The sequence below is a fragment of the Poecilia mexicana genome, unplaced genomic scaffold (genome assembly GCF_051168715.1).
Source record: "Poecilia mexicana isolate PSO_F unplaced genomic scaffold, ASM5116871v1 scaffold_14, whole genome shotgun sequence".
NCBI lineage: Eukaryota > Metazoa > Chordata > Actinopteri > Cyprinodontiformes > Poeciliidae > Poecilia > Poecilia mexicana.
The window spans coordinates 9,260,787-9,541,518 of record NW_028263383.1 but is presented as its reverse complement, the minus strand read 5'-3'; the positions used below and the strand labels follow the sequence as shown (position 1 = coordinate 9,541,518).

General features: G+C 38.4%; 15 protein-coding genes, 2 non-coding genes and 1 pseudogene across 25 annotated transcripts; 8 read left to right on the top strand and 10 right to left on the bottom strand.

The window, feature by feature from the left end:
* Positions 1 to 49,781: 49,781 nt before the first annotated feature.
* On the top strand, positions 49,782 to 58,888 carry adad2 (adenosine deaminase domain containing 2). Its single transcript, XM_015009251.2, has 11 exons — positions 49,782 to 50,040; positions 51,276 to 51,444; positions 51,950 to 52,091; positions 52,991 to 53,126; positions 53,471 to 53,599; positions 53,673 to 53,823; positions 54,215 to 54,385; positions 54,544 to 54,758; positions 55,113 to 55,347; positions 57,647 to 57,779; positions 58,587 to 58,888. Exons 2-11 carry the CDS (start codon positions 51,290 to 51,292, stop codon positions 58,695 to 58,697), a joined length of 1,578 nt encoding a protein of 525 aa, XP_014864737.2. The 5' UTR covers positions 49,782 to 50,040; positions 51,276 to 51,289; the 3' UTR covers positions 58,698 to 58,888.
* Positions 58,889 to 60,236: 1,348 nt separating this feature from the next.
* On the bottom strand, positions 60,237 to 76,720 carry adgrg4b (adhesion G protein-coupled receptor G4b). The gene is made up of 31 exons (XM_015009255.2): positions 76,161 to 76,720; positions 74,109 to 74,236; positions 73,793 to 74,024; positions 73,423 to 73,698; positions 71,644 to 71,741; positions 71,304 to 71,365; positions 71,119 to 71,164; positions 70,901 to 70,929; positions 70,420 to 70,574; positions 70,143 to 70,343; positions 69,986 to 70,059; positions 69,841 to 69,908; positions 69,717 to 69,750; positions 68,510 to 68,532; positions 68,128 to 68,270; positions 67,916 to 68,045; positions 67,086 to 67,186; positions 66,612 to 66,816; positions 66,358 to 66,523; positions 65,558 to 65,704; positions 65,332 to 65,463; positions 65,199 to 65,244; positions 65,019 to 65,122; positions 64,081 to 64,202; positions 63,642 to 63,910; positions 63,427 to 63,538; positions 63,136 to 63,214; positions 62,707 to 62,908; positions 61,882 to 61,983; positions 61,016 to 61,180; positions 60,237 to 60,645 (listed from the first exon to the last, which is right to left on the bottom strand). Exons 1-31 carry the CDS (start codon positions 76,339 to 76,341, stop codon positions 60,563 to 60,565), a joined length of 3,915 nt encoding a protein of 1,304 aa, XP_014864741.2. The 5' UTR covers positions 76,342 to 76,720; the 3' UTR covers positions 60,237 to 60,562.
* Positions 76,721 to 76,990: 270 nt separating this feature from the next.
* Positions 76,991 to 90,770, bottom strand: LOC106931254 (four and a half LIM domains protein 1-like). Its single transcript, XM_015009261.2, has 6 exons — positions 90,625 to 90,770; positions 80,222 to 80,401; positions 79,962 to 80,136; positions 79,023 to 79,192; positions 78,734 to 78,920; positions 76,991 to 77,692 (listed from the first exon to the last, which is right to left on the bottom strand). The coding sequence occupies exons 2-6, from the start codon at positions 80,375 to 80,377 to the stop codon at positions 77,538 to 77,540; spliced, it is 843 nt and encodes a 280-aa protein (XP_014864747.2). The 5' UTR covers positions 80,378 to 80,401; positions 90,625 to 90,770; the 3' UTR covers positions 76,991 to 77,537.
* Positions 90,771 to 90,903: 133 nt separating this feature from the next.
* On the bottom strand, positions 90,904 to 102,768 carry LOC106931253 (sodium/hydrogen exchanger 6-like). 2 transcript variants are annotated; one of them, XM_088012757.1, is made up of 17 exons: positions 102,368 to 102,768; positions 101,264 to 101,463; positions 100,857 to 100,934; positions 100,402 to 100,478; positions 100,158 to 100,270; positions 99,844 to 99,949; positions 99,499 to 99,621; positions 98,828 to 98,969; positions 98,074 to 98,179; positions 97,325 to 97,413; positions 96,362 to 96,475; positions 95,921 to 96,032; positions 95,462 to 95,615; positions 95,344 to 95,374; positions 94,675 to 94,763; positions 94,117 to 94,222; positions 90,904 to 93,758 (listed from the first exon to the last, which is right to left on the bottom strand). In XM_088012757.1, exons 1-17 carry the CDS (start codon positions 102,645 to 102,647, stop codon positions 93,450 to 93,452), a joined length of 2,229 nt encoding a protein of 742 aa, XP_087868883.1. In that variant the 5' UTR covers positions 102,648 to 102,768; the 3' UTR covers positions 90,904 to 93,449. The 2 variants fall into 2 exon arrangements, with proteins under 2 accessions (XP_087868883.1, XP_014864745.2); XM_015009259.2 differs by lacking the exon at positions 99,499 to 99,621.
* A 4,319-nt stretch (positions 102,769 to 107,087) lies between these two features.
* Positions 107,088 to 116,626, top strand: LOC106931257 (cytokine receptor common subunit gamma-like). The gene is made up of 8 exons (XM_015009264.2): positions 107,088 to 107,371; positions 110,760 to 110,850; positions 111,477 to 111,643; positions 111,750 to 111,886; positions 111,970 to 112,135; positions 112,222 to 112,327; positions 113,236 to 113,296; positions 114,915 to 116,626. The coding sequence occupies exons 1-8, from the start codon at positions 107,308 to 107,310 to the stop codon at positions 115,167 to 115,169; spliced, it is 1,047 nt and encodes a 348-aa protein (XP_014864750.2). The 5' UTR covers positions 107,088 to 107,307; the 3' UTR covers positions 115,170 to 116,626.
* A 2,811-nt stretch (positions 116,627 to 119,437) lies between these two features.
* Positions 119,438 to 126,167, top strand: snx12 (sorting nexin 12). The gene is made up of 4 exons (XM_014985890.2): positions 119,438 to 119,782; positions 121,348 to 121,443; positions 122,308 to 122,432; positions 122,782 to 126,167. The coding sequence occupies exons 1-4, from the start codon at positions 119,618 to 119,620 to the stop codon at positions 122,882 to 122,884; spliced, it is 489 nt and encodes a 162-aa protein (XP_014841376.1). The 5' UTR covers positions 119,438 to 119,617; the 3' UTR covers positions 122,885 to 126,167.
* A 3,217-nt stretch (positions 126,168 to 129,384) lies between these two features.
* slc7a3a (solute carrier family 7 member 3a) lies at positions 129,385 to 145,546 on the top strand. The gene is made up of 12 exons (XM_014985885.2): positions 129,385 to 129,471; positions 137,005 to 137,656; positions 138,606 to 138,767; positions 139,055 to 139,235; positions 139,315 to 139,430; positions 139,658 to 139,880; positions 139,957 to 140,096; positions 140,336 to 140,438; positions 141,255 to 141,484; positions 141,562 to 141,728; positions 141,812 to 141,920; positions 142,009 to 145,546. The coding sequence occupies exons 2-12, from the start codon at positions 137,290 to 137,292 to the stop codon at positions 142,161 to 142,163; spliced, it is 1,953 nt and encodes a 650-aa protein (XP_014841371.1). The 5' UTR covers positions 129,385 to 129,471; positions 137,005 to 137,289; the 3' UTR covers positions 142,164 to 145,546.
* A 2,920-nt stretch (positions 145,547 to 148,466) lies between these two features.
* LOC106917142 (ras-related protein Rab-39B-like) lies at positions 148,467 to 150,952 on the bottom strand. Its single transcript, XM_014985887.2, has 3 exons — positions 150,536 to 150,952; positions 149,615 to 149,885; positions 148,467 to 149,367 (listed from the first exon to the last, which is right to left on the bottom strand). The coding sequence occupies exons 1-3, from the start codon at positions 150,748 to 150,750 to the stop codon at positions 149,212 to 149,214; spliced, it is 642 nt and encodes a 213-aa protein (XP_014841373.1). The 5' UTR covers positions 150,751 to 150,952; the 3' UTR covers positions 148,467 to 149,211.
* Positions 150,953 to 153,843: 2,891 nt separating this feature from the next.
* LOC106917143 (ras-related protein Rab-38-like) lies at positions 153,844 to 156,766 on the top strand. Its single transcript, XM_088012756.1, has 4 exons — positions 153,844 to 154,348; positions 154,710 to 154,849; positions 155,687 to 155,824; positions 156,608 to 156,766. Exons 1-4 carry the CDS (start codon positions 154,147 to 154,149, stop codon positions 156,764 to 156,766), a joined length of 639 nt encoding a protein of 212 aa, XP_087868882.1. The 5' UTR covers positions 153,844 to 154,146.
* A 4,231-nt stretch (positions 156,767 to 160,997) lies between these two features.
* LOC106917145 (phosphatidylinositol-binding clathrin assembly protein-like) lies at positions 160,998 to 189,118 on the top strand. Its single transcript, XM_014985895.2, has 18 exons — positions 160,998 to 161,127; positions 172,216 to 172,358; positions 175,226 to 175,301; positions 175,676 to 175,778; positions 175,889 to 175,982; positions 176,134 to 176,245; positions 177,044 to 177,150; positions 178,511 to 178,552; positions 181,184 to 181,269; positions 183,575 to 183,665; positions 184,119 to 184,252; positions 184,362 to 184,456; positions 185,304 to 185,417; positions 185,499 to 185,529; positions 186,168 to 186,309; positions 188,359 to 188,382; positions 188,660 to 188,716; positions 188,819 to 189,118. The coding sequence occupies exons 1-18, from the start codon at positions 160,998 to 161,000 to the stop codon at positions 188,984 to 188,986; spliced, it is 1,749 nt and encodes a 582-aa protein (XP_014841381.2). The 3' UTR covers positions 188,987 to 189,118.
* A 5,735-nt stretch (positions 189,119 to 194,853) lies between these two features.
* rbm14a (RNA binding motif protein 14a) lies at positions 194,854 to 203,466 on the bottom strand. Of its 3 annotated transcripts, XM_014985901.2 has the most exons (9): positions 203,402 to 203,466; positions 202,613 to 202,792; positions 201,190 to 201,380; positions 200,909 to 201,091; positions 200,700 to 200,809; positions 200,280 to 200,549; positions 199,937 to 200,172; positions 198,703 to 199,119; positions 194,854 to 195,691 (listed from the first exon to the last, which is right to left on the bottom strand). In XM_014985901.2, exons 2-9 carry the CDS (start codon positions 202,771 to 202,773, stop codon positions 195,688 to 195,690), a joined length of 1,572 nt encoding a protein of 523 aa, XP_014841387.1. In that variant the 5' UTR covers positions 202,774 to 202,792; positions 203,402 to 203,466; the 3' UTR covers positions 194,854 to 195,687. The 3 variants fall into 3 exon arrangements, with proteins under 3 accessions (XP_014841387.1, XP_014841384.1, XP_014841386.1); XM_014985898.2 differs by having other exon boundaries at positions 194,854 to 199,119; XM_014985900.2 differs by having other exon boundaries at positions 194,854 to 199,119; positions 201,196 to 201,380.
* Positions 203,467 to 203,678: 212 nt separating this feature from the next.
* On the top strand, positions 203,679 to 207,973 carry LOC106917148 (uncharacterized). Its single transcript, XM_014985903.2, has 7 exons — positions 203,679 to 204,017; positions 204,355 to 204,413; positions 204,537 to 204,740; positions 205,389 to 205,503; positions 205,647 to 205,719; positions 205,846 to 205,937; positions 206,262 to 207,973. Exons 3-7 carry the CDS (start codon positions 204,537 to 204,539, stop codon positions 207,473 to 207,475), a joined length of 1,698 nt encoding a protein of 565 aa, XP_014841389.2. The 5' UTR covers positions 203,679 to 204,017; positions 204,355 to 204,413; the 3' UTR covers positions 207,476 to 207,973.
* Positions 207,974 to 208,465: 492 nt separating this feature from the next.
* On the bottom strand, positions 208,466 to 221,821 carry dpp3 (dipeptidyl-peptidase 3). The gene is made up of 19 exons (XM_014985905.2): positions 221,737 to 221,821; positions 219,917 to 220,077; positions 219,610 to 219,754; positions 219,429 to 219,518; positions 219,167 to 219,304; positions 218,738 to 218,812; positions 218,105 to 218,195; positions 217,810 to 217,940; positions 217,340 to 217,470; positions 216,985 to 217,043; positions 212,235 to 212,429; positions 212,031 to 212,143; positions 211,849 to 211,941; positions 211,682 to 211,744; positions 211,473 to 211,597; positions 210,955 to 211,075; positions 210,558 to 210,737; positions 209,163 to 209,370; positions 208,466 to 208,998 (listed from the first exon to the last, which is right to left on the bottom strand). Exons 2-19 carry the CDS (start codon positions 220,039 to 220,041, stop codon positions 208,856 to 208,858), a joined length of 2,226 nt encoding a protein of 741 aa, XP_014841391.1. The 5' UTR covers positions 220,042 to 220,077; positions 221,737 to 221,821; the 3' UTR covers positions 208,466 to 208,855.
* Positions 221,822 to 222,051: 230 nt separating this feature from the next.
* On the top strand, positions 222,052 to 222,133 carry trnas-gcu (transfer RNA serine (anticodon GCU)). Its single transcript has one exon. It is a non-coding gene; the product is annotated as a tRNA-Ser (tRNA).
* A 6,419-nt stretch (positions 222,134 to 228,552) lies between these two features.
* On the bottom strand, positions 228,553 to 232,716 carry cd248b (CD248 molecule, endosialin b). The gene is made up of 2 exons (XM_014985909.2): positions 231,866 to 232,716; positions 228,553 to 230,468 (listed from the first exon to the last, which is right to left on the bottom strand). Exons 1-2 carry the CDS (start codon positions 232,284 to 232,286, stop codon positions 228,754 to 228,756), a joined length of 2,136 nt encoding a protein of 711 aa, XP_014841395.2. The 5' UTR covers positions 232,287 to 232,716; the 3' UTR covers positions 228,553 to 228,753.
* An 8,262-nt stretch (positions 232,717 to 240,978) lies between these two features.
* LOC148155469 (CAAX prenyl protease 2-like) lies at positions 240,979 to 246,532 on the bottom strand (annotated as a pseudogene). Its single transcript, XR_015765312.1, has 8 exons — positions 246,528 to 246,532; positions 246,197 to 246,299; positions 245,929 to 246,008; positions 245,366 to 245,448; positions 245,106 to 245,260; positions 244,896 to 244,967; positions 243,736 to 243,856; positions 240,979 to 243,704 (listed from the first exon to the last, which is right to left on the bottom strand). The product of XR_015765312.1 is annotated as a CAAX prenyl protease 2-like (transcript).
* A 48-nt stretch (positions 246,533 to 246,580) lies between these two features.
* On the bottom strand, positions 246,581 to 246,652 carry trnae-cuc (transfer RNA glutamic acid (anticodon CUC)). The gene has a single exon. It is a non-coding gene; the product is annotated as a tRNA-Glu (tRNA).
* A 1,518-nt stretch (positions 246,653 to 248,170) lies between these two features.
* ehbp1l1b (EH domain binding protein 1-like 1b) lies at positions 248,171 to 278,630 on the bottom strand. Of its 5 annotated transcripts, XM_088012752.1 has the most exons (30): positions 278,159 to 278,624; positions 274,575 to 274,632; positions 273,385 to 273,480; positions 272,820 to 272,873; positions 271,842 to 272,020; positions 270,775 to 270,893; positions 270,564 to 270,653; positions 268,442 to 269,107; positions 265,820 to 265,885; positions 265,585 to 265,725; positions 265,230 to 265,445; positions 264,954 to 265,110; positions 261,373 to 261,687; positions 259,250 to 260,665; positions 258,169 to 258,435; positions 257,551 to 258,015; positions 254,967 to 256,469; positions 253,395 to 254,048; positions 252,553 to 252,772; positions 252,316 to 252,464; positions 252,146 to 252,194; positions 251,522 to 251,846; positions 251,119 to 251,183; positions 250,997 to 251,039; positions 250,826 to 250,875; positions 250,412 to 250,532; positions 250,181 to 250,280; positions 250,029 to 250,102; positions 249,464 to 249,578; positions 248,171 to 249,124 (listed from the first exon to the last, which is right to left on the bottom strand). In XM_088012752.1, exons 1-30 carry the CDS (start codon positions 278,260 to 278,262, stop codon positions 249,037 to 249,039), a joined length of 7,965 nt encoding a protein of 2,654 aa, XP_087868878.1. In that variant the 5' UTR covers positions 278,263 to 278,624; the 3' UTR covers positions 248,171 to 249,036. The 5 variants fall into 5 exon arrangements, with proteins under 5 accessions (XP_087868878.1, XP_087868879.1, XP_087868875.1 ...); XM_088012753.1 differs by lacking the exons at positions 254,967 to 256,469; positions 258,169 to 258,435; positions 259,250 to 260,665; positions 261,373 to 261,687 and adding an exon at positions 257,264 to 257,362 and having other exon boundaries at positions 268,442 to 269,164; positions 278,159 to 278,630; XM_088012749.1 differs by lacking the exons at positions 254,967 to 256,469; positions 258,169 to 258,435; positions 265,230 to 265,445; ... (1 more) ...; positions 265,820 to 265,885; positions 268,442 to 269,107 and having other exon boundaries at positions 278,159 to 278,620.
* Between the last annotated feature and the right edge of the window lie 2,102 nt (positions 278,631 to 280,732).

Below are 280,732 nucleotides of genomic sequence, written 5' to 3'. Positions count from 1 at the left end.
AAGAGAAAGGAAAATGATACATAATTTTTAATGTATTGCCAAACAAATTCAGCCACCTTTCCTCTAACACCTCTGGATTAAGGTGTATTGTTTTGTTTCCTGGTTTTCTAACAGCTTCCATTCGAAAGTAGTTTGTAGAATAGAATACGCATTAGCATCTTTGTTTTTGCACCACTTTAGATGAGGGGCAGTAATTGTGGTGGGTTCATTAGAGGTAAAAAGTCACATGACTCCACAGCTACTTAGATAATGCATAAGTTGATCTGCGTAAGTTCACAGAAATAATAAATATTACAAATTTTTTGCATAGAGCACGGAACTGCAACACATTAGAACCGATCATGAGATATGCAACAGAAAGCATGCTAGCAATTGGTGTGATCAAGCAGATCAGCAAAGACATGTGATAATGTGTTAGTTTCGGAGTTATCTGTGCAAAGTTTAACATAAAATCAACACCATCACTAATGAACCCAATGCAGCTAAACACAATGTTATATTTTCACACGGGAACTTTGCTCCACTAGAATTACATTTTGTATTGTAACCTTGCAGGTCTTGTTTCAGTTATTGTTGGATTACTAAACACAACCAAATAGAAACAGTGCTATGAAAACACAATTATCCCCATTAACAATTTCCTCTTTTGGTTTTTGCATTTTTTCACACTTAATATTTAAAATTATTACATTTATCCTAATGTCAGGCAAAAAATAATATAATTCAATACAACTGTTCTTCTGATCACAATTGGTGAAGAAAAATAGTTATCTAAACCAACCTATTTGAACATATGATTGCTCCAAAAAAGTTTAATTTTATCAACCACTTCCAGCCGTGATTACTGTCAGACCTGTAGAATTATGAAATCTCTCAAGTGGAGCCTGTCTAACAACAGAAAGTAGCCTTAAAGCAACACACCATGGCTAATCAAAAACACATTTAAAACAGATGACATGACATAAATCAGTCTGGCTAAGGGTTAAACACATTTCAAAGGTTCTGACACTTAGGGAGTGGTCCTGTTCTGCTACTTAATGCAGTTTAACTCAGTTCTGTTCAGCTCTACCGAGCTAGTGGAGGGTTAGCTGGAGCTCCAAGGAGGAGCTTTCTAGAAAAAGGCGGTGCTTCGTGAGGGCATTCAGGGAATGCTGTCAGGGGACGTTCAAGGATTTCTCAAACATGTATGTATAAAAGCAAAATTTCATGTTTCATATTGATAAGAGAATAATATTTTAACATGATATAAAATTCAAAAAGTCAATCTTACGTAATATCTCCCCTTTAAAGAGCAGACATGAGAGTATCATCAATCTTCTGATTTTCTAAGACGTTAAAGAATGGCCTCATTATGTATGTAAAAGAACGCTACAATCTGCAACATGTGCAGTATTCTGTTATTTCTATTGTTTTACAGTGTGACATAAATGATCAACAAACACAACTTATCTTGCAACAGAAATTTCCACAATTCTCTTACTCCACTCTCCTCATGTTGGACAATCCTGACCACATTTCTTCATCCACCCACACTACTCCCCACGTATCTTTATCAGCTTCCCTGTCCTCTTTCCTCAATGTCCTTCCCTCCTGTTTGGTCATTATCATAGAGGTCATCAAGCTGCTTTGACTCTGTCAGTCTGACCGACTCTCAAATGGCAGTATTACATGCAGTTGAAATGGCTATCTAATAAATCTGTCACTTCAAGTCCAGCTGGGAGGGAGTGATAAATTAGAAAAAGCTGCAGTGTCCTGCATTATTAAGCACACACAGGAAGGATGAGCAGGCGAGGGGAGATGATTAAAACAATCCGATTAAAAAAATAGATTACATGTCTGATGATAACAGTTCTCAGCTTCCAAAAATTATTCAGGCTCGTGCATTCCTGTACATTCAAAGACACAAAAAGCCGAATATTCTGAAATCACAACAGTAGCTCCTTTAGAAATAAAGTTTCCCTAATGATTTCTCTGGACCATTTAGCTTTAAGTGTTGTATGATTGAACAAACAACTTGGGAATTTTGAAAAGCAGCAACTGAGGGAGGAAGTTTCAATCTATTAGACAATTTTGAATTCATACTACTGAATGAGCCACAGGTGGTTTTCTTTTGGTTTTGAATGACTTTGATTCCTTCAAACATTATTTTTGCCATTGTGCCCAACAACTTAATCTTTGTCTCACCTGATCATAAAGCTCAATTAGTCAAGCTGTAAATATTAGTCAAGCATAAAGATTGTGCTTTTGGAGCAGAAACACATCAAAGCTGTGTTTGGAGCTAATAAAGCAGGCTAACATTAAGAGTCTAGAATGGCCATAACCTCAGTCCAATTTGAAATTTATGGACTATGCTTAAAAGCAGTGTTGGTGGCAGAAAATCAACCAGCTGAGACATTTTCTCCCACTTGTGCCAAGCAGAGGGGGCAAATGTCCAGCCAGAATTATTTTTCGGTTTTCTTGATGACTACAAAAAGCAAGTGATCAAGATGCAGCTTGCTAATGAACATTTATCTATTTATTAAGGGGTGCAGTGTGGGTCAAACATCTTTGCTTTCATTGAAGTTGTACATGTCACGGCCATTGTTTTAAAATAGCAGTCCAAGAGCAAGACTGAAAGTCCGACAAATAATATGACATCCATGCTAATGATAAATAAAAGCCCATTTTAAACACAAATCTGTCAAGTATGACAAAAATCCACAAATATGCATGTTTTCTGAGAATAATTTGGAGTCACATTCTACAAAACAATTCCTAAATCCTGAACCCACAATCTTCATGCATAGTTGTGCAAATATATAATATAAAATACTTTTGATTGGCTAAAGAATGTTACAGTGACATTTGACTTCATTTGTTTCTGTTTGGTTCTATTTTTTTATACGGAACAAAGTCACTTTATAACCTTCATTTCCTTCCCCTCATCTGGTAATCTTCTCTCTGCTCCACAAACAGACTTGCTCAAGCGAGATCTTATTCATACACTGGAGGATGAGAATCAGCGGGAGGAAGGAGTAATGTTTGAAAGTCCTAAATGTGCTCCAGCTTTGCAGCACTGTTTGCACAGGTTAATGTACTCCTCTCACAGCCGGGTGGATGATTAGGCATAGTGCTAGGCTCTGCAAATGGGACAGAATAACCGGTCCTACTGGCCTCACCTAGAGGACAACACCCTATTCTTGCCACGGACACTTTCTTGATGTTTCACTGTTTGTCACAAACTTATTTTAAATCAAATTCTCTGAAGCCAGAACATAGAAAAGTCCCAAAAAGCAGAGATAAATTACATATCTAAATGCATACATACAAATGTATAAGGATGTTTATCTTGATGTCGACAGCTTTGCCCCAAAATTCTACTTTGTTCAAAGCCTCTGAGATATGGGATTGGTTGACTGTGTGAAATTGCTAACAGCCAGTTCTGCCATGTGTTCACAATGTGGTTGTTTTGTGTTTTTTTTAGGCACATTGCGTTAGCCAATAGTGGAACAGTAGTATGAATAAAACATTAGATCTATTAAAATATTAATCTCCCGTACCTTAGGCATAATTATGGTGCAATTCCTCCCAGTGTGCACAAGTGTGTTTATCACTGCAAGTGTGCACATGGATTGCTCAAACTGATTTCTAGGTAAAAATGTAATTGTTTGACTGCAACAGATCAGGTTCACAGGGTGAGCAGAAGTAGAAGTGCACTGTGATCACAGGGGTCAGCAGTCCTGTTTAACATGGATATGTGTCCCTTCTATGTCCCAATAAAATTCACAATCATGATTCAACCAATCTTTGTAACTGAAATTGTGCTTAATAAAAATATTAAGCAAAGATTGAAGAATTGCACAGAGAAAACTATTTTATCTTGCTAATTAGATTGCATTAAACCATATTTTGTTTTGGAACGGACTACAAAAGCCCAGTGCATTTAAGAATTGATGCTTGTGACTTTAAATGGGAATATTCGTTAGCTTTCGGTGTATCCCATGCTGTATTGAAACTAAATTTTTGAGGTACATACAGTGTATAAAGCCTCTTTTCTCACTGTCTGACATCAAACCAGAATAAACATTTCCAGGTTTTGGTCATTTAGAATAAACAAAATTCTAAATGACCAAATGACCAAAATCTGGAAAATCCTTATTATTTAAAATAAGGATTTCTTATGCCACATAAATCCTTAGCATTTGTTAGAATTGCAGTTTAAACTGTATAACTTGGTTCACATATTTTGGACATTATTCCAGACGTTTCCCACAATTTTGGCCCATTTCTGTTAACAAAACAGTTAGAACTGACAGGTTTGTAGATTTTCAGGTTTTAGCTGTGTGTTTTGGTCCATTGTCCACCTGAAAGACCCATTTGTCCTGACTGACTGTTGTTTTGAGATGCTGCTTCAGTTTTTCAGCATCTGTTTTTTTCTCTTGATGCCATCTACTTTTTGAGGTGTACCAGTCCATCTTGCACCAAAACATGTCCTGACATTCCCCAGGCTTCACGAGGAAGATTATCTCAGGCCTTTAAGCTTCTTCAAACTTCTTTTAAATGCAACAATATCCATTATGTCCAAATACTTATCAAATGTCAGTTTCATAACATACCACACATATCCCCAAAAATAGGGGTCCTTGTACCTGAGTAGATTAGCAATTTGTCATTACTTCTGTTTCAAAGTAATGACTTCTTCCTCACTGATGAGGATCCTCTGAGTATCTTCAGCCAGGATCTTCACAAAGTGGGTTGTTTGGTAGTTGATATGCTCATTTTGCACAATTAGATTCTCAGTTCTCTCCCTGACATTGTCTCTGATTTCTTTTGCATTCACACAAGGAAACAAGTTCAGGATATCCTAATAAATCCATGGGTGTGTTTCAATTTAACACAAATGTTGCTAATTAACCTACTGGAGGCTTATAAAGTTGTAATATCAACAGTGTTATTTTCTACGCAGTGTATAAAATAATCCTGTTCCCTGGTGTGGCTTTATGTTTTACACCACAAATGATATAAAAACATATAAAGATTTAAGGCATAGTTTCAACTGTGTACCATTCTGCGTTTTGAAGAACTGCTGAAGAACTGCTGAAGACTGCGTTTGTGTTCCATAAAATATTCAGAGATATTAAATGTAGCTAACAACACAATATGGACACACTCTCAGGGTGTTTCTCTGGGATGCAAATGACCTCTGGCAATGAGGATGAAAGATGGGGGAGGGATCATATTGATCTGCCGTAAAGTGACAGTCATAAATCAGCATTTCAATTATTTCAAATTGAAAGGAAAAACCTGCAACTTCACCCCTTGTCTATACAACAGAACATAGTGTCTCGTCAATGTTTTGTTCGGCTCTTTCCAGCAGCTCAACCATCTCACATCCTTCATCCGTCTAGTGTATTTTGCACTGCTGTGCTCTCCCTGGGGACCCTGTACTAATTAAGCCTAAGAGGTCTTTCTGGGTTGTAGGCCGGGATGACTGTTTGAAAAAAGCACATGGATGCATGTGTGCAACCATCCATATGTGTGCGTGTGTGTGCGTGTGTGTGTGTGTGCTGCAACGGCCAGGCTGATTTCATGACTCCACTGGGTACCGAAGGGATAATAAATTACAAGAGAGCAGCAGCTGGGGGTCTATGATGTGTGTGTGTGTGTGTGTGCGTGTGCGTGTGCGTGTGTGTGTGTGTGTGTGTGTGTGTGTGTGTGTGTGTGTGTGTGTGTGTGTGTGTGTGTGTGTGGTTAGGTTGTGGGGACATAAACCTGTTTACACAGTCTAATTAAGAGGACTCATCCTCCTTTTTGGGGTGAACAGCAAGTCATCGTGATATAAATCCTTAAATCATTTAAGGAAGAGACAAGTCTTAAGGCTATGGAGGATTAAAGTGAGGGTTATGGGCAAATAGTTTTTATAGTTAATGTCAGAGAAAACCCCCAGGAAATCACTGCAAGTTAGTGTAATGTCAGCTCAAATCAGGGAAAATTGCTTGTGTGTGAGACTGCATTCATTTTGTCGTTTTACCAGTAAAAGTTGTGCTGGGTTGATGCATATTGTGCAGTGCAAAGAACTAAACAATTTCCCTCCATTTAGAAAGTCATTTGTTGGTTACAAAATTTAGTTAGTATGCTAAGACATCAACAAATGTATACCTAAATGTCTGTATTAAGGAGTCTATACCTGCTGGAATCTAACCCATCACGCATAGACCCCTTCCACATCATTGTGCAACCACCAACGCCTTATCACAGATCACTTGGTCCTTTCACATCATTGGTGCTTGGATGTGGAACAACAGGGGGGTGGCTTACAACATACAGCATTTACCTGCATTAAATCTGCAGGGAATTTCCAAAGGGGGATTCCAAAAAGGCTAGCAATCCTCATACAGGCTTTTTAATCCATTTAATACTTTAAATTACAAGCAAGGTGTAGTGTACCATCCTCAACAAGAACCATCTGCATCATGATCTGCTGAGCAGCACATTTCTCAGATCAGAAGAGATTCCTTTTGTCCCATACCGAATAACAGGAGGTATATTTTTGCATACACAGTTATGAACTATAATCGTAAATCCTTGTAATTTATGAATGACTAAAAAAGCTTAGAAGCAGCCCTTCTTTGCAGGTTTATGTAAACAATGTTTTATGAAAAAGGTGGAGTCAGTGCTGCAATCTATTTGCTGTAAGTGACTGGACTTCCTATGACAGAAAACCTTTAGAGGATGTGACAGAATTGAATAGAATTTGACTGTAATTTAATCTAAGTCTGACTCAGTTGTTGGATTGCACTTAAATAAACTGGATTGACTTTCTTTAAACGTAGGAGTGTCATTTATCTAACTGGCTGTGAATTTGACCTCTTTGTATTGCAAAAATGCATTGAGGATAGATTTGTTTGGAAATGACACAAATTAAATGAACAAAATTAATGTATTTGTCCAGGTGAAGTGCAAAAGGAAGCTGCATTTACTGAAAAAAATGCATAGTTTTCTAATTGGAGTTATAAATCTTTACCAAGTCCTATTGAAAAAAAAAATCTTTATTTTATAATCTCATGCAGGTTTTTGCCTCTAAAAAAACTGAAAATACTGAAATAATTTAAATAAACCAGGACAACTTATTAAATATTCAGTTATTTCAAAATAAATTGTGATATTGCAAAGCATAATCTTTTTTTAATTACTGTTTATTTCTGAAAAAGAAAATGATCTCATTACAGGTACATCAAAACATAACTCATGTTTATTTATTGAACATGATGGGAAACTATATCTCCTAATGGCTGATCTTACTCCATTTGGTTGGAATAAAATGCTTTTTGTAGCCATCAGCACAACTCATTAAGGTTTCCTCACTCTTCACTTTCAACTGAAAGATATTTGAGGAGTTTCTTGCATGTACATCCTGTCACTCCAAAAGATCTCAGTGAGAACAAGAACTGAGCTTTGACTCGGTCCAGAACTCTACTTCTTAATTCATTCACCAACCATTCCTTCATGGATTTACTTCTTTGCATCAGGATGCAGAATCCTGCTCTGCTCCGGTGTAAATTTTTTGTCCAGATGGTCTCATTTTTTTCTGAAATGTTTAAATCCTGCTGAAGCAAAACGTTATCTTTTCTCTACAGAATTTAGTTAATTAATCCTGTCATGACCAATCCAATTTTATTAATCTGATTTCATGAATCTGGTTTAAGAATGTGCACAAGATAAATATAACTCTCTTTAAACTAATTCTCGTATGTTTAATGATTCTCAAATTTTACTGTATGTGGCAGTCAGTGGTGTGGGAATTTGCAGTTGCCATGGTGATGTCAAATTCTGAGTACTTGTACACTCATTCACTGTACTCGTGACATATAAAAAGGCTTGTTTGCATCGTTTATTTCATCCACATTTTTCAAGCATAGTATGAGAAGAATTATTGATGTTTTGTGAAACCTTGTGCTTATTATGGATAAACATAATAATAAATGATACACACATGTGTGTCTGTGTGAAATCAATTGGGTGGCGGTATCTCAAAAGGCAGAATGGTTTTATTCACCTTCTGGGCACTTCTCCAAGCTCGTCTAATGAGCCTGGCTGGATGTCACTTTGAAAGGAACCAAAATTTATCTTTGTACTGGATGGTGTTCAAGTCAAAAGCCCTGAAGAGATTACAATACGGGTATTTTAAATGTTTTCAATGGCACAAAAAAAGTATAAATGGAAACATATTCCTCAGTTTTTGTCTTATAAACCTCTTCTACTGGAGCTGTTTGCAGGTTAACCGATGTCTTGGCTTCATACAGTTGATCCACAAATTAAGATTTCGTAAACTAGTCTGGTTGTTTCTCTCCTGATTAAAACTGTAAGCTGCCCTGCATCCCACAGGGTTCTCCTCATCCTTTTGTGCTTGTCTGTAAAATTTCACATTCACTTACTTTCAGCCTGCTGACCGAAGCTAAAAGAAAAACCATAGAAAAGACAACTGCTGAGTCAAGTAGAACTTGCTCTTCCCCCACCCCAATAAAGGTAAACAGCATATGGCCTCATCAATTATTGACTGTCCTTCTTAAGCTCTGAAAGTTCTTGATGTGTGTGTAAGTTTAGGTGATTTGTTTATCAAGGCATTGACCAAGTCTTCACGCTTCTCTGTGTGTTAGAATTGTGTATGTTAAAGGTTAAAGTCCTTTTTTACAGAAATCATTACTATTTAGAACAATTACTTTTGCTTATATTACACTACCACACTGCCAAGTCAAAGTAGTGTAAGGAAGTGTTTGTGTGTGTGTGCGCGTCTATGTTTGTGTGCTTTTGGCTCATCCAGATCTCTTTAACTTGGAAGTATTGCTCCAAAGTGTCTTATCGGTGGACACAGCTGTACCTCCAAGGACACTGTGATGATGTGTGTCAGCTGGCAGATGAAGCAGACACTGTCTGAATAGGATGCACACTTTGACTACCAGCTTGAAGTCAAAGTGTGCTCCCTCCAGCAAGTTGAAATACAACCCGACTGCCAAATCTGATGAGTCCTTCCCATCGGCTGAATCTTAAGAGTTGAGCAATTTTTGGCAGAATCCACATGTGAAGAACCAGTCATTCATTCTGCCTTAGTCTCATATGGCAAAGTCATGATTTGCCAAGTGTTAGTAAAAATACAAAATCTTACCAAGTATTTTTTTTGTCTAGTTTCTAGTGCATATATCTTACTGAACTTGAATTAAGACCAAACTAACTTAAAAAGAGCTTATCAGTAAGTAATAGGAGCTTGTTTTAAGTAAATAATTCCTTGGTATTGATGAAAAAGTACTATTTCCATTGGCAGATTATTTCACTAAAAACATCTGTTTTTAGTGAACCCAATATTTATTGTTATAAATAACAATTTATAAATTTACTTGATAAGTAAATTTATCTGCCAGTGGAACTAGGAAGAGTGAGGACTGAGAGTTTCCACAAGGATGGTGGTAAAGTTGCTCTACATGATGAAGGTGGCTATAAAGTACTTCTATAGCTCAGAACTGATAATTTTCCCTAAACCTGTGCAAAACTGGTAGAAACATACCCTCTGCATGTAAATGCATGCCATTTTTTATTTGTAAAAAATGTAAATAAAGCTATGTATCGTTTTTGTTAGTCACCACATAAAATTCTTGTATAATATACAGTTTTTTTATGCATTTGGTATGTCCAAATATGAAATGTGTTTTAAATTGGAGTTTCAAAGCCAATTTAAAACAAAGCACATATAGTACCTTGTTTTCAGATAGCAGAGTTCCTAAATGTGTTCACAAAAGTTACAGAACATGATTCACTGCTTTGCTTCCTATTCTGATAAACTCAGGCAAAATCTCAGGAATTTATCTTTTCCCAGTTGGTTCAATAGAAGGTTCCATATGAAGGTCCTGTGTGTCACCAGAGTTAACAAGATTTCACTAATCCTGTTTGATGTGGGGGGTGATTGCTGGATGAGCTGCGTTTAACATCACTATCAAGTAGAAAGACCATGTGACCTTTCCCGTGAAGTGATAGTATACAAAGCGTAGGCCTCCAGGAGAATTACCCATCACCACCCCCTCATGAACACACCCACCAAACCCTCTCGGCAACCCTCAGGATCTGTTTCATTTATTGACCTCAGTTTCTAGAATTCACAATCTGCCCCACTGGTAGTTAGAGCCATTGATTGGAGTATAACACATTCAAGATCAATGTGCTATAATCACACTCACTGGGAGCTCAACCAGTCACCAGCCACTGCGGTCATGTGAGGTTCACAGTAATCTGACAGTTGGGGTAGGGTGTGACAGGCTGTCCCTACATGCATCCATGCAAAAGAAAATTTTATGTGCATTCTTGCATAGCTATGTAGTAAAAATCATTAAAAATGCCCATTAGCATGCTGCATGTGCTCTTTGTAAACATGCATTAATCATACTATGGTTTCCACATTAACATCACTGAACCCAGAAGTCAATACTACATGAGATCCATAGTACATCAGCATATTCTTTCATCATGTGTGATTCTTCCCTCTGAAGATGCAAATTAAGCTACTAAATGAAGAGGAAAAAGTACACTTCATTTCTTTACACATTGAAAAACAGTGCACAATTCTTTAGATATGCTAAACATCACCAAAGATAAACACGTTTTGAGTTTAGAAATATTTCACAGTTGAAAGTTAAAGATAAACTTAACAAACTCTTTAACTTCTATAAATGTGTATGTTGCACATCACTGTGATGTTTTTGACATTTGACTTTACAATGTTTCCCCTCTTTAAAATAAATACATTTAGTTCATGATCTATATTACATAAAGAAAAAACTTCACAGGAAAACTTAATTTTTTTCATTATTACAAGAACAACTATATTTTGCCCTCTAAGTGACCTGATTTATAAAAATAAATCACCTGACATTACAATTAAACATGCACCACCAGCAGTTTGCTGATGATTATCTAGGCAAACTTGATACCTGTTGGGAGCAAGCCTTGTGTGGACTGATGGAGCTGACACAGAAACGCTGTGTTTGGAGGATATAATGGTGCAGAGTTTCATGAAAACAGCATCTGGTTGGTGTTTGATGCAGTCTCTTAAGGATGAATTGTGCATGTAGATTTTGGTGTATAGGTTTGAATTCAGGTAATTTCATCGTTCTTATTGCTACTTCTCACATCTGAACTCTATCAGAGGAGCCAACCCTGATCCTCCCTAAATTAAGCATAAAAAAAAACAAGAACAGTCAGAAAAGGTCAATGCAGAAAGCACCGACCCATCCAGGTTAATGAAATCACTCCTAGGTAGCCCTAAACACAATGCTGTGAGCATGCTCAGAATGCACTATGGACCACATCAGTCAAAACGTCTTTCATGTTTATTTGAACACAGTCTTTCCTGAGACACACAAAAGGACCAATTTCTGACCCGATCTTACTTCTATTTGTTAATGTTAATGAAATTAATAAGAACAACAGTGTTAAGACTTTTGATATGGATGGAGAAGGGTCTTGAGATAATTTCTAGGAAAAAAAATCTCTATATATTTAAAATCTCAGTCTAAACATAGTAATCAGTATGCTCAGTCAGTAGGGGGTTTGGTATTTGCCCCAAGTGGGGTAGTTCAAGTATCTTGTCTTGTCAAGAGAACTGTTCCACACAGTTCGTGGTGAAGACAGAGTTGAGCCAAACCTCTAAGAAATGGTGATGAGATATGAATCATGAAGTGGAAGTCAATAAACTAATGACAAGACAAAGAGAACATTTGGTGTCCTAGCATTTGGCCAATAATAGGTTTGTTGGCAGAAATGTTGGTTAATACTGACTAAAAGCCAATCAGGGTGCTGAGGAGAGAGACCAGCAAAAGGAACTTCTTCCATCAGAAGGCCATTGCCCTCCACCGCAGGAGGAAAATACCACCAGGAGTTGGAAAAAGTGCATTAACATCCATTTTTCAGATGCCAAAATTGTAGAGGTTATCCATTCATTGAGTATGGATCCACACATGTCACTGGAAATGAAGCACTGCAGCCTGAATGTGCTGCGTTCACCAGGGGGATGCCTGAAGCCTGTAAAAGTGCTAAAACACTTGGAAACCAAAGTTGGTTAGAAGGCCAAATGACAGTCCTGACTAAAACAAACAACATTTAAGGTTTTCTGCACAATAAATAAAGCCACAAACACCAGAGGAACCGTGTTACAAATTAGCAGCTATAACAATGTGTTAGGCTAATGATGGTGGTGCCAGCTGGAGGCAAATTCAATTTGCCTACAGCAAATTGAATTTGCTGGAGATTTTTATCAATATCCATGTTAAAAGCTCTCTGAAAGACTTTAGTAACTATTTCCAGACTGAATGACTGTATACCTTCACCTTCAATGCAACCAGAGAAATTCATCCTATGGTTGACTTATGCATTTCACTGTCAAGTAAAGAAGCCTTACGTTTGATTCCATGGTGCTGCCTAAGTTCTGGATTTTAGTTGTGGAGTTCCTGCGTTCCTCCAATACTGCAGACATTTGCAGCTTTAAGAACCAGTCCAAATCACGACTCAACGTTGAGGATGATCTCTTAGTAACCATCTGCTAAAGTAAACCCAGAATAGATCTGCTCTGCGCTGACCATTATGTCAACTTGTAAGTTTGCTGCCTGTACATACAGTATATTTACTTACTACAGTCTGTGCTTCAGTTGACAGCCCATTGTGCAGCTACACGTTCATTGCTATGAAACTCATGATGCATTTGATCGTTTAGGACAGATTTTGATGCTAGGTGTGAACAGTCATGCTTAAAGCTGTTCCTTTGTCACTGAATCATACAAGATTTATGTTAATGCCACATTTTAACAGGGCCCAAGAAACTCATATAGCTGGGAAGGTTAAATGACGTGTGAGCAAAAATCCCCAAAGCCAGAAGCATGGATTTACTGCAGTGATGTGAGCAAAGATATTTTAATTTGATTGTTATTTTAAAACCTAAAAAACCCAGATTTTCTGAATTTGTTAGTTGCTCATATTTAATAGAAATGTTTGACCAGGGATGCAGAAAGCTTTGCATGAGACTGTGGATGTATTTTGTGAATATATTCTACATAGCCTTATGAATATATTTACTCTTGAAGCCTTTTTACTTTGCGCACAAAAATCCCTCCAGGTCTTCTACCAAACATCATGGATGATAAAGCTTTTGGGAGCAAAGTCAAAGAAAGAGCACCTACTTTTCCTGTATTATCATATTCTAAATATGTAAGGTATAATTAGAATATTTCATAATATTGCAGTCCAAGTTGAATTTATACTGTGTCATTCTTTGTATTAACCCAGTCTACCAGAGGGTCTTTCCTTCCTGAGCAAGTGCTTGTGGACAGATGGTAAAATCAAACCCCATCAAAGATTTACGACCCCACTGACACAGCCTCCTCACTCAGAGTGCACCAGCGTTGTAAAGGTTCACCCATTCTACCTCATGTATACCTACACACTGTGAAATACACTCTTTATGTTTATTTCTCTCTGTATATGAGAATTTTCTAGTGTCTTCCTCAGACCTAAACATCTAAAGTCCATAAGAACTTGAGGTATCGACCCGTTTCCTGGTTTATGGTGAGTAATGCTGGTCTAGGCTGTTTATCAGGACACAAAATCCATCAGTCCCCGTTTTGCTGCAGTCTTGAGTGCCCAGGGTCCTGCTTCTCCTCCAAACGGAGAAGGACAAGGATGATGTGATGAGTCAAGGTGCATGGAGATAGAGAGTGTGAGGCGGAGGAGGATGACAGTGTTGAGGAGGATGGGAAGAGAGAGAAAAAAGCAGATGATTAGCAGGCAAAGGAGAAGAGGAGGAAGAGACGGAGGAGGCAGAGGAGGAGGCACAGAAACCAGCATGGACAGATGGACGGCTTTCAGTGTACAATGTCCCTCAGATTTTTTAGTAAAACTACTCGTTTTGCATCTACTAAATAAAAAACTCACAAATCTGAAAGATTGATTGAATTATATTTAAATGTGTAGTTTTTCGTTTTTAAGTTTGACAAGAAATTGTACTTCCTGGTATGTATTTACAGACATTTCTGAGACTACAGTCTCTGCAGCAAACATGGAAATGGGAACATTTTGAACATTTATGCAAACATATAGTTGGAAGAGTTAAATATCTCAATAATCATCAGTTTGTTTCTATCCCAACGGCACCACATAGATTTGGTTGCCAAGTCAACCACAGCCACCTCAAAGACAACATAGTCAGCTTTTTTTCATGTCTATGTTTTATTTAACTGAATCATGCTGGTCTCATCAGGATGTTTTATTCTTACTTTGTGGCATATGCGTAACTATTTCATGATTAAGTTTTGCCTTACAGTGTCTTGGAAAAGTATTCACAGCACTTAACCCTTTGAAGACGAGGTCTATAAATGGCCATCCCGGCGTGGAGTCTCTCTTCTCTGTGCGTCAGCGCTCGGTATGAAGCCATGTAGCGATAGCTAGCAAAACTACTACTAACCCTGCACACACCACGAACTCTAACTAACACACTTATAGTCTAAAAAACCCATCGAAACACTCTTAGTAAAATCCACAGCATCACTGTGCCCTAGTCTCTTGCCGTAGCCAAATCCCCCCCACCTCCCCACCCTCGTCTCTTTCCGCGTGTCTCCATTCTACCTAGCAACAGACCGTCAACAAATTTTTATTGGTTGTTTCGAAATGTGGTACATTTAGACCCCACAAAATAAGGCGGAAATGATCGATCTTATTTCTGGCTTTATTTTGAAGTAAATAACCACAAAACCAATATAAAAACACCACTTTTATAAAGTTTGAAGTCCGTGCTGTCCAACGGAGTCGAAATGAAAACTCGGTATGCGTCCATGTTATTACGAAGCCTTATTAATGCGTCACATGCTTGTACGCCGCACGGCGGGCAGCGACTCCATAGTGTATTGAAATAATTTCCAGAAATGAGGTGCACTTGTATTGAAACCATGTTTTGCAGCAGTTACAGCTGCAAGTCGTTTACTGTATGACCTTTGTTGGCCTGGCTGGAAGTTAAGGGTCATTGTCCTGCTGGAAAGTGAACCTCCATCTAATCTTGTTTAACTTCCAATACATTTTCTTCCATAATTGACCAGTATTTATCTCCATCCTTCTTCACAACAACTTTGACCGACTTCCCTGTCATTACTTAACAAAAATATTCTCATAGCATGATGCTGCCACAATCCTGCTTTACCATGAGGATGCCGGGTGATCAGCAGGGTAAGTTTTCCCTTAGACATAAGGTTAAAACGTTTATTAGGCCACTTCCTTTGAAGGGAATATTGCATATTTTGGTTAATCTGGAAAAGATATTCAAATCTTCACTCTTCCAAGAGTAACTGATTCTATCTAATGTCTCATTGCAGCCAGTGGAACCGCTATGTTGTGATTCAGTCATCAGGACAGATCTTTGGTTTTCAGTTAAAGATGCTTTTCCTAAAGCAGAGGTCGAGAGTTCAGGACTGCTAGGGTTGAGGTTTTGGATGTGTGCCTGTTCTAACAGCTGATTCAAATTATTGAGTTAACTTCTTAACATGTTACCAAGTTATGTAAGAGTTGTGTAATGACCCAGTCATTAAAGATGTTTTCAAGGAGGAAATCATTAGTCCTGTACAAGACACCGACTTATGTGCTGACCTAAAGAAGGCTTTACTTACTTCATGTAAATGCCTGTAAGGGTTAAGTTCAGCATGTTATTTCTTGCTTAAATTGATGTTATTGTTTTGTTATCTTTGTATTATGTTGTTGTACTTTTTGTCCAACACAAATTTCTCCCACGGGAGGCAAATAAAGAAACATTAAACCTTCAACATTTTTGAAAAGACCAGCTAAATGCTTTTAAAATTCCATAAGAGAGGTCGGAAACAAATACTGAATATTCATCTAAATACCAGTATTTCTGTATTTCTGAAATTGTAACTATTTTAGATTATTTTATCATCATATAACTACATTCAGAAGTCTTAAATATTATGTTTACTGCAAAACATTGCCTTTTTTAACTGAAAGATTAGATTTACCAAAATGATGGCACTGAAACCATCAAAGGTTCCCCATTAAACCTATGAAGGATTTTACAGGTGGAGTGATGAATCTGAAGCACACAGCTCACAATGTCCAACGAGGCCATGGAGTTGGAGCAAAGCAGTGAGTTATGACTGCAACATCCCCAAGTGATGCATTAAAACAGCACAGGAAGCTGCCTGCTCGCCACTGACTCACTCACCACCCATAGACAATCTGCTGCTCATGCTGCTTATTATCACACCTTGGCCTTTAATAAGCCGTCTGAGTCATTGTACCATTAATTTATTTATTTTTTGTTAGGACAGGTAATTTACTCATAATGTCATTATGCATGCAAGGCACCACAACAAAGCCAGCATAGGGGTCACAGTGAGAAGACATCTTAGCCTGCAGGTCAGCCAGTGCATATGTTGTTTTTACAACACAGCACATTTGTACGTCCTCTAACCTGAGAAAACATACTGCAGGAAGTTCATCTGATTAGCGAACAGATGCTAAGTGACATTTCTCTCCATCACTCTCTCTCTGCTGCACTCACTAATCCACAAACACTTTAGCCTTTAGAAACGTAAACCTGGTGCCAGTGATCACTCTGAATGCCCTCACAGTGTCGGCTGTTCTTGACTCATTCTGCAGTGTGCCTGCAGTAATTGAGATGCATAGCGAGGTCTAAGCTGAGCTCTGCCAAGTTGTGAGCAAGCGACTTGATTCTCACAACACGCACACATGAGTGAGATATAGATGCACTGCGACTTATGGCACACAGACGGGGGGGTAGTTTAAAAACCAATGTTGGACCTGTGAACTCTAAAAATATCATTATTATTAACTAATTTAAATTAGAAATTGATATCAATTACAAAAACTCAGTTCTCTATAATACTCAGGGCTTAAAATGTAATCCTAAGAATGGCTGTCTTTAGTTTCTTATCACTTGATTGCAGTTACTCTTGTAAAATTATCAGGGGTTGGCAGTAGCTTGCAGTGTTCACTGTTCGTTTTCTTAATTAATACAGTAAAAATTGACATTTCAACACTGAAATGTTGACACATTGATGTTTGATCTCTTCTTTTTCCTTTTTATCTCTGAGAAAGAAAATGATTCAATTGTCCCCAAATCAACAAAAAATATATACAACCTGACTTCACTCATTAAACAGAAGATGTCAACAGAAATGTGTTTCCAGGAGCTACTCATGGAGTTCTTCTTATCTAATTATTATCAGAAATATAAATAATCCTCCTTACGCCTTCACAGCAGATGCAGTCCACACACTGCACACATCCTTTGGAGAATAAGTGACTGCAAACCAGCATATAATTGAATGGAAAACCATCAAGATGTATTTAGATTTTTTTCCCCCCAGACTGCTGAAATGATGTGCAGACCACCACTGATGAGGAAAATGTGTCCTTTTTCTTCCAAAGAGCAAACAACTGTTTGTTCTCTTTTGTTCTTTGTCCTACTTCCAGACACAATTTCTTCAGAAGCATAATCTGCTTTTTGAAAAAGAAATAGGTCACAAGCAAACATTTCTGTTTGGCCTGTACTTCTTCTTCTGCCACCTCGCTGCCGCAGGACAGATATAAAAGCTTCCACAATAATCGTCAGCAATTATTTTCTCACCATTTTTTTTAAAAATGGGAGGCATTTTTTCTTTTTTTTAAAGATGTAACTAAAATCTGTGATTGTGGTGGTTGAACTGTTTTTAAAGGTGTAAAACTGAATATATGCACAAATAGATTGTGTTTGCATGCCGGCCCATTGTGTAAAGGGATAATTTGTGTTTTATGTTCTGGGGATATGAGTAGTAGTTGTTAGCAGTTAGTGTCACATCTCTAATGAATAGCAGTCAGATTTGACCATCAAATATTACACAATTTTGCAAAGTCACAATTTAACTAATCCGGAATACAAAGACAGTGAAGGTTTGACATCAGTCAATGCTAATAAATTCAAGGTAAACTTTTTGGCTTGTTGTTGAGTGACATTTGTTGCTCATTTTCAGCTGCTGCCCTGTAATCGCTGCAAAATTTAACTTCATTTTAGTTCTGGTGTTCATTTGCCAGATTGTCGCTCAGTGAGTTGATTAACCACCTGCTCCAAAGCTCTGTGTCATAAAATTCACTGTGTAAGAACTCCCTATCATAAAATTTGATGACATTCTTGGTCCATGGAGGATTCATTTCAACGATTTCTGGTATTTCAGACTTTTTTAAGCAGTGTGATAAGAATCATACCTTCCCCCTGAGCAACACATGGGTGATGCATGAGGCACCTAAATATGACAGGCCAGAATTCAATTAAATGCACAGCAGATTATCCATGATCACAATGGTAAAGCTGCTTTGAAGCCAGCGACCCTGATGGCCTTCTCTCTGTTGCAACTGTCAGAGAATTACTGCCTCTCATATTAGACAGATTTCAGAATATAATGTGCAGGTTTCCATGGTCCCAATAAAAAACCCTTTTTGTAAATCCACAGACTTTCCTCTGTCATCAACCCTGAGGGAAATCAGCTTTTATGCTTCAATCTGATCCTTTCTGTTTAAAAAAAAGGGGCCTCTATATATATTTTTAAAAACAGGATCTCTGCATCTTTATTAATTATAAAAGAAGACATAAAAAAATAATTTTGATTACTGGGCTATTTTTCTGACTGATACAGATAATTTTCCTATAATTTTTATATTATTTTTACCCTTAATAATCAATGTAAAGTTGTTTGTTGACATTACAGCAATCAAACCCCTTATATAAATGCTGACCAGCTTTTTTCATGCCACTTTTTGAGTATTTGAGGTTGGAAGACCTCCCTGTTATCTCCCTAATCTTTATTTCCATCCACAGATTCTCTGTCAGATTCAAATCAGTATTCTGACTTCAAAATGTTAATATTACTTCATTCAGAAGAAGCATATTGATAAAATTAAAAGAGTACATCCTAAATATAAGCGTAACTTTCTATATATATATATATATATATATATATATATATATATATATATATATATATATATATATATATATATATATATATATATCCAGGTTGGGGCAAGTTACAACAGTGCAATTGAGCTATGCAGTGTGGGTCCCTAGGCAAGACCCTTGGAGCTATATAGCCTACCTCATACAATGAGAGACACTGATAAGCATGACATGCCGGCTCAGACGTCGCCCGGCCAAACAAGGTCTGCGTCAGGTGCTGGGGAACCAGAGCACCTTGATGAAAAATGGGCTACTGGAACAAGACGGAAATGGGCGAGAGACGAAAACATGGATCTGTTGGAATGCTACTACTCAAGTAACCCTAGTCAGAGGGGTTACATGCAAAGACTGAGGGTGGAATGGTTACTTCGACACCCACAGTCTACAATGACTGCCAAACAACTAGTAGCTCAGTGCTCCAACATCCGCAAACGGCAACTGCTATCACAACTTGAGATTGACGAGGTACAACACAAATGCTACGGCATAAGGGAGGAGCCCAAAGGTAAGGTCAGGGGGGAGTTAACTACTCCCCACCCCGAGACTGGGTATGCAGCCCCAGTAATGAACGAACTATCAAAGCTGAACGAGACAGCAACTGACCTGAGAGAGAGAATCGTGGCCCGAATGAACACCAGGCAACCCCGACGCCAATTACAACGGCTGAGTGAAGTACCATCAGAAAGTCTCATTGAAGATGTGAATGCAGCATTGAGAACAATCCCTACCAACACCATAACAGAAACCAATGAGCTGATATACAACTCAGCATCAGTGATCCTTGAAATGCTCGGCTATAAGAGCAACCATGAGACCCAATATCCATCATGGAAAAGACGGTTAGAGGCTAAGATCAAGATAACAAGGAGGGAAGTGAGCCAGCTGTCAGAGCTCCTAAGGGGTGCAATGAAAAGATCAGTACCCAAGAAGAACAGCCAGATGCCCATACCTGAAGCACTCGAAACTGCCAAACAAAGGCTCCAAGCCTTGGCCAGCCGCCTAAAGAGATACACAAGAGAGAATGAAGCCAGGAGGATCAACCGGCTCTTCTCCACCCAACCAGCTAAAGTGTACTCTCAATGGCAGGGTACTAACAACAGAGCAGACCCACCAAGGCTGGAGACTGAACAATACTGGAAAGGCATATGGGAAAGGGAGGCGTCCCACAACAGCAAGGCACAGTGGCTAACCTCTCTACGAGAGGACCACAGCAACCTCCCTGAACAAGCCCCGGTAACCATCACTGTGGCAGATGTCCAAGAAAGAGTCTCGGGTATGAAAAACTGGACAGCACCAGGGCCTGACATGATCCATGCCTACTGGCTAAAGAAACTCACTGCCCTCCATGAGCGACTGGCAGCTCAACTGAACCAGCTGCTACAGAATGGGACTCACCCTGAATGGTTAACTGAAGGGCGCACAATCCTGATCCAGAAGGATCCAGAAGGTTCAGTCCCATCCAACTATCGGCCAATAACCTGTCTCTCTACAACATGGAAGCTCATGTCAGGCATCATAGCGGCTAAGATAAGCGGACACATGGATAAATACATGAGCACGGCACAGAAGGGCATCGGCATAAATAGTAGAGGAGCCAAACACCAACTCCTTGTAGACCACACAGTCGCCCGAGACTGCAAAACCCGACACACCAACCTGTGCACCGCTTGGATTGATTACAAGAAAGCCTATGACTCAATGCCACACACCTGGATCATTGAATGCTTAGAGATGTACAACATCAATAGGACTCTAAGAGCCTTCATTGCAAACTCGATGGGGCTGTGGAAAACCACCCTTGAAGCCAACTGCAAACCACTTGCACAAGTGTCCATCAAATGTGGCATATACCAAGGAGATGCTCTGTCCCCACTGCTGTTCTGCATAGGCCTGAACCCCCTCAGCCAAATCATCAACAAGACTGGCTACGGATACCGACTTAAGAATGGGGCCACAATCAGTCACCTCCTCTACATGGATGACATCAAGCTGTACGCCAAGAGCGAGCGAGACATCGACTCACTGATCCACACCACCAGGATCTACAGCACTGACATTGGGATGTCATTCGGACTAGAGAAGTGTGGCCGGATGGTTACAAAGAGAGGGAAGGTCGTCCGCACAGAAGGGGTCTCACTCCCAGAGGGAACGATAGCAGACATAGAGCACAGCTACAAGTACCTGGGAATACCACAAGCAAATGGCAACCTCGATGAGGTCACAAGGAAAGGAGCCACAGCCAAATACCTCCAACGAATAAGGCAAGTCCTGAGAAGCCAGCTCAATGGCAAGAACAAGATCCGTGCAATAAACAGCTATGCCTTACCAGTAATCAGATACCCTGCCGGAATAATTAGCTGGCCAATGGAAGAGATGAAGGCCACGGATGTTAAGACTCGGAAGCTACTAACCATGCATGGAGGGTTCCACCCCAAATCCAGCACCCTGAGACTGTACACGAGCCGTAAGGAAGGAGGCAGAGGACTAGTGAGTGTGAGAGCCACTGTCCAGGATGAAACATCTAAGATCCATAAATACATCAAGGACAAAGCCTCAACGGACGATGTGCTCAGCGAATGTCTCAGGCAATGGGGAACAGAGGACGAGGTGCTGGAGGAACCATCATGGGAAGACAAGCCCCTACATGGGATGTACCACCGACAAATAACTGAAGTGGCTGATATCAGGAAATCCTACCAATGGCTGGAGAAAGCTGGACTCAAGGACAGCACGGAGGCCCTCATCCTGGCCGCCCAGGAACAGGCCCTAAACACCAGAGCAATAGAAGCTCAGATCTACCACACCAGACAAGACCCAAGGTGTAGGTTGTGCAAGGAGGCCTCTGAGACAGTCCAGCACATAACAGCAGGGTGCAAGATGCTGGCAGGGAAAGCGTACATGGAACGACATAACCAAGTGGCGGGCATAGTGTACAGGAACATCTGTGCAGAATATGGACTGGAAGCCCCGAGGTCAAAATGGGGGACACCCCCAAAGGTGGTGGAGAATGACCGAGCTAAGATCCTGTGGGACTTCCAGATCCAGACAGACAAGATGGTAATGTCGAACCAACCGGACATTGTGGTGGTGGATAAAGAACAGAGGAAAGCCGTTGTGGTGGATGTAGCAATACCAAGTGACCACAACATCAGGAAAAAGGAGCATGAGAAACTGGAGAAATACCAGGGCCTCAGAGAGGAACTGGAGAAGGCCTGGAAGGTGAAGACCACAGTGGTGCCTGTGGTCATCGGGGCCCTCGGGGCAGTCACCCCCAAACTGGAGCAGTGGCTCAAACAGATCCCAGGAACAACATCAGACATCTCAGTCCAGAAATGTGCAGTTCTAGGCACAGCCAAGATACTGCGCAGAACCCTCAAGCTCCCAGGCCTCTGGTAGAGGACCCGAGCTCAGAGGATGAAAGAGACCACCCACGGAGGGTGAGAGGGGAATTTTTTTTTTATATATATATATATATATATATATATATATATATATATATATATATATATATATATATATATATATATATATATATATATATATATATATAATTTTTTTTTTCTCTAGCATGCTTCAGTATCAACACCATCTACCAGGTTCTTGCTTTTTTACATTTGAATATTCAAATGAGCTTGGATAATATAAACTGTCAGTGAGGAGCAGCAGCGAGCACCAAAAACAAATATCTATCTTATGTATTAGTTACATCCTGAACATGTTTTCTATTGCTTTCATGTATGCATTAAGTGGGAAGTTTGCTCCCCATGGATGCTACTGAAAATAAGGAGGCTAGGTCATGTGTTTTTGTGTGGGACTGCCCTAGAATCTCATATAACTTTCAGCATTTTTATTAATCGAGTGGAGGCAGAAGGAGTGGCAAGCTTAGAGAACAACTTATGCAAGAACCACCGCTGTGGATGCATTCATAAGATATCTGTACATAGTGATTACCAGAGGCTCAGGAAGAGCATTAACAGTTAAGCTTCAAGGCGCAACCTGGAATCCGTGACACATTATACTTCCTTATCATTCACTTTGCAATATTACATTTTATGCATGCGCTTCTCAAGAAGCCATGACTACTTTAGTTACTGTATCCCAATTTAAACTTTGCATTTACAAATCCCATTGTGCATTCACTTGAGAGGAGCTGCCATTTATATGCACATGCGTCATCCACAAGGACACAAAGACACTGTTCTGGCCCCCTGTGGAAAAATGTGCAATCATTACAATTCATTCTGCTAATTGTCCTCTCCTCTGCTGGAATAGATGTCTAAATCCATTTTTTTCTTCCTGAGAAAGAAAAACTTATCACCTGATAACTGTTATAATTGGGGTCAAGAAGAACTCATCATTTATTGAAATAGATCCTTCCATTTTCCATTTTGTCATCTTCTGCAGCGGGTGTCGTGGCACCCCGAAGGGAAAATAGAAACCGACCTTGCTCTTCCACTCCAGTTCCGATCCATTTGGGTGTTATGCTGTGTGCACACATGAATGTGACTGTGAGAATTGAGGATGGAGGGTTTTTGTCTCTCCAAGGCCCCCTGTCAGATTTTTTTGACCCAGTCTGCAGGTTTGGATACATAAAGACATAAAAAATAAAGGCAAAGTGGAGCATATAGACAAAGATTGGTCCACGTACAAGAAAAACTGCACAGTCATTCTTAACATCACAACTGGACATCAACCGTCTTTTGTCTTGCGACCAGAATAGTGTTTTTCTTTCTTGCTGCTCTGCCACGATTTAGTGACCAAAAATCCACGCCATCTCTTTGACAGTAACATCATTTGTCACGATCGCTCCTATTTTCTCCTAAATCCTCTTCCATGTGCGTGAGCCTGCGTGTCTTGGTGCTGCCAAAATTTCCTTGTGTGGTAAAAATAGGGTGATGACATTACCATGACAACATGAGGAAGTGATGCAGCGTTATTCTTGAAATGAACCCTAATGACATGGATGAATCACTTAAAAGAAACAAATGTGCCTGTCGCTTCAGTATCACTTCTTTAAGATAATCATTTTGTTCTCACATGTTTATTATCCAATTTTAATCTTTTCTCCTGCAACATTTGCTTCTCTTCCACCTTTCTTCTTCTTTCCCAACTCGTGCTCTCTGAGGTCCACCCTTCTCCTCAGTTTCCCCTTCATGCTCTTCTCCATTTTCATTTGTGTATCAAGTTTGGTGTTGCTGCGAACAACGACCCGTCACGGCAGCAAAAGTGCAAATGGCTGCTTATCGAGAAGAGGAGACGGAAATAAAGGAAAGAAAAAGCCAGAGGGACGGAGGAAAGAATCGCGATGGGAGATAGTAAAGGGAAACTCAGAGCCTGGGTGGGGAAATAGATAAGTAGGTCAGTCCTAATCTGGGGTTGAGTTTAGTGTGTAAATAAATAATCAAGTCTGCTTCACTGTCAAAATCACATAGAAGAATAAAGTCTTGTATACATGCACCACACTCTGCAATGACCTCTGTTGCTGTTTTTAAAAGGGCTCACCGTCACTATAATGCAATGATTATGATTAGCTTGTGTTTGTGTTATAATAGATGTTATTATACACAGCTTAGAAAAGCTGACAGATGAAAAGAGCTCAGATCTAAAAGACAATAAGTGGGCGATAACAGCATCGAACGTTGATACTGTATGTAGTTGGTGAAGACGTGGGAGAAAAAGCTATTTCTTTAAGACTGTAGAAGTGTTGGACACATGGCATCCATTAGTCAGATGGAGCATGTGTTAGGTCATATTGCAGTGCTCATAGGTTTACATAACCTGAAAGAATTTCAGATCTTTTTCAGGGAATACAAAGATGATACAAAAACTTTTATTTAACTCTTGTTTTGTAGTTGGGTTGAAGACATTTCTTATCAAACAGTTGCTGCTTTTAACTGTAATGATAACTGAAATCAATCCAAACGTCCTGTTCAAAAGATTTTACAACACAGTCCTTGGTATAATGTATGGTCAACCTGAGCATCTTTGATATCATGAAGTATTTCATGTTATTTATGAACAGGACGTTTTTGTTTCTGTTGCAAAAAGAGATTGTGCACTTTTATCACAGAGTTTATTTTCTACTTTATAAATGCAGTATAAATGCTGAGTAAAGTAAAATTTCTGTCTCATCCCTCCAATTGACTTTTGTTCCTGGTTGTCTTTTCTTGTAAGATGAAAACATAAAAATGTTATCTGAAGATGCAAAATAAGGAATGCACGCTGAAACGCAGTGATATCCGTTTAAATACCAGTTTTCATTTAAATTATTATTATTATTATTTCTAAACTGTGAGTCCCACAGGCTTTATAAAAAAAAAGTACTGTGATTTGAAGTGGCTATATTTCTCAGCCATCAAGACAAAATTATGGAATTTAAATACATTGAAATATTTTAGCAGTTGATTACTTGACATATCAGTTCTTCTTGTGCTTAGTTTCTTTTTCAGTACAAGCTTGTTTTACAATAGTGTGAGATTCTTGTCAGCACAATACTTTATTCACACAATGCATATATCTGACTCGTACAGGGACTGTACTGCTGCAAAAAGCTCCACTGGGAAGTAAAATACAAGCTCAGTTCTGCAACACTTATTAATCTACTCAGGTAGAATAGAGCAAACTCATAGCTCTGCTCTTTACTTATTTTCAGCGGTTGCATCTTGCAGACGTGTGACACACTTTGTTTGGTGCTCCATTTATAGGCCCTAACAACAATGTTTGATGAGGATCATAATCATAAGAATTTCTGGGGCATATCTGGGAAGCAGAGCGGGATGAATTACCATCTCATTTGTAAATCCTTGCTTGGATGAACAAAAAGTACATCCCAAGTATTATCTTTATGTACTTAAACAGATCTAAATGTAAGTCTAGTGTCACACCTCCTTCATGAACTGTCATGGTAATATTTTTCCAGTTGTCTTGTTTTAACTCTGTGTTGGATACACAGGCTTCTAACCTGCTTTTGTAACTCACATGTTGCTTTGAGGAGCAGCACCTGTGGTTAACCTGCTCTGATATCTGGGGCACCGCTGTGCAGCATGGCACGCTTCTTTGTCACCATTAGCCGCCAGCGATTGGATCCATTTCCTGTTGACCCAATAGGATATTGTAACAGCAACTTTCCTTTTCTCTGTGAGGTGAAACTACACATTTTTCAGTCATGTTTGGCTTCCCTTATTAAGCTCCAGGAGCTGTTATATCCTCCAAGAGATCCCATTTCCATGTTCCATCATGTTATACACACTAACTTCAGGGTACTTTCAGTGTATTTAAAAAAAATCCCAACAATAAATGTATGTTTCTGACTGTAATGTGGTAAAATGTGAAAATGTTCAAAGCAGATTAATGTTTTTACGGCACCATTTGTCTCTATTTAACTGATCCAATATAAATCCCCATTTTTGTTTAATTGCTGTGATTTTAATATTTACGCAAAATAAATTCTCAGTTGAACATTTAAATTATCTCAGAGTCATAACTTCTACCTGGTAGAACCTCTTTTTAATAAATCTGAGTGGAGATTTAGAGATAACTTTATCCCCCAACATCAGTGTTTGATCTCATACATGGAATTCTAGACGAATAGTCAGCCAACGCATGGCCCAATCCAATGATGAGGAAAGAGAAATCAGTCAAGCTTATGTTTTTCCTTGCACTTCTGCATCATAAGAGAACTAAGAAACAGTGAAGTGGTTTTGAATTCACAGCTTGACAGAAAAAACGTGCCACTGTGGGATGGATGTAATAAGTGATCTGACTCCCGAGAGCATAGAGTGACCTCACTGTGTGACTGAAACACCAGCTCGCTACCTCTGGTTACATAGCAACCATCGCACATGCTGCAGGTCTGAATCTACATTGGCGTTGGTCAAGTGCTTTACACTGTTTTCCATCCTGTTATTAAAATTAGTTTTGTGCACATCTGTTATGTTGCTTGTGCTTTCATCTTTTACTGTCAAGCTTCTCTAAATATTACCTAACACTAAAAATATATTGACTCTCCTGCATAACAATAGAAACAAAGAGTTTAACAAGTAAAATTAATTGTTATTTAAGAAAAAATATTGAAAACAAACATTATAATCAGATGTTGTTGGTGGTGAATACAATTGAAAGAATAAGAAAAAAAGTAACTTCATTGCTAGTTTCTTCTGTTATCTTAAACATTTTCCTGAATGCATTAATGTTGAGATTATTTCCTTAGTCTTTATTCCACTCTGTTACAACCAGCTTTAAGTTTTATTTAATTAATATTTCCCAGCTTTTTTTTTTTAAGTATTCCTGATTCTATTTAAATTCAAAATGCTCTGAAAGATTTCTTGATTCTTTGGGTCTGACAGCAATGTTCCAAACAAACATTTCTCTTCATAAATTAAGTCATTATGTAAAAACTGCCTTATGTATTTCCATTATTTTAATTTAAAATAAAATGTTTACTGACACTTTCATTCAATGCATTTGATCACTTTCTGTCTCTATGTTCTCCGCTCCAATCAGTCACTTTGGATCAGGTTTCATAAAACTGAGGAGCTGATGAATAGTGTGGTGAGTCCTCAGTCTGGGATTAAGAGGAAATTCAACAAAAGCCAACACAACACATGCAGGTACAGTTGAAACTAATGAAAATTCTCAGTTGAATCGTGCCGCAGTTTGGTACAACATTTAAATCACTGAAAATATGAAGGTTTTGGTGTTAAAAACAACCTTCAAATGTACAAATATTCTTCTTTTCCATGAAAGTTTTTCCTAGATGCGCTACATAATAACAGCTTACAACACTCTTTCACAAGTAGGAGTCACCGTGTTCTTTTATTGACTGACCTCTTTCTGTCTCTCTCAGCTCTGCTCTTGGTCGTATACTCTGACTCAGATGTGCTGTGCACTGAATCCTTTTTGCAGCATGTGACCTTCCCTTCTGTCCTTTCATTTGCCTCCTCTTTTCCCTTTGTCTCTTGGCCTCTAACTCCTCTCCTCACTCATCTCGATGCACTGAAATTTCCTGCCTCTGTCATCTGTGAACATTGGACATAGAGTCTGAAAAGAGCAAAGAGAGTCAGAGGCAACAGAAACAGGTGAACAGCAGCGAAGTCCTGCAGACAAGAGACAAAGCAGGCGATTTTAATCAATGAGAAGCTGAAAATAAAAACTAGTTTGACTGATTTTTAAATAATTTTTTTATTGGTATATTTTTTTGTCTTTGCAGTGTTCAGAAAATAAATCATTAAAGTCAAACTGTTGCCAGACTTGATAACTAATTTATTAGCTTACACATTTTGAGAAGTTACAACCGCAAACTTTATTAATAATAAATATTCAGGAAGTGGAAGGAAAACAATTTCTATTAAATTCCAGCATTCAGAAAGGAAAAGCAAAAAAGAGAAAAAGAAAATAACTACAATATTAATTGAATAAAACAATACATCAGTATTTTCTCCCTTTCAGCAGGTCTGTTCCCTCCTGAATTGTGATTACTGAAACATCTGTTCTTCAGAATCTGATAATTACTCCATTGTCACCCGACAGTTGAGAATATTTTTTTAATCTCTTTCTTGTGCATCAGTCTTGAGATTTTCAGACTTCCTTACTCCTTTAAGGGTTTTATCAAACTTCAAAATCGTTTTTGATGTTAACAGCCATTAACACAAACTGCAGATACCATAAACAATCCTTTAATATTTTTTTAATATAATATATTATGTATTTACACCAGGAGTGCCAACAATTGATGTTTCATTTTTTCTGTAATTTGTCTTGGTGCGATATTATAAAATATTCTAAACATTATCCAGATTTATTTAGTTGCATTATTTTTAATTACATTTGTATTTCCTTTATTGAAATCAACCTTATTAGAATATGTGAGCCTTTAAAAAAACATGCAACTTTTATATCTTTGGAATGAAGTGGACTTTTTTCTTTGCAATAAGCCTGGCCATCCAAACAAGACGTACACAGGCTTCACGCGGTGCTGTTTGCATGAACACAGAGTGAGAGGACTGCTGCTTGAAGCCAGTTCATGGGGCCTCCAGCAGCAGCACATGCTGAGCCCATGTGACCTCTTCCATGTGAGCCTCTGTGTCTGTTTTTGTCTCTTGGGCACATCTGCACTACTACAAGGAGGAGGATGCAGCAAATCTGACATACACATACACACATACAGAATATCACAAAATCCTTAAGACCCAACACATAAGCTAACAGTTAAAGCACAAACCCCCAAAGGAGCCGCCCAGATTAAACTTTGACTTGCAGTGTAAACACAAAAGCACTTTTTGTTGGGCGGAAATCTCGAGACACAAATCACATGATTATCTTGTTCTTCACAGCGTAGCTTTACCTCTTTTTTAGTCACAATAAAACGCACCCTGTGATCTCCCGCGGCGCTAAAAATGCAACACTGAGCGTGTTAGCTCAGCACTGACAGCTGATAATAAGCTTGGCGTCGTATCGGAAACTAGCCAGATGGTCACCTGCAAACACTATGTGACAAGCCAATTATTATCCACCTGAACAAGCCTAATGCTGTTATGCTTTAGCTACACTCCACCTGCCAGGTGTGATTAGAAACTTCACAGCTGTGTGTGTGGGCATCCCGACAGAAACATTTGGACATTGTGCTAGCATGAATAAAAACTGTGTAACAAAGGAAACAAATCAGCAATTTGTAAAAGAAACCATCACCAGGTTAAGTGGATCTTTAACCGATTCCCATTTTTATTGCCTAAAATCTAATAGCACATCCAAAATTAAACCTGTCTCTAGTTCATTTAGGGATAAAGACACACTTTGTTTAAATATGTCAGAAAAATGTGTGTGAGTTTCTAATCAGAGCTGCTGTTATGTGTTATGCTCTTATGTTTGCAATTAATTTTTTCCAATAAGAAGAGGAATCCTGGCTCAGTGTTTTTTGTCTGTTTTCTTCATGGAGGATTGATATGCCTATAGCCGCTCTTATGTTTTACACTCTTTGCTTCTTCTTCCCATAGAAAATGTTTCGTACTCTCTCCTTGTGCTTAGCATCGTCTCTTTCCTGAGAAAAGTGTTTGTGGCAATAAACTATGTGCTTGTTCTATGTTTTTAGTTTCTATAGAAAGCAAACCTGTCCATGCTTCAATTTTTAACTGTGGCTCTTTTCTGAATTAAAGAGTGAGACAGTGACAGAGTTTTAGGATTTTATCTCAATTCCTCCCCTGACACCACTTGCTTGCTTAGGAGGAAGAATTGCAGCAAGGTAAATCAGTTAGTGTAACCAGATGTGCTTCCTTTTTCCAGAACGTTTTACCAACTGAGAGATAACAAAACAAACACTGATTGTATGGAAAGATCATTTGGATTGAACTGAGGTGGTTGTAAATAAATATGAATTTGCTCTGTGATTGTGTTGCACTGGAATGAATCAGATTCATTTAAACTGACTTTCAAAAAAACTTTGAAACGAAAATGTATGTTTGTCTTATAAAGTGATTTCGAATCACATTTGTTGTGAAATGGCTCTATATATTTAACTAAAATGATCTGAACTAATGCTAAATGAGTTTCTAAAATGCTCTCTGTATCAAGAGAAATTGTTCTGAGCCTTTTTTGTTAAAATAAAAAATGTTTTTAATCGGTCAGCTGCCAGCTGATTTCCTTGTCAGCTGAAAGAAATGTGGAGGATAAGGGAAGATAAGATAATGGTTTCAATGCTCAAACTACTGCAAAATTCCACAATACTTATCTGCTTTATTACCCAGATGTTATAATCTAAAAAGTAAATTTAAAAAAAAAATGTATTTTTTTTCCTCCCTGGGAGGACATTGTTCTTCATGAACTCAGTTCTAAAGAGAAACGTCCAAATCGGGGGGTGTTACTTCCTCCGTTATTTATTTGTTTTCGTTGATGTTGTAGTTATTAAAGCCACATGTAAGTAGAATAGGGGACAGAAAGAGGGAGAGAAGGAAAGAGGGAGACATCTGAGGACCAAATCAGAAGCCCAAGTTGTGGTGATTGTTTTTTATCTTTTCTTTTTCTTTTCTTGGCCATGTGCTTCGTGTCTATAGGGTAACTTTCTTTGAATATTGTTTTGCACTCGATTCTAAACCCAAAGTGTTGAACCACTAACACATCCAAAGAACTGGGCCGGAACTGCACCAGCTTGTAGTCCCTGCTCTCCTAAGGTCGAGGTTTATTTATTTTTTAAACCTTGTAAATTTGACGTTCATTATTTTTCTCAACTTGTAAAATGACAAATATTGCTGCAAACAAAGTTATGGCTGTGCTGGCTGGAAGAGTATCCTTGCATCCTGACAGCCTTTGGGGTGATATATGTAACCTTTGTCATTGTGTCAGTCTAAATGATGCCGTTTTAAGCCATATTTAAGAAGTGAAGAGCAGCAGTTAATGGGGAAACCTGCAGCGGTGATTGTGTGCATGTGTGAGATAGCATGGATGACACTGGGCTTGTGAAGATGCTCCAAGCATTTCTACAGTGGAAGGAAAAGTGAAAAGCGGCTGCATCTTATCTCTGGACCTCAGGATCTTCCTCCCTCTTCTCGGCCTTTTCTGTCACGAGCTGCAGCTCACTGAGACGAGCAAAAGCAAATTTTACCTGGAGCTTGTCTTTGTGGATGGCCGTCTCGCCCGACGTGCACGCAGCATGGGGAAAGCTGTTTGCTGCATATGTATGTGGATTAGCAGCGCGACAGAAGGGACGCGCTGTAGGACAAGCTAAGTAAACGAAGAGAGGAGACTAAATGAAGAACGACATGATGGCAGGACAGAAGAGGACATGAAAGGCGACTGCAGCTCTGGCTCTATGTGTGTGTGTGTGTGTGTGTGTGTGTGTGTGTGTGTGTGTGTGTGTGTGTGCGTGTGTGTGTGTGTGTGTGTGTGTTTATGTCCCAGCCAGCAAGATCTAATTGACTGAGACAGCTAACTTCCAGTAATTCAGCTGATGAAGCTTTTCCCTCTCAGCCCTGCTGGCTGGACACAAACAAACTCACTCACTCACGGGGCAGCAGAGGAGCAGAGACAAAGACAGAGGAGCACAGAGAGGGGGAAGCACGCTGTTTTGTTAACATGCCGACCCACAATCGCTGACTTCCCTCACACAGACACACACACTACAGCGGAGTGGAAAGGCAAAGTGCTGATAGGGCTGTTCCCATTCCAGCTCTGGTGAAGGCACATGCATGGCTGGTTGGAGCTGTGAAGATAATGTGGTGTGCGAGGCAGGAGACAGTCCAACTGGTGGTGCAGAGGAATGTTGTCTGACACTATTTAGCTTCCAAAACTGGCCTCATCCTGATCAAATCAGATCCATCAAAACACACCTGACCATTGGCTCTTATCAATTCACTCCGAGCAGTTCAAGCATCAATGGCTTCGTGCAACCAGATCATTTACTGGAGCCATTTCAGTAGGGAAATCATATCTCACCCTTCTTGTTTTCTGTATGCATATATGAGCCATAAGCAGCAGTATCCGCAGCAGATGAGAGAAGCTGCAAAGAGGCCGCAGAGGGACATATGCAAATGCATGACCCAAAGATTGCACCTGCTACTGCTGACTCCAGCACCGCCTCAGTCTTTGGGTGGCTATGAATCATGTAGGCGACATAGAAGAGAAAAGAAGGAATGAGATAGGATTATTAATACTCCATCATACGCAACTCTGATTTTTTTTAAAATCGAGGTTTCCCCAGTTTCACGTCAGATGTTACACAGAGATTTCATCATTTTGCATGACTGTAGATTAGACCTCTGTCCTAAAATCCCCCCTCATCCGTGGGCATGAAATGTCTCTGGTATTTATTGCGAAAGCAGTGATCTGTCTGTGTGTGAAAGCTGCATGAGATAAAGTCATGAAACAAAGTGAGGGGGAGAGAGAAAGGAAGAAGAGAGTGTGATTCAGGGTGAACGAGCGAAACATATGTGTGCGTGCGTGTGCGTGTGTGTGTGTGTGTGTGTGTGTGTGTGTGTGTGTGTGTGCTTTGCCCTCTTTGCTGTAGGTGGCCCTAGGGTAAATGAGGCAGAGAACATTAATCATTAAAGCAAGTCATTTTGATTCAAAAATATTAAAGGTAGTATTTTTAAGATATTTTTCAAGTTACATTCACAAGTTACATTTTTTAGTTTTATTTGAAATCAAACAACATACTTGTGAAGCTGAAAGAGAAGGACTAACAATTTCTGATTCTTTTACAAATAACACTCTGAAAAGTGTGATGTTTATTAGTCCTTACTGGAAATAAGAAATCCATTGGTAGTAAAAAGAAAAAGCCACAGACCATGAAGGGAACACAGTGAACTTGTGGAAGAAGGTGTTGTAAGCACGTCAGACTGAAACTATTAAATACAAAACACAATGTGCAGCAGAAAGCTAACTCTGCACATGACCTTGAAGACACAACACAGAAAGCTGGTCAGAGTTGATTGAAAGATGGATGCAGCAAACTAGACGGGGGATACTGGGAGTTTGTGCGGTGGTTCTCAGTCCCGGTCCTGTAATGCATGTTTTAGGTGTTTCCCTGCCACCACACACCTGACTTAAAGGACTGAGTGATTAATAGGCTTCTGCAGCACTTAAAGACATGCTGAGGAGGTAATGCTAGCATTTGACATAGGTGTGCCATAGCAAATACACATTTAAAATATGACATTACAGACCCTTAAGACACACACAATGGAAGGGCTTATATTAGAGATATCAAACTTTTCCTCCTCTAGCAGATCTGGATTAAATGAATGATTCATGCGCAGGCTACTGCAGAGCCTGATGACATGCTGCGGAGGTAACCTTGCTATTTAAATTATCTTTGTTGGAGCAGGAACACATTTAAAACATTCAGGACACGCACTCTTGAGGACTGAAGGTGGCCACCCATTTACTTCAAAGCATATCCATGTCAGAGTAGCCAGATAGCCACCTGTAGCCAACCGGAAGATCTTCACAATATACAATTATAGATATAAATTTAATAAAACTTAATACTGCAAAAAAAAAAAAAAACTAAATTTATCAAGCATTTTTTTTGTCTAGTTTCTACTGCAAACATCTTGGTGCACTTGAATAAGGACATTACTAACCTACAAGTAACTATTCAGTGAAATATAGGAGCTTGTTTTCAGTTAATAACTCTTTAACACAGATTAAAAATAGTAGTTTTAGAGGAAGATGTTTTCACTTATAAAATTGGGAAAAACATCTTGCTACAGGTGCAGAAATGTACCAATGGAACGAGTATTTTTTAATCTATATTCAAGAATTACTGACTTGAAACAAGCTGCTGTATCTGGCTAAAAAGTTACTTGTAACTTCATTTGGTCTTATTTCAAGTCTGCCAAGATTATGACACTAGAAACTAAACAAAAATACTTGGTGAGATTTTGTGATTTTGCTAAATTGTTCCATCAATTACTGATTAAATACAGACCACACAACTGTGTTTAGTTACTCTTTCCATCCACATAGTTATGCTCTGTGTTGCTTTACTGAGGTTTATAGTCGTAGCATGAAAAACTTTAGAAATGTTTTCTTTTCGAGGCACAGAATAATTGCTATTTTTGACCTGTACTCCATAGTAACCTCAGTGGCTCATTGTATAATGAGATTAAATGTGGTTAAACTGTGTCATGGTGTAACACTGAAAATAATCTATATAATAAGCCAAAAGCAATGCTATCCTTTAAGGTATTGAAACAGGCTGTTTCAATACCTCAGACATCGTCTATATTAAATTGTTCTGTAATGTAATGTAATATTATAAATAAAAATGACAACAAAGTCCTGAGGGCAAAATCTGTCACTCAGGCCTCATTGATCTCAAGTAATGAAATACAGGAAGAGGTCACCACAAGGCCACCGTGAGTGTAATTAGAATGAGAAATGGCTCAATTAAACAGGAGGTGGGAAAGAAGAAAGGAAGATCTATTTTCACCTACATAACATGAGAAAAATGTACGGAAACAAGAGAAAATAATATTTCTCTATGTCCATGTTTCAGGTTGCAGAGGTTACAGCTCCAGGAGGAACCTAAAACATGTAAAGGATCTGTTTATTTACTGTAAATAATCCGATTTAAGGACATTGGCTTCATCTTTGAGAACATTACATAACATAATGTTCATATTTCCAATTCTAAGTTAATTTCTTGCTGAATAGTTGCAAAGTGGGAGGTAAAATCTTAAAGGTGTGGTGGGCATTTGTATTCAGCCCCCCAATACTCCAAAACCCCTCTGAAACCCATAAATAAAATCTAATATAATCAATTGCCTTTAGAAGTCATTATATTACATACAGTCTCCATCTGTATGTAATATAATGTCATTATAAACAGAGATGATCTGTTCAGTTTTCAGAAGTTTGCTGGAGAACATTAATTGAACCTTTTAGTTTACAAGCAAAACACAGCACTTCACCCTGAAAGGACACTTCTCCCAGTGACGCATGGTGATGGTAGCATCATGCTATGGGGGTCTCTCTTTCTTTCAGTCAGTGTTGATAGGAAGATGTAGGGAGTTAAATATGGGTGAATCCTCTAAAGGTTGCAAAAGTTTTGAGACTGTTTTGAGAGTTTCACCCTCCAGTATAAAGCCAGATCTATGACTTAAATCAAAGCATATTTATGTGTTAGGAAACACTAAATGCAGTTCCTAATATGTGGTACCAATTGAAAATTATTGACAGACAGTTGGACTGAATTCCAGCTGTTTTGCAAAGAAGAACGGAAAAAAAAAATCCCAGTCTCCAGATGTGCCAAGTTATAGAGACACACCCAAAGAGTGATGTGAAAGGTGGTCCTACAAATAATTCAAATTGGGGCTAAATGAGGTTTACTTCTACCTCACAGTTAAGTGCTTTACTCTGAAGTTTCGCTTTACTCTGAAGTTTTGTTTTGGCTAAACCCAAGTTAAATTTGGGTTTAGCCAGATTTGTGAAAAGTCCTAAATGAAAACCCTACAGAAAAAGATGTATACTGTCTACAGTATACATGGCGAGGATACGCCTGTCAAACTATATGTTTACAGTAACAAGATGGTGGCTTGACATCAGAGTGGCAGCCATCTCCAGAGAGTCATTAGCTCCAGAGATTACTTTGCACAACATTAGGAAGAACATGGAATCTTGTTACAGCAGCAACAAATGGCATTACCACTCTGACACGGCTCTTGATTTTTGCATTTCATATCTGCACTGTGATTATTGTCAACATATTTACATTTTACATTCATAATACAAACATGTTACCGTATGTTGATAGCTTTGTTAAATGGGTAATTAATGCATTCTTAGCAACATTCCTCTTAGTTATGGCCAATAATCATATATTCTGTCAACTTAATTAGCGTTGAAGCAAAGATTTCCACATATCTCATATTCAGATTGAGACTTTTGACTCTGCGGTGGATTTTGTTTTTTTCCCCCTTTCTCTTCCCACAGTTTTGTGACACGTCAGATAAACAGTATGTGACAGAGGAGGGAGGCTTGTAAGTGGGCGCAGTGGGAGGTGGTCAGGCTCTCCAAGGCTTGGAACTGAAGAGAAGGAAAAAAAGGATCCCAACTCTCAAGGAGGCAGAAAAAACAGGGAGGCAAGAAGGCAGGAAACATATTGGTCTGCTCTCATTACCCTGTCACCAGGAGGACCCAATCTGGGACTAGTTGGCATGAAGAATCTGGTTCAACCCGAATGTGTTGTATGCATGTGTATGTGTGTTGTAGTTGATTTTGTCATAGTAAAGCAAGCTAATGTCGCTCTGGGGCAAATATTAAACCAAGGATTACACCAGAACATCGCTGCAGGATGGAGTCATGTGACCATTTCAGTGTCCAATTCTTCTGTCGCTCTGCGTGTGGCCATGAATCTGCCACATGCATGCACTGTGACTGCTCAAGGGACCTTTTGTTCATGCTGTTGCATAGCAAGCGTGTTTCATCTTTGGTTCTGTGTGTGCATCCCATTGCTCACCCGTGGGTGCTTGATGAAACCATGTCCAGCCGTGTTTGTGCATGTGTGTGGAGCATCAAGCTCTTGCAGATGGAGGCAGCCATTTGTTTTCGTTTGGCCCGGAGAGGAGTGGGCAATGCCAGATACTGGCTCAAGCAGGAAAAGGGTGTGGGTGATGTGAGGAATGAAGTCAAAACAATGAAAGATGAAAACATTTTTATTTTGCCTCATTTTGGTCAGAGTAACCGGCTGAATTTATTATTTATTATTGAGATTACAAAACCTATTGTGCTTGTGCAACCATTTGTTCCTGCTGCTTTGTTACATCAGAGCAAACGATGCATCTTTTAGCTTTAAAAAATGCACAGATTAATTGAGAAAGCAATGATGTACAAACTTCACTCAAAAGTTAAATTAAATTCACTTGAATACTGCCATGAGAAAGTATTGTCATCCTCAGCTTAACAATAAAGTACTGTGTGAAATGCCTTCATTCCATTTTACACCAATCAGATGTTTTTGTCCCACACTTTTCTACCAAAAGTGCTAACCAGGCGAAGCATGAACTCCACTAGATCCCCAAAGTTATGCTTTTTACATATATATATATATATATATATATATATATATATATATATATATATATATATATATATATTTAGAGATGTGCCGATCAGGTTTTTTCCTCCCAATGCCGATCACCCATGAGGGCCGATCACCGATACCGATACCGATACCGATCACATAATTATTATTTTTTTTTTTTTATCATAAACACTACCGGTTACATTATGTGGAAAAAGGAACCATGAATTCACCTTAGTTTAGACAAAAACTTGTTTTTAATAACTTTTTTCAAGAAGAAAACTAAACAAAACAGGCATTGTGCAAATTGTACTGCTATTGATAATACTATCTTTAACAGACTGATAAAATATGAAGGCTCTGAAGAGGCTAAATAATGCAAAGAGCCAAAATAAAACCTCTCAACATTGCCAAAAAAATTCAAGTATAAAACTTAACATTCAAAGGCAAAAACAGGTTCCATTACAATAAACAATCCAGAGTTACTGAATGAAAACTTCCTGTTAGCATGGCGGCTAGCTGATTACTGCTAGCTCTGATTGGCTGTTTCTGACTGGGAGTAATTATGCAGAACAGGGAGGAGATCGATTTTTTTTTTTAGAGATCATCTGTCTCATGTTAGGACAGCGAAAGTTTTAATACCTATGTAAAATTAATTTTTTTAGGTTAGATGCTGCAGCTTTAAGCAGAGGTTCGGTGTGAGAGTCACTACCAGGTGGAGCAGAAGCGGCGCTCCGTCTGTGAAATATTACTACCTGTAGAGTAGCAGCGGTTCAATAGCGAGAGCAGAACCAGTGTCTTACATCGCAGCTCGAAGATTTAAATAATTTTGCGGGTTATTTGTTTAGCTTTCTGACCGTCATGCTAATCCGGGTGAGTGTTTGTAGCTGTGCGCTGCTTTACCTGCTATCTGATCCTCCGTATGTCTTTTTTACTGCAGTGAGCCTCGATGTAGCCAAACTCCGTCAAGTATGGCATTGTTTTTATGTCGTATTAGCTTCGTTGTGTTGATGCATTTTGACATGCTTCAATTTTCCGCCGCAACACGCAAACTTCCCCATTCACTCAGTGCGTTATAGTTCCACATCGCTTAGGATTTGTTGCTGCGCGTTTGTGCAGTGAAGGAAAGAGGAGACCAGCTGCACAGGCAGGTTGGAAATGAGAAGATCGGTATCGGCAACAAGAGCCAATGATCGCCGATCACCGATCATGCACTTTTTCACGAAAATCGGCCGGATTATGATCGGTGACCAATCGATCGGCACACCTCTTATATATATATATATATATATATATATATATATATATATATATATATATATATATATATATATATATATATATATATATATATATATATATATTAGAAGTATATATATATATATATATATATGTATTTATAACCTTGATTTGATTAGTCATACAGATGAACAGAATGGAAGACAGTTGGCCAACAGTGAGAATGAAAACAGTTTGAACCATGAAGAGGAAAGGAAAGGGAATAACCAAGACCAGGAAGAAAGCAAACACACAAGCACGCACACACCCACACAGGATGATGCAGACCTTGATCACTTATTCATTCAAACCTGAGAAGAGAGGCAGTAGGATCAGGTTGCCTAATGACTGAAAGACACACACACACAACCACAGGCAGCGAGTCCCACAGGCCAGGCCTCCCTTGCGCAATTGAATTACTGTTATCATACACCAAGGACTGAGGCTGGGACCCTGTCTGCCCACCAGCCACACCCTCTCTGTTTCCACTGAAGGACACACACCCACTCACACACACATAGTGGATCAAATACCAGAGCTACACACAGTCACACAGATCCCATCCATGTCAGTATTCTGCTGCAGGCATCCTGCAAACGCATTAACAGTTTTTGAGCTTTACAGCTTGTTATAAGATTTTGCTAAACTTTGAATTATGTTTTCTAATCTATATAATCTTCATCTGCTCTGCAGCCATACCAGTTGTACTGTCTGCTATTGGGTTCTGCAACAACATTAACTAACATGGCACCAATATATGCTTTCAGGTTTATCCTGTACATAACATTCCAAGTTACCTTCTACTCTGACCAGCTTTTCTAACCCTGATAATGAAAAATATACCCACAAATATCAACAAAATACATGGAAGTTTATGAAAGTAAAGTAATAATTCTGAAAAAGTCCAAGGGACATTTCTAAGGCACTCTGCATCTGATCATTTGACAATCTTTTTGCTACAGCTGCACTCAAATGTGGCATAAATAACAATATACATAAATCTAGCAACGCACAATAAAAATAATTTAAATAGAGAGCAGAATGAAAATAATGTGAGTGTGCACACACTTTACCAGAATGCTGATTTCCACAGGGAACGGCAGTCCCTGCTCGTCATCACACTCGTCCTCCTGTCTTTATCTTGGTGCTGATGAATGTTGATTCAGTGAGCAAACTAGATGGAGAAGGCAGGATGCACAGATGAGGGAAAAATATGCAAAGCAATGCTTTGCTTCACCGAATCAAAGAAAAACTGCAGTAAGTTGCATTTAAACTAAAGCACAGCAGGTCGAGCGCCGCCATGTGCATGTATCCACACAACATATGAATAAAAGTGAAAAATATCTATTGAACTGTAGTGCAACAATCAGGTGAAAAGGGAGAGTAAAATGTTGAATGAAAATGTAGGAATGACCTCATATTTGCAGATAACTTACTGATGTTGTGGTGATTTTTGTGACCTTTCTATAATTTCCACCTACAGTAAATCTCTCTGCCAGGAATGAGGGGAGCCTGGATACGGACCAACTGTGCCATGATGCAAATGATGGCTGGTGGCCTGCTTACTGTGCCGTGTGATGGAGGCTGCGGAGACAGCAAGCCAAAAAAGACGGAAAGAGGGAGGATGAGGGGGAACGAAGAGCACAGAGCGAGCAAAAGACAGGGGGGATAAATGGGTGGAAGAGGAAAAGGAAGAGGGAGAGATTCAGAGCTGGCGTTGCTGCCATGGTAACCGGCGTCACCTTGGAGAAGAACGGAACAGAACCGCTCTGGGGAAAGACCTAGAGAGCCACTGGCACATGAAACTCACCGAACAATCGCGTCCTCATTCGTGTTTAATCAACACAGCTCTATTTTTGGGCTTGAGGCTCGGCTTAGCACAAGGATTTTTTTGAGGGATATAAAAATAGGCTCAGCTTAGCCTGAGTGATCCCTCACTGGCCATTGATGTTTAATTAATAGGTCTTAGCCATACAATGTCATGCTGATGCCCCCACTTTCATGTCTCCCTGTAACTAACTGGTCTTTTGTGTGCTGTACAGACCCGGTTTTATATGGATCATGCCTACATTTAATTTGCATGATTGCAGACTCATGCACTGTGGACATTTGGATTTTACACTCTTTACAGTATTGGACCTGCCCTTGAAGCATATTAGTGCAACATCCTGTACCTTATGTTGTCTTTTCAATATGAATATGCACAGAGCTCCCCTGCTGTGGTGGTTAGGAGGAGACCCCATCCCCCAGTATTACATCCAAAGTTTAATGTAAATGTGTTCTAATTTTGCATGAAAGATTTCCTCATTGTGTAACCTTATCATCCATTTAATTAATTTTACACTGATGTAATTGTATGTTTGATTAGCTGTGCCTCACTAAATCTTTCATTTGTGAATTTGTTCTCTTGTCTTTTTCTGATTTTTTCAATGATTTAATGGCAGTTTTCTGAAAATATCTGCAATATCTAAGAGAGCATGTATGGCTTTGTGATGACTGGGGTGAATGTCAGGACAGCAACCTTAAACACACAGCAATGGTTATAATAATATTGTTTTAATCAAAGCATGTTCAGTCAATAAAATATTTCAGCTGAAGTCCAGATGTAAGTCCAAATGAGGATCTGGGACAAGATTTAAAAATTAATGCTGATAACCAGACTTCACCCAATCTGGCTGAGATGTAGTATGTTGCACAGAGGAAAGGGGAGAAATATTTCAGTCTCTAAATACATGCAAAGACTTTGAGGTGTAATGGCAGCAAAAGGTGGATCTGCACAGTTTGACATTCAGTGCACCGCAAACGTATTTTGTGAAAAAACAAAACAAAACTGTGTGTCATTTCACTTCTACTTAACCATTATGCTGTAATTTATGTTGCTGCAACAGGTAAAGTGTCCTGTGATAAAAGTGTTATGAATATTTTTGTAAATACCAGAACAGAAAGATGTGAGTTTCTTTAAGGGCTTGTCCTTTAAGGAATTTGTTTTTATAGGAATACGTGTTTAAATTTGGAGAATGTCTTGTTTTTTTAAACCTTTGTTTGCAAACTGAATTTGAAAACATTTTTTTATTGATTTACTGTTATTTTTATTGATTTAATCAGTTCAACAGTTCAACATGTTTTGATTTTAAAACCATCTTAGGCCCGTATTCTTTAACTAAGACTGTTTTAAAGATCCCTCTGTAGCTTTGCAGACGTTTAAACACAGCATAAAAGAAGAATAAGTTAATTACAGAGCAGTTTCTGCTATTTAAAGATTTGGTCTGTGCCAGTGAAATGTGCTAACAGATGGGTGCAAAATTAGCACCAGAGCAAGCTGTGAAGGTAAAGACGATATTAATGCTTCAGGTTAAATGTGGAACCTTTTATAAAGGCCTTAATATTTTTTTTGCTGCTGAATGTCTTTGAAACACAGAGGATTAAAAATAATCAAGCAATATACATGATCCAAATTCAACAAGGGAAGTTTTATTTTATTAAAGGGCCCACGAGCTAAATGCTAACATTCTGACATGCTAGCATGCTGTGTTAACTGCAGCTTCTTGATTTCACCGTAGATACATGTGAGGTTTTGCTCACAAATCTCGTTTTTTGGGGGGTGGGGAGGTGAGGTAAAAAACTGGGTAAAACTGAATTAAGGCAGTTTAGACCGATGTGCATGAAACATTTCATCATCCAAACGTTGAACTGTCCCTCCTGTAGGGATGTTGCATCTAGGTGAAATGTTAGTATGGCGAAAGGTTTGAACTCGAAAATGAAAACTAAGCAGACCTGATTGCAACACTTATTAGCACAGATTGGAATTGTTATAACACTGGGTGTGTTTACAGCAACGAAAAAGACTCAAATCAGCAAAAAGACACAGATCCAACCAACCTTTGCAGTTGGTTCTTATATTTCCCCTTGTCCCTCATCTGACAGCAGAGAGTTACATGCAGACACCGATACATCAATCTACCTTTTCAAGATGCCAGTGCAGGGCTGGTACTTATCAAAAACCAGTAAAAGCACATTTCAAATGAGTGAGTCATACTGATGCGGCTCCCAGCAGCACCTTGTGTAAGTAATGTGTTGGCCCTATCTCTGCACACATATTTATCATCTTAAATGTGATAATATAAGGTCAGCATCTGTAGACCACATGCTTTGTAGAATGCACTGGGATCTCATGATAGGTGCCTGTAACACATCTCTGCTTCAGTATTGATTGCATTAGGACGTTTAAGGGCATATGTAGGTGGTTTAACAGTGGCTGTAATAGCCAAATCTCATAACACCCGTCTCCCTGTGGTTATTTCAGCAGGATGCAGTCTGGTCATCTTTTAGGCGCTAAATGTATTTTGAGAACCTCAGGTTTTTTTATTAAGAAATAAGATTTACAGTCTATGACTACAGACAGACTGATAACGGGTATGTGCTGTAGTTGAATTAGGGTTGCCTCAGATCATGTACAGAACCTTGTGGTCATTTTCTCAGAGCCAAACAAGATGCCCATGGTAACTCTGGAGTAGCTACAGAGATCTATTAACCAGACAGTTCACTCCATAAATCTGCCCTTTACTGAAAAGAGGCCAAAAGAAAGTTATAAAAATCCGTTTGCAGTTTGCAAAAGAGTCTACAACTCATGCAGGGAAAACAGCAAACATGTGGAAGATGAGACTAAAATAGATTATGTAGGGGAAAAATATGTCTGCCTTTGGAAGCCTTGTATCAGTTTTATGTTTCACAATTTGTGTTGATAAATAAAGTAAAATATTAAGAGGTTTATAGTTGTGATAAAACATGAAAAAGGGAAGGTTAATAAATACCTTTAAAAGGTATTGTAGACACATTGTCCTCATTGTAGCGCATTTGAGGAATCCAACATTGTTCATCTGACCTAACAAAATGTTAAATATCTAATATATAACACATGTTCTGCAGTAACCTTTCCAAGTTTCCTTTGCTCCATTTATTCAGTTTTTCTCATTATTTTAAGAATTTGCAAAGACCAGTAAATAGGAGAGATGTTCTACTTAACAAGTAAAAGACTTGAGCATGGAAAACAAGACAGGTGAAGCTGGGAAAGGAAGCAAATGCTGTGGGTAGGCGAGGGAGAAGAGAGGATGAGGGGGAGGAAGAGGGAGGTCAACAGAAGGAGAGGCAGATGCTCGTGCTTGGGATGCCTGTGCACGAATAATTATCCTGATGAGATTCACAGAGAGCAGCACAAAATGCGGAGGAAGAGGAGGAGCAGGATCTGGGGAAGACCTCACGACGCAGAAACGACAGAGCTTGAGGGAAACAAAGGACGATTCTTTTTTTATTTACAGAGATGCGTTCTGGTGCGATGACTGGATGTGTTCTTGTAGGCTGCCCTGCTACCTGCTGTTTCTGCCTCATCCGTCTCGTGTTCTCGCCCATCTCGCCATGCATGTTCGTGAGAAAGTGGAGCCTCCCTCTCATCCTTTAAAAGATGCATAAGGCAGGTTCTACAGCAAGTGGGCAGGAGGCTGAGGGATAAAGAAAGAAGGAGCACAGGGTGTAGTGGTCGTCTAAATAAAATGTTCCACATAAAAACTCTAAATCTTTATTTCTAGAGGTAAGACAATTAAATTTCCAAAATAAACCATCCAATATCAAGATTACTAAATGCTTGCTCTGTTCAGCAGCCACCCACTGGCACTGTTGGATGGCACAAAGATGGCAATCTCAGAAGGATTTGTGTCTCTTTGTGTCCCGAGCATAAAAGCTAGCACAGATGTTTCATAGCATGCACCACAATACTATCTCCCTGTCTCTTTACACATTCACATAGATGGGAAACACACACATATGAAGGTCCTTATCTGAGAGCACTGTTACAGATATGTCAGACGTACAGTATTACATTGTCTTACTGATAGCCAAGCATGTCTGTCATGTTTTAATCTCTTTACAACCTGGGTAAAAACCAAATTAAGTTACAGCACAGCACCACCACTTAAAGAGTTAAACAGAAGTGAGTTATCTCCTTTGAGCTTTCTGCCTTTAGAGTCAGTCATGTGTTAGTGGAGCTGCAGTAAACGTTCATGCTGCAAACCAGTGGTTAGCAAATTTTACACTTTATACATGTTTTTAATGGAATCAAGTCACAAACCCAAAAAAACACTGTGTGTTATTTTTAGGGCCGTCAACGTTAACGCATGCAATTAATAAAAAAAAGTTTAACATGTTAATATTACACAATATACTTGCACCACCTATTTTGACCTAAAAGCTTCTCTCCTGCAGAGGGCTGCCTGGCTTACAGCAGCGTGTTGCAAGTTCTTGTACTGCAGAGTCGAAAATGAGAGTGAAAAGACAGGTGAGAGTCAAACTGGTGTCCTCAGCTGCAAATGTTCCTTTAAAAAACGTTTTGATAAAACCAAAGTAGTAGCCTGTTGCCTATATTTCAATGATGAATTATCATTCCACCAAAGCAGTTGTTAACATTTCTAAATTAACGTTTAAAATGTTTTGTTGGCTCTAGTGGCCTTTATTAGAAAGTAGTTTTGACAGGAAAGACATGCAGCAAATGTCACCAGGCCAGGAGTCAAACCTGCGACCACCAGCATGAGGACTAAGGCCTCAATACATGGGTTGTGATTTACCCCTGCGCCACCACAGCATCCACAAAATGACTTCTTTAAACTGTCTTGAATTTATAAACACAAATTTTCAGATTTGGTTTGACACAATAAAAACATATTCTTAAACATTTTTTGGGGGAAAAATGCATTTCTACATTTCAAAGCTTACAACATAACTCTGCTTTAAGTTTCTCTACAGTTTTATTTTTTGAAATTTCTGGTGTGTCCCTTCGTCTTCATGTTGCACCTCACATTTTGTCGGCAGGATTGTGGCATTACAGCCTTTTATTCTCAGGCTGCGACCATTTAAAGGGAGCAGAGCTGGATTATATAGGCTCATGCTTTCTCTCTCTCTCTCTTGACTGGTGATTTGTAGGTCATGAATGAAAGACAGGAATGGAAAAGGGCTTTTACCCTCTAGTGGTGAGCTTGAGGAAATACCTGTTAAATTTGCTTTAGGTGAGGGAAAGATAAAAATAAATTGCAAAATGTTCAATTATCCCTGCTTGGTTGTGCAGTGACCCAGTTGGGTCACAGTTTTACAGATTTCAAATTTTAGTCACTAGCAAGTCTGATACAGTTCAAGAAACCAAGAAATTTTGTAGACAGAATAAAATGTAATGCAGACAGATTGTAACACCAAATGTAAGTTTCCTTGTCATTAATAAAAATAAAAGTCAGAAAATGACAAACATAATCTAAATCTTGCTCATGTGGTTGTGCTACAGAGTTTAGTTGTGAGCAGGAATTTATTTGGCTTTTCACCTGAAGCCTTCTTTGTTGAGGAGGTTTGACTGTACAACAAAAAGCTTCAATGAATGTGCAAAACAGGAACTGGGCATACAAGTTTAAGTTTTTTGCTTATTTAGTCTGCTCTGGATTTGATAAAGCGAGTACAGGCCATTTACCATTTGATAAAGAAACTACTATTTGTACTGTTTTTTTTTATCTGTCTGATTCCATTGTTTATTGATTTGAAACATTTAAGAGACAAAAGTGCAACATTGAATAGTAATTTAATGAATCCCAGTGATTCCACCATCCACAGATCAAATTGTTTTAAATTTAAGCTTCCAATTCAAGTGTTAATTAGCAGGATAGTGTTATCCCTGACAACCAGCCATCAATAGCAATGTTCATCGACAACACTCTCACACACACAGATACATACAAGCGCTTCAGCACAATCACAGCCACACAATGACATATGCTAAGAAAAATTATCAAGCAGGCTCAGTGTTTCACAGTTTTGCTTGTCTATAGTCCAACACTAAAACTGTGACAATGTATCTAGGAAACAGTGTCCATGAGCAGCAAAAAATAATAATAAATCAAGCATAATGCTTTTCCATGTGTACTTCTTTTTCATATAAAAAAAATAAACAGGGAAATTTCAGCCTACGAGTGAGAGTGTGGGTGTGAGAGAAAAAAAAGTGAAACATAGGCAGAGAAGAAGGGAACGCAAAGAATACAAAGACACAAAAGAGCAGAATCAGGGAGGGAATATTTGGTATTTAAAACGAAGATGACACATGGGGCTGTTACCGCCGCGAATCAGCAGGATCTCCTGAGATGGGCTTTGACTTTGTGTTACAACAGTCTTGTGTGAAACACAGTCGCACTGAAAGCCTTAGCACATGCTCCTCGGAACAAACCCTCATTTGGCTGGAAACACACGAGAAGGCTTTCTCCTGAGGTGAGAGGAAGGCAAACAGTGCTCAGTCTCGCGTTTCACGGCGATCTGGAAGATATTCTCTGCAGCAAAAGGCACACTTGAGTGAGTGTGTTAGCAAAAGAGAGAGAGGTCTCATTTTAACTCCTGTATAATCTTTGCATCAAGGGAGATGCAGAATGATTGTTTCTAAAGTATGAATGAGCAGGCATGCGTGTGTGTGAACAGTTGCAGATTTAAAATTCATAGAAATTACCAAACCATCCTGTACTTATTTGCTTATTTTTTGTATATACATAAAACATGACAGATCTCTGCTTTCTTTTTAAAAATTCAATTTGAATTCCATCAACAGAGGACATCCTGACAGATATCACCATGTAAAAAAAAAAGCTTAGGCTTGATGGTATTTACTCACTAACAGGGATTATTTTTATTATTTCAGTCTCATGATTCAAGTTTAATGCTCATTTATTTTAATACTATTTTGGAATATGAGTTGTTTGCGAATACTAAAATACTAAATAAACATAACTGTACTGCAACTGTCATGATGTCTGTTGGTGTTGGACCCAAATGCAGCAGGTTGAGACTTTGAGTTGCATTTGAAAAAGTAATAAAGAATGAAAAAACAAAAACATACAAAAAAACCATGGAGAACACAGGGAACCAGAGCAGAACAAAAAGTAACAGGAACAAGGAACAACAGGGAGGAACCAACAAGGAGTGTGAGCAGGCGAAGGGTTTTAATACTGTGATTAGCTGACAAGTTTCAGGTGTGAGAAGAGACTGGAGAGGTGAACTGAGGAGGGAGAGAGAGGAACCAATAAGGAAACTGACTACAGCTTAATGAGGTAAATGATTATCAGCTGGACTAAATGGTAGACTGGTAGACTGACACAAGGCAAAGTAGTTATTGATATGCCAATAAGTTATCTAGGTCTGAAGGCAACAGTATAGTTTGGAAATAAAGGAAGGAGTTATGGAAAATGAGGTGGGATAATGACATAAATGGAAGATGTTTACATAGGACACAAAGTACAATTGATGTTATAAGAACTGATATCAGATGGAAAAAACTGAACTAACAGAGGAAACAACTATGGATGAAGGAAGATAAGGAATCAATACAGGGAAATAACCGAAGCAAAGAGTCCAAATAACACGGGATAGGACAGCAACTTAAAGTTCCTTGCAAATGTTTTTGTCCCCTGAAATGTCTCATTTTATCTAATTAAAATTATTGACATTAGTGTAATCATGTAAAATTTGTATGATAGAACAGTCACAAAATTGAAAAGTAAAAGGACAAAGGCGAATTTCTTTTATAAATCAAAATCTGAAAAGTGTGGCAAGTGCTTGTTTCAACCCCAACCCAGCCTCATGATAAATAAAGCTGATCTATGAAGGTGTCAAAAGTTTTCAAGTGAACATTACAGAAAAAAAACAGCCACATAAAGACCAAGGAACAAAGCAGACAGGTCAGCGACAGAGTGGAGAGGTTTTAAGCAGAGTTATAGACAGAATCCTGAGCTTTGAACATCTCACAGAGTACATTTTAAATCAAAGAAGCCAAGAGTTCACCAGCTGGGAAAGAAAAATGTGTTAACAATATAAATATTAGCTGTACATGGAACAGTGGGGAACAGTGGCAAGGTGAAACCCAAACTCAATTTGCATTTCTTTCCACAAGCCAGATCAAACAAGTTGAAGACAGTGTTCTGGGCTGGTGAAACATTTTCACCATGAAGGTTTTCTAGTGAAACTGGTAAGATGCGAGGAGATACAAAGAAGGCAATCTTTGAAAGTTAATGAGCTGAAAGGGTCATAAGACTGGATCAAAAATTTAAATTCTAGTGTGACAACAGCCCACTCTGGTAGAAGTTCACTTTACACCAGGACGTTGACTCCAAACAAACTCAGTCTCAATGAAATTATGTCAAAGCATTTTAAATGTGTTGGAAGGGTCTACTCAAAGTCCAGACTTAAATTCAATCAAGAATCTGTGGCAAGATTTTAATATTGTTGTCAATAGACATTTCCTATCCAATCTGACTTAGAAGGAGGAGTTTGATGAGGATAAATATTGGCAAGCCACAGAAGACTTACAGTCGTATCTAAAGTTGCTCTATAATGAATTGACTCAGGAAGGCTGAACACAAAGATATTCTTCTCTCATTTTTTCATATCTTCACAACTATGCTCTGCTTTGTACTGATCTATCACATAACATCCCAGTGTGCAGCCATGCAGGAGCACACCCAGCCACAGACCGATATTACTTGAATGGGATTTATCTTTGCTGGTTTCCAATATGCTGGAAGTCTCTCTCTAGGCGTTTTTGTTGATAGGGTAAATTTGACAGATAAAGTTACCAGAAAACCTCTTTCAGGGTCTGGTTCTATGAGTTTCGTATGTCAAACTCAACGTTGAATAAATTGTAGTATTACTGAAATTTTAGATATTTTATTTCAAGACAAAACATGCAGGAATATCACTTTTTTTGTATTTCTTTTTCAAGAAGTCTTTACAAGAGTAAACATCATTCACAATTTTGAAATTGATTTCCTTTACTTTTTGTGGGAGTGGGGAAAAAACACATTTAACTCAGCTTTTATGTGTAATGTTCAACCCACGTAATTTGAATATGTAGGAATTACATTGGCTCAATCTGATTTCATGTTTGAACCTGTATTTGTCTTTTTATATTGATGTAAACTGTTGGAAATGCAGATGTACCCAATTGATCTGCATATAATATCTTAAATTCAGAGACTGACGGGCATTTTAATAAAAATAAGTTAAACTTGAAATGTTTTTAAACGAAGAATGACGTTTAACGAACAGTTTCCTTCCTGTACCGTAAGGCTGCCATTTTGACCTTCTACCAGCAACTTCGCAGAAACAAGCGGCTCATCTCCTGTTTTCAGTGTCCAGGAATCGTTTATTTGTCCAGGTAACATTTGAACTGTATGTCTAGAGGTTTCAGAGTTAGCAAAAACTGCAGAGTCATTCAGACTTTTACGTTTTAAATGTCAGAGATAAACGGTGCCTCTGTGGCGGAAATATTTAGCTTGTTAGCTTAGCAGCATCGGGGAGCAACTTCAATCATTTACTGGTGGGGATAAAATACCCCGAACATTTAATCATAGACAAAGTTAGTAGTTTTGTTTAACATGTGAAGTTGCGAAACATGTGAGTTTTTCTTTGAGCTTTTAGCTTTTGTCCTTGCAGCTTGTTTTGGCTAGCTGCCCGAAGTTGGCTAATAAAGTTCAGATCAAAAATAGCAACCATAGAAAAGTACTGAGTTTAAGGGGATACTGCTGCAAGTAAGTATTGTTTTCATATGCCAGTATGTGCTTTGACATTTATATTTTTATCTTTAATGAAAAATATGTAATAATCTTGCTTGATTAATGTATGATATGTTGGTCAGTTTTTGGCCTTAACCCACATTTTACTAACTCTAATAAAAGATTTTAATACAGGATCGTACACACTCTTCACCAGTCTGGAAAATATTTAATTTGTTTTCAAGTCAGATAGAAAAACAAATTATGTTATTGAAAATTTGTTTTCTGTAATTAATTGACTGAAAGTTGTCCTTCCTGATACACTTGCATGATTGCTTTTTCTGTCTATTGCTTCTTTCTTGTTTTTTACTTGTACGTGTGCTTACCTTCCTTTTCTTTCTGAAAATAAACATTCAATTCATATTTGTGATTTTATGTTAAAATCATTTGGTGAAAATGTTGTTTGAACAGTTGCAATTTAGCTGTGCTACCCAAGGTAGGCTCATTTTTAAATGGAGGACCATAAAAGCGTTATGATGAATGAACAACCCCTCCAAAGGAGAGCTAAGCGAGCATTAAGCTGTTTTTAAAAGGCCCATTCAGCTCCAGGAAAATCAAGCCTGTTTTTATTGGACCAAAATAACATTTTCTGCCGCTTTCTTGCAAATTGGAGGTGAAAGATTAGCTGCTGAATGGAATTTAGGGAGTTTTCTCTCTGGGCTATCAACAGGGATTCTTGAAAATCCAATTTGCTAAAAAATGTTATTTAGAGTGGCAGTCCTGTCCAACAATCGATTTTTAAAAATCCACTCTTGAAACTAGTGTTTTATCATTTAGTCTGTTATTCTGGCTGTTCAAATGCGTAACACTAACTCCAGTGTTGTTCAATTTCCTTCAGGCTCCTTGACAAACATGTCAGATCAAGAATTATTTAAATACAGCCCAAGAGGCGGTGGTGCAATGTTTAGGTCCCTAAAACCTGACTTTGAGCCTGGTTTGCGCCATCATCCTCCTGAAGTCCACCTGGCAGAGGACGCAGCAGTTCATGGCAGCACAGCAGGACTGAGGTAATGAGATGAAGAGTACATTTCTCTTTTGTTGCTTTGTTGAGGTGGAAATATTTGTTGACATCACATTTTAATTATGGTACAGTTAATTATTGTTTGTTTTGCAATGTAGTATGTAAAAAGTACTTGTACTAAAAAGGAGCAAAGTTTATACAGCGAATGTATGCTTGTCTTCTCAGGTTTTCCTAATCTTGCTAATATTCTAACAAATAATTTAAACTGAAACCAAAACAACTGAAGCAATTATTGTATTTACTGAAATCAATTTGCATGAAATGAGGTCATTGATTATTGTTCGACTCTTACTTTTATACGGATTTGACAGATTCACGTTTTGCTCCTTATCTTATATAAAAAAAAGAGTATTTTAAACTTGTTTTTGTTTCAAGTCTACCTTTTAAAATTGAAACTATAAAAGGAATGGAAATCTCCCTGAAAGTTTTAGTGAGTTCACCAAGCAAAACAAAACATGAGGTTTAACATTTTGATTCTTTTCGCTTCGTAGAAATGATGCACTTGCTGCAGGAGGCTCAAACCACAAACAGGAGTCTGATGTTTGCGAAGGTGACGACGGATCAAACGAGACATCTCCCATCCTCATCACAAAAAATCTGTTCGATTCTGATGACTTGTCCGTGGAAAATGAGGTAAAAAAACAAAACGAATTTTAAAAAATCAGTGAGAAAGACTTCCAGAACAGCAAATGTCCAAATATATTTATATATTTCATGCAGAAAGAAGATATATTTCATTTAGAGAAAGAAGAAAACACAGACATGTAAACATCAATCTGCATGTAGACAAAATTTGTCACAAACTACAGACTCTAGTTCACCACATCCAACGTTTGGTGTGCCAGAAGAAAAGATAGAAACTCGAGCTTCTGATCCTAATTCATTTTAGCAATCACACCAACTCTCCTTCTTAGGACTAAAGAAAATGTCACTGAATACCATAATTAACCCACACACTTTGTGCTTGGCAGTTTTTTGGGGGTTTTTTCAGGATGTTTGTGCCAAAATTTAAATGGTGTTTTGGACATATTTTATAGTGAGAATACTACCAGAAATAAAAAGCCATTACCATTAAAAGCTGCTGCCAGATTTCTAAAGCTGTGTTTGAAGTGGAGTTCTGGGATATAACGAATCTTATCTAAAAATAAAAGTGTGGTTAAAAATAAAGTATGGAAACTCAAACATATAAAACTGATCACTGTAGTATTATGTGCAATGATTTTCTATTTTTAAAAATGTCTATCAGCATAAAGATTTTGAAAATGTAACTTATAAAAGGTATCAAATTTTAATTTAAAGAGGTGAAAGAGGAAGAAAATTGGCCAGGAAGGAGAAAACATTACAAATAAAGTTCTGTTTATCTTTTCTGAGGATATTGCAGTTGCTTTAAGTTTATCTTGAAGTACCTTAATTCACACACAGGACAAGTTAATCTTCAGTATTTTAATATCCGTCACATATGGCCATTATTGACCGACTGTAGAGAAAGAAGAATAAAAGCCGAAGCTTTTTGCTTGGTTTCCTTGTTTCAGGATGAAGATTTTGAAGAAGCAGCGGTTTTCTCTCTCCGCGGTTTGTCTCCCACTGCAAGCACAGACTCAGATGAAGAGTTTCTAGTGGACCAGCTCAAGGATCTCCAAACCACATATGAGAGTACTGAGACTGAAGGTGGAGTTCTGTCTGTGTAGAAGTGAAGTAACGAATGAAGTGTCAGTGTGACCTGTTGTTCAGTCATCTGCAGCTTGTCTATAGAGCTGCTGGCCTTTGTCTCTTTGTCCTAAAGGGAGTGAAGAACTGGACGCTACTTTCAAAACGTAAACTTGACCACATTTGAGTCCTTTTGTCTCACATCTCTGTTCCTGTCCAGAACTTTTCCACTGATGCATTTTTTTAATAACTTATTTCAAAGGAACTAGCAGCAGCAGATTTCTACATTAGTCTTACCTGTACAGTCAAATTCCTATTCAGCAGGAATGATGCCTGACAGTTTAGACCTTTGGCTTTTCTCATAGTTTGGCAAATGGACTGGCACAAGAGTCACATGGCAGCGTTAAGCAGCGAGAAGTTCGACGTCCTCCTCAGAATGTATCCAGATTTCTACGGCTGTAAAAGTCACATGGCAGCATTCGTCCTGATAAGTGGTGAGCTTCCGGCACACTATGGATTTAATGATTAAAAATGTCTCGCTTATCGAATCGTTTAACTTCTCCACAGAGGTCGTGGATACAGCAGGTCGTCCGTGTCAGCAGTATAAGGTCGTGGCGATGGGAGCGGGCCGCTCGTGCTGCAGCGGCTGGCTGTCCTACAGCGGCATGATGGTCCACGACTGCCACGCCATAATCATCGCCAGAAGGGCTCTCCTGAGGTGCTAAATGCCCCTTTGGTGAATTAATAATCATCTCATGCAAGTCTTTAGAGAGCTCATTGTTAAGTGTTGAATTGGTAGAGTGCTCAAGATGGAAACAGCCTTCTCCTATCCTGTTATGTAAAAGATTTATCCACCCTTCCATCGTATATATGTCCTTCTATTACCTTTTTATCCATTTTGCTTTCTATGATCCATCTACTCTTTTTAGCTTTTTCATCCAGCCTGCCAGCTTTCTGTCCTCCTGAAATGTTTAAATGTATTTCTTTAATATTCGGAGTGAAGCTCAGACTGGCAGACTAGATCAAAGTGCTCACTTTGCTGCTGATAAGTGCATGTGATTCATTCAAGACTCTGTTGTGGAGAAATATTTTTTCTGGCTTCTGTTCAGGTTTCTATACAAACAGCTTTTGCTGTTCTTTGAAGCCGATCCAACAACCAAGCAGAGTTGTATTTTTGAGAGCAGCACCGACAGTCATCAGCTGCAGCTCAAACCCAAAATCAGCCTCCATCTCTACACCAACCGGTGCCCTGAGGGAGCCGCTAAGAACTTCTACTTCAAGTAAAGCTGACTATTCAGCATTCATCTTTTTTTTACCATTCTTTTAGAAATTTGACATATTGGAGATGAATACCTGACAGCACTTGTGATTCAGAAAATCATTTGCTCTTGTTTTGAAGAGCCTCTAAATGACTAATATTACGTAACTTGATGTTTAGGAGCTCGGGGAACAACTGTTGGACCAATTTAAAACTACAGTACCACGCCAAGGGCCTGCTGGTTCCAGTGGCTTACCTGGACCCGGGCCTGTGGGGCGCCAAAGTGTGCTGCGTCTCCGGCAGTGATAAGTTATGTTGCTGGACCGTCATTGGAGTTCAGGGCGCATTATTGAGCCACTTCATTCAGCCGCTTTACATCACCACCATAGTGCTAGGTAAAGTCATTTAACTTTATATTTTATAGTTAATTTAAAACATGTGGTTGTATGCATTTTATTTGTACGTTTTGCATGTGAAGGTTTATGAAAATGTGTTGCTGTTTGATGAGTTTAAAGGATTTTATAAATTGACACATAAAGTATTCACAAGCTTGAATTTTGTCACATTACAACCTCAAACTACAGTTAATTTTATGGGATTTTGTAAACTTTTAATTCTAATCAAAGTTATTTGCAAGGTAGAATATAGTCATCAAATTCTTAATAAAGCCTCTTCATAGAAGTTAAGATGACTTATGCATTTATTAGATTAGTCGTCTTTCCTTTTAAAGCTGACCTGCTTCTGTTTAGGAGGTCAGAGGATCTTTAATGAGGAAGTATCTGACATCACCAACAAGCGACTGGGTGATGGATGGGAAGGGATTCTGCCTCTGTCCTACAAGAAACAGGACATCCTCTTCCTGCCCGGCGACTATGTGGGGCCGGCGGAGACGTCCCAGATGCACGACAACCTCAGCATCAACTGGTGTCTTGGAGATGAAGACATCGAAGTTCTGGACAGCAGCAAAGGCGTTGTCGTTGAAGGGTGATGTCGTCTTTTTGTTCTCACCGTTGGATAAAAGAAATGTGACGTTATTATTAATGCTCTCCTGTAGCTTTCCTTCCTGAAGTTACTACCTGCTAGTGGATGTTGGCAGAAGGCTGTACTTGTTTTACTGGTCCTGTATGACTCCTGCCGTCTTCCCACTGACAGAACCGGATCGGCCACTTCTCACACATTATTCTGCTGCTTGTCCAGCTTTTCTCCATTAGGCTCTACAGTTAACCTCGAGATGACACCAATAGGAGGCGCTAGCAAACCCCGGGAATCTCATGTCCTGTAAAAATACAAAATCTTACCACATAATTTTGGTCTAGTTTCTAGTGTAAAAACCTCTGTACAGTTGAAATAAGTCTAAGCTAACTTGCCTAAGTAAATAATTGATTGATATTGGTGAACAAGTTCTAGTCTAGTAATTTCACTTATAACAAGACATTTTTCCCATGTTACAAGTGCAATAATCTGCCAATGGAAATGACACTTTTTCATTAATGTTAAGGAATTATTCACTTAAAAAAAGCTCCTAAATCTTGCTTAAAGGTTATTTGTAAGTTAGTTATTTTTATTTAAAGTGTACTAAGATGTTTGAACTACAAACTAGATCAAAATACTTGGTAAAATCTTGTGTTCTTTGCATAAAATAAAAAAAAAATTGTAATTTCTTTTTTTAGAAGTAATGCATCAGTCAATTTACCAGCGATGGAAATCTATCAATTTGCTCTTTGTTTAGCAGTTTGAATACTCCACCATAGTCCAAACCACCTGAATGCACCAAAACCGATTAATCCTAGCTGCCATTTAATGACCTTCATCTGTTCTGTTGTGTATAAATGTTTAAAAAATTTACAAAGTATCTGAAATTAAAGCCTTAAAATGACATCTTCACTCACTGTGACTCGACGCGGTTAAAGCTACTATTAAGAACCTGCTATTGCTTGCTAGCTCGCTAGTTTGTTTGCATCTTTCATAGATAAGTGTAAATTTATCTGCTGGCTGATGTTCATCCTTGCTACTGGCTCACTTCTGTTGCCAACCCATACAAAGCTCGATGCTTCCTGTGCAGAAGAGTTTGGCACTGATTGGGTTAAGGCTTTAGAGAGCCATATGCCATGTGGAAAGCACAAAGCTGCTGCCAAGAGCTGCACAAAACCCCCAGACATTTTACAGTTTGTCTCCTAAACAAAATGATTTGCTTTGTACTTGTCTGTTGTGATACAAGTTGTAAATTTTATTCATAATGGTTTTAAAGACTCTTAAAATACAGTTGGTGAAACTCTATTTAATAAGAAATAAATAAATATTTAGTTTTTTTATTTATTTAGCCACTGTATGTATGTAGGGACCTGCCTCACTACTTGGGTTTGTTTGTTTGTTTGTTTGTTTGTTTGTTTGTTTGTTTGTTTGTTTTTTGTACGTTTACATTTAATTATTGACTGACAGAGTTTTGACAAATGAGTTAATGTATTAGGGACCTTTTGGACCAAAAGAAAACTGAATTTAATCCAGTAAAATCCTGATGGACCATCTCTAAAGCAGTTCATTGTTTCTTTTTAAACTTTTTCTTGAGACCACATTTTATGACTTATTGTATGGACACTTTTGGTATACATTATTTTTCTATAGTTGCATAAAACTTTAAATATTTAACAGTGTGAATAGAAATATCAATGTGAACATTCTAAATGTAACAAAATAGTTAATGAAGATTATATACATTTATGATGAAAATAATAACCACAATAACGCATAATAGAAAAAATTAAATAAGTGAAAATGCATTGTAATAAAAATATTCAATACCTGTTCTAATAAAACCAATAACTTATTATAGATTGTAGGCCTGCCGTATTCTGCTACTAGAGTTTGTTCTAATATATGGCTGCGGTTTCTTATTCTTATCTACGTTTTAAAAAAGTCATATTGGTCTCCTCGTTGGGTTCCACTTCATTTCTTCCAGCCACAGTAAGTGCTGCCTGCAGGAAACCTCCTCTTTTCTTATTCAGCTGGAGAAACGCCACACGGCGCTTTAGTACTGTAAAAGTATTTCAACAGCCCGATGTGCTGGAGCAGAGGCATTTTTCTTTCAAATGGAGGTTGAAGACATTAAGAATTGTGCCCTAAATGTGACACTGCATTTAATGCAGTTATGATTGTAGTCTTTAGGCAAAATCAAGCTCCCATTTTATCACTCTGTCCTCTAACAGCATTAGAACAAGCTTATTACTGCTCTGCTAATACCTGACTGGAAATATTAATATTTCTTGTGGTCTAATTCGTTTCCTAGCTCTCCTTCTGTGAATGGGCCCAGCTTCACCAGCAGACTTTGCAAGAGAGCCCTCTACAGTTATTTCCAGCGAGTTGCACTGCTGGGTGGGCACAGCTACCTGGTGGAGCTGCCCACCTACCACAGCGTCAAGGTGACTGGACTGCTCTCAGATTTTGTGCTGCTATTCTGATGTCATTAAAAGTGATAATAAGAATTATTTATTTATACTGAAACTTGACGTCCCTAACAGTGATTGTGTTTTTTGATCATTTTACGGCCATAAAATAAATAAATTATGGTTTATCTTGTGTAGTTTTAGTCAATGGGAAATGGAGAGTTCCTCCTTAACCCATTTACGCCTGAATTTCAAATGTCTGCCTATATATTTCTTCCTTATTTTAATTTTAAGTAATTATTTAAATGTCCTGTGAGATGATATATTTACCCATTTATCCTTAACAACTGGAACTTTCAATATCCAGCAAGTTATTTTCGCAATTTACCGTCTATTAAACGAGTGCCCCCTGGATTAATTTCACTCTCTGCAGCTGCAGCTGTGAAATTACAGTATTAACCCGATATTGGCTGGAAAGTGCAACGTCTCCCCTTTCAGAATTTTTCAGATAGCGCCAAGTGTGGCGGAATTACGGTACTGCAAATTTGGATGTTTCGCCGGCGACACGTTCCGGTTTAGAAAGGTTAATGAAAACTTAATTTTGTTCAAGTGCATTAGCTGAAAATGTTCAATTATGAATGGAGTGAATGGCTTTAATGGTTTGAACATTCACTTAATATCTTTAGGAAATAAGTAAAGTTGAAGGAAAGTTTAAAAGTGAGGGCAGGAAAGCACAACACTGTAAACTGGTACTATTGTATTTAGGATTCATATGCTGTTCATATGATTCCCAGCTGGTATCTGAAACGCCACTGAATGTTTTGTGTTGGTCTTTTTCCACAGGTGGAAGCTACCATCTACCAGACGGTGAAAGATCTGATCAAGCAGCGCTTCCTGAGCAACCAGGCCGGACCTTGGAATTCAAAAAAGCTGGTGGATTGCTTCAGCGCTTAAACACGTCTCTACAAACGGGGTTAGAAGTTTATTGAAGCTCATCCCGAGATTGGAGTTATTGTTCTTTTAGTGCTTTTATTTGCATGTTAGTTTGAAAAGTAATTGTTTTGTTTGGTTGTTTGGCACTGGAGCTTTCAGTTTGTGTAGGTGTTTATGGAAAATAAACAAGAGCCGACTGTTTGCAGAAGAAATCAGTTTGCTTGATTTGTGGGTGGAAATGCTTTACTTAAAGGCTCAGGTTTAAAATGGGGAAGATTTTCTCTGCCGTGTCGGGAATGAAACATTATTCCTCAGTAGATCTGCAGGAAAAGCTGACAGGGTGACAAAGATGTTCAATCGTTTACTTTCAGTTTTGAATATTCAAATATATTAAAATATTTTGAAGTTTTGAAATTGTGAAAACGGTTCCATCATAACAAAATGCAGCTGCAGCTCAGTTGATTAGGGAATCATTGAAGCATTTATTTGCTCTCTGAAAACTGTTGGTACAAAATACCGTCGTCTTTTTGCATGAAATGGTGCATTGATGCAGTGTGACTGCTGAGGTGTTACAGAAGCTCCAGACTGGTTGCTGCTCTGGTGTCTGAAATTCCTCTCGACTCATCAGGCTGTGTGGTTTAGGTCAGGGTGAGTTTGCTGTCAGTCAAGCTCAGTGATATCACAGTCATTAAAGCAGATATCGGTACTTCTGACTGTCAGCAGCATCCAAGTTTTCCTGGGAAATGAAATTTCTACAAAAAATTAGTCAGCAGTGGAGTCAGAGTCCTCTAAATGTTCTCTGGTAAATTCATTGCTGTGCTCTGACTTTTTCCATCACACTTTTTTTCCTTCCACTCAACTTTCCAGCAGACTGCTTTAATGCAGCGTTCTGTGAGCAGCCAGTTTTTTTTGTGGAGGTTTTGGTGACTAGCTTCCAGTCAACGTTCAAGACAGCAGTGTTTATCATGAACGTGTGAGCCATAAAATACAAATGTTTAACTTAAACCCTTTTATTGCTGCTATTGTAACTAAAATGCAAAATTATGCAAAATGAATTTTAATTGGATTGTTTTCTAATTGAATCAGATGTACCTGTAACCACAAAGCTTGTAATCCCTATAAAATTACATCTTTACAAAATCTATTGATTACATTGCTACAGTCTGTAATAAACTGAGGATTTGTTTAAATATCAAGGCAAAACTTGAGACAATAGAGAAAAGAAATAGGAATGTTAGTCTTGTTTCATGGAATTTTAATTTAATTTGTCACTGATTGCAGATTTTTCTGTACATAAACATCACCAAGTTTAATAGTGTACACACAGACAGAGACATGTATTGGCAGAGACAGTGGTTAAAATACCGTTCAGAGGGGGGAAATCATTAAAATGAGTATCTGGAAACCACCATATGCTAATCAAACAAAAGGTGTCAGATTTTACACAAGAACAAAGCTGCCCTTAAAATCTCCACTGACAAATTTTGTGCATAAAGCAACTGAGAAATGATCAAAACGTTTGAAAATTGAGCAATGAACAAATAGGGGCCAAACCTGTCACCTTAAATTTTGGATTTTATTATCATTTTTCTTTTACACAAAATGTTTCACAGTTCATTGTCACCATCACTCCACTCACCAGTTGCTTGGCAACCAACTCCTCCTTGGTACTGATGCAACCGCTCCTCTCTTCGAAATTACAGGCTCTTTTACAATATTTAGCGGAAACAAAACTAACAATAGAACCGTGTGGAAAAATTAGCTAATGAAGCCGATGCTGTGTGCACTGCTTACATCTGTTGCCTCTGTCAGAGAGATGCGAGTAAATGATGGGATGTGTGCAGGTTAGCACTTTGGGTGGTTGTTTTATTGCTGTGGCTGGTCGTTTATCCAGATGTCGGCTTCAGAGATTCTGTATCTGGGGCTCCGGTCTGGGCTCGAGGAAGAACCAGGCTGTGCACAAGAAGATCTACAAGATAATTAAACATATGAGCCATTTAGAGGTGAGAGGAATGGATCGCTTTTATGTCTCTTAGGCGTGTGCACCAGGGGGGTTTGGCTTAAATTGAACTGTCAAATTGAGAAGGAAGTGTTTCATGAGAAGCAACAGTCATGTCCTTCTAGCTTGGTTTAAGTCTGCCTCATTACAAAAGGTTGTAATTATTTAATTTCAGAGCAGTGTCATTAATTCAAGCAGTGACCTTAAATATGATTCCAGCTGCAGAAGCACCAGGAAAACCTTGTGGCACATCATTTCTTATCCTATGCTTTTAAAGTCAAATTTATCCAATTTACCAAACTAGCTGCATGCTGCCAGAGATTCTGCTTGGTTTGCTCACCAAGGTTTGGCCTCCTGCAGGGTGAGTCTCTCTGGCTGGAGTCGGAAGAGGCCGAAGTACTGTCTGTGGAGTTGGACTTGACAGAACGGACAGATGGAATCGCTGCTTTTAAAAACTTCTCTTTGGGCTTTGCAAGTACTCGAACTGATGCTGAATTGCTCCACTCTAAAACCAAACAAGAAAAAGATCCCAGACACAGTCAAGTTGGAATAAAGCCTTGTGTTTCTTTCAGGATTCCTATCCAGTTTTTAAAAAAATTATTTAAATGCATGGATTTCCAACTCTCGGAAAATGGGGGGGAAAAAACTCACAGAATATGGAAAAATGTTTCATTATCAAAAAGCAAAAAAATAAATAAATAATTGTGCCACATTTGTAAGGAGTGCATTTGTGGGTCAAACAATTAGGGCTGCATTTAAATGTCTAAAGTGAATTTCACACATTATTTGAGCCGTAGGCCTTAGGTCATGATCTTTAACCTGGGATGTTTACATGCAAAACAAAACTTTTATTTCTTTTTCCAATAAAAATAGGTAAAATAAATTACAAGTAGTGACTTAAATAATTTATATCCAGACATTACATGTGTAATCAGTTTGAAATAGTTTGCCTAAATTAGTACAGATGACCAAAAAATGTTGTGAAATGACCCACAGATTTACCCGTGTTTGATATCTTGCAGAAGATGGCGACATTGAGCTCCAACATTGTAGATGGCCAGAATTTGATCTAAATCCGTCAGAAAAATGTGAATATTTGACTCATACGAAATGTAAAATTTATAGGAACTCCGTTCAATGCAAGTAGCTACAAACTGATTCAGGCAAATAAAACCATAACCAGTGTATTATGTTGAGTGTTAGTACCAGAGTGCTCCTCAAGTCGAAATCGGCCAAAGCAAAGATGAATCCTCCACTGTTTTCTCACATTCTCCTTCATCAGACAGTGGAACAGGAAGACAAAAAGTCCTGGAAGAAACGGGTTTTGGAAAGCCTGTAATGAATCGTGATCCAAAAGACACGGTGAACAAAAGACACGGATTCAAGAGTTCACTGGAAAACTACAGCCACCATACTGCGTCCCTCAAAGCCTGCCTAGTCCAAGTATGCACTTAGAGTGTAAACTTTGTCTACATAGATCACCCAGAAAAAGGACCTGCTTAAATAAACCATCAAACTTATGATACTCATGCTGATCGCTTTTTCCAACTCATCAGTAAAAAGTTTTGAGCACATCTAGATTTTTCTCTGCTTAGTTATTTCTAATGAGGCCATTGACCTAAAATTGACACATATTGACAACAACCCAAGTAATTACAATGAAATCAAAGCAAATTAAGATGCGTGTAAAAAAAATAAAAGGACAGAGAGATAAATAATAAATAACTTCCCAATATTGGTGATTGAATACTTTGTGGGAGAAATCTTAAGACGTCTCTTGTTTAGAGAATATGGTTGATGGGAAGTATATTCATCTCATGTGTAATTCCATTTTTTGTTTACCTATAACTTTATTTGTGGGCTGATTTGCTTAGATTTCTTTGAATGTGTTGATTTCTTGTGTTGTTGCCAGCATCTGGTGGGACTTTTATGTCAAAAACCTCATTAGACATGTAAACAAAGAGAAACACTGACATGTTCAAAAGCTGTTTTACCCAATGTCTGAATTTCTCTGCGCAGAACAGAACTCACCTTGCAGGGTGTTGAGTCCGGCGAACAGGTACAGCAGAACTACCCTTGCTGGTGCCCAGGTAAAGAAACCTACAGTCCATGTTAGCCCGAGTAAGAAGGTGAGACTGGCAGCTCCCTTCAGGTCCTGCAGCACCCCTCTCCGGGTCCCGGCCGGGCTGTTGAGCCGCATGCGGCGGATCTGAATCAGAACCACCACAAAGACCTAAAGAGAGATCCATAAAAACATTTTAAACTTACAGAAAAACGTGTGCAATTTCAAACAATAAAAGATCATTTTGGCTGTAGAACAGGCTGTATTATTGATATCTATTTAAATTATGAACTTTCTGATAGTTTTGTATGATTAAGGGCTTCTCAAAACAAACAGCTCTGCAATAATTATCTATTCTGAACACAACTGAAAATGTGTGCATAAAATATGATATTTACCCCGATGTTGAAGAGAAAGATCAACCCAGCGTAGGCAACCACAGACACATAATACGTCACATTATCTTGAAGCCAGCAGCTGTTGACAAATTGACAAAATGTTATGGTGCAAAGGACAGAGGAGGAAATACTGCAGACAATGTGCTTGTTTAGTCCCACAATTTACATATTAAATAAATAAGTATGAAAGGAAACGTAAACTTTTTCTGCAGCTACAGTATGTAACTCAGACAAGTTCTTCAAAATAAATTAAACTGTGAAAGATGAGTAGATACCAGACTGATATCTTACAAGTTATCAGAGTTGTCCAAAGGTTGGAAAGTGTGCTCAGCGTTCCCAGAGAAACTACCGTACGCATCCCGATTCACAACGAGAACCACGATGCAGATCAGCAGAGGAATACCTGACGAAGAGTTAAAACCCCAACAAGTGATGTTTAAAACACCTTGCAATTAAATAGTAATTATTGAGCTACTAATTGGAATTAAGCTTTAGTTATAGCTTACCCCATCCCAGAGCACAAAACTTGAGGATATACGAAGGAACATAGACGTTGAAGACTTTAACCAGGGCAAAGTACATGTTGACAGCCTCTAATCCCATCCAGGTGAAGGATGCTAGGAGGAAGTAGTGCAGCAGGGAGGCTGCTGCCACACAGAGACCGTAAACACTCCAGGAGGACAACCAGGAGTTGACCAGAAACATCAGGTTCAATCCCAGCAGGGCCAGAGAGAGGTTTATGAGGATCTGAGAGGGGTAGTCTCTACGAAGCTTTCTAGAATGGAAATGAGTGTCAAAGAAGAGGAGGAGACAGATTAAAAAATACTTACAGCCCTGCAATTCAGACATTTATTAGACAATACAAATGTCCACTATGAAAGGGAAGATAAACTCACTGACAAATGTAGTTTGAAAGTATGTTTTATTAATCTTGACACAACTTACTCATAGGCCATGTACGTCAGAATGGTGATTCCTAAGAACAGGGAGGAGACGCCGCAGCCAACATACGTGATGATAGTCAGGATCTGTTCATGGAGCGGGTCCAGCTGAGTCCTGGACACGTCCTGGAGAACAGAGACATTTTCTTCACTAGATGCCTCTGCTGGTTTCAGAGATCGTCTGTACAGTCATTTTTAAGCCTTGCCGTAGATTTTCAATTGGATTTGGGTCTTGAGTTTTACTGCTGCAGCTCTTCCTGTTTATCTCAGTTTATTGTGCTGCTGAAACTTGAATCTCTGTCCTAATTGTTCCCACCAGGTTTTTATTTTTTAGTCTTGATCTGCATTTAGATCCTGCTTCCTTTTCACCATTGAAAAAAATGCTTTCCTCCAGCATGATGCTGCCACCACCTCAGCTGTGTGCTAGTGTTGGTTTTCGCCTTAGTGTTCAATTCAAATTGTACATTTCAGTTGTAAAAGCACAATAAAATAATAATGAGTGGGAAAACATCTGGCAGGCTCTGCTCAGTATCTGAACTAAATTATAAACTTTAGTTTGGCAGAAAACAAAAATGTGTCCATTTAGACACATCAATATTATTTAAAAGAAAGAAACTCAATATTATTATTATTTTTTATTTTTATTTTTTGCTTGATTTGAAATGATTGTGTTTTAGTTTTTTGGGACTATGTTTTAAAATCATTTAAAAATCAAAAAATGTCCAAACATTGCTTTTCATTTTCCAAAATCTAAACTCTGAGTGCCCTCTGCTGCCCAAATCTTACCTTAGCTGCCTTACTGGGTTTCTACAACCGCAAATATTACTACGATTTAACGCTTATAAGATTAAAATGTTAAAATCTTCACATTTTAGCTCTGCCTGTGGCACCTAAGAAACGGAGCTTTCTATAAATAAAAATATCTGTAAAAAGGATTCGTACCAGAAGAACTCCAAAGTGTGTGAGATGATCGCAGAGACATGTGGTGTAATCAGGGGTGCTGTTATATTTTCGGCAGCCGTGATCATCCCAGCCCCCGTGTCCGTCTAGATGTCAACAGTATTTTTTTTAAATCAATTTCTGTTCAGTATAATGAAATTTTCCATTTGAAAAAAGACCTACTGTTTTTATTGAAGTTCCAGTACACACACTGCATTTGTCTGTCATGCTGGAAAGTATAAAAAAAAAAAACCTCATGATAATCTCATTTATTCATTCCTGGAGTGTGTAACGTTGTTTTTAATGTTTCTTCTACCGGGCTAGACTGCAGATGGTGGAGCATGACTTTAACTTCTTCATGAAGGTCTTTGATTGGTGAGCTGGCGTTGGACACACTGGCTGACACCACAAAGGTGCTGAGGAAAGGCTCCTGTTCATTCACCTGATACTGGAGACAATAAACATCAACCACTTTCCAAAAGGCCAGTTTGAACAAAATTATTTTTTCATTTTGCTAGTATTCAGTTTTCTGCATCGTGTACCTTAAAGAGTAGTGGGTTGGCGTAGAACTGAAACTGGATTCTAGGTTGGTTCTGGTTCAGGCCATTTTGTGGGAAGGTGTCCTGCAGGACAGACGGCAGGGAAATGAAAGCCACCGTGCCATCTGACGGATACCTGTTAATAAAAATCTACATCACAGAAAAGAATATCCTTAACGTCACACTGCATTCATAAATATCTTCATATTTACTGCTTACTTTGAACAACTGGAGAATCAAGCATCAAAACTGTGATAGTGCTTTAAAGATTTAGAAAGCAAAGTCCTTTCAGTTATTAAATATGGACTTTGTTTTACAATATCTTTTCTTTATTGGTTATGATATTCTGATGCACCAAATTCAATTATAGTAGACTGGATGTTAGATGGATGTAGAGTACTCTGTAGTTTAAGTTCATTCAAATGAATTAGGTTCTGCACATTTCTGTTTGGATGTAAAGATGTGATGAAGACCCTTCATAATTATAGTAATTATGAAGGCTCTTCATAATTATGAATTATGAATTATTGCAAAAACCTTTGGAAAAAATATATTAGGACAGTTCAAAAGTGGGACTTTTTATGTGATTTAGAAGTCACAGATTGTTTGGATAGCTTTTCTTTATTTAATAAATAGAATATATATTTTTTACAACATTACCACTTAATGTGTTATAGAAAAAAATCCCATCATTGTTTCATATCATTGGATTATTTTGTTCCACTAAAAACAGACTTATCTTTACCAGGCGTCTCAATAACTGAGACCTTCTGAATTCTCTGATCTGAAAGGTGTTTCACTACCTCAGGCTTGTTGCCGGACCAATCAGAAAGAACTCCAAAGCTCAGGCTGCTAAACTGTCCAGGAGCCACGTCCACCACTGACAGAGCCACAGCTCGAGCACCGAGCGTGTAGGAGCCCTGGTAACCCACCATTTTGTCTCCCACCTCCTCTGTGAGGTTCAGAATGCTGCAGGTAATCACACATTTTACATTTAGACACGTTTGAGCGTAGCTGAGGTTTTACTTGAATGCTTAAATCTGCATCACGTCCGTACGTGTTAGTAAACGGCCCCAGGTTGCTGTTTGATTCCAGTATGTTGGAAATGGCGTTGATCAGAGCTTGGCCAAGATCTGGTGTGACAACGCTGACCCTGATGATGTCCTTCAGCTTGTTGAGGACTGTGACCAGCTCTTTGTAGATGAGACTGGACTGGTTTCTCATTAAGTCCTTAATCATCTTCAACACGTCAAATGCATTTTCTGGAAATAAATGACGCAACAGGACATAATGTGACTGTCAGGACTTTGAAACACTTTAAAAACTGAACAAATTTGTATGTAGATCTGATAAAATAAAAAAGACAGATGTATAGATAAAGTGCAGTTTTTAAGCATATTATTGTAATTAGTTTTAACGTTAACTGTATGATTTGAACTGAATGTTTTTAAACTCAGTACTGAATAGACTTTAAAAATTATATAACAGAAATGAAGAACACAAAAAGGAATGTAAATAAATGTTAACAGACCAGGAGTGACTTCAACATGATCCAGATCGGGGATAGTTTCCACCACTAGAGGGCAGTTTTCAAGGTTTGGCTCCATCCAGTGAGTCCACTGGGACAGTTTACTGTAAATAAATAAATAAGACTTAAGACTCATTACCAATTAAAAACACAAGTAGAAAGAATAAATTTCAATGTTTTCCTCTATTTTCTGAGGATGTTTAGAATATGTTGTCAAAAGAAAGATATTGTTGTGATGTTATACTCATATTTCATCTACAGTCTGTTTCCAACTGCCCTAATGTGAATGGGAATATAAAAATGGAAAGCTTAATCTGAAAATCATTTAACTTTCCCCTTTATTGTCTTTTACAACAGAGCCATTAGTAAAATCTGTGGCACTGAGTCAACATAAAACATGGACAAAACAGAGCAAATATGTACAGAGATAATCGATACTCGGATAGGCCTATACTTGTTGATGCATTAAATTAATGGTGGTAGTTGTTCAGCTAAATGAATGAGTCAATTATTTGATATCCTCTGTAAATATCAGAAAGACAAACAGATGTTTCTGTGAGGCAGCACTCTGATGTTATTGATGCTCCAGTTTTGTGCTCCATTAAGATTTATATTGATGTTGCTGAAAGGATTTATGCTTCAAAATAACATCCAACTTTAACAACAATCAGCAGCATTTTTCAAATTAAGTTTTTTAGCTCATGATTCTTTTGAATTTGTGTATATTTTCAGTTTTCTCCTTCATCTAAAAGGTTGCTGATGTAAGTAATGCACAGGCAGCATGTGATCAGTTTTTAAAAACCACAGAAGCCCTTCATACTGAGAGGTCTCACCAAAGTCGGGTTGCAGAGTACTGAGGGTCTTTGGGGCATGGATATGTAGCATTTTGTCCTCCTGCAGTGTCAGGCCACATGAACAGGCCTTTTAGGGTCTGCTGGGCTTCAGCAGCACACTGAATAACCGCTAAAAGGGAAACATACATTTAGTAAGAGAGTTTCAGCTTTTCAGCTGGTTATGAAGGTGTGTGGACCTCAGCTGTACTTACATATGAGACATATCTTTATGTCGTCTGCTGTTATGGAGAACAACCCATTGTCATAGGGACTCTGGAGACAGTCCCGTATTTGGTTTTCAATTTCCTGTTGGACTAAGTGCGTCAAAACTTGGACCTGGAAAACGAAGCTCTCTCTGCAGACAGAAAGACGTAACAATGAGCTGCAAAGATCTAAAGAATTAACGTGAAAAGAAGAGCAGAATGTAAGTGCTTATGAAATGTTGTTTACACATTTTGAGATTTAAAAAAAGAAAAAAAAGATTTAAAACTGAATGGAAGTTATCTAATATGCACAAAGATATGCATTTTTATGCTGCACTTAACTTAGTTTGAAACGTTTTATTGCACAACATCGATTTTGAACAAGCAGTACCTCGAGACTTCATCTGTCAACACCTGGTGAAAAATAAGAAAAAAATGTTTAAAGAAAATACACAGCAGTTGTAACTGCTCAGACATTTATAATATGCAGTCAAATTTAAATGTTCATTCTTAGCTTCTAATGATTCATTTGAACTGCTCTCTTTCTGTTATGGAATCATAGCACAACATTTTTAAAGATGATATTTTTGGACTTCCTGTACCCATGAAATTAAAAATGATAAATATATACATTCAGCTATTATTCTCTCTAATATCCTTTAACAAGTTGCTTCTCAAACACATTCAGTCTTTTAGCCACGATGACAAGTTGAATGTTTGGTGGAGTGAAGATGATGCTTTCAGACCTGAAAAAACATTTGAACTAACTACCAAGTATGGCAGTGGCAGCGTTATAATGTGGGGCTATTTTCCTATTAGAGGTACTATTGCATTGCTGAAATTGGGTAAGATTATAAAAGCAAAGGACTTTCTTTTGCGTTTTAAGTCCAAACAGATTCATAATCCTGGCAGAATTATATTTAAGATCACTTAAACACAACCAAATAGTTTGTTTCTGACAATAAATTGGACAGGCGTCTCTAAAAACATAATAAAGAAATGTTAAGTATCATTAATCCATTTTTATTTACTTTTCAATTTTTTTAAATAATGTCAAAATGTGTTTGCAAACTTTTCAATAATCAGTGAATTTATTGGCATGATTGCAACCAAACCTGTCTTCTGATTTCTGACCAGAAACATGTTGGTCAAATTAAATTGATTTCTTTAAGTGTAAACCTCCCAAGAGTTTGAATCATGAATCATGTCAATCAAAAAAGTCTGTGTTAATTTTTTCAAGTTACTGATGGACTTTCACTGAATAAATAGGGATTTATTCATATCCCTACTTGTAAGTCTAATTTTGAATCTGTTTGGATTAGACATAATTTACAATTCAAACTTCTAAATCCATTTCTTGTTTTTTTTTATCCTTGTGCTTGTATGCTCTGTTATCAGTTCAACCCTAAACAAACAAATAAATCATTCAAGGCCATAAATTTATGATGATGACAAGCGGTTGTACATTTCTCCCTGGAACATGGACGTACTTTAAAGTTATTTTTTATAAGCTTTGTTGTGTACGTTTGCAAACCAATAAAGAATTTTTATTTGAATTTTTCTGCAAATATTGGATTTAAACAGGTTTATTTACTTACTTGGTTTGAGTGACGTTTCCTTTTAGGATGACGTCTGAAACAATGAGAGATTTTATCTTATTTCTGACAGTTTCTATAAATGTTCTTAAACATTGTTGTGATAGTTTCCTCTCATAAAACACACCTTTCTGTTTTGGGGAGCAGCTGCAGATCCAGCACCATCATTAAGTCATCAGGCAGACTCATGTTGAGCTGAAATGAAAAATGTAATATTCATCCTGGAGATTTATTTGTTTAAATAAGATTTTGGCTGTTTTTTTGAGATGTACCCAGTAGGGAAGGATCTGCTGTGGGTCACAGTCTCCCGTTATGGAGACGTTCACTTGGACTTCAAAGTAAAGTTCTGCTAAGAGGATTGAGACGAATCAGAAGCTTTCCTCAGGACGTAGAGCAAACAGAACATGCGGAAGGTGCTACCAGACCGACCAGAGATGTTTCCAGGGGTTCTGGTGACGGTGTTGGTTGTGGTTTCTTTGGTATCAGAAGTTGTGCTGATGGTCGATGTTTCCAGAGTTGTTAATTGGGTGAAAGCAGAGGATGTCATGGTGGTTTTAAAGGTGGAGGTTGTGACAGGAGAAGACGTTGTCATGACAACCTGAGGGCTGATTGTCGTCATGGAAAAACGTTCTGGAAAGGAAGCCATTCATCAGATATTTTGAAGGTTTCTTGTATTATCCTGCTACTACTGAGATCTCTTTCCTACCAACAGGGGTGGTGTAGATGGAGCTGGTGTCAGCTAGGAGCCGCAGCAGACTGCTGGGGTCAGTGAAGGGGTTTGAAAGGTCAGTGCACATTTCTTTTTGAACAGCCGCAACATCCCACTTCGGGATGACGCTGATGTAAACAAGGCAGCGGAACCTGCAGGGCGGGAAGAGAGTTAACGGGGTTTCTACAGACAACTGTAGGAAAGCCTGAAAAGAAATCTCAACATACTCTGCACTTCACATCTATATCTTAAATTTCTTTAATTTGTGCCATTCACAGCCAAAAAATGACCCAAGTTATCTCAAATATGATCACAAGTGATGACTCTTAATATAATCGTTTTAGTTTAGTTTGAGGGTTAATTGTAAAGTATTTGCTTATATGTAACGGCCCTGGTCAAAATATTCTGATCAGTACAATCTGTACTGTTGCATAGCAATGTTTGTTCATTAAAAGTATTAAATAAACATGGATTTTACCTGGAAATATTTTCAGGAGCCCATCGCATCTGGAGCAGAAGAAACACACATTTTAGATTTTATTTTAAAAGTTTTGGTTATTTTTCTTGCATTTGTTGTAAAACTGACTTTACATTAGCCAGTATTAAGAGGGGACGGGGCGTATCAACTGACATATCACAAAAAAGTCATTTGAAGTTAATGTGGATTGTTTTGTATTAAATTTGCTGTGTGTTTACCAGCCCGTCTTCATAAGGCGTTTTTATGTGTTCCTCTGTGTCAGATCTGCATGAGAGATCACAGAAACTTTGCTTACAGTTCAATAGCTCCACTGTAAAGCAGTTTAAGTAGCATAAACCAAAGGAGTTTTATTGGAAGTATGCAATATATTGAAGTTGTAAACTCAGATAATTTTTTCCCTTACCTGATTACTTCAAACACAGACACTCTGTATAAATAGATTTCAGTCGGTAAAACGTGTCTGAGCTGCAGGATCAACAAACATAACCAAAAATATTGTTTTACCTTGTGGTTCTTTGCAGTTGAACAAGGAGAAAATATTCTAAAACAAACTACAAACCCCTTAAATTAATCTATGCAAACATCAGTCATGACTTCTGTATATTTCTGTTAGTGCATCTAATCTTTAACACATTTTAGCTTTAGCAAAACTATTGGTCACATCCTGAAAAGGTCAGTTCAGATCTGCTTGCATAATATGCAGTAAAACTTGTAAAGACAGAGATGATGTTTGCTCTCCTTACCCAGCGATGTGCGATGTCTCTGGCTGTGTAATGCTCAGTCGTGTTTTTGTCGTTGCGCATGATCACAAACTGGAGATTCACCTCATAAAAGGACCATTCTGCCAAAATATAAACCTCTAGTTAGGTAAAAAGAAATATAGATGAAAACACACCTACACTTTATATACTGCTCAAAAAAATAAAGGGAACATTTCACTTTAATTTTGTGTGTGGCTCCAAATCCAGGCCTCCATTGGTTAATACATTTGATTTCCATTGATGATTTTTGTGTGATTTTGTTGTCAGCACATTCAACTTTGTACAGAACAAAGTATTCAATGAGAATATTTCATTCATTCAGACCTAGGATGTGTTATTTGAGTGTTCCCTTTATTTTTTTGAGCAGGGTATATAGTTTCACACATAAAACTTTATATATGAGTGTAAATCCCAAAAGTTTACAAGCGTTTTGTTTAACATATCTCAGATTCATTTTATTACTTTTTTTTATGACAAACTTGTGTTTGTTCTGTATAAAAGTCAGGAAATTAGGTTACAAACTGTTAAACTAGCTGTTCCTCGTCTTTACTTTGAACCTCAGAGTCAGTGAGACAAACTGAAACCACACACACTAAAACGGACGTCAACAACACTGTCCGCTGTTATTTCCAGCCCTGGTGAAGTGGCGCCGTGCCCTGCAAATATTCATACACCTTCACCTTTTTTTACAGTTTGTTGCATTAAAAGAAGAAATTTCAATGTAAATTACTTCGATCTTTATTTGAGTAACATAAAAATAAAATTAAAAGAATTAACATATTTTTCTTTTACAATTGACAATCTGAAAAGGGTATCTTTCACTGTCTTTTTAACTCAGATACCACAAAATAAACTCTAAAAATCTCATGGAGTATTGTTAAATTCATATATTACTTATGGAAAGCAGAGTTGGGTAGTAACTAGTTACTTTTACTCAGTTACATTTACTTGACTAACACTTTGAGGGGAAAAAAAGTACTTTAGGAGCAATTTCACTATGCTGTACATTTTACTTTTATTTGAGTAATTTGAAGTATTTCTGCTCTTATTTGAGTAAAATGTCTGGATTCTCAAACCACTGAATGAAAAACAAACATGTTTTAACCAAAACACAGACACACACCTATAGTTTTTGTTAAAGTTTCACAAGTTTTTTTTATTGATAAAAACTGATTTGGAAAAAACATATTTTGCCTGATTTTATTATTTTTTGTTACTTAAATGAATTATTGTCATTTTCATCCTTAAATTACCAAAATTTCCACTCAACTTTACATTTTGGTCCCTCTGATTATGTAATTTTTCGATATTAAATTATTAATAATTTGATTAGTAATTCATTACATGAGTCAACTTTTTACCAAATACTTTTTTACCCTGACTTGAGTAATTTCTTAGATGGCTACTTTTTACTTTTATCTAAGTAAAAATATAGAAGTAGTTCAACGAGCTGTACACATCACTAATCTGACCTTTAGGGAGAGGAAGAAGAAAACCTTCTAGTTAAAAATGTAAGAATGTATCACAAGGGAAGACGATAGGCTAGTTGCCAATTTGTGTTGAGGGCGCTGTTATCATACGCTTCTGTACATTTTGTCATTGATTGTAGAAAGGCTTTTATATATGTTAAATAAAGCACATCTTGGCAGGCTTTAATCTGAGAGCAGTGGATATGAATCTAATGGAGATGAGACCGGAAAAAGCTGTAAATGATTGTGACATAACAACCTATTCAGATTCAGTTAGGAGAAACAAACTCACCACATTGCAGGCTGGTGTCACGGATCGGGTCACAGTTCACCGTGTCCCAGTTGTCCCTCATCCACTTCACCAGATCCCCCTCTGTGCATCTCTGTGATGTCACTTCCTCTTTGCTTCGTTCTTTCCCCCATATTCGAAACAGGGAAATTTTCCCCAACATAGCGCTGTACCGAATGATCTCGACGTTCCCATTGTTGATGGTGTGTCCGACCCCGAGTGTGAGAGATCCATTTGGGGCCAGCTGGCAGCACAGCGATGGAGGGATGTTTGTGTGAGCTGAAAGCAAAAACAGAGGAGAGCAATCAGAAAAGTTGCTCTCAGACAAAAACTGCAGCAGTGAATCAGTTTTATCATTCAAAGCAAAGCTCACCTGCTGTCATGTTAATTAGGCTCCCGTTAACGTAGAGGGCAGGCCTGTCCTTCGTATGGGACCAGGTGAGGCACAGGGTGTACCACTGCAACAGCTGGAGGTTGATGTCCTGACTGGTCCATTCCTGTCCAAACAGCCAAACCACCAAGCGTCCGTCCTTCCCGCCCAGCCCCAGCTCTGCATACTGAACCTCAGGATGACGATACATGAAGATTGTCCAAAATGAGGAACCCTTGACCAAGAGGTGATCAGTTAGTTATCATGAAGTCATGAGTCAGGATACTGTTTAAAAGAACAGTTTGTTCCTCTGCAGTACCTTCTTCAGCTTCACGTTAAGGCAGACGGTGAGTTCCTGCAGGGCGGGGATGAACACCTGAGGCTTTAGGATCCAGTGGTTCGATCCAGTCAGGTCAGCCACCTTCCCCCACAGGCTGAGCGACGTCTCTGACAGTCAGATGAAAATATGGTAAAAGTGAAACTTTTTGCATCCTTCCCCCTGTCATAACATAAATGTCACCATAAACATTATAGGGATTCTTGACTTTTTGTAACAAAACATAGAAAACCTGTCTGTTTAGTCTGTTTGTGTACATCAGGTGTTTCTATCATTGAAGAGAGAGTCGTGTTATCATGATGTGTCTTTGTTCCCCACAGAGACTGACTCTTTGGATCTTGGTGTCTCAAGGTTGTAACTCTTTACTGCCTGATTCAAATGACTTATTTCCATTTCCACTCACTTGTTTGTCTCTTCCTACCTCATTTGATGACTAAATGACAGATTGTCTTACAAGCCGACACGCAGTATGTTTGTCTGCTTTACGGATTTGTTGTTAAAACCAGAATCTCCACTGGAAGCTGAGGAAAGAAGGAGGCTTTGTCCCTTTGCATCATCATGTTCCATGTAGGCAAAGGATGAGCAAATTGTACCATCTGACTCTGTTTTTGATTGACTTTTTCTTTGTCCAAACAGATTCAGAGTTTAGATTTATGTCAATTTTATATTCATCTCTTCATTTATGTTCATTTCAAAGAGCACAGCCAATTTCTGTACGTTTTGTGATCAAAATAGTTTGTTAAAGACATTTTAAGTTAAGTTTTTAAGGTTTTAATACCTTGTCAGTTTCCAACTTAGTGTTTAAATATGTGGAGTTTGGTTTTACTTTTAAGATCTTGAGTATGAACAGCTTAGAATATTTTCCAAATTTTTTCCCTTTTCCATTTTTAAAGGACAAATATCTGTCAATTCTTAGTTCATGCTGACGTTTCACATTAACAATTTGGCCAAAATGACTCAGGTCTAAATCTGTCAGATGTTTGAATCATTTTAGTTTTAACTGCATATTAAATTTACGCATCACATGTTCATGTTATTACTCAGTCTTTCTATGTTCTTTATTTTTCACCAATTTATCCCAGTGTGATTCTAGAATCAGTGTGAATTAGCATCATCTCTCTACTGGACACCAGATCTAAAACATTCTAAAATGTTTGAAGAAAAAAATAACTAAATCTGCTGTTTTAGAATTTTTTAACAAACTAAAATAAATATATCAACATTTCTTCTGTTCTGAAAATCAGAAAGCCAATTTCAACAATGTGTTGTTTCATTTATTTGTGGAACCTGCAAATTGGACATTTTTTTACACTGAAATGTCCATGACTTTATTCCAAGAAATATCAAGAAAGTTTCAGACATTTGAGTCTGAAAATATTAACTTGTATATTGTCTTGTAATGAAAAATGTTTAGGAATTCTGTCATAAGCAGGAAAATTTTTTTGAGAGTTGCAGAAGTTACTACTGGAAAAAAAAATCCTAATGTCAAATTCAACAAATAGGAATTTGCTTTTGTATTTAAGAAGTTCATATAATAAATAGTTATGCTACCCTGAGTTTACTTCTTAGATTGTCTTGCTTACCCAAGTCTTAATCTGATTAGTTTATAATCTGAATTGTTTGCATTGGCATTTGAGAAAAGCAAACAAATGCAAACAAAGTCGTGTATCTTCATAAATTTCTGTGCAGAAAAATAAGCAAAAAATGTACATGCAGAAACTTGAACAAACTAAAAGTCAGTAAATAATTTACTTGAACACACACAGAGTGTTCCCATGTTGGTTTCCAGAATCACCATTCACATTTCACATGTGTGTGTTTGCTTTGGATTATTATGACATGTTTACAGCTGAAGCTGTAGCTTCCTCATGTGTTTTAGTTCAGCCTCGCAGACGGTGACCTTACTGTTAACAAACTGAAGTACTGAAACAGACTTCTGTTCTTAGAGACGCCACAAACACTTTGCTATAATTGTGTTAGCTGAAAACATTCACTGTTGTAGCATAACTTGTGGTTACTGATCATATTTCCTACCTTGCTTTTCAGCCACGGCTTGGCTTCTCAGCAGAAATACAGTCAGGAACAAAGCCAGTTGTTTATGTAAAAAAATCATCTCAAATCTAAAAAAAAATGAAGAAATGAATTGTAATTTAACAATAAACACTTTTAATACATATGGTAAAATATAGCTGTAGATATTGTCCCCCACTATCATAAAATAATTTAAATTGACTCTTATCAATCATCTCAAAATAAACCCAGGATATCACAGTTAAAAAAAAACAGTTCTTACCGTTAAAACAAACCCCAGGACAGCAAAAGAAAACCTTTCACATGCGTTTTCCTTCAGGTTCTCAGCAGCTGCAGCAGCTGATGGAGGGGTGAAGCGGTGTCTGCCTCTGATTGGTTCAGGTTGCGTAATTATGACCACACAATAAAGAGAGAAGAGCAGCAGGCGTATGTTCTGTGTCTTTGTGTAGTTCAGACAAACGTGAACTATTGCTAGATAAAAACCATAAATTGAAATGTCATTGGTTTCGACAAACATTCATCCTGTATATCTATATCAGTACACAAGTTTTAAGGCAGACAGATTTTTCATCAATTTCTCTGGTATAGGTTTTATGGTGGGGATTCTAAGTGAGCAAATAAAATGCAAAGTTGGCAAATAAATTAACCCGACCACAAAAATATTATTTGTATATTTACTTTAGCCATGCTGATGGAGACATTGGAATAATGGAGACGACAGTGGATTTCACCACTACTTTAGTCACATAGTAAACCTTAAAAAAGTTTCCTTTGCTTGTGTTACATTGACTTCAACATAAAACCAGCTGAAACACTGAAAGCAAATCCCAAACTTGTTTTGTAGAAGCTTTATTGCATTTCACTTGAGCAACACATCAAGACATCTCAGTTTAAGATTAATTTATTGTTTACATAGAGTGAATAAAAGTTTAAAAAACACTCTTATTTTTCTTTGACAAATAAAATTTTTTGACATTGATTATTTGACACCAGGATGGTATTAATAAAATAAAAAGAGAAAACAAGTGATAGGCATTAAAGACAAACATATTGAACAAAGGAAATACTGTTTAAACTATGCTGATATATTGATCTCTATTGATTTCTGCAGGATAGTAAACCCAAAAAATGCACTCAAAGTAAACTTTGGTTTCATGCTGGTTGTGTGCTGAATGATAGGCATTCTTTATCAAAATAGAAACTCATCAATCCTTTTTAAAGAAAAACAGACATCGTCAAACAACCACTGAGCACCAGAAGGTCTCAATGTCTTTCCATCCTTGAAAGCAAGAGAATTAGATAACAAGTTGAAATGTGGACTTTAGTCGTCGTGTAAAAACAGGCTGAGTGGTTAGGAAACAGAACATTGATTTCTGTCCGTCACTCCTTGTTGCCGCAGGTGGTGCAGAGGATGTCTTTTCCTTCGGCCACAAAGCGTTTGTTGGACAGACTGAGGGAACATTTCTTGCAGTTGAAGCAATATTCATGCCAGGAGTTTCCCTCAAAGTTCACAACATTCACACCTTTACCAAAACCTGTAAGGAGAGAAGAGCAGAGACGAAGACTGAGCTTCTTCAACCTGTGTGTGTGTGTGTGTGTGTGTGTGTGTGTGTGTGTGTGTGTGTGTGTGTGTGTGTGTGTGTGTGTGTGTGTGTGTGTGTGTGTGTGTGTGTGTTTGTGTGTGTGCGTGTGTTTGTGTGTGTCTGTTGTCTAAGCTTTCACATTTCTGTTAACACATCTCTTCTTATCATGTGTGTTAAACACCTGAAGGAGTTTGGAATGGATTCCATCAATGTTAAAACCTCTCTATAAGGGATTTCATAATAATTTGACAGTGCTTTTCAAAAACACCCATACTCCTTAAACTTTTGCGCATTTTGTCACCTTGTAGCCTCAGAGTTAGTAGATACTTTCCATCCAACATGACTGATCTTAAGCTGTTGCACAAAGAAAAACAGGCAAACATTTCAGTCACTTTTCAGATTTTCATCTGGAAAATTTTCAGAAAACCATGTTTTGTTTTTCGAGCACATATAAATAATTATAATTATATATAAATCATTGTGCAAAAACAGCTGGCTGCAGTTTAGAAGTTCACCACTAGATGTCTCTAGTAGCCACAGTGTCAAATCAGCGTCTTAGTGCTTTATAAATAAAATGTTTTGTTGTTATTAATATTAAAGTGGAACACCACTTTGTGTGAAACACTTCACTTCTTCTCAGGCATTCTTTTGTCTCTGTGACCAGATTTTGCTGGTTTGAGCAGCTTTAGGTTTAATCTCGGCTTTAATTTAAGGTTACCAGAACTATTTGTTTTTCTCTTGTTTTCTGGTTTCCTGGTAACCGGAAAGATTATTGATTTTAATATTAGGCAGAACAGATCAGATATTTGGTTTTGGAGCAAGGTACACTAATCCAGGACAGAGAAAAGAATGTTTCTAATTGTCTCTGATTTTATAAGACCACAGTATACAAGGTATCAGCCTTCAGATCTAATCTGTAAAAGCACATTTAAAAAGGTTAAATCTGATTCTGCTACATCATGTCTAGCAGAAACAGTTTCAACTCCAGCCAACCTGTGATTGGGTTGTGGCAGCCGCTGCACTTCTTTGCCACTGAGCTCTTGTAGCAGTCGACGCAGAAGACCTGGTCCTGGTGGGTGGTGAAACTGGTCCCAGCCAGAGGCTTTGAGCAGGAGCTGCACACAAAGCAGTGGCTGTGCCATGGCTGCTCTTGGTAGTTCACTCCTCCAGACGTTATCGGCTGCAAACGGAAAGCAACAGCAGTGTCACGGTCACATTAAGGGGATAATTCAGTCCGATCAGATTCAAAAACAAAAAGTTTCCTCTATTTTAAATAAATTACCTTTTTGCAGCTGACGCAGGTCTTGGCAAACTTCTCATCGTAGCAGGGGTTGCAGTAAACATCATCTCCTTTAGAGAGGAAACTCTGCGATGCGATGGGTCGTTTGCAGCTGCAGCAGGTGAAACATTCGTCGTGCCACGAGTTTCCTTTGTATGCCACGCTCTCAATGCCTTTAGGAGATTAGGAGAAATGTCACATTCTGGTCCAAATGAACTAGAGCAGGAGTGTCCTGTACGCTTTAGGTGGGTTTCTGCTCCAATTAAGCTAATTTAAATGACTACAGTAGTTGGTCATTTAACTAATGGTCAAGGGGACTGATGACCTGTGGGGTTCTACACAATTTTCATAAAATAATTTATCTTATTTCCAGACTCAAGATTTCAAAGTTGTCCATTTTAAAGTGTAATAGTAAAATATATAATTTATTTATGTCAGGTATTTTCACAACTTCACCTATGAAGATAGGAAAAAGTTGAGTCTAGCAGAAAAAACAGAAGAAAAACCACAAGGAGGGTTAGAAAGATAGTGAGAAAGGAAGCAGACGTGGCAAAAAGAAAGGAGAGAAGGAGGGATGGAATGACAAAGTGAAAGAGGAAATAAGGGAAAGATACAAGGAAGAAGCAGATGAAAGAAAGAATGACACAAGGAAGAAAAAGAAAGGTAATACATTTATTTTGTTCTCTTTACAAGCTTAAAGAGAACAAAGAAGAAAAAACTCAAGGAAGTAATGTGACAGAAAAAAATGGGGAAAGAAGGATACCAGAAAAGAAGAAAAAAAACATTTACATACTACAAATATACTTTTTAAATGTCCACACTGAAAAGCAGCAGAAGTCTCAGACACACAGTGATTTGATCTGTGGAACCAGACTATAGGGACACTTTTTCCAAAGTTTTTCCGTTTTAGCGAATCATATTTTGAACTGTGATTGGTCATACCAGCCGGTATGGGTTTATAGCAGCTGTGGCAGCGCGGAGCAGCATCTCTGGAGCAGCACTTCACACACATGATGCGCTCATCCTTGGTGTTGAACGGCTCCTTGGCCAGAGGCTTGTAGCACTTTGTGCAGCGGAAACACTCCTCATGCCAGTGACGCCCTTTGTGGCTCAGCTCCTGATGGGAGGAAAATGGGAGTTTCTCAAGCAGTACATGAAGAAGTACAAACCCAAACCGGTTCAAATCCATCTGGAGAACACACCTTTGTCTCCACTGAGATGGGTCTGTGGCATTCTGCACACGAGTTGGCACAGAACTTTGTGTGACAGCGAACACACACCGGCTTCCCCTCGCTTCGGACAAACCGCTTCCCGCCCAGGTCCTCCCGGCAGTAGAAACAGTGGGAGCTGTCTGCCATCGTCACGACGATACAGCGTCAGGCCTGAAGCAGGAAGAGCAACAAAATACAATGTCATTTTCTATTGACATCAAATCAGCTTTTTAAAACTATTCCAAAAACCTAATTATTGTCTATAAAACACATTACTAACTTTAGAATAACAGTTCATGTCTGTGTCTTCATCTGTGATGCTTGAATTGCTTTTGTAAATATGCATTTTGTTTTTTAATCATCACAGCTCCACCTGTTCCCAGCCTTGCATAAGGACAAACCTTTCCCAAAATGTCCACACAGAGGCGCTGTTGGTAGACTTTATAGGATACATTTTATTACTTATACGGACATTCATGCATTACCACAGAGAAAGATTTGTATGCGCAACTCTTTTGCGTCAGGAAGCTTAGATGTGCGGCTGGTTTGTGTTTCAGGTAACTTATCTCTGAAGACGCTCATAAAAAGTGGACATAAAATGTTATGGTTCACATGAGTGTCCCAGAGAAGCAAACGGTTCACACCCTCTGATCAGATAAAGACTCACTGAGCTGAAAAAGTTGAACTAATAAATCATTCATCATACAGATGAAAAATATCTTGCAGCAGTCAAAAGTGAGTTAAGCCTTGAGAGTTAATGCTTATCTGTTGTGGCTCCAACCTTTATACGTTTTTTTTTTTTTGTCCAGGTTTAATCCAAAATCAGTTTTTTGTTGAGACTCTTGTGGTTTTCCATCCTCTGAACATCCTTCAGCGCTTTTATTCCTTCTTGTCTTGACTTTTCTTTAATTCAATATGTTTAGCAGACACTTTTTAGATTGTTCTGGCAGTTTTTTCAGAACTTCACCAATGTTGAGCATCTCTATAATCTATAACACCGAGGTTAGATTATCTGTTTGCACATTAGAAAAACAATGTTTTACTGCTATCTTTTGCATTTTAACCCAGATCCAGTTTAATAATCACAGGTTGTGACATGGCCAATTTCTAAATCCATTTATTTTTTGCCATCGCTACCTAAAAATGAGGAAAATATATCAAATTAAAAACATAAACACCCATTCAATAAACTAGAATTTTATGAAAAAATAATTTACTTCAGTAACCCACTTCATAAGTGGGTTACTGCGCTTCTGGTTCATTGCATTGAACCAGAAGCGCATATTAATGTGAGTTATAATGATTTTTCCACAGCCAACGAAAACATGATTAAAGTTTAGATTATTGCATCAGATCAATATAAACCCTTTCGATGCTGAAATGTGGGCTTAACAGTAAAATAAATACTTGCCTAAGGTCTGACAAACCAGCATCATTGAGTTTTAAAATTAAATAAATTCAGCAACTAAGATGTTGGGCCTCCACTGAGCAATGACACAGCAGAGTGACGGACATTATTACCTGTATATAAAGAAACCATGGTGGTCATGTGACCTCTAATGGAGCGGCAGAACTGCTTTAGAAGAAAACCCAGGACAACTTTAAAGCTCTGCAAGCCTCATTTGCCTCAGTTAAAGTCAGTGATCTTGGCTCAACATGAAGGTTTGTCAAAGCATCTCAGATCACAGTTACTTTTTCACACCACTGAACTGGATCATGTCCCACAAAGCAGTTTGACTCTGAAATCTCTTTGCCTCTTTAATGCTGCAGATCCTCTGATCAGCTGAGCAGTCGCTGCTCTGCATTCCCAGCATTTTTCTCTAATCATTTGTTACCAACATTTTGAAGACAGAACTTCCCTGTGTGTTCGATCATTATGTCATTCCATTCTGCTTAGACTCAGCTCTGGTCCTCTCCAACATTTCCTTCACAATACGTAATATTCAGAGGTGGGCAGAGTACCCAGAACCTGTACTCAAGTAAATGTAGCACTTCAACATATTTTTATTCAAGTAAAAGTAAAAAAGTATTTGGTAAGAAGTCTACTCAAGTACTGAGAAACAGATCAAATTATCCATCATTTAAAAATGTCGTAATCAGACTCACCAAAATATAAAGTAAAGTGGAAACTTGGCATTTTAAGGACCAAAAATGACAATGATTTATGAAAGTGACAAAAAATAACAAAATCAGGCAAAAAACCAAAATTCTAAATCAGTTTCTTTCAATAAAAAACTTCTGAAGCTGTAACAGAAACTGCAGCTCTGTGTCTGTCTGGTGAACTTTTGTTTGAAACATGTTTGTTCTTTATTCAGTGAGAATCAAGATATTTTACTCAAGTAAGAGTATCGGTACTTCATAATAAAATTACTCAAGTAAAAGTACAGCGTAGTATAAATACTCCATGAAGTAAAGTTTTCCAAAAAAGTTACTCAAGTAAATGTAACTAGTCATTGCCTCACTCTGGTAATATTATGAAATAGTCCAAACCTTTTCATTTAAATGCATCCTCTCTGTAAATAAACTGACTTAGTTTCCCATCGTATAAAATCCGCTGTGTTTAAAATATTCCATACAAGTAATAAATTTCCTTCGCAGAGAACCAAAATCACCATGTTGAACACCATAACTCTGATCACAGAGCCGTGATTACAGGGTTAGGACTTCAGATGGTAAATAAAACACTTTGAAGTGAAAATCACAGCTACAGAAAAGGCATAAAAAAAGAACAAGGATGCGGTTAGAGATGCTTGCAGCCTGTTCCCTCGGTTATTTCCCGCATCAAATCCATGCTGGCTGCCTGCAAGGAATTCTCCAAGCTGCTGCAAGAGAGAGAGAGAGAGCTGTGCTTGTGTCGACACAGTGAGGTGAATGCACGAAGGAATGCCTGGTATGATGTGTGGTGAAATCTGCTGACAGAGCTTTGATGGACCCAACACACAAACGCTCCACGTATGAAATGAGCCACACCCACAAAACACCCACAATCTAACAACTTCTTCTGGTCGTAGCAACTCTGGTTGGAGCAGATTGAGGAGGAGGAGGTTCTGTTGAAGGAAGACGACGGTACCCAAACGTTTAAAACTGGGGACAAATTCTCAGTAAAGCATGCAAAAGCTTCAGTTTGGTTTTTGGCTTTAGGGACTGACAGATGACAGTCGGGGACAGACGACCTCACTAACCTATTAGACTTCTGATACACGATTTAGGTGGCTGAATAAAACTAGGAATAGAGCCTCATAATCTACCAGTGAGTAGTTTATGTGTAAGCATGTTGTGTGTAGGTCAAAATAAAAAAACAGATGTCATTGTCATCTCTAACTTGAATTAAAAAAGTGCTCCTTGATCTCTGATTTTTATAGTAAAAAAAGACTAAAATCAATACCAACCTTCAACATCAGTTTTGTTCTTTAACAGACATGCAACAATGTTGTCTGAAACAATATTTAATTCGTGCAACAACAAACAAGCTTTTAAGAGTAGATACTTTATTACGTTAATGTTAGCTGTTTGCTTCGACGTTGCTCAGTGATGTTTTAGCTGTTTTTTTTTAAAGATGTGCTCTTGAAGGTCTGATGTGAATTACACCTGCACATGTGCTGCTTTATTTGGATGAAGTCATTTCGAAGGCATTTTTGTCCCAGATTGTTTCCTTTTCAGTGTTCTTGGCTTGGAGCATTGAAAACAATCACAATGGAATCAGTATCATGAGTTTTGCGTTTCTTGCATTTGTCATTCGTCTCTCCTCCCTTGTTTTCTAACTGAGTGGTTGTGTTTTTGCAAATGATAGTATGAGAAACACTTCTGTTGGGAGGTGGAAAAAAACTAGTTTTGGGCAATAATAGTGTACAGGTTAAATGCAAACTAAGCATTTTACATGGACGAGTTTCTGGAATTTGAATTAATTTGAAACTATTTCTAAATAAGAACACAGTATCTGTGTAAATCAGATGTTGTTTTATTAAAAAACTCACTTTTTTCTAATACGATGCATATTTATGCAGAAACAATCTTAGTTTTAGAAAGTTAAAATGATGCAAGTTCAAAATCAGACAACTAGTGAAGTAATTCCAGGTAAAAGTGCAATAAACTCCACTGAGATTTCTAAAGATTTGGTCTTTAACTAATGTAGCGTTAACCAGATTAAGACCAGGCTGCAGTCTCTTTGACATGTCAACCACAGCAGATTTAAAGAAGATCGTTTTTGCACATTGCTTTGTTATTAGTAGTTGCCCAATAGAAATGATAAACTCTCTAACAAAGTCAAAAAGTCTAAAAAAGTAAGTACAGTATAACTTACTTGCTCAGAGCTGTTTTAGCCTCAGGTTGAATGTGCTTCTGTTAGCAGAAGTGACAAATGCCTTATTTTGTGTTGTCTCATGCATAGACAATAAACTGGAGATGACATCACTGTGAGTGGACTCAACTCTTCTGTTTAGTTATCTGCTAATTCATTACTTATTAAAGGAAAAAGAAGACGCTTCGTTTGTAGAGTGGGTGAGGCGCCTCATCCATTTAGTGTAGACAGAAGGTACGGCGGGCTTCCTGCTCTCTTTTTACCCTCTTTTCATTCAGCCTTCACCTCTGCTAACTTTCAAAAAAACTATTTGCTGTTTTTACCTTTTAAAAAGTGAGAAAGCGTCAGCCTAAAAAGGAATACTGCATAGTTTTAAGTGCTGCAGACCTCAACATGATGAATGGCAGTCAGCAATGTGAAAATCTTATCTGATGGGACTCAAACAATGGCTGACAAGAAGCCAGTATCCACACAGGTGGAGGCAAAACAAATGGGTACATCGTCGCGGCTTGCCTGTGTTAAAATAAAGGTGGTTTAAAAACACTTTTTTGTTGCTCACATAATGGTTAACTTTGCATTTTTTCTTTAGGTACGCCCTCTGTAAACAGTTTATGTCAATCTCTGCTTTTCTAGTGGACTCAGCTCAAGTCAGAATTGCAGTGAGTAATCTTGGGTTCAGATCTGACTTTAAAATAAGCAGACAATCACTGAAAATTGCTGCAAGATTTAATGTGAAATTTGAGATTCAGGGATACATGTGTGGCTAAAAAGTGTTATATTGCTGATTTTTACCTTTTTTTGGATAATAAATAATCCTCTTTGTCTGTCAAGGTTGGATTAAGTACTTAAGAGATATAGATGGTAGATTTTGGGTGTTTAAGTGTGAAATCCATCTGAATTTCTGAAATCTTCTGTTTTGCATTTCGCTGTAACTAGACTAACCTAAAGTCTTGCATAAAAGTCAGATGATTTTGCTGTGACACGTCCAAAAAGCTGACATTATGACATTAACAGTAGAACAATATGTGTGACAAAGTATATTGAGGAAGAAAGAATGACGCTAGTTAACGTGGCTGGACACAAATGTGTGTGTGCGTGTGTGCGTGTGTGCGTGTGTGTGTGTGTGTGTGTGCTGGCATGAGCTTATTGCTGAAGAATGTGGTGGAAAAACTAAGACAGGAAGTCTCCATCAGAACTTTGAGGCTGGCACAATCCAGCTACACACTGAAGTGTTTAACCTGACTTTTTTTAGCCCACTGTTTGCGTCCCCATGTCATTAATCCTGAGTCTTCATGGCTCATTCAGTCTGAGCTGCAGGTGGCCACAAAGGTTAAACAAACACTCGGGGTGGAAACAGGTTAGAGCAATTGTCATATGCAAGGATTTTCTGGCGGCTCAAACAGTCAAAGAACTGTAGGGGTTAAATTATAGAAGAAGTCTATATTGTTTTTACTTGTTTGAACTTTAGACGAGAACATCTGACAAGAAGGACGTTTCTAAATCACCCAGTCATGCAGCGGATTGCTAAAGAGAGAAATTATGAATCTTTTGTTCCGTAGTATGGAAATAAAAATGGATTAATTGAAGTTGTAACAGATTACAACTTTTTAATATTACTTTATGTTTAATACAGATGTAACTTTGTACAGAGTTCAGTGATTTGTTCATTAATGTGGAGCACTAAGATTAGATTCATTTCACAATCTGGTCTGTATTTTCTAGCTTAAAAAGTAGCAACTTAATTTTAAAACAGCTTAGACAACTGGAGGTGATGACAGCCCCAACCTGTCTTTTGTAAAGTCAGCAGCCATGCAGATTCCTACCACAAGCTCCAGCAGACAGTATTTTTCCCAAACATTCGGTGTGACAAAAACCAGCTTTGGTGTAAAACAAGTTCACGGTTTGAACAGTTGCTATGTGTGGCAATTTAAAGACAATGTGTCCATGCTTGCTTGCTGCTAAGTTTATTTGTTTAGGTAATTTTTGACTCAATGCTTAAAGAAATGCCTCAGTGGAAAGTTATCAGCAATTTACTGCAGGGAATCCTGTCATTTTCCTTGGAGCAAATTTCTTTTCTCTCTGATATCAAAGAGTGCTGATTTGTGGTTTTCCCTTGCCAGTTTTTTTTTTTTTTTTTTTTTTTATGAGGGCTCAATCATGTGCAATCAAATCAGGAGCGCAGCATGAGGGATTTATGCTTTGTGGAAAGCTGACTGGTTTCAAAGCTGGCTAAATATGCCTTTATTTTTTACTTGAAACCGTCAAATGCATAATCACCAAAACTCACTTTAAATGCCATAGCAACTACTCAGAAGTTTGACAGTATCTTTGTTTTTGCTTTGGCCTGCTCTTTCCAGCAGCTTGGCAAAAAATTTTCTGACAACTGTACAATTACTTGAGTGCCATGCAAATTACAGCTGTCAGCTGGCATTCTTCACAAGCCTCATGTCTTGCCTGAAATAGCCTAGCAACAGTAGCAAAAGACAGAAATATTAGCAAGTACTAGCTAGTGAAAAAAATAACATCACACATTCCAGTGATTGTCAGCAGTGTTAACCAAACACTTAAAAACCTCATGTCTGTTCGTTGTGGAGTTTGATAGTTATTTGGAAAACATTCAGCTTTAGCATTTGCAAGCTAGCAGAAGATTTACCTCACAAATTCTTTGTGACTGCAACCAATTCGCCAAAGAACAGTGTTAAATCAGAAAGCTAGCATTTTCTAGCTAACAGAATATATTTTTCACATGCACAAATTTGTAAATAATGCATTTGACTGTTTAATCCAAATATTTCCTTTACATAGTCATAAGAAAAATGGTTTAAACTGGATATTATGGCATTTCTATGTAGTAAAAAGATTAGGGATGTGTTCTCGCTGAGAGTGTAGATCATATGGTCAAGCATGCTAAGCAGCACAATGACACAATAATAACCAGCAACATTGTGCTTTCTGTGTGTCATTTGATCCAATACTTGAAATATTCAGAGAGCCTCTGAGGTTTGTAGGCTTTCTCTAACTTCCCACCATCACACTGAGAGCGTTCCCACCCCCGATTCCAATCATGCTATCTTAAAAATAAATACACAAGTGTTTGAAACTGAGCAGCAAGTTCAACCAAACATTTGTGCAACACATAACCCCACAATGAGAGATCGGAATAATTGTTTTATCTGGCTCTGGTGAGTCCACATTCCAGTAGAACAAGAGATCTGAGCCATTCTCCGAGATGGAAATGATGGCTTTAGCAGAAACTCGTCCCACTTTGTCTTGAGTTACATTCTCTTGTCTCGGTTCCAGATTCCCCAAATTTGTGACCAAGAAACTTGAAAAAACTGATAAATCTATGTTTTTACTTAAGCTTCTTTGATTTTTGTGATATTTTCAGAGAGAGATTCTGGCCACAATAACACCAAAGCAGCCTTGACTGACGGCATTTTGGTAATCATTTTTCCTTTAAAAACATATTCAGGCCGATTTTTAGAGAACATGCCCTAAAACCTTTCATGTACTTCTGTGCTATTGATACACATGTTCATTATTCTCAATTAGCTGAAAGGGAATGTGAAATCTTTTCAGTCAAGTGCCAGAAGTCAGAGGAGTGGATAATCTTCATGTTCTGATCTGTTGGGTATTAATTTGCAGCTAGTAAATGATCAGTAGAACCTTCCTGGTTTGAGTCTAACTAAATTTAAAAGCTCCTGTAGCCACAAAAAAGAACACCAACCTCGTCTTGCTTCCTTTTCTTAAATCCCAATTCTGAAAATCATACAAAACTAATTTTTTTTAGTAACTCTGCCTGGTAGGTGAACAAAATGTTGTTTCAATGCTTTTTTTTTAGCAATAGTTTCAACTAAGACACATAACGTTCCACCTAGAATCATCAGACATGCCTTGTAAGTGTACATTTTAAAACAACAGGGCATGAATTACAATCTGGTTTTACTGAACATAAAGTTACTCAAATCTATTAAACTGATGGCAGTTACTGCTGGGATAGCTCCAGTTGCTTTTTGTATTATTTTCCAATGTTGATTCCATGAAACCATCATTAAATGCTGCATTTATGTTCCAAGCTATGATAAAATGTAAGTATTGCATGCTTTTTAGAAACGTGATTGAACAACTGTGACTTTGTGAAGTAATTTAGTTGATATTTGAAAGCCAAATAATGTCAATAAACAAATACATATCACAACTTATCTTTGTGAGATATTAAGTCCATATCGTCCATCATTAGAAGACTCTCCGCTAAAAAAATAAGGACTGTTCCTCATTATAAAGGTTTAGCAACAAGAAGAATGGCTCAGTTCCTCATTTGCATGTTGGACGTGTTATGTTTTGAAAAATATATTTTATTCCACACAACTGTAGTGTTTGCACTTCAACTCACTTTAAATGAAATTAGTCTCAGAAACTAATACTGCCACAATCATTCTGAAAAGTATTTTTCCTCTTTGTGTCTGAATGTAGTGTTTTCACTCAAAACAATCCTCTTTGCTATTTTTTGGTTGCTTTTGTTAATTAGTCATGTGTCGTCAAAGATAAGAAACTGATTTTTTCCAACATCACTTTGAAAATATTTTGGTTTATTCTGTATTAGCTAGCAGTCTCCATCATGGTGGAGCCGTTGGTACCTCTGGTGACTTGCAGCAGGAAGGTCCCAGATTGAATTCCCAGTCTGGGCTTTTTAGCATGTTCTCCATGTGAATGCATGGTTTATCCCCAAGTACTCTGTCTGCCTCCCACAATCCAAAAACTTTTAAGATTGTTAGGTTAACTGAGCTCTATAAAAAGGAGTGTGTGCATAAATGGTTCTGTGTCTCCGCGTTGTCCTGTGATTAACTGGCAACCTTCAGTCAATCACAGGGCAAGACGCTGCTACACACCCACCCCTCTGTAACCCTGCAAGGACAAGCGAGTATAGACAATGGATGGAGACTTGTGATTGATTACTCATCCCCCTGCTTCTTTCCCCTGTTGCATAATGCACGGCAAAAAAATATCACCCAAGACATAAAAACAGACTTTAATGGCTGCAAGTCAAGAACAACAAACAGAAGAAACTTTAAAGCTTCAGAAACCCATCAAAGACTCCACTAGCATGTAATTTGGGAATAATATAAAACACACAGCTTAACCATATTTAAATTCTGACCTTTTAAACATGACATAAGACAACTCCATCTATACATAAAGTTTTATGGGGCTACGCATGTCTTTTACAGAACTGGATTAGTTTAATACAGCAGACTCCGGCTTTAATTTATAAACACTCTGTGGCCCTTTGGTGTGGGATTGGACTTGGTCGTTACTCTGCAACATCTCACAGCTTCATATGGGTGTTTGCCTCGACAACATTACTTAAAAACCTGACCCTTATTAAAAGTAACTGTAGGTTTATGTCTCTAAAGGATAACGTTGCATTCCTACTGTAAAGTACAGAGGAAAAACACATGTTGAGTTGAGCAGGAAGAGGCCGCAGTAAGGCCATGTGCATCACTTAAATGCTTATGGATTTAAACACACTCACACACACAGTCAGGGGAATGCAATGAAAAATAGCAGTACAGGAATTTTAATTGACCTCTGTGAAGCATTTTTAGTTTTAGTGGTTCCATCATAGGATGGGGGGAAAAGGAGACTTCCTAACTGGAAACAGATTTCAGGAGCAGCTTTAACAAGTCAGCACACACACACACACACACACACACAGAGAGAGAGACAGACACGCGCACACACACACTTACAGAGACAGACAGCCAACGCCCGAACTTGTTAAAGTCTTTAGTTTCCTCTCCGGATATCAAAATGCTGCTTTAGCAATGCAGCGTGGATGAGGTCATAACTAACTAAATAGGAAGACAGAGTTTGTCTCACATTATCTGTTACTCTCTGTTGGATGGTCGGAAACAAACAAGATACCACTTTACCACTTATTAACCTATTAAACTAAATATCACATTTCCTCAAACATCTTTGGGCTCTTGTAAAAGCACAGCCTGCAGTAACTGGTCTGTTCTGCTAAACCTGTTTTAGTTGGGGATGATGCACAGTTCCAGCAGTTAAAAGTAAGCGGACTCTGCAGAGATCTTACCCGGGTTCAGAGTGACGTCTGCGGCGTTGAACGAGCTGCTGTCCGCTTCCCCAACACCGTCCCTCGTTTTAAAGGCAGTGTCGGACCCCGACAGCAAAGTCAGACTCTGACCGAGGCGGACAGCGCCACCTTCAAAATAAAAGACAGCGCGCTCCAATTGCACAGAGGATTTTCAAAATAAAAGCACGTTCCTAAAAACTGGAATTGCACACTGAAGTTTGTAATTTTAACATGACAAAAATACAACTCCAAAGTATGAAGAGTACAGAACAATCTGTGTCAGCTTCAAATATGATTTTATTTGTCTTCACACCTGCAGGATGTTAAGCTGATGATACAATTACTTCAGGATTACAGTTTGCCTCTTAAAAAGTAAATAAAACCTGTGTACTCAAAAATACAGTTTCCACAATCAGCAGAAACATCAAACATTTTCACAAATTCAGTATTATGTCTTCCAGTTTGTTCGTTTTTTGTTTTTATATTCCCAAGTAGATACATGTGAGAGAACATAGATGGAGAAATGCAGAAACTTTCTCCATTAAATTAAAATTACCGCCTAATGAAACCAGAAACACATGCTCAACCTTACAGATGACACACTTTTTATGACATCACAGTCAACTTTCACTTCAATAGAAATAAGAAAAAACTGTTCTTACAGAGTTAGATAGTTCAAAAAAACTTTTGACAGATGTCATAGAAGAATAAACTATTTTAAAGAAAGTGCAGAGCATCATAAGTAAAAGAAAAAAAAACTTCCCTTTTGTTCCTTTTTCATCCATTGTTAGTGAAAGTTTAGTGACTTTTTTCATGTCACTTCATTTGGAAGCTTTCTCAAAAAATACACATACAATATAAGAGCCATGTTATTGTCTGTAAATGCAAGTATTCAATCTTGCAGATTCACAGACAAAAGATTTAACAGTAAAAGCACAGACAGATGGGAAAACTGTAGTTAAATTATACTGGGAATACTGTAGTATCTGGCATCAATCAGAAGATGTGATATTTATATAGGGTCATCTTACTGCACATGAGCAAAACAAAATATGTACAAAAACAGTTCCTGAATAGGCACTTAAGTTCAAAACAGTGCAGTCAGCCTCTTTTCATCAATGGTGACAACAAATCTCAAAGACCTGGTCAGTATTTTTATTTTTTTTGTTCTTTTTGTACATTTTTTAAGAAACTTCAACCAGATGGAAGCAGTAAACCCAGAAACAAGCATTAGCCCTAATAATAACTATAAAAAATCTGATCACACATATTAAAACAAACAAACACAAAGGGAAGATCTGGTTGGGAAGTAAAAAGTAAAAGCATATGCTACAGTATGGGAAGGATACAAACTCCTGGAATAAATAAATGTCTCCATCCTCCTTCAAGAAGACTTCACTGCAAAAGGTACCATGTGGGAAAAATTTAGTGCGTTTTTTTTTGTTTTTTTTAATAAAATGAGGCATTCACTACCTGGCAGTAATGATTGAAATCTACACAATAAATAATAAATAGAAAAATTATAATTACAGCTATCAAGAATTTTTCTGTTAAATAAATAAATCAGTAGTTAAAAAGATTCAAGATTCAAACAGGTGGATAGTGCTAAAACCTGTCTCAGTTTTACTTGGTGTTGCTCCTTTGACCTTCACTCAGATGTTCACATAAACTCATCATGAGCATCATTTATTTTGGGCTTTCAGTGATGGAGGTGAACTCAGCACCATACTGCCAACCCCTTGCTTGTTAGACGGTACAGTGATTTTAAGCTTAAGCAGATCAATATTTGTCTTGTCTGAAAATAAAACTTTTCTCAGGTAAATGATCCAAAGCACACATCGAAACTGGTTTGGAAAGGGATAAAGTTGACCATCATTAAGCTTCTGAAAAGGTATTCCCTCTGCATCTCATGGACTATGCTTCAATGCTGAATACATTCTGAGAAACAAACCAATTTAAATGATTTCTACCACTTCTAATAAAAAGAGGGATTGAATATCCAGTCAGATATGTCAGAAACGGATATCTAAAATTAAATAGCAAGACGTTTTTCTTCATTATTACGCAAAATATTAGTGAGAGTGCATGTCTATATTCAAGCCTCGTGTTGATCCAAGATAATCAACAAAGGGAGCGTAAGTTAATTGTTGCATAATCATTCCACCCTGGAAAAAAAGGTTCAAATACATCTTAAGATCAAAATAAAATGACAATAATGCAGATGATGAGTGAATGTAAACTTCTTGGTTGAACTGTAGGTACCAAATATTCGTACCACTCTCATTAAACAATATTCCCATTTTTTATCTGCTGAGAATCCCAACCTTCACTTGAGAAAGTTACAACAAACTGACAGAAAAAGTTAACATCGAGTGGAAAAACGATTAGTTTCCCAAATGTAGTGTGAACTGAGTGGTTGTGAACTTTAAAATAAATAATTGGTTAAATACAGACGAAATCATTAGAGGGAACATAACCCCAGAAAACCCAACATTTACACCAGTTTTAGTGGTTGACCAACACGCAGAGAAAGTCGGAGCTTTAAGAGACCACAGTAGTAAAAATGAATCACCTCAGACGACAGCCACACATTGAAGCCTCCTGTAGAGGGCAGACTGAGGATTTTAGTCTACATGTAGTGCATTAATAATCAAGATCACAAGATTCTACCAACATGTTGAGCTGAATCAAGCACAGCTCATCGGAAATGATGAAATTGATTTCCGACTGCTTTTTAGACAACGCTGGTCCAGTCAACACCGAAATATGTGAACTACATTTTGATTTAGTATTTTTCTTTTGCAACAGAAACATCAAACCCCATCTTACAGTCTGTGCCTGTGAGGTTCGGAGAGTGGGGGCGAGGGCGGAGGCGGGAGGGTGACGGTTGTCGGGGGCTCCACGGGGTCGTCCATCGGCAGAACAAGCCGCGTGCCGCGGATCGCCAGGTCACGCTCCGCCGGGTCCAGCTCACCATCCCGGCTATCGTTGAACGGCCCGGCGCCGGAGTGCTTGGGGTTGATGGTGCGGGACCCGGACGCGTCGGTGCTGACGGTGACGTCGGCGTACATGGAGCTGACGTTGGCGTCGTTCAGGATGAAGTCGGAGTCATCGTCGTGAAGCGGCCCTTCGTTCTGAAGGCAGGAAAAGTGAAATGTGCCAATTACCATAAACCTTTTTTTCTTGCTGGATATTTTTTTTGAGGCTATTAAATTCAAGACTCTGTAAACCTGTAGAACCCTAAGAAATAAATAAAGACAGTAAATGAAAATACATACATTTAATCATTAAAACCAATGTTACTTTAGCAGGAGAGATGCTTGTTGCTTCTCTGTTGCAAATAAATCATTTATAGATTTTTCTTACAAATGTTTACCATGCTAAGTTCACTTGCTTATCTGACCTCTAATCTTTTAGCACCATCATAAATCTGAGATGTGTTGGGTTTGAATGTGTTGTTAAACTGCGACTAATCAAACTTCATGTGCAAACCTCATAGGCCTGTGGACTGGTGAGGCATCGTGCCAGGGGGCCACAGCAAGCCGGCAGAGTAGCAGTGAGAGGGGGCCCGCTGTGAGTCAGGAGGGGCTTCAGGTAGCTGAAGGAAGAGCTTCGGTCAAGGACTTAATTCATCAAACACGTGAATCTCCAATGGAAACGGCTTTCAGTGTCTTTAGCATTTATAGTTTCACTAATATTTCCCAATACAATGGTTTTAGCAAAGTTATTATACTGAATTAATGTCACTATTACGCTTAACAGGACAAATGTTGATTTTTGAAGAGTAAAATCATTGCCTCTTCAAGTGAATTAAATTTGTTTTCAATGGTTTCACTGTAAGAAGAAACTTATATTATTGATTAAATAAACTAGGAAACTAAATTTGTAAAATGAAAGACTTTCATACATATAAGAAGAACCATTAATATATCCTTGGGAGAAAAAAAAACTTTGTAAATCTTCAATATTGAAAGCTTGTGAAGAGCACCCCCTAGTGTTGAAGTAGATTTCCGCATGACTTCAGAAAGAGATCGGCAGGTTAAAGGATACTTGTGGTCGAAGTTGTACCAGATCCTGAAGGGCCAGGCGCTCTCATGCTTGGTGCTTCTCCTCTGTGACCCGTCCAACACAGCTGAACTCTGGACAGCACAAAACTGCACTTTAGTTAAAACCTATTTCAGACATTCTACAACACCATGTTGTCAAACGTTTTAGCCCAAGTTCCCACTTTAGATGAAGCATATTCTCTGGCTTCCTGCCACAATATTAGAAAAAAAGTAGGTGAAGTTTAAGTCACTTAAAATACATGAACTGCAGAAGGTGGTTCTTCAAGTAAAGTACTGACTTCAGAGGGACTGAATACAAATACATCTGACATTTCTTGAATTATTCATAAGAAAAATCTAAATCATGAATCATTTTATTTCATACTTTTTGAGCTAGTCCAACATAAAATTCTTACAGAATATAGAGACTTTTATGTGCATCATGAGCAAATGTGAGTATGCGCTGTGCTCAACGAGCTTGCTTTGAATCACAATGTCCAGTCGCAGTGGAATAATTTATTTATTGATCACGCGACATTAGTTCTACTGACAAAAACGTTAAAAACTAAATAAATATCAATAATCATGATTTGTGCCTGCAATGATACTGGTTCCTCCATGGCGCAACCCACAGGTTGAAAACCACTGAATTAGACGTTGCATAATTACTTACGGAGTGCTCTTGATCAGAATCCACTCCCACTCTGAAATGAATCGGAATAGGAACACAGATGTAATAAACGGTGTAGAAACAGCAGCAGAAACGGATGCAAGTAGATATCAAGCCTTACGGTATGCTCATGAAAGACAGCATGGGCGTAGTGCCCCCTCCACAGATCCACACAGTGAAGAAAACAATCAGCAAGGTGGTCGAAAACATCATCTGGCGGGCATAAGTGGCTGTGTCCCGGATAGACAGAGCGAAAGTCATCGCCCCACGCAGACCTGAAGGGGGCAGGAGATGAAACAGTAAGACCGAGAGTCTGTGTTTATGAAACTGGGTTACTCATGCTGTGGGAACACAGTCACACTTTAGGAAGCCTGCATTGAAGACAAAGACAAAAGAAGCCCCTATAAACACTAAATCTATTATCACCTAGGTGTTGATAACATAAGCCTGATGTAAAGTCCTCTATTGTCTAAAACATACTGTTCATCTATAAAAAGATCATCTCTGCACCTTATACGTTTGTCGTTTTTTTGTAGTATTTTAGTTTTGCTCCATTTGAGGGTTGACATTTACCACTCACCTGCAAACATCATAACATGTTGAAAGTTCATTCCAATCTTGTTTCTACGGCCCAGGTTGAGCAGGAAGGACAAGGGGTAGATGTTTGCAGCCCTGCCCAGAAATACGGCCAACTGCACGCAACACGGTCAAGGACACAACTCAGTGGGGAAAAACACAACACAGCAGGTGGAAAACAGCAGAATGGAAAGTATTTGTGGGTTGAAGCACATTTTAAAAACCACAAGCTAATCTGACTAATCTGTACTTTGATGTGTGCGTCAATTTCCATTTCGGTTTCCGTTAGCAGGAAATTAAATTATAAACTGAAGTGTTTCAGTGATAGCTTTTGGACGTGCAAATATTTGGTGATGGCTGACGCAGTGCGGTCTGTCAATTCAATGCTTCTTGAGAAGGGTTATTGCATGTGTGCTGATCCAATGCAGAGCAGAGTGAAGGATACGAAGGCTCCGATGATGAACATCGGGTTGAAAACGTGCGACTGAAAGGAGAAGAGCGTCAGACCCATGTAGGAAAAGATGAAGTTTTCTGCCAGGAAGTTCAGCAGCTCAAACAACTGAAAAAAAAAACATGGAAAATTGATTAAAAATTAAGTCTTACATCAGTGTCAATAAGCAAAGCTAAACAAATTATGCTTTAGAAGCACAGATTGCTCACTTTTTTCATGTTTTCTTTCAATCTTTTGGTTCAGAGTGATTTTTATTGTTATTTTAAGAAGTTCATCCCATTCAATTCGATTTCAATTCAAAAATACTTTAGCATGTGCTTGATTTAATTTCCCTTTGGGATCAATAAAGAAATTTAAAAAAAATAGTTTATTTTCCCAGTTGATAAGTTAGTACATCTAATAAATCCTGAAAGTATTTTTACTATGGACTCAAAAGACTGTTTCAGTTTGCACTCAGGACTTGTGCTTTTTAATTAACCAAGTTGTTGCCATGTTTACTTTTCCGTGATGTACATATAAAGTAAAGCACACTGGCTTCAACAAAACTGTCCAAATATTTGTGTCACTAAAGGTTAGGTGTCACAGTGAACCATCGTGGGTTTTATGTATTTTTAGGACTTGTTCAGCAGAATCAATGAGATAAGGTGAATTTGAAATGATGACTAAAAAAAGTAATCAGTTCTGACGAATGACATCGCCATGCAGACTTCTGAGAATTACCTCCACTAAATAAAATCTACATCCTTGTTTCTGAGTATTTTTTCATGAAGAAACTCGGTTGTACAATTTTTTCTCCTCCCATATCTGTTCTGTGGCTGCAGCATTTTTTTTTAAGAATTTCTCTTCATACCCACAATGTATGATGCAGCAAGACAAGAAATAGTGATTACAAAATTGGTTGAGAAACAAAACTGCTTCAGAAGAGACAGAAACAGTTTTATGGATACAACTTTTTACCTGTTTAGTGCGGTCTTGAGAATCACGAGAGAGATTGTTGTAGGTGTAATGAGCCTGCGTGATCCCGCAGAACAGCACCGCCACAACACCTTAAAAACAAATACAATTTCATCTTTTAAGAGGAGAAAAACGCAGAGGATTCAGAGCACGTACGCTAAAACACACACACACACACACGCACACGCACGCACACACACACACTGCTAAGGGCAATTTAGAGAGAACAATAAACAGTCATATTTTTGGAGCAGTTAAAACTCCATCCACGTGGTCAATTATATAATCAACAAGCAAATAATGAATTAAAAACATTTCAAATATAATACCCTATTAAACATTGCATCCAAGTAGCTCTTTAAAACAGCAATCTTGAACATGCTAATAATATAATGTAATTTCATATATGTGCAGCTCTATAGCAACCGCTAAGATCCCTTAGCAACAACTCGCCCTTGTTGTGAAAATTGTTATCATGGTGGAGTTATTCTCAGCATTAGTGAGGTGTTGAGGCGTCAATGAAGGTGAAAGAAGCTATTTAAAAGGGAAAATGCGTTTTCTACAGTGAGATTTCAGCGGTTACCAGGAAAACTCAACACTTTAAGGCAAATGCTTCAAATAAAAGTCAGAAAGGTCTGCAAAAATTATTTAATCGGGGTATTCCATTTAGGACTTTTTACAAGGATTTAACATCATTCATTTAATTCCTCTGATACTAAAGCGTCACGCATGCTGAATGGTTGTAGACGTACCTGTCATCCCGCAGGCCTCTGCCAACAGAAAGGTGCTCCAGGACATCAGGAAAAATAAACCAGTTTCCAGTAAAGGGAAATCCCTCAGCTTAGTAAACTTTGTCACGTAAGAACAACTTCAAGTTAAGGAACAAAGCAGCAAGTCTTAGACAATGAAAAACAAATACAATATACTTATTACATACAGTTCAATCTGTGATAACAGCATTAAAATAATCTTAGCTCATTATAGGGGAAAGTTATAGGGAAGTTTCCTCCAAGGTAGTTGGGGCACACAAAGGCATTATTAATTGAAACATCCTATTTGCACTATCACTGTAGATGATTCTGAGTTAAAAAGTTTCTTTTGTGTGGTGAACAATAAGATACAAACTATGTATGCAATGTTTGAGATGGTGGGACAGAGTAGGCTTTTTTTGAGATAAAGGTATAATAATGGTTGTTATGGATACGTGATGCCATTTATAACTGCTTTGACGAGAGATATGAAAATGTTTAGCTAAAGTTAAAAAAAGTCTACAGTTACATTTATTTTATAGGAACTCTAAGGGTTGCTAATAACTGTGAAACCCAGCTTAAAAGTTTAACATTTGTCTTTCAGACTGAGATGAGGATGGAGGATCACTTTATTTAAGACTTTTTACATGTTTACCAAGGGGGGGGTCAATAGCATGGAGGGCAGTGAATGTATCACAATAAGAAAGATCTCTCTATATATAATTATATTAATCTGTATAATTATAGAAAAGGATATAAGAGCAGTCATGACTCCAGTAGCCACACCAAGAGAAAAAGATCCACTGAAGACACCCAGGAAGATGCCGAAGGATTTCAGCACAGCCATGGCTTCAAAGCTGTGGCTGTTGTCCCCAACAGGCTGGTACGCCACAATGGAGCTAAAGGACAGTAGGAGTACACAGAAGCACTTACAAGGAAACTAGAGGTCGAGTCCTTCTCAGAACACAGGAAGAGATCGTGGTCAAACACATGCTTGTATTTCCTTTGAATCAGAAAGTCTGTCAGGCATTAAGACATACCTGCAGCAACTAAAACAGAGCTGGGTTTTATAAAGAAAAAACATATGTGAGGTTAGCATGCTGTAGAGTAATTATAAGCACCAGCTCTGCTTGATTACCATTCAATAATAGATTGCTCACATTTACATGTTAGTAAAATTATAACAAAGTCTGATTTTCTGATTACAAGCATGGTAATATGAAGCAAACTCAGAAAAAACACAACGAAAAGGAGAAGAAGGGGCTGCAGTTGCAAAATTATACTGAGAAAGGGGAGTAATTATCCTAAAGGTTATTTAAATCTACATTTTACTTGTAATAACTGCAAAACATCAACCAAAAAAAAAAAAATTCTAATGTTTTATCACAAGCAAAATGCACGCTTTCCACCCAACCTAAACCCACCCACCGAGGAGTAAATGTCTGGTTTTCTCCCAGCCATTCTTCAATCTCCTCAGGCATAACTGAGCTGTCCTCTCCAGCGGAGTGAACAGCTCCCTGCCTGCTCTGCTTTTCAAAGCGCAGGAGAACGCTACAGTCATACGTACGGACAGGCGGTCAGTGACACAGATGGGTGGAGAAAGGCAAGCAGTGGAATGACAGGGATGTTGATGTTAGTGTGGTTCATTTCCACATGGAGAGTCACAGTTAGCTTGTAACAGTACTGCATGGGCATGGAGAACAATCCTTTTCTAATGCCATTTTCACACAGATTATCAGGGCTGCAGCGTCCTGCAGAGCGTGTAGTACTCACGACGAGAGGACGATGGCCACAGCATCGTTGAGAACACTCTCCCCAAACAGCAGAGCGTACAGATCCACGTCTACCTTCAGTTCGTTAAAGATTGCCAGAACGGTCACTGAGGCAAACAGAAACAAACAGTGCAACTTTACAACAGGAGAAATACACTGAAGGTCTTCAGATACCGTCTCCAGTGAAGCTAATGCTGACATGTTAGCTATGCATGCAAGAATTGGAACCATGCTGAATGCATTTTTAATCACGGGAATCAAATTCCTGCTTTAATTTAACACTGCATATCAGTAACTGAGGATTGTACTTCCTACCTGGGTCTGTTGCCGAGACGATGGCCCCAAAAAAGAGGCAGTCAGTAAAGAAAAAATCCCCCCCAAGCTGACCCACCACTTTCATGAAGGACACAAACCCATACATGATGAGCCTACAGAAGTACAAAACATTATAAACACATTATAAATGCTGGAAATATCAACAAATTAACTTTAACTTATTTAACTCAGTGAAACAGGTTACTTAGTTTACTGTTATATCAAAGAGGATCAGACAACTTACCCAATAACAAAGCAGGATATGACAGTTCCCATGAAAGCATAGGCCAGGATGGAGCCAATGTTTCTGAAAAAATGCCTCTGAGGGGAAAGAAGACAAATATTAATTTATCAGACAGAGGCCGTAGAAAAATACAATAGAAGTCAAACACCAGTCAACAAAAGTAACTTATAGTTATGCCAGTTTTGGTCCTCCATAGAAATGAGTCAGATTTCCAGCAAGCTATCCAAGAAGTTTTTTGATACCCAAACTACTTGGCCCAAGTCTTTAAAAAGCAATTCTATCAAATACCAATATTTAAATATCTTCATTTGAACAAAGAAAAAAAATATTTCATTATTCCCACAATTAACCATAACTGATCTAAAACAGAAAAGGTTTAGTTGTATTTAACATAAGGCAGTAAGAGAAACAAAACAAAAAAATTGTCAGTTGACACAGACAAATTGCCAAATTACCCTTTTCAGACTGTAACCTGCATGGAAGATTATGGGAGGCAGTAAAATGTTGAAAAACACCTCTGGATCAAAGGTCACCTAAAAAGAAAAAGGGAAAAAAGTTATAAAGTTTTACACCAATTAGTCAATTCAACTTACTACTTACTTCTCTGCTTGTTTTTGCAATGTGTAGCATTTTATGAGGACTGTCAAGTTAATCGAAATCAAAATGAAATCTAAAAATGTGTGTTAATAACAAATTATATGTTCGTTCACAATAGTTAAAAGTGGGTCCTAAATGGATAAAACCTGGTTAATTGTTATTCTTTATGTTATACTTTCACCAGCTACAGTGTAAAGAGTCACATCACTGCCACAGTCATTCTATGGATGAGAAGCTAAAATGTGGAGGAAACACTGCTTCTTGCCTTTCGCAGCATCTCATCGTCCTGCACTTGGTGGTCTTTTACCCGGCTCACTTCACCCTTAAGCGTGTATTCATAGAACCTTCCGCTGATGTTGACCAGCAAAGTGGCGGGGCTGGCGTTGACGGCACATTCGAGGACCACGTCGTTCATGCTTTGGGGCACATGAATGCCAAAGCGCAGGATCACACCCACCAAGAGACCTTTGAGTAAATATGAAGGGGGGATTAAGATATAAGGATAGATTTACTCAGAGGAAGCGTTAAGCTTTTTTTAAATCTCAAAATGATTTAACTGCCCCTAAAAAGCAAAAAAGAAGCTAGATTAATTTTTAAGCAGAAAATTGCATCAGAATTCTGTTTGGTAGTGATGGAAAAAATTAGGACAATGAACTAATTAAATAATTATCATTATTAATGCATTTGGTTTATGCCAAACAAATAACCTGTTGCAGTGTCTGATTAGCTAAAAGAATTATATTATTCTAATATATAATATAATAATTATTATAATATTAGACATTTTAAGGGGAAATAAATGTGTGAGCATCCAATTTATTTCTCAAACTGGCATTTTTTAAAGTTTTAAATATATTTTTAAATGGTAACTTCCTCACTGTTTCTGGTTTACTTAAAATGCCAAAATATTTATATGTCCAAACCAAATCATTGGGTGTCCTATTTTTCATACGACTGTATTTCAACTTCACTCTAAAAGTAAAACTTGGTCTCTTTTACCAACTGCCCTCATATGGTGGGTTAATAATTACATTTAATTGGAACCAGCACAGCAACCATAAAAAGCGAGTGACCTGCATTTATGTTTATAACCTGGAAAGTGGATTATTTAGTTTCCCAGAATTCAACAGAAAGACAGTCCAGTTAAATGTTTTCATGTACGTAAACATAAGGCAAATAACATTAAGCACTAGTTATAAGTAGGCTCGAGCTGTCCATGTTCCCTGACACGTGAAGAGAAAGCGTTTAATTGGCTTAGAGGTCAAGTTTAAGCAGCTGACTGTTTCCGTCACAGGCATGAGGTGTCTTTTATTTTGACTCGATTCATTAGCTGACTGACACGACTGGTTGCTAACGTTAATGTTCTTACCGTAGATCATAGCAAGCCCCGTTTCGTGCAGGAACCTGAAGCGGCGGTGCTTGAAGAGCCATATGGTGAGGATGGTGAGCGTTAGTAGCATTATGAATATGAGCAGATAGGCACTATCTTGTCGGTGGCTCTCCTCGGCCATCCTCTCGGTAACGACATTATCCAGAGCGGCGTTCTCGTCGCCTTGGCCGCCGACGAGTAGGACCGGTAGCAGGAAAGGCAGCAAAAGGGACGCTTTGGGCGGTTTGGCACCCATGAAGCGCCTCGGTGTGAATCCCATTTTGGCCTTGTGTTAGGGAAATTACATTTGTCGTTTAAATTAGAGCCGCTTTAGCAGAAGAAATAGCCCCTCTTGGTGGAACGCAACTGACAGCTCCTTCCGCAGCCTTTACCAAAACACTGAGACTTCCGGTTTTTCAAAATAAAAGTCCCATCATAACTGGTGTAGCTTGTGAAGCCAACAGCGACCCATCATGGTTCTCCTGAACGAAACAGTACATATTTTCTCCTAACATTTTTAGTTAGTTATTTATGTAGTTATTTATGCTGGAGATATTAAAACTTTTTTGTTATTTGTGTTATTCTTGTGATCAATGGAGATAGGCACCAGCACCCCTCTGAACCCCTCTGGGGATAAGGGCATAGGATGGATGGATGGATGGATGGATGGATGGATGGATGGATGGATGGATGGATGGATGGATGGATGGATGGATGGATGGATGGATGGATGGATGGATGGATGGATGGATGGATGGATGGATGGATGGATGGATGGATGGATGGATGGATGGATGGATGGATGGATGGAGTTATTCTTGTAAATACACTGCACACAAAAATAAAGGGAACACTCAAATAACACATCCTAGATCTGAATGAATGAAATATTCTCATTGAATACTTTGTTCTGTACAAAGTTGAATGTGCTGACAACAAAATCACACAAAAATCATCAATGGAAATCAAATTTATTAACCAATGGAGGCCTGGATTTGGAGCCACACAAAAAATTAAAGTGAAATGTTCCCTTTATTTTTTTGAGCAGTATGTTTTATTTGTAGTTTTTTCTTTCACAGGTGGCAATCTCCAGCAGTCAAATGAGAGACAACGCGTTCAACACAGACACAAACAAAATAAACCATATATCCACAAAGACACATGGGCAAATTACAACCACCAATAAGCCTGAAGTTTTGTTTAGAGTACCTTAAGAAAACTCATGCATGCATGTGGAGAACATGAAAACTCAGGACCTTCTTGCTGTAAGGCAACAGTGTTAAAAACACCACAATCATTCAAAAATATATAAACAAGCAGCTGTTTACAATAAAAAATATATTAAATTAACAATTCAATCCAATTTATTTATAAAGTATATTTAAAAATAAATTGTTTACCAAAATGATGTACATCAAGAGAATAAGTATAAAATAGTAAATAAAGTAAACATAAAAAATATATTACATCAATTCACACAAATGTACAAGTAGCTCATAATATACATAAAAAAGAGCAGCTGAACAGCAAGTATGATGGATAGGGTGGAGCAAGTGCATTAATGCATTTAAAAACAAACAAAAGAATGTTAAAAACAATTCTGTTGCAAAAAGGGCGAAGAGCAGCCAGAATAAGAGTGATGTGTTCTCACCAGAGTGATTGTGTCCTATGGTACTAAAAACATCTTTAAGGATGGAGTTTGTAATGTTGACTGGTGACAATGAGATGAAATCATTTCTGACAAATATCCATTTTTCCTTTGCAATTTTTACAAAGAACACCTGATGCTTGTCCTTCTTCCCCCTGTGCTCAGCTCTCCTCCAGGCCCATCAAGTGACATCACTCAGCCTGGGTTGACATGTCGGTTTGAAACAAGACAGAAATTGATGTCAACTCTGCAGTATCACCTACAATTTTTGTATTATTCTTATAAAAAATATGCTTTGTATTTGGACATAATTTAGAAGGTTTTTCTAAGAGAGACATAAATAAACCTGTGATAAAGGCAAAAAAGGCTCTGTGTGATCACTGTGAAGCAGGAAAGGGTGCAGCAAGATAAGGTTCTTCAGAAATGTGCTTCAGAAGTTCGCTTGCCTTTGTGATTCTCTAGTACACAAGATAAGTGCATTACAAGCAGAGGCATGAGACAGTTCTGTTTCACAGCACTAAAAATGCTGTCTACATTTGAATATAACATATGTTAGCATTACTGTCATTCTATAAAACAGCATATAATCAGTTTTGTGTGGTATGAAATTATAGGACATCCAAAATGTTGAAGTAGTTGTATTTCTCCTAACTTTTCTAACCTAAAAATCAATCACACTAGTAATAAAATGTTTTTAATAAGATCTGATGCATACCTGACCAGTACACTTTCTCAGTGATAAATACTCAGCAACCTGACTATGTGCACAAATACACCACATCACATATTAAGCCCCACTCCACAAGTACACGTGGAGCATTATTTTTTGAAAAACTATTTCCTGCAACAGGAAGCCAAAACCACAGTGTAGGAGTGTAGGAACAGAGCACATATAGGCATCAGATAACGTTATAAAGACTACATCCACTCAGTTGATGCTGTATGTGTTGAAACTCTTTTTAGATTCATCCTGACTTGTTTCTGATAAAGGCTGTTAAAACTTATTTGCATGTTGGTAACAACCTAAGTAGTAAATACATGCAAATAAATCAAAATTAATACATTAACTATGTTATGTGCAATAAAGTGAGATGGCACAGTGCTAAGTTATTGATCAAAAATGTATTAAAATGTCTTTGATAAGTGGTGGAAACTCACCTCTTTTAGACTTTAAATGACGTTCAGTTATTCTTATCTCCTGTATACGAATCACATGTATTGCTAGGCTTCAATTTTGACTCAGTCTTTAACACAAACTCTTTAAGTTGAGGGCCTCACAATCCAGTCCAGTTTTAATTCAGCCAAATCTGTGTATAGAGCATGAGCAGTCTGACTCAGGTCATGCAACAGCATCTCAATCAGATTTAATGCTGGACTTTAAGTAGACCACTTCAAAACCTTCTTTTTGAGCAAATCAGGTGGACTTGCTAGTGTGGTTCAGATCATGTTTTGCCGCATAACTCAAGCGCACAAGAGCTTCAGGTCACAAACATTCTCCACCAGGGTTTTCTGCTAAAAAGCGGAATTTGTGGTTCAGTCAATTAAAGCACGTCAGTCAGGCAAGAAGTACCAAAATACCACCTCTATGTTACTGTTTCTTTTTAAAATTGTTTTAGAGTCATGTAACATTGATTCTGCACATTGGTTCTATTCTTCCTGTCAAACCATCCTGGACCCGGTTGCTCCATTAAAAACCAGGCAGCCAAAGATTAAACCTGAGCCTTGTGTAGCAGGAAGAAGCCTGCCCCAATATTCAAAACACCTGGCACCTAATCACCTCATGATGGGCGGAGAGTATAAAAGGAGACTCTCTCACCTGGTTGCTTTATGCTGGCATTTGGTCACGTCGTTGGGAAGGTTGCTTGTGCAGCGTGCGGGTCTAAAACTCTAACATCAGTAAGTAATGTTTCTCCTTCTGCATAAGAGCTACAATTTCAGTGTTTGACTTGAATTGTTTAATTCTAGAAACCACTAGAAGTCTCCTGTTTGGTACTGGGGTGTGGCTGCAATTCACCTTCCCCAGTGCAGTTTTACAGCTCCATAACACAAAAATGACAGTTATTTATATATAGAACATATTGGCAAGCTGATCCTCCTGGTTTGGGACAGAAAGGATTCTCTGGTTGGGGTGGAGTCATCCAGCTCTGGTAGGTGACAATGGTTTCCTCTGCCTTCCACTATCCAGCGACGACAGGCACTTAAATTCTGTCCTGTCAGGCGACGGGGCCTGGATAATACCCGTGTTAAACAGACGGCGGAGTCCGGCGACAACGGGCGCTTAAATTCCGTAACAAAAGTGTTTTTTTTTTTTTTTTTTTTCAAAATCCGTTTGTTCAATGTCGCATGTTTTTATTTTTTCTTAAATTATGTAAAACACCTTGAAATGCTTTGCTCCTGAAATGTGCTGTATAAATAAAATTTGATCTTCTGTAAATCGCCCGTTAACCTTTGCTTTAATTTCAGCTCTGACACTGCTGCAGCTCATTGGAGACCCTGCTGTTTTTTCACTGCTTGGTTTCATTTTTTTCCTTAGTTTACCTTGTTTCATCGGCTGACTTTTTCATTTTTGTAACTGCTTTAATTTGTTTGGTTTTGGGGGTTTTTTGGTTTAAATTTGTTTGGAGCATTCTATTTTGTGTGGCCTCCAGCTCTGCTGGTAGCAGCCTTGGGTTCTTTTACATTATCCTATTAAAGTATTGATATTTTTAATTGGTTATGTTGGAGGTAACCTCATTTTAGTCTTTGGCCAAGTTTAAATTGTAGTATTTATATTTTTGTGGCAGGTGTTGGGATTCCTTCACGATTGAATGCCTGTTCACAAGTGTTTGGAGTGATTTATTTTGGATTTATTCATTTTTTAGGAACCAGTTCCCATTTGGACCACCCTCCCCCTGCTAGTAGGCCTCAGTACTGTGCACTTCCCTTCCTATTGTGGTTTTTTTTTGTTTAAACATGAAATGATAAAATGTAATTAACTTTTGGAAAAGTCTTGTTCTCTTTGGTCACGAACCTCGAGTGCCTACTGGCAATCCATTTCCTGCTCTCGGAGGTACAGAGATCAAGAAGGAAGCTCAGAGGGGACAGGACTTTCTCTGATATGGAATGACTTGCCTTTGCAGGTTGGAGAGGCCCCTTCACTGTTCACTTTTAAAGCTCCTCTTAACCTAAAGTGCTTTACAAATTTGGTGTGGTATGAGTCGTTTTTATGAAGTGTGGGGCAGGAAACAAATAACACGGAAGAGCAGAGCGGAAGGGGAAGTAAAACCAAGTCATGAAGCTTCTATAATTCACGATGTCGACACGGGTGTTTTTGCTCCTCTGTCTTTTTCGTCAAATACTGGCTCAAGAATATCCTGGTAAGGGCTTTTAAATCATTACTTTACCTAATAAATGATATATGGTTGAATTAATAATGACATTTATAATGAAGTTTGAATGTGTTTGAACTTTAACGCTACTTGATTTCCTGAGACTTCTGGCAGGTCAAATCAAAATTTGTTAAACAAAATTGTTCTCCTTTCCATTTGTTTATGAAACATTACATATAGACTAGTATTTATTTTTGTTTTATAATTTTAATCAAAAACTAAAGTAAATGTTTTTAAAAGTGAAATTTTAAAAACACTTGATTTAAAAAATAAAGTGAGGTGATTCTTTTTTCTACAGAGTTTTTGAATTTTGATTTAACTTTGGGCTTTTCAGATTATCGATTCAAAAGAAAAATCCCCTTTGACGTCAGTTCTTGGTGAAGCCTATGTGTTTGTGTTCACGTCCGTACTGCAGTCAAAATGCCACCTATGAGTCAAAGCTGAACTCTCACTTCAATTTTTACATAAGCAATGATTGACATTTAATTATATTAATAAAAATTTCAAACAACTCAAGAGTCATGCTGTGGCACCACCGAGAGAAATGACTGATCACGTATATAAGAACACATGTTTTAATTGGCTAAAACGTTTATTAAATACAAATGTATTTATGTAATTGCAGTTTATCTATTCACACCTTGTCATTTAAGTTATGGTTACGCCACTAAAATATCCAATAAATTATAATTCAAAAAATAAAATCTAAACTAGGCTATAAAGTATATGGTGCCTGTCGCGATAAACGATATATCAATTAATCGCACGATAAATTAAACCTATCGACCTCATTTTAATCGTCTCTTCCTGCCTTTTTTTTCTGTTGACACTGAATGAAAGGCTCAGCTCCGGTGCTCTCTACTGACCCTCCCGTCCTCATTTCCTTGGTGTAATGTCCAGCGCACACTACACGAGTTGTCGGCCGATTGTTGGCCCATTTTCAAAACCTGAGACCATCATTAGCCGACAGAAATCCTAGGCATAATGGTTCGATCGGGTTCGTCGTACCTTGTGGTGTCCAGCCACCTGGGCACAAAATAATGGCTACAAGTCCAGTTAACTAATTTTAAAGCCAGGCATTAATCAATGCTTTACTAGAATCTACCTGTGATGCATGTGGCTAGATTCAGCCACATGCATAAAGTCCTGACTGAATGAAAATCATTATAACCTATTTATGTCACGTTAACGAAGAACAGCTGAAAAGTTACCGGGTTTATCAACTGCGGTTGCAATTTGGCTCCAACTCCTCCCCTTGTCATTTCTATATTCTTTGCACGAAATGTTGAATAAATATTAATGTCGTTTCCACATATCTCCGATGTCCGCTGGAATACGGGTTGCGCCGTGTCAGCTGTTTGGGATACCCCTCCGTAATTTCCCCTCAAAGCAGGGAGGAGAATCCGCGCTTTCTGATTGGCTACCAGTCACATTCAGCGTTAAACTCCCAGTCGGGGGGAAAACCCCTGATTTAGATCGGAGCAGTCACGACGATCTACCGTAGCACACCATACACTGCAGGATGATCGGTTACGAAATCACCAGCGAGAATCTTAGATCGTTGGCCGATCTAAGATTGTCATAAGTGGGGGAAATCGTGTAGTATCAACTACTGCATTAGGTAGTCGGATGTGCCCATCTTCTCTATTTAAACCTAGTGATTACTGAAGGGCAATATAGTATACAGACTTTATAATCTGCACTCTTTTGGTTGAATCCAGTATTTATTTCCACTTTGGCTTTATGTTGTTTAGTTTTTATTTAAGTAAGTTTTTTGTTAATGGAGACAGAATCAATTTTGGGTTTTAAAAACTGTCCAACAGGTAATCGACCCTGCAAAACGGGGAATTATTATTGCAGTTTGGTGTAATTGTCGTAACCTTGGATCACCTGCTTGAAGACAAGACGTCAAAACCTGATTTTTGCTTTCTGATAAAATAACCTTGTCATTCTTTTCTCCAAAATGACACCTATATTTTCTTCTACAAGCCCATTTTTCTGTCCAATGTATTGCAGCATCATTTAGCCTATTTTGTCATGAACAGAAACCTGAATTCAATGAATTGTCAGCCTGGCGCGTTTTAAAACCATTTTTAGTTAATGCTCTGCTGATGCATGCAGCATTCACACTTTTGAGATGTTCCAATTCTCGTTGTTGCTTCTGTACACTTTTTGACCCTTTATTAGTTCTGCATATTTTGTGTTATTTCAACCCATAAACTTTTACAGGATTCAACTATTTCTGTTGTACATATCATTCTATTCTAATTATTGTACTTTTAAAAATATTTAGCTTTTCAATATTTTTTGCCTCCATTAAAATGAATGGAAAATCTCAGTGCATTGAAAGTTGCATATTTTTGAAACTGAATTAGTTCCACATACTTTGACTAAGAAACACGATTCAAAGTTGAAAATTTAGCATACCCTCTCTGATTGCTATTACATGTTTCAACTTCTTCCATTTGTCTTTCTCTCTTTTCATAAAATCCCTCTTGAAGAGTTTGGTCAAATTATGATTAATTCTTATGTGATATTATACACCAAAACTTAGGTTTTCTCTTTATCTGTCTGTACATTTGTTTTCTCAGCTCTTTTTACCTCCCTTTTCCACTCTCTATAAATCTTCCTATTTAATCATTTCAGCTCACAGTTGAACTTTAATGTTTTTGCTAATTTACTTTCTGCAACTTTTGACTTCAAATGCTTCAGCAAAAAACATCCACCTTACAGCATTCACACTACAGTTTCAAGTGCAATTTTTTTCTAGTTTTTTTTATATTCCTTTTGAGTTATCTCTCTTTGAAAAGATAAATGTGGTAGAGTATACAAGTGTCTTTATTAAAGTTGGTTGCAAAACCAGCAAGTGGGACTTCTCGAGATCCTCTTCAAAAAGTAAATGATTTTAGTAAAGCTATATGCTCCAAAGATTAGAAAAGATAAAAACAATACAGAGAAGCTTGTGCACCAAACTATGCATACATTTAAGAAGAAAGCTACTTCAACTGGCTCAAGTGCAACTTGCATCAATAATTTTCCTGTATGGTCTAAAGTTTAAGATGAATTTGTTTTAAATCGTAAAGCAAACCTGAAGGTATTAAAATGTCTACAAGTCATTTTATGAAATTCTTTAAGTAGAACATGGCAAAAAAGGTGTATTCAGTTTTCTCATTTAGTTTCCGCCACAATAAATGTATTTTCTCTGTAAAGCCAATAAGATATTATTTGCAGCTGTTCATAATAAAATAATGATTTCATGGAATTCAAATATTACAGGAATATACATAGTGATGTGTATTTACTTCTGGTATACATTTGTAACTGTACATATTTTTCCCGATTTGATCGTAAAACGTTTCAATCTTATTCACAATAGATGTGACATGTCTGGTGATTAACCTGGAATCTATTCGCTGTATGTGGAACCTGCAGGGGACTCCACAAGTCAACTACACCTTTTACAGCAGGTTTGTATCCAGTGGTAATTGTTTATTTGACGTGTTGAATAAAACAAAATCATTGTTTTTGACTTGGTTAAACAAGAATTAGCTGAATGCAGGAGCTCTTAATTTATACTAGTTTGTGTTTAGGCTTTTTTTGTTTTGTTTTTACTCTGACAACCCAAAATAAAATTCTCTACAACTAATTACCTTTGTAAGTCACCTAATTAGTAAACAGAATCTGCCCTGCTTTAATTTAAGCTTACCATCCCAGTGATCAAACATGGTAATGGCAGTATCATACTGTGCAGAATGCTACTCTTTATAACTGGTCAGAGATGAATGACCTAAATGATGATGCAATCCTATGAAGAAACCATAAAAAAAATGGCACGATACCAGATATCGTGCCATTTAATTTGAAACTGTTGAAACATAACACTAATACTTCAGAATTGGCTATTTATCACACATTGAGGGATTATGAAAAACAAAAACGAAGCATAGGTAAAACATAAAACTAGCAACTACTTATGGTATTATGCATCTTCCAGCCACTCAGTGTAATTTTAAAGTCTGTGATTTTACTATTTACGAACAGTTAATTTTATTTTGGTCATAATTTGGTTAAGTTGGAGAACATTTCTCCACAGGTCCAGACTTCAGGGAGAAACTATCTGTGCTGAATACCTGTCTGAGAATGGAAGAAATATTGGATGTACGCTTCCCTACATCAGACTGCAGAGATTCGAGTCGTTTTACACTGAACTGAGGGGCGGCAACAAGACCTATAAAAAGGAACATGATCTTAAAACCAAAGGTAATTTCATCTAAAGCATGGATTAAAAAAAAGACTCCAGTTTTGATTAAATACTGGAGTACAGATATATGAAATTGATCTCATTTCACATCCATGTTATCCCCAGTGAAATTAAACCCACCAACCAACCTGACAGTAAAGAATGGATCCGACCTGAACTTGTGGTTTTACTGGAACCATACTGTGAACCCTTCTTGTGTGGAGAGTCAAGTACGAATTAGGAAAAACGACAACAACTGGGAGGTACATGGGTTTTTTTCCTTTCCTTTTTGTCACCCATATTTTAATGTTCCAGAATCTTGTCTCATTAACTGTTTGTATCATAGACTTTAAAAGTTTCTAGAGGGGGGAAGCAGTACTGCCATAGCTTTCCCTCCAGCACTGCCAGATATGAGCTGCAGGTGAAGAGCAGAGTCGATAATTACTGTGGGGAGTCTGAGTTCTGGAGCGACTGGAGTGAGCCTGTGGTCTGGGGATTCAATAACACCACAGGTAAGGCTGCAGGATACATGGTATATACTGAGTTCATGTGGGAAGAAATTGTGTTAACAGGATGTGAATTTTTTCCGTTTTCCCAGTCTCAAATGCTAAAAATGAGGCAATGCCAGTGTGGACAGCATTGCTGTATGTGGTGAGCGCCATCACCCTCCTTCTTCTGGTTGTGATCCTACTGCACAATGAACGGTGAGTCATATCACGATTCATGATTTCTTTTTTTTTTTTTTTTGCTGCTCACTTTTTTCTTTATATTAGATGCTCTTTGTTTTAGATTTCGTTTTTTTTTTTTTTTTCCTGGACATGACTCTTTATTTTATGTCACAACCACATCAAAATTCCCATTTCCTATTTTCTACACTACATAAGTCTTTTCCAGGTTGAGTGCAAGTGTGGATTCACGATGCATCCATCTATATACAACTGCATACAACTGAAGCACAATGTTTACAGACACTATTGCTAAACATTTTTCCATGACTTTCTAACTTTAAATAAGTGTAAACTAGTTAATGTCATTGAAAACGTTTCCTGTTTTGGGTCAGTGAAGTTGAGCAGAATTATTCTTAAATGTTAAAATAATTATTTCATAATTTGCTAATTTTGTATGACTTTCCAAAATTAGCTTGACATAGACCACACACCATTGAATTGCATTTCCAGAGAAGCTGTTTTATTTTGTTTTTTTTTTAATTCATGAAATATGATCTTTTTGAAGTTAAAGTTTCACTTGCTTTATGCTTTTTTTTACTTTACCTTCCTCTTTTGCTTTTTCAACCCGACACCTGTGACCTGACCGCAGAACCTTATTGGAAATCTAGAAATAAATTATAGCAGGTGATTTTTGTTAAAGTGCAGGATGTTAGTACTCTAGAATGAGGTTAAGTGAATGCTACTACTTCACTATAAAAATGCTTGTCAAATAGAGAAAAACATTCAGATTCTTATTTATTTCAAGTTCTATGTGCCATATTCTGTCTGAGACAACAAAACTCAGGTCCTTTTTTTAAGAAACCAACCTCTGTCAATAAGAATATGATGTATGTTGATTTGGTTATTAAAAAAAAACATTTTGACTGTCTGCAACTTTCACACAGGATCAAAATCATCCTGATTCCTCCACTTCCCAAACCAGCTCTGAACTCTCCTGATGTCGAGGTTAGTAGCATCTGGAGCCTTATTTCTGCCATCCTACTGTTTTCTATCTTTCTATGTTTAAATCATGTGTTGCATTGGTCTAAACCTGAGGGGAAAATGCATTTTTGCAACATCACAGAATGCAAGTCCTGTCATCTCTCTGAATTATGCTGGTATGCTGCAGATCTGTTTTGAATAACTTCTGTGTATTGGGATTAAGGAGGCAAAATGCCCAGTGTTCAACTGCGCCAGGACTGTGATGTCACTATCCTAATTTTTCTTCCTTTTTTTCATATTTGAGGACCAACCAATCATCTGGAGAGGAAAACTTAGTGGTCAAAAAATATCAGTTAAATTAGAAAATAGCTCAGGTTGTCCTTAGTTGGAGCTGCTTAAAATACTTGGAGTGCTGATGTCACTAAGTCATTGAGCATGTGATTAATGATTGTTGTAACATTTGTGTTGATTCTACAGCAGTGCACATCTTCAATGGAGTCTCAGAATATATTTAAATTTTAATTGGACAGGGTTACGTAAAGTTTTAGCTCTCTTAAATGATCATAGTTTGACTGGATAATACAAGTGTTTGTGGCATATTTACCTGAGTAAAGATCATTATACAGGCTTCACTCTCAATTTTTTACAGCCTATACATCTTAAATTTGAATGATGAGAATAAGGAATCTCTTATCCAGACAGAATAACTGTTTTCAACCAATCGGGACTCACAAAAGTCTGTCTTGAGTACAACATTTAAAAATATGATTTTGCTCTTTCACTTAAACATCAGATGCTACATTCAATCAACTCTGAATCAGACTCACTTTGCAACACAGCTATTCAGTTCTGGAGGTCCAAACTCAGACTTGACGATGTGAAACTAACAGTCGACTTCAGAAAGTTAGAGGTAGATTTGTTGTTTATATCTGACAATCTAAATACATGAGGCTCTGTTGGTTATGCTCAGTTTACATCTGCAGCAGGTGCTGTTTCCAAACGTTTGTAGTCCGCTTGTTGTTGAAAGCAGAGTGCCCTCTAGCGGTCAGATTTGGCATGCCAAATTGATAGAAGTTACCAACGAGGCTCAGTTTTACAAGTTATAAGTTCTGCATCTTTAAGCTTAAGAGAATTATTTTTAAAATTTATTAAGATAAACATGCATAACCACACTACTCCTAATATCTCCTAAGGGCAACTAATTTGGTTTTGATTTTGAGCGATTCTACTTTTTCTTTGACTTCATTGCTTTGTACTACTTTAATGTCTTTGTAACAGTCTGACAAATCTGATATTCAGCCGGTTCAGAGGAAAGTTTACCCAGACAGTGCTTTGTCAAGAATAAAGTTGATTTATTTATGTAGAAAACTTTTCCTCTTAAAAGTTGAAGCAGTCATGTCTTCAGCATTCAGCTATTTCAGATGCATCTCATTTTGGACAAAACATTTCAGTTTGAAAAGTGGCACTTGATGCATTTTCCAGGTTTAAAGGTTTAAAGCTTATGTTTTGGAAACTGGGATATTGTGTTTAATAAATACAAACTGTACTGTTGAACCAGTGGTGAAGTTGAATGTTTGATGCATTTGCTTTGCAAAAACAAATGGGAATATAAGAAAACTGATTTTTTTTTCTCTTCCTTTAGGATTGGTTTCATTTCTCTAAAGGCCTTGTTAAAGAGAGGTTTAACACCAACTTCAATGAGCGTGCCTGCACCGTGCGCGAGTACCAGCCGGTCTCTCGTTCCGACAGCAATGGCTCTGACAGCTCTCGTCTCACCACCGCCACGGATCAAACCGACTGCTCTATCCCCATCGCAGAGAACGAACCGGAGGACACGTCTGCTCCTTTTTACACCACCGTAATTGCTTCGGAAGACGAGCAGCAGGTTTCTGTGTAAATGTCACCTCAGGCAAATTTACATGTCTCAAAGTAAAAAAAAAAATCCTTTTTACTTTGCGAAAGATCTCCAGGATTACTGAAGGAATATGTGTAGGATGTCTTTTAGGAAAATGGATGGAGATAAGAACATTGAAAACGATTAGAAATCAATAAATGAAATAGGGATCAAAATTCTAAACTCCTTCCTCAATATTTCAGGGATTTGTTGCTCACCTTCAGTTCTATTAACTTTGGTTTTTATAATTGAGTTTTTCAATACTTTTTATATATCATAAAGTTAGCTAGACCACACTGTTAAGAGTACTATTGCTTAATTTTCTGTCTTGCATACATATTTTTTCCATGCAGGGTATATTAAGTATCTGAATTTTCATCATTTTTTGTTTTGAAATACTTAACAGTATTAACGTTGATCTGTATGCAAGACTTCAGTAGCTTTGTATAATCTTTTTACATACAAGTGCTTTTATATATTTTTATCAAGTTACCTTTATTGATCTGTGGATTTTAAAACCATGTAATTTTTTAGGAGTCCATAGCTGACCTGTAGATTTTAAAGGTTTTATAACGACAGATAAAAATGCCTGTAATTGATTATTCACCAGTATTGTTCTACATAAAAGTTTGTAGCTGTTAGAAATTGACATGCTTACAGATCTCATACATTCATGCCAGGTGCTATCATTGTTATGCAATTGACAGTGTATTGCTATCATTTCAAATTTTATTCCAGTGGTTTCTGTTTGAATGTCATGTAATCTTTTGACTTGTATGTTTAATATCAAGAGTAAAGTTTGGTTTTTTATTATGATTATTCATTGTTCTTCATTCCCCTTTATTGCAAGGAAACGATAACGACAATAACACCATGTATGGTCCATATTAATGATTGAAGCAGAAAGCGACAATGGAGCTGTGTAAATCAAGACATATTCAGGTCCAAGTACAGATCTAAATCTATTTGAGAATCTTTAGCAATGCTAAAACAAAAACAGGTTTTGCAACAGTAGTCTTTTGGAAAGATTTTGACATTTGCTTTTACCCATCGTTACCTGCTTCTTGTCTAAATCCTTGGTAATGACAGTTTTCTACAGTCTATTGATCAGGACTAATTGGCACTAAATTGTAACAGGTTAGTTTTCTAACCATATAGATTTTAAATGTTTTCTTGGCTTTCTATGCTTTTTTGCACCTCTTTTTCTTCATGTGACTAATGCTTATTCCCTGTTATTTTCTTTGATTTCTTCGCATGTATATTAGGTAATCATTTTGGAAAAGTTTTACTAAGAAATTTGTCAAATTCTTATTTCACAAGTTGAACAATTGTCCATGTCAATCCAATGTTCCAGTGTACAGATAACCAAACACGCCAGCCTGTATTAGTCACAGCATTATTCTAAACTTTGTGTAATTCATCACGTAAAACATACAAAATAAAAAGTACATAGAAATGTCTACAGTGGCTCAGTTATATTGTCTTTCATTTGAAACAGTGTCAGGTCAGTGCTGGTAAAGTGATGATTTTTCACAAGTCAGCATTTACTGACCCTTTACTTTTGGAGACATCCTGTCCATCCTTCCTCTTTCTGAAATTGCTAAATCTTCATCTTTAATTAAATGAAAATGTTTAAGTAAATTAATCCTTTGGGATCAGACATTCTGGAGCAACAATGTATCTTAAAATATAAAAGAGGGTTTCACTGATGTTATAAGAAACTTAAATCTTAATATTCACTCAGACAATACAATAGAAATGTATAACCTTAAGCAGGAGATAGTCTAACCATTTAACCTAAGCCAATAATCATAAATGAACAGGATTTCCATTTTAATAGTAATACAAGACACCGAGTTCTTTTAAACAGTGTAAATTGTATTTGTTATTCATATGTCAGTGTTTAACAGCAGTCAGACATCAGGTCAAAATCAGCCTGTTTAAAAAAAAACTCATGGGTTTTTTCTCCCAATTAAAAAGGAAAAAGTAATTTTAGAGTGATTTTTTTCTTTTTTTTACCAGCATAGGCAGCCATTTAAATGCACAATATTTTTAACAACGCAAAGTAGAAAAGAAAAATATTCCGTGTCTAACCCTACCTTTGGTTTGAACAGTTTCTAGTTTTTGTTGATCTGATACTTTGTCTATTCCCAACAACAAAAATTAGAACTTTCTTCTAAAGTAAATGTTTAATAAGTGGGTGTGCCCAAGTCTGTGAGTAGAAAGTTGCTGGATGTTTGTGGACCAACTTTTTATATCAAGATGGTAACTGAACAACATGGCTATTAAAAGAAAAAACACTTTGTGTTGCACTAAACATTTTCCATTTGAGAAGATATACATCAGTCAGTTGATATTTATAGTAAAACTCAACATTAGCACATTCCTCTTGGTGGTTGTTCTGGCAAATAAATCCACCTCTTAAAATAAACATACAAATTAAAAACATATTAGGACAAATGATTGTCCAATATGTTTTTTGTTTGCTTTGAATCCAACACTAGTTTGTTTTTTGTTTGGTTTTTTTGACAGATATTGAGTGTCTGGTGATTAGCCTGGAATATGTTCAATGTGTCTGGAACCTGCAGAGGGCTCTAGGAGTTAAATACTTCTTTTACAGCAGGTTTGTATGTAGTGATGATAGTATACTTTATTCAACTTAAAGATAAAAACAAAAAAGATATGCTGTCAGTTTTTATTTAGCCCCCAGTAATCAGATATCCTGAAATGAAATCCTGTGCAACCAGATGCCGTCAGAAGTTGCATAATCAGTTAAAAGAGTACATTGTGTAGTTTAAACACACTATTCCCACCCCACTGGTGGCAGCATCATGTTTTTCTTCAGCAAAGAGAGAAATTTTATTCACTTTTTCTTGTTCAGGTAAAAAAACAAAAAACAGTATTTTAACAAATTAAAAAGAACCCATATAATACAATCCATAAAGTGTGTTAAATAAATATTTAATAGGGGAAGAAGAAATTCCTTTAAAGTATTTTCAAGAAAGAAATGTTACTTCAGTGGTAACATGTCTGGCATGGTCACTTTTTTGCAAGTGAACAACCAATGTGGGGAATTTAGAGGTAAACCTCAGCTTCAAAGAAATAATTACTTTCATACATTAGAAGTTTGCTGAAATAAAACAATAAAACAAAACTGAGACAGAAATACTTCTCTAAACTTCACTTGATTGGCATTATTTTTGGTGAGTGGGAAAATAACATATTTGTGATATATATATATATATATATATATATATATATATATATATATATATATATATATATATATATATGATATATATATATATATATATATATATATATATATATATATATATATATATATATATATATATATATATATATATATATATATATGATATGATATATATATATATATATATATATATATATATATATATATATATATATTTTTTTTTTTTTTTTTTTTTTTTTTAATTAAGTGGTCTAATATTTTATTCGTAAAACAACTCTCAGGAGCCAACAGTCATACAATAAATTGATTTATAAAGTCAGTGACTTCATTTTTTAAGAGTAAAATTACATTTACCTTGGTTATAATTTGCTTGAGTTAGAGAACATTTCTTCACAGGTCCGGAACTGGGGGAGAAACTATCTGTGCTGAATACAAATAGCTTCCCTTCATCACTCAGCTGATGAAAATAAAATAAAACAAGTGAAGCTAACATTTAATTTACTTATAGTATATTTTAAATGTTGCTTACATCAGACCTTAACCCTAAAAGAAGTTCATCTCCATCAACTAGCTATCTTTTATGTGTGCATCTTAAAATTGTGATTGGGGCCAAATAAAACCAGTCAGAGAGCTGCAAATGGCTGGTTTCTGTTGCACAAGATAATGAAAATAAACATTAAAGTCTCCAGCTTTCCTAACGATTTGCAGTTGTAAGTGCAGCTAAAGGTGGTTCTACAAAATGTTCACTCACAAGAGCTGAATACTCAATCCAATTTAAACTGGCAGACTTTACGTCCATAGTTATAATTTAAAAAAATACATAAACCATAATAAAAGAGTTATGATATAAAACCGTAAGATATAAATAAATTCCTCAATTAGTTAAAAAGTCATCATTTCACATACACCCAAATCATCATCAGATTGAATGAGAAATTACTCACTATCGGGTTGTGGCATAAATATTTGTGAGACGCTGCATTACTTCAATGTGTCCTGTCCAGTCACCTCGGTGTCCGCTAGGGGGAGCAGGGTTTCAGCTCAGTACGGAACTGAATCAACGCATTTTCCAGATTCAAGAAGGGCAGGGCGGCTGGCCCCCGCAAGAGGAGAGCTGCTTCTCAGACTGCTGTTTGTGCTGTCAGATGAGATTTAAGATTGAACTTTGTGGTTAGTTGGTTTTTACCCTACGCACAGACAAAATAGTTTGCATCATAAAAGCACAGGAGGGAAAATGACAGATCCTGTTGTAGCAGACACTCGCCGGTTGAATTCCAAACCCCAGGACCTGACGGATGCTTACGGCCCCCCGAGCAATTTTCTGGAAATAGACGTTTATGATCCACAGATCGTTGGAGTGGGACGGAACCGTTACACAACTTATGAAGTTCGGATGAGGGTGAGTGTCGTAGCACTGGTCTAAACACTTAAGAGTTAAATAGCTTCCTGTGCTAAGCTAACAGGTTATCACAGAATTGTTGCTTAGCCTGTTAGCATGGAAGAAGACGGAGGTGTCAAGCTGAGGATGGCCGCCTGGGGTTTCTCGAGGCGGCGCGCTGTTAAAACTCAGACGCCGGGGATTATCCGCGGCCTGGTCTAGCTGATAGTTTTCGTCCGAGAGCTATAGATGTTGTTAGCAGAAGTGATTTGCCTGAACCTCAACGTCGCCCTACTTGAGTACGGCTGATGTTAGCGTGATCTTATACTACAGCAACGACTTTCAGTTATTTAATTACATTCAGTAAAATATAGCTGCTTAATCCGGAATCCATGAAGTATAAAGTAAACACCGGAAAGCTAATGGCTAACCAGAATGGATAGTGTCAGTGTCAGTAAATGTGCCAATTAAGCATTTCCTGCCTTTTCCAAGCAGAAATAGATATAACCCCATAATGTTTGCAAACAAACGATGATGTATTTAGGATGATCCTGTAATTGTACAAAGTATCGAGAAGTGTTAGCCTGTTGCTGTTTTAAAAAACTGCAGCTTTACCATACTTCCTTTGGCAGTTAGGATTGTAAAAGTGTGAAAAAAAAGAGAAAACTACAAACTCAGCGTAATTTTGAGGAAGCTGAGGTTGACCATTGTACCGACACAGGATTTGTGTAAGTTGATGTCCTGCAACTTGTGATGCAACACTTAAGTTTGTTGCCAATGTACAGTTGGGTGTTGGCATCATATTCAAGAGTTGTTGAATAACTAATGAGAAATCATGAAAACGATTATGTATGTAACTTTAAAAATATATATTTTAAAAACTGAAATTTCTAGTTTATTTATGCAGTCACATTTACTCTGAACCGTTTATAAATTCATTGCTCAAAATCATAAATGATACAGTTTAAAAAACAAAAATAGTCTGCTGGTTTAGTGGTAAGAACAAATCCCAGGTATTTGACATTAAAGTGTTTCGTTAATCAGCCAAAAAGTTTTTTATTGTCAATTCTACAGTAGCGAACATCTCTATGGTGAACATGTCACAATTAAAACAGCAACAGAGAATATTGTGTTTTGAAACATGAAGATATTGAGCTAACACTCTTTATCAAAAAATAAGAAAAAAAATGAAACTAATAGATCATACTTCACTAGGTGTGTCACTGAAAGAACAGAGGAAAGAAATTGATTGTAATTGTATTTCGGAAGTGTTTAAATTATCATTTGAAATATAAAAACAACAACCAGAAGGAGCAAATTAAAAACTGTTTTAGGATAGTCAGAGATCTCTTTATAAATTTCAATCAGTGATTTTTTATTTTATTTTTATTTTTTTTTTAATCTGTGAACTTTTTTGCTAAGATTAACTATAATAGAAACATTAACACTGGCCACATTGGCTTTTTGATGACAATCCATTAACTGTTACTACAGTAAATAAAAAGAATACAAGAAACACTGCTAAAATTATATCAGAAATTATGTTAATGACAGTGCTGTCACAATTTCTTCTGTTCTCTACCCAGACAAACCTTCCTATTTTCAAATTGAAGGACTCGTGTGTGAGGAGAAGATACAGTGACTTTGAGTGGTTAAAGAATGAGCTGGAAAGAGACAGTAAGGTGAGTATGCAATTATTTAGTCATTATTTAGTAATTTTCTGAAGCACATTTCACAATTTTTTATTTTATTTTTTTTCATTTTAGTTTTGAAGATTTGATTATTTTCTGACCAGATTTTTGGTGTACAAATAGAAGCTGTCTGATACAGGATATTTTCTTCCTAACAGGCATAAAGTTTATGCCTGCCTTGAAGACATTTTTACCCAATTTGATAACCAAAGACTTAAAAGTACTTCTTTTTATAATCTAATCATAGTTTATTGTAGGGCCGGGGTATCAAACTCCTTTTTATTTTGCTATGCCAAGATCATGAATGTCCTCAAAGGGCTGGTTGTGGGATGTTTTCGGTCCACTTTTTCTATCTTCCTCTGTGCTTTCAACTCTGTGTGAGCTCAGCAGAAATCTGCTATAATCTGTGTCAGACATGGACCTTTTCTGCTGTGAGAAACATTTAGTTTTGCTCTTTTTCCTCCTTACTTTTATTTACTATACAATAATTATTATATCCATTTGGCATAATGGATATAATGCCTTCTGATTTTTGTTAGCAATGAGTCCGGTGGTGGAAAATTATCTATTAGGACATTTTAAATCTGATATATTATGAGATAAAATGTTCCACCACAATCCCCTCTAATAATTTTATATTATTCAAATCACATTTTATTTAATCTCCACTGTTTAGGTTTTTGCAGCTGCCTTTGGTCTTTTTCTTGTCAGAAACTTTTCCATTTCTAGCTTAAGGAGTAAAGCAACTAGATAAATTTGACTGAAAGATGAGCATGGCAAATAACATTTTCCTGAATTTTTCCTTTTAACACAATTTATGTTTGTTGGTTTTTTTTTGTTTTGTTTAATATTCAGATTGTAGTACCACCTTTGCCGGGCAAAGCCCTGAAGAGACAGTTGCCATTCCGTGGAGATGAGGGCCTTTTTGAGGAGGCCTTCATCGAGGAGCGGCGAGTCGGGCTGGAGCAGTTCATCAACAGGTCAGCAAGCTCAGCATCCTCCAAGTTACGAAAATATTATTCTGTTGAAGTGCATTACTACTAAAAAATGGACCTTGTAATTTATGAGGTGACAAAAAAGAAAAATATTATCTAAAGAGTTTGCTTTCTGGTACTTTATCGCAAAGCTGTGGGGTTACGTCTCGTAGGAAATTCTTCAAAGATGTTGATTTTAACAGATTGACAATGATTATTTCACTAACTCTACACGTTCGAACCCAGTCTATGTATTAGCATGTCCTTTTTACTAATCAAAAACTGCATTCAGCTAGTTTTTAATGTAAACGACCAAAAGCAGGCAGTTTAATTTCTTCTTTTGTGTGTTTTGCAGAATTGCGGGTCATCCCTTGGCCCAGAACGAGCGCTGTCTTCACATGTTTCTTCAGGAGGAAACCATTGACCGTAACTACATTCCTGGAAAAGTACGACACTAGGTTTAATGTGGGAAGATGTTGGGGAGGTGAAAACTGTGGGGGGTGTAGAACGGACTGCCTCTTGCCTTTATCTTCACAAGCAACTTCTCTTTCTCTCTCCCCACTTTCTTCTTCTTCCTCTCACTCTGTATTTGATTGTAAACACTTTATGTTGGAGTTGAGAGTACGTTCTTCTGCTCCTCTTAAGGACGTGTCGACTATGTTTCAGACAACTCGGTGACTCTGTTCGCCCTTGTTCGTTTGTTTTAAAACTGTACAATGAGGAAGATGCTCCTAGTAGTTCTGATTGCATTGTGAATATGTAGCTATTAATGGCATTAATTGCAGAAATTAGATTACTGTTACAGTTAGTCCAGGACGTCTCTAATAAATGTCACATATTCAAGATGGTAATATTATGTGAATAAACTAGAATAATGACTGTTTGCTTGAGCTAATGCTTATTGTAGAGATGCATACAGACTGTAACTGATATTTCTGATCTTGTTTTGTTCTCTTGTTTTTATTTTTTTTTATTTTTAGGTATGAATGAAGTAAGTTTTACTTTATTTTCATCTCTATGAGCTTTCTGATGGTTGAAGGTGTTTGCATGGGGACTCTATAGACCAAAGGCGATAGTTCACAGATACTTAAGTAAAAAATATGAATACTACATATAAATGAAAAATCAGGCTGCTGTGACTCAGTCTTTTAATTACGCCTCACTGATTCTCTGGTCTTACCTAAAAATAAGGTTCTGCAATTCAGTTTTGTTTAAATTCAAATTTGATCAATTATGTCTTGGTTTGCAGAGGTTACTGGGTCAAGCAGTGCAAAAGCACACCTACTATTTTAAAGTCATGTGAACTATTGTTTGTAACAAAAGGAGGGCTGTACACCTGTAACAGTAGCTCTTTTTAATCATTCCTCAAACTAATTATGATGCATTTTTATAATCAATTGCACTAATCACTGCCTGCATGGCGCACTTGCACGCTTTCTTTGTAATTATTCATCTGGCTGAGAAATTTGCTTTGCATCATGTGTTCACCATTAAGTTGCCCAGTGTGTTAATCCAAACTTTAAAACACTTTCAGACCTGGATGTATAGTATAAAAAAAGTATTTATATATCTGTGTCTGAAAGATTTGGTTACCAGTTGTGCCAAAATTATGATCTGATTATTTTATCTTCAAGTTCCAACCTGCATCCAAATCCAATCTGTTTATATCTCTTGAACTTTTCACATTTTAGCTTGTAGCAATGTCTTCTAGTGAGACTTGTGATAAACTAACACAGTGCAACTCAGAATTGTAAAGTGGAAGGTAGAGAAAACTTGGTTCTCAAATTGATTTTGCAAATTAAAATCTGAAAAGTGTGGTGTGTTTATATTTAACCTCACACTTTGTAGAATCTCTTGTTCAGTGAAATGACAGCCCCAAGTCTTTGCAGATCGAGAAACTGAAATCCTTGCCTACTCTTTGCAAAATAATCCAAACTAAGTTGGATGGAGAGAATCCATGAATATTGATCTTCAAGACTTGCCACAGGGGCTCAACTGGAATTAGGCCTGAACTTTGACTACACCATCCCAACACACAAGTATGCTGTGCCCTAAATCATTCTAGCGTATCGGGGATGAATCCAAAATGCACAAAACTTTTTTTAAGATTGTAAAAGTTTTTAACTGTGACAATTTTCTTCTACTTCACACTTGTTCACAACTTTGATATATCAATATCCCAATCACATATATTGAAGTTTGTGGTTGTTGTGTGACAAAATGTGAAAATGTTAAAGGAGAATAAACACAGCAATTCATTAGTAGTTTGTGTCCAATGAATGAAATTCATGCAATCTCCATGCATTTGATGGAAAAAAAAAAATCATTAATTCCTGCTTGTTGGTTAAATCCGTCTTTCCTGCTGAAATGGCACATTTGCATTGCATGATGCCCTAATGGTGAAGTCCTTTGCAAAGCATATACTAATTTCATCAAAGGTGTTGTGGTATGGATATCATAAGAATATGGTACAAGCTGTTTTGTATTGTAAAGCTCCTGTGAAATCTTCTCTTACAATGTCTGTTGAATGTGACATTTCAACGCAAGAAGAAAAGAGCAACATGAAATTTGTTAAAACTTATAAAAATTGCTGAGTTTGTCTTGAGTAGTGCTTGTGTTTCCAAGTAAATCCAATGAGTCAGCATGTCCAGTGATATTTGAGGACTCTTGAATAATACGTGTTGTGTAGCTACTGCAGAGAACCGTTATTTTTTATTCATGCTGTAAAACTAAAGGAACCTGTCACCGCTAACCAGGAGTGTTCAGCACTGATAAAATGAGCAACAATGCAGGATTAGAAATGACGGCTAGCAGTCGACAAGATGTTGTGATCTGTTGTGTGCTTACGTCAGTGCACCAGTCTGTTTTTAATGTTTGCATTTTCTGCATCCTGTTTCTCTCTCTCTCTTTCTCTCTCTCTTTTATTGGAAAGATAACAGAGACACCTGCGCCTGCTCTATGTACATTTATTTCTACATCACGTTAATACAAAGCTGATGGGAATGTGAGAAGTCTCCAGATATGCGAGAGGAACACAACTCCTGGACAAAAACCTAAAATCAATGTATGAATAAGTTCATGTGTCTTCATTTGGTCATTCCACATACCATATGTACATTACTTTGAATAAATTGGTTAAGAAGACAAAGTGCTATATATAAACTTTAATCTTTTTGTTTAATTTTTTAACAATGATTATGTTTTCTGATCGCTTTCCAGTTGATTTGATACAAAACTGTCATTTGCTTTCATTGGTGTTCCAGCGTTCTTTTCACGTTAGCCTCCCAAAGTTACGCAACATGTAGCATTCCTGAAAAAGACAGCAACGTGTCATTCCGGCCAGCATATTTTCCCTTGAATCACACTTTTTTTCTTTATTTGAATGCTATTAAAACAGGTTCAAGTGTTAACCCTGATTGTTAGTTACTGAATCAGCATGCCTACATATTGGCTGTATGTGGTCAGATCAGCTAGTATTAAAGTTAAGTTAGGTAAACACCCATAATCTAAGCACTGTGACAAGCGGTTCATTACATGAACAATATTTTTTTGCAGATCTGTTTTCGGGGGGATATAATATAAGGCTTCATTTAGTCTTACTTCCTGCTGTTTGATTCTTCATCAATATTATTGTGAAGTGTATTATTATTATTACTACATGCTGTCTTCGCAGTTCCACTTTGGGTGGTGAGGAGCAACCTTGTTAATTCTGTCCACCAATAAATTTCCTGCTGCCTGCTGTGTCCTGTCGCTTTCTTTTTTGTTTGAGGAAGGGAAATTTTAACTAGCCTTCCGTTTTGTCATCAGTGCATGAACCAGAGAGTTCAGACTGGGAGGCTGACGTCCAGGGGAGCTAATTGGCTTAAAATGGGGAATAAGAACCTTGTGGTAATGTTTTAGTTTTAATCTTTGTTTCAGTTTGAAATTATCTTATTGTCATACTGTTGATGGTTTCACAGTTGCATCACTTCTATGTTTGAGCTTCTTTTTTAAGCTTTATGTTAAACAACTTTAATAGTTAAGATATGAAAGGTTTTCACTTTGGTTTAAACCAAGAAAGTTTTAAATCTTTGTTTGGTTTACAAGGTTAGACTGTTGTATACTTAATGCAGCTTTATATGCAGTTATTTAGGCCTGATAAGCTCAATCATTTTCTGGCCACATATATTTGCATCCTTGCAACAGCACTGTAAAACTGTAAAAAGTATATAAATGAAATCCCAAATTTGGGAACCTATACTCAGCGTGGGAAAGTTTCTGTTCCTGGTGCAACTGATACCACAGTTTTGCTGATATTGACCAGTTCTGTCCCTTAGGTTTAAAGTCTGGGGATGGGTGGGCATGGGTCTAGGGTGATTTTTCTTTTTTCCCCTGAACAATTTCTGTGTTGACTTGGGAACTCATTCATTAGCATGTTTTTGTCAATCTAGTTAATGACTGGAAAAAGCCCAATCATGACCCAGTTTCATTTTCCATGCTACAAAGTGACATTTTGAATACAGTCTATTCAAAATGTGTGCTTAAGAGTTCATGTTGATCGAAGTCTAACGAGGTTAGTGGCTTATGAAGCATTTCAGATCCTCCACCATATTTAAAAGCAGCCATATTTCTTTTCCAGGCCTAAATCATAGATTTATAATCTTAAAGGACAGTTCTAGTTGAGGTCCTGGTGATTTTTAGTATGTCATTTAACAGTATTTTTTTTTTTTTTCAACCAATGTAGAATGTATTTAAAATAAAGCCTGGATGTGTTTACATATTTCCTTGTGAGATTCTGCAACTGCCTAAATATGAATTCATTTTTGCTTTTAACAGAGATGTCTACAAATGAGATCAACACTTGCTTATAAAGTTTAGATTGTTCCACTTTCATCTGATGGAGAAATGATTACACTTCTTCTGTTTACTTGTGGCCTGAAATTAGTTCAGAGTTCTGCATTTTATTCTTTGTTTTAAACATGTCTGATCTTTCTCCTGCTGTCGCTTTGGGAAATGCAGGGAGGGATTATCAGTGGAGGAAATTCTGGCCACAGGTGGATTAAACCTGTCCAGGAATAGTGATCTTGTGATGCAGATCTTGAACCGCAGGAGCTCTAAATCAGCAGCTTTGACTTTAATTAGACATAACTGGGGTTTACAAAAACAATAGAAAATGAAATGTACATACAAACCTTGGTATGTATTTTTTTTTTTTTTTTTAGTAATCCAACGTATGATTGAACACACTTTGTGGTTAAAACAAACGAAAGAATGAGCCGTTATCCCTGGGGTCCATAGGCCATCCGAACTTTTCTCTGTGTGTGAGTATGGTGACCTATAAAACCAGCCAGCTTTGATGTGTCTGCCTTGTCCTGAGTAATGACGGTGGACAGACAGGATGGGTACAGGGGGCCAGAGCAGAGATTAGGCTGTGTTGTGTTAGGCATTCTAACTCCGGAGCCTGGTGTGCAACCATGAGGCTGGCTGCGTTTGCTGGGACACCCAGTTGAGTTAGCTTGATAAAGTGGAAGTAAATTGAAAGAGCAACCCAAAGCAGCGTGACTGAGCATGGACAAAAGGTGAGACGAGTGGTTACTATAGTACCACTGGACAGGGACGGATGGTTGGAGACAGAGAAAATGAGAGCTTTAGCAATTTATATTTCCAATGATTGAACACAACCTCTGGATAAATCCCAAGTGAATTGAAATAAAAAAATGCAACATTTATCAGGGGTTGGTAAAACCTGCTAAAAAGGCACACTACTGCAACTTAAAAGGATTAGTGTAGCTTGGTGAAAGATTTGGCAGGATGGCCTCCTGTTAAGAGACAATGGCCCCAGGTTAATTTATTTGAGAATTGTGTGTAAGACTATTAAAGTCTTCTATGAAAACTTGAAAAAAATAAACGGCAAGTATGCAGGATGAGTTTCAAGTCAGATCACATTACCACATCAGAGAGGGTGACACCCCAGCAGACTTTATGGACCAGCACCCACTGGTTGCCAGGTCTTGTTGGACATCCACCTCAGTTTTAATTCTTTTGCACATGCTTATTTGCTGTAAAACCCTAAAAACAACAAAAAAGTTTGGTTTTACAAATAAACTGACCCATATAATTATGACAAATTTTGTTTTTCTCAGGAAGATTCATTAGAAGGAGCTTAATAAAACCAAAAAGTCTTCAAAGTTTGCAGAACTTCTTCACAACATGACTTGTTCTGTTTTGGGGACAACTCTTGAACATCTGATTAGTATGCAAAGAAGAATAATTAATAAAATATAGAAAATTAGAGGCAGCCTTAAGCATCCTCTTCATGAGACTGATATAAAAAAACAAACTCAGTCAGAGGCTTCTTCAGATTCACTGCAGTATTACCAGCTGCTACAGGATATCCTTCCTGCCCACCATATCTACAACAACTCGCTGAAGACCGTATGAGTTACAACAAAATGCATTTTCCCTCTGGGATTAATAGGATATTTTTAAATGAACTGGATTGAATATGATATGATATGACCACATTAGTGTGGGATTCTGTGTGATATCAAATGTTAAGAATAACATCTGAGATCACAACCACAGTCAAGTCACCGAGAAAATCTACATATAAACATGAGATAAATGTTTAATAATGCATTTCACTTTTATTCTGAAACTGTGGAACAAAGCACAGCTTGTAGCGAGAGGATGACGCATGTTTTCCATATTGATGGCCTAAAAGCTGCTCTGGTTTCTGCTCCTCAGCAAATCACACGTTAAACAAGTTCATTGTTACCCTGCGTGGAGATCCTATAAAATACAAACTTTGCGTTCTTCTCCGTTCATGGAGCTCTTCTTTGTATTGAATGTTGTAGTATTTCTTGGTAATGAGATTAGTTTGTTATGCTCCATTCATGGTGAAAAAGCTCCGCCTCGTCTTGCGTCAGTTTGTTTATGTCCCGCCCTCTTTGCACGACTAACTAAAACGCTCAACCAGGCGGGATGTTTCATCAGAAACCACAGACTTCGCTGCTTCTCTTCCGTCTCTATCTGTCCACTATTGCACTCCAGAAGACAGCAAAAGGTATAAATATAACAATTTTTGTTTTCAAAACATATATAGATATTTAAAAATCCAAGCGGTGTTCAATGACGCGCTTTTTTCCATTCAGTAGTAACGTTTATTTATTTCGTAGTAAGACTGATGCAATCCTCCTCGTGTGTTGTATTGGCGCTAAAGGACATAACGTTCTTCACCTTTATTACCCGATTTATGTGTGAGCGTTTGTAATTTGCCATACTTTATAGTCATAATGAGTTAATTCGCTGTAGTTAACATTAAGTAAATCGGCTTAATTTGTCATTTGAGCGCGGAATCAGCTGATGTATAGTCCCGGCGTGTAATGGAAAACCAATGAGAACAGAGCAGAAAAGGGAAACTTAATAGTGGGTTACCATTGTGGAAAAACCGTTTAAACAGTACTCTCTTTTTAAAGAATACACCGGACACCCATAGTTTTATCACTCAATGTTTTCATTCATTGTTTCGCTTTACGCGGTTAAAACATCGTGAGGCTGATGTTTTGCTTTTTATCAAGGCGCGTTGATGTCTGGAATGCTGCTTTCAAAGACCCCCACCAGCACCGAAAATTCCAACACGTGCATCGAAATGCCCTCAGATGGACTAAAAAAGTGTTGTTGGAACGGTTGCTTTTAATGTCCAGATTTTCTCACTAAAACGGGCAAATAAGATACCAGGAAACGTAGCTGTTAAACCGCTGCTTGGTGCTTTGCCGCGTTATATTTATGAACCTACAAGCCGACAATCACCGAGTGTCGTTTATACCTGAATGCAACAATATCAACACAAGGAGATGAGCAATTGGAAGCCACGTAGCTAGCTGATGCTTCACATGCTAACAGCTGTACATCACGCAATATGGTTGGCGCTGCTTGTAGGTAAATACATTTTAACTGCTATTTTATTTGAGGGTTTCTCTTGTGCACAAACCACAAAATTCGTGAGTGTCATCAAAGCGAGCTGTCTTTCCTCGGTAGCCACCGCCAAGCTGCCCGTCTTCCAGGGTGTTCCCATGTCTGTGTTGCATCAGCCGGCTAAAGCAACCATGTAGTAAAATGTAGTAAGTGCTTTGCTGCTTGTTCAAACCCGCTGAGCTTGAAGGTCAGGTGGTGTGAGGTGGAGTTGTAAAGGTGTGGACATACCGTAAAACTGCAAAGCCATGCTGCAACAAACTACTCAAGTACTGCGGCTATGTTGAAATGTCACGACTTTTTCATTGACCTATTTAAAGTTTAACAGTTTCTAGTAAAGATGAAAAAAAACGAGAATTAATGGTGCTTTTACTATTTAATACATTTGATGTTTATGGTTTATTACTATGGTTTTATTACATATTCGTGTAATAAAACTTATAGATATTATTAGTTTATTCAAAGTGTGGCAAATAAACAATAGATATTTGCCACACCTTGATCTACTATGATACAGTAGATTATTCAGGTATAACACCTCAGTTTCATTGTGAACACAAAAATAAAAAATGTATTTAACATAATCTAATTATAACAACAAAAGCAACAATTCAAACTCCACTGTAAGTGTTCATTTTTGTGTTTTCACAAGTAAAATGGGAGATTTCATAAATCTTAAATTGTTTTTTAAATAATCAATTTAATGTAAAATCATCCATGATGATTTTTTGATTTGATAGCAATAAGTAAGGTTGTTACTTGTAAGTAATAACCTGGGTTATTACTTGAGACTAATAACTAGAATAGTAAAATGGACAAAAGTAATGCATTTAACGTGGGAAAAGAAGGTTATACAGCAGAAAGAAAACGACTTTATTTTTTCTTAGCCGTGTGGCATCGCCCACCCACAGACCATGCTGTTCTGGGCAAAGAGCCATATTGCCCACATCAGAAAACATAAATGTTTGTAAAAAGACATATGCATTTGTTAAAAGCAACAGGTAGGAGGTGAGGGCGGTTAGTTACTCTAAATAGCATAAGTTAACACTTCTCATTAAGAAGACTTTGACCTGAAGAAACCATGTGATATAAGTTTTATTTGGTTTTATAACTTTTTTAAGGCTGTGATCTGCAGTCCTACTGGTGCAATAATGAGCACCGTGTTTTTTTCTGGTGAGTTGCGCCTCACGAGTTTAAGACCCTTAAAGTTTAATTTATTCGAAGCGTTTCTCTGTTTCATCAGATTGTCTTGAGCTATCTTTTCATGCCGTGCTGCAGCTTAGCGGCCACACCTTGACATTCAAGATGTGGCCACTATGTGCCAAACGGCCAAACTGCTTTATCCTCTTTAGCTCTACGTGAGCTTAATGCTGCCGCTCCCAGGTCCTGTTAAAGCAAGTAAGAGCTGGTGTTGGTCATGGGAAAGCGAGCAGGTTGTCCGTTTGTCACATTCCATTTGACCGGGGAGAGCAGCTTTTGGCACGGGTTGCTGTGTCCTGCCAGGTGAACTGAGAGGTCGGTCAGTTCAGTCTCAGCAGTCGGCCTTTTCCACAGATACGTGAACAAAGGTCCTAGAACGGGCTTGTTGGGGGCTTTTGTGTAGATTTTCATTAATACAACATATATTTTTCACTCATTGGGGCTACACATAAATTCAGACAATATTGCAGGATTGCTGAAGAATACTGCAGCATCATTTTTGGAATAATAAAGAGGTTTTAATGTTATATATGTGGTCAGTGTTTACTCTTGCAGTGTAATCTACGTCTTGTTCCATCTGGTCCTCCAGATAACACAGGTTCCCATCAGATTGAGTGAAGTTACCATGGTTTCAGAGTATTTTATTATATATATATATATATATATATATATATATATATATATATATATATATATATATATTTTTTTTTTTTTTTCTCTTAGGTTTGGTTTGTGCTCAGACTGGTTTGTGCTGCTTAGAAAAAAGCTGAACCAAAATATTGCTGGCCTAAGTCTATGGATGGTGTTGTAGTAAATTGATCAATAGTTACACACCCTGAAAGTGAGTTGCACAGGCAAATGTTGATATACCTATGCAGCCTTTTGTATTAATTTTTTTCTTTTTTAAAGTGAGCTCAGTATGATGCAATATTCTGTGAAACAGATTTGTGACGCCGCTCTCTTCCGGCCCAGTTCTGTAACCACCACTGCTGCAACTCTAGTGACTGCAGTCAAAACAAACCCATGTGTTGTTCAAGTTAGAACGTGGCTCAGAAACAACTTATAATGAGGTTAGCATGTTTGTTACCTTCCAAAATAATCCTCTTACCGTGCAGTACGTGGCAGCAGCTGCAGTGAAGCTCAAGCAACACAACCATTATCCCCGAAGCCTGTTATAACCGGAGTGCAGTTGGCCCGAAACGGTGGGTTAGCAGTCCCACCAGCATGAAGAGCCTTTGTTTAAGGGGCAAAGTATGACAAGAACCCTGCCGTTGTGAACAGAGACTCCCATGATCACACTGAATATTTACTTTTCTGTAAAATGTTGTCTTGGATGGTCTTTTTAAGAGTGTGTGTGTGTGTGTGTGTGGACTTGTGGAGTTTCTAACCCTCGTGAAAACCACAAGGAAAAGATTAGCGACGCGCTGATGTGAGCGAAGCTGCAGCGATGCCTTGTTTTAATGAGGCCATCATAAACCCTCCAGATCTGTGGCATTCTAAAGAGGAAAAAGCACTCTCCTGGTTGCACTCAAATAGGCCTGTCACAATAACAAATTTTGCTGAGCGATTAATTGTCTAAAAAATTATTGCGATAAACGATAATATTGTTTCAAGACCAAGATAACGAGGGGAATCCCAAACAGCTGATACAGCGCAACCCAAAGTCCAGCGGACATTGGAGATGATATGTGGAAACAACATTAATATTTATTCAACATTTTGTGCAAAGAATATAGAAATGACAAGAAGAGGAGTTGGAGCCAAATTGTTACCGCAGTTGATAAACCCGGTAACTTTTCAGCTGTTCTTCGTTGACGTGACATAAATAGGTTATAATGATTTTCATTCAGTCTGGACTTTACGCTGAATCTAGCCACATGCATCACAGGTAGATTCTAGTAAAGCATTGATTAATGCCTGGTTTTAAAATTAGTTAACTGGACTTGTAGCCATTATTTTGTGCCCAGGTGGCTGGACACCACAAGGTACGACGAACCCGATCGAACCATTATGCCTGGGATTTCTGTCGGCTAATGGTGGTCTCTCAGGTTTTGAAAATGGGCCGACAACTCTTTAAGTGTGAGCTGGGCATTACACTAAGGAAACAGGAAGGGAGGGTCAGTGGAGAGCATCGGAGTTGAGCCTTTTTCATTCAGTGTCATCAACAGAAAGAAAAAACGGCAGGAAGAGACGATAAAGCCGATAATTAAAATGAGGTCGATAGGTTTAATTTATCGTGCGATTGATTTATCGTTTATCGCGACAGGCCTACACTCAAACAACTCTGTGAGGTTCTGGGTGAACCCCTGAGAGGGTCACATCCAGCCAGCCATGGCACTTTGTTAATAGGTGTTTATTAGCACAACGCAGACGCCCCTCAGATCTCAGTTCCTGGTGTGCGAGTGGAAAAATGCTGCTGGAATGTCACACCAAGCAGGAGGTTGGAGCATTTCCACCCAGCACCCGTTTCCCATCGTCTTCAGAGGGGCGAGTGTTTATTATGGCGGCGCTCCGGGCGCGCTGTTATTTGGATTTCATTGTTTCACCGTGTTTGTCTTTTATTTCTCCCAATCCTAAGCTGTACGAACCAAGGCATTCTTTTGATCCGGTAGAACGAGACATGCTTTGATTAATTGGTCGTGTTGCTTTTGTGGTATTAATAGAATATTGTCTGTACTGAGGCACTGTGAGTTTATGTCCTGTTCACTGAAAGGGGCCAGAATTAGACTCTTGTCTTTTAAAAGCTTTTTGTTTTGCTTTGCACGACATGTGACATTTAGCCAAACTGGTCAGAGAACAGATCCTTCTTAAGGCAAAAAGTTCTTTTGTAGACGCTGTGACACTGAGACGGTCCAGTCCGTGGTGCCAGGGTAGAGTTTCACTTCTCTTCGCCGGCTGAACAGTGAAGTGACCGACTGGCCCGATATGTCAAGGAATCAGGTGTCACAGCTTAAACGGCCTCAGACTGGACACAGCACTGCTTTTTATGCTTTCTGGAAGTCTCTGAAGGGCTTTAACAGAACTCAGACCTCTTAACTTTTTCCCATCCTGTGACTTTGCATTTTGCATTCAAGTTTTCATTTGTGACAGCTGAAAGAAGGAGTGAAATGCAAAATATTGTGCAAAGTACAATAGCCAGTTTGTTAGAGAACAATAAACTAATGTGTGTATTTTTTATCTTGTGATAAAACTCTCAATCAGTTAGAATGTGTGGTTATCTTTTAAATATTTGAAATATCACCTTTAGTTCTTCAGATTGCCACTCTAATCTCAAACGCGCTAACAGAACAAAGGTCTGTTTTGATAATGACACTGTTGCGTGAAGCTGTGATAAGTTACACTTTTCTTGATTATTTAGCTTCTTCATAATGTCTGAATAATGTTGCACTTGCAGAACAGATAAACTTTCTCTGTCCTTGATATTTCAAGCAGGAGTTCCATGTGTCAGCAAGAGGGTTGCTGTAAATTTGAGGGTGATTTTTGCACATTCATCACATTATTATCAAGGCACATGCATGCTTTTGTGTGATCTCAGACAGTAGAATAACACAATGCTCTGAGCTTCCTGTCATTCACACGCTCAGTTTATAACGTGCAAATCTCTGCTCTGAATTTCCCCAAGTTTTTAAGTTAACTTTTATCTGCTAATCTGAGCAGGTTCTGCACAGGCAATGTTGTTTTAACCAAACCTTGATTGACTGACTGACTGGTCGGAAAGTAAAACACATCTTATGCAACCTGTCTTGGATATAATATGTAACATCAGACTGGAAATGTTGTGGAACCAGTTTCTTTGTGATACCGTAAAAGTCAGTCAAACATTCCTTCTCAAAAAGATGCCTCTTTGCACTTTAGTAACCCGCTTTTGCTTCCTCAGGTGGTTTACCTTTGGGATTTACGTCAGTCCTAAATTCATTTGTGTGTTTTTCCTCATTCATCTGATAGTTGGATCAGTTCTGAGAAAAAACTGAGTCTCCTCACTCGAGTTGACTCCTCTAAATGTCCTTGGACTGTTATGCGCTGGACACGTGTTTGCAGGAACTCCTCTAATTATTAACATTTATTATTTGCTGATCTGACGCAGCAGGTGTTTACGTCCTCAAAAGCTGGTTTTGGTTTAATTTAAACTTTTAACTTTTAAAGTCTGAAACTTTTAGGTTCAGTTTCATCAGTGTTTTCCCAGTGCAGCAGGTTCACCTTATCACATTACTGGCTCATGCTGCCTTCCCCACCTCTCTCTTGTTGATGTTAGTTTGATTCGAACCCATCGTCTCCTCGCAGCCTTTCCCAAGCTTTTAGAACAACACCGAACCAGCAGCAGTCTGCACTTTCTCGCTGCAAGGAAGTGGTGAGGGCTTATGCAAGGTGTTCCTTTGTTTGTACGAGGGTGTGTCACATGGCAGGTTTATTTGTTAAAGCAAAAAAAAAAAAAAAAAAAAAGAAAAGAAATGAAGAATTAGGCCTGGCAGGATAGTACTCGATCTCCTTTTGTCTTCACGAGGTCACTGTGTGCCCCACCGAGATCCCATGATCGTATACTGAACTGGAAAAAGGTGGAAAAACGTTTGAATTCCTGGAAGTTGTGCAACTTGGTTCTCATGTCAGAAGGTAGAATTTTTTTTTACCTTTTTACTGAAGAACTGCTGGCCGATAAGAGAGATGTTCATAACTCATTTGAAGAAAATACTGAATTTCAACTTCAGTATTAAATAAAAAATGTATTTCCATTCATAAAATGTTTCATTTATATTAAATCAAAACAATTTAGTTACATATTCAGCTGAATGTGTTTTTGGAGACTGTCTCTCCCAGACACATTCTCATTTTTTCTCATTTTTCTGCACATCATAGCTCAGTCATCTTCGACTGACAGGTAACGTCTGGACGCAGAACCTGAATAGTTTTTTGGGCTGGGTTGGTTTTTCATGTAATATTTTTGGTCTAAACTGCTCTGATCGTCTTTGGGGTTTTTTTCCAACAGCATGATGCTGCCACCACAGTGTTTCACAGTGGAAGTAGTGTGTTCAATGTTGGTTTTTCTTGTTTAAAATCTTTCGTTTTAGCACAGTCTTCTGCCTTGTTTCTACAAGCTTTTCAGGGATGTGAATATTTCTGCAAAATACTGAGAGTTTATCTCAGTTCAATAAAGCGTTAAAGAACAGTTTTATTTAATAAATACCTGAATTATTAGACAAAAGACGCATGGAGATGTTTTATGTCGTATAAGGAAAATCTTTTCCAGAGTTCACACATTCTGTTATTGTTTTTTAGATTTTAAGTCTGCCCTGATTTTTCTTTCGTAGAAACGGGAACAATGCTGTAATCTCTGATTAATTGCGAGCTCTGAGCTGTAAGAAGTGTAAGCTTTGGCAGGTACTGAATGAGAGCCCTGTTTAACTTTTTTCCTTGTTGTGTTTCCTGACAGGTCCTAATCTGCTGCTTCGACAACACACCTGCCACTTCCTGCTTTGTGTATTCCAGTAACTCCTGCCTAAGTAAACACACACATCAGAGGACCAATAGTATTCAAGTACTTGTTGTTTACCTCATTTGTCTCAAGCTTTCCTGCTGTCCTGATCCAAACCGGAGAACAGGTTTTTCTGTATAAGCGGTGCCCATCTCACACACACATACACACACTCACCCACCTACGCTAGCATCATTTAAAAAGCATAGCCTTTTCCTGCACCCACGCGTAATCACAGCCATCATGGCCAGCATGCTGTCCAACTTTGGCAAAACCCTGCTGCGCCGCCGGGCGCTGGACTTCTCCAATGAAGAGACGCAGTTCGCCCGCTGCTTATCCACCCTGGACCTCATCGCCTTGGGGGTGGGCTCCACGCTGGGCGCTGGCGTCTACGTCCTCGCAGGCGAGGTCGCTAGAGAGAAGGCGGGACCGGCCATTGTCTTCTGTTTCCTCATCGCCGCCCTGTCCTCCATGATGGCTGGCCTGTGCTACGCCGAGTTTGGCGCCCGTGTCCCCAAGACGGGCTCCGCGTACCTCTACAGCTACGTGACGGTGGGAGAAATGTGCGCCTTCATAACGGGGTGGAACCTCATCCTCTCTTATGTCATTGGTGAGTTCCAGTTTAGGTGGATAAATTGTTGAACAAGCTGATTCCAGTGAATTCAAATGTCATCCAACATCTACTTTATCTTCCCAATTCAAAAAGTGAACTCATGGAGTAGGAAAGAATAGATTGGTTACACATTGGTCTGTCGCAATAAATCAATTAATCGCATTATGAATTAAAACGAGACGAAGGATTTTCTTTTTTTTCTACCACAGTCTGGTGCTTTGGTCTCAACTAGCCTTTTTTTTAGGACAATTTTGTTTGTAGTTTCTGTTGTTTTATTTGTTTTGGATATTTAGAATGTCTTCCAGTTCCAGTGTTAAATGTTCACTAGAGCTTAAAGTTTGTTAATCTTTGAGGATGTGTTCTTGCATTTTCAAGAACACATTGAGAAGTGAGTAGAATTGTATTACTTGAAAATTGTCGTAAAACAACAATATTATTGTTTACTGCAATAATTTCTAGAACAATTTATCGTCCAGCAAAATTTATCATGACTGGCCTAATTACAGACAGTAATGAATTTCTGTTTTTTGTTTAATTTAGATGATTATGGCTTGTGAACTTATGAATTGTATAAAAACATTATAATATTACACTAGACCAATAAACAAAAGGTTTTGGCAGTTTTCTCTGTGTGCGTCCTTTTTCCTTCCACTCAATTTTTCAATAATATGCCTGGCTACAGCACTCGTGAGACGTTAAGTGGAAGGAAATGTGATAGCATATGATAACCATAGCCTTGATAGGATGTACATCTTGTGTAAATTAGACGTTTCCTGAGAAAATTAATTGTTTTGGTTTTTATTAGCCAAGAAAGACAAATCATTTGATATGTTTCACTCTGTGTGTTGTGAATCTAAATAATCTTCACTTTTTCAATCAAACTAGTGAAATGAATGAAGTTTCCAGTGATCCTCAGATTTTTGATTTGTCTTCTGTTTTCTTTCAGGTACGGCCAGTGTGGCCAGGGCTTGGAGCTCGACCTTTGACAACCTGGTCGAACAAAAAATATCTGGCTTCTTTAAGGCATCCATGGCAATGAAAGTGCCTGGAAATGTGCTAGCGGAGTATCCGGATCTCTTCGCCCTAATCCTGGTCCTGCTGCTAACCGGTGAGTTTGCTGAGAGCTTAAAAGTTTTAGTAGAAGGGGAAGGAGAAAAAAAACAACTCCTGTTTATGCAGCTAAAGAGATCTTATTAGTCGGCCAGAACAGTTGTCACACCAATCTCTCAGCTAATGTCACATGCCAGCAGCAGTGTTAGGAAGAGCTAATCAGAGGATTGCTGTTGCCGAGTGATGGTTTGTCAGAACATATCTGCCCACGCAACAGGACGTGCAGTTACTGATCCTGAATATGAATTTCTTTCCCTCGCTTTCTGCGGCGTCTGCTCCCCTCAGGTCTCTTGGCTTTTGGCGTGAGCGAGTCGGCGCTGGTGAACAAAATCTTCACGGGAATCAATCTGGTGGTCCTGGGCTTCGTCATCATATCCGGCTTCGTCAAGGGAGACGTTAAAAACTGGAACCTCGAGGAAGGCGACTTCCTTAGCTTCAAGAACGGCACTAATGTCACCCAAAAGGAGTGAGTATTGGACTCTATTGCCAACATAAGTTCTGCTTGTGTTTGAGTTCTAAATGTTGCTTTTTCTGTTTTTCCCCAGTCTGACAAAAATGTTTGGTGACGGTGGTTTTGCCCCGTTTGGCCTCTCTGGAATCTTGTCTGGCGCTGCCACCTGCTTCTACGCCTTTGTGGGCTTTGACTGTATTGCCACAACAAGTGAGTATGTTTTCTATTTCCAAAGTGCAAATAGAGTAACATGACTGCCTATATGACCTCGGACTCTAGCCTGGTAGGAAATGTCTGTCGTTCATATTCAGTCGTTCATGAAATGTGCTTAAGGTGTATTTTTGCAACTCAGTGCAAACTGGTTTTAATTCATTTATTCAGTTTTCAGTGAAATTTGACTTGCAGCTCATCCTTTTTCCATTGTTTTCTTCCTCCAGGCGAAGAAGCTAAGAACCCCATGCGGTCCATCCCCATCGGCATCGTGGCCTCGCTGCTCATCTGTTTTTTCGCCTACTTTGGCGTGTCAGCAGCCCTGACCATGATGATGCCGTATTACCAGCTGAACACTGACAGCCCTCTGCCCGAGGCCTTCAGCTACGTCGGCTGGGCACCAGCCAGATACATCGTGGCCGTGGGTTCTCTCTGTGCGCTGTCCACCAGGTGAGGAAGGGAAGCCCTAAAACCTGTGACTCGCTGTAAGCAGCTGTTAGAAGTCTCACTGTTGATCTCCTCTCAGCTTACTGGGCTCCATGTTCCCCATGCCTCGGGTTATTTACGCCATGGCTGAAGACGGGTTGCTGTTCCGGGGTCTGTCCAAGATGAACTCTCGCACAAAGACCCCCATCCTGGCTACCATTGTTTCTGGAATCGTTGCAGGTAACGCATCTGTTGGTAGGATTCAGCTGTGTGTCGTTCTGCCATCGCAGTGAGTCAGCAGGGTTTTAATTAGACTTCCAGCTCTTCTCTGTCTTGTCTGTCAGGATGTCAGGTCAGGATCGATAAAGTTTCCTGAAGGCAACAGGAAAAAACGCTGCAGTTCCGATGGGTTTTGGAGTGGCTGTCAATGTTTGCGTCCACAGAATGAGTTTTTCTGAAATCTGGTTTCCTCCTCGCAGCTCTGATGGCATTCCTGTTCGATCTGGCGGCCCTGGTTGACCTCATGTCCATAGGAACGCTGCTGGCGTACTCATTAGTGGCTATTTGTGTCTTAATTCTCAGGTAAGCACTTTTATCATCAACAACTTTATTAAAGATGCAAATTGGTTCATATATTAAAAATGTAATTCAAATAAATAGTTTTAGGATGATGGCAGTCATAGACATAAATCACAGATTTACAAAAAGACTAAACCTGACAGAACTTTGTGTGATGTCCGTTAGCATCAAGATGATGATAGATAGAAATTTGTAATCTCTGCATAACCCTGTACATTTAAGTGAAGATTACAACACATAAAGAGTAAAAAGTAGAGACACCAACTAACAACAGACTTGCACTAGTCCATCTCAGCGTCCAACTAAACACATGAAAATTGTAGAATTATTCCTATTATACAAATCTAACATCTTTTTCAAAGTGAATTTACACACGTCTGTGCCATGTAAGGAGAACATGTTCTATCTTACTTGGTCTAAAGGTGCAGGACCTTGGATAGCACACAGGCTGATAATTTTCCTTATTTATTTTGACAGCTTTATCTTTAATAATAGACACTAATACAACAGATAACAATGAGTCATGGACTAAAAACCCAATAAAACACAAAGCAAGCAAAGGGAGAGTTTTCTGATAGAAATTTGTAATTGTTCTACAGACAGGCTCATGACTGCATTATAAATGTATTGCTTGAAAATGGTCTCCAAACAACAATATTATTGTGTATTGCAGTAACTTCTTTGAAAATTTATTGCCCAGCAAAATTTGTTACCATGACAGGATTGTGTGTAACTTGGTGAAAGGTGTGATGTTTGCAACAGAAGACATTTTTCCTTCTTGATCCAGTTTAAAACAGCCTCTCTGCCCCGACTCACCAGGTATCAGCCAGGCAATCTGAATTCGTCCAGTCAGACGGAGAAGCTGGTGGAGCTGGTGGAAGGCGAGAAGGTGGCTGTGAGCGGCGGGGACAGCGGGGACGAGTATGGCATGGAGATGGAAGACAGACCCCTCCATGAGACATTCACTGCCAAGCTGCTCTTCTGTCCAAGTGGAAAAATCCCGACTAAGACCTCCGGGATGATAGTCTACGTTACCACAGCTGTTATTTGTAAGTCTGCTACCAAGTGCTCAGACTACTTGTTAGAGTCAAAGTCCAGAAGGATCTGAGTTTGTTTTCTTTCACAGGTGTTCTCATCACCATCCTGTGCATCATCCTGGCAAACGGTTTGAACCAGCTGCTCGTCGGACATGCAGCCGTTGTGGTGCCCTGCATCATCTTGGCTCTGCTCTGTGTCGTCTGCATTATCATCATCTGGAGGCAGCCACAGAGCCCAGAGGCTCTGACCTTCAAGGTCAGATATCTGCTTTTTTGTGTGTTTTGACATTTGTAGTGTTGCACTGAGCAGTTCCTAAATGTAATCTCTGTTTTCTCAAGGTCCCGCTGCTTCCATGGCTGCCCCTGTTCAGCGTTTTTGTCAACATCTACCTCATGATGCAGCTGGACATTAGTACATGGTGCCGCTTCTCGGTCTGGATGGTTGTCGGTGCGTTTGAACGTTTCCAAACCTTCTGCTCCGTCAAACTGGGGCAGCTTGCTCATGTTACTCTTTTTATCTGCCCTTTTTCCTCCAGGCTTTGCCATCTACTTCTTATACGGTATTAAAAACAGCAGTGAAGCTAACAACAAGTCGCCCTCAGGCAAGTACGAGCCGGCGCTGCAGAACAAAAGCCCGATTTACAAGGGCGGTCCTGATGAGAGCGACGTGGAGGCCGGCAGCAGCCCCTGATACGGACTGACCCAGACCCGAGGCTCGTTTCCGGGCACCTGCACCCATTCCTGATCATTTACAGTGCAGGCCGGTGGAAGTGCAGGCATGGGCCGGTATGATATTATGACGGTATGGTGACCTTAGGTTTCGCGGAGTCACAGTATTATGGCCACAGCTCTAAAATGTGTTATGTTGCATTTTCTTTACGATGCTTTGACGTGAACGCATACGCAATTTGCTTCTTAATTGTTTGCTGAATTGTGGGCTGATCTTCACCCTTTGACATGACCTGTTGCTGCCAGAGGCTCTGCTTTTTCTAAAAAAAGACCAATTAGGACAGATGTGAATTTAACTGCAATTTCAAATTAGTCTATCATCATAATCCCTGTAGTCATAGTCGACTTTGTCTTTGGAAGCTGCGTAAACTTGCAGAGCTAGTAACTATGCAGCAGCCGACCGGTGGGATTTGACCTCCACCCGTTCGCTTACCAGACATTATAAAAATAAACGCTTATACTGCAGGCACAGTATGATGCTAAATTTTCATGGTTTTAAAACTGTGACTTTTTCATATCACCGTATACGTTGAAACCGGCAACCGGCCCATGCCTGCTCAGAACGCTGCTCCGGGTTTAAAGGGAGGGAAGAGGCAAGAAAAACACAACACGTCTTACCTCTGACTTGGAGGCTGATCAACTACTTGACAACTAGATGCTGTGACGAAGCCGATTTCCAGCTCGTCTGAGTTTTAGCCCGGTTTTATTTAGCTTTAGCATTTACCTGCCTGAATCACATGTTTTCAGTGGATCTGACCAACAAGGGGGTCAGATCGTGTTTTATTCCGTTACATGAAGCTGCAAACCGGAAAAATGTTACTTTTTGTTTTTTGTTTTGTGTTATTAATGTCCTGAGGTGGACCCTTTAAGCCACTAGTGAGTCCCAGTGTAAATCCCAGTCGACGACCGTTTGAGCCATTGAGTTCGCCATCATAAGATCACTCAGTGAGTCCAGCAACAAAGTGGCAGAGGACAGTCATCCGTCTCTTATGAATGTGGTGCAGTAGAGGAAGTTACCTGTGTGTTTACACGTCGTGTGTGAGAGGCTAAGAGGTTTACAGTGTCAGTTTTTACTGGTAGGTCAGTAGCATCTGGTCAGTGCTGATGTTTATGTTCAATATTGTGCAGCTGAAGTCCTAACTGGGAACGCTATAACCCCACTGCATCCTAAAACTCCCTGAAAACTGCTGCAGACTACATGTAGACTACAATGTTTATATGGTATAAGTATACCATTGCAGTTGGTTGTAAAAATCTCTCTCAGATGAGTACAAATACCTTGGTTTCTTGGTATCAACTCCAAAATTTAAATCAAGAATGTAAAACATGAATTTATGAATATTACTTGAAATAATGTTATCTATAGCATTATTACTTTCTTATGTTGGTATAAAAAAAGAAGTAAAGCTATAGAACAAACTGCTACTGAATTTAACAGTATATTTTGATTTAGGATTTATTATCACAATATTTCGTTTCATACTTTTTATTGCAATAAAAAGTATTTATTTAGAGATCTCTGTAAACAAAATTGTCCAGAAAAAAAGGACTAGTTGAATCCAAAACACCAGTCATCCAGTTTTTCATAGAGAGAAGTGATGAAACATTGAGCTTGTTTTAATTTATCATACAATTAATTGATTTATTGCGACAGGCATGTTTCCAAATTCCTCAGTCTTACTGTCTACAGTCACAAACTGCTCTAAAAACATAACAATCTAATATATATAGAAGAAATTTCAAAAAATTCTCATTTCATTTTTTTCATCTGGTGCTTGTGTGCCCACCCCTTTTTCTAATGCCGCCCTGGGTAACCGCCCACATGATCATATCTAAAGTAGAAGGAGCATAACAGAAAATGTTTGCACTTTTCAAACCGCAAATTTTTAAAACCTTTATATCTACAGCCAGCCCATCCCTAAATATGACATAATTTAACAGTTTTGTTATTTATTTCATCACAGTATTAACATGTTACCATTCGATTTTGTGGCCTTTGATTTCAACTTCAGTGACTCTAAAATGTACATAAAACACATAAATCTGTGTGGTTGAACTTTCACGTCATCCTGCTATACGGATTTTAAAATTATTCAATGGATTTACCGATTTAAGATTTTGCTAACATACCAGTTTATCTGCCTTTTGTATTGTTTTTTGTTCACACTTGTGCAGACCGGACGAGGTTGATGGGACTTTGGGTGTCGGGCATTTTCGGCAGAAATGTAATGAACTGTAATGTACGTCCAAAATAAGCCAGGGTTCATGTCAAGTTTTACCACTAAAATGTAATCTTTCTTTTTTTACTTCTTTGTAAAAAAACACCTGTTCCCCACTAAGGCTCTTGATTAGTTTCAGCTATATAACTTGAACTTTTAAACCTTTATCAGATGAATTACCATCACTTGTATTTTAGTTTTATAATCTCATTTACTTCTAATTTTGTTAGAAAATGTTAATATTTATGTGTTCATTGATTGTTTGGGAAAACATTACTGTTTTTCTGCCTTTATGTATTCATTTTAACTTGCTTTGTAGATGTACAGCTTTTAATGTTGATCTTTTGTCACATTATATATTTCGTTTCTGATCTTTTCCGACCAAACTGAATATTTTTTTTACTCCGCTTTCCAAAAACTACCAACCACAATGAGCTGGTATTTAAATTATTCTAACTATTTTTGCCCCAAGCCTTTTTCAGTCTGATAACTTATTTCTAAAAGGTTTTTTTTTGTGTGTGTGTTGTTGTCATAGTACAAGTGCTTTACTGTAGAGTGTACAGTATTTGTTTAAATATCTTTGTATATTGCTGTAAATTATGCAAATATACTTTCTTTGACATAAGAAATTACATGTAAACCTGATGAGACGGTTTTTGTAGATTACACTTGAAGGAACTGATGCTGCTGAAGCCCAAATTATGAAACTATTTGAGACACAAAATGCTCCAATGGAAGCTGGATTATACTTTGAAACATATCTTGAAGGCGTTTATCGGTAAAAGGTAGATTTAATTTTCTTTTTTTACAGATGGCGCATAAGAACCATTTGTGAAGTCGAATGTGAAATTTGCTCTTCAACTTTTTGATCTGAACTTTATGTTCTCCACGCTTACTCGTCACCAAAATGTTGTGTTGTGATGGCGTGTTGACTCACTCAGATTGTCACAACCCGCCCTTGTGCCTTTTGGAAAAATCAATCCAATCATTCCTCCATAGTGCTGGCATCATTTAGAGCAAGAATTGACTTCCGTTTTGTATTCTGTACATATGCTTCATTGTGTAAAATGAGCTGCGTTTTAATTTACTCTTTTTTTTTTAATAAAAGTGATTTATCCTCTTGGAACCTGTCTCTCTCTCTCTCTCTTCCTGTTCGTTTTCTCAGCAAACGAGTTGAATGCCAGACGCTCCAGTGTTTTTTACAATGACTCACTGATTACTCACATCACATTTAGCACACATTCTGTTAGCTCAGCCGCCCTACCTTTTGGGTGGAGAGTTTAGGTTCTGGGAAAAAAAAAGAAAAGAAAAAAGCAGAACTAACATGTTCACTTCCTGATTACGTTTTGTCTTTCTGTAAAGGCTTTACAGTAGGGTAGTTTCCCCTGCTAAAACATTTTTTCAACAATTATTGTTCATTTTAGAGCAAATTCTGAGGTTTAGAAGATATTGCTAAGAATTTAAAAAGTATTATTTTGGGTTCTTAACTTTATATAACCTAATAAACCCTTTTTTTTAACAAATAGAAAATGTATGCTTTTACTGCTCTTTACAATTCTATTACTTCCTGTTTTGCTCAGCCTCTGAGGCAAATTAGTTATCTTTAAATATGCTATTGGATTTGCCCCTTTAAAGTTATTCTGTTTTAATTTTTTTTACACTTAATATATTTAACAGAATAAAACAAATTCTAATATCAAACAAATAAAACCTGAGTAAGTATAAAGTTGTTTTACAACCACGCCCCACATTCCGTGGCCTGATGACGTCCGGACTTGTACATCCTTAAATCACTTAAATGGAACCAGTCTGACAACATTAAAGTAGATTATATGATCTACATCCACAGAAATTCAACAGAGGCTTTGACAGAATTTATTAGTTTAAAAGTTGATGTTATCTGGTACTTTTTCTTGCTTACCTTTGTATTTTGTGAGGAAGTGATCTCAGTTTTTTTACTTCTTCATTTAGTGAGGCTGCCCTCTAATGGTCAAACATGGTAACTCACTGCTCTGGCTTTAATTGAATTTTTAAACTGTTTTATATTTACTTTCTAAAGTTTCAGTGGGTTTCCACTTATTCCATCCAAAGTCACTGAGAAGAGATTCTACCTCCATTCAGATGGAGTAAATGGACTCATCCATTGTTTATTTATCATGTTTGATCTTGTTGGCATTTTATTAAGAAGTTTTAGATACAGACCAATTGAATAACCATTTCATATTGAATCAAAAATAAAAAGCACTTTCTCTCTTAGAAACTTTGATTCAAAATGAAGGGATGAATTCACTGTAAATTCAGGTAAATGTGAGCTAATCAATAGATTGTTGCCTTTACTGTATGAAGAAACTGCACCCTGAAGGGGTGATGTTTACTTTAGTAACATTTATGAACAAAGATTAGTTTTTATAAAGGTTTGGACCCCCTCCATAAAGACTGCTAGATGGGATGACAAAATGGAAATAAAGTGAAAAAAGTCAAGAAAATGGCTAAAAAAAATTGAATTATAAAAACTATATAATATTGTTTTTACATTTGGTTTTAAATTGATGAATATCCTTTGTATTCAACCAACATTTCTTTTTACTATTCATATTAGTTACTTTTAGTAACTTTTTCACTGTCAGCTTCTAGATCTACTATTTTAATTGGCTTTTTAACACCGTATTTTCAAAATTATTTTACACAAATATACAAATTAAGGCCAAAGAAGAAAGCTGGGAGCAACATGTGTAACTATGGTGAAAGGATAATCTCTTAAATGATGTTGAAAAAATGTTTGAAATGCTAATTTGAAATAGTGGTGTGATCAATGTTAAATGCAACTTTTTGGAAAGTATTAGTGAATGCTCTCCAAATGTCCCCAAACATTTTCTAAAACCTCTAAAGACTCCCAGATAATAATAGGAAACATTTACAGTGTAAAGTAAGAGACCCTTAAGGGAGCGTTACCTAGTCAGTGTTAAGTAGTCAGTTGATAAGGGTAGCTGCTTTGGGAGCAAATGAGCACATAATATAGAAAAGTAACTAGTTTGTTAGTTGTTCCCTGACTAGGTTTTCTACTTCTTTTCTGCATGTGCTTTCAATGGGGAAATGGCGCCCCCATGTGTTGAGTTGGCGTCCTTTGCTTGCTACTGAATATGAAGACCGTGTTATGTGCTTTTTACAGAATAGCATAGCAAAGTATTTCACTTCCCAGTCTTAGATTATTTCTGACATCCTAATTAGTTGGTTGACAGGAGAGGAAAAGGCTCAGTCTGTTACAGCAGCCACATGCCTCACCCTCTGGAAATGTTACATTAACGTTCTCCAAATATTCCCCAGCGGTTGGTTTCCACACAGTTGTGACTTTATATAACTATCAAGAAACATTCCTGGTGAAAATAAACACTTCTATTTTGATAAGACTCCTTGATAATTGAATATATAATATATTTCAATGCAGCTCCAGTTAAATGCCTGAGAATAAAACATACAGAAAGTTGATTTTCTTGACTGCAGACCAGAGTTTTGTTAAAAGAGTGAAAGAATCTGAAACCAGTGCCTTGACTGGGATTCAATCAAATGCTCAAATCTAGATCCAAATATAAAGTATTTGTATAAAAAGTATAACGTATTTAGTAGGTCACTTTTACCTACTAAAAGCAGCAAATTGAAAAAATGTTTTTTTTTTTAAACATCATAATCAATTAGTTTATGTATTCTTGTATTATATAATGAGCATTTTACAATTTGAACTCACCTCTGACCAACATTTCTCCCTGTAATAGAGGTTAATCTTATCTTTGTTTGTTTGAAACTCAATTAATTAACTTGCTTGTTGACGGCCTAATGGACGGCTAAGCATTAAATGTGTTTCATGAAGCAGACAGAAAGAGGTCTGTGGATTGAAAGGTGGTTAGGGTTGATCAAACAGGATCAACCAAGCTTGACTTTCTTTGTTCAGGCTAAATTTGGTCTTGACCTATGTAACATTTTCAATACCTTTTTTTTCTACAAAGGAAAAAAAGTTCAAACTTTTAAAAAATCACAGCACATAGAAAGGATCCACAGGGATTGATGGGTATATTTTATAAACTGAACAGATGCACAACATGAAACTACCACACAAATGCATACACTCTTATCGTTAGACCAATCTGAAACACAAGTAAGAAAATTGTCCTGTTAATAACCTCCTGTTGTTAAAGGCAGTCAGTGAGCAGCTACAGAAGATTTTCCTTCTGACCAACTATTCCCTTCAGCTGTTAGAGGCAAACCAATGGGAAAATCCCAACTACTGGCTTGATTCATTGCTTCTGTTGTCCTGCACCTTCTCTCCATGTACACAGCAAGTCATATTCATGGCACAGGTGTCCACTTGGACAGTAACAACGTTTTCTTCTAATGTTTAGTGGTGTGGTGAGCCTCAGTCTTCCATCCGGACTAATTTCTTGTGGATACATGAGCAGATGGACACCAGACTGGCAGTAAGAGTCTCTGGTTTCAACGTAACCAGCCACAGGAGTTATCACTTGAGAAAAAGGCCAAAAGTGGCTGCAGTGTTGCTAAAAGCTACAGACACACGGATACATGCAGACAGAAAGGTGAGGGGTCAGGATGCTTCTTGTGCTTCTACACCTGTTGGGAATCTGAGCGTAGCTTTAAACGGATGGTTTAACAGTGCCGTACATGTAGGAGTAAAGTGAGTAACAGTCCCAAAAATCTGGCCTTAAAGCAACAGCAGCAGCAGAGAACTTCAGTCTGGTGAGGTTTTATTTATACCACCTTCCAGCTCGGGTGCTGCAGCCATCAGCAGAAACACTGCCGACTCCCTTTGGTGACTTCTTCGGAGGAATGGACCATGTTGGGAACAAATCCGCTTTTTACTCCTTCCCAGCCATCTTGGATCTGGATGTCCCCACTTCGGACCAGCTCAAAGATTTCCCTTGTCAGATCTACAAACGCCTGAAGAATAAAAAACATCTTCAGTCAGAATTAAATTAAATTTAGCTTAACTTCCAACAAATTTGGTTAGTTGGAATGCATTGGACGACTACTTCCAACATAGAACCAAGTGCCTTAATAAATCAAATTCTAGCTTGAAAACTGTATTTTGTATTTGCAATTTGCTTGACTATCTGAAACAATAAAGCCAAAACAGGAGACATTTCTGACGGTGCAGATACTTTTAAACATTGCTGTATATTCAGACCTTCTCCACATTAATAGCATCCCGTGCCGAAGTCTCCACATAACGCATCCCATAGGCCCCTGCCAGCTTCTCCGCCTCATGCTGGGTCACCTGCCGCTGGGCCTCTAGGTCACACTTGTGGCCGACGAGCAGGAAGACGATGCTGTGCGGCTGGACGTGACTTCGCGCCTCCTCCAGCCAGTTATGGACGTTCTGGAAGGAGCGGCGGTTCGTGATGTCAAAGAGCAAAAGGCCGCCCACTGAGTTACGGTAGTAGGCTCTGGTAATGGACCTGGACAGGAGAAAAACATGGGATTAATCAGTTTGTAGTTAACATGCTGAAGGCTTTTAATTGTTCCCACATTTTATCCCACTACAACCAAAAATCGCGTTGAATTTTACTGGTATTATCTGAAATAGAGCAACAAAAAGAAGTTCTGGTTAATAGAAAATAAGGGGATAAAATGAATTCCACTGCATGTAGTGTTAAGGGAAATAATCTGAACTGGATCCTTCAAATCCATCAAGAACTGGGTGAGAATCAAGACGTGGAAAGTCCTGGGCCGAGTCAGAAATCTGAAACAGTAAGAACAGTCTTTCTTCTGTTCTTTCTTCTTCATAACTGAATCTGTGTTTTCTAACTTGTTTCACATTACAGTAAGCATGAAACAAAGAGATAATCCAATGAGAATTAGAAAACAAACAGGCTCTGCAAAATTAAATCAATTTTGGAATTAAGGGAATATAATACAAGAGCAAAACTAATGTGGCAAACTAGACAGGAGCTGAACACTGGGCCTGCAAGGAACAATAAAAACATGAAATAACAAATGGGATGAAGAGAAAAAATGAGCAGGCAGTAAAATTTGTCCAGTCTTGTTTATATATTATGAGGCTGACAAAAAGAGAAACTTGAAGCGGTGAGTAACATATTGTCTCTACCTGAACCTCTCTTGTCCTGCAGTGTCCCAGATCTGAAGTTTGATCCTTTTTCCCGGCTCGATCTCCACCAGGCGAGAGAAGAAGTCCACACCCACAGTGGGGTCTGATACCTGGGCGAAGCGGCCCTCTGTGAACCTCCGGATCAGACATGACTTGCCCACTGTGGAGTCTCCGATGACGATCAGACGGAACTGGTAAAGCCATATTGTCTCCATGACTCATGTGAGTTTAATCTGTCGCAGAGAAAGATGTCAGAAGGTTTTTCACCGAGCGTTAAACGGAAGAGAGAGGCTAAATCTCACACTAATAAAATTAACTTTAAATTGTTTATTTTTTTCTGATCAGTTAATTGGTTTAGCTTGTACATTTCCATAAACACTCCTTTGCACAATTTCTCATAGTCATTCCACTTATACTACTTTTTGTTACACTATCGACATTTTAATGTTTTATTTTAGGTTTTATGTAGTATACCAACTGAAGCAGAAGAAAAAATGGAAACATGACCTTTGAAATGTTTTAAAAATAAAAATCTTAAAAGCCACATTGTGTTTTGGTATTCTGCCTTCTTTACTCTGACGTCCAAAAATAAAATCCACTGTAGCCACCTGCCTTTCGAAATCACCTTATTGCTATAAATCAACTGTGTTTTATTAATGTTGACGTATAAATCTATTCTGTTCATTAGAAAACATTGCAGAACAACATGATAAAAGCTCAGGATGAAAAGTGTTTCCGTCAAGATGCTTTTGCAGCAACAATCCGAACATCTCACAGAATACTGTTGAACGAAACATCTGAACATGAAAAAAGCCTGGCACACCTGAAAACATCAAGACAGCAGTTCATACTGAAAGATGATCAGTGAAACAACCAAGATACCCATGATAACACTGGAGGAGCTGCACAACTCAGGTGAAAAATACAGATGTTGACAGAACAACTATAAGTTGTGAACTACACAAATTTCACCTTTATGGGAAAGTGGAGAAAAGAAAGCCTTAAGATGTCCAGCTTATAGTTTGTCATACATCATTTATTGAGAGAAGACCAAAATTGAACTTTCAGACATACATGCAAAACTTTATTTTTGGGTTAAAGCACCGTCCCTACAGTCAGATATGGTGGAGGCAGTATCATGCTGAGGGTACACTTCTTCAGCAGGAACAGAGAAAGATGTGGAGGTGATATGAAGATGGAAGGAGCTAGATGTAATACAATCCTGGAAGAAACTCTGCTGCAAACTGGAGAGGATGTTCACCTTCCCACAGGATAATGACATTCCTGCCAGAGTTAAAGAGGAATGGTGCAGATCAGAGCATATTTATGTGTTGGAACGGCTCCATCAAATTCAAAGTCTAGATCGTATTGAAAACAGGACAGTCTTCTTCAAACCTTGGCAAAATTTGAGTTAGTTTGCAAAAAAAAGGATAAACAAAAAAATTGTGTAAATATGTTAAAAGCTGCAATCTAAAAAAATATAGAAATGTTCAATGAACACTAACATCTTTGCAAAGCTCTAAAAATACCAAAGTAAATGGTTCTAAAAGTAACAACAATCTAATTTCTTATTTTAAACAGTGCATCTGTTTAAAAAGCATGAAATAAATCAGTTGAGCCCCTGTATGTGTCAATTATATTACAATTTTTGGTTCATAACAATATTATAATAAGCTCAAATCATCTCAGCCCTGTGCAAGTGATTCACAGTGGGGTGATCTAATTTGAGGAGATAAGAGTGAGGGGGAGGGCGCTCCTCTCCAACTCAATAAACAGTGGTGTAGTCAGCCCCCATGTGGATTATAGAGTAGCTGGTAGGGAGCAATAACACTCAGTGAGGCGTTGGAGCAAGTCATGTATGCTTTCAGTGAAGAAATACATGCAGAATATAACATGTTGTTGCCCAGATTCCTAAAAGGTAAACAAAGCTGTTTTATCCATTAGGCCTCCCCTAAATCATCCCAGGAGTATTTTTATTCTACATATTTAAGATTATACATGAATACCTGAAGATGGCCTACCTTGGTTCTGAGCTCAGCAGCAGTGAAAAACAAGCTCCATGTTGATGATTGTGTCTTCTGAAAATGACCCCTGAGGCTTTCGGTAGCTATGATGCAGCTTCTTACAGGAATAACCCGCAAAAGACGCAACACATGAATCCGTCCAGATCACGGTTTCAAAGGTGCAGGATATAGCTGCTCAGCGCGCAGAGCGGCTAGTGAAGCTAGTGATGGGAGATGCTGATATTTCCGTGTGATCATCCGAAATGGCAGCAGGACACAGCACCACCACCAGCAGCAGCGGCAGCAGCATCACGCACAAACACCTCTTCCTCGCCCTCATCAGCACCAGTACCGTAACTACACCGACAACAGCGCAGCGACAAACTATCAAACTGCTGCATTCATGCCCTGGAGAAACAGATGGCGTGAGGTACACAGTTGTATTTAACTTTATCACTGCGTGCAAAGAATGATGTTTAGATAACTACCGGCTTTTGCAACTTAGTTTTACATACTGAAGCCCAATGTAAAATCAAACGTAACCGGATAATTAATCTTTAAGCTTTTTGCACACACACAAAAAAAGCACACATTCCTACTTTAAAAGAGTGTATATTTTCTGTTGATTCCTATTTGAACGGTTTGCACCGTGTGTTGGTGTCGCAACTGTAGGGTTTTACTATTACTTTTGGTGTTATACGTGACGGATTGATAACAGAGAATGAAGTGGAACGTCTCCAGAACATTTATGAAAATTCACTCAATTTCTACAATTAAATAGCTTCCGTTTTTATGACATGATGAAATGATATGTACAAAACTACTAAAAACAGTTTAGATTTACTTAATCGTGACGCTTTCAGGAAAGAAAAGTGAGGAGGCTGAAAGCGATATTTCCAAGCAGTACTTGAAGTAACCATTTACTCTCACTAAGACAGATGTTAGACACGGACTCAAAATATAATGTGACGGCCTGTTTGCCGCAAACTGCAGCGCTTTATTTGTGGACTGATGTAACCTAGCTCGTATTTTGTCAACAAAGCAGACGATGTATTCAGGTACTGTAGGCATAGAATGTCGTAATGCACAAACAGGGACACAAAATCCATGCAAAAAAAATATTTCATATTTTAGGCTTAAAAACGTAAAAGAAGAACGTTTTAAATAAATCCTTTGACATAACATAGGCTTATAACTTGACCAATCGAGCCACACCTTGGTGTAGATGTTAGAATTTCAAATATAAGTATTATTTCCCCTAATAATTGTTATATCGAAAGATTGGAGAAAAGAATGTGGTTGATGCCTAGATTTACGAGCAGCTCTTAAATGCACCATCATCTCGTCCTATTCGGCTGTTAGACACGCGTTCAAACTGTTATAATAGGTTAGCCTTAAAATGATCGGCTCAGACCGTCAACGCCGTTTTTCCTGCAGACCGAATTGATGTGATGTTTTGTTCGTAATTTCACAGAAACAAAAACAACTTTCCATGACTTTGTTGTCACCAATATCAAGTTTTTCAACATCATACTGTGTATTTATTTATTTACCCCTTTATTTTATTTTATTTTTTACATTTTTTGTCGTTTTTGCCGAGCTGCAGGCATGCAGCAGGAGCTTCTTTTCAAAGTCCTGGTTGTCGGGGATCTTGGTGTCGGGAAAACTTCTATCATCAAGCGGTACGTTCATCAGATCTTCTCCCAGCACTACAGAGCCACCATCGGGGTTGACTTCGCGCTGAAAGTTCTGCAGTGGGACAGTGACACCGTGATCCGGCTGCAGCTGTGGGACATAGCAGGTCTGCCTCAGCTTTGTACACCAAGACAAGAAAAACAGCAATCTTTTGAGCTGATATTTTAAAAAATAATAATTTAAGAGCAAGTACTTACAAACTTGAAAGTACTTTAACGTGGCTGTTGTGTTTGTGACTGTGTCAGAAATTGGAACAATAAAAAATACTTCCCCAGTGAGTCAGGCTGCCCTCTGCATGCCACAGAGCCTCCCTGTACTTGATACCTCCTCGTGGAATGTAGATCTTGTGTCTGACTGTGACTGAAGTGATCCCATGATCAATAATGTCAATCACATGACGGCAGCTACCGTAAAATAAATGGGCTCGCTCTCACACACACACATTCAGATATTTGTGGAGTTGATGTGCTGTTCTTTTGTCCCAGGACAGGAGCGGTACGGGAACATGACCCGTGTCTACTACAGGGAGGCGGTGGGAGCACTGGTGGTGTTTGATGTGACGAGGGCCTCCACGTTTGAGGCTGTGCTGAGGTGGAAGGATGACCTGGACTCTAAGGTGAGACAAACTCAGATTTAGGATTAGGGATTTTGTGTCCTTTTCTGATCACTCTGTCTCTCTCAATCTGTAACCCTACAAAAACAGAGACCTTTCCTGGTAATTCAGATGCTATGGAAACAATAAATCTGTGAATGTAATTGAATGTGATCATGCAGTGATACAGAAATCAGCATAGAAATAACTTTCTGTACTAGATGTTGAATAAAATGGACTGAAAATGGAGCCTTGAGGAATCAGATGTATAATTGCTAATTTATGCAAAGTAAAGCTGATCCGGTGATAAAGATTTGAACTAGTTTTCCACTGAACAAGACATTCACACACTTTTCCAGTCAACCAATTAGTGTTTTATAGCCAACTATGACACTCTTAAGATTCAGTAAGACCAACACAGAAGTTTTAGATGCATTGCTTTTAAGCTGTTTGTCATTTAAAACCTTTACCAGTGCTGTATCAATGCTGTGATATGGTCAAATCCCCTCACTGGAAAGCATTTTTTAATTAAAAAGCTTTAGATTTGTAGTGGACTTTGGTCAAGAGATGACAAAATACGTGTGGTAAGAAATGTTGTAATATCTCATAATCTACGCTAGGGGGCGCAGGCAAGCCTTGAATAAAAGTGGCCTGAAGGTGGAGCCTTGTGAAACTCTGCATGTCATCTTTGTCTGCTGAGATTTACAATTACAATTGGTTGGTTGTAAAAATCTAAAAAAACACTCATACAGGTTTATGAGTATTTTTGGGCTTGACTTTGACTTTGTTCTCGTTAAATTTTTGGATATAAAATAGCAGATGATGCAGCTATAACGTGAGGTTCAATTCATCTTTCCTCAGGTGACCCTGAACCATGGGAGACCAGTTCCTGCTGTTCTGCTTGCCAACAAGTCAGACCAAATATCGTGTCAGCTGCCCAAACTGGACTTCTTCTGCAGGGAGAACGGGTTTGTGGGCTGGTTTGAGACTTCTGCAAAGGTAACATCACTTTGAAAACCAGAACAACAGCATCCAGACCCATGCTGCTGATTTTTAATGCAGAAGTGCACTAGTGCTATTAACTACATTTGAAAGCAGATTACCAAAGGAAAAATACTTAGGATAAATAGTAAAAGGCAACAACAGCTGACTATAAAATCAAAAGATTTGCTTGAAACACATTATTTTCTTTGTTTTTAAGAGAGAAACTGAAGAAAGTGTAGCGTGAAGTCCAGACTTCTGTTTTTCTCCCTTTCTGGCTAAATGTGTCTAAAGAATTACATCAGAGTAAAAGTCAGAGAAAACATTTCAGTTGAAGAATCCGTAAACTCTTCAGACAGCTCAGTGAGATCAGGACAGAAACATCCACTGCAGGTTCACAGCAGGATCCTGAGCTGAGCACGGAAACCTGACTGAAAGACATCACAGCTGATGGTCGTTGTTAAGAAGACACTTCACTGTTAAAACACCATAATGTCACTGACAAATAATTTTGGGCTGTGTGTGCTCTCAAACAGCTGGAAAAAACATTTTTGACTTTTCAGTAGCACAAGACCAAAATGTAACACATCCAGGTTTCAAAAATCTACACATTTTATTCTGAATTCACAGAAACCTAACTGCAAATTCACCAGATACTTTTCTTTGAACCTCTAAAATCCTCTAAAATCCAATTTATGGTGTTACTAAATCCAGGGGGAAAAATTGTTTTGTAGCATTCAAGATGCAAAATAAGTTGCAAAGAACATTTCTTTAGAAATGCTTGTGTGCTCTGACCATCAGGAAAACAGAAACATCGACGAGGCAGCGCGCTGTTTGGTGGAGCACATCATGAACAACGAGGAGAGCTCAGTGTCAGAGCGAGAGCCGTCCTCCGTCCTCCTGCCGGGATACGCCAGCACCGCCAGGAGTCCTGAAAACTGTTCTTCATGTTTAAAATAATCACATTACATCAGGGACAAAAGATCTGAAAGAAAAGTTCCTTTTATAAGTTACATGTAGAAGTAATAACATTATTTAAAGCTGTGCTCACACTCCAGTATAGTGGAGTATATAAAGTGGAGCACAAAAAGCAAGAGTTTTGTTTTTTATGGTTTTATTTTTTGTTATTTAACTAACTAGAAAAACACATGAAATGTGAACATTCTCAGAAAGATTGACCTTATATTTAGTTTGTGAGCCACGAATCACAGGCAATGTGAGTTCATGGTTTGAATGTTTGTATCGGTTTCTGCAATTAACACAATAAATGTCAGCTTGGTCATGAAGCGGAGTCATGCCATTTTGTGTTTTAGATTTCTGTGTCCCTGAAAATAAAAAGAAGCCTAATATACAAATATGCATTTTTATGTTTAACCATCTAGAAAAATGAAAAAGTGATTATTTCAAATAATTACCTTCTCTGAACGTTTTGCAACCAGGCACTTCTGCAAAATTCTTTGGAGAAAAAAATCCAGACCTCTGTGGAGGACAGTTGTGAAATGGTAATTGGACTGAATTTTACGGAAGAGGATTAGGGCCACTGGAAAAAAGAAAAAAAAATCTGACTTTAATCTCATAATACTGACTTTTTTTTTCTCAGAATTCTAAGATTAAAGTCAGAACTGTTTTATTTTTTTTTCCAGTGGCCCCAATCCTCTTCCATAGAGCTTATATAGTACTTTTCCAGTCATTTTGACCACTCAAAGCACTTTATTTTAGAGTCACATTCACACATCGATAGGTTGGCAATTTGGGGTTAAGGGCCTTGCCCAAGGGCAGATTGACACATGGCAGGAGGAAGCTGGAATCGAACCTATATAACCTTCCAATTGCAAGATGACTACTCTACCCACAGAGCCACAGTTACTTGATTCAACCCGGAAACGTCTGATCACGTGTGGTTAGATGACTGCAGCCAGGTGTAACGGCTGCAGCAGGTTCACCACACCCTGCAGCAGACCTAAGGCTCAGGAGGAAGGCATTTATAAACTAACTTTAATCTGTTGAGGTAAAAATGTCCAATCAGGAACATTTTAACCTATCTACCTATTGTAACTGCTTCTGAGAAGAAAAACAATTAATTAAGAATTTCTCAGTCATATATTTTGTGCTTTTGAGATCTGAATGTGTCCCAATTATCTCAATGCTGCAGTCTCTGCTTATCTTGACAAAGACAAATATCTTGTCCCAGCAGGACCTTCTGCAGGACAGCCTTTTCTCTCTATGAAGCTGCAATACTGTGTGCAACATTAGAAACAATTATCAGCTGCTTGAATGGTTCCTTGTGTTCTTCTATTCTGCAGAGAAAAAATTACAACAATCCCCTAAGGTCAAAATAGAAATAGAAGTAATTGTGGTTTCTGTGTCTAGTTAGTGGCATCTCCAGTCCAAAGAAAATACAAACACCCTTGGAGAGACGAGTTTTTGCTGCAGACATAAAAGCAAACTATGCCAGAGCTGACTTGCTGTCAGACTGTTGCACCATTGTTGTTGTAAGTTATTGTTTACAACCACAAAATCAATATCTTCCCAAATCTGAGTCTTTTCTTTCTCTCTTTCTTTAAAATCAGCAAAGAGAACCTGTCTGCTTTTGTGCCAGCGTCTTTTGAGTGTTATTTAAAATTCTGGGTTTTCTATTACATGTTGCGTTGGATTTTACTTCACAGCTGGTAACGAGCTCCTGGATCAATTTGTAAAATTACAAATGTGTGTCTCTATTCTTTGTGGACATGCCAAAGACAAATTATTCTTGTTTTTGTGTCTGTTGTGTTTTTAGGATCTCTTCATAAATCACAAGATTCTTCAATAAAATCTCACAAAACAAGATAAAGTATGAGAGCTTAAAGATCGTCCGCAACCATATATATTTAATTATTGTCAATCCTAGACATAAAAAACACCTCCAAGATCAATAGGTAATTAAACACCTGGAAAAAAAACAATTAATTTTTATAACTAATGGCATGAAGAAAACCCAAGAGACCTTGGAGGGCGTGCATGCTAAATTAAACTTTTATGATGAACAAAGATGAAAAAATATTGTTTAATTGCATGGTTTTAACGGGGCTTCGTTCCTGTGGTCAGAAGATATTAAGGGCCTTTGAGCCTCAGCGACAAAAAGGCTGAAGTGAGAAAACATAATTATGCTGAAGGGATTCCAACTCAGACTAGGGTTGAGACTCACCCAAACCAATTTCATGCCAGACAAAACGAAGAGTGAGATCTTCTCTTTTATTAAAAACACACACATATGTTTTACCCAACTAGGCGTTCATGGAGGACAGGATGTGAACATCTAACTTCTCTCATATACTAGCGTAAGCACTGGTCCTTTAACTTAACATACAAGAGTTGAGCTGAGCAAAACCTACAAAAAATCATATCACAATTTACAAATTCATGTTTTGATTTGAACCTTTTGATGAAATACTCAGATGAGTTAATCCACTTGATGTTCTAATATACAAAAACATATTTAGATATTACTTTAACTTTGCAAGTTATTTATCTAACCAAGTCCAGTAGACAGCATTATGTTGTTGACTTTGCAGCAATCACCTCTCCTTTCATGCAAGTGGCAACAAGGGGAAGGCTTAATTTTTGCAGGAATAAAAGGAATGTGGCTCAGTAGAAGCAGCCATCTACCACAATCAACAAAGAACGGTTGAGTGGACAGAAAGGAGACAGAAGCACTGAGCAAGGAGTACTTTCTATGAGAAAGACAAATAAATACACTAATTTATTTGAAGCAATATCTCTGTCAATGGTTTCCTCCTTTAAAATGATGTAGTAAACACAGAATAACTGCTGGAAGTACTTTCCTAACCACAGCTGTGCCAACATCTCTACCTAGAAAACAGACAAAATACAGAAACAACGTGCCGGTACTTTCTGTCTGAGGGAAAAACAAAGAGTACATCTTTGGTCGAGTTCTGGTCTGAGACTGAGACCGGCCAGGTGTAACTTCTCTGAAGGGAATCACTCTGCAGCGCTCCACACTGATCTTAGCATGACTCCGTTTTACAGTTTCAGTCATGCAAACTGGAAAATACCAGCTAACCAGAATGAATTGCAACAAAGAGAAATTCTCCTTCGAATGATGTCTTTGAATTTCCATACACCATCAAATCAAGCTGCTAGTTGAAGGACACACATTGTAAAAAAAAATTAAAACAACTGGTTAATCTAATGATAACAGGGTATATGTTGGCATAAATATAGTATCACAAATTAAAGAGACAGAAGCTCCTTAACAATAAAGGTGGGTCTTCGTGTTTGGATTTGTCTTGAGGCATCAGTGCTCAGCAAGGTGACCACAGCAGATAATTGCCTCATCCACTGGGTTCTGCTTTAAGACGCCCTCCCCAGACCCGAGAAGTTGCCCAATCGCCCTCCTCTCCGTCACCTGATTCACGTGCTGCCATTTTACACACAAGTTTGACTGACATAATAATAATTGAGAGGGGGGGAGATAAGAATTGGCCTATCGGTAACCTTTAAGAGAGAAATACTCCCCCCTTTTTTAGTGCGCAGACTGAAAGAGGCTGAGGTTGGTGCAGCCAGCGCGGGGTGTTGTGGGCATCAGAGAGGTGTTTGCGCTCGGATCGCTTTGATTCTGGAGGAGAAACCGGGTCAAGAAGAGGGAGACTGCTGGGAAGGAAAGGACAATGCTGTTTCGTGTCGTTTCGTCGCTCACAGCGGATGCAACGCAGATTTTACTACTAGTCACCGTCCGTTTTTAGATTAGGGACATTTCGGATTCGGCGTTGGCACGGACGCACCCTGCCACCGGCATCCCAGCCTTTGGGCAGCATCTATTTCAGGGATCGCTCACTGTGCGCTGGCTACACTGCATGCCAGCAAGCTCTTTATGCAGATTTCTACCTACATTCGTCGTTTTGCCTGAATGTGATTGTCATTTTCTACATGATTTTTTTGGCCGCCGCATGAATTCTCCCACCGGATCCTCGTCGGTGTACTCTGCTGCTTCTCTCCTCCTCCTTCTCCTCCTCCTCCTCCTCCTCCTCCTCCTCTTCCTCCTGACTCTCACAGAGGGCACTACCCTCCTCCCTACCACTAAAGACATTTTGATCGTCCTCCCCAGCTCCCCCCACCCGGACACGACCACCACCATCACCACCACCACCACCTCCGCCACCACCTCCTCCTCTTCCTCCTCCTCCACTGTAACATGTCGGGACAGTCTTTGACGGACCGGATCGCCGCCGCGCAGCACAGCATGACCGGCTCTGCCATCAGCAAAGCCGTCTGCAAGGCCACGACGCATGAAGTCAGCGGACCCAAGAAGAAACACCTTGACTGTAGGTTGAAAGCATGCCATCACTGCTCCTAGCTGCTGTAGCTCATAGAATAGCCTGCATGCACCTTTTCTCTCTCGCTCTCTCACAAAGGACAGCCTGTACAAATAGCATCCGGCCGGGTTATGTTTGCAACCTGTTTTTATTAGAAATAAGTATATGCGTCTGGGATGTGCGGGGGGCAAAAGCGCGCACGCAACAATGAGCCTGAGCATCATCAGCGCAAGATTTAAATAAAGGGGCGAGGGAGCAGGGCACTATCTGGGCATGTCATTCTGGGGAAATAGGCCACTCTGGAATGGGCTAATCACATTGCAACCAGCCGCTTTATATTGTGGGCCTATCCATTATTAACGCCACTATCAGCAGCAGCAGCAGCGTGCATGCAGCACTAGGCTACATTCCCCTGGAGACGCTTCAGTACATAATGTGCATTATCGTGCAGCATCACCAAACATCTTCCTCTTCATTTCCACAACCGCGCATTCAAGTTCACTGTCGCGTCCTCTGGGGTTTCATCATTAATGAATGTCCTGCTGTCAGTCCTGGACCCACAATAGCTTCACTTCTGTCTGTTGGTTATAAAAAAGGCGTCAGAAAACAGAAATATCGATTGTTTATTACCTTAAAATAAAAACACGAGATTTATATTATGAAACTTAGCTAAAATATAGTGACTTCCCTTATAAAATGGGTAATGTATAGGTAATAAATTTGTTTTTAATGAATCTCTGAATACTTTATAAACTGTTAATATTGTGGAATAGAGGACAATCAATGATCAATATTTTATCAATACTAAAAATTTCCTGTAGCTTTTTAAAAACTGCTCAATAGTTCTTCACAAAAGCTGAATATATATCAGTTCATGGTTTTACAAGCCCTTTATTGGGATCGTCTTATGATTTTACAATGCAACTGCTTTTATAAATGGCTTGGAAATTGTTCATAAACCATATAATGAAGCTATTAATCATAAACCATTAATACTGAGCTATAACACATTATTAATCAGAAACATTTAGAACTACAAAGGATTCTGTTTATACATGACTAATAAATAGTTAACCAGTTATTAAATAAGCTATGAACGTCTCATAATGGATTATTATGGACTTGTTGTGCATTATTTAAAGGGTGAGAGTGAAGTTAAAAGTGACCAGTGCCCCATGTAATAGCTGCATAGTCACAGTTTATAGTGTCAACAGCTTAGTTAACATACTTTACACTTTAAAATATGGCTATTAGGAATGATTAACAAATAATTAATAAACCAGATAGATAGATAGATAGACAGATAGATAGATAGATAGATAGATAGATAGATAGATAGATAGATAGATAGATAGATAGATAGATAGATAGATAGATAGATAGATAGATAGATAGATAGATAGATAGATAGATAGATAGATAGATAGATAGATAGATAGAGTTGTATTCTAAGCAAAAAGCACAAATTTAGGTGTCAAAATAAAACAATAAAAACGTGTTGAATATATTTTAGCAGCTTTTTTAGTTTGCTTTTCTGTTTTCATTAAAAAAATCAAAGTAGTTAGACCTCATTTTCTGTGTAAATACTGTAATATCTTAGTGTTTTCCAAGAGTTTTACTGTATATCAACCATGCGTACTCTACATATACAGTTGTGGTCAAAAGTTTACATACACTTGTAAAAAAACATAATGTTATGGCTGTCTTGAGTTTTCAATAAGTTCTACAACTCTTATTTTTCTGTGATAGAGTGATCGGAACACATACATGTTTGTCACAAAAAACAGTCATAAAATTTGGTTCTTTCATAAATTTATTATGGGTCTGCTGAAAATGTCACCAAATCTGCTGGGTCAAAAATATAGATACAGCAACAAAATTTGTCAATTTTGGTGATGTAGCGAGTTGTGTCAATCAAATTAGCTTCATGTCATGGCCTCTTCACTTCTTGTAAGTGATTCTGATTGACTACAGCTGTTGACTTCTCATGAGCCCATTTGACCCAGTGATTAGACTCAGCTACAAAAGCTACAATGGGAAAGTCAAAGGAACTCAGTGTGGATCTGAAAAAGCGAATTATTGACTTGAACAAGTCAGGGAAGTCACTTGGAGCCATTTCAAAGCAGCTACAGGTCCCAAGAGCAACTGTGCAGACAATTATACGCAAGTATAAAGTGCATGGAACAGTTGTGTCACTGCCACGATCAGGAAGAAAACGCAAGCTATCACATGCTGCCGAGAGGAGATTGGTCAGGATGGTCAAGAGTCAACCAAGAATCACCAAGAAGCAGGTCTGCAAGGATTTGGAAGCTGATGGAACACAGGTGTCAGTCTCCACAGTCAAGCGTGTTTTACATCGCCATGGACTGAGAGGCTGCCGTGCAAGAAAGAAGCCCTTGCTCCAGAAAAGGCACCTTAAGACTCGGCTGAAGTTTGCTGCTGATCACATGGACAAAGATAAAACCTTCTGGAGGAAAGTTCTCTGGTCAGACGAAACAAAAATTGAGCTGTTTGGCCACAACACCCAGCAATATGTTTGGAGGAGAAAAGGTGAGGCCTTTAATCCCAGGAACACCATGCCTACTGTCAAGCATGGTGGTGGTAGTATTATGCTCTGGGGATGTTTTGCTGCCAGTGGAACTGGTTCTTTGCAGAAAGTAAATGGGATAATGAAGAAGGAGGATTACCTCCAAATTCTGCAGGAAAACTTAAAACCATCAGCCCGAAGGTTGGGTCTTGGGCGCAGTTGGGTGTTCCAACAAGACAATGACCCAAAACACACATCAAAAGTGGTAAAGGAATGGCTAAACCAGGCTAGAATTAAGGTTTTAGAATGGCCTTCCCAAAGTCCTGACTTAAACCCCATTGAGAACATGTGGACAGTGCTAAAGAAACAGGTTCATGCAAGAAAACCATCACATTTAGCTGAACTGCACCAATTCTGTCAAGAAGAGTGGTCAAACATTCGACCTGAAGCTTGCCAGGAGCTTGTGGATGGCTACCAAAAGCGCCTAGTTGCCGTGAAAATGGCCAAGGGACATGTAACCAAATACTAATGTTGCTGTATCTATATTTTTGACCCAGCAGATTTGGTGACATTTTCAGCAGACCCATAATAAATTTATGAAAGAACCAAATTTTATGACTGTTTTTTGTGACAAACATGTATGTGTTCCGATCACTCTATCACAGAAAAATAAGAGTTGTAGAACTTATTGAAAACTCAAGACAGCCATAACATTATGTTTTTTTACAAGTGTATGTAAACTTTTGACCACAACTGTAGTGCTTTTCACAGCCCTGTCAGTCTAAACGTCTCTGAGGTTTTACCAGTCTTTATATGATGTTGAACCAGAGAAGATCAAAAACAACCAAAACTCCTAAAAAACCCCCAGAAAAGCCTTTTGATTTAGCGCTGAAACAAAAGATACAATCAGATAGAAACTTCAGCATCATCAGCCAGTCTTTGTGTTCAGCCTTATTTACACCACAGGAGGGGGGCCTGTTCTGATTGAGTTGGCAGTGAATAAATGATACAAATTATACTTTTTTTTTTTTTTTTTTTTTTGCTTTTTTGTTTTTTGGTGCCCTGCAGGCCATGGCGCCCTGGGCAGAAAGCCACGTCACCCACTGCACATAGATTGCCTGATTGACTGTACCTGCACAGGGTTTCCCCTGCATGTACATTTTACCAGTGATTGTAATTAGGTTAGGTGGCCTTTTCAAGTTTTCTTTTTCTTTTTTTTTCTTTTTTTTACAATCACTTGACATAATTGATAGAGAGCACATCCAATCAACGCAGCTGAGGGTCGGACAGACTGAAAAAAAAGACAGAAAATGAACAAAAAGAGTGAGATGGCTAATCTGGAGGAAAATGTGGATAAATCAGCCGGAGAGACACCACGAGGCAAGTAGCCAAACAGCCTGCGAGTCAGTCATCCAGCTGCATGCCCAGCCAGTCAGCCGGCAACTCTGGCAGCGCATTACTCAGTCATGTCCACAGCAGAGACACTGGGAATTATGGGTCCCTTTAGGGAGGTTTGCCACCGGGCGTTCTGACATCTGTATTACTTTGCCCCTATTTAAATTCAAAAAACAAACAAAGAAAAACAAAAACTCATTAGACTGACTGAAAATCATCAAAAAGCACTGGTGCAACAATAAGTAATTACTGATTGTTTGATTTAATCACTGCCTCGCACAAACTAATTAAGAAGGTTTTAAGTGGACTGTGTGTTTTTTGGGGAGGTGGTTGTTTTGTGGGTAGAAGCTGAAGATTTCTGCTTTGTGCTTTGATTACATGAATTTAATTCAACAGACGACTTCAAATAAAGCATTGATATAAACTCTGAAAAATATCAGACGCAGTGCCTCGAGTAATTAGATTTATTTCTGGCAAATCTTCAAGCACTCGGTAGCTGTGCCGATATTAATTTGTAGAAGGCTGCCCACTTCAGTGCCTGTCATGAGTGGGAGTATTCAGAAAATTAAAGCAAAGCTTGTATAGTTTCAACAATGGATTGTATGTAACTGCTCTCAAGGACAAAATAGTTTCACCTAGAACGGTCCACAAAGAAAGCATACATGAGACTTTTTATTGTACTGAAAGGAAACTCTGCTCCTTGTTCCATTAATCTGCCCCAGCTTACTTGTTTAGCTGTTTTGTTCTGTGAGATACTTTCTATTTCAGCTGGAGGGCCTCTCTTGTATAAGGCAGGGTGTAGCATGCAGAGCGTGAAATGTTCAAGGCATCGGGAAATGTATTCGTGATGAGGAGGTCAGTGGTTCTGAACCTGCGGCTGTCTGAGGGGACCTTGGTGACTGAGTGAATAAAGACCCAACAAAACTTCTTTGGAGGAAACTGATGAGTCATATGAGAGCAACGTCAGCCCCTCATTTTCACTTACACCATATCCACGCTCTCTTTGTGCAGCCATCACTGCATTCTTGTTTTTTTTTCCTCTTTTCCCTGAACTACCTGGTAAACAAGGTTCTAAAAAGCAACACTTTGTAATGGAACAGCCCAGAAAAGCTCTTGGCAGGAATGAGAGCAGAAAGTGAGACAAAACGAATGTGTAGAATAGACCTTAGAGCTGGAAGGACAGAAGCCTCATAAAAATGAAAATAAAAATCCGGGGTTATATTTGAATATTTGTCTAATGCATCCTTCTAAACCTGAGTACAGTTTGGTACATGATCATACTAAATATGAAGGTTGAGAATGAGATTTTCTTTCATGGCCACAGCTGCAGGTACAGCTCTACCTGAGTGGCATGTTCTCTTGTCTTTCCCATTTTGAAGAGTGGCTAAAAAACCCCCAAAGTATAAATAAATGAAAATATTTTTAGAACTTTATGACAAAATTTCAAAAAATCTGTTTTATATGTATTGTTGAGTGTTAATAGTTATTATATTTGTAATATTAAAAAAATCCTAATGTTGGATTTTTTTTTTCTGTAACAGAAAGTAGCCCTTGCTTACCGTTAGGTACGGTAGAGAACCTATAATGCTGTGGGCCGAAGATCCTATGCTCCTTTTTAGAGAGCATGACATCATGAGATTTGTAAAATATCAGGATGTTTTTAATAAAAATCCATTAGAAATTTGAAATAGGTCATTTAAGCAGCATGATGATCCAAAACAGTCTGACCAAACCTACACAGCTGCGCTTACCAGGCAGACAGATCCACGTTCCTCCAGTCCCCAGACTGCTTTAAAGTGTTACAGGAAAAGAATAAAGGCTGCCTGATGTGTAATAACGGGTTATAAAGCATTAACAGCAGTGGTAGCAACCTTAGAGGAAGCGATAGTTATGATTTAATGTAGGACATTTTCCATAATAAATAAAAATACTCAAACTATAATTTGTATTTTTCAACAATTTTCAGTGTGAGATTATGTTACTATTTCGACACGTTTCGGACATCTGGTTTGAAAAGGTGAGGACTGCCTTTTCTTTTTTCCATTCTTTGAACCCGATTGCTAAAAAAATCACAGAGAAGAACAAAAGCGCCGTCGATGACGCCACTTCGCCTCACAGGCAGCCAAGGGTGCCTAAATTGGCTCCACTTACTCCCACATCTGTGTGTCATTTTAATGACCTCATCTTTTCAGTAGATTTCGTACCCTCAATATTTCTTCATTCCATCTAAAGCCAAGGTCTTAAAGCAGACTGAATAAAGTTTTATGGCTTTTTACAGTAAGTCTCTTTATGAGCAGAAATCCTTCACAGACCAAGGCCTTCTATTTTATCTTAAAGAGCATTAAACATGTCCTGAATTTTGAAAAGACACAACCGTCTGACACTGATAACATCCAAGCCATTTTTAATCAAGTTTTCGATTTATATGATTTCCAATGTGCGCTGTGGGTTATCAGTACTAACAGTTGGCCACCATAGGATCAATACTGCTTCCCTCTGGCTGTTTGCACTGCCACATATCGGTGGTTAAATCCCTTCTGATTTTTTTTTATCATGTATGAAAATATCTGCCAGAAGAACCACTGAACAGTATAGACAGAATGGAATCATAGCAAGCTTTCAAATAAACATTTCAGTTTGAAAATTTCTGCAGAAAAGTTGCTAAATAAACCCTGAAAGTAAATTGCCTTTCTGGATACCTGGAGATTTCACGCTCCTTACTCTGATTTCAGCCTGGATCAACCCCCCCTGGGGAAATAAGTGGTGTGTCAGCAGCTATCTCCTCGCTTCAGCGGCTAGTTGTCAACTTTGTCTCTGTGAGACCGGTCAGGTTGTGCATCAGGGCTTCAGAGCAGAAAACAGCTGTCTGCTTTAGCATGAAAAGTACGATATGAGCGAAAACAGATACCAGATGTTTCCATGCACACAAAACCATTTCCACCTAATTATAAAAACTGTTTTTAAGAGGAAAACGCCATTCAAACTAACTTGGCTTTGAGCAGAAATAAATATTTACTCCCTTCACCTAATTGCAAGTTGTACTGATTTTAGATTGTTCAGAGCTTAGAGGTGGACTTGCTGTTGTGTCTTGGTGCATCACAACATATGCTTGAACTGAAGGTCATAATTCATGGATGGTGAGATTTTTGAGATTATTTATTCTACGTCGTGTTGTCAAACAGGTTGTTTAAGGAATTTCATGATTCCACAAGTCAAGCAGTAATCAGGAGTGGGTGAAGCTTTCCAACATACACACAGCTTCATTACTGTAAACATAGAACATTTCTCATTTTTTTGCAAATAAATACAAAGTTTTTGCTTGGCATGTTGTCAGCAGTTCATAGAATAAAAGAGCGATGTTCATTTTACTGAATCATGAAAAGTAAAACCAGAGAAACTGATCACTTTAAGTCAGGGGTCCCCAAACGACGGCCCGCGGGCCGGATCCGGCCTGCCACGTCATTTGGTCCGGCCCCCTGAACAATGCCGGATCCGGCCCGCCTCCTCATACCAGAGAGCATTCAGTGTTTTTTTTTTTTTCATATATTGTATTTTCTGGTTTATATGTGGATTTTTCTCCAACCACCAGGGGGCTTGAGCAGATGTGAAACTAACTTTCCCGCAATGGTATATATACTAGTCAGTCCCAGTCACCGTTTCACTCACGGTTTTTTCCATTTGCATTCTGGGTAAAAATTTATCTAAAAGCGCGAATGTGTCGTCGCGCTCCCCCCCCCCGCCCCCCCCCGACAGTTTCTAAGACAGAACAGCCTCCTCCTCCTCTCCCCCCCCCCACCGTTGACAAGAATCTTCTAAGGTTTCTAAGACCGGCCTTCACCTAATTGCAAGTTGTACTGATTTTGGTGACCCCTGCTTTAAGTGGTCTCTTACTTTTTTCCGGAGCTGTGTATTAAAGACATATTTGTTTTTTATGAATTCTTCCAGACGCTGAAGGCGTGCAGACCTTTGACTAATATTTGCCCTTTAAACAGACAAATATCATGGCATGTATGCAGCACAGTGAGTGTCATGCACAGACTGACTTCATTTTTCTTACAGCAGTCAAACACAAATGTGTCAACAAAGCAAAAATTAATGTTTTATTATTATTTCTTATTGAGTGTGTGATTCGTGTGGAGGGTTTCACACTGATAACTGGGCTAAAAAGCTAAATGGCATCTCCTGAGGTGGATTATCATTTGTGTGTTTCTTCAAGGAATGTTTTGCATCCTGGGATGAAGAAGACTCTAAGACAGCTGTCAGTGTCAAACATCCTCGATGACCTCAGTTTGCTTGTGAAACAATTTGACATTTTCTCAATAACTCAGCAAAATCTCTCCTCTTGGGACTGTTGTTTCCTCCAGGCAACTAATTCATTACCTCCATGTTTTGGATGTGGTATTTTTTTTTTACATGTATGTGTAACTATAGTTTAGGTTACGCATTTACTTGTATCTAACGGGTTCTGCTGCTGATTCCCGTCCACCTGCTCATCAGTTGGTCTCATCTTACTCAGTTTTAAAGCTTTTGCAGAATTGATCCAAGACAAGATGTAAAATGTCTTTACACAGAATCAACAGTCTCATCAAATTACAATCCATTTATCATCATTTAATGTCGAAATGCACAGAAATACAAACAGCTAAGTCAATGAAATCCATAGTCTTTTTATTGGTGTATATCAGAAAATCAGAGCAACATGATTTAGCTGACTTATAGGCATGCAGCTAAATCTGTATATGTAACGCCACAAAATGCTCCTGTGCCATTTTATAAGGAGTCGGTAAATCTCTGGGCTTTAACAGATGCCACGCATTCTTCGTTTGCTGCAATCCATAAGGAATCTGGGCCACAGTTCCTGCAGCCTGACCCAGTTTTATGTCGACTAGTAAAATTTAAATGATCTGTACAGCACCTTGAAAAGGTATTTGCACCACTTGAAGTTTTTCATATGTTCGTAATGCTACCTTGCAGGATTTTATTGAAGTTTCACGACAAACCAACTCACAGCAGTCTGTAAGTGTGAGAAGAGAAGAAAGGGGAACATGGTTTTCAACATTTTATTTACAAATAAAAATCTGAATAATGAGGCATGATTTGTATTCAGCCTGCCTGAGTTAAAAGTTTACATAACCGTCGTCTGCTGTATTTACAGATGGAAATCTTTTTGAGTATGTCTCCACCAGTTTTACACTGAGCTCTGCCCATTCTTTGCAAAATAGTTTGAATTCAGTCGTACTGCATGGGGAGCGATGTGCAGTGTTAGTTTTCTGCTACAAAGAATTTTGCATCAAGGCCAAAAAGTGCAGTTTTGGTCTCATCTGACCAGAACACTTTCTTTCTCCCTGATGGAAACCTGTAAATGGGACTTCTGATTGCTTTCTTTCGGTTGTGGCTTTCTTTTTTGCTGCAGTTCTTTAAAGGCCAGATTTGTGGATTGTATGACCAATCGTTATCCTGCCCAAAGTTTCTCCTACTTGAAATGTGGATTTGTGCCTCTCCTCCAGAGTTACCATGCGCCTCTTGCTTCTCTGTTTCCAGACGAGCCGTTTCTTTTTCACATCATCTCTGCTCTGTGAGACTGAGACATTGTTTTACAACCTAATCCTTCTCTGAACTTCTCCACTACTTTCTTCCTAGCCTTTCTGTTGTGGTCTTCAAGATGTTTGTTCACTAATGTTCTCCAACAATTGTTGGTCTATAATCCAAATAAAACGCATCGACGTTCTTTGTTGTAATGTGACTAAACTTGAAATAGTCCAAGTGGTGTGAATACTTTCCAAACACACTCTTCAGCCAGTTTTATTCCAACATTTCCTGATGTTTATTAAACCTTTAAATATAGGAAACCGGCACAGCATGGCACTCTTACCTCGTTGATATGTGCTTCACATATCCTTAAAGTGAAAAATTTATACCCCAGACAGATGAATTTTATCTCAGCCAAACTAACAAGGACCCTCCAGAGAAAATTTCTCATTCATTACTCTCTATCTGTTAAAACATGTGTCTGGCAACGGAACAAATTAGATCTTGCGGCTTGCTCTACAAACATTTGAGCTGAATAGGTGGAAAGCTGTGCAGCTACATAATGGGGTTGTGAAAAATGTGTTTTTTGTTCTGATTCATCTGCCTACACAGTTACTCTTATTAAAACTCTTCTTTGTTATTAGATTTGTGTGCAGTTATTGAGTCGGAGAAAATGAATGCAGCAGTCGATGTGAATCTCAGTGGCTCTCCTTATTCCATTGATTCAGGGCTCCCCAAAGATATAAATTTATGTTTTTTTTTCATAGCCGCTGCTTTTACTCACAGTAATTTAAAGCATTCTCCACATTTACTGGCACTTCTGGTAAAACACCATTCAAATTATTTCATATTTTATCACTATGGGACAATCTTACCCTGAAAAAAGTGATTCCACATGGTTGGGGGAAGCAGAGAAAGGGATCTTTGACCATTTTGGACAATATCTCGAGATCCTGCAGAATCCTTATCCCCTTCTTATGCACTCTGTCCTCTAGTGTCCTTGTGCTTCAAAGTTTTTAAGAGGCCATGGACAATAACAATCTTCCCAGGAACTTTGAAGCAGAACTTAATGTTGCATTTTATGTTCTGCTTAATAGCAGAAACACTTCAGATGTTTGTTGCTGAAAAGCTCAATATGAATTTCTGCATGATCAAAGCACACATCGCCCAGTAGAGTTAGCAAAACTTCTTGTGATTATGTTTGTGATGGTAGGACAGAGAAGACATTTTTCAGATATAGCATAACTGTCCATATATAAATTTGGTGATCCAAACATCAACATGGTTTTGTCTTATTTAAATGGTGTATTCTCTTGATTTTTTTTCTCATTTTGAAGAGTTGGCAAAAGAAATGGGTCTATATGCACTTTTACATATCTGAAGGAACAAGGTATGGAGTAATATTTAGACACTGATCATTACAGATAAACTGAATTGTGAACATAATTGCATTTATTTAACAAGAATTGGATGACATTCATTTTATGTTTTTATCAAAGGATTCTTTCCATTCAGTCAATAGATAATTAAAGATTGGATATTTTAATTTTACATTAGAAAAATATTTTTGCATCCATTTTTCTACATACTCAGACTGTTTTTTTATTTACTGTAGATTGTCTCATTTTTATTTCTGTGTCCCTCAGACCTGATCCACTGCACCAATGAGCTGAACGTCAGCATCCCCCATCTGGCAGACACGCTGCTGGAGCGCACGACGAGCAACAGCTGGATTGTGGTTTTCAAAGCGCTCATCGCCACACACCACCTCATGATGTACGGCAGTGAGGTAAGCTAAACATAGCGATCGAGGAGCTCAGAACAGCAGCTTGTCTTCTCAAAGTTAAAAAAAAAAGTTCCAGTATATGATTTTTAAACAAAAATTTATTCTTTTGTAAGTGTAATTCATAGAACAGGGTTTCCCCCTGCATATAATAGGCCTGGCGGGCCACCAGGCTTTACTTGCCCCCCTCCAGACTAACCGTGGTTTGTTCATTTTAAATAGGGTTTAAAATGAAACCTATTTCACAAGCTATTATTTCCAAATGATGATACACCTCTCAATTTTTGTAACTTCTAAAATTATTTTAACATAAAAACTTGGTGGGGCTCAACATGTTTTCTTGGGAAAATTCTGTGGAAGTCATATTTTCTTTCAAATTCAATCCCTCTCAAAAGTGTAATCAAGAGTCTTTGCGTGTAAGACTTTTATAATGCATAACATTAAGCTTTGATAAATAGCTTTCAAACTTTTTACCCCTTTAACGTGACACATATCCTGTTCAATTCGACTACAAAGCAAAAAAAATGTCAGAAGACCAAAAGAAAACAAGATGCAATAACCTGTTTGCATAAGTTGTAAAATTTTGTTGATGTAATTAAGGCAGTTAGTAATGAACACGTCCTTTTCATCAAGCAAGTTTGCATTAATTCATTGTGTGCGTTCGCTGAGGCTCTTGGATGAGATCGTATCTTGTTGACCTTCCTTCAGAAAGCCTGACTTGCTGCTCTGCAGGTAGCTCTCTCTCTCTCCGTCTCTCAGAGGGACGCCTTCCTCGTGTCCGACGCGGACCGATGAAGCTTCCCGCTGACATTTCGGTGGCCGGCCTGATAAGTCGCCTCGCTTTGCTGCTCGTTCTACACGATGAACAAGAGGAAAACATCAAACACGCTGAATGATGAGCAGCTGAGATCAGATGAGACAGAAAGCATGCGGCAGGGTGGTGACTCTCTAAAAGCAGAGCTTTTAGTGACCTGACGGTTTGGACGTTTTAAGGGCTGCTTAAACTGTCTGAGTGTGGCTTCTTTGACTGGCTTAGCAGAAACAGAAATCACTGAAGATTATAGACTAAAAATCAGACAGCTATCCTTCTTTCTTACAATGAAATTGCTTTGTATAGAAGAGATGTGATTTAGGAAAGTAAGATTAATTGTATTAATCCGGGGAGTGGAAGATGAATGGTGTGAGTGGCTAAAACTGCTGGTAAGTTAAAGGATCTTCTGTAAGGGAGAAAGAAAGTTACATGAATCAGTTTTGATAGTGAAGTGTTGCTTTACTATCAAAACTACCAAATCTATTTTTTGCAGCTAATAAACATTTCTTAATTTAATTCCAACATTAAAAACACAGTATCAAGGTTGCTGGAACAGACTTTAATGAGTTAATTAATTCATTTCAGTTACTTTGGACAGTTTTAAGCAGTTTATGTTATGAAGTTTTGTTTCTGGACCTCTTTTTAAAGGCCTGAGTAAGCGCATGTTAATACAGGGTAAGTGGGCTTTTGTCCAGGGTAAAAAGGCTTAAGAGGGTCATTTCTCCTGTGACACACAGAATTACCTTTTGTGTGTACCGATGGACGTCAGCTAAGCTTCTAAGAGTCAAAATCAAGCAACGTGCAGCTAGCCAGTCAGAGAGCAACCTGCCATTTTCTAGACACCGTAGATTTTTTAATAATAAAGTTTCCATATAAAAAATGAAAAAAACACAAATTCAAAAAAGATGCCACTCCCACAATGTTTGCAATTTTTAACAAATTGATGCTGTGCTTTATGAAAACTTCTATTGGCTTCAAATAAGGCAAACTTATTTAATAGTTGATAAGACACACCAGAATAACCAACCACAGCATCATGTGCAGTTGGGAAAGAAATTTGGATACCTCATAAAATGTTTACCTTATTAATAAGATGTTTTATTAATAATATATTTGAGAAGTTTGCAGATTCTGTTCCAACTCCCAGAAGCATCTCGGAGGGATCAAGATCTGGACTTTGACTGGGTTCAGGGTTTTCCTTTCTTAGTTTTTAACCAGGTCTTGGTGGTTTTACTGGACTGTTTTTGGTCATTGTTCTGTTCCGGGTCCAGTTCCAGTTTAGCTTAAACATTTTCAAACATCTCCGCTGAATTCATGATGGCTTCCATGATAGCGAGCCGACCTGCAGCCAGACATCCCAAAACGTGACTCTTCTACCTGTGGGCTTCTTTTATTCCTCCAGTAATTTATTAGGTTTATGTTAAACATCCCCACTATTGATCAGATAGTTCAAATTTAGACTCATCTGTCCAAAGAATATATCTCTCTCTGACCTTTATCTCTCTCTGAATTGATCTGGTCTGGAAACATGGACTCTATGTAACCGTACAGTGCCTGCTGCAGGCTTCATGGATGCATGTTTGGGGTTTTGGAAACTTCTTGTAGCATCTTGCAGCCTGTTTTCATGGTAAACTTTCTCTGTTGGCCTGAACTGGGCATATTGGCAGTTCATGGCCAGTTCTGGGGCTTGCAGATGTCAAATATTATCTTCATGTGTGCTACATGTGTGTCATTTTAATTGCGGAAATGCCCTGATTTATTCCTCACCAGAATTGTTTTCATTTATTTATTTTAAATATTACTAAAGATTATTTTTTTCTTTTACTTTTTGAAAATTGATATGAAAGATATGTGTTTGTATGAGTTTATCCTTCAGGAATATATTACAAACATATTCACTCTGTTCGAATTAAACTCAACCAAACTAAAACTTGCACAGAGATGCTTCTTTCATGACGTCTGCTCATGCGTCCCGGTGGACATACCTCTCTACTGCCAGGCAGCGGGACGACATAAATCACTAACTTTGTCCTCTTTGTTTTGTCTGTTTTTCCTCCATCAGAGATTGATGCAGTACCTTGCCTCCAGAAACACGCTCTTCAACCTCAACAACTTTCTAGATAAGGCTGCACTACAAGGTGATTTAATGCCATTTGACTGTTTGTAGACTCAGCAGTGCTGCATGCCTGACAAAACAGCTTTCTGTCGGACTCTCCCTGGCTCTGTTTCACCATCAATACGCCAGTATTCAGAGACGATTTCAAAAGATCTGGGGCTGAAAAAGGAGCTCTTTGTTTGATACAGGAAGGTGCTGAATTTTGCTGAAAGCTGAAACAATGCCCAATGTGTGATTACATAGTCAGAAGCTAAAAAAGAAAGTGAATAAGTCTAAAGCAGAAAAAAGCAAGAGCTGGTTTTACAGGTGAAGTAGAAGGCGGTGCAAAAATGAAAATAAGAAGGTATTATGGGACGTCAATAAGATGTAATCGGTCTCTAATGCTTTTCTCTCCAGGATACAACATGTCAACCTTCATCAGACGCTACAGCCGATACCTGAATGAAAAATCCATGTCTTATAGACTAGCCGCAGTGGACTTCACCAAGATGAAAAGAGGGTACACCTCCTGCACAAACAAACTGATGGCGCACGCAGCGCATGTATGCCTTCCTCTTTTGTTCACCATTTCTGTGTGTGTGTGTGTGTGTGTGTGTGTGTGTGTTTCAGGGCTGAGGGTGTGATGCGCACCATGAACACAGAGAAGCTGATCAAGACTTTGCCCATCATACAGAACCAGCTGGACGCACTGCTAGATTTTCAGGTTTGTGAACAGCGGCTTGTGGAAACATCCCCAGCCCTTCATCTTTTTCACATCCTGTCGCATTAAAATCATAAGCCTGAAGTGTAATTTGCATTTGTATTGAAACTCTTTGAGTGTGAATGCTTTGATTTTCCTTCCTCCTGTTCTACAGCCAAACTCCAACGAACTGACCAATGGCGTGATCAACACAGCGTTCATGCTGCTGTTCAAGGACTCCATACGGTTGTTTGCTGCCTACAACGAGGGAGTCATCAACATGTTGGGTAAGTCAACAAAACACATAATTAATTTAGTTTGATGAGATTCTTCTTAGCCAATCAATTTATTTGCAACTTTCATCTAAAATTCAATTCAAACCTTTGATTAAGAGCGTTATTATAAAACATTTTGCATATACGTTGTAAACAACTCCCATTTCCTTTCCACTTTTTCCCCCAAAAAAACTAAAGTTAACCAACAAAAATAATCCTAAAACCAAACTTTGAAAGTTCTCTATTGTGTTTCCTCAATTTGGTCATTCCTTTATTCTTGTTAGTTATCATCACCATTTGTTTTGAATATTTTATGGCATTTATTTGGCTTTCAGAGTAATTTATTTGAATTTTATGGCAGACCAACAAAAGTGGAAAGAAACAGATACATGGTTCTCTAAAGAAAAATCTGAAAAGTGTGTCCTACATTTGCATTCAGCCTCTTTGACTTTGACAGCACAAATCAAGGACCTTCAAATCCCTACCATGATAATAATGATCATCACTGATGCTTTAGATGAGCAACATTTTCGATCTCTAGATGTTTACAACTAGTGGGTGTGATTGTAGCTACAGGTGGTTCTACAAAGTATTGACTCAGAGCACAACACATCTGTTCAGATCTTCATTTGTGCAAAAAGTTGAAAACCATGAGCCATTTTCAATTCACTTCACAATTATATAGCCCACTGTCTGAAAACATAAACCCAATAAAATATGAAGTGTTGCTTGATAAAACATCTATAACCGGGCGGAGATGGATACCTTCTACTTTTTTCTTGTGTTTTGTTTTTTTTGTCTGTCTGACAGAGAAATACTTTGACATGAAGAAGAATCAGTGCAAAGAGGCATTGGAGATCTACAAAAACTTCCTGAACAGGATGACAAAACTGTCCGAGTTCCTCAAAGTGGCTGAGGTACCGTTTGTTTATGCCGCTCTGTGCTAACCTGGAGACGATGGGAACATCGGTTTGGAGCAAACCTCAGCAGCCCCTCTCATCTAGATTTCTATAAATCCACCAAATGTGCTTTATTGTTTTTTTTTTTGTCTTTTTTTTACATCTTCTCCCATGACAAAAATAAAAAAATGAAATTGTCCACAAAACACAGCATAAAACTGTTGAGATTTGTTCCAGACTTCTGTCACCCCCAAGAGTCTGATCTGCGGTCAATATTTACCCAAACGGACCGCAGATCAGCGTCTTCGGGGCTTCTCTCTTACTCAATTCTCAAATCTCTCTCTGCATCTAGATATTCTCCTGTTTCTCACAGTCTCCCTTGCCCTGAACTGGGGATTGGGTGTCACCAAGACAGACATTAATGGTTGAGTCTTAGTCTCTCAGAGGGCCACTCATGTACAGCTTTCCAACTGAGGGACTCCTTGTGTGCTGCCTGCTCACATGCCTGCACTGCATGCCCAAGCAAGCTCTTTTCTACCACTATCTCTGTCCCTTATTCCTCCTCCTAGTAAAAACAAAAAAAGAAATATCTTTTGTATTTGATGGCTGTTATCCAGTGAGCAGCTTGTGCCAGACTTCACAGTGAATATAAATAGTTTTATCCTCTGCAGACTGCGTAGCACTTCGCCATGCGTCATCTTCAAAGGCTTTCTCACTGCTTGATTTCGTTCCCATTTGGAAGAAGGTTTGGGGTGCAGCCGCTTGATCCAAAGAAAAAAAGAGAGAAAGAAAGAAGGAATATATAAAAAAAAGCAAACTAACGTTGACTTTAAGGACCCATTCATTTTATCTGTCTAACAAAATGTGTTTGTCTGTTTTGTGTGTCATCCGTGTCCCTCCCCCTTTCCTTCTGTTCAAAGTCAACATTAGTTGAGTGTCTTCCTTTTTGGATGTTTTGACCTGTTGTCCTCCCTCTCTCTCCGCCTGTTCAGTCAGTCGATGTGCTCCGCATTCATTTCCAACCAGTCTCCAGATTTCAGTGTGTGTGCGTGCTCATGTACTCTGTATATGTACAGTTTATGTATATATAGGTGTTTGTGTGTGTGTGCACGTGCCCTCCTCCCCTCCTCCTCTGTTGTCTTTTGTTTGTTTTCTTTTCCAGCCACTGCATGAAGTAATGAATGCTTGGGTTTGATTCTTCTTTCTCCCTCCTCCTCCTCCTCTTCCTCCTTCACGTGCCTCTTCCCTTTTCTTTTTCCAACTCTATGGTCTGTTGGGTTTTGTTTTTGGTTTATTTCTTGTTTCAGTACGACATTTGGTTTATTTTCATTTTGCCTCCCTCCTCCCTCCCCTCCCCCTTCCCTTTTTTGTGACACAGCGAGTTGGGATAGATCAGGGCGACAGCCCCGATCTCACACAGGTCAGTCTACATCTCATCTCAGTCAATCAACCAGCCAGTCAACTAGTTTATAAATCCGTCCAGTGAGTCTCATAATGCTTCATTCTTTAAGCTCCCGTTCCCTACTCACCCTACAGACCTCCCCACACTGCAGCTGCCCCGTCTTCTTCCTCTCTTCTTCACTCTCCTTGAATCCTTTGCTTTGCCTCTCTTTCAGTTTGAGTCTAGAATAGAGAGGAGACAATAAACATAAACCTGCAGTAGCTTTGAAGCAATATTTTATTTCTGCAATTGTTACCTGAAGGATTTCATGTTTTTTTTTTCTTATCTGAATCATTTCAGAACAAATTTTGCTCAGAGGTAAGAATTTTGTAAAAGAATTTAAGCAGCGGGGTAATAACACTTTTTAGCATTATGTGAAGATTTAGTTTAGATGGTTATGACAGGATCATACAGTGCCTTGCAGAAGCATTAACACTTTAACTTTTTTACATCTTGTCGCGTTATAACAACAAACGTTTGTCCATTTTATCTTGATTCTATGTGGCAGACCAACACAAAGCAGATAATTGTGAAGTGACAGGAAAAGGAAACATCCGAAAACTGTGCCATACTTTTCTATGTAGCCCATCTTCCACTGATGCTACAAAAGACATCTAGTGCACCTGCAGTTTTAACTAAAAAAAGTCCGATATTCTGCAAAAGCCTCAGAGGTTTGTTAGATAGTTTTGGGTAAGAATCAGAATCAGGTCAGACAGAAGGTTGTGGAGAAGTTTAACGCAGATAGTTTGTTTTAAAGTCAATATTCTGAGCTCTAAGCATCTTACAGCAATGAATGAAGCTGTGCAGGTTTCCACAACCCATGTGGAGGAAATGTGTGCAAACAAGCTTGACCATAAAACATAAAACATGTATTTCTTCAGCAGGGACATAGAAGTTGTTCAGGGTTTCTGGGAACATTGGTGGGATACAATACAGGAAAGTCCTGTTTGAGGTTCAAAAAGACTTGAGATTAGAGCAGGCCAGCAAAACATGGAGACAGAGCTGCAGTGTAATTAATTGTGTTCATTTTTGGTCCAGTCAACAGACAAGGATGTGTAGCAAGACTTTAAATTTGATGCTCAAAGACATACTCTTTGAAAAATTACATTTTCCAGATTTTTATTTGTAGAAAACACATTGCAAACTATGAATCCTGCGTTTGTCTGCCACATAAAATACCAAAGAAAAGAGGCTGGAGTTTGTGGTTTCAACACCACAAAACTTGAAAAAGTTCAAGCAGCAGGAATACTTTGCAAGGCATTGTAGAGTTTGTCACTTTTATTCCATTAGCCTTTTCAATGTAAAATCCAAGGCCTCTCTATTTATTAAAGGCTTATTATGCAAACAGGGTAACTGAACTGTGAACACGAGCTTTGTCCCAATGAGAGCACAGCTCAGAACATTTTGTTCACAAAAATATTTCTGTCCCTTTTCCTTAGCTGTGGGGAGAGCAGCGAATGGTAATTAGGTTTCTGCAAATATGACTTGGATAGGTGTACATAATGCCATCATAAGTACTGCATAACATCCTGAAGGACTTCAACGCAGCTTCTTCTTTTCAGTGGACGCATATTTGATTGTTTACATTTTGACAAAATCAAGTTAAAAATAACTGAAAAGGGTTTATTAAAAAAAATAACAAACTTGTAGTGCTTATGAAGACCTTATATGCCCTTATTCAACAACATAGTGGAGCGTGCCTTTTACTGAGCTGTAGTTATGTTTTGTTTTTAAACTTTTAGCATATTCTAGATTTCTATGACAAAGGATATGCAGAAATGGCATTTTACTCTCTTTCCCCCTTTGAAATAAGTATATGAGAAGACTTTTCTTTGCCTGTTGTGTCTGCGCTGTGTTTCTGTGATGCTGAAATGTAAAGCTCTGCGTGAGAACTGTGGTATCACATGTGGTCCAAATAAACTCATTCATCATTTTATTTGCTTTCCAGTTAAGAGTGCTGGCCAGCTGCTCAATGTGCATACCTGGTTTTTCATCAGATCTTTACATTTGATGGAGTTAACTGTCTTGGTTTCCAGAAATTTGCTTTCTTCTGATTATTTGACTAATTGACTAAAGTCTCCAAAACAAATGAATCATGCATTGACAGGGCTTTGACCCCAGAAATGGAGTCCATGAGTTAACTCTTTTGGGTGGTGATTTTCTGCGCGGGTGTAAGTGTGTGTGTGTGTGTGTGTCCTTTCGAGAGGGCGTATGTGGACTGCTGGCCTCTGCATGGGCTCATTAGATGGTTCAGAGACGAGTCCGTTGAGTTTCTTCTCTGAAGCCGTTCAGCGATGACGCTCTGCTCTGTCCCGATTTTGTCAGTCCTGCTGCGGACTTGCTTGCATGATCCAACAGCTAATGTGTGCATGCCGGTCAACCAAACCTGATGAAACCAAATGCAAAAGCAGAACAAACATGCTGTCGTAGAGTAGCACATGAATCTGAGGTCGGTGTTTAATTTCGCTGCTGCTTTTTATGTGTATGAGAGATACAATTGAGGAGACGGGGTGGTGAAAGAGAGCTTTTTACCCCACTTTGTCTTCCTGGCTGTGATTCTAATGTTTTCTCCTTAACTGCATATATCCCTCCCTCCCTCACCCTTCTCAGGCTCCCAGCTCCCTCCTGGAGGCTTTGGAGCAGCATCTCGCTTCCCTGGAGGGCAGGAAGCTCAAAGACCTGTCTACTGCCAGCAGGTATGATCAAATGGGGAATAAAACAAGTCAGGCCTCCTACACCAGCCACTTTGTCTTACTTTAAATCTATCTTTGATGCTGCTGCTCTGCTCTGCTAAACCTACTACCACCACTATTTGCTTGGTTTGTTGGTCTGCAACTAGAAATGCTGCAATCAACAGGATTTCAAGCAAATGCAGTGACTGTACTTGTTTCAAAATCAACAACAGAACAAGAGCAAACTGATCTAGTTGGAAATCTCATCCAAACATAATCAGCTTTAATGTTTTATTAATTTAGAAAAGGAAAATCTGGGTGTTTCAAGATGGAATTTATTAAAGATTTCCTGATTTTATTATTAGAAAAAAAAGCTTTCGCAATCAACCTGGCTCTACATGAGAAAACGTATCAACTCCTTTAGGTTAAGTTGGACATTTATTGGGATTCATTATATTCTGTAGAAAGGTGAGTTCAGCGAGACTGGAGACGCCCGGATACCATAACTTCTTTAACTTTTAGAATAAAGAAATCACGTTCATCTCTTTTGTCTGACAACATGAAGCAGTGGTGAACTTCACTGGTCTTTTCTTGAAACATTACAGTTTAAAGGCTTTGCTGAATTTAGGACTGCAATTAATACTAAAACTTATAAAATCACTGGCAGATTTAGATTTAAAATGATTGTCATTTGACCAAGAAGTTTGGTTTTGTGATGAAATTAGACCAAGTTAACAAAACAACATCAAATGAGTATCAATTTTGAAAAAGAAAAAACAAACATTAGTTCATTTGTTTTATTTGATGTGGAATTTCAACAGGTTATCTTTGGTGACAAACTCAAAATCTTTGCCTTTAGAAGACTTTATTACCATTGCCATAATATTTAGCTCCCGCTGCAAATATTCAATCAGATTCTATTCATAGATTACAAAATGCTAATATTTGTCATGGAGTGGTTGTTGGAGGTGGTGAGGAAAACGCTCGTGGGCCCAGGATGTCATAAAGAAGATGATTTAATAATGAATACGGGAAACATACTCAAAATCACACGACGCACTGGGAGCAAACAGACGAGGACTGAATGATGTTAGACGAGGAGCCGACAAGAGACAAAGACAACAGGTGGACTTAAATACATGAGGAGGGTAATCAGGAAACTAGACACGGCTGGGATCAATCAACAGGGAGGACAGGACAGAGACTCAGGGAAACAGGACTAAACACAGAAAATCTCAAAATAACTGCACAGAAAAACACAGATCACAACAATATTACTACAGATCATAAGAATACATTGGTCTGATTAAATATGTCTTAAGATCTGTCAAGAAGCTGAATTTTTTTTTAATCTTAACTGTTTAGAGCACAAAACAATCTAATAAGAACAGACAGAAATACGGTTAGCTTAAATTAAACTTTAAAGCAGTTTGATTCAGTTTTCAATTCAGGAGAATCAAGCAACGTATTCCTAATTTTCCAATGAACCAGATTTACAGTTATTGTTTTATACGGTATGAATGAATTAATGTCGGGATATGAAAATACTAGCTCTTCTTTTCATTCCTTTTCTGTACAGATATAGTGATTATTATGTGGTAATATTTATGTATTTTGAAATGTTTTCATCTCAGTACATTTTATTATGTTTGTGCTCCACTACTTCAATGTATGATTTAGTCATGTTTGGGGAAAATGCATTTTAAATAATGTCTAACGCAATAAATTAAAATGACATTGATCTGGACCAACGAGACATCGTCACTGTTGTTGTTCATTCAGCCAGCAGGAAATATGTTAATTATTTACATCTCAAATATGTATCATCAGACTTAATTCTCTCTGCAGAACGTGAAGAGTTGAGCCACAGGTCTCCGCAGCTCTTCCACCTAATCTTACTGAACCCGATCCATTCTGGATGAAAAGCTCTGAATTGCACACCCTGTGGAAAAATTTGTCTGTATTAGTGATTGATAATGGCTGATACCACTAATGTCTGATGGCAATCTATTACACTCATCAATGGTTTTTGAGCCATTTGAGATAATCAGCAGCTGATGCAGTGAAATAACTGCTGATGCCGCTTTTCACAGTGGTATTGCAAATTTATTGGCCTCATCAACTGGCTGACGCATTCATCTGTCCTTTAATTGCACTTATGGTTAACATAATTGCACTTGGCTGCAAAAATTTTGTGGTCTTTAGCAGGCAGCAGGAAAGTTACAAAATTAGTTTTATGTGAGTCTTGGTAAAAGATCAAGGCAACATGAAGAGATTAAGCATGGCTTCTTTTTAAACAAGGAGGGTAAATAATGTATCTCACTACCAGATCCAGCACAGTGTCGTCTCTCTCCAGCACCGGTATCTCTCTCAGCCGCATGGATGACAAGACAGAGGACAACCGGCTGCAGCAGCACAAGGTGAGACCTTGACAATCCACCTTAAATGACACCTTTCTGCAGCTAAAATGAGTGAAAACGATGCATGGTTACACCACAATGAGATTGTGTGCATAGATTTTATTGGTGTTTTAGGAAAAAATCCTCCTAAAATGTGAGTGAACTGTGAAGAAATCCATACGTCAAGTCTCTTTGTGCTCCACAGTGTTGTTAGAGTTGAATAGGCTTGTGCATTAATTCTGCAGTGCAATGAAATAAACTGCCTGTCTGGCCGCCAGCCCATGACATAAAGAAGTGCACAGTGAATAGAAGGAAAGGGAGAGTGTAAATAAGGCAGTTTTGCAGCACATTCTTTCTTCAAATAAAACAATGAGGTCATAATTTTTCCCCCCAAGTGATAAATATTAATATTTTAACAAGCAGGACACAAATAAAAAAAAAAACATGCATAATTTTCTGCTGCTTTCCATGCAGGACGACGGAAACAAAGTGATCGACATTCAGACGCCCACTGTTTCACCCAGCACCCAGTCGGTGGGCAGTGCCAACAGCAGCGGCGGGGCCACGGATCTCTTCTCAAACTCTCCCAGTGTACCCATCAATAACCAGTGAGTCCAACTTCATCTTACTCTCTTACCATAATTCAGACTGCCCAGCCTCTGTTGTAAATTACATTAAAAGCCTGAGATGTAAATCTTCCCTTTTCTTTGTTTTTAGTGTGCCAAACCTGACCAGTGAGCTGTTCACCCTGCAGCCCAGCTTCACCCCCATCCAGACCACACACACTGTGCCCAACAACAATGCCTGGGGAGGTAGGACCGCACAAACAGCCAAACTCTTACAAACATGTAGCAGAGAATGCTGTTACAGGCAGAGTAAAGAACATAAGGCCTATGAATATTGAAATAAGAAGAAATACTTTCTGTTGTTCTTCAGAGCAGATCAACTATTTTAAAACACTTTTGGACAACTGAAAATCCTTTTAGCCTTGCCTCTCTTAAAATCAGATTTGAGTACCATTTATGGATGATGTGACTTCTGGATCTGCAATGTGCAATGAAGCATTGTTAAATGTCTGTTTGCATGTCTCAGAGCAAAAATGTGATATATTGCCTGAATTTTAGTGTTCCAAAGTACCGTTTTTGTCACAAGTGGTCATTTCTCACTAATGTGGTGAATTTCAGTCAGACTGGTTCCATCAAGGCACTTTTAAATCCCTCCATTAATGCCTGTTTGTTAGGTCTCCACCCTGTTGCTCCCAGACATTTCTATCCTTCTCTTCACTTGATGAATCATATAATAATGTTTACCACTTTGCTTTCCTTACTTTTCTTTTAGGCAGACATTATGTTATGTTTGCTTTCTCATTTGTTATCGTTCTGCAAACCTCTGGTTGCGTTCTCACCTGCTCTGCTCTTGTTTTTGCACTTTCAGATTATTTTAAAACATATTTCTTGATTTTGGTCTTGATAGTTTACATGTAGCTATTATGAGCCACAAGCCTGCACACAAATGAACAGTCAATGTTGTAAAATTGTGCCTTTTAGTTTCCCATTTGCTTAAAGATAAACAATAACCAGATGGAACCTAACTGACTCTAGCCTCATGTCTTGTACTCTTTTGCTCTCTTCTCTCCTTTTTTCATTTTTTGGATGTCAGGAGACCTGTTAAAGCCGTCCCCACCAACTCAGATTCACAGTCCTGGAGCTCCGTTGCACTCTGGTAAAATGTTGCCCAATGATTTGGACGCTTCATTAGCAAACTTGGTTGGAAGTAAGTAAAATCAATCATTATTGCTGCCATGTTTTCTTCTCTAGTTACTCCACTTCATGTAATTTGTGTTTCTTCTCTTAGACCTACAGTTTGGGGGCACACCGGCTAAAAAGTGAGTGAGCTAACCCGTAACCAAAAGGTTTTCGGTACATCTCAATAATTAGAGAATCGTTATATAAATATTTATTTCTGTAACTAACTTTTCAAAGTAAAATTCAAATTTGATTAATTTGCAGAGTACCATATTTCAAGTCTGTTTCTTTAACTTTGAATGATTATTGCTTACAGCTAGTGAAAACCTAATATATAGTTATTCAGAAAGGTTGAATTTTATAGAAAGAATTTTTTTTTTATTACAACAATTTGGGCCTACAGACTTTTGAGTCCATGCAGTGCACAGTAAGTACCAGCACTTATTTTCTTGTTTTGTATGAATTACTGCATCAGTGCGGTGTAACATGGAGCGAATCAGCCTGTGGCTCAGTTTTTTGACTAAAGCCCTTCAGCTCTTCTGCATGTTGGGCACCAATGATGGAGGCCATAATATAACATGAAGTCTATTACTGGATGGGTTTGCATTAACTGTAACTCATCAAAATCATCTTGAATAAATATTTGAAACATACTTAATGAATCTATATGATATCTGAGTTTGACTTTTTTAATTGATTAACTTTCCAATGACATTGTGACGTTTTGAAATTCATTTTTTGTATGTAAATTGCTGTTCTGTGTGTGTTTCTGCATCAGGCCAGAGTTCCAGTGGAGCCAGCTGGTGGAGAAGAAACCCACAGGAGGGAGCGGCTGGCAGTCAAAGACGATGTGCACCAACACCAACTGGACTCACGCGACCCATCCCATGGCGCCTGCACCCATGCCCGTCCCTCAGATGGTAACCAGAGCTTTGTTCACTTTCGCTCATTGTTCTCAAATTTCAGCTTGGTGATTTTATCCAAAAATGCTCAGCAAGACAGAACTAGTCAGGCAGTTATTATGTGTTGGTTTCGTTGGTAATATTCAGTTCCAACCATCAATTTCTGCAAAATCAACCAGCATGAATTAGGGAGGACGAATGACATATCTAGATTAGTATGTCTATGCATTCTAAGCTTTGAAAAAAAAGTCAATATAACAGAATTTATAGCAACAGCTGCAGCATATGTTTTGTTTTTCTCCATTTGTAAAAATAGATATGAAATTGTGATACTCTTAAATGACCACACATTTATTTATTGAAAATGGAAAATTATAAGTTGCTTTTTAAAAAAAAAAAGGTTAGCAGTTCTAGCTAATTTTGATTGGACTGAGGACAAAAATAGGTCTTTTGTTTGTAAAGGTTAGAGAGCCCCAATCCAGAGTCTCTAGTTTGGCATTATGATTGTTTTGCATGTTTCCAATGAGCCAAACTGTTAAACTTCTTTATCAAGAACTTTAAATTGCCCCTGGGACTTTTGTTTTTTGCATTTCCATTGCAAAAGAGAACTGTGCACTTACTTAATCAGTGTTAATAAAAAAACATTAGCTAGAGCTAGTATAACTCAGTTTTAACGCTGCAACATTAGTTATTGCTTCTACTTAATTAAACGTGGTTTTATCTTTAGAGACATCAGTACCGCTGCATTGGAAGAGGCAGCAACAGTAAAACAGTAAAATCAGACCAATAAAGCATCAATCTGAAATTCTTAATCGCAGAAGTTACAATCTAAAACATCAATAAGAAGTAGAAACTGCAACCATAATCAATTTTCAAAGATAAAAACTGACTTTCAACAGTTATATGATGATTGATGTCTCTTTCACATCATCTTCACTCTCTGTAAAACTTATAGAGCGTCACACTCTACCAACTTCTGCGAAAAGGTGCAAATGGATTTTTAGATCAATTTCACCAACCCAGATTTAATTTCACACACGTTTCCCAGAGAAAAAGAAACAAAAGAGACGTTAAAGTTACATTTTGAAACAGAGTTATAATTACCCCAAACCCAGAGAAAATATGCAACATTAGCAGATGTTTAATAAATTAAATCAGACATAATGTTACGAAACTCAACTTTTTCTTTTATATTTAAATGATTCAAGTTGTGGCTTATTTTATTTGTGCCTCAGAACATAAATTATTTAAAACAATCTGTCATAAAAGGTTTTTATCCCCAAAGTATTACTTTGCAAAGACTTTACTCCGCCTGCCTCCACAGACATTGAGTCTTTCATTTAAAATCCTCCAACAGAAAAAAAGCAGCTGTAGAGGAGTTTACACTGAGACTATGATGCAAGAAAATTGACTCAATCAAAAATGTTTCAGATTATCCACTCTATTTATTTATTTTTTTCAAATACATGTAGAATCTGCCATAATAAAACTTTAATCTGAATGGACAAAAACGTTTCCACACGGCTAATATTTCTGCTTACGTTTTGTCTTTTAAGGATTATGACACAGGAAAATAAATATTACAGGTACACAGTAAATCTTAAAAATAAATTTTATTTGACTGCATTACTAATATTTCATTTAATGATACACACTGAACAGTCCCAACCATCTGCATACTTGAGTAAGTATTACCACTTTTTCTTAATATAAGTAGCAGAAATTACTTCTCGACAGAGCCTTGAACCTTCAAGGACACCATCACTTATCCATCTTTGGCCTTTGTGCGTCAAGTTATTATCTCCCTGTCTTTTCCATTCAATCTGGTTTCATCTTCATAATTTTTGGACCGGATAGCCTCTTTACTCAAACTGCTCGTTTTGTAAGGAAATGGTTCAGAAAGTCTGAGGCAAGACCTGAATACAAAGTGGAAGTGATTTTATCATGAGTAATGGACAACGGTCTGGTTTCTGCACTTTTGGACATTTTAAGAAGTGACACAAGTTTAGCTTTGAGCACAAGGGCCAGAATTCAACATTTTCTCTTTTTTTCTCTCTAACTCAACAGAATGGGATGATCTATACAGGATATGTAAGTTTAATCAACACTTCACCGTAACATCAACTCCATCTTACTGTTGTTTTCCTTTATTCCTGATATTTATGATGATTTTCTTCAAGTGAAAACATGACATTTAAGATGAGAGTATTACAGAGTCATGGCACACTTTTTTATATATAAAAAAAAAAAAAGTAAATACCTGCTAAATACTAAAGAGCTTCATCAGAAAGCATATTCTACTTTTTATATGAATGTAGAGTTGTAGAACTAATAGCAGCATTGATTTTTTTTATTTTTCCCTCTGTAGGCTCCAGCACCAGTGGCTTTTCCTATGACGACACCCCAAGTGCCTGTGTATGGAATGGTACAGTATAACTGTGAACCTTGCAGAAATAACATGTTCATAAAAAAAAACAAATACTAAAACTCTTGTCAACCCACTTGTTGTCACCTCTGCTTTAACCAGCTCCCTCCTCAGATGAGTCATCAAATGGGAGGCGTTCCCATGATTCCCCCACAGCCTGTCATGTACAACCAGCCTGTCCTGAGACCCACCAATCCCTTTGGACCCATCCCGGGTACACAGGTAACACAGACACAGAAACACCAGTGCAATGATGTAAATGCAACATAATCCACCAACTACTGAGACACAAAGCGGCTGAGACTGCAGAGAAAAAAATTATGTAGGGAGAAGACTTGTCTTGATAATGTCAAAAAATGCTCTGCATATGTTGAGCTACTTTAGAGTCCCTGAAATATAAGCTTGTAGGCAATTTAACATCATCCAAAGCATATCTAGAAATTTCCTCTGACAAAAATTTAAACTCTGGCTCTCATATAAAAAAGAACAAATTTGAAAACATATTTTAGCCTTACAAAGGGCACTGAGTTCAAGTACAATGTTGCAATAACGATGTTGTTTGCAGGTGTTTTAAGGTTTCAAAGGTGCAAGAAATATGCTGTTTTTACAGTTTCAGGCTACATTATGATATAAATGTATCAAAATCATTTCAGTATCATGAAATATACTGTCACAAATCTACCAAATATTAATCTAGATTAGTTTTTTCACTATGTGGAAGCATCCTAACGCATGTAAACACTAGGGGTTCACTAAATAACAATATGAACAATTATTAAATTAATTTACATGTTAAATAAAAGTAATCAGATCATGAATATATGTTGATGTTGTATTCCTTGCTTGTACGACAAAATTTATATTTATTCAAGCTCCTGAAAAACCAAGAACTGTGATGCATTATTATAATGATGCAATAACAGGTGCAGTGCTTATGGGGACTAATGACTAAATGTTTAGAAATGTGTTATGTTACACGTTTTCCTGGCACTGCAGCAAGGAATGTGTTTATCGATATCAATAGTTGCCTGAAAGCCTGATGAGGTGTTTTGTTGGACTGAATTACTCTCATTTCTCCTCTTTGCCTTCTGCAGATGCATTTCATGTAGAGATGATGTTGTAACCATAGCAGCAAAGCTGAAAGAGAAGAGGCAAGAGAAAGATGGAAAAGAAAGAGCTGATGGCAAACACAAATACAGAACCAAATCCAGTGCAGGAGGAAGAAAGAACGGCGAGGGGATTGGAGGACCGGAGCGGAGGATTAATAGAAGATGAAATGCTGATGTCAATTTATTGTCACTTCACCCTCTATTCTCCATGTGGCTACTGATTTGTCTGTCTTTAACCCAGTACAACCATGGAGCATCGGAGCCTCCTCATCAGTTCAGCCCAGCTTATCTTTGTTTGGCCTCTTCTAATGGCAATCACAGCCTATGCTGACATAGCAGAGACTGACAGCTATACGGAGGTTCTTCACCTTCTCCTGAGCCGCCCCTCCTGTTAATAACCAGTATGGGAACTTACCCACATCTCTCCCTATCCAACATCTGAGTCAAACTTGGAGGGCAAACATCTCTTTCTCTGATTCGATCATTTGCTGGCACTTTACTCAATGTGAACTTTTGCCAAGGGTGTGTTTCTGCTTAGATGATTCTAGCATCTTGTTAAGATTGGTTCCTGATTGCTTGTCACCATCATTTGAAATCACAAGTGATTTGAATGCTTGCGGGTGTTAGCTTTTTTTCTACATTTCAGTGAGCAGCATCTTTGATCATTTGTTCTTAAATGCGTAAAACAATGATTTTTTGGGGTATGCCTGTGTGGTTGTAAATGGACGTAGCGCTTTAGAGTTTGAACTTTGTGTGTGTGTGTGTGTAAATTATCTTTTGGTACCTGATGTCATGACTATGTTGCCGGGTGCCAATGTGTTACTGCACTGGAACTAACCGATGAAAGCACTGAGCCAGACCCAGCTATTGCATTTGGATGTAAACAGACCTCTCATACTAACTTTGCTACTTGGGGACTTACTGTACACACTGTTTCCTTCTTTGTTTCCCCTTCTGCAACTGTGCGATATTGTGAAACCTCATTAACTGTCTTTTTTCACACCTTTAGTCTGTTTAGAAGCTTTCTTCAACACTGTAATTTGTTTGTCCATGTTTTCTCTGTATAGAATTATTTTTCATTTTTCCTGCTTGTTTTTTAACCTTCTCTTGTATACCTGTACTGCTCTAATAGTGAAACATAGAAGGGGATTTTCAGTCTAACCAGTCAGAAATTGTTTAATTTTCTCTGTCTCCTAAATTAGTTACATCTTAAGTCTTGTTCACCTGAGAAAAACTGGATTTGGGGTAAGCACTTCAGTCTTTGTGCATCCTTTACCGAGAAGACTTGGGTTCATGAAGTCTTATCGTATACAAACAGGACAGCTTAAGGTCGTTGCGAGAAGTCCAGTGAACACCCAACCATCAGAAAGAGGCCGAGGGTAAAGTCTTCTGATCACAACCCTGCTAACGCCTGCAGTGATGGCGCACAGATCAATCCAGACAGCCCGAGACGAGAAGCCTTAATGAGGCATTAAACGCTAATGTGGATTTTCTGGCAGATCCAAGGTCAAGACAGACACAGTCTGAGGATATATATATATACATATATTTATAGCACAAACCTTCGAAGAAGGAACAATGCTCTGCTGCACAAAAACCTTAAAATCATTGCTGGGATGTACAGTGAAAAGGGGCAATAATCGATTGGGGGTGAAGTCGTTTTCTATTGATTGTGTCTGTTCTATGTACATGTACTTTGTGTGTTTGTGTGCACATGCCTTCGCATAGAGATTAACAGGGTCATGTTCCTCGGTTAGAGATGGAGGGTCTCTAAGCGAGATGGTAGTGTGTACTAACTTAGCATTGAGTGTTCTTGTGACAGTGTCTGAGTCTGTACAACACATCAGCTGTAGGTGGATTGTTCGCCTGCTGAGTACAGTCAAACTGAACTCTTCAGACGGCGGGTTATTTCTAACCAAATCTTCAGAGAAGACCAAAAGTACGTTAGTGTACTGTGATTAAAGGTTAAAAATGAACCGATACCAGGCTCCCTGCACCTAAGACTCTACTACCAGCAGAGACTTGTGTTAGAAATCATCACCAAGCAGGCATATGTTGTGAGGTTTCACCTATTTGACGAGTTCAGCTGTTGTTACACTCCTCCATCATTCTTGTTCCAGTGGTTTGTCCTTCTTCTTCAGCTGAAAGCTTTATTCAGTGAGTTATTCAGCTCCACGACTCAACCCACCCTGGGATCTGACTGTTACCGTGTCCCCACTGTATATAGGTAATGCTGTTCATGTGTTTTTAGCCGTGCTCTCTCTGTGAACGTGATCAAAGCCCCCATTGGATGACTTACTGTATGTTGGACAATTTATTGCTGTATCTGTGTTTGAATGGTTGTATTTTTGAAGGTGTCATCATCCAGGGATGGGCGGGTGGGCTTGGGTCGATGTTTGTGCTCTTTGTGTCCATCTCAAGGTGGAAGAGGGTGGGTGGGAGGGGTCAGGGGTAAACTATCACAACTGGTCAATACCAAGAGTGTCTTCATTGAAAAAAAGAGGACAGGACGGGGTCTGTCCTCTTTGAAACAGGAACATTTTTTGCACCAAAGTCATCATCAAAGCGCAGCTTCTTATCCAAGGTCACTAAGGATGGATGATATCAGAACTCCAAGGATTTGTTGTTTTTTTTTGGTTTGGTTCTTTTATTTTCTAAAGACAAACTAAACTGTCTCTTTTGCATGATTATGTGTCGTCTTTTTATTGGCTTGTGTGCCCGGTAAAAGCATGACCATAGTGTGAACTCACTCTTACCGGTGTGTTTGGAAAATGAACTTGCTCATTGAGACTTCTTTTTTTTAAACTTACCTCTTGACATTCATCATCAGCTGTTTTACGATGTAGGGTCTGTAACTGTTTGAAGGTTGCCTCGCATGGATCAATGCAACTTGCAAGTAACCCATCAAACTTCAAACCCAGTTACCACGACTGCATCTCTAAAACGCCATGGATGTCAATGCCGGTTACCACCTAACTAGCTAGACATTGCAGTCTTGTAAAAATTGCTCTTTATTAAAGCGTTGCTATTTTCAATACGTGTGTTTGAATGCTCGCTCCTTTTTCATATCAAGCCAGCAGTATCTTGGGAGGTTTGTGGTTCAAAGTACTGTAACACGTGTTTGGTCTGGTTCACGTTATGTGGTGTTTCAAAGTGTTTGGGTGTCGTCCTGTCTACCATCAAATACCAAAATCCCAGTCATCTTCCACAATGCAGTGGTTTCCAGAAATGATTCACTGGAAGCTTTCAGTTTGCTTTTAACAATGAAGACAAAGCAAATCAGGAAAATAGCATTAACTATTGAGTTTAACATTGTTTTCCTTCAGCAAAGACTTTTTTAGCTATAGGAAATAACATATCTCTTAAAAGATTGCTGGCCAACTTTTTGGACATTTCAGGGTTTTGTTTTTTTAGCAATTTATCTTGGAGTGCATCTTTACCCTCCTTTACTCTTCAGATAGTTTCAAATTCAAGTCAGGACTTTGACTGGGCCACTCAAAATGATTCGTACTTTCAGTCAGAGGAGACATGTTGGTAAAATTAAGATGACTTTAAAATCTGCAAAGGGTATAGGTAATCTTGGGCATAACTATAGATGAACGAAATCAAATACTAACTAATGAAAACCACACACCAGCCACTTTATTAGGTACAACTTACTAGTAGAATATTGTACACCCTGTGAACATTCAGAACTATCAATTTAACACTTCTTGGCAAAAATATGCCTCATCGTAGCTTCAACTTTTCTGTTCCTAGCTGACAGAAGTCGTCTCCTGCTACTGTGACTCTTTACATTGAAGTTCAGAGATGTATGCCAATGTCCTAACAGGCAGCTATTTGAATTATTTTTGCCTTTCTAACACCTTAAACCAGTCAATCCATTCGTCTCAGACATCACAAAGGCTTTTTTGTGTCCAATCACAACTCATGATGGATATTTTTGTTTTTAACCAAAGAGAGGGTTGTGCATGAAAATTCCAGGCTCAGCACTTCCTGAAATACTCAGGAACTCAACAATTATGCCAAATTCAAAGCCAACTTTGTCCTCTTTTCTTCTTCAACAAATCGCTTCAAATGTCTAGATGCATAAATACATCGAGTTGCTGCCCTGCAATTGACTCGCTTGTTTTGCCAACATTTCATTGAACAAATGTACCTAATAAAGTGGCCATTGCATGTATAAGATCTAGTAATGTTGGATAAACTTATCGTGAAGTCCCTCTACAGATCGTTTCAACTTCAAGTCAGGACTTTGACTGAGCCTCTCAAAATAATTAGTAGCTCCTGTGAAAGGAGCTCAACTAAAGGTGAGCATAATAAAATACCAATCCAATAAAAATACTCTTACACTTTTTTGAGCAATTCATTATTTTTGCCTTGTAAAAAGTTATAAAATGTAATTTTATTAGTATGCAACAGATGACTATACAACCCTAGTTGATAGTATCTCAATAAAAGGAATATTTCTACTTGACAAATACTCTACATGATTCGTTTGAAAGGCAAATAACTTTGGACTTCCCCCATTTGTCTGGCTGCTGGATACCTGACTTGCTTTTATTGGAAACTGCTGCGTTTTCATGTTGCTGAGTAGATTCCCCACTCTGTATCGGTTTTATATGTTAACTTACATGCATAAACTATGTCATCTTCTTACCTCAGCATGCCATTTGTTTATACTGCATTCAATACACTCATTCGGCCCCCTTGTGTCCATTTGTTAGCTGTTCATTGTTGCTGAGTGCATGAAACTCAGCAGTGTCTATGACAAACTCTTCCTTGCAGGGAGTAGGTTCTCGTTTAAATTTCTTCCAGCAATTTTTTTTTTTTAATATTAAAGCGATCAAATTACCATCAGGTTTGCATTGTTTTTTGTTTTTTTTAGTTTGTTTTTTTATCTAAAAGATAGATAAATGGTTTTTTTTGGAAGAAGAAAATTTAATAAAAATATCATCTGATGTTCATCTCCGAGTTATTCCTATCAAAGCACAATCTTTACAAATATACACACAAAAATAATGCAGCTTGGTTGAAATTCATTTATTGATAATGAAACATTTCAAAGAACAAAAAGGACAAAATGTAATTTAAAACAACATGGTAGAATTCGTGTTCATTGTCATTCTTACAAGTTGAAAGTGGCATCAAAAAAATTGTTTTTAGGAGACGGGGAGTCTAGCGTCGAACCAGCAACCGATCCTGAGCCAGGTTATTCAACTCTGAAATGGAGGGCTCTTCATCAAGGCACTTAACCCCAAAGTGGCCGCCGGGTCACATTTATAAAACCTAAAACATCCCAACCCACTGAAATGTCCCAAATCTGGTTCTGGTTGTGATTGCCTGGTATTCTTTAAGTGGCAGGTAGCAGTAAAAACAAAATGGCAGCTGAAAACGGTCAGATTAAATATAAAGGTGGTATAAATGTCCTCAAAGAATTATGTGACTTTTCAAGTCAGAAACAGGAATGTATCGCTCAGTATGCTTGAAGAAATCTAAGCCGGAAAACCAGAGGAGGAAAAAAAAAAAAAAGATTCTCTCCCATTAAAAAAGAAAAGGAAAAAAAAGACAGGGGAAATTATTCCAGGTATCCTGACAAGTTAAAATCCCAAAGACAGGAAAAAAGGAATAGTGAGCATGGACATAGCTGATGCTGTTAAGTCAAAAAATATGTGCTTGTGAGTGTGTTCACGTGTTTCGGGCCGGGGCAGGAGTGTGTGGTCTGAGTGTTTACCTTTAGTGGGGGGACACCCCCATCGTCCACAGCAGTTTCAGGCCTAACGCTGCTGTTTCCCCCATCCCACTCTACAGCTGCGTGCGGCGTACGTCCAGGGCAAGGGCTCAGTTTGGCTCCCTCCCACTCTAGCTGCAATAATCAGCAAGAGGAAGAAGGTGGCTGGAGCAGCAGCAACAACAATGCATGCAACTAACAGTTCACATGGAGAAGGTGGAATAATGTGGAAATGTTGAGTTGCTATGTGTCATTTGAACCTAAAACTGTCAGTTCAGGTGTCCCATGAAAAACGAGATGGATACTGTGAGACGACAGTAAATTAGCATGTTTGGTCTGCTTTTGATGTGTTAAAGAAAAGAAAAAAATCCATTTTGATTTAAGCGGTGAGTTAAGCTGTTATTTAACTGTGATAGGGATTCCAGAAAAAAAACAAATCCTTGTTTTGACTTAAAATAAAAAGGTGTGCTCTGGTGAAAACAGCCAAGAGGAAAAAAATAATCTGCCCTTCACACTGCCGCTGGAGCAATCCAGAAGCAACTCCTACATCACCTCTTCTCCACCCGGCCAACACCCGAATAAAACCACAAGATATAACAGAGGAAATTATCCTACAGCTCTCTCAAAAGACGACTGTAGTCAACAATTTTTGCAATCTCAACTTCAAACCACTACAATACATACGTACCAAAGTGTACATTTCCCTTATAGGTCTGATGTTTTCTAGGGGAACCTGACAACAGGAGAAAAAAAAGGAAAAATAGCTACTAATAGAAAATTTAAATAACTGTTTGCTCAGTGACATTACTCCTGGCTTTTGCAAATTCAAATATGTACACAACAAAAAACAACAGTCTAAAATTATGCGATGACGTAAATGTATTAAATCTATTTTCACTAAAGAATGAAAGTGAATTGTGAATGAAGTCCAAAGAGTCTGATCTAATGCTTTAGTAGCTAAAATACCAGAACCCTATTGTACAAGTAAACGGTCTGGTGAAGAAAAATGGGGAATGAATTGGTCTTTTGATTGGCTGTGCGTTGTGATAGTCAAAATATGCTTGTCTGATTGAATTAAACTGCATGTTAATATCTAAAAATATCTGTGTGTTACAACATACTTCTATTTATGTTGGTTCTGGTCTGCAGTTTGACCAATTTATTATTTAAATGACCCCTGATCAAACTGAAATAACTAAGTGGCTTCTGGTAGATTATTTTTAATGAAGTCATATTACAAACACATTTCCTTAGCAGAATTTTGAAATTTACTTTAAAATAATCAGTTGTCAAGTGCCCCCTTTTGGTGGGCATAAAATGAGGGACAAAGTCAAACAGCCTGTGGCAGACGGCACCATTTTGTGCCCAAAACACTCAAATGATCAAAACTGTGAAGTTACAATATCAGCCAAGGAGCAAAATGAGAAGCTTCCCATTTCTAATTCGTTATCCAAGTTGCAATGAAATTCAATCTCTTTAGTTTTTACAACTACCAAACTTCAGTCTTATATAAGGAAAGTAAGTAAAAACCTTAGGAAAACAAGTTCAAATTAACCAAGCCATTTAAATTTTACTCAATTTTTCATTTTCACAAATCCCTTTTTGATGCTGGGACAGCTGACGGGACCCGACTGATACGCAACCACTTCAAACCAAACAAGTCCTTCTGTGCAACATCAAACCGACAGCGGACTAAGCCAAAAATATTACATCAGCATTTTTTTAAATAAATGCTCATTAAGCAAAACTCAGAAGCTAATTGTCATCAGCCAAATTTTTTTTCATAAAGCTACACGGTGAGCTGTATCACCTTGATTTTCCTCTGTAAAAAAACAAAAACAAAAAGTCAGATTTACCTCTCAAGCCATTTAATTCCTATTATTTGCAGCTAGAAAAACATCAAGCTTTTCATATTCAACACCAATTTTATAATATACGTTCTGACCTGCTGATTCACATTTTTTATTCTAAGATGTACAACAAAAGGAGAAAATTTGTGCTCCAGGGATCTGACAGAGGTAGTAGTTATGAATACAAAAAATAATTCATTACAAACACTAAAGCACAATCCCTAACCATTTTATTTTTATTCAGCTGACTGAGGGCATTAAAGTAGACGCCATTGGTCGATTTATGGACTGTAAATGGGAATTTTAAGTTTTAATGGATTTATAACTGTGGGTGAAAAAAAAAAAGTAACTTCTGATAACTGACCTGTCTGTCACAGGACAAAAACTCCTGACTGACTCTGATTTGGGGTTGATTAACTGGTCGTCTCTACTCAGAAGTATCAACTGCAGCAATCGTTATCTGAATAAACAGAAAAAGAGCGCCTTAAAACTCAGTTAATCCAAGGATTGCTATACACTCTGCAAAGGTTTGGGCTCAGGTCACCCACCACTCACACAACACTAGAACAGTTTTCTGGAATAAAACCCTGACAAGAAATCTTTAGAAACTGTTAGAAAACTGTTTTTGTACAGTCTTGGACTGATATTCAGAGAACATTTGACATTTTATTGATCATTGTTGACCGATTGAATTTTATTTTTATCTTTAGCTTTCCCTGGCAATTTAATAAATGGTTGGGCAAAGTAATTGAGGAAAATGCAACATTCTGGATCCCCTAAGGAAATCACTGAGTAACATTTAAACAAAACAAGTCTGTGGAAAAGAAACTATGAAAAGTATAAAAGGGGCCTTGATCCAGCAACAAGGTAAAAATGCTAAACTTCGTCCTCCAACCTAACCTTGTCCCCGGCAACAGTCAACTAGGAACCAGTTCTGCCACAACATCTAAAAAGAAACTTTGAAAGCTGACCAATACCCCGTTTCAAGTTGCCGAATTATCTCCACGTGTTTAAAGATCTTCTTGCTAACTGGTCATTAATGGGAAAAACATTTAGCCAAGAAAAGGAAACGATGCTTAAGACGCAAAGCACATTCGAAAACAACCTGGCTTCCTGTTCGAGTTTCCTTTTAAACTGTCCCTCATGTAAATACATATACGTGAGCACACACATTGGCAGTGTGTATGGAGTGTGTTGGGGGAGGGGTGGGACTATCGGTAAGGGGGTTCTGGCGTGTGGTAAGGGTAATCGTGACGCTGGGGCGTGGGTTGCCCGTGTGCGGGTGTCTGCTCATACGGTGTGGATGTGGAGTAGTTTGCCGTTGCTGGGTAAGCTCCAGATGAATCATATGCTCCCGATGCACCGTAGCCTCCAGACGTGTCATATCCTGCCGAGGCGTCGTAACTTCCTGAAGAAGCATTGTAATTCCCAGATGAAGTGTCGTAGGTACCCGACGACGCGTCGTAACCTCCTGAAGCGGCGTATGTTCCTGGGGCTGCATAGGCGTCTGTCGAAGCGTAAGTTGGCGGTGCTGAGTAAGTCCCTGGTGGTGCAGGGGTGGTGGTGGGAGGGGCTTGTGTCTGAGCGCTGCCCGGTGGAGGAGGCGGTGGTGGAGGAGGATTGGTGTAAGCGTATTGGAGGTACTGATACTGTTGCTGGTACTGCTGATACTGTTGGTACTGATGCATTTGCTGGTAGTATTCTGAGTATGACCTAGAGAGCAAGTCCAAGTTAAGTAATAAGTCAAAAAAGCAGGGGCAAAAAAAAAACAAAAAAAAAAAACAACAACAACTAAAAGCTCGTCTCTTACAAAATACTGAAAATATTTAATGAACCTTTGGAAAAACTTTTTGGCTTGACCTAGATAATGTAAGATTATTTATTCCCAGTTTAAACATCAAAAACACAATTTCTTACAAAGTATTTTGTCTAGTTTCTAGTACAAATATCTTAGTACACTTGAAATACAACAAACTTACAAGTAGTTTTTCAGGAGCTTGTTTTCAGTTAATAATTCTTTAATATTGATGAAAATAACTAGTTATAAGTGAAATAATCTGCTAGTGGATTACATTTTCCCTTACAATATGGAAACATTTATTGTTCTACCAAACCTGTCACTCAATGACTGCTGGAGGTAACCACCAGCGCTTCTCACAACCCTGTAAGGAAAAACCTGTTAAATAACGGGCGTCTTGTTCCACTGGCAGATTATTTAACTAATAATTAGTAATTTTTCATCAATATTAATAAATTATTGACTTAAAACAAACTATTTATTGCTGACAAGTTACTTGTGCGTTACCTCTGTCTTGTTTCAAGTGTACTACAATATTTGCACTAGAAACTAAATCAAAGCTACTTGATAAGATTTAGTGTTTGCAGTGTACATCATTCCATGTTGTGTCTCCAGTAAAATGTTTTTCCTCACCACATCAATGCGTTAACAGTTATGTGGAAACAGTAAATAATGACTTCAAATAAGATAGAAATTTGATTTTCTTTAAACTCCACTGTAAATGAATGTTACCTAGCAACAGGATCCGCCCCTTCAGACGTAGTGGTGGCAGGTGCTGCTTCTTCAGAGACTCCAGGTGGCGTCGGCAGCAGCGTGCGTCGTTTGGGGCGTATCTGAGCAAATGAACCGGGAACCGGGTCGGGAAGAAGAGGGGCCCGGTTTCCTCTGATTGGACTGCGGTCTCGTTCGTTTTCTGATGTAGCAGCTGCTGCTGCTGCTTTTCTTCCCGCCTGCTGCTCTGCCAGAACCTATAATTCAAATTTAATGAAAAAATATTAATTAGAAAAACTGTTTTTTTTTATTTTTTTAAGAATTTGTATTAGCAAAACATGATTAAATACAAAAGTTAGCTCGCCTTCTGTCCTTCCTGAAAGAACTTGGCTCTTGCTGCTTCGAAGAGCGTTGTGGGATCTGGAACAGCAGGTTGCTCTGCCTCTTCAGCCGCAGGATTGTGATGGGCCAGTTCTTGGTAGACCTGGTCAGCAACGGCTCCATACACCTGGCTGGCAAGAGCACCGTATATCACCCCATCGGCCCCCTTAGAACTAGTAAGGCCTTTGAGAGCAGCGTAGGTGGGGTCAAAGGTTGTTGTGTTGTAAAATGAGTTATGGACACTTTGTTGAACCTGAAAGAAGAAATATAGACCTTATTAAAAAGACATGAAACTCCAATCTGACTTGACTAATTGGTATCAAAATGAAATGGAAGGTGTACAGTTATTTAACTATTAGATTTTATCCATTACTAAAAATGCTGGTTTTATTATTTTAGTTACTTGTATGGGCAGGCCAGCGGCTGCAGCAGCGGCAGCAGCTAGCACAGCTGCTTGACTCTGGTGATGTTCGAGTGACGGAGGAGGACGTGGAAGAAGACCCTCTCTGCCACCTGGAAGCAAGGAGCAAAGACCACAAGTGTGAAAGGTTGTATTTTATTTTTTTAAAAAGAAAGAAAGCAAGCTGGATTCTCCATCTTCAGTTGCAACACCTCCGCCTGCAGATGAATCTCCGCCCCCTGGGATCTGATTGATCAAAGGTTGTGCTTTGGAAAGCTCCACAGCCAGCTGACGGCCCTTGAACATGGTCCCGTTGAGAGCCTCGATAGCTGCCAGGGCTTCCTCCTTCCTCTCCATATGCACGAAGGCGTACCCAACATTTGAGCATAATCTTGCTGCAAAACAAATTTTGCAGCCATCAGCTTACAGGACACAAATGTTTGACTATTTCTGTATTTCTTTTGAGTATTATTAGCCATTCTGGTTTATATACCTTTACCTTTGACTTTATCACAGTCTAAAACTCTTCCAAAGGTTGAGAACAGCCCGTGGAGGTCATCTGCTGAACACGTTGCGCTGATGTTTCCTACAAACACTTTAATGGAGTTAGGCGGACGGGCACGTGACTCTTCAACAACCAGCGGCCTGCCTCTGTACTCTTTGCCATCCAGATGCCGTATGGCCCTGAGGGAGTGAAACCAACATCAGAACTTCAAACACAGGACAAATCAGAGGAGACATCTAGACAAACCAAAACTCACAGTAAAGCAAACATTGATATTGTCTTTGGACAAACTCAACAAAGATTATGTACATTTAAAATGGTTTGTGTATTCTTATTAATAATGTAAGTTATGGTTTAGTAAAATATTTTCTAGGTGGTTCTCTGAAACAATAAAAAATGCCTTTTTCAAAATGAGAAGAATCATCTTACTTATTGTGATCATGGGACCTGCAGTCATTATTAATTGGAATTGAATTGTATCATAATTTAATTTTAACACTTGAGCAAGCTAGTTATAAGCACCCAACCAGGAGAAGTGCTTATACAGAAGCATTTTCTATTTCATTAACAAAACACTCAAAGGATTATACCGCACTAACGCTCCAGGGAATCTGCCCATATTCCACCTTTTAAAATGTCTGACTACAAGTAAAATTGTAAATGCACATTTCTTATTTTAGCAGCTACAAATCTTCCAAATATAATCCAAAATTAAAGCAATTATGGGCAGCTTTGGAACAGTGATGGCTAATTGGGAAGTTATTGGTTCAGTTCTAGTCTCCTCCTTGGTACATTTCCATGTGTCCTTTGGCAAGACATTTAACTCTGAACCAATACTAATTAAAACAATTTAACTCCCTTTCAATTACTAAAGTACCTTAAGGATGTTCATATTTAACACCTTATCCTTAACGTGCTTATTAACAAATTGTAAGTTTTTCAAAATATATTACTGTTTTCGGCTTTGACATCTAACTTCAGTGCCTTTAAACCTGCTGGTTACTGAACTTCAACATAATTCTACAATTTTAGAATTTGCTTCATAACAGTTAACTGGTTTTGGCAAACTACAACTAATTCATTTTCACTTGCTTTGATGTTTCCAGAGTCAAGGGGTTTGTAGGATAATCACAGCATAACACAACAAAACTGAATTAAAGCATATATTTAAGAATTAAATGTAGATCAATGCCAGAAAAGGGTTTTCACGGACTATAATTGAGATCATTCACAGTTTCCTACCTAAAATTATTTGATCTGTAATTAAAATATTTTTTAAAATTTACATTTAAACCAAGGTGGAAGAAACTTGATGGCCTTTCCGCACTTTTAACAGTCTATTACAATCTCGGCAAGTCAAAAACACCAATCTATTTCTGGCTACAAATAAACATCATGGACAGTTACATACCTGTCTGCTGCGCCCTCCCCTTTCAGGGTCACGAACGCATACTGTCTGAGCAAAGAACATGTGTCGATTTCTCCATAAGGAGCGAAAAGCTTATTTAGTTCATCTTGAGTAGCATCTAAAGGAAGGTTTCCCACAAACAGCTTCACGTTCTCACCGCTCATCTCTGTATCAACCAGACATCTGGAAAAGAACAACAGCATTTATTGGTACAAGACGTTAGGTTAGATATTCCCCGCCGAACGTTAGCTACCCATTTGCTAACTTCCCGCAACTCTCCAGAAATATAATGTAATAGCACAATTGTAACATACTGGTTTTTTTAACCTTTCAACATGAGTTATGGTACAAAAGGAGTCCGAATATTTACAAAGATGTGGCTTTCTGGCAGGCGTGTTATAAGCTAAGCTAATATCACCGTTAACTTTAGCAGTGAAAATTGGTTTAGGAAAGTAATAAGCATACCATAAGACAAATAAACTAAATAAAAGGAGACATAAATGAAGATTAATGAAAACAAAACGACGTTTTTGTGGCAAAAAATACAACCAACAGTTAATTAAAACTCCTGGCCATTTTGTTTAACGCTAGCGTAAATGATGCAGCGTTAGCCGTGGAAGCTAAAGCTAACAGTGATGTTATATGAATGAATTTGCAACCGTATGTTTCGACTAAATACATTTTGCTTAAAACACATACAAGCAAGCATACCGAATAAATGTTTGTTTTTTTCTGTGTTTAACTCAAAGACCAGACAAACGTTTAAGCCTAAATGGTGCACAGATAGCTTACCCAACGCGGTCGTAAGCTGATGTGGTTCAGACGTCACATCCGGCTACGCTGTTCTAGTAAAAAAAAGAAAAGAAGTAGCACTGCCATGAAAAGCAGATTTTGGGTAGTTTTAATAACTAATAATACGATTCTTTGTTTATTTGAAGAAAAATTTGTCAGCGGATACAAACAAAACGTCACAAAAACGTGTTCAGCTGTAACCTATATTAAAATTAAATTGCATTATGTTTTGAAATTATTCTATTTTGAGCTTTTCGACAGCAGGAGGCGCTATTTTACCAAATTATTCCAGGCGAAGTCATCCACAATCAATGAATGTTGTGAGACCCATTGCTTTTCCGATCAGTAGTGCGCGGTCTTATTTTCTTTCTTTATTCTATTCATTTTTTACAAGACCGTATGAGGAGATTTGTTTCCAGGTGACATCCTCCTCCTTCCAGGTGAGCTGGAAGGTGGAGCCACACACTCTTGTGGATCTGTAGACGCACGTCATGACAGGCCGGAGTGGAAGGAGCAGTGAACTTTTCTTGGTTGTAAACTTGGAGACGGAAGAACATGGAGCACGCCACGATAAACTGGAACCCGAGAGGATAGAAAACAGGAGCTGAGCGGAGAGGTACATAGACATAAAAACATCTGGTAATCTTAATATTTGAACTGCAGACTTAAATGGCAAGATTAGAGCTTGAGGAAAAGATAGAGTTTGAGGAGACAAAGTGGAAGTTTTAGGAATGCATGCTGCGCAGTCAGCATGATGTTGGCCTTCATGCTGTCGGTAGCGTTTCTGCATAATAGAAATAAAGATGTTGATGTTTGACACAAAGTTTTATTATTAAATATGATGTGATGTCAGAGTTTTCTGTCTGTTTAGGCTTTGACTTGAATTGCCATTTCATTAATCTCTCTCTCTCTCTCTCTCTCTTTCTCTCTCTCTCTCTCTCTCTCTCTCTCAGAGCTGCTCAAGTTGACCAAGTCTGGACTTGCAGTTCAAATCCACAGATTTTCTTTGCAGGTGTGGAGCAGACTCACCCATCTTATTGACTAAGGCATAATCAACACTGATAATATAATGGGACTGCCTGATCATTACTGGTACAGCTAATAACAGTGCAGTTACTGATGTGTGTGTTTTCAGATGGCACAGCAGGAGGAGCCTCTGTATGATTTCCCAGAGCCCACCCAGCCATCAAAGTGTAAACTCCTGGGGGTTCAAAGAGGAAGGGGTTCCCTGAGAAGCATCAGCGTGTTGGACCGTCTCCTGCTTACCGTTCCTGTCTGGCTACAGCTGTCCATCAACCCCGCAAACGCGCTGCACATTCTGCAGAGGGAACCTCCTGGGGTCTGACGTCTGACACAAATCTATGCAGCATGCTTTCTTGTTATGCACACACAGCGTTGTAAATAAGTATTTGGCAACTCTCAGATTTCTCCTGATTTTGCTTTTTTGTCACACTTACATTTTTTTTTAAGCATGTGTGGCTTGTTTAAACTATCCGTGACCCAAGTGTGCTTGAGTCCAAGGTAACAAATTAATGACCAGATAATGTTCTTAAGGATTTTCTGACTGAGAGCAGAATTCAAAGCTCCATCAATTAGGACAAGCTTTCTAAGTCCTAAAACAGAAAGCAGACCCAGAACATCACACTACCGCCATGTTTGACTGCCGGTAGAATCGTTTTTCCTTAAATGAATTTTACTTTTGTATTGTTACTGGAGATCATTAAGATATTTTCTGGTCTTTTTTCATCTTGAACCATGGACGCTGGTTTTTGTCCAGTCTGTGTCTTGTTGTTGAATCATGATCAATGACCTAGATTAGATTAGAAATTTGAAACCTCTTCCTGACTGATAAATGTCAATGACTTTGTCTTAAATAGGAATAAATCTGTAAGGGGAAAAATATTTTTTCACTGACTATACACTTTTAATTCGTGTCTTTTCATCATGCTGTCTCTTGCATTCAGTATTAAGTTTTGTTATCTTACAGACGTTCCTGGTAAGAAAGTCCCGCACATCCCAAAAGAACGTGCTCTGTGTTCGTTTGGCAGATGACAGTGTGCCGTCGTTTGTTCAGGAGTTTGGCATCAGGGAAGAGCAGTGCAGTAAGAACATTATTCCACCTCTAACCCCATGTTTTTGTCAGTCTTGTCTCACAAAAATAACTATTTCAGAAATCGTCATATGCTTGTTATATGGAAACTATTTTTAACCACTGTGACACATTTTTGTACTTTTTTATCAACAGCTCTGTCTCTGGAGAGTTCGGCCATCAGCTTTCCAGATCTCCCTCGACTAATTTCCTTTTACTGTGTCAGCAGGTAAAAAAGGGAAACTTAGTGCCCCTTTGTAGTTTTGTTTCAGTCAATTTCTTCTTCCAATCTATATTCCATCTTTAATCATTAAGTATTTAATGATTATAATCGGATGTTGCATTTGCATTTCAGAGATGTGCTGCCTTTTCCTCTGGAGCTTCCTGAAGCCATTGCAAAGGCGTCATCACACAAGGAGCTCGAGTCCATCTCCCACATGGGAATTGGTGAGGGAATTACCCGTTTCCTCACAGCAGCTATTGCAACCTACTATTTAACTGTCTGAAGCTTTGAAGAAGGGATTTAATTACATAATTCATTCACAGACAGTGGGTTTTGAAATTGCACACACCCCTATTAAAGTGCTAAATTGTTGCAATGGAAAATATTTGACAACAAAAAAGTTTAAAAGTTAACACATGGTTAACAGTTAGCTAAAAATTAAGATATATTAAAGGAAAAAAAATACATATCAAATAAAATAGGGGTGTGTACACTTTTGAGAGCTACTGTATTCAAAGCTATATAATAACATTCCAATTCTTTTCTAGAATTCTGGCGTTCCCATCTGAATGTCCGTGGACCACGGGAGCCTCCTAAGCCCAGAAAAGAGGAGAAACCAGATGTTGCACCATCGGCTCCACCTGTTGTTCTGCAGACTTACTGTGCAGGGGAGCCAGACTGTGTTCTCCAACCAGATGCAGAGAACCGGCTCAGTGCAGCTGAACCCCACTCAAACGGCACTAAATCTGATTCAAATCCGACTCTGTTCCAGGAGTTTTGTCCGATCACAACGCGGAGCCCCAAAGAACTGAACTGCGGCTCCGGTCAGGGCGCCCTCTGCTTCATCAACCCTCTTTTCTTGCAGTCGCAGAATGCTTTCTCCAGAAGGCGCATGTTCAAACGCAGCTTAAAGATTCGAGTTTCCACAGAGACGTCAAGCTCGCTCTCCCCTCCGCTCGCTCCGCCGCCTCCTCCACCCCTTATGCCTAAAACCAAAGGGAGATGTAAAGATTTAAGAGGAGGGGGAGTGAAACCCAGCGGAGGAACACTCCAGGTTGAACAGCCTCCATCAGTAGATCTTTATGTCTGGCCAGAGATACAGGAAGAAGGCCAAGCAGAGAGCGAGATGGGTCACACTGAAGCCGACATCAAACAGGAAATGGCTTTAGCTGAACTACCAGCCATAATGGAGCATCTTTTAGATGATTACATGCAGCCTTGTTCTGCGGTCAGTGCCCACTCTCCCTCGCTTTCTCCTTACCAGTCGCCATCAGTTTCTCCAAGAGCCCCCCCTCTTTTCCCCAAAACTTGTCATTCCCGCTCTCCTCGCTACTCTCCCAGTTCTTCCCCATCCTTCTCACCTTATCAGTCCCCGTCTGTATCCCCCAAAATGCCTCTCTCTCTCTCCCCATACGACTCGCCCAGCATTTCTCCATCCCTCTCCCCTGTAACCTCTATGAGCTCCTCTTCGCTGTCAGAACAAGTCTGCTGTGCAGAGGCTGCTCCTTCAGGACCAGATGAGCAGACATCAGTGCAGGAGGCTGAGGATGAAGCAGCACACACGGGTAGGGATAAAGACGATGATGGACAGGCAAAGGATTCGGATGAAAAGAAGGAGAAAGAGGAGAACAATATGGATGTAAAGAACGCTGAAGCAGAAATCTTCAGTTCTGAAAGTAATCTTGAAGAAGCAGCAGAAACTCCACCTCCGTTACCCCATAAACAGGACACACTTAAACAAAGTGATGAGCAAGCACCTTAGACTGTTGATTCATTTCAAAAATAGTTAATGTTTTAAACATTTTTCAAGAATGAGCAGAGATATCTTATAGGAATAATTAATATTTGAATGACATGTTTCTTAAAACGTGGTTTATGTGGTCTTCCTTTTCAATTAGCCATTTTTAAAATTTAACTCAGCTAAAATTAGTGACAACAGTTGAAATGTTTGCAGAACAAACCCCTCCATACCAATCGCTTTCAATCTGCAAATATAGATTCTTGTTCTTGCAAGTTGTAAATAAATCATTCTCAACTAAATATGCTGCTTATTTTTATTTTATGTAATTAAAATATTAATACAGTAGCACATTTTGATCTATTAAAAATAAATCCATGAACATCATGGCTTTTGTAAATTTCAAGAAATGATAGGAGATAACTAATATATACTAAAATAATTGTTAAAATACAAAATTCATTTTATTATGGGATCAAATGGGAATTAATAAATAAATAATAAACTATGAATGAAAAAAAACATCATGCATCACCTGGTATTTATTTATCTTCAATTTTGACATGTAATGTAATGATGTTGTTCTGATATCTTTCCACTTCATTAACTGCTAAACATATTTTAATGGGAGTATAAAAATATGATAAAAGATCATTTGTCCAGTAGTTTATGTACTAGAGTATATTATAAGGCCATTGCACAGGAGTAATAAGCAGTCAGAAACAAGAAACATTTTTCCTCAATGCACTGAACAATATTGGTAAATTGTAAAATATGTAGCAAAGTAATATAGTTTCACTTAATATGTTGTTTTATTTTTTTGTTTGGTTCACAACGATTTTAAAATATAAACACAAAGACATAAAAAACCCAAATGTACATTTTTGTGCTTAGTCATTTGTTTCTAATTAACGTTATGACTGGACTAAAAAAATGTTTTATTATTGTGAAACTTGCAGACTAGGATTACCTACCTTTGAACTTTTCTAAAACTTGTAAAAATAAACAAAAAAGTCAAACAGATTTATTTTATTTTTAGCCACAAATTAACCGTCAAAATCAGTTTAGGTACAGAATGACAAATGTCATGACAGAAAAAAACTTCATGTAAGAATCTATTTCATTTCCAGGTTCCATTTTTTCTAATACTTCTTATTACAAAATGTGTTCCAAGTGGCTTTTACAAAGAGATCTGTTGCATTACAAATCAGTTCACTTATACTCGCCTAAATTTGAACAAGCACATTTCAACAATCCAACATAATGTGAACAAAACAGCAACTTGTGCACATCTTATGGCTTATTGATTTTAAGAATTTTCTTTTCACTGCCTCATTTAGACCTTCTCAGGACATAAAAACAGACTTCCATAGTTATTTTTAAACCTGTGGAGCCAATGATTCATCAACACCAGTAACAGGCGTCAGTTTTGTTCAGATCCAAAAGGACGGCTTCCAGCTGCTCCGCGTCGTCTTGGAAGCGCTCGGTGAAGGAGCGAATCAGACCTGCAGCACTGCTTTCATATTCCACCAGCTCCACGTTCTCCCCTGGAAGCAGCACAGAGCGACACAAGTTGAACAGCAGAAAATAATAATTACCAGGATTTGGCAGCACTACAACCATAATTTATTCACAACTTAAATTTTATGTTTGTCTTTATAACACTGGTTGTAATAATCCATTTTTAGCTTCTGGTAGCCATTTCATTTACCTCCTGTCTGATTCATGTGTCTGTCACCAAACTCCAGCTTATTGCCACTGATCCTGGTGTTTGCCTGAACAAACATTTTGCGAGCTTCTTTGCGAAGCAGCACGGTCTCACGCAGACGCAGGAAGTTGTGAGCGCCGGTGTCGCTGACAGTGGAGTAACCTTCGTAGAGAGCTCTGCCTCCTTCCACATCAGCGGTTGACTTAAACACCTGAAAATAAGTGGGATCAGATTAGACATTCGTTGGCTTTAGATTTCAACAGGACAATTAAAGCAGAAATGATCAACAGCAGTACTTGAGAAATCATATGCTTGTAGTTTAGCTAAGACAATATATGTAAAAGTCAGACAAACTTCACAGACTTTAGTACTTTTGCACATTAATTTGAACATTTTAAGAATTTATGCACTTTTCTAAATAATGATGCATACAGGAAAAACTAAACCTGTTAAAAATGCAAACACAAAAGACACAGCCTTGGAAAAGTACTACTACCCCATAAACCTTTACATGTTTAGTCACATTACACATCACAAACTTCAATGTGTTTTGGTGGGATTTTAAGTGATAAACCAGTGGCACATAACTGTTAAGTGACAAAAATGATACTTTGTTCTCCAATTTTTTTGTAAATAATCTGCATTTGTATTCTTTTACTCCCACAGTCCAAAAATAAAATAAATCATAACAAATTCCCTTCAGAAGGCACATAAATAGGAAATATGTCAACATATAATTTATTGTCAAAACAAATCAACTGTTGAATGTTTTGAAGAACATTAGTAAAAAAAACAAAAAAAAACACCATATAGGCCAGGGAGAAAGATATGGAGAAGATTAAAGGAGCATGAGGTTTTAAAATGATATTCCAACATTAGAACACCTTAGGACTGGAACAATTAATTGGATTAATCAATTGTTAAACATAATTGACAACTGGTTTAGTAATTGATTGTTAAATAGTTTATAGATTAAAAAAGCCATTTGGTAAAAGAACAACATAGTCACAGCAGTAATTAAGCCAAAGAATATTTACATTTTGCATTGAAGATGAAAAACCTTCTTTGTCTACAAATAAGTTCTACTCAGAAGCTGCACAAAGACCCAAAACTCACAACCACAGCAACAATGTATTGTTTTAAAATGCCTCATTTTTCAGGTGTTTATATTCCAAAAACAATAATTTTATATTATATTTCTATAACATATAATCCAAAATAAACACTCTCTTCTTTGTGTTTATAATTTTATAAAATATCAAGAAGTTCAGATGTAATTAGTTATTCGCACACTCCAACTGATGAATTTGCTCGTTAATTTCCTACAAACTTATAAAAAAATGAATGATAAACAGTGTATAATCAAGCTGCTGTGCATTTCCCATGAACTGGATGTACCTGCAGTTTACAGAGGAACCTGTGGATGGCGTCCTTGCCCACGGTGCTGATCTTGCTCCGGTCCAGAGTGATCCGTGCGTCGGGTTTGCCGTCCTGCCCCTCCACCTCCTCCAAGCCCACCAGACCTTCCCCTGCCTCCAGCAGCACACGCAGGATCACGAAGCGGGCCTGCATGTGAGCCTGACGCAGACAGACACAAAGTAACCGACTGGACCCCTCTTCTGACAGTGATGTAAGCACACAGTCCAACTTCACATAAACAAAGTGTAAAGCATCACAGCCACTGCAAACTAATGATGGGAAAGCCGTGGTAAATGGTGTGTAAGATGACTTTTCATGTAAACACCAGATATCTGTGTGACTGAAAGTCCAGCTACGCCTCAGGTGGATGGATTACCTGTCTCCAGCTCTTGCTCTCAGGCGTGTAGAACTCCAGACCCAGCAGCCCAGCTCTGACCATGCTCAGCCAGTTGATGTACACCACATCCTCAGCCTCCTGAGCCTCATGGCCAAAAATACTGGGACACACACACACACACACACACCCCCCCCCACACACACACACACACACACACACACCCCCCCCCCACACACACACACACACACGTAACTTTTTACATACCGGGTTCTTTCAGCCATAGATGGAGATGAACCAAAATAAAGCTGATCTTAAGGGTACAGATAAAGATATAACTTCTTTTCATCAGAAAAATACCCTTACAACAACAACAACAAAAAAAAGATGACTAAATATGCAACTTTTAGAGTTTTTTTTTTGTTTCTTTTCCATCTACAGCTGGATCTGTGGTGTAACAGAGGCACAAAACACTGAAAAATTTCACAGTTCAATATTTTCAATAGATACATATAAGGTATATTTAATATAAAATGGTAATACAACAGTACAAAGCATACCTCAGCACTTGCTTGTTCAGGCACAGATAGAGGCCAACACATTCAGCTCTGCATTCTTCATAGGAAGACGCAATCGTGGAGAATTTACTGTCCCACGTCTCGCTGCCCCGATACCAACTGGACACCTGCAAGGTAGTGAGGCATCTTTAGTGTTTAAAGCCCAGAACATAGAGTGAGTAATGAATGATAACTGCACAGTCAAAGCTCACCTTTTCCCCTGTCTCTGGGTTAACCACGTTACTCTGGTCGAAGTTGAACTTCCCACGGTCATCCTTAGGAAACAGGTCAACAAATTTTCATTGCTTACACATTAATTTTTCTCATTAAAACAATTAGAGAGGAATAATCTGAGGGTAAAATAAACAGTTTAGCTGACCTGGACAAACAGCTTGCCACTTCCATGACCCAGGAGCTCATGGAGACCAACCTGCACCTCAAAGGATGGACCCTTCCATTTGATGAACAAATCCTGAGGTAGAAAACAGCATGTAGCATGCAATCAGACACTTATGGTCATCCATAAGGAGACACTGTGTGAGAGCATGAGGAGGCTGCTACCTTGTCCTTCTCTTCAAGGAATGTGAGTTTTTCCTTCTGTGTGGCGTAGGCCACCGCCAGCACATTCCCAAGAGACACGTTTTTAAAGCCTTCCGATTGCCTGATGTCATCATCTTTATGCAGAAAAACAAACAGATAGGTTTAATGTTTTTTTTTTTAATCTGGCAAACAGAACCCAGAATAAGTTGGACTCTGTGCACTTACAGTTTGGGATGTTAATCCCGGCTGGAATTCCACTGCCGGCAAACGTGAGAACATCCAGGGAAGTGAAGTCGGGTTTAAGGAAGGTGTCCTTCTCAAACTGCTGGGGCCAGGGCAGCTCAGGAAGCAGGACTTCTGCTGAGCTCACCAGCCTGGCAAAACGCTCGCTCATCGCCTTGTTCACAACGGCCACAAATCCTACAAACACGGTCAAAGTTAGAAAAGCACACACATTTGTTTAAACTGTAAATATTTCACACACATCCAGAGTCTTTTGGCTTTCTATTAGGTCCACAAAGCATAAGACCAACAAATAAATCAATCCAAAGCCAGGGGAGATTTATGAGCGTTAAAAAGTTAGTCCCTCTAAAGCACATGTGTCAAACACAAGGCCCGTGGGCCACATGTGGCCCGCCATGTCATTTTATGTGGCCCCCACAGCATTTTATAGGCCAACATTGACTTAAAATAGGTTTTGAGCACGAATTGACTACAAACTACATCTCCCATAAAGCATTCCGATTGTTACCAGCCAACATTACGGCTTCTCGCCACTAGAGAGCAGCAGAGTCACCTCAAGCTGCTTATTGATTTTCCCAGCGAATAAAACTGAGACATCGACAAGCTAACATCAAAACGTCCAAGAAAAGAAAAATCGATTTACAAGACTGTGAATGAAGATGTGTGTGAGTTGGTGTCAGGGCGGCAGGTCGCGCTAGATGTTATCTTGACTGACAACATAAAAAAAAATCGGTCCTGTACTATTTTATCCGTGAAATTACAATCATATTAACATCGACTATTTAGTCGCATTTTATGCGGTTTAGTTAATATTCACCGTGAATCCAGATCCCATCACAGATTAAGCAGATAAATGCATCTACATTTTTCTCGTAGTGACAAAAACCACTGACTGTTGCCCAAATAACTTTTAATAAATTAAATTAAGCGACTTCACTTAAATTAGCATCACTTCACCCGCTGGGGTCTGAACGCACTTCCTCCTGGTTCCCATCTGCAGAAAAATCTGCGCTAATTCATCAGTCAGTTGGATCTGTCTGATCCAAACAGATCAACTGTGTGAGTGTTTTACCCTGTGCGGTCCGGTGTGCGCTTTTACCAGGATTATTTATTTATTTATTTATTTTGCGTGGTTTCGCTTCTCCGAAACAGACAGATGTTACGTCTGCAGCTCCTCCAGACCTCCGCTCTCCTGGGTAACGTGCACCAAGAAGGCTCCATTTGTTAAATCCGCTGGATGAGTTTCTCCCAGCGGTTTCTAAGTCTTCGCAGCGGCGGAGCCTCGTCCGCAGTGGTTGAGCTGCGGACTGCGCATGTTACAGTCTAATTAACTTTTGCATGGTCATTTATTTCCTCAAGATAAACTGCTGGCTCCTCAAATGGATTAACACAACGTTGCATTCTCTTTAGTTTTCTCTGATCTGTAATGGAGACTTGAATTTCAACCAAAGGTTTATAATGCGCTTCCTAACCATTTTTTATTTGTAAGTATTGATTTTATTTTTTAGCCAAGCCTCTGTCTCTGCTAATGACATCTTCAATACATTTTTTGATCCCAGGCCTAGTTTATGGACTGAACAGAAAGAAACAGTTACCATTATACATTTTGAACTGTTGATTTTATTTTTGAACCTTTTTTTTTTAATTGTAAAATGTTGATTTTATTTTTGAACAATTTTTTTAATTGTAAAGTGTTGATGTTATTATTGAAACCTTATTTCTTTTGAAGTGTTGATTTTATTTTTGAACCCTTATTTTAATTGTAAAGTGTTGATTTTATTTTTGAACCATTTTTTTAATTGTAAAGTGTTGATGTTATTTTTGAACCCTTATTTATTTTGAAGTGTTGATTTTATTTTTGAACCCTTATTTTAATTGTAAAGTGTTGATTTTATTTTTGAACCATTTTTTTAATTGTAAAGTGTTGATGTTATTTTTGAACCCTTATTTATTTTGAAGTGTTGATTGTCTGAAAGACCTTGCACATAAATTGCCCCATATGGGATTTGAACCAACAACCTCAGCATTACCAGCATGGTGCTCTAACCTGCTGAGCTACCTCACCTACCTTACAAACTGTTGAGTTTCCATGGATTTAAGAAGAACTTACATGATCTTACCACAATGGAGATTTGATAAAAGTGCTTATATTCCAATGTTTTTCAAAACAACATACATAATATTTTATTTTCCAGAGATTGTATTTTGAAGTGTTGATTTTATTTTTGAACCATTTTTAATTTTCAAGTGATTGTATTTCAGAGATATTTTTTTATTTAATGTCTTAATTTTATTTTTGAACCATCTTTTATTTGTAAGTATTGATTTTATTTTTTAGCCATTTAACCAATTCTCTGTAGAACCATTTGTCTCTGCTAATGATATCTTTAATACATTTTTTGGATCCCAGGCTTAGTTTATGGACTGTAATGTGAAATTGGGCACAATTATAAGTCTGACAGTTTGTTCACCAAGTTACTCTCTGAGAGGATCTGTGGTAGAAGTATTTGACATTGTTCCATGCCCATCGTTGACATTAGTCTCTAACAAAATTTGGATCATCTACCAGGAACACTCCAAAGAGCATGAGTTTCTGTAGTGTAGTGGTCATCACGTTGGCTTTACACGCAAAAGGTTTCTGGTTCGAAACCAGACAGAAACAGATTTTGCATGTTCTATTCATCACAGGTGTTTACTGAAGACCAACTAGGGTTCTGTGGTGTCATGGTCTGTACTCAGAATCCAGGCATCTGAGTGCAAACCTCAGCTGAAATTTTCATGCGTTGCATCTCACATCATCAACTTTGGAACCTCAAACTGAAACAAAGCGGAGAAGTTCAGTTCCTGTAGTGTAGAGGTTATCATGTTTGCTTTACACGCAAAAGGTCTCTGGTTCGAAACCAGACAGAAACAGTTTTTGTAGGTTATGCATCTCTTGGGGTGCAGTGAGACAACAAGAGCCTTCCTCTTTGGTGATGGTTCATTTGCCAATCGACTTCAATGTAGGCTTCTTTGAAATCAAAGCTACTTTACTTCAATTACCAATTGGCAGTTCTATGGCGTAATGCTCAAGGCCCGCAGGCCACATGTGGCCCCCCAGCATTTTATAGGCCGATGATTGACTTAAAATAGGTTTTGAGCACGAATTGACTACAAACTACATTTCAACCAAAGGTTTGTAAAGTGCTTCCTAACCAGACGCTCCAAAGCGTCCGGTCCATAACTCTTCAACACGCTGTCAGCTCCCGGTCAGAAAGACGCATTTAGTTCAGAGACCATGAGATGATATTCAGAAAGGATTTTTTTAATTAAGTGATTTCAGTTGCCTCTGAGACTAAATCTTTGCATAAAGTCTATAATGTCTGCCCATGTGACTTGTTTTTATTATTTGTTTGCTCACCTTTAAACACTGATTTAAATATTGTAATTTTTAAACTGAGCAGTGATTTTACATCCATGGAAACTCAAATGTAATATTTAAAACTTCAATACATAAAATCAGTTATTTAACAATATGAGGTGGTTAATTTATTTTTAACATTGTATTTTTATACATTTATGCTAGAGGTGCCCAAGTCTAGTTTTCCAGAGCTACCATCTGCAACTTTAGATGCATTCCTTCTCTAACACACCTGGACCATTGACTCATTATAAGCCTCTACAGAACTGAATGAGGGAAGTCAGCCTTCTGTCTGGGGTGTGTTTTAGCAGGGATGCACTCCTGATTTTTCACTGTCAATGTGGCCCGTTGAGGGTGGCCAATATGCTGAAGTGGCCCTCGGTGAAATTGAGTTTGACACCCCTGCTCTAAGGTCTGCCTAACTTATTGTTTCAATGTTTTCTAATTTCTACAAGTTTTATTCTCAATTGACAGCCAGTAATTAGCAAATATGACCAATACAGTTTTGACAATAACCTGCTGGAGAATATAAAATGGCAGTTCTCTTATGACATGGGAAAATATTTAAAACATAAACCTTTTTTAGGTTAATAGGCTGGACAATAAATCAATAAACACCTGATCAATAACAATAGATGATAGGTCTTATATTCAATAATTTCACTCCACTCTGATCCAGAACCGGACAGCATTCTGGGTAATTTAGGCAGAGGAAAGGCATGAATTTACTCACTCACTCTTTGGTAACCTAGCAACAACCTATTAATTAACGTGGTTACCTAGCAACAGCTTGCTGAGTAGCTTGCAGCAACAGTTTAAAAAGTTTTGCCACCATGCTTCATAACTGCTTAAAAATAAAAAAAACAACGTTGTGGAGTGAAAACTGTGGATCAAACAGGAAAGGTCACGCTACCAGTTTGGCAGTATTTAAGATACTTAATTATCAATAATCGACTAATATGAAACGCTTATATTGTGATAAATTTTCCAGCCATGTCGTCCAGCCCTAATTAATAGTTTAATAAACTCTAAAAACAACACAAACCGTCACAAAGAGATTGCATCAGTGGATTATAAGGTGACTGAGCTTCCTCTGCAGTCGGACGTTTATTGTTTGTTTGTTTAGGATGATAGCAGGCTTCCTGCTACTATAAAATTCCCCCACCAATCAGAATAAGCTCTTCATGGTGTGTGGCATTTTTACTTGCTGTAAGATAGCACAGCTAAATCAGTAAGCAGCAGAAAACAGCCTTCAAGGTGTTTTAAAACTGTGCTGATTTGCTTTTTGATTGTCTATTTATTCTGCAGTATCTCTGTCATCTTTTCAGTTACCTTCAAACTCTCCTCGGGAGCCAAAAGGGTCTCTGTAGCTCTCTATGAAACCTATATAGCTGAGAAAGTGAAAGAAAAAAAGCAGCAAAGGAGAGGGATAAAAGTTTAAGAGATCAATAAAGTAGCACTGACTGTAGACAGAGCAAAGGTCGATGTTTGAAGTGAACGGCCATTAAAAAAAAACAGAACTGTTTAAACAAGATTTATGAGGAGGTAAATCTTAACGAAAGTAAAAACCGTCATAGTTATTTGTACACAACTTGGAGGTTACAGATAATACAAATTTAATCTAAAACATGTGGTATAATTTGTAGGAAGGTTAGGTTGTGACTACTGAAGCAGTGCTGCATTTCACCTCTCAACAATCGGCCCTTTGTCCTTGATCCAAAACCGGGAGCCTTCTTTGTGGGCTTCAATAGAACCAAATTCAAAACTGCGCCGGTACTCTTCCAGCATCTTCTTCTGGTTGTCATTAGCAGCATACGCCTGTTTAACATTAATACATAAAAGCAGAATGAATAAAGTTGAAAGGAAAAACACAACTTCTCTGCATGTTTAAATTGGAAACGTTCACCGACTTGGACTCTGATCCATCAGTTCTTTAAATCCTAAAACAACATTGATGCTAAGGCCGCTTATGATTTGGCTTTTCATAAGCCCTTCATCATCAATATGTTTGAGTAAAATTTGAACTGTATTTATAAACTAAATCTATCTAATCTAAATTCCTACATCTAAAACGATTTTGTTTTTATTGCTGCAAAAGACCCAAAAAAAGAAAAGAAAAGCAGTGAAATTGTGTCCCACCGTTTCTTCTCATCTCACCTGGGCTTCTTGGAGATAATGGCAGACTTTTTCCATGAGAGGACTGTAGTCTCCCCTCTTAACAATGAACTCTTTGTCCTCAAAGGTGAAGCTGCCGCAGGACGACCCAGCCTCCCCATCCACTGCACAGTCTGTCAAATAATGAAGGGCATTTAATGTTCAACCTCTTCATTTCACTTATGTCATTCACTATATTTCATCCAATTTGTATTACTAACTATAATGTCAGATTGCAGGTCGACAGTCTGATTGATGGTAATATTTATTAAAAGAGTTATTTTTCACCAGTTCTGACCTTTTTGAACAGCTGAAGCCAAGCGAACCTCATAGCAGGGTTTTCCTCCATTTTCCCTCTTGAACAGACGTGTGTTGTAAGCAGAGAGTTTCTGGAAACAGACAAGAATAAACGATAACATAAAGAAGTGAATATTATCTACATCAATTAATCCACATAATCGATATCATAGGAAAAGACAGAAAAGAGATATTTGCAGCCTGTTGTAACTGTACATGATTGAACCGTGAACGACTTTTGAGCAAGAGATATTTGTCGAAAAAAATCCCCCTATGTTCCAAAACAGTGACTATTGCATTATCAGTGTGTACATACATTTAAAAAATGCAACAATTTGTCTTGTAAAGGAGTGAATGAGATGTACAAACATTTTTTTAACTTCACTTTATTTACCTCTGACCCATATTCCAGGTAATTTTACTGTTCTTGTTGATTATAACACATTTTAGTTTTTCATTTAACAAAGTAGAAAATTTTCTATTTTTCAAAATCTATATAAATTTGTATCTGTAGGTCAGATTTTCACAAAATCTCTCTGGTATAGATGTGAAAAGTCCAAGACTAAAAATAAAAATCAGTCTAGAACACAATTTCAGAAAAACAGCAGAATGGTCTTGAAACTGGTTTACTCACTCTTGAGTCCAGAAATCTTTGAGCCAGCTCCGCATCCTCCAGACAGCAGTTTCCTGAGAAATAAGTGGTAATTCCCTGAAAACAAAAAAAAACAAAGGAAAAAAAAAAAATCATGTACTTTAGGGTCATCCATTTACAGAACATCATAGTTCCCCAGCTGTGTTTTGCAACAGCAAAAAGAATAACTATGAAAACAGAAAGCAAAGCAACAATAATCTTTACAAAATAAAGAACATTTTTACATGCGACTTAAATATGTCACTTCTTGTAAGGGAAATACATTTCAAACATAGTAACAAAGGCAGCTAGAGTTAATCAATAGAGTGCAGCTTAAAACATACTAACAGTTGTGAAATCTGCTCAGTTTATACCATATAAAATAATATCACCTCAGAAAATGGAATGAATATGTATTATATCAGGTCCCACCTTATCGCCCAGCCCAAGTTGTTTCTGTCTGTCTTCCAGGGAGTAAATGAGGCATGAGCTGCTGCCCCACAGAGCCTCCATCTCAGTGGGATTCTCCTGAAACGCTTGGCTGGCCCTCACCAGAGCCTCCAGCTTGTCCTGGATAAACATTTAACACATGTGCACAGCTCAGGTATGCACTAAAGTCACAAGCTTCTTTTAAAGTGATATGAAGCAGATTAACAACATTTACAATGAACATTTTGTTTTATCTGTGGTTTACCTTTGGTAGATTTGGAATGAATTTGGTGTCTCCAAAAGACTTGTAGTTGCCCATGTTTGCATATACACCAGCAGCATACACCAAGAAGGCCTACAGACAACAAGCAGAAAACTGCTTCATAAAAAGAACACGTTTTGTAATGACTGCACTGTAAACAACTCTGAAATATATGATTATGTACCTGGTAATCCTCAGAGCTGACACCAGCTGCTTTAGCGACCTGCTCCAGCTGATCCGGAGTCTGCTTCCTAAAAATCCTCTGCAGCAGGACAAAGATGTTTGCAGACTCTGGAGAGGTCTGCAGCAGCACCACCAGACCACCATACCTAAGACAAAATATAAAATAAAAAAAATTTAAAAAAAAAGAACTGAGGCTACAACTTTCAGTTCCCTTAACTTTCAGTTCCCAAACATTGCGCTTCAGAAGCAGTCCCCTTTGACTGATTAATATTTTATAAATATTTCCTGACTGGAGGTGTGTAACTCACCAAGCGGCCCGTGACAGGTAGTGGGCGTACATCTTCTCCTGAGGTGACAGCAAACGAAAGGCCTCACGGCAGTCTAGCGCCGAGATCCCAATGTCATTTGGGAGGTAGTACTGAGAGTCCACCATCTTTGTTCTGAGTAAGTCAATAACGCTGAAAAGGTACTGCATGAAAGAAATAAAAAAAAACTGACATGATCCGTGTTAAACGACCCACATGTTGTAGAAGATTTAAAGCATATCTAGGTCCTACAATGTGCCTCACAATGCATTTCTTTGCATGTACATCCCTATGCATGTGTTTTTTAATATCCTCTATAATCACAACTCAAGAATACGTTAGGGATGAATTTAATCTGAATACACTTGGATTATTTTACTATTAAACTGTCCCACCCAATCGCTTATAAAAAGAGCATTGTTAGGTATTTATACTTTTAAACTGATATCATCAGGCAGAAGATACTGCAGCACAGCCTTTCTGTAACAAAAGCAGTTTCCTAATCACATGTGAAAGGGATATATTTTTTAAATTTTCTGCCATGTTCAGCAGATCTGATCTGGTAAAACTTTAATGTTGCTTTTATGAGAATAGTTGTGTATTTACTGTATCCTCACAAATTTAGGTGAATAAGTTAGTACTATCCACAAAAGCCAAGAGCTGCAGATTATGGTGTTGCTTAATCCATATTGACAAAGTTTGAGGTAAGTGTGTTAAAACATCATAAACCGTCCATAAACTTATGAAAAATGCATTCATTCGCTAAGCAAAAATATCCCTACTACGAGAATTAAGTGTGTATTGTAGTTGCAAAACATAACAAAAAACATTCCAAAAATGAAAGAAATGAATCAGGAATAAGACAAAGACAGATTTAATAGAGTCTCTGTAAAAAATACAGTTGAACGTACAAACTTCGTTGACATAACTTTAAAAAGATTTCTTCTAACAAACTAAAACTGAGGCTTTTTATTTTGCAACCTAACTTGATAAGATAAAATCCAACATATATAGTCGGATTTAGTTGAATCACAATATTAAGATGAGTTCTGTATGTACCATTAAGTAAGTTTACTGTTACTTAATAAAATGTCTTACATTGCAGTCATGTTTGGCTTGAAACCAATCTGACTGGACATGAAAAGTGAAAGAGCTTGCCACATGGATATTTTCAGTGTTTAATTTCATACAGTTTTACTTGAGAAAGCAGCAAAAGATATTTTGTTTCCATAAATTAACTCATAAATCTGGGGGCTGATTTCCTTAATGTGTAAGAAGTTATTTATGCAATAAGATGTGAGATTTCATCTAAGTCGAGATTCAGCTAGGATCTTGAGCTGCTGCTAAATTTATTTTTGTAGTAATTCACAATTAAAAGTTTCTGCAGCTTTTTTCTACAATAGACATTTTAGGCCACTTTATGAGGATTGAGAAGCACGCACACAAACAAAGGCAGATTTATTGCATCAACCACATAAAGCAGCTGTTGAGACATGGGACATGAGACAGGTTTAACAGGAACCAGTCTGGAAAAATTGTTTTCAGTTTCGATAATCACAGTGATTACCCACTCTTTTAACCACCAGCAGATCTTGTAAGTCTTTTTAAAGTACAGGCTGAGTAAAGGCGAGAGTTAATAATGTGAACGTTAGCTCCTAGCGGCTAAATCCTGCAGTCTGTAGAGTACAAACACACTGATACAACTCCAACTAGAACACCCCACATCACGGCTTTTAATCATGTATGAAAATAATCACATACTCGTTTGTCTTCTAATGAATACTTAATTAAAAAGGTCCAGATGAAATGGAAAAATCCATTACCTCAAAACTGTTAACGTCTCCCTCGAACGTCAAAGTGCAGTCTCACGCTGTTCACTTCCTGTGCTCATTCAGCGCTAGTCCCGCCTCTCAACCAATAAAAAGGTCGTATTTTGTAGTTGACTTGCATTTTTAACCAATTAGAAGGTAGGCACGTTTAAAATTGTAGGATTCCTAACGTAGTACTACAAAATCGATCAGACAATCATCAGCATGTAGCTTCTCATTAGCCATTCATCTACACACAAGGAAACAAATAAAAATGTACAACTTTTGACATACGCTGTTATTAATGAATGACATCACACATATTTATATGACGAGGTGGCCGAGTGGTTAAGGCGATGGACTGCTAATCCATTGTGCTCTGCACGCGTGGGTTCGAATCCCATCCTCGTCGAAATATGTATCTTTTCTTGATATCATGAAATTTAGATCCATATTTTTTCCCACTCTCATAAGGGGAAACTGATCATACCAACATTTTTGATCAATCTCACGTTTATGACGTGTCAGATCAAGAAATGCATGCACTAAAAAGCAATGTTTATAGAGAAAGTTGCTAAACAATCAACACTCCTCATCAAAAACGGAGATTACAATATTTAGATATGCCCACCAATATCATTAACTCAATGCTCGCCACCATTCATAACTTGAGCTGCTTCTCCTCTGAACAAATGAGTTTTGTAGAAAAAGAAGGTAATTTACCGCAAAAGTCAGGTATAATCACTTTGTGAAATTAAGAAACTGACTGGCAGCTTAAGAGAATTTCTTAAGCTCAACATAACTTGTTCGCAAGTTTTTTTGTTTTGTTTTTTTCACTCATTTTGATTGACATGGCATGACATGGCAGAAAGAATTTGTATGGTCCACTTCACAAATGTTTGAAACTACGCAATGAGAAAACTTTCATGACGACTATAAATTTTGTTTTAACCTTTAATGAGGGACTCCAAGCCTGTGTCCAAATTTTGGTGTAGCATTCCCACTAGCACATAATAACTCGTTAATTTTGCAGTCATTTTTAATTACACTTTTTAGCCATTTGCAACTTTAGTTCATTCTAAGACGTTTCATTTATGCCACGTGCCTGCTACATGCAGCCCGTTTGCTAGCTAGCTTAATGACCAACAACGCAAAGCAAAAATATTCTGTTAAACCTACAAACGCGTCTTGTTTTCTCAAGTGAACTCTAAACCGTTCAATTAAAAATAAAAATACATAAATATACACTTACTTATTTCTTAACCTCGTTTCATAACGTGCACCACCGTGAGGACAGTTCTCTTCAACCAGGACCGCTGCTCTACATAATGCTGCATTTGAGGACCAAACGAAATTCACAGTTTCAATCAAGATATCCGGATTCCTGTTCGGTTACTACCTCGTTGACGTCAGGGAAGACTTAAGCAGACTTCTAATATCTTCAAACAAGTCTCAAATGGTATGATACTAAAGCTAACTAGCAGTTGCTTTAGCATTGGCTGGGTATTTAAAGTGAATCAGATGCTTACTTAAATGTTAAAGGAAGGAGGCAATGGGCAATCTTCCTACAAAAAAAAAAAATAAATAAATAAATAACCAATAAAAGTGAGGAGTGATATGAAAAGCCAGAATATTACAGTCAACATTACATTACTTGACTTTTACTTGTTTCTATCAGCCTATTTTGCAGAACAAATAAAAGTTGCACCAACAAGACCATTGTTGTTTAACCACTTTAAAGAAAATGGTATCCCACACACTAGATTAGTGTCTGTTGTCTTGTGCTTACCTTACCTGGAAGTAATGCACCAATAGAGAGAGGGTATTCTCCATGAACGATATATGGACTGATACCAGAAATAGGTTCACTGTTCTTACCATCAAGGTCGTGCTTACCGTGAAGACAAACATGAACCTCCTTTGCCAAGAGTTCATGGAGATGCTAGCCAAAGACGGAGTCATTCTGAAAAAATACATTCTTCAGAAAGATATACAGATTAGGTAGAGGAAGACAAAGGGAGAGATTGGGAAATTGAGAGTGAATGGAAGAGCAGGAGGAGAAAGGAAATCTAACGGGTACCTTGCAAACCTAATAGGAGCCTTGCTGCATTTCAGAAGCTGAGAATATACACTTTTCTCAGTGCTATTTGTAAATATTCTTTAATTTTTATATATTGCCATTACCACTGTTTCGTGGTATCCAAACTACCAGGAACACTGCTTCCAGTCTTTGCTCTTTAGTGATTTATGTTTCTCACATTTTATCTGTGTCTATCATTCAGTTAAAGAGCTACTGTTGCTTGAAATATTATTCTGACATCTGCAGTGATTTGTACAGTTTTTTAAGGATGATGAAGACAGGAAAACCATCTTTGACATCCTTATTGGGCTGGTGTTATGCAGCTGTATGCTCAGGAGAAGTTCAGGTTTACCACCTGGAGTCAGAAGATGGAAGTCTGTCATCCAGCAGACAGACCCATGTCCACTGATTCCTGTCTTCAATCAAAAAGTCTGGACAACCAACATATTTGGGAGAAAAAATCCCCTGCAACTGCGGTTATCAAACGGTAAGTAATTTCTTTTTTTTATTGTATACAATGGATGATAAAAAGGCTATGTTTCATACCGATGACTGTAGAAAGTTTTAAGTGTTTCACATAAGTTTTTTTTTTTATGATTTTGTTACCATAAAAACAGTTAATCCTGCCATGCAAAGGAGCTCAAGCGTAGTTGAAGCTGCAGCAGATCCAGCCACACAGAACAGTTCAAATGTAGACACAGTTCCAGCTGAAACAGAGCGCAGAGGAGCTCAAGTTCAGGGAGCTGCCAATCTCCCACCATGTCAGTCAGTCAAACTTTTCTCTGAACATTTATCTGACTTGAGTATTGTGGGAAAAGGGTCAAGGGTGCAGTTCGGCTGCTTCGTCATATTGAAGAAGGTCATGATCCACCACGCCAAACATCACCATCTCTGCCAGACCGACTACTAGCATTAAAATCACAACATGGGATACCAGCAGCATCTCCCCATAAACCAGCAACACCTCCCAGGAAACCAGCACTTCAGCCACAAGAGTGCCTTGCACCAGCACAACACCCTAGCCAATTCCTTTGGTTGCTTCTTCTCCTATTGTCCACCTTAGGCCTCCAGAGGTGAACTGGGTAAGCTTTCTTCCCAAGCAGTTTTTGCGGGTCATCAAGCCAGCAGACCAGGAATGGATTGCACAGTGCCTTTACAACCCTACTGACCAGTTTAAACAACAGTTCTCCCAAAACTGGTTACATCCACCCAGTCCACCAAAGTTAATGACTCCCCTTCCAGATCCCCTGGTCTACTTCAGGCAGCAGATGTTTCTATGGGCACCTATGCGAATGTGGGGTATTTCACTAAAGTGTCATCAGTGCAACACCAAGATGCATCACTCTGGGATCTACAAAAAGGTCAGAGAAGTCATAGATCTGGATTCAAGGTGTTATTTGATTGGGGGAGATTATCCACGATGCAGTAAATGCATGATTCCTCTTTGACCATGGAGCACTAAGGTGCTAAATCAGTTCTCACTACGCAACTGGCTCTGGGCAAAAAGTATGTGACTTTCCTGAAACCACAAACTGTTGGAAGTAGCTCGAGTTATGTGCAGCAAGCATTAGAAGAACTGCACAGTGATGAGTGGGCAAAACGCAGCATCAATTATCTGTTTGACTGTGAGCTTTATAAAAAGAAGAGCGCCTTAGCTAGGAGCCATGCGGTGGTCTATCAGAATCCACCAGTTTATCCCCCTTCCTCTTGCACAGTGATTTGAGACTGTGCATGCCAACGAAATACTTCGTCACTTGTCCAAGATGAAGGGTGTCATCACATCACCATACGTCAGAATTTTAAAGCTTGACTCAACCAGAAAGGTATAGTAAAACACCTCTTATTTCCAAATTATAATCAGATTATAATTGTTTTTTTTTTGTTTGTTTGTTTGTTTTTAGCCAAACAGATCACCAAAAAACTTGCTGGTGGAATTTCTGAAACAGCTACATGGATGACAAACATCACCAATAAGTATGGCCAAGTTCTGAACTGTGTGCTGCTGACCACAGGTGAAGGAGCAGGGTTGGAGGAACTGTGCCCGAGGATTGTCATGGGCTTCCACAATAATGGGGAACCAGAGCCACAAATTCTCTATGTTGACAGAGACTGCTGTAGTGAATCAGGTTTGTGATCTTCAGACTTTGTTGCAGTTCATTGTGTAACAGGTGGCACCACAAGGTGTCACAGCCTAATTACAGCCTGAGCTCCCATAAAAGGGAAGCTGGAAGGGTGGTGGCGACAGTGTCAATTTCCTGTGTGAACAGGTGTGTGTTGGGCCCACGCTTTCCATTGTTTGCTGGCTGTGGTAGGTCTGGAGGCAAACCGTTTTAAATCAGTCCCTTTTATAATACAGTAAGAGCTGATGTGGTGTTTTTATACAGAGCCACACTGTTAGTGATGTTCCAGTGGTAGCGTTTCCTGGGTGTGTGGTTGTTCGACGCCACCGGTAGGCTTTATACCTTTGTCTGTTTAATTAGATTGGATTGTATGTTTTTTATATTGTTTTTTTATTTGGTAGGGCTACACTAGATCCTTCAAATTTGACTTGGAGTGCTGGTTCATGCAATGCAGGTGTGCAGAGTTTTTAATTTGTTTTAGATTGATGTAATTAAAGTGATTTCATAAGTATTTAGTAATTTTTGTATTTTTGTTTTTACAGTTCTATCACTGCTTCCTGCTGTCCTTTAGTTTGATTTTCTTTATTTGTGTTAGTCCGCCCAGCTTTGGATCGTTAGTCTTCGTGAGGGCGGGCTAACAATTTTCCATTTGTTTAGTGTTTGTATGTCCTGCGTCTTTGGGTTTGTATGTCCTGCATCTTTGGGTTTGTATGTCCTGTGTCTTTGGGTCACTTCCCTGAAATACACACATTCCATGTTGCTGTTAATCGTAAATATCTCAAACCCAATCCTGTGTGTGATCTTGAGTTTGGATTGCATTTAATCATTCTGCAGTGATTCAAGCGCATTATAAGTTTGCAGTGAACAATTGTAGTGGTTTACGCGGGTTTGTCCACCTGAAGTGGTGTTTGAATTCGGGTCGAATGTTATCGGATTGACAACAAATGGATGAAGATAACAGGAAATCCCCTTATTTATGTAACAATAAATATTACATTTACTTTTGCTGTTTTATTACCCTTCGACTTGAGGGAGTCATGACAATTGTAGCATTTGTTTACAGTTTAAAGTTTAAAACATTTTAAGATCACTTTATTGAAAACCCAATCTAAAAAATTTTTTCATCAAGGTATTATGATCTGTGTAGCAGTTATATTTTGTGTAACACATTAATACCATCGTCTGTGAGTCATCAGGAAAATTAAATGCTGTAGAATTTACTCATTTGTGTTTTATTTATTGTATTTTATTTAAACAGATGTGCCTCTGGTGCTTGAGTGGTTTCGGCCATGGAAGACTAAAGTGAGGCTTGACATTTCTCATAGCATGAGACGATTCACAACTGGTCTCACCACAGAGCATCATCGTCTTTGTGGATCTCTGTGCTCCAAGTTGTAGTTTATCCCTGCGCGTGTCATCTGTGCCACGTGCCTGCTACATGCAGCCCGTTTGCTAGCTAGCTAAATGACCAACAACGCAAAACAAAAAGATTCTGTTAAACCTACAAATGCGTCAAGTTTTCTTGAGTGAACTCAAAAACGTTCAATTAAAAATAAAAATACTAACGGATTTCTTAGCCGCTTTTCATAAGGTGCATTGACGTGATGTAGGTTCTCTTCGACCACGCTGCTCTACATAATGCTGCATTTGAAGACCAAACGAAATTCACAGTTTCAATCAAGATATTCGGGTTCCTGTTCGGTTACTACCGTGTTGACATCAGGCAAGACTAAAGCAGACTTCTAATACCTTAAAAAAAGTTTCAAATTGCAATAGGAGATCGTGAAATTGTTCCTTTATTATTCTTAAAGCAGTTGCTTTAGCATTGGCTGGTTATTTACAGTGAATCAGATGCTTACTTAAATGTTAAAGGAAGGAGGCAATGGGTGATCTTCCTACAGATGGGCAGTGGAGTGATGTGAAAAGCAAGAACATTACAGTTAAGACCATTTACTTGACTTTCAATTGTTTCTGTCAGCCTATTTTACAGAACAAATAAAAATAGTTTTATTTGTTCTGTGACACCTCCTGTCAATTTCCTGTGTAAATATTTTCCAAACTTTTCTGAGAATAACTGTCCATTGCAAACATAATGTAATGTCGTTTGTGGCAGAGGTTAATTAGCAAGAGTTGTTTACTTTTATCAAAAAGGTAAAGCTTTATTTATGTTAGAGGATCTAAAATGTTTTAAGAGGGACTCAAACTGGCAACAACTGAGAGCTGACATCCAAGGCCAGGCCTCTCCTCCTGACATAGGAACAGCTGTCTTCACCGCCAGCAGTGCTAGTCACTGGCACCCTCACACCTGGTGCCCAGGTAAACATCACAACAAACAATTAGTCTCTCTTGTCTCCACTCCTGTTCCCTTTTATCCCCTCCCACAAAGGTGAACCCAATTACTGCTCATCAGCTCCTCACAGCAGCAGCAACCCTTCTTGTTCGCCACAATAATAATGATTTAAATATTCACTGCAGAACCATGTGATTTACTATGCTAGAAGTCCACTTTTTTTAGACCATTTTCAAACTTGACTCCAAATTTTCAGATTTACAGTCAATAAATTTAACAAGAGAGTAATGCCAAGTGGTTGGACATTATCATTTTTATTTTAAAGACCACACTGTGTTGAATCAGTTTGTTTGTTTTTTTTATTGAATTTGTGAAAATGACAGTCAGCTATTTACAAAGGCTGTGCAGCAGAAAGTATGAAATCAGTCCTTGGTATGAAATCCAGATTGTACACTTAATGAGCAAATTTGTCACCAGAAACCAGAATAATGTTAACAAACATGTAAAAAAAATTTTTTTTGTTGTTTTGTTAATGAGAGAGTTCAAGCATGGGTTTTGCTTTCCCTTCTCTCTGGGGGTGTTGCAGGGAGCACCCAGCGATAGCAGTCTGCAAAGCTGAGGCTCTTGTCTACTGCACAGCTGGTACAGTAGACGATTCCCAAAGCCAACATCACTACCAGGAACACGCACAGAGGGACAAGAAGAGCCACCAGAAGCCAGCTCTTGTCGTGCTTGCGTTTCACATCATCAGATCCGTCTTTAACCGCTGCTGTACTGTTGGTTTCACCTGTACTGTCTATCTTAGGTGTCTCAGCCTCCTCAGTCCCACTAGTGGGCTTCTTTGCAGTTTCAATTACTTCCCGGTCATTGGAGTTGCCACCTCCTGTGTGAGCATCATCTTCAATGTTGTTGCCTGATCTCATCTTCTGGGTTGGGGATGGGGCTGTCTGGTATTGCTTTGGTGATAAGTGATCCCATTGGTTTAGGTGGTTATCTGACTGATGAGCCATGTCAGGGGTGAGTCCCTGAGGGGTATCTGTCAGCCAGTTGACGTTAAAGTTGACATCAGCTTTGAAATAGGGATCAAGAGTGGACCAGGGAGTATCCTGATCATCGTAAATACTGGGGTCAGGGTTCAGAGTGGAATATTCTCCGTCATAAGTTGAAGGTTGGCAGGTAAGTCCGTCTTTCTTCAGTTCAAAGCCAAGATTACAGCTACACTGGTACCCTCCAACAAAGTTAATACACTGCTGGTCGCAAGGTGAGTACTCCATGCATTCATTCAAATCTATGCATTCTCCTTCACTGTTTGATGTAAAGCCAGGGTTGCACAGACAGTTGAAGGAACCCTCAGTGTTCTGACAAGTCCCTTCACAGGTGCCCTCATCCAGGCACTCGTCTATGTCCACACATTCGTCTGTGTTGTCTGGCTGGTACCCTGGGTAACAGGTGCAGTGAAATGTGCCTGGAGTGTTGACACAGAGTTGCGGACATGGCTGCTGTTGGCATTCATCCACATCCAAACACTTGTGTCCATCTGGACCAATTTGGTAACCTGGGGGGCAGGTGCAGCGAACGCTCCGAGATGTTATTGAGCAGTCATATTCGCAACCCATATCCACACAGATCCGATTGACTGGAGTCTTGTCTGTGGCAAAAGCAGAATCTGATAGCTCTGGAGGTTCAGTTTGGCTCAGAGGGTCCAGCTTGCAGCTATAGCCATCTTCATCTAAAATGTAGCCCTCAGAGCAGTAGCAGTAATAATCCTCATCCCTGTTCTGGCAGTGCTGCTCACATTCATGCTCACCGCTACACCAGTCCTGGGTTTTTCTGGGTGCACCGGAAGAGCAAAGAGGGGCATCTTTAGACCAACCCACTGTGCCATCATCTCTTTTGATACACAGCACTGATTCCCTGGAAGGTGCATCTGGATTTGAGCCGTCTGTAGGACATGGCATGTCAGCTACAGACCCATAAGGCACATGGGTCAACTGGGTACTTTTGAAATGAAATGGGGTTTCATAGACAGCGGGACCTCCACCCTCATCCTTCAGGGGTGAACACATCATGCTGTAGGTGTACTGGCAAATAAATCCATCCAGTTTTATGACACAGGGACCTTCAGCCCAACGGAAGTTGTCGCCGCTCTCTCCTGCACCGTCAGACGTATGCACAGTCATGGCCACACAGCGAGGTACTGCACAAGTGTTGGGCATTTCTTTACGGATCCAGTTGGAGAACTGACCTTCCTGATTTCCTGCTAGAAGAGAAGGACAAACCCCTAGTTAGTTTTCAACCTTACTTTGGATCTAGCCTGCTAGAGTTGTAATTTTCTGTTACTTTTTTTGTTACCCATTTCTTTCTTTTCAGGCTCTATGGCAGATTTTGGGTTGACAGCATCAAAACATTAAGTCACCTTGAGAAAATTGCCAACATAACCTTTGTCTGGCTTTTAATTTTCCAGCAAATTAATCCAACAGCATTTTAAAATAATATTCCTGCACTCTTTGGTCCCATTGGTGTTATTGATGTGGGACATATTCTGCAAAAGTGAGAGTCATATATTTTTTTACCACTAGATGTCACCCATATAAAAAAATAAGTGAAGTTTAAAGCGTAATTATTTATGTGGGATCAGGGCTTTTTTGTCTCCTTATTTCCATTTAGGGAGATAGAATCTGTTTCTCTTAACAAATTGGGAGAAATTGATTAACTCAGCAGGATTTAAACAGATGCTCTTTAAACAGTGCATCTGTATATAGTGGTGTATTTAAAACATAAATACTCTCATTTGGGTGAGTCATTTTCAGTCATCATGTGTCATTTTGCATTATTAAAACCAGAAAAGTCTGCATGGCGAGGCGCTGACATGAGTAAGTTGGAGTTGTTTACTCCAAATTACAATCAAACAGATTGTACAACTCTTAAAAACTGGATGCCCTTCTCTACCAGGAGAGACACATCTGTTTTCTGTCAGTGTGTATAATGACTAAATCAGACTGGGTGAGTAACAATGGGGTCAAAAAGAGTGAAAATCTCCAAGTTGCACCCATTCTGTCTGAGAAATAAAAGAAGATAATGGATTAACCATACAAGGAGCCCAAAGCTCAGCCAACTGACTTCACTCAATTTCTGACAGGATGGGGTGTGGCAAATTGGTTAATTACCACTAGGCTGCTTACCAGTAGCAAGGCATGCAAAAGTTTTAAAAGTATTTAAAGTCCTTTTAATGATATGCCAAATGTGTTTTCACTGTATGTACTGTGAGGAGCATAGACTATGGTGCTACCCATGGCTATTACTAAGGTAAAACTGCAGGAGACTAAAACGACTGGTTCTAGTCAGCTTTTTGATTAAAACCAACAAAAGGTTAGAGATGTATGCTTATTTGCGTAAATTGGGATAATATTGGAATCAAAACTACTACCTCTAGCAAAAAACTTGCATTGCAGTTTCCTCCTTTATGTGTCACTGTCTCCAGAAAGAATAAACTGGATTTGGTCAAACTAGGAATCAGCAGGTCAAACCTCTAGAAAAACGTGAACATTTTATGTGCCAATCAGTGTTTCTCTGTAGCTATCCATTAAACAAAATGACTGATAAAAAATTAACCAAAATTTGTGAATTTCAAAAGTCAAAAAGGTGAAACTTTGCCTGTGACCCAGATGAATCCTCTGAGTGGTTTTGTGGCTGAACACTGGCGTGGAGGTCGGTGCAGCCCGATCCAGAGACGAAGCCTGGCCCTGGATCCATGCACAACAGTTGCTGACAGCAGGTTGTGGACCACACCCGCCGCTTCACTAGTGTACATCGTCACCAGGGTCCCTCCTTGATCTAGGCAGGACTGTCTAGCTTCCCTGAAGTTCTTCTTCTGCAAGAAGACGGCATAGCATCCCTCCTGGTTGCAGATGGCGTCCTTCTCACCCAGCTGGGCTTCAGCTACTTGTTGCTCCCCATCAGGCTCCTTCATTCTCTGGCCCTGGCTCCCAGGAGCCACACAAACTGTCAGCAGCCAGACGATATACAGGAGAGTCATGCTGCTGCAGCTGCTACTACTCCTTTTGATATTTACCATTGTCAATAATGCAACGGTGGGATATAACCTAACATGTATATTTTAGCAACTCTTTAACATAAATACCCTAACAATGGAAAAAATTGTTTATCAACCTCTAAAACTGAGCCAAAGTTTAGATTTTTTTCTCAAATCAGAATAGGCATCTGTAAATGATCTCGACCGGAGAAAGACCCCTCCAGTGTAAACCAGACAAACTTTCATTCAAGCTGCCAGGACTGCTGACAATTTAAAGAATTATTTTTTTTAAATATGAACAAATCCCTGCATAAACTCCAATTAAATCCTGCAAAATTGAAAATACAGTCCAGTTATCCAGGCTCCAGAAGGAAGGATGAATTGTTCCATATATGAACTCAGTAAATATCCGGAGCAGAAACCCTGTGCTATATCTGATCCCGGCTCCTGCCTCTGCAAGGCTGACTTTCAGACTGAGCATCAGACAGAGAGACAGACTTGGGGAGGACCGAGGTGGGGGTGGAAGGCTACGTAGAGGAAAATTATTGAGGGCAATTGTGTGCTTTTGGAAGAGGGGGCTGGTAAAATGTGTGAGTGTCTAAAAGAACACTGGAGAGGATGATGTGTGTGTTGGGAAGCTGGGGGTGAATGGGGTAGCTGGAGAATTGAAAGCCCTCAGGAAGCTATGAAAACCATATGATGACGCTCTGTCCTATATGCACACACATAAACACAAACATAAAGAGTTTTTGCTGTGAAACATCAGAGCATGTTAAAAAGTGTCAGTCAGCTTCAGCAGATAAAGACATTCTGTTGCTTTTCTTTCTTGTTATCCAGACTTTTGATCATCTTCCCCTCTTACTTTTTCTTTACTGATTTTGCCTTAATTTCTTTATATTCCCTTCATAAACTTTTTCTCACTCCTCCTCTTTCTTTCTCTCTCTCTCTCTCTCTCTCTTTCTCTCTCTTTTGGTCCATGACAGCTGGAAGTTTTTACTGCTCAATGGAAACATTATGGAGCAGGAATACCTGTTGAAATGTGCACACTGTGTGGGTGACTTCATTCTCATGCTGGTAAAAATTAACTCCACAGAGGCACAGATGTTAATATACGTTCCTCAGTGCATGTGCGCGTGTGTGTGTGAGTATAACTTGGGGGCAAATGGAAGAGAGGAAACAGGAAATGCCAGATGTGCATCAGCTTGACCTCTCCATGACTAGGGAGCAGGGGTGACCTGTGGGGTGCACCTCCGCTGACGCCACACTCTTCAACACCATCAACAACATTGTGGGAAGTCAAACAGTGGATTTGCATTTTTCCAAAGAAAACTCGAATCTCTTTATTTTTTCTTCTGCCTGAGTGAAGAGTAAAGCTGGAAAATATTAAATGAAACCAATAGCCGTGGAGCTGAGCCTTGAAGGGAGCTGGAAGCTGCATGTTAAAGTTAGCAGTGCCCAGCAAAAGCAAACTTGTTCCAACCACCAACAGCAGTGTCTTTTATTAGGATTCAGTGTTCTAGATCAACAAAATATCGTGCATATTTAGTTGTTTTTTTTTTCTTTTTACAAACAAAATTCATAAAAGGTTGCCAGTCATTTTATTCACCCAATTTGAGTCAGCACTTTGTAGAACCACAACTTGCCACAGCTGCAGCTTTTAAAGCTTTTTTTGTGGCATTTCTCCACTAGCTTTGCGCATACAGAGGCTAAAAATAATACTAATTATTTGCAAAACTGCTCCAACACAGACAGATTAGATGGAGAGCTACGATTTTAGTCATTCCATTGCAGCTTTGGTTGGAGGTTTCTTATTTTCCTGTTGGAAGATGAGCCTCCACCCAGACCCAAGTCTTTTGCAGACTCACAGATTTTCATCTATTATCTTGTATTTCGCTTCATCCATTTTTGAATCAGCTCTGCCCAGCTGGTGAGAAACTGTACAACAATCCCACTAGAGTGAGCTACTCTAGTGGACCACAAAATATCATGATATTTTGTGGTCCTTATAATAATAAAGTATTTACAACTTATTTTCGGTATTTTCAGGCAGCTGGGCTGCATGTCACTACAAACACAAACTGCACTCTTAAAAAAAAACAGCCATTCAGGACTTGATTGACATAAAAAGTGGGCTTTTTCTCACTAAACTGCACACAGTACCGCCCTGCTGACCAGCCTGTTGGCTGTTGTGCTCTGCTCTTTGCCTTTCCAAGGTGCTTGTTTAGATGTTCAAAGTCTAGGGTATTGTTTTAGAACATCACCATGCTGTGAACCGCTCCACTTCTTTCTGGTGATGAGTACAACTCATGCCACATTTTCAGATTTTTATTTTTATCCTTAATTTTATACTGTCCTTTGTCATTTTCCAGTCCGTGATTACCTTGTTTCGGTCTATCATAAAATCCCACTAACATATAAATAAGGTTTCACAATGTTACAAAACGAAAAGGTTAAAGGGATTTGTAAAATTAGCAAGCAAACTCAGTGAAAAAAAAAAGAAAGACTCCATAAAAGATCTTTCTTTTCTCTTTTCGGAAAATGTGACTCAGCCACAACAATAATTGGGGCGACTTAATGCCAGTTTGACCCAATAGTTCTGATAGCAACAGATGTGTCATGCGAATTACAAACTGACAGCACGAAGTCACTCGCTCAGCCTTGTAACAAAAGACGATAGGGTGGAAAAGTAATGCATAAAGTGCAGTCGGAGCAGTTATTAACCACAGCTGAACTTGGACGCCTGTGTTCTCTCTGTGCAGATGAGCTGGCTGGATGTGGTGTGTTGGTTCTGGCAGACACAACATACACAGTGTTATTATTCGGCAGTCTTTTCCCATTATGTAACAACCACTGTAGCTAGAGGGAGAACATAAAACCTCTGCATCCTGGAGAACCTCAAGAGCCTTTTGGTCTTCTTGCCCACGTCTTTTAACTTGTCTCTGTTTCTCTTGGACTGCCATCAGACCTTATCATCACCACCTTCTTTCAACTTTTTTAATCCAATGTGTCCCTTTTCTCCTTCCAGCTCCTTCTCAACATCTGTACTCTGATAGTCTTAATCAGGCTGCTGTTGTCCTCTTCCAGAATATCAGTGTTTTACCCCCAAACCTTCACTCTTTGCCTGCTGAATTCATAAGTCAGCCTGTTTTTGGCTCCTCCTCTTTCTCAGACAGAAACACCCCCAGAAACATACCAGAAGCATAATTGATAGAGCAGACAAAACCTCTCCTTTCCATAGCCATACTCTCCCAAATCCCTTTGTTCCTATTAATCTAGACACAGTGCGCCCAAGTCTCTATCCGCCAACCTAAAGATCTCTAATGGAACATACAGACCTCTTTATTTTATATCTGCCGCCATTTAAGTCAGCCCTTGACTTTTTATCTTTTGCCACTTGCTCTGATTATTTCACAGCTTTTCTGCAGCTGAGCTGCACACTGGAAGCTATTAGTCCTTTGCATTTAATTAATTTAACAGTGACATAACTATTCCTTATTGAGCATTCATCTCTGAACACTTAGCACCAAGTTAGGTAAATCGAATAGTAAATGTTTGACCAGAAAGTTATCATTCTGGCCAGATGTTTGCATGCAATCATCATGCGATTGAATGTTATTTTGAAAATTTTATACATCATTCAAAACTTTTTTCACAAATAAAAACTGAAAATGATGGTGTGGAAGTATTCATCCCCCTTTTCTCTAAGAGCAGCCAGTTGCCTTCAGAAGTTGCCTGATGGTGACGAACTGTAGTCCATGTGTGTTTAATCTGATCTCGGTTCAAGTCCAACTGCTCTGTGACGCCTCAGAGGTTTGCTAAGAGAATATGGGGGAGCAAAACCATCATGAAGTCCAAAAAACACACCAGACAGGTCAGGGAGAAAGTCATGGAGAAGTTTAAAGCAAGTTTAGGCTATAAAAAGATTTCCCAACTTTGAACATGTCACTGAGCACTGTTCAATCCATTATCCAGAAATGGAAAGAGTTTGGCACAACTGTAAACCAACTAAGGCAAGGCTGTCTACCTAACCTCACAGGCTGAAAAAGGAGATCACTGATCTGAGATGCAGCCAAGAGGCCCATGGTGACTGTGGACCAAATGCAAACATTTGGAAGAAGGAGATTTGGTCAGACGAGAGCAAAATGGAACGCTCTGACCAAAAGTAAAACTCGATGTGCAGCAGAGAACTAACACTGCCCATCAGTCTGAACACAGCATCCCCACTGTCAAATGTGGTGGTGGCAGCATCATGCTCTGGGGGTGCTTCTCTTCAGCAGGGACAGGGAAGATGGTCAGAGATGGATGGAGCCAAATACAGCAATGTGTGAAGAAAACCTGTTGGAGTCTGCAAAAGACTTGAGACTGGGATGGAGGTTCACCTTCCAGCAGGACAACGACCCTGAACATAAAGCCAGAGCTACAATGAAATGGTTTAAAACAAAAACATATTCATGTGTTAGAATGGCCCAGTCAAAGTCCAGACCTAAACCCAATCGAGAATATGTGGTAAGAGCTGAAAACTGGTGTTTACAAACGTTCTCCATCTAATCTGCCTGAGATTGAGCTGTTTGGCAAAGAAGAAAGGGCAAAAGTTTCAGTCATTATATTTGCAAAGTTGGAAGAGACAAATCTTAACAAACTTGCAGCTGTAATCGCAGCAAAATGTAATTTCACAAAGTATTGACTCAAGGGGGTTGAATGCTTTTGCGCTTTTCGCTTTTTTAATTTGTAAAAAATGTTTTGAATCATGCAGAATTTTCTTTCTCCTTCACAATGGATACCACTTTGTGTTGGTCTTTCACATAAAATTCCAATGAAATATTTTTATGTTTGAGGTTGTAATGTGACAAAATGTGGAAAAGTTCAAGGGACATAAATACTTTTGCATGGCACTGTAAATTCCTTGTTTATTTTCTAATATTCTGTTTATTATAGTAAGATTTTATATTTTTATTGTTGTGGCTTCTTTATGGCCTCATTTGTCCTGCTTCTGATATTTAGCTTTTAAGTAGCTATTGTAGACTCATTAATGGCTGTCTGGGTGTAAGTTTACACTCATAAACAGTGAATAAAATTCAACAACAAAAACCCACAATCTCACTTAAAATGTCATTGTGGCCATAAAATTTGTTCAACGAACCTTTAAAGACATCCATTTTAGATCAATTAGTGTATATTTCAGGTTTCCCCGTGAAAAAGCTGGAATTACATTTCAGTATTTTTCAAGTCTACACAGATGTGGAGTATAAAGAAATAAGAGTATCTTGTCATACTTTCAGATTTCTGAATGTTCCAAATGATTTGGTCCAGTCTGTTTTCTCTCAACCCAATTATCTCTGTGTTTTGCTTCCACATTGTCCAGTGCTTCCTCCACCATAAGGCCTGAGTTTGGCATATTATTTTGGAATCTGCAAGTGTATGAATGCAGCTATAGATACTTTATGAATAGACATTACTCAGATGACAAGCCTGAAACCTGTTTGGAAAGCAGCAAAGAAGTCTTGTTTCTTCATTTCTGTTTTATTTAATTCCAAAAGGGTTTGGTATTTCATAGTAATTGCATTTTAAAAGACTATTTAAGTATATATAATACTAGAACTTAAAGTTTGGAAAATATGCTTTCAAAAAACATAGAAATCAGAGGAGCTCTTATTTTGATGAGTGAGCTGCCTTTTTTCCTCCTTTTATACTATATTGTCAATCTTTGGCACTGAATAAGTTTAATGTTTAAAGGTGATTTTTATCCTCATGTGTTCAGTTGGATTCAAGCATAGAATCTCTCTGATAATGCAAAACAGGCGTAATATTTGTCCAAGCATGCTGACACTCACTATTTTATCCAATATAAATAAACTCCAGCTGTTGCTCAATGCCATCCCATATGTTTTGCATTGTTTAGGTTTGTATTTGGTAACACGGATAAATCAAAACCAGATGATCCTTCATACTTTACAATATTACAGAATTTATAAAAATAGAATGTGAAGTGGAATATTGATCCCCACTCCAAATTAAACACTCATGTCTGGGAGCAAATTGTTAACCTAGTAACAGCTGTAAAGAAAAAACATGCCAACGTGCTTTTAATGCACATAATAACTGTCTGCAAATTGTGTAAAAATCCATAACCAATCCAACAGATGCCAAGATATTTTCCTGGTTAAGTGGAGATCTGTGGTACGGTTAGATTTGAGTTTTAGAAAAATAAAACTCAAATCTAATCTATTTTGAGTAAATAATGAGTAAATTATTTACTCAAAATAATTTACTGTTTATTTTGAGTAAATATGCAGGAATTAAAGCCAGATTTTATTTAGGGTGAAGTCATTATGTTTAACTTAAACACTCATCTGATGCTACCATGCTTAAACTAAACTAAACAGAAAGTTTAGTTTAGTTTAGTTTAGTTGTACAGCATGATGCTGCCACCACCAAGTTGATTGTGCTTTCAAGAATATTTGCTTTAAATGGTGTCACAACTTTCGGCCTGAGCAGTCTGCTGTGTTCTCATGATGTTATTTTGTTCTTTAACTTCTGAGGTCTTTACAGAATGGTTGTAGTTATACAGAGATTAAATCACACAGGATGACTATTTACCAATAAGAATCACAAAGGTAATTGTTTGCACTGGATTTTATTTTAATGCGAAAAAAAAAAAAACAGAGCAAAATAACGCCACACTTTTAAGGGTTTTTTGGAAAAAAAAAAAAAACGGCACTGTTTGCAGGGACTGACCTTCACAAAGTGTCTTTGCTGTGATAATAAAAAGGAGAACTGTGTCCCTGATGCCTCTTAACTTCCCACTAATGTCAAGGTCTGTTATTACATTGCAGTCTTGGGTTAGCTGATCACAGACTCACACTGTTTGTGCATATGGAAGTGTCTGTGCCGTATTAAATTCAGCAGAACCCATCAGTATTTGCCTACTCTCACACAGACAAACACACAGGGACACACTGAAGCAATTAGCAGCCTCCATTATGGCTAAATATGAGCCGCTGCTTACTGGGTGATTTCTTTGAGGGGAACGAGATCAAACTTTTATTCTACAAAGTCCATATGCTTCATCTCTTGCTGCAGACACGAATGCCCTCAATCCACACCCAGACTATCAACAAATCTTTGACACAAACATCTGGAATGACTGCAGCGACCCCCTGAGTGTACAGTGATTAATTAAAAAATACTGAACCAGTCAACTGAAAATGTCAGGACAGTTCTGTATGTCATCACGCAGAAGTAAATCCATATTAAAGGAAGGATTTTAAGTGAAAATGAGCACTCTGCATGCTTCGTCTGACTCACGTTAGCACTGGGAGATGCCCAGTGCAAGCACAGCTCCCATGGAAAAACTTGAGGTTTTTAAATTGACAGATAGTTTGGAAAATCTATTATCGTCTTTCATTTTTTTTACTCAACCATAACATAAGGGCCATCTAAAACTGAAAGAAACAAACAGAAAACATAGCATAACTGCTCTCTTTAAAGATAAAGTGCTCTCAGCTGTCCTCCACATGGACGAACCACAAACAAACAGACCGAAGGATGAAGGACAGAGCGCACGGACAGGCTGACTCCTGACAGATTATTCCTTTACCAGATGATCGGCTCAACTTTTCCATAGACTCAGCCGTGCGCACATACTGTAGATCTGCACAGACACATGACACTTCTATCATCATACAGCACTTCAGACTATTTTGCGTGTGTGTGTGTGTGTGTGTGTGTGTGTGTGTCTGCGATGGTAAATGCATTAACAGTGAGAAGAAAGGATGTCAGCTCCACAAGAAAGGATCAGGACACAAAAGGTTCACAGAGAAGCAAAGAGACAGAAAGGCATCCGACGTGTTTCTGTCTGGCTTATTTCTGAACCGTTTCCTGCCATTCTTTCTCCAACGTTTCACTTGAACTTTAAGTTTTGCACCACATCTCCACATCCCCTGTATGACTGGGACTCATTTTCCACTGTGTGCCTCTTTTTTTTTTAATGAAGCATTTTGGGGGGGAAAAAAAACATGGGGGGAAAAAGAAACCATAAACTGCCTGACTTTGCATCGGCAAAAGAATGTAAATTACTCCCTAAACGCAATGCTAAAATCTTCTGCAGACTTGTTATGTGCAGGGACGTCTAATAACAGGGTCTTCTTTTCCTCCCCCATTAGTTCCTTCACCCGTCCAACTGGGAGGCAGAGGCCACCACACCAGCTCAGAGGGTGGCCACTGAGGCTGCTGGGCTTTATCGCTGTATAATTATCTGGGAAAATCACAGAGGGAGCAAACAGGTAAGGCTGTTGCATCTTGGAAAAGTGCTGACAAGCTTGATCCAGTGCAGCAGTGTTGTCCCCCTCGAAAGATTCAAGCAGCCAGCAGCTGAATACTTTCTTGGAATGGAAAGACTTCAAGTGTGACTGAGCTGAAATGTATTAAACAGGAGGGAGAGAGGGAGCAAAATGAGAGATCAGCAGCCTGACTTTGAATAAATAAAGAGAACAGCCGCCTTAATCCCCACTGGACCAAACCCTTTCTAGCGTTTCACAGAGCAGAGCAGAGGGGAAAGAAGTGATTTTGTGACCAGAGCTGCTCTTGGTATTCTTCACATCAGCTCAGAAATAAGAACTCTCCAGCCTTGTAGATAAGTTCCTTGACTTTTAGTCCTCATATTTAAAATGAGAAACTGAAACGGTAAACCTGGAGTATGCACAGTAACAGTGTTGTACAAAAGCAGTGAAACTCATTAAGCATCAAATTTCAGTTTATTTTATTTGGATTTTATGTTACTAGAAAAGATTTTATTGCATATTTGTGAGGGAAAGCAAAAAAGGACACAAGGTTTTTAAACCTGTTCAGTTAGAATTGTGAAAGAAGGTGGCATGCATTTGTAATTGGGTTTTCTTTATCTTGCATCTTTACCGCTCAATAAAATCCAGCAAATTTTACACACAGTTGAGGTAATGGGTAATTGACCTCAAAATAAACCCAGCTGCTCTGAGGGTCTCTGAGGTTTGCTACGGGAAATCAGTAAACAGTAATACACTTACACCTTACATTATGAACAACATATAAACACACCATTCTGAAAATATACAATCAAGATAATACTGGATAAAGCATTAATCATAAAATGTCAGATCTGAGGGTTGGAGGTTTAAGCTGCAGCTAAACAACAATCAGTGTGTAATCAGACCTGCAAATTGAAAATATATGATAGGTCTTGAAAACTGAGGACATTTTGAAGACAAGAACAAAAAATAATAAACATTTCACTCAAGCTCAAAGTCTCAATTTGAAGCATCAAAGCTTTTTGATTGTGATTTGGAAAAGTTCAGAGGGTGAAAATACCTTAGAAGGCAGCATATAAAACTCAAAAACATTTGTTAGCCAGGTAAACTCTTGTTGTTGCTGCTGTTTTTTTCTTTTATTTGATCATGATCTGAGTTCATGAATATTTTTAACCACCTTGTTTTGCTTGCAGCCTTGCAGACGTCTGATTAACGCATTCTTTAGAAGCCGTTGAACCTCCGATGCACTGTTCATTCTGTAAACATGAACCCACACATCCCAGACACATTCAAGTACATCTGACCTCAAATGAGACACACATAAATAAATAATTACCGAGCTGTTTAGCCTTTGTTCATTCTTAGCCTACGTGCCTTCTGTGGGCCTGAAACCAAGCTCAAATTGAAGACTGAGAACACCGCGCACCGTTTTGAGATTAGTTTGTTCTCAGTATGTCTTTAGTCGTAAAAAAAAAACAAACAAAACATATTTTCTGATCTTGTCTAACTCCTATCCTGATGCATTAGGTCATGCAACAGTCGGCTGCAAAAGTTGGGATTAGGTGAGTTAAAGTTAAAACTTTTTAACTGCTTTTTAATGGGGTGAAATGGTGCAAGGAACAACACTGCTTTTAAATCTGGATCCAGGACACATGGTTCTGAAAAAACAAGCCATTAGTCTGATCTTCTTGGTGTGACTTTGTATTTTTGACCACAGTTGGAGATAAATTGATAAATTTTCAGCTTTTTTTGACAGCAATGTGACTTCTGTGAATTTGATTAACATTTTCTGTTGATACCAAGAATGATCTCATCGGCTAACCCTGAGCTTCTAACACTGCATTCTCTGTATCCATAAACTAGATTTTTGTTTTTACTTCTTTCACGAACATCTGGCTCCAAGCAGTAAATGAACCATGTGAATAGGAATGCATCCTTCATGCAGCTTTACGTTTTAGTAACAGCTGTGTGTCAAGAAAACGATACAGAACCAATGTTAACAGAATGAACTGGAGAAAATTCACAATCCAAACTTGCTGTAGTGAAGTGTGAAGTTGCTGTACCATGAAGCAAACGTATATTCACATTTCTGACTTCGCTGGTGTATTCCTCTTTCATTTGTCATTCAGACGTTACAAAGTAGGTCAAGTGAAATTGAATATTGTAAAATGAGCACCAGAGTTTACAGCTACAAACTGTAAAAAAAAGACAAGAAATAAAACGCATCTGGAATCTGTGGAGAAAAAGAAAAGACATATACATGTGAATTTATGATGTTTGCCCAATTTTACGTCGCAAAGGTTTTATTACTTATAAACCTACCTCATAAATGTGGAGCTTCAACACAACCTTTCACCTCCCAGACATTTCAACATACCCTGCATGACCTTTCCCTTTTCCTCTGCTCTGCTACTCCACATTTTCAATTTCCCCAGGGAAGAACAATCTTTATCCCTGCGCTCCCCCACTCTACCTTTTCTTATTGCTTCTGGCTGGAGCCACTTGTTTTCCACTCCTCTCTGTTTAAGTCTTCCTCTGGCTTTCATTGCCTTGTCTGATTTAAAAACATGATTTTAAATAGCTGTCTCTCTCCAATTTGGTTCTGTTGGTGTATTTATTGGCAACGATGTCTGCATGTTTTGCCTGCCTCCGCGTCTTTCTTTGTGATCGTGTCCTCTATTGCCTGCTTTTTTTTTCTTCTTCACCACCATATTCCATCTGGTTTTCTATGCTTGCACTCATGCACGCTTCTGCTACTTTGTTGTAGCCAGGGAGTTTTGTGCTGGTGTTAAGTTTCATACAGTAGGAAATATTTTTGAACCATGCAGGAAATGTCTGAAGCACTGGGATCTTTCTCCTGCCACCCACAAAAATCATGCACGCACTTCAGAAAAGTCCTAATCATGACTGAAAAAAAAATTATATTAAAGTTAAAATCCATCTCAAACCTTTATTTTTCATGATTTTCTTGAGTATTTGACTTTTCTCAATCAACATTCCAATGCTTGAGAGGCGGCGAGGCTGCAGACAGCCATAGAGGAAGGGGTCTGTGAAGGGGAAGAGCACCACCAGAAACAGCAGGACTCCAGTCAGATAGCAGATCAGCATGGCTGAACGCTGAGGGCGGCTCAGAGCAGAACCAGTGTCAGGGAGACCCTGGCTGTTGCAGAATGAATATGACCTTGGGAAGAACAGACCACAACATGTGAAACTACCATATGAACACGAGATGGCGCTATTAGAGGATGAATGTGTATTTTTGCCTCTTCCCAGTTCTCAGGAAAATAAAAGCAGCAAAGACACCAAACACAGTTGTGTACAAAAACTGAAACCCTGCAATGGAAAACTACAATGAATAATCAACAAACTGTAAAAGCATTCATACTCTTTGACTGTTGTCACAAAAAACGTTGTTTAAAATGTTATGGCAGACCAACACACAGTCAGGCTTATTGCAAAGTGAAAGTAAAGTTCAGCTTTTTCTTCTAGTAAAAAACTGTAAGGTAGTGTTTGCATTCAGTTTCAATCCCCTCTCTCTGATCTTCTTACTGCATTATCTGCAATATCTTAATGCAATATATCCTGTTACAAAAAGCTATTTTTGGTGGAAAACTAACATTGCATCACCTACACTGAACATAATGGTGGCAGTATGATGCTGTGGGGATGTTTTCTTCAGCAGAGACAGGAAAACTGTCAACTGGTGCATAAGCAGATTTGAAGTTGAATTATCTAAACAATCACAACAATCCCAAACATAAAGCCAACGTAACAGTGGTGTGGTTAAAATTAAATCATTTTCATGTGTTAGATTAGCTCAGTTAAACTCTACAACTAAGTCCAATCAGGAATTCTAGGTAGAATTTAAAAATTTATGTTTCAACCAGTTTTAAACAAGCTGGAGTTGTTTTACAGAAACAAAAGAAAAGCAAAGTAGTCTAGATGTGAGAGGTACCTCCGTAGAATATGTAATGTAAAGGATATGAACACACCACACTGTTGAGATTTTCATGTGTAGAAGAAAAATAAATCAATACTATAAATAATTTTCCTTCCTCTTTAAAAATAGTAGCTGAGTTGCTTTGTGCAAATGTGACATAAAATTCCACCAAAATGCATCAACGTTTGTTTCCCTGTCTCTGTTACCTCTCATTTACGCAACTGTTGGTATTGTGCAATAACATAGTTTACTAGACTGTAATTTATAAATGTTTTCTTAGGTGTAATACTACTGTATTCTTCATACACAGCGCATAGATAGCATTTAGTGTCTTCATAAGGTCAGATTGATTTTCACTGGGATTTGATTTATTGTATGAACATACATACATCAGTCGCCTCCCACATGTAGTTTATTTGAAAATAATCTCACCTGCCCCCAGGAAGATGGCACTCACCTTGTCCTTTCCAAGGTGAAGCTGCTCTATGATGTGGTGAAGAAGAGCTAGAACGAGAGTACAATTAAGATAAAGTTTGCAAACATTATAACAGGAACAGCAAAACTCCTGCAGGTCAACTGGTGCATTTTGCCGTGCTTTAGTAGAGTATGATGTCATTGTGGCCCCAAAGTTTCCTGTCATACCAACACCAAAGAACAGAGGCGCAATGAAGATAACAGCTGTGGCTCCAGTGCAAGGCACCAACATCGGCAGCATGTTCCGTCCTCCGTCACTGGCGCCACTACCTGGCTCCTGAGCCACGCTGCATCTTTAACGCACATCCTCCAACTCTGCACATCTGGGAAAATACATTAGTCAGGAGATAGTGATCACCTTTAATGCAGAGCCGGCACATATGTCAAAGTTTTTGCATCAGATTTCTCTAACAGAACCTTATAAATACCCAGAGCAGAGTGAAGTTCCCCAGAGAACCCGTCAGAGTTGTCCAAAGCAGACTGAACCAGGGGCCCCAGATAAAAAAAACTATTAGGCAGAATGAATATAGATGTTTATAACATGCACAGGCAATAAATAACAACAAGATCAAAAGTATGAGGGGAAAAAATTGGCACACATTTTAGTATGTAGTTTAAACACGGCAGGGAGCTCAAATAAAAAAATAAAGTTACAGTATACTGTTAAAGAGTTATATTAAATAAAACATCTAAAATGTTTAATCTGCCTCAATAAATCATAAATTCAATCTAAAAACAAATCCTTCAAAATCTGTGTGACCAGATGCTGGAAAACACTTTCAAAATGACTTTTTAAACACTTTTGACAACGTGAACACAATAAAAATCCATTCCTCTCATCTGTATGGTAAAGAGTTCAGTTCAGTTTCAGTAATTTTATATTGTTTCAGTTTTAGAATTTAAGTCAGAAAGAATAAAATAATTACAAAAGCATTTGTTACAAAACTTTTTCCTTTAAAGTGTTCATGTTGTAACTTATTGGCTTACCGAGGTCAATAGCAAAGACAGTCCAGTTGCAGGAATGAAACCTTTCAAACAAACTCCCATCAGCTCCCACAAGGACTCTTCAACCTGGAGATGCAGGATGCACTTTATTTATTATACAAAGTTATTTCAACAGAGGATCTCATCACCTGAGTATTGTGGGTAGTGATGATTAGTAGCTGGAAAGCAAAGCATGTAGGAATCACAATGAAAATCAATTGCCTGTAGAACTTTCAAACCCCAAAATATCCAAAGGTAGAGAAAGGTCTACTCACTGTGATATCAGCCCAGTGCATCCACATCTTCACAAACGCAGGAGACACTGCAGACACCAGACCTACACTGACAGAGTGACACTTTATCACTCTTGGATGGTCCCTTCAAAGACACACACTTTCATTGACGGGCTACTTGAACAACACTGACTGCATGGCTGTTGATGAGTTCCACGGGAGAGGGATGAATAAAGTAGCACAGGGTCAACATGCTCGAATGGATAAGCTTGATCCTTTATGTCAGATTAGATTAGAAGATCCTAGTGCAGAGAAGCTGATTAACTAAAGCGCAATAGAAAGACATAGATTAAAATAATAATAATAATCTCACCGCATCATGTAATCTTTCATAAAGTAATAGTTTCTATAACGAAAAAGAAACTGTTCCCTGACCGGGAATCGAACCCGGGCCGCGGCGGTGAGAGCGCCGAATCCTAACCACTAGACCACCAGGGAGCTCGCATGAAAACACTATCATACAAATCCAAAACACTTCTGTGTGTCCCATTACAGTTAGTATGTGCATATACTTCATAATGAATCTGCTCCTCTGGTGATACCTAGTCGGATATGAAATGTAAAAAGCTCCAAAAGTGAAATAACCAGTCAAGCACTCATAGCACTCAAAAGTCTCTCAATAACCCGCGCAGGCCTCAATGGTAGCTAATGGTAACGGTAGCCTGTTCTTCAGAAGGAAATGTAATGTTGCTTCAATAAGTTAAGTGTAACTAAACTTATTAAACTCTACGGGCACAATAGGCAGACTCTACACAATATGCACAATGCTTTACTAAATACAGTATTTACAAAGAGCTTCAATGTATTACCATACCAGTTAAGGGAAATGTCGCCGTCTGGTGTTCTGTCAGAGCGCCAGTGGGTTGGGGCGGATTAACGTAAGAGAGGGAGGGTATGGTGGTGGTGGTACTTATGGAACAAGACTACAGCGGGAAAGGGAGGTAGAAAATGGTAGTTTCCCGGCCCAAACGGGAGACTTGACAGGTATTACTTCTGTATTTCCTGTAGTAGGCAAAGCATGATTGACGTGACGCCGGCTCCCATGAAGAAGTAGATCGAAACTCCGACAAACAGTGTTATAATGGCTGAGGTAGTGGAACTCAATGCATTACCCTGAGACATGTTTTGAGTCATTTTTGCCTTACCAGCCAACATTGAGGCAAAGAACACAGGCAAGAAAATTCTCCAATGATTTGTCGGAAACATCTGAAAAATCAATGTTAAACCCAAGTCTTATAGAAGGAGCAATTTTCAAATTCTGACAGATTTTAAAGTAAATTCATTCCTGAATAATAGAACAATCAATCAATCAATCAATCAATCAATCAATCAATCAATCAATCAATCAATCAATCAATCAATCACATTTTATTTGTATAGCACATTTCAGCAGCAAGGCATTTCAAAGTACTTTACATAATTAAAATAAAAACAGCATGTAATAAAGGTTGAGAACGTTTTCTAAGACACTAATATATTTTTTAAGTAAATACTTCCATTGCAGGCCTTGGGTTGCAGACCTACAATGGAACAGGCCTTCCTGTATTTGTGTGGCAGCTGCACACAGCTGGATCTTGTGAGGTAGATGCTGCTGTTTCATAAAGCTCCATAAAGGCGAGATGTTTGAGCTAATCAATCAAAAGTAATTTAAATGGATTACCCTTCCCGAGCAGTGTGTCTCTGCAGGTACCATGGGACTATCCAGTAATTATTCTCACCCAATGTATGTATGGTGACTGGCTGGTTTTTAGGTCACCGTTTTCCTATTTCCCTAAATGAGATGGTTTGCACAAAATTGAACATATTACAGTAATGTGAACTTTCTGTAGGCCGATTTTATTAATATTATCTATTTCTACAATCTGTGCTTTGGTTACATTGATTCGTACATAAAATACATTTATGTCCGGAGCATTGTGGTGTACCTCACAAAAAAAGACTTCGCACATCTCTAGCTATTTTTTTAAACGTTATTTTATTTGTCATTCATGAATAAAACAGTCATAAATATGGAAATCAACATTTGGAATCTACATACTGAATGATAGGTACCGTTTTAACTGCACACATCAAAAACCATGCACGCATTCATCAAACTATGCAGAAATACCAAAACTTTTTAACTTACACCAGTCAAGAAGATGAGAACATCCAAAGAAGCTGCAGATGACTTAAATCACCAGGGCCCGACATTAAAAGATACATTTTAAGATGCATTACCACTTTAAGCGTCAATAACCATTCTGCACTGAAAACCTTGTGGAATTGAGTCCAGCTCGAATAATCACAAAATATACTAATTTCTGAAATGCTTTGACATACTAACATTTTTTTTTAAACTATCAGAAAAGATAAAAGCGTCACCTGCAACAGAACATATCTCTTTGCATACTTGACTCCTGAGCAGATAGATTCTCTGGTGCTTTTTGGCCTATAAATCAAAAACTTCCTCTTAAGGCACAGGAGACACACAACATAAAAAATAAGCAGAGGACCAGCTGGAGTGTGAATACTGAATAATGTCCAAAAAAATTTACACAACACATGAAAAACACCAGAAGTGCAATAAATGTATGACAAAATGACACACGTCTTCAATAAATAAAGAACAGATTAAAGAAACAAACATAATACCACTAAAACACACACATTACACTCAGGCAACAATTTCCAGCTTCAGACTTAGAGAACATTTCTAGGAGGGAAAAGGCACTTGAAATCCTACAGATATCTTTGTAGTTTCATTTTTTTCTTAACATTCAAAGAAAATACTTTGGGGGACTTTGGGATTCAATGACAACTGCAGTTTGTGCTTGTCCTTTTCACTGTAACACACATTTGTCCTTATTGCTGTATTTCCTCCTCCTCATCTCCAAACCTCGCTCCAGCCGCTCGTCCTCCTCCCGAGCACTGCAAACACATAAACATCAGTTCAGTATAAACAATTTCTCAATAATCAGGGATAAAATCACAGAGATGACTGAGCTACACAAAAGGAACGGCTCTCTAGGTAAAAATGTGTAAAAGGCCTCAAAGTAAATTGATTATTTAATAAATAAGTATTTTAAAGAAAAAAACTTTTCAAAGTTCATTTTTAGAGAAATTCAAAAAGCAGAACGGTCTTAGGATCATTCTCCAAAAAAGTCAATTCCTTTTGTAAACCTATTTACCTAAATTGTGGTCAATAATTGTGTAGAACGCTGCATGTTTGTTTGACTTTTTCTGGTCGTACTGAAAGCATCCACTCACCGTTTCTCTTTGTCGTCGATGTCTCTGATGATCTCATCGCGCTGGTTAACCAGAGACACCAGCTCCTGAAGGAGCAGCTGCTCCCTCTGCTGCTGAGTCGATGTCTTCTGCCAGTCTGTGAAACATACGGCAAAATGCCAAATGGTACTGCTTTATTAATGCTTTAGATATCTGAAAACAAGATTATGTCTGACGATTACTTTTACATGCTTCGCTCTTTGATTTAATATAACAAAGAAGTTTCTCTTTCTGCAAGTTAAAAACAAAAATATGAACCATTTCCCACAGCATTTCTGACAAACATGACTTAAAAAACTAGCTTGTTACGTTTCACCAATAATTTCACAAGCAAAGAACAACCCTAAATGCAAGCATTTTATGTAGAGACAGACATGACTTTTGCATGTTCACAAATCAAAATTTAGTCAAAATTACAAATCTTAGCTATGAATAACTTATTCTAAATGTGTACATGTGTATTTAATCTTCTGTTTACCCTGAACTCTGTTTTCAGTGCCTAAGACACAGATCCACAGATATAATAAAACTTCCACCGAACACTGACCTTCTATAGCCATCATAACTCGTAGTTCTCTGGTGAGAAGTTCGAATCTCCTCTCCAGATCCTGCTCCTCTTGTCTGCAGAGCAGTCAGAAATTAGGGGATTGTAATAAACTCAATGTTTACAATATAAACATGTATTTTCAGTTCGCTTACAATAGCTCCAGGTTGTCCTGTCGGCGTATCAGAGCGTTCTTCTTGTTCACCAAAGTGAACCATTCCTGGATCAATCTCTCCTCTTCATCACGATCACTCCCTGCAAACAGAAGAGAATAATTTGTAAATTCATGTAAGAGTTCTGGAAATTAAAACCTTTTCCTGCATTGTGAAAAACAGAACATTGAACACTCCCACCTCTCTTAGAAAGAATTTAAAAAATAAACCAACCTGTTTCCATGAGGCTTCGCAATCGTCTCTCCACGACTGCTGCTCTGCTGTCGATGTGCTTCTGCTCTGTCTCCAGTGCCGCCAGTTCGCTCAAGACGTACTGACTGGTGTCCTGCAGGTGCTGACCACAAGTCCCATCACACACACACACACACACATTTGCATGCATGTACACAACATGCAAACACACACAAATACAAATAAACAAAAAAATGAAAATGGCCCGGCAGCCATGAGGAGAGGAGAAGAAGGGGAAAAGAAGAAAAGTGACGACAAGAAAAAGGACAGTCAGAGATTAGAGGGAAGTCAGAAGCACTGGAGAAAACTAATTTATTCTGCAATGGAGAGATTTATTGTGATTTTGTATAAAGGGCTGTTGTTATGCAAAATAAAAATAAAAAACACAAAACTGACCATAGTTTCTTCTTGTTTAGGAGGCTGGATGTCAACTGCACTCTGCAGCTCTGCAAACACAGAAACACAGATTAAATCTTGAGCAGCAAAAAAAAAAAAAATCCAGTCAAAAGTGGGAAGAAATATCCAGAATTTTAGGTGCTAGCAAGACTCAATCCAGATAATACCTACCTGAGTCATTAGCATTTTCAGTAGGAGATGAAGCATCTTCATCCTGCAAATGCAAAATATAATACACTAATAGACGTCGCATATTGTTTGAAGAGTTTTCATTTGATGACAAGAAGTGTGACCTGTTCATATTTGGCAGCTTTGGTAACCGATCTCGGGGGTGGAACTGGGATTCTTGTTTCTTCCGCTACAAAAAGATAACGAAAGCAATGAGATGTCTGATTACTGGTCAAGAAAAGGCATTCATATACTTGTTAGTCCTTTCCATAAACTTTGATAAAGGTTTTGAGATTCCAAGTTACACATGTTTAGATTTCAGTTTCAAAAGATATAAGAAATTAACTCTAATAAATCTTATGCAATAGGAAACACGTAATGAGGCTTCTTTCAAAATTACTCAGCAAAAATTAAAGGCACTGATAAGGACGTAAAGAAAACAAGGCTGCAGCCATCACTCTTTTGAAGTTAGGAGGCTGAAACAAGCAAAAACTAATAAGTAAAAGCTTCACAAAATGAGAAATGTACCTTTAATAGTCCTTTTGGTTCTGGGTGGTGGCACCACCAAGGCACTGCTTCCTCCTTCCTCTAGACTCACACCTTCGTTCAGCCTGGCCATGCAGAAGGCGGCGGCGTCGACGTTGGTGGGAGCGGGACCAGACAGAGCGAGCCCGTAACTGGACTGGCTGCTGTTGTGCTCGATCTGCAGTACGCTCAGCTCCTGGTTGGTGAAATGTGAGCGGATTTGGCTGAGGTACGTCATAACGATGAGCCGGTCAGGGACGGACAGCAGAACCATGTCAGACGGTTCCAGCAGACGAGAGATCCCCAGCGCCTCAAAGCCGTCAAATGCCTGAGGTTAAACAGCGGATAAAATGGGCAGCGTAACTGTCATTAATAAAAAAGCTCTGTATATCAAAATTTAGTATAGAACTTTATACATTTTGTCATGTTATGAACTTACATGCATTTTATTGCACATTCATCTTATAGATGCAAAAATCAGACAGATGTCGCATGTATTAATTTTCAGTTCAATTTCAATTATAGCTTTAAATTTCCTTTGCCTTAGAGCAGATTCAAAAACTAACACACTAAGTGCAGTGGTTGCACTCATTACACAGAGGACTAAAGAATGGATGCCATTCTCACCTTCTTATTATTCAACTTGATGTCATGAGGAACCAAGCATTCAAAATCTCTGATGGGGTAAAAGCAGAAGCACAATAAAATTTATTTAAGACAGATGAAAGCCATTTAAACCATGAACTGTGCATTCAAAGAAGAGATTTAACAAGAGTGATAGTGTAGAAATGCTTTACATTTTGTCTGGATGAAAGTGGTGCAGTATGGCGCAGAAGGCCAGGCCGTTTCTCCAGGACGTGCTGAAGTTTGTGACCTTTACACCCTTGTAGTTGTTGGTGATGCTCTGACACCACTGGAGCAATGACTGACTAGAGTTCACAAGGTCCTTGAGGAAAAGCAGAATAAACAAGCAATTCAGTTTTAATTATGGGCTTATAAAAGCTCTTTTGAGTGTCTGTTTATGATCCATTTACCTCAGTGTCATCCTTCCCATTGACCTCCTCTGTGACCTCTGCAAATGGATCAGTGGTCCTGAGCTCGGGGGTTTCTTCCTCTTGTAATGTTGGAAGCCGAGAATTATTGATCTCACACTGAAGTGAGGAAATGACGGTATGTGTATTGGAGGTGTCTTTGGAATGAGACGATTGTTTCACCGGTCCACCATCAGATACATCAGTTGTTTTATGCTTTGACCTAGAAGGCAACAAGACAGAAGGCAGATGATGAACAGATGGGACAGAGATCTGAAAAAAACCAAAAACAGGAGAATCCACCTGCTGTAAGGAGGTACAAGAGATACAAGCAAAAGACATGGAGTCATGCAATGGTGAAAAAGCTGAAGAAGATGATGAAGACGAATGAAGAATGATGGGATTCTTAGACAACGTGACGTAAAATTCATACAGCATTCTGAATTTTTCTTCTGACTTGGCATTATAGTTGCCTAAAGCCAGATATACACTATGAAATAAATACACGAAAATGTGAAAAAAAATGTTTTAAGTACACAGCATAAAGAACAAAAGTTTTATCAGTCAAAAAAGGCCAAAGTTACCAATCTGCACACAAAAATAAAGCACGAAAATAGGAATATACCAAGTCATTTTCACGCGTGAAAAGACAAAAATAAAATGTCTATTATTTTCTTTCCTTAATTTTAGGACAGTGAAACAATTAATCTGACATGACTACAGTTAAAGTGAATTGTTGCAATGTGCTACAAGTAGATACACTAGAAGACAAGCAAAGTCTCTCTAATCATCAACTCTATATAATAGAGGTGATTTCAGAGAGCAGCGCAGGTTTACAGACTTACGCTTCTTCCTCTACAAGTGGCTCTTCCGTGTCATTTAGTCTTATTTCCTGCAGATCATTGGAGCAGGTAATGATGGAGAGCTGAATGTGAGCAGTGAAGTCAGTGGGGGGGCTTGAAGGGACTCCTTTCTCCATAACATCGATGTCAATATCACCAGGAGTGGGAATGAGTCTTTTCATGGCTCGAGGCCCACTGACCGGAGACGTGTCGCCTGACATCTGTCGAATCTTAGCCAGTAAAAGTCTTTCCTCCTCTTGGAGCTGCTGCTCTTTGGAGAGATTGTTGGCTGAACTGGGGATCTCCAGGTCATCTTCAGACTTCAATTCAGGACTCCCATGTAAATTCACAGGCATTTTTGTCTCGTTCACCTTACTGATGCATATGCCACTGGGTGGTTTAGACACCACCAAAGGTTGAGCAAACTCTGTTACATTTACATCATAATCAATTTTAGTAAGTACTCCATCACTCCTTTTTTTCACTGACTGTTGGTCTGAAATTTGTTGTGTTGTTTCCTTCATGTGAGACATAAAACGATGGTCAGGAGGCTGACTGTGAGGTCTATTTTGTTGTTTCACATCAAAGCTAAGACCTTGTTCAGAGGAGGGGGCTGATGCAGGCTTCAGGGCCACAGCGGGAGGCGGGTGGTCTGGGCTAAAGATAAAAAAGGGAGAATTCAAAGCTAAATTTACCGCCTGTCCCAGGTATGACTAACATAGCAAGCATTAATAGCATGCTTTGCCATATCCAAGCAGCAGAAGAGATGTCACTTTGATGCTCCCAAGTGAAAAAGCACAAAACTTAAGAATCTTTCAAATAGCTTTTGCTATTTAACCCAGAAGCTGTTAGTTTAAAATGATCTTCAAGGCTCCCAGAACATTAGTGGACAAAAAATATCCTCATAAAAATGCCAGATTTTTGCTAATCTGCAGCATCAGAGACTAAAACCATGCTAATCCACCTATTTAGCCATGCTACAAGGCTTAAACAATAAATGCCCCTCACAACATTTAAACCGACCATCAATAACAAAAACATGTAAGAAATATTACATTAGCCTGTTTGATGCTGGAAACTAGCATCCTAACTTCTGGACAACAATGTAGTGATAGTGCTGTGAAATTCATATATCCTACATGATGCTGTGGTGGATAAAAATCCCACAACACTGGATTGTGCTGCAGACTACAACCCATTAGCATGTAGCCTAACGGACAGGGATCGCTAACCATGGAGTCTGCTTTGGAGATGTGTGTTGATCGCCTCCCAACCATACTTTACTGATATCCTCTATGCAAGAGAAGCACACATCTTGTTTTATAATGGATGTATATGAAATTATTATAAATTATAGAGATTAACTTAATCTTGATAAATGCATGCAGACACCATTCTGTCGTAAGAAAAAGTTAACAGAGAACACCCAAATCCTCAGTATGCAAAGAACATAAGTTAGTAAATGTTCTAGGAGATGGACGTTGTTATGAGGAAACATCCACAAATGCTTCAGACTTCTCTCTGAACAACAGCAAGCAACAAGGAGATCTTTCTGACAACAGCCAAGTTACTCACCCATTTCTGTTGCTATGTCTCCCTCCCTCACCCCTCACTCGCCCTGCTTCTCCTTCCATATACAGCTCAGCCAGCCAGATGGAGCCCAGATCTTCCTGTCCCCTTTCATACTCTACTTCCTCCTCCTCCTCTTCTCGCAGCCACACTGGGATGGCATTGTGTTTAGGTCTGGATGCACCCTGCTTGGTTGCTCTCAGACTGGAACTGTGCTGTGCCTTCACATCAGCGCTCACAGAGTCTTTGGCTTTGTTATCAATCATCCTACATGTACTTGCAGAAACAGGGATGATGTTGCTGGCTGGTTTGGGGTCAGATTTGTGCTTCTCATTGCTTCCCTGTAGCCTCTCGTCATATGCGATATCATCCAGCTCTGCCTTCTTCAGGGGCGGCCAGGAGTTTGATGGAGTTTTGTTTCCTTTTTCTTGGTTCTGAACAAATAAAATACCGGCAGGAGTTTTCACCTCTCTATTCTCCCATCCCTTCATGAGTTTTTCCATCTCTGCATTTTCTTCCTTATGTATTTCCTCATTTGTCTCATCAGCAAGTTTCCTCTGTTGCCTGAAAAAAATGGTCTCCTTGTCTTCCTTCCCTTTTTCAATTCTAATTCTTTCATTTTCCAACTTTTTTATGTTTTTCTTCTCCGCCTCTTCCTTTACCTTTTGCCTTTCTAACTTTTCTCTCTCCAGTATTTGATTTTGTATCTTCTCCATCTCTTCTCTCCTTATTCTTTCAATTTCTTTCCTCTCTGCCTCTTCTGACCTTAGTCTTTCCCTCTCCTTCTTCTCCATCTCTTCTCTCTCTAGTCTTTCTCTTTCTTTCTTATCTTGCTCTTCTCTTTGCAGTCTTTCCTTTTCTATCTTCTCCATCTCTTTTCTTTTTCTTTCCCTTTCTTTTCTCTCTGCCTCTTTCCTCCTTAGTCTTTCCATTTCTTTCTTCTCTGCCTCTTTTCTCTTTAGCCTTTCTTTTTCCTCCATCTCTAATCTTTTCAGTCTCTCCTTTTCCTTCTTCTCTTCTTCACATCTTTTTAATCTTTCCTTTTCAATCCTGTCGGCCTCTTCTCTCTTAAGTCTTTCTTTTTCTTTCCTTTCAGCTTCTTCCCGCTCTTCTTTCTCCCTTTCAGCCTTTCTACGGTTTTCCATTTCCTCTCTTTCTCGTCTCTCCATCTCCAGTTCTCTCTGTTTCTCTTGTTCGCTGGCTGCCAGTCGCAGACTTGCCACCAGACCCAGTCCGTGCGTCATATTTACTGCTCCCTGAGCTGGTTCAGCCTTGGGGACCTCGTCTTCAACCATCATCTGACTTTCTGCTGAGTCAGAGAAAGCTGCTGGAGGTAAAATGTTCACACCAGCAGAGTTTGGTGGCTCATTATCTGGCTCTGCGGTGCACCGGATCGCTGCATCATCTTTTTGAAAAGTGTTTGTAAGTGGCTGTAGTTTATCTGCTGAAGGCTCCTGACTGGCACCATTTGATGCAGATGTGTGCAGCATGGAGGCCATTGTCTCATAGCTAAGAAGCAAAATATGACAGACAGGAAATCTATGAGACACAGCTCACCCTGAAATGACCCAGCAACATGACCGGAGCTGAACTCAGCGACAGAGAACCAGCCAGACATCATGCTTGATTAGTTTCCTTAGTAGACTTTGTTTTGGTCTGCTTCCAGACAATGCTGCTTGAAGAACCCAAAGGAAACATGGGTTTATTTTTAATAGAGAGAACTGCTCTTTTGGTACAGCCAGGAGCAATCAAAATACTTTCCAAATGCTGTTAAAAGCTCCAATTCAAGAGGAAAATAACTAAATATGCAAGTTCTCTGCAACTAGCTGTCGTTGAGCAACATTTTCTCAGCAGAATAAGTGAATTTAACAAAAGAACCAATGAAAATCCATCACCAATGAAGCACTGACATTATCTCTTATAGGTTTAGGAAAGCATATGGCATATTTCTGCATAAATATGATCAGATGTTCACAGAACAGCACAACAGACAGTAATTAATTTGTAGTTAATTTTAGTTTAGAATTAGATGGCTTTTTGTAGAAATGTCAATATTAGGCACAACTAGACTGCTGTCTCTTTCTCACAAATCACTAATACTGAAAATAAAATAAAGCTGTGCTACTGCTGCTTGCAGACTTACATTTGATGCAGTTTAAAACTGGTTTGGTTTCATAACTGGTCGTGTTTAAACAGAAATCTGTTTAAAAAAGCTTCAAAAACATTCAGTCACTATTGTTATTTCAGTCCACAAAGCGGCACACCTCAACAGGTAATCTGACCGCAGCAGCAGGCAGACTCACCCTCGGTGCAACACCCCAAACATCACTGACATAAAGCCAGCAGATGTCTCCTTCTGCTCTTCTGCAATACACACATCATCCTCTGCACCTTTCTGGGTGCTAACACACACAGAAAAACAAACATACACACTTATTTTACTTTGCAGATGAAATTCCTTCACTTATGAATGTCTACAGGTAGTATGGAAAGAAGAACTTCAGTTACTCGCTGTTAGGCGGCAGCACAGTGGAGCGATGTTAGTAAGTGCAGGTTTGCATCTGAATGCTAGCAACCATCACTGACTCACCCCCCTACTACAACCTCTTCCTCCTCCTTCAATCCAGGACTTTCAGTACTTCCCGTCCCCCTTTGTGCTTCCGTCTCGGCTGTGGTCTCCTCCATAGCTGCCCACAGTTTGTTCTCTTCATGGAGAAGCGGCTCTTCAATGATCACAAGATTCTCCTGATCAGCAGCGTTAGGTGGTTTCTCTTTGTCTTCTCCTTCCAGTTGTGATTTATCTGGTGGCTGGATGTCATTCTCCTGCTGCAGCTCTTGTTTTGGTTTTGGGGGCAACAAATCTGTCCTTTCTCTGGCTGGTTTTGGGGAAGGTTCAGAAGGGGCTACTGGTTGCACAAAGGGTCTCTCAGGCTCTTTAATTTCCTCTGGAACTGGTTTTGGTGTTTCTAAATGTGTCTCTGGCTCTTCTGCTGCTGTTGTGTGGTTCTGCTGTGTCACCAAAGTTTCCAACTTGGTAGATTCTCCAGAGGATGAACTGCAACACAGAGAGAGCTATGAATACTAATTCATATTTCCTTTAAACTACAGTATCTATAAACCAAAGTATCACACATTAAACAAACAAAAGCATGGCTGGGAGGATAAAGCAGAGAAGCAAGCACAAAGATGTTCCCTTGTCAGTTCTTACCCTCTGCACAAAGGTTTTGCACCCTCCTCAGCAGAGATTTGTACAGTTGTATCTTTGCAACTTCCCCCTTCTAAGACTTTCCATAGAGGAGTCTCTGCGTCAGACAGCCTCTGTGGAGGCGGTGCCAGCGTCAAGACCTCTAATGTCATTATTTTATTCAGCTCCTCTGATTCAATATCACAGGGTGAATGAAGCGAGGCGGTTTCTTTCTTTTCTGAGGTATCAGAGTTTGACAGGGAGCATTCCACTACAGAGGGCTGCTTCAGACTGGAGTAAGCAAGGAAAAGAAGGAAACCAAAAAAGAAAATAGAGAACAAAAGAGAAACAGGCAGAAAAATGACAAAGATTACAGCAAACACAAAGATATGCAAGACATTTGAGAACAGAACTTGATGCTTGGTAGTAGACGGTAGGATGACTGAATACAGTTGTAAGTTGAAGAAATTGAAATGAACACAACATTCTTTCATTGGGGAAAAAAAATCATACATGGTTACAAAATGTTGATCCATTAACAAAGTTAATCTGTTTTTAAATTTACAATATACTTTTCCCCCTTTCTTCTCGACTCTATGAACTTTTCTTTTCCACTGTGGTATAATTATATGTGACACAGGCTGTGAGATGTTATAGAAAACCAGGGCAAGAATATTTCTTAAACTTCAGCAATATTATGTATCAAAGATGATGAATGATTCTTATATATTTTACTTAAAAAAAATTACTGCTGACGAGTTTCTTTTGTTCTGAAAAGCTCGACTTTATGTTGCATTGAGGGTTCAGATGATTGGAAGAGAAAGAGAGAAAGAAAACTTCATTCCTATTTTTAGTTAATTAAAGGAATCAGTCTTTCCAACCCCATACCAGAGTTCATTGCAAAGAGTAAGCACAACACCACATGTAAGAAATATCATAAAAATGGAATAAGTCAGCTCAGTAACAAAATAGGTGAGAGCTTTAATTTTTGAAGATAGTTAATTTTACAAGTAAAATCCTTAGATTTTATTGTAAGCACAGAAGCAGACCACACAAAGCAGCAAACACCAGTTGGTTACAGCTCCACATCGTTACTGAAACTTACCGCTTTTCAAAAGCAGAGTTCGGTTCACTCAGTTTCTTTCCTTCTTCTGACTGAAGGGAAATTTGTTCAGGCAGATGTTTGGCTGTAATGCCGTTTTTCACCAGTGGAGGGAACCGTAGAGCAGGAGGTTGAGTTTGTGTTTCACCTTTGACATCCGTTTGGGATTTATTGAAACCAAGTGAAGAGGTGGTTTTCATCTTCTCCTTGTCCTCATCTGACTTGTTTTCCTCCAGAATGCTGACTGGGGGGCTTTTCGTCTTCTCCTCCTCTTTTTTCTTTCTGATCTCTATCTCCTCCTTCTGCTGCAAAAGCTTCTTCTTTTGCTCTTCTTTCTTTTTCTTTTCCTCCTCTTCTTTCTTTTTCTTTTCCTCCTCTTCTTTCTCTTCTTTCATTTTCTTTTCTGCTTCCAGCCTCCTTTGCTCCTCTTGCAGCTTTCTCTGCTTCTCTTCTTCTCTCTTCTTTCTCTCTTCTGCCTCCTTCTGCATCCTTTCCTTCTCTCTCTGGCTCACTTTCTTCCTATCTTCCTCTTCACGCCTTTTCTCCTCTTCCTCCTTCTTCTTCCTCTCCATCCTCTCTGTCTCTTCTCTGAAAAGTCTCTCTTTTTCTTCCTGTTCTTTTTTTCTTTTCTCCTCTGCTTCTTTGGCTCTTCTCTCTTCCTCTCTCTTTTTTCTCTCTTCCATATCTTTAATTCTTTTCTCCTGTTCCTCTCTTCTCTTGCTCTCATCATCCAACTTCTTTTTTTCTTCTGCCTTCCTTTTCTCGTCTTCCTCCTCCTTCTTTCTCTTCTCTGCCTCTTTCAGTCTCTTCTCCTCTTTCTGCTTTCTTTCCTCCTCCTCACATCTCCTTTTCTCTGCTTCTTGTTTCTTCTTCTCTTCATCCTCTCTTATTTTCTGTTGTTCCTTCTCTTTTGCCTCTTTCAAAAGTCTTTCCTCAATCTTCCTCGTCTTTTCCTCTTCCAAGAGTCTCATTTTCTCCTCCTCCATCTTCTTCATGAATCTTTCTCTCTCTTGCCGTTTCTCCTCCTCTCTCTTCAGTTTTTGTTTTTCTGCTTCTGACTCCAGAAACTTCCTCTCCTGTTCTCTTTTCTTCTGTTCCTCTTCCTCCTTCATTTTCTCCTGTTTGTCTCTCTTCTCCCTCAGCAGTCTTGCCTCTTCGAGTTTCCTCTTCTCTCTCTCCTTCTTTGCATCCTCTTCCTCCTGCAGGAGCTTCCTCTTCTCCTCTTCCAGCAGTCTTTTCCGCTCTTCCTCATGCTTTCGCATCTCCTCCTCTTTCTGCTTCTGTTGCATCTTTTTTTCTTCCTCCTCCTTCCTTCTCCTGTCCTCCTCTTTCTTTTGGATTTCTGACTGTTTCTCCTTCTCGGCTGCTCCCTCAAACTGTTCTGTCAGTGATGGCTTTTCATTTGTTTTACTTTCAAGACTGCAGAACAGATAAAATAAAAAGGCTTAACTTTTGGGTTTTCTTTGTCAGCATCACCTCACATTCTGAAGACCTGTGTTAATGTGCATTGCAAAAGTATTCACACTCTGGGACTTTTTCACATTTTGCAATGCTACAAACACAAACTTCAGTGTATTTTATAGGGATTTCATGTGATAAAGCAACACAAAACACTGACAGGAAAATAGTTCATAAATTAATCATCTAATAGTTTTTAGTTTAGTTGGTTGGAATGTGAACCTCCACACTATAGTTTCAAGTAATTTGCAGCCTGAACAGGTTTTCCTACAGCATTGCCTTGTATTTACTTCCATCCATCTTCCCAATATCTCCAAAAAACACCATGACACCATGATGCTGCCACCACCATGATTTAAAATGGGGCTGCTGTGTTCCAGATATTGTGTCCCCTCCAGGTTTTATGGTGATATAAAGGAGGCTAAACATGAAGGCACACTTTTCAAATTTTTGTTTGTTAAAAATAAATATGAAAAATCATGTATCCTTTTCATTCCACTTCTTAATCATGCACTTTTTGTGTTCATTTTCCACATGCAACCCCAGTAAAACACAATAAAGTTTGTTTTTATAATGTGATCAAATTAAAAAGCGATGATGGCTTTTGCAAAGCACTCTGTATTTATTTTTGTGACATTGATCTTGTCATTAAAATAAGAAAAACTCACCCTGCAGGACACCTTTTGATTGCATCACACCTAGAGTTGTCCTCTTCCAGAAACAATACCCCTGATTTCTGTTTCTGGTTAAGTGTTTTGTTCTCATAGTCACATTCAGGTGTTTTTCTGGACAGTTTATCACTTACAACGCTCTCACTGATTTGGTTTTTCGATTCAGTTTTTTTCTCAACATCTGACTGCTTAGGTGTGATAAACGCAGCAACGACAGAGGTGGAGGGCTGCTCAGAGGTGGAGCGCTCAGTGCAGGAAAAGGGCCATGGAGGTGGCGGGGCTATGATCAGCTCTGAGCAGGGCTGAGCAGGACTGAGGACAGAGATATAAGCAATCAGACTCAACAGGTGATTAGACGAGACTGAGCATGAGGACACGCTGCAGAGCTGTTGGTTATCTTAAATGCAGGGAGAAAGAGGAGGATTCTTGCAACAGGAAGTGAAGTGCAGCTGTTAGCAACCCGGAAGCTCCAAAACCAGAAGCACACAAAGCAAACTGAGGTATTGAGAAACTGCAGGCAGAGATTTCTCAGAAGCCTTGATTTGTATCAGCAAGAGGAATCACTCAGCTTGGTTAGCTTGGGGCTATTTGGATCTTCATAAATGATGATAAAACTTGTCAAAAAAATCCGGTCCTAACCTGTTACCACATGCTTGTCTTTAGTTGATACACAAAACAAAAAATGAATCAGACAAAAATGTTTTTCACTTTCTTCTACTCCTCATCAGAACAATGGCACCACCAAAGAGTAATGAGGACTTTTAAGGGACCCATTAAATCTATTCATTTTGCAGCCTTATGTTAAGCATATTTTATAAGAATATGTAAAAATATGAATGTGAAAAAGGGAAGGGTTTATTGAGTTACGTTTATTTCTTCATTTATTTGGAGCATGTCTTTTATTTTTGAATATTTTATTTAAAAAGACATTAATTTATTCTGCTTCTGAAGTAATTAACATATTAACTGTGATAATTGTAATATTTATTTTGAATCTCATAGGAAAAAATTGATACACCTTTTTGTCATTCTGCCTTTCATTGTGAAACAGTGGTAACACACTCATATTTGCTGCTTAATCAACATGAGCTATTATATCAAAGAGCCTGAAACCAGCTGAATAATATAGATACCTTCCCAATTATAATTTTAAAACAGAAAATCATAATCAATTATGGAGCTTCTTTAGCCTCCACATATGACTGACAACCAGAAATATTACTAAACAGCCATATTTTTCTTTCTTTTTATGTGAGATAAAAGTAAAATAGCTTTCAGTCAGCTGACCAGCAGTGTACAGCAACAATAAGGGCAGAGGCAGCCCTTATATTGGTTTTGGTTTTAGTGTGCCAATATTATCAATGGATTCTCTCTGACCACCCACTGAAATTTTCTGGAAGCACACCTGGTCGCATGCAACCATGTACTGTAACATGTTTTCATTTGGAGTTACACAGCAGAATAAAAAGTGAGTTTTCACATTGTCCTATCAAGAACAGTAGAATAATATCAGCCGCTAACGAGAAAATTTTCATTTGATTAAAAGGTTTTCTTAACATGAAGACTCAAAACAGGGACAGTGACTGCACACATGACAAATCTTTCCCACATGCAAATAAAAAAAATATTAAAACATAGCACATATACATGTCTGAATATGCAATTTATTAACCCTAATATTTTTATTTAACAGTACTTTCCTTACTGGATTACAAATTTTATATTTTCCAAAACTTTTAAATAATTGCACAAATTTCAGAGTTTTAACTTATTTAAATAAAAAATTAAGTATAGCTCTTTTTGTCACTCGATAAAAACTAATAAAAAATGCATAATTGTTGTAAAACATTAAAATCACACAGTGAAAATAACTCCAGCAGCATACATTGAGCCAAATGTGATCTGAGCAGAACAAACCAAGCAGGGCTTCACAGTCATGATGGGGAAACTGAGAGAATCCTGTCGGATTTGTCCATCATGATGTTTCATCACTGTTAGTAGATTAGTAGTTGGCATGCAACAAAAAAGTCACTTTACATGCAGAAAGTTTAATCCTCCATGACTACCTTCATTTCAGATAAAAACGATTAAAGAAATAAAATATATGTAACTGAAAATAACTGAATCTTAAGGATTTCCTTTCCACTCCGAAAGTATTGTCTTAGTTTTAAGTTTCATAAATGCAGTCTGTTCCCAACTCAGTGATTAATCAAGTCGACTGATCATCATCTAAATACTGACAACTGCTTAAGGAAAATCTGTTCTAGAAACAGTTCTACAGTCACAAAGCATGCATAGTTTTATTAACTACATGAGTCCATGAAAGTTTCAATATTTTTCAGAGATTCAGGAAATTCTGTTAAACAATTATGTAGCATTGCAGAAAACACATTAAAAAACTATTTAAGAGAATTTATGGTCTAAATGGATCATGTTACTCCATCACAGATATGTTGGGTAAATTATTGTTTTTTAGTAATAGTTTTTGTATGATTGGACCACTGGACAGAGTATGAAGGATAAATCAATATTTCCCAATATAATATGTTTATTCTAGGTCAATACTTTGCTGAAGCAATTAATAATAATGGAAGCTAAAATATGTTCAAAAACCTTCCAAAGGCAACAGCCCTTCTCACGTTTTCCAGACAGAGCACCATGCTAATGTATGTCTAAACTTTTTTTTTTATTTTGTCACATTACAACCACAAATAGACATGTATTGTGTTAGGATTTCTGGTAGCAGGCCAACAAAATGCAGTACATAATTGGGAGGTAAACGAAAAACAATGCAATTTTTTTTGAAAAATGTCGTCTGCATTTGAATTGAAGAAGACAAGTTTAAAGCAGGTTTAGATGAAAAACGCTATTCTAAGCTTTCAACAACTTTTCAATCCATTCTCTGAAAAATGGAAGAGAAAGGCACAACTACAAATCTACCAAGGCATGAACTGAAATGTCAGGCGGGGAGCACTTCAACCTGGCCTGAAGTTGTCCAACAAAGATTTCTCCAAAGCCTGTGGCAACACTGAAGAAGCTGTGAAGATTCACAGTGTGAGTATAATAGTCTGTTGACAGGGCAACTATTATTTATGCACCGCACAAATCTGGATGTAGCACAATAGATCAATTGCTGAAAAGAATATTCCATTTAAATGCAGGGGAAATAAGAAATATCTGGAATCTGTGAGAATCAGTGGACGATCTGCTTCCAGTCTATCCTAACTTTTGCCTTTTGCTAATAAGAAACTTTTGGAGTAAGGTGTATAAAAAGGTAGAGATATCCCAAAAGCTTTGAGGCTTTTGTTGCTTGTCAAAGTTTTAAAAACCATCAATCATTCCTTTAACATCCCAATTATGCATGACTTTAAATAACTTTGAGGTTGTAACATGACGAAATGTGAAGATTTCAAAACTTCCCCAAGGCTAGGTTTTCTTCTTTTAGCCTGAACACAACATCATAATACATTTCTATCCACTTTCTTTTTAAGATCTGTTCACTGTTGACAGATTAATTTCCTCTGACCCGACAGACTAAAAGAACCAAAGCAAGACTCTAAATTAAGCTCTGAACTCACCTGGTCTTTCCAGCTTTGCTCTCTGCGATAATCAGCTTTGGCTCTTCCAATGTTCTTCTGTTTGTGTCTGTCTGTTTACTGGTAGGAGACGTTTTGTCTTGGCTCATTGGACTTACAGTTGTCTCTTTAGCTACCAGAGGGACAGAGACCGATGAGCCTACAAAGACAGAAATCAAGGAAAAAATCATTAGAGTTAGAAAAGCAAGATTTCAAATTACCCAAAGCTGATACAAATAAATAAATACATGAGACAGGTGTATTAAAAAGCTGGTGTACCTGTTTGACTAGAGCTGATTTGAGCAGAAGGAGGTGAAGAATGAGTAAAAATGAGAGAGGAGGAGAAAAAAGTCGAAGAGGATAAAAGGGTGGCAGAAAGAGCTGGAATCTCTGGGTCACAGAGAGCATCAAGATCTGGACTAGTCAGCAGAGGGACGGGGGAAATGTTTCCAGTGGCTGGAGCGGGGTCTGATGTAGGCCAAAGCCCCTGAGTAACTGACAGAAACAAAGAGGAAAGATAGAAAACACAGGAGGAAACAGAAAGAAAACTCATATGCAGAAGAACTAACAGAGGAGGATGCAGAAGGGGGTAGAAAACATGTTGGAAGTGAGGTAGCCCCAACACAATGGTTACCTGAGCCAGAGGGCGGACATTTAGGGAGAGATGATGATGAAGATGATGATGAAAGTGGAGAAGAATTGGTGGATAAAGGAGAGGGAGAGGTGGGGCGTGCGAAGGATTTCACAACCTGCGGTCTGAAAACGTGGGAACGGCCTGATGTGCAGGGGGGAAGATGGCAGAGGAGGCAAGAGTAAAAATGAAATAATATAGGGATGAACCGGATAAGCAGTAAAGAGAAAAGACACACCAGAGCTTGAAGCAGAATCATCTATGATCTGAACCTCTTGGGGGCGCTGTTGGTGCACTGGTGGAGCTTAAAGGACAGCAGAAAGAGGAGCAGTTAGAAAAAGATAAATCAGAAACTTAAGACAAAAAGCAAAAAAGAAAATGGATGGAAAACAAACATGCAGTTTGGAAACCACAGATGAAACCTTTGCTTTTTTCAGATTTAGTGAAAACTTGTTCTGCTTTCTCATTACGTTTGCAATGCTCTGATCTCCAAGAGGTTGTGTTCAGAAGTAGGAACGATGCAGCCTTAGTTTCCTTCTGTTACCTGGCTTAATAAAACCCAAATCCTCTAAAAAGATAGAACATTACACAGTAAGCTCAGTCAGGATGAAGAGTTCGTCTTCATTCTTCTTTAGTTTTTCCTCTACTGATTTTGTAACCTAAGGTTAGGAAAACACAAATCAAAAGCTGCAACCAACACCTCTCATTTAAAATCCACTAGTCTGGACAGGTTAAAAGCTCTGCTTACGGTGGTTCTCAAAGTTTAGTTACTGTTCAAAAAATTACAGTGTTTGTTGCATTTTTTTTTATCAGTTAAAGGGATCTTTATCATTACAGTGCAAAAAAATAAAAATATTACAACCCCTTACAAATGGTGTATTTTATTTGGATTTCCATAGCAGACTAAGACAAAGTAGCTCAGATTTAAAGTGAAATGAAAAAGATGCAGAATTTTCTATTTTTTTTACATATACCCATAAATAAAATCTACTGTAATTAATACCTTTCAGAATTAACCTTAGTTGGAAAATAGAATCCTTCACACTGAGATTTAATCTCAGTGTAAGTGCAGCTAATCTGACTCATGTTCTATTTCAATATGCGGATATGTAGACATGTGCATTCTTCAATGTCTTTTATCCAACTATTTATTTTAAACTGCACTTTAGAGAGGATTCAAGCAGCTCAGTCACTCTGTTCAGGTTACAGCAACAACAGGAACTCTTATTAATTCGTACTTCCTCCTGTATAAACTCTGCCTATTTTCCTTCTGGTTATTTCCACTTCACTGTGCAGTTTGTTTGCTGAACCTCATATTTTATTCCTGCCATTCATACACATTTGTTTGACCTTATTTGGTTCCTGTTTGGCTTTCTCTGAATTACACCTGCCTTATAACTCTTTAATGTTTATTTCACTTAGTGAATAATTAAAGTCTGTAGTTTTCTATCTCACTGCCTTCGTTAAAATTTCCATTTGTTTTCTATTCATTTGCAGCCTTCGTGTAATGTTTTCTACTGAATATGTTGTTTAGACTGTAGAAGACTTCAGAAGATGGACTTTTGTGTCACTGGTTTTGAGTTGAAGTGTGTAGATGTGTTGGTGCTTAAAGTTTGCATACATGGGGACGAAAGCCATTGTTTTAGGCCCGGATGCATCAGAGCTTGGGGTGAAAAGGTCATACATACAATAAGCAACTCAAATGAATTACAACAAAATTAATTTGGTGTACAAGTTTGAAAATAGGCTAAAGATATGCATATTTAGCTTCTAATATTTATGCCAGTGATAAATGTGCATTGCCAAAAAAACCTTTACCTGAAAGTAAAAGTATGTCATTTAGGTTTACATTAAGCTGCATGATCGACTGCAACTTCAAACTAATTCAACATTTGTCCACCACTGTATGCTTAAAAGCACTGAAGCTCCAAGAGATGGAACCTTTTTCAAGTATTTATTTTGTAAAGAAGGGTGGACAAATGTCCAGCTAGAGGCTCGTTAACAGCTGCATAGTTTTCCATTTCTCTGCAACTTTTCAAAGGGCATTTAATACGAGAGGATGTATGAATATACTTGAATCTAAAATACATTTAAAATCAAATGTTAGTTTTCTTTTACTTTTTAAATTATTCCAACCTTAAAAAATAAACTACAAATGCATCCTTATGTTATCGTGACAGGCTTGGTCACAAGTCACAAAAATTAGTCAGAGGTTTGAATTTTGACTGAAAAAAAGACAATGAAAAAGATGAGTTCAAGTAGGTGCATCCACTCCCTGGGTGAAACACAACATCACCGATAAAACATTTAAATGTTAAACTTAACAATTTTTATCAATCATCATGCACAGTCCACAAACAAACCCACCCCACTAGTTTAAAGCATTTCACAAGACCACCACTAATAACAACATGCAGCTGAGAGTATGAGGCATGCATGCACTGCAAAAACACAAAATCTTACCAAGTAATTTTGGTCTAGTTTCTAGTGCAAATATCTTACTACACATGAAGTAAGACAAAACTAACTTATAAGTAACTTTTTGGCAAGAAATAGGAGCTTGTTTTAAGTAAATAATTTCTTAATATTAATTACAAGTTCAATAGGCAGATTATTTCAATTATAACATGGGAAAAATGTCTTGTTATAAGTGAAATTATTTGCCAATAGAAACACAACTTTTTCATCAAAATTAAGGAATAATTCACTCAAAACAGGCTCTTCTTTCTTGCTGATAAGTTACTTGTAAGTTAGTTTTGTCTTATTTCAAGTATAGTAAGATATTTGCACTGGAAACTAGATCAAAATTACTTTTGCATTTTTGCAGTGTGTATGCCAGCCTGCTTCCTGTTAGCATTACCTGGCCCTGCCTGGAAGATTCTGGGCAGAGAAGGGGGCTGAGAGAGGGTCCATGTGACAGGAGGCTGAACAGACTGATTCTCGTGGGGCAGAGCGGGTCTTTGGAGGGAAGTAAATTTGGGAGCAGGAAGCTGGCAGGCTGCTGAGATTGGCTTATGGGTCACAGCAGTGGATACAATGAGAGATGTGGTTGGAGAAGACATGGATGAGGATGTTATTGCTGTTTTAGGTGATGGTGATGAAGAATGGGGAAGCTTGAGCAGCTCTGAAGACAGAGCTGGGGGTGTATTTGAGGTCAGAGGTGAAGAAGTCTCTGCAAAAGCTGGAGACGTATTACAGGAAGATTTGGATGTTGCTGAATTTTCAGGGAGCAAACAGGCAGAGGAGGCACTCTGAACTGGATGAGGCTTTTCTATGGCCTGCATTTCAGGAGGACTAGTTACAGAGTCACACACAGGAGTGTCTGAAAGGGCAGTGCTGGCTATTTTCGTCCGCTTAGACCTGGGCGAAGGCTGAGGGGAGGGGCCAGGTGCAGGTTGGATGTCTGATTGGACAGGAGCAGCTGAGAACAGATGTCGGGAACGCCGGGGAGAGGGACGTGGAGCATTTGGCAGAGGAGGGCGAGAATGAAGAATGGAAGTGGAGGGATCAACATCATGCCCACCGGCTGGATTAATAGACGGAACAAAACAATGATGAAAGATGGGGCGTGGAAAAAGAGAAACTATGAAAATGACAAAGAGGGTTGTGACAGGCAATAAATAATGAAACAATGGTAGGATCACATGACTGTCAGTGGTGATAAAGTCATGTGAATCACATGTCTTAAAGCAAAACTAAGCGTGCTTCCTGATAAATCTGATCCAGTAGTAATTGTATTGAATGCAAAAGTAAGAGCTAAATAACATTGGAAATCTCTTGAAGCATTCAATGGTATTTTAAAGTGAACCCCTGGTATTTGTTGGGGTTTAGGGACCACAACTAAAAATGCATATAACTGTCCATTTTAATAGTTGAAACAGAACATGTACCTTTATTTGCATTGATATGCACATCTTAGTGTGACCGCAAAATCTAACGTCGACGGTCTTTTTTGGACTACAGCCAATCAGTGCCAAGAAAAATGAATAAATGGTGCTCTTGGATTGGCTACTCTGCAAATGTCAATCAATCAATCAATCAATCAATCAATCAATCAATCAATCAATCAATCAATCAATCAATCAATCAATCAATCAATCAATCAATCAATTAATCAAATTGTATTTGTACAGCACATTTCAGCAGCAAGGCATTTCAAAGTGCTTTACATAATTAAAATAAAAACAGCATGTAATAAACAGTGAGAAAGAGATTTAAAAACATAATTAAAACGTAAACAGTGAGAAAGAGAAATAAAAAGCTGTAGAACTTTAGTTGAGACGCTGTCAACTGGGACTCCAACCCTTTGGACTTTAGTCAAAACGCCGTTTGACAAGGACTCTAACCTCTAGATATAGCTCTTTTAAAATTCCCTTACGTTTCTGTTGTTATCATGTTTATCATTAAAACGTAAACAGTGAGAAAGAGAAATAAAAAGAAATTAATAAATAGATAAAAAGAAAAGATAAAAACATTAAAAACACCGAAAAAGAAAAAGAAATGTCAGCCAATAATGTGTCAGGTAGCACTGTGCCTAGATATTTAAGCTTCCCGATACTTTTAAAAATTGTCAGATTTTCTACAAATAATTTGGGATTAACTGAATTTTTTTTTATTGGCGAATACTGAAACAGGAATCGACAGAGGACATTTTCCTGCATTTCAAAAAGGTTTTAAGATCTCAGTTCTGAGGTTTCACATTGGCAAAGGCTGACAGAGCTGTTTTTATATGTCCCGCAGCTAAAACTGTTCATCCTAGCAGATGTACTTCAGAACAGTGACGGCTGGAGTCTGATGTGTTTAGTGTTTAAGTGAGAAGTATGTGGGTTTCAGCAGCAGGGCGAGTGACAGGACTGTGTGAAATACTGCGAGACAATCTGAGTGCTTTAGCAGCTGATGCAGACAGACAGACAGTGTTCCCATCCACACCTCCTCTTCTCTGGCAAGGAAAAATAGTGACAGAAAAGGCAAGATGGAGCTACCTGAAGCTGGCAAAGTGACTCCAGTGGATGTTCGGCTGTCAGGAGGAAGGGGAGCGGGACGGTTTGGACGAGTTAGTGTGTGTGGAACAACTGCAGGAGCCATTAATGGAAAGAGTCCAGCAGAGAAGAAGTCAGAAAAACAGAGCAGAATAACGGGGAAGGTTGGCGTGATGATAGGAAATGAATCAAATCAGGAAAACGTTCTACCTACCTGCGGCAGTGACAGACTTCCGGTCCTCCTCTTCATCGCTCTCATTGAAGTCTTCCAGGTTGCCAATATCAGTGGGTTTGACACTCATGAGGCTGGCAAGACTCTGCATGTCTTCATCACTGAGAAACAGTAACAAACCCTTATTACACCACTGTTACAGATGGGTAGGCAACATCACTCTGAGGCATTGAATCATCAAATATGTGATACATTTGACCCCAAAATGTGTATTTTATTCCTACTAACTTAATTAAAAATTAGAAGAAATCATCAAAGAATCATGCAATGCAAGTATTGGGGAAAACAGTGACCTTCACACTCATGCTTATTTTGTAAGAACAAAAAAAATCCAACACTATTGACTCTCCAACAATTAATTTAAGATAAACTAACTCAAGCATTTCTGTAAAGTGTCTAAGAACTTTAAATTAGTCATTCATAACTTCCTAATATGATACAGAGGCCAATTTCACCTTGCTCCTCCTCAAAATAGGAAAGACAAGAGCACATACATCCAAATAAGACACACAGGCATTGATATTTATAGATTAAAATATTGTGATATCTCCCTCAGAAAACTACTTCTTAGACAAATATGCCATCAAAAGGCCTTTTTTCTGTCCTACCATCATAAACCCAAACAAGTGCAGTTTGCTAAGCGCTACAGGGACATTAACTGGAACTATGTGATGTGAGTTTAAGAGTTTAAAAGCAAAAATCTGGTGGCATCTGCTAGAAAACTAATAAAGCGTCATCAAGTCTTTTTGGACAATATTGACCCAAAACATGTGTACACATCAATACAGAACTGCTTCACCAGACAGAAAATGAACCTTCTACTATGGCTATCTCTGTTTCTAAACTGTAATCTTATAGAAAGTACGTGGGGTAAGCTGATGCAAAGAAAGACTAAGAGAGAACATGGGACCCCTTTTTATGTTTGATCCTGGTAAAAAAATTAAGTAAGAAATGTGGAATTTCAGTCAAAGACTGGCTACTCCATCAGAAGATTAATTTTTTCAGACTTTTTTACAGTAGAAGACAGTGAAGTAATTCAAACAACTTACGTAGCTTTTCCTTCTCGAATGAAGACACAAGACAGAGACAACTTGAGCTCAGCCTCCACCACTTTGACCGACAGTGGCTTCAGCTTCAGAGTCAGGTCAGTCTGGGTCGGCGTGGGACTGGCGAAGCGCTTCAGGTTGATGTCAGCGGAAGCTAGCACCTTGCGGTGACCTTTGTTCTCCTGTGGATAAACAGTAGAAACAATCTCTGAATTTAAAGTATTTTAATTGCCGCTTATTTTTATAGTGGAAGTTTAATCTGTTAAGGCTAAGGTGATCATTGAGAAAAAGTTGGAACTCATCCCTTAACTTCTCTGGATTTTCAAGGAGCCCGACTTCGGACTTTGGCTGATTTTTATGTATTGTGAATTTAGTGATGCACTATTTTAAAAGGAATGTTCTTCATCCATAAAAAAACGTCAGAAGTCAATTGACAAACACACCTTGTGTCTATAGATACTCAGTTTGCAAAGAGAGATTTCACATAAAATTAAGTAAATCATGGACAACCATCAGCATTCCCTTCATGACACTATTATAGAGTGTCTTCAGTCAGAGGCATCTCCAAAGGTGCTGTAAAACAGACTGCTACAGGAGATCCTTCCTGCCCACAGCCAACCCATCTACAAAAACCCTTTGAAGAATCTTAAATAATTAGGTTATAAAAACATTTAATTTCACTTTTTGTAAACTGAATTTAATTTAATGCAGAAAAGAATCCTGTTACAAAGATTGTTCAATAATAGTTTTAATGACATAAAATGTCTTTAATAGCCAGGCAGTAATACATTCACTTTTTTAAAGCACACATTGCAAGAAAAAGCATACAGGAAAAATAAACAACTACTTCGAAATCCTGAAGACATAAAGATTTATTTAAATGATTACAAAAAAGTTAAAGGTTACCAAAACCTTTTTGCACACTGCACTGTAAAAAGAACTTGGGTAAATTTGCATCTTAAACAGTAGAGAGATACTTACCCCTTCAAGCACAAATGTCCATTCCTTGTCCTCAAACTCATCCGCATTAGGTTCCTAAAGGAGTGATAAGAAAATTAGTTTTTAATTAAATACTCTCTAAACTTAATGATTCTGTTTCTTTTATTTCTACAATTTTATATTTAGATATGCATAAGCCCCTTCCAGACGTGCCAACTTTTTAAATCTAGGTGCAACTCAAAATATTAACTTCATGTCTTCAGTCTTTTTTATACATTATTATTTTATCTTACAAGTCCATGTATCCCATCAGCTCACTTTGAGGCAGACAAAATGAGGTGGAGAGACTCCACCTCATTTTGCCTTCCACTTCAGAATCTTTGCATTTTGGTTGTTAGGTAAATTATATGCAAAACCAGAACTTTATCTAAAAGGAATGCAGCCCCAGTTAAAGATTGCAAGACTAGGCAATTTACAGTGAGTAGAGTTAAACTTTAGAGAGTGTAAAGTGCACAGAGATACTGTAAGCAGTTTGTTTGTGGAAAAAAAAAGTTAAACAGATAAACAGTTTCCTGGATCACCTCTCAGAGTGATTGAAATGTGATACCTTGAACAACGTAACGGAGATGTCGATGTTTTCTGGAACAGGCCACATCACCGTTCCCCTGTAGGGGTTCTTTATCCCAGGTTGCCAACTGTGGAGCTGCACAATAAAAAGTTAACATTAACAAATGCACTCTTATAATAATTATGAGGTACTATTTTTTCTTCAGATGTAGCAAATCTAACAGCACAAGTCACATTTCTTGATGCCCAAGCAAGGAGAGGAGATGTGTAATAACTGTGACTCTCCTCGGCCAGCAGTGTTACTGCATCAAAATCCCCTGCAGTCCTTTAAATGGCAAGTAGGAGCTGGCAGTCTCTGCCGTTGCCATTAATTTGTCATGCTGTGGCACAGATATGTGCTAGAGCATCAGGCTATAGGACCTACAGCCAATTCACCTCTTTGTCTCATGAACATCATGGATGTTACAGTTACATTTGATTTAGATCGAGGCATCTTAACTTGATGAAAATCTTTAAAATGTGTATAACTGTTGCAGGACAGAAGCTAAGAAGTCAAAGTTCAAAAAAGGTGAAAGACTAGTAAACTCAAAAGGTAAAAACTTTATTCTATCACATACAAATGCAAAACTGAACAAGTTTTCAATCTGATTGGCTTCTATGTTATGTGCAAAAATGTCTTTCCTAAATAGTTTGGTTGAAATTCTCTCTCATATTTTCATATTTCTGGTCCTGTCATAGAGGTGGTCTAAGCAGAGACCTCCTCAACATACAGGATTATCTGCATCTTTACTGAAAACAATCCTCATGCATCATGGAGAATGGAGTCAAAATAAACATAACTTTTTTCTGGAGGAAGGGAGGCTGTGTCAAACTTGAACTTTGCTATTCTCTAGCATGTCTGTTTAGGGGTTTAAATTCACTGTTGACACATCGACAACCTTTAAGTCAAAGCTGGAGTTTTTCTCTTAGTTTTGACAAATACAAAGTTTTGGTATGCATCAGCAAATTCTTCTAGAAAGCAGACTGAACAAATGCATATATTTTTTTAATTTTAAATACTGAGGGATGTTAAAATGACAGAACATCAACTAATGCCAAGTTAGGTTTTCATTTGTTTAAAATTATGTTACTGTTGCAGATTAAGGGAAGGCTTTTGTGTGTGATCTCAAAAGGAGAATCCCCCTGATGACACACACACAGTCTGTTGTGTTTTTGTCATCTCAGCTTTACCTTAGAGCACATGCGTCTGTTCCTCCTGGTCCACACCACTCTCAGCTTGTCCGGTTGCCTTTAGAAACATACAAACACACCAAAACAGAAATCAGACCTTGCCTAATGTTGTAACTCAATAATTACACCTCGTACACACTCTGCTTGAAAGATCGAGTGAACAAGACTAGAAAAGGGGATGTGGAAAAGGTTTTCACATGGAACTTGGAACATTTTTAAATTAGATCTCAGACCATCTGAACAAAGTGGACTTTATGCCTAAATGCGATGCCACGGGGTCCAACACAAAGTCTTATGACTGTCACTGCTGAATAATACTGGCACTGCGACCAAGAAAAGTCAGTGCTGGTTGTATGAGAGTGTGATTTTGCAGGAGTGCATGGTGACATGTCCAATTTGTCTATCAGTATTTATAACCCAAGCAGCTGCTCATCTGTTATTAGACTGAACAGGGTGTGCATTCTTGTACATGTGTGTGTTGGTAGCATCACTTCATGTGCTCTCTTTGCTCCAGGAAGTGAAAACGGAAACGACAGAGTCATGTGACCAGACTGAGAAGTATGTCTTCTTACAGGAAGAAGGAACCCCCAATAGTCTTCCTGCAGATATCTAATTGTATAATATACAAATCATTTTTCTTAAAACTATTTAAAACTCATCGGAAACTCAGTCAAGTGATATGAAACCCATGTTTCCATCCATGGCTCTGTGACTCTCACTGCTGCCTTGTATGTGAGTGTTTAAACTAAGCCAACAGTGCTTTGTGTGCACATGTGTTTATGTGGTATGTGTGTTAGTGGGTCGGCGTTGGCTTCAGAAATAGCCTGGGGGGCACACAGCGGGGATGATGGCTGGAGGAGATGAGGTAGATTTGGAGGAAATAAAGAGGGCTGTCATGAGTTATGACATAAAAATGAAAGATGCAAAATCATTAAGTAAGTGGAGAGCTTGTGGGTAATGATAGATAGCTTAGGCTGAGGTTTTACAGACAATAGAGGTGGAATTAAAGTTAGTAACATGTTATTAGTACAAGGCTGTTCAAAACAACAACGTTGGTGTCTTTATTGTGTTTCTTAAAAACTTTGCTGGTTGTTTGCCCTATCTCTAGTAAATTTTAAACCTACAGGAAATGATTAGACAGATTTCTTTGGAGGAAGTAAAAAAAACACTGCTTAAAGTCATGTTATTCTTGTGACTTTCTAGGGAGTGAGGTGCTTATTTGTACATTCACCGCATACAGACCAATGCTGCAATCAGTTATGATTTGTTTTCTCACTGTCTCCTCTTTCTGTTTTTGACCTCCAGAAACTCTTTATAAAGACATGAGAGAGTGGAGTATTGGCTGTAAATCATCTGGACTGAAAAATAAATAGCAATGTGTGGCTTTCAGAGCCACACCTGCTTTTTGTAACATTCAAAAAGTAGGTGCATGCCTTCATTTTACTGCATATTACAAGCTTTTAGGAATATCTAATCCTCCACGTGGCCCATGCTATCACTTCCTGCACCTGATAAACGATGTGATGTTTGAGGTGTTCAAAACCTTTGTACGGTTTAAAGTACAAATCACACAATGTTTTGGATAAGCTGTAGGATTTTTCTTTATCCTTTCTCTTTCTTACTTGGAATTTCTCTCTTATTGCTTTATTATACAATTAATTTAATTTATATAAATGAGTATTTTATTGATACTCAACAATTGTACCAATAATAACAAAAACTTCCCAATTTCTTTATGTGTCATTGTCTCTTAATAATCCCTCATCCTTTTTTCTCACTTCTTTGTCAAATCTTCAGGGATTGAGATATTGAGTTTCATTTCAGAGAGCTGTCATGCCGCTTACATAATTATAATAATTAAATAATTCCAGTTCCTGTTTCAAAAGATATGCTTTTAAAACAGGAGGACATTTGGACAAAGGGTAAAAATTCTTAACCCAACACTTAACACAAGAAGTTTTAAACTTACTGCTGTGATTAATTCAATTGGCTGTTTATGTAAGAGTCAATTTTTGTGACTCAGCTGCCAACTGCTTTGTATAGCAGGAAATTTACTCAGTGGGGCAATAGAAACAGCTTTGAAATAAAATATATTTCCACATAAAAATAGCAGGAGAAAAATGATTTAGCAGATAATTTAGACTGGAAATCCTATCCAGATTAATATGCAGGTTTAGGCTAAAAACTGCTAGGTTATTTCTTAAACCCAAATGCTGGGTTTAAGTTGTTGAAATAGAAGTATTTATAACTAAAACCTACATAAAAATACATCTGAGACCATTGAGTTAAGAGAAAAGACTAGAATGGGCTTTCTTCCTCAGGTTCATCATTTTCAACTAGATAACCTGATCTTTGCTGACTAAACTTCAAAGAAAGAATAACAGAACCTCCATGTGTGGGTAATAAATCTTTCTGGAAATTATGCCTGTTAGATAAATTGGACACTTTGGGGCAGTTTTGATTCTGATGGTGAAGTATTCATAAGTCAGCTCCACATTTGCTTTGAGGGTTGCCTTAATAATTCATAGTATTGATTCAACAAGGTGTGGGAAACATTCACCAGAGAGTGTGAATCTGTAGCAGATCAGTTAACTGCATATCCATGAAGATTTGCACCAACCTGATCAACTCAGTTTGAACTCCAGCATGTCATCTTCACCACTCTGCATGCTTGAATGCATCGAGTTGCTACAATGTGATTGGTTTATTTAGTAGTTGTGTTAACCAGTTAGACTGGTCTACATAGAGAAGGTGATAACTGTACAGTCAGACCATTTAACATTTAAAGTGCCCTAAGGTATTAAGGCTATTAATCATTTTATGTATATTTTGAGTTAAAAACCTTGCCCAGTAGTTTGGGTCAAAATAGCCCAACCTTATTGGACTAAATAAATCAAATCCTTGTAGGTTCCTGTTTAACCCAAGATCAGGTCTTCAAAATTATTTTAAAAAAGTGACACAAGAACAGTCAAGCTCAAAGGGAAAACCCCCAACACTCATGATTGCCCTATATTCTTCATCGAACGAAAATAAAAACTTAAATATAAGCTATACATTAAGTAAATTATATTAAATGATCTTGAATAATTCACATTGTTCTAAAATATAATTCACACCGACTTCGAGAAGGTCTTAAAAAGGCTTAAATTTAGTTCGCTGAAATGTGCAGAAACGCTGTTTTTGCCCAACAGTTTGCTTGTGTGTTTATAAGTCTAAATAGAGTCGCCAACAAACGAACTTAAAGTGTTTCCTAACCGTATTCCTGAGACCAATAACACATGTAGGTGTGCCGGACTTTTGCCTTTAAAGATAAAGAAACTTAATGACCTTCTGTTAAGTGTCACAAAGATATCTGTCAAAGGCGGGGTCGGGGATCGAACCGACTGCCACTAGCTTCAGCCTGCGGGCGGGGCGCCCTCAGCTGTCTCTGTCTAGCGGAAAGACCCACAACATGAGGCTGATCATGGCCATAACGGAGCCTTATTATAGCTAATAACACACACAGACAGCTCCCGTGAAGAATGTTTTCAAGTCAAACAGTAAAAGAAACGTTGACATATCGCAGACAAACCGACGTTACTCACCATTTCTTCGTGCACTCCAAGACAAGTTCCTGATAAGAAGCGATAAACTGGAACTTTGAAGCCTTTTTACCGACTCGTTGGAGTCGTTTCCAGACCGAAGTCATCGCCGCTGTTGGTAAGGTTAAAGTTTACACCCAGGGAGAGTTGAATAATCCAACTTTTATCGGCTGGTTCTGTTCCTCAGAAGAGGGTTTGCCTCCTCTTCATCCGCCGCTGATGAAACTCGCACAAGCTGCGACTTGCGCTCATTTGCAACACCTCGAACTGCACGCGCACTACACAAGATATAACCTGGCGTAAAAACGACGACAACAGGCAGGAGCGGCAAAAGAGAACCTGACTTCCCTCTGAGGCTTTAAAAAGTCCCAACTAAACAACTGCAGGAGTTCTCATTGACAGCTTGTCTTCCCTTGTTTGGCTATAATCCACATGGAGGCAGCACAGCTTACTCAACTCTGGGTTGTTGTAACACAGATCTGCTTCCTCTTGACTCAGCCAACCCTCCCTTTTTCTGTCTAACAGACGTAGAGAAAGAGAGAGAGAGGGAGAGGATATGCAAAATGAGTTTATGTTGATGCAGCAGCAGGCTATGCAAAGTCCCTGTGATACCTGGAGACTTTGACCCTGACTTTCTGTATCACTGTTGCAGCCTTATGTAGCCTTCACATAATCAACTCTGCATAGTCTAACTTTTTTGCTGTGTTCAAGGGTGAAAATCATGTATTGGTAAATTCTGTCCCTGATTTGGATCAGAAGTCACAGCTGTGACTGAGTCACTTCCTGAGCAACATCACCCCTAATGTTTCTGGGAAAACTGTGCTTCATTCTGTAAACTACAGAAGCATAGTTTCCACAGGAGAGAAACGGACCAGGTTCACTTTGTAAGTATGTGTCTGTGTGTTTTCAGGTTAGGTCAAAGCACAGGGATTTTCCTCAGTGAGAGCAGCAGAGTATTTTTAGGCATGGATCATTTATGGACAGAGGCAGCTGGATGGAGGAGTGTGGGGAAGCAGCAGCAACAGCGGGACGGGTGGTGAGGGGGGGCAAATCTCTCATGACTCAGAGTTACTCTAATTTTACACTGTGGGTTCAGTCTTCAGTGCTGTCCACTCCTCGACCAAACATGTAAACCCACCTGTCAGTGTGATGCTCTGATGTCTTCATGTATTGTAGTTCAGAGCATGAACAGAAACTTCTTTAACTCTTTGTTACTCTGCTGTATTGGGATAATTGCACACAGGTAAAACAACAACAAAAACATTTTTACTAATAAAAAACCTGAATAATCAGCCCAATTTATTTTAATGAGTGTCAGACTCTGCTCATTAGTTGCTGCTATCTGTAATCAATCTATATGTAATTTTTACTTTAGTGTTTTTGTCTACATCCATGTGGGCAGAACCTGTATAAAAGAAATGCCAGTTATAGGTCCATATTTGAATACAGCTGATTGAAAACCACTAATGAGAATAGTTTTGGATGACATGGACAGAATTTGGGTACATTCAAATCTTTAGCTCAGTTACTGGCAGACGTTTTCTGACATTTCTGATATCTCTGTAGCTTGTGCACCTTTTAAATAGAGTGGAATATGAAACCATCCTTTGAAAACTCCCCACACCAAATGTTTTTCCCCACGCTGCTGCATTTGGATGACTTGGGGGCATGGCGGAGAGAAGGAGCGTGTCTCCTGCACAATACAATTGTCTTAGCTTAAGACGCATTAATACACTGCAGGGTTTCGTTTTTCAGCATCACAGAGAGTCAAAGCATACATCCAAATCCGCAAAAGAAATGAAAGTTTGGAAGAAAAAAACCTGTGGGGTCTCCTGCAGAGGCTTTGGACAAGACATGTCCTCACAATCTGATAGATTTGGACATTTCTGTTCGGTGAACAGGGTAAAAGATGGATCCTGATAGACTCCGACTAAAGAAGATTGAATACTGGAACTGAATCAAAATGTGCTGTGAAAAAAACAAGTACTTCAGCAGTGTTGTCCCTTAAACAACCAGGTTGCTGCATCTTGTTTTTGATTTTTATGTCTTTCGTCAATTTAATGTTTGTTGTTTATTTGAATTGTAAAAATCACATCAGAGGTGAAAAAAAGGATCATTGCTTTACATCACCAAAACCTGACATTTTACTTTATGGTTTCAAACTATGTGTGGGAGTTAAATAAATAAAAGAAGAAGCTTGGAAAGTTTATTTTGGCATTCAGAGGTATTGAAAGCATGTTTGTACTAAATAAAAGTTGTTTCTAGGATTTGGGAAAATCTCATAATATCTGTGAAAAGTTTCCAGATCACAACATAAATAAAGAAGATGTCAGAAAGGAATCTTAGGGCTTTAAATGTTTACTTCTTAGAAATAAACTCCCACCATTTGCAGCCCATCCAGTTTTGTGAGGTCAGGAAAAGGCAAATTTTTAACATACTGAAGTTAAATATCACAAAAAATATGTTTTCTGTGACCTTGCATACAAATATACAAGGTATATATTTAAATCAGTGCATCCCTACAAACTTCAACTGTCCTTTACTTTTAACTCTTTCACTACTTAAGTGTAATTTACA

Excerpts from the sequence above, each read along its gene's own strand:
- ehbp1l1b (XM_088012752.1), bottom strand. The coding sequence starts at position 278,262 with ATGACTTCGGTCTGGAAACGACTCCAACGAGTCGGTAAAAAGGCTTCA. Across the intron at positions 265,726-265,819 it reads TGATTCTGCTTCAAGCTCTG|GCCGTTCCCACGTTTTCAGA; the intron begins GTGTGTCTTTTC and ends CCTGCACATCAG. Across the intron at positions 254,049-254,966 it reads AGACATAGCAACAGAAATGG|CCCAGACCACCCGCCTCCCG; the intron begins GTGAGTAACTTG and ends TTTTATCTTTAG.
- LOC106917142 (XM_014985887.2), bottom strand. The coding sequence starts at position 150,750 with ATGGAGACAATATGGCTTTACCAGTTCCGTCTGATCGTCATCGGAGAC. Across the intron at positions 149,886-150,535 it reads GCAGGACAAGAGAGGTTCAG|GTCCATTACCAGAGCCTACT; the intron begins GTAGAGACAATA and ends TCTCCTGTCCAG. Across the intron at positions 149,368-149,614 it reads ATGCTATTAATGTGGAGAAG|GCGTTTGTAGATCTGACAAG; the intron begins GTCTGAATATAC and ends TTTATTCTTCAG.
- dpp3 (XM_014985905.2), bottom strand. The coding sequence starts at position 220,041 with ATGGTGGACTCTCAGTACTACCTCCCAAATGACATTGGGATCTCGGCG. Across the intron at positions 218,813-219,166 it reads AACTTGGGCTGGGCGATAAG|GGAATTACCACTTATTTCTC; the intron begins GTGGGACCTGAT and ends TTTTGTTTTCAG. Across the intron at positions 212,430-216,984 it reads CTCCCGAGGAGAGTTTGAAG|GATTTGTGGCCGTTGTGAAC; the intron begins GTAACTGAAAAG and ends CCGTGTTTGTAG.
- snx12 (XM_014985890.2), top strand. The coding sequence starts at position 119,618 with ATGACAGATCCTGTTGTAGCAGACACTCGCCGGTTGAATTCCAAACCC. Across the intron at positions 121,444-122,307 it reads AGCTGGAAAGAGACAGTAAG|ATTGTAGTACCACCTTTGCC; the intron begins GTGAGTATGCAA and ends TTTAATATTCAG. Across the intron at positions 122,433-122,781 it reads CTGGAGCAGTTCATCAACAG|AATTGCGGGTCATCCCTTGG; the intron begins GTCAGCAAGCTC and ends TGTGTTTTGCAG.
- LOC106917145 (XM_014985895.2), top strand. The coding sequence starts at position 160,998 with ATGTCGGGACAGTCTTTGACGGACCGGATCGCCGCCGCGCAGCACAGC. Across the intron at positions 183,666-184,118 it reads ACCGGCTGCAGCAGCACAAG|GACGACGGAAACAAAGTGAT; the intron begins GTGAGACCTTGA and ends CTTTCCATGCAG. Across the intron at positions 188,383-188,659 it reads GGATGATCTATACAGGATAT|GCTCCAGCACCAGTGGCTTT; the intron begins GTAAGTTTAATC and ends TTCCCTCTGTAG.
- LOC106917143 (XM_088012756.1), top strand. The coding sequence starts at position 154,147 with ATGCAGCAGGAGCTTCTTTTCAAAGTCCTGGTTGTCGGGGATCTTGGT. Across the intron at positions 154,850-155,686 it reads AGGATGACCTGGACTCTAAG|GTGACCCTGAACCATGGGAG; the intron begins GTGAGACAAACT and ends ATCTTTCCTCAG. Across the intron at positions 155,825-156,607 it reads GGTTTGAGACTTCTGCAAAG|GAAAACAGAAACATCGACGA; the intron begins GTAACATCACTT and ends TCTGACCATCAG.
- slc7a3a (XM_014985885.2), top strand. The coding sequence starts at position 137,290 with ATGGCCAGCATGCTGTCCAACTTTGGCAAAACCCTGCTGCGCCGCCGG. Across the intron at positions 137,657-138,605 it reads CATCCTCTCTTATGTCATTG|GTACGGCCAGTGTGGCCAGG; the intron begins GTGAGTTCCAGT and ends GTTTTCTTTCAG. Across the intron at positions 138,768-139,054 it reads CCTGGTCCTGCTGCTAACCG|GTCTCTTGGCTTTTGGCGTG; the intron begins GTGAGTTTGCTG and ends TGCTCCCCTCAG.
- adgrg4b (XM_015009255.2), bottom strand. The coding sequence starts at position 76,341 with ATGATAGTGGGGGACAATATCTACAGCTATATTTTACCATATGTATTA. Across the intron at positions 70,930-71,118 it reads CGCCTTATGAAGACGGGCTG|ATGCGATGGGCTCCTGAAAA; the intron begins GTAAACACACAG and ends CTTCTGCTCCAG. Across the intron at positions 68,271-68,509 it reads TTGACAGATGAAGTCTCGAG|AGAGAGCTTCGTTTTCCAGG; the intron begins GTACTGCTTGTT and ends TTCTGTCTGCAG.
- rbm14a (XM_014985898.2), bottom strand. The coding sequence starts at position 202,773 with ATGAGCGGTGAGAACGTGAAGCTGTTTGTGGGAAACCTTCCTTTAGAT. Across the intron at positions 201,092-201,189 it reads TGATAAAGTCAAAGGTAAAG|CAAGATTATGCTCAAATGTT; the intron begins GTATATAAACCA and ends TTTGTTTTGCAG. Across the intron at positions 200,550-200,699 it reads CCGCTGGCCTGCCCATACAA|GTTCAACAAAGTGTCCATAA; the intron begins GTAACTAAAATA and ends TTCTTCTTTCAG.
- LOC106931253 (XM_088012757.1), bottom strand. The coding sequence starts at position 102,647 with ATGGGATTCACACCGAGGCGCTTCATGGGTGCCAAACCGCCCAAAGCG. Across the intron at positions 99,622-99,843 it reads GTGGCCATCGTCCTCTCGTC|CGTTCTCCTGCGCTTTGAAA; the intron begins GTGAGTACTACA and ends GTATGACTGTAG. Across the intron at positions 96,033-96,361 it reads TGTTCATCATCGGAGCCTTC|TTGGCCGTATTTCTGGGCAG; the intron begins GTATCCTTCACT and ends TGTTGCGTGCAG.
- LOC106931254 (XM_015009261.2), bottom strand. The coding sequence starts at position 80,377 with ATGGCAGACAGCTCCCACTGTTTCTACTGCCGGGAGGACCTGGGCGGG. Across the intron at positions 78,921-79,022 it reads CCTGCGTCAGCTGCAAAAAG|CCGATAACGTCTGGAGGAGT; the intron begins GTAATTTATTTA and ends TTCCGTTTGCAG. Across the intron at positions 77,693-78,733 it reads CTGCCACAACCCAATCACAG|GTTTTGGTAAAGGTGTGAAT; the intron begins GTTGGCTGGAGT and ends CTCTCCTTACAG.
- LOC106931257 (XM_015009264.2), top strand. The coding sequence starts at position 107,308 with ATGTCGACACGGGTGTTTTTGCTCCTCTGTCTTTTTCGTCAAATACTG. Across the intron at positions 110,851-111,476 it reads AACTACACCTTTTACAGCAG|GTCCAGACTTCAGGGAGAAA; the intron begins GTTTGTATCCAG and ends ATTTCTCCACAG. Across the intron at positions 112,136-112,221 it reads GGGATTCAATAACACCACAG|TCTCAAATGCTAAAAATGAG; the intron begins GTAAGGCTGCAG and ends CCGTTTTCCCAG.
- LOC106917148 (XM_014985903.2), top strand. The coding sequence starts at position 204,537 with ATGGCACAGCAGGAGGAGCCTCTGTATGATTTCCCAGAGCCCACCCAG. Across the intron at positions 204,741-205,388 it reads TGCAGAGGGAACCTCCTGGG|ACGTTCCTGGTAAGAAAGTC; the intron begins GTCTGACGTCTG and ends GTTATCTTACAG. Across the intron at positions 205,504-205,646 it reads CATCAGGGAAGAGCAGTGCA|CTCTGTCTCTGGAGAGTTCG; the intron begins GTAAGAACATTA and ends TTTTATCAACAG.
- adad2 (XM_015009251.2), top strand. The coding sequence starts at position 51,290 with ATGTCAGATCAAGAATTATTTAAATACAGCCCAAGAGGCGGTGGTGCA. Across the intron at positions 51,445-51,949 it reads GGCAGCACAGCAGGACTGAG|AAATGATGCACTTGCTGCAG; the intron begins GTAATGAGATGA and ends TTCGCTTCGTAG. Across the intron at positions 54,386-54,543 it reads GCTAAGAACTTCTACTTCAA|GAGCTCGGGGAACAACTGTT; the intron begins GTAAAGCTGACT and ends CTTGATGTTTAG.
- cd248b (XM_014985909.2), bottom strand. The coding sequence starts at position 232,286 with ATGGTAAATATCAAAAGGAGTAGTAGCAGCTGCAGCAGCATGACTCTC. Across the intron at positions 230,469-231,865 it reads AGGATTCATCTGGGTCACAG|GAAATCAGGAAGGTCAGTTC; the intron begins GCAAAGTTTCAC and ends CTCTTCTAGCAG.